The sequence below is a fragment of the Lissotriton helveticus genome, chromosome 1_1 (assembly GCF_964261635.1).
Source record: "Lissotriton helveticus chromosome 1_1, aLisHel1.1, whole genome shotgun sequence".
In the NCBI taxonomy this organism is placed as follows: domain Eukaryota; kingdom Metazoa; phylum Chordata; class Amphibia; order Caudata; family Salamandridae; genus Lissotriton; species Lissotriton helveticus.
The window spans coordinates 873,864,733-874,153,090 of NC_136057.1; positions in this window are offsets into that span (position 1 = coordinate 873,864,733).

Here is a 288,358-nt window from a genome sequence, read left to right on the forward strand (position 1 = left end):
GGGCCGAAGACGGCTGTAATGCCAGAAACCAGTCCCCGGAAGCTTGTTTCCTTTCCAGTAAAGAATTGGCTTGGTAGTTTGGTCTGCCCTGTTCCCATGATGCACTGGGCCAGGGTCAGACTAATTTGCATGTAGCCAGGTTCTGAGCTGGGATGGTGCAGTGAGCTAAAAAACGGTGATGGATCAAGCCCTGATCCTTTGACTGGGTAGGAGTGTTCTGCTTAATTCAGATACTCTGTCCATCACCACCCCCTTTATGAATCGTTTTGGCCACCACAAGTGTGGAAGGGTATGCTCAGATGTGAGTCCCTTGCTCACTGCACCATCAGGATTCAAGCAAGCCGGGCCGAAGACGGCTGTAATGCCAGAAACCGGTCCCCGGAAGTTTGTTTCCTTTCCAGTAAAGAATTGGCTTGGTAGTTTGGTCTGCCCTGTTCCCATGATGCACTGGGCCAGGGTCAGACTAATTTGCATGTAGCCAGGTTCTGAGCTGGGATGGTGCAGTGAGCTAAAAAACGGTGATGGATCAAACCCTGATCTTTTGACTGGGTAGGAGTGTTCTGCTTAATTCAGATACTCTGTCCATCACCACCCCCTTTATGAATCGTTTTGGCCACCACAAGTGTGGAAGGGTATGCTCAGATGTGAGTCACTTGCTCACTGCACCATCAGGATTCAAGCAAGCCGGGCCGAAGACGGCTGTAATGCCAGAAACCGGTCCCCGGAAGCTTGTTTCCTTTCCAGTGAAGAATTGGCTTGGTAGTTTGGTCTGCCCTGTTCCCATGATGCACTGGGCCAGGGTCAGACTAATTTGCATGTGGCCAGGTTCTGAGCTGGGATGGTGCAGTGAGCTCAAAAACGGTGATGGATCAAGCCCTGATCTTTTGACTGGGTAGGAGTGTTCTGCTTAATTCAGATACTCTGTCCATCACCACCCCCTTTATGAATCGTTTTGGCCACCACAAGTGTGGAAGGGTATGCTCAGATGTGAGTCCCTTGCTCACTGCACCATCAGGATTCAAGCAAGGCGGGCCGAAGACGGCTGTAATGCCAGAAACCGGTCCCCGGAAGCTTGCTTCCTTTCCAGTAAAGAATTGGCTTGGTAGTTTGGTCTGCCCTGTTCCCATGATGCACTGGGCCAGGGTCAGACTAATTTGCATGTAGCCAGGTTCTGAGCTGGGATGGTGCAGTGAGCTAAAAAACGGTGATGGATCAAGCCATGATCTTTTGACTGGGTAGGAGTGTTCTGCTTAATTCAGATACTCTGTCCATCACCACCCCCTTTATGAATCGTTTTGGCCACCACAAGTGTGGAAGGGTATGCTCAGATGTGAGTCCCTTGCTCACTGCACCATCAGGATTCAAGCAAGCCGGGCCGAAGACGGCTGTAATGCCAGAAACCGGTCCCCGGAAGCTTGTTTCCTTTCCAGTAAAGAATTGGCTTGGTAGTTTGGTCTGCCCTGTTCCCATGATGCACTGGGCCAGGGTCAGACTAATTTGCATGTAGCCAGGTTCTGAGCTGGGATGGTGCAGTGAGCTAAAAAACGGTGATCGATCAAGCCCTGATCTTTTGACTGGGTAGGAGTGTTCTGCTTAATTCAGATACTCTGTCCATCACCACCCCCTTTATGAATCGTTTTGGCCACCACAAGTGTGGAAGGGTATGCTCAGATGTGAGTTCCTTGCTCACTGCACCATCAGGATTCAAGCAAGCCGGGCCGAAGACGGCTGTAATGCCAGAAACCAGTCCCCGGAAGCTTGTTTCCTTTCCAGTAAAGAATTGGCTTGGTAGTTTGGTCTGCCCTGTTCCCATGATGCACTGGGCCAGGGTCAGACTAATTTGCATGTAGCCAGGTTCTGAGCTGGGATGGTGCAGTGAGCTAAAAAACGGTGATGGATCAAGCCCTGATCTTTTGACTGGGTAGGAGTGTTCTGCTTAATTCAGATACTCTGTCCATCACCACCCCCTTTATGAATCGTTTTGGCCACCACAAGAGTGGAAGGGTATGCTCAGATGTGAGTCCCTTGCTCACTGCACCATCAGGATTCAAGCAAGCCGGGCCGAAGACGGCTGTAATGCCAGAAACCGGTCCCCGGAAGCTTGTTTCCTTTCCAGTAAAGAATTGGCTTGATAGTTTGGTCTGCCCTGTTCCCATGATGCACTGGGCCAGGGTCAGACTAATTTGCATGTAGCCAGGTTCTGAGCTGGGATGGTGCAGTGAGCTAAAAAACGGTGATGGATCAAGCCCTGATCTTTTGACTGGGTAGGAGTGTTCTGCTTAATTCAGATACTCTGTCCATCACCACCCCCTTTATGAATCGTTTTGGCCACCACAAGTGTGGAAGGGTATGCTCAGATGTGAGTTCCTTGCTCACTGCACCATCAGGATTCAAGCAAGCCGGGCCGAAGACGGCTGTAATGCCAGAAACCGGTCCCCGGAAGCTTGTTTCCTTTCCAGTAAAGATTTGGCTTGGTAGTTTGGTCTGCCCTGTTCCCATGATGCACTGGGCCAGGGTCAGACTAATTTGCATGTAGCCAGGTTCTGAGCTGGGATGGTGCAGTGAGCTAAAAAATGGTGATGGATCAAGCCCTGATCTTTTGACTGGGTAGGAGTGTTCTGCTTAATTCAGATACTCTGTCCATCACCACCCCCTTTATGAATCGTTTTGGCCACCACAAGTGTGGAAGGGTATGCTCAGATGTGAGTCCCTTGCTCACTGCACCATCAGGATTCAAGCAAGCCGGGCCAAAGACGGCTGTAATGCCAGAAACCGGTCCCCGGAAGCTTGTTTCCTTTCCAGTAAAGAATTGGCTTGGTAGTTTGGTCTGCCCTGTTCCCATGATGCACTGGGCCAGGGTCAGACTAATTTGCATGTAGCCAGGTTCTGAGCTGGGATGGTGCAGTGAGCTAAAAAACGGTGATGGATCAAGCCCCGATCTTTTGACTGGGCAGGAGTGTTCTGCTTAATTCAGATACTCTGTCCATCACCACCCCCTTTATGAATCGTTTTGGCCACCACAAGTGTGGAAGGGTATGCTCAGATGTGAGTCCCTTGCTCACTGCACCATCAGGTTTCAAGCAAGCCGGGCCGAAGACGGCTGTAATGCCAGAAACCGGTCCCCGGAAGCTTGTTTCCTTTCCAGTAAAGAATTGGCTTGGTAGTTTGGTCTGCCCTGTTCCCATGATGCACTGGGCCAGGGTCAGACTAATTTGCATGTAGCCAGGTTCTGAGCTGGGATGGTGCAGTGAGCTAAAAAACTGTGATGGATCAAGCCCTGATCTTTTGACTGGGTAGGAGTGTTCTGCTTAATTCAGATACTCTGTCCATCACCACCCCCTTTATGAATCGTTTTGGCCACCACAAGTGTGGAAGGGTATGCTCAGATGTGAGTCCCTTGCTCACTGCACCATCAGGATTCAAGCAAGCCGGGCCGAAGACGGCTGTAATGCCAGAAACCGGTCCCCGAAAGCTTGTTTCCTTTCCAGTAAAGAATTGGCTTGGTAGTTTGGTCTGCCCTGTTCCCATGATGCACAGGGCCAGGGTCAGACTAATTTGCATATAGCCAGGTTCTGAGCTGGGATGGTGCAGTGAGCTAAAAAACGGTGATGGATCAAGCCCTGATCTTTTGACTGGGTAGGAGTGTTCTGCTTAATTCAGATACTCTGTCCATCACCACCCCCTTTATGAATCGTTTTGGCCACCACAAGTGTGGAAGGGTATGCTCAGATGTGAGTCCCTTGCTCACTGCACCATCAGGATTCAAGCAAGCCGGGCCGAAGACGGCTGTAATGCCAGAAACCGGTCCCCGGAAGTTTGTTTCCTTTCCAGTAAAGAATTGGCTTGGTAGTTTGGTCTGCCCTGTTCCTATGATGCACTCGGCCAGGGTCAGACTAATTTGCATGTAGCCAGGTTGTGAGCTGGGATGGTGCAGTGAGCTAAAAACGGTGATGGATCAAGCCCTGATCTTTTGACTGGGCAGGAGTGTTCTGCTTAATTCAGATACTCTGTCCATCACCACCCCCTTTATGAATCGTTTTGGCCACCACAAGTGTGGAAGGGTATGCTCAGATGTGAGTCCCTTGCTCACTGCACCATCAGGTTTCAAGCAAGCCGGGCCGAAGACGGCTGTAATGCCAGAAACCGGTCCCCGGAAGCTTGTTTCCTTTCCAGTAAAGAATTGGCTTGGTAGTTTGGTCTGCCCTGTTCCCATGATGCACTGGGCCAGGGTCAGACTAATTTGCATGTAGCCAGGTTCTGAGCTGGGATGGTGCAGTGAGCTAAAAAACTGTGATGGATCAAGCCCTGATCTTTTGACTGGGTAGGAGTGTTCTGCTTAATTCAGATACTCTGTCCATCACCACCCCCTTTATGAATCGTTTTGGCCACCACAAGTGTGGAAGGGTATGCTCAGATGTGAGTCCCTTGCTCACTGCACCATCAGGATTCAAGCAAGCCGGGCCGAAGACGGCTGTAATGCCAGAAACCGGTCCCCGGAAGCTTGTTTCCTTTCCAGTAAAGAATTGGCTTGGTAGTTTGGTCTGCCCTGTTCCCATGATGCACAGGGCCAGGGTCAGACTAATTTGCATGTAGCCAGGTTCTGAGCTGGGATGGTGCAGTGAGCTAAAAAACGGTGATGGATCAAGCCCTGATCTTTTGACTGGGTAGGAGTGTTCTGCTTAATTCAGATACTCTGTCCATCACCACCCCCTTTATGAATCGTTTTGGCCACCACAAGTGTGGAAGGGTATGCTCAGATGTGAGTCCCTTGCTCACTGCACCATCAGGATTCAAGCAAGCCGGGCCGAAGACGGCTGTAATGCCAGAAACCGGTCCCCGGAAGTTTGTTTCCTTTCCAGTAAAGAATTGGCTTGGTAGTTTGGTCTGCCCTGTTCCTATGATGCACTGGGCCAGGGTCAGACTAATTTGCATGTAGCCAGGTTGTGAGCTGGGATGGTGCAGTGAGCTAAAAACGGTGATGGATCAAGCCCTGATCTTTTGACTGGGCAGGAGTGTTCTGCTTAATTCAGATACTCTGTCCATCACCACCCCCTTTATGAATCGTTTTGGCCACCACAAGTGTGGAAGGGTATGCTCAGATGTGAGTCCCTTGCTCACTGCACCATCAGGATTCAAGCAAGCCGGGCCGAAGACGGCTGTAATGCCAGAAACCGGTCCCCCGAAGCTTGTTTCCTTTCCAGTAAAGAATTGGCTTGGTAGTTTGGTCTGCCCTGTTCCCATGATGCACTGGGCCAGGGTCAGACTAATTTGCATGTAGCCAGGTTCTGAGCTGGGATGGTGCAGTGAGCTAAAAAACTGTGATGGATCAAGCCCTGATCTTTTGACTGGGTAGGAGTGTTCTGCTTAATTCAGATACTCTGTCCATCACCACCCCCTTTATGAATCGTTTTGGCCACCACAAGTGTGGAAGGGTATGCTCAGATGTGAGTCCCTTGCTCACTGCACCATCAGGATTCAAGCAAGCCGGGCCGAAGACGGCTGTAATGCCAGAAACCGGTCCCCGGAAGCTTGTTTCCTTTCCAGTAAAGAATTGGCTTGGTAGTTTGGTCTGCCCTGTTCCCATGATGCACAGGGCCAGGGTCAGACTAATTTGCATGTAGCCAGGTTCTGAGCTGGGATGGTGCAGTGAGCTAAAAAACGGTGATGGATCAAGCCCTGATCTTTTAACTGGGTAGGAGTGTTCTGCTTAATTCAGATACTCTGTCCATCACCACCCCCTTTATGAATCGTTTTGGCCACCACAAGTGTGGAAGGGTATGCTCAGATGTGAGTCCCTTGCTCACTGCACCATCAGGATTCAAGCAAGCCGGGCCGAAGACGGCTGTAATGCCAGAAACCGGTCCCCGGAAGCTTGTTTCCTTTCCAGTAAAGAATTGGCTTGATAGTTTGGTCTGCCCTGTTCCCATGATGCACTGGGCCAGGGTCAGACTAATTTGCATGTAGCCAGGTTCTGAGCTGGGATGGTGCAGTGAGCTAAAAAACGGTGATGGATCAAGCCCTGATCTTTTGACTGGGTAGGAGTGTTCTGCTTAATTCAGATACTCTGTCCATCACCACCCCCTTTATGAATCGTTTTGGCCACCACAAGTGTGGAAGGGTATGCTCAGATGTGAGTCCCTTGCTCACTGCACCATCAGGATTCAAGCAAGCCGGGCCGAAGACGGCTGTAATGCCAGAAACCGGTCCCCGGAAGCTTGTTTCCTTTCCAGTAAAGATTTGGCTTGGTAGTTTGGTCTGCCCTGTTCCCATGATGCACTGGGCCAGGGTCAGACTAATTTGCATGTAGCCAGGTTCTGAGCTGGGATGGTGCAGTGAGCTAAAAAATGGTGATGGATCAAGCCCTGATCTTTTGACTGGGTAGGAGTGTTCTGCTTAATTCAGATACTCTGTCCATCACCACCCCCTTTATGAATCGTTTTGGCCACCACAAGTGTGGAAGGGTATGCTCAGATGTGAGTCCCTTGCTCACTGCACCATCAGGATTCAAGCAAGCCGGGCCGAAGACGGCTGTAATGCCAGAAACCGGTCCCCGGAAGCTTGTTTCCTTTCCAGTAAAGAATTGGCTTGGTAGTTTGGTCTGCCCTGTTCCCATGATGCACAGGGCCAGGGTCAGACTAATTTGCATGTAGCCAGGTTCTGAGCTGGGATGGTGCAGTGAGCTAAAAAACGGTGATGGATCAAGCCCTGATCTTTTGACTGGGTAGGAGTGTTCTGCTTAATTCAGATACTCTGTCCATCCCCACCCCCTTTATGAATCGTTTTGGCCACCACAAGTGTGGAAGGGTATGCTCAGATGTGAGTCCCTTGCTCACTGCACCATCAGGATTCAAGCAAGCCGGGCCGAAGACGGCTGTAATGCCAGAAACCGGTCCCCGGAAGTTTGTTTCCTTTCCAGTAAAGAATTGGCTTGGTAGTTTGGTCTGCCCTGTTCCTATGATGCACTCGGCCAGGGTCAGACTAATTTGCATGTAGCCAGGTTGTGAGCTGGGATGGTGCAGTGAGCTAAAAACGGTGATGGATCAAGCCCTGATCTTTTGACTGGGCAGGAGTGTTCTGCTTAATTCAGATACTCTGTCCATCACCACCCCCATTATTAATCGTTTTGGCCACCACAAGTGTGGAAGGGTATGCTCAGATGTGAGTCCCTTGCTCACTGCACCATCAGGTTTCAAGCAAGCCGGGCCGAAGACGGCTGTAATGCCAGAAACCGGTCCCCGGAAGCTTGTTTCCTTTCCAGTAAAGAATTGGCTTGGTAGTTTGGTCTGCCCTGTTCCCATGATGCACTGGGCCAGGGTCAGACTAATTTGCATTTAGCCAGGTTCTGAGCTGGGATGGTGCAGTGAGCTAAAAAACTGTGATGGATCAAGCCCTGATCTTTTGACTGGGTAGGAGTGTTCTGCTTAATTCAGATACTCTGTCCATCACCACCCCCTTTATGAATCGTTTTGGCCACCACAAGTGTGGAAGGGTATGCTCAGATGTGAGTCCCTTGCTCACTGCACCATCAGGATTCAAGCAAGCCGGGCCGAAGACGGCTGTAATGCCAGAAACCGGTCCCCGGAAGCTTGTTTCCTTTCCAGTAAAGAATTGGCTTGGTAGTTTGGTCTGCCCTGTTCCCATGATGCACAGGGCCAGGGTCAGACTAATTTGCATGTAGCCAGGTTCTGAGCTGGGATGGTGCAGTGAGCTAAAAAACGGTGATGGATCAAGCCCTGATCTTTTGACTGGGTAGGAGTGTTCTGCTTAATTCAGATACTCTGTCCATCACCACCCCCTTTATGAATCGTTTTGGCCACCACAAGTGTGGAAGGGTATGCTCAGATGTGAGTCCCTTGCTCACTGCACCATCAGGATTCAAGCAAGCCGGGCCGAAGACGGCTGTAATGCCAGAAACCGGTCCCCGGAAGTTTGTTTCCTTTCCAGTAAAGAATTGGCTTGGTAGTTTGGTCTGCCCTGTTCCTATGATGCACTGGGCCAGGGTCAGACTAATTTGCATGTCGCCAGGTTGTGAGCTGGGATGGTGCAGTGAGCTAAAAACGGTGATGGATCAAGCCCTGATCTTTTGACTGGGCAGGAGTGTTCTGCTTAATTCAGATACTCTGTCCATCACCACCCCCTTTATGAATCGTTTTGGCCACCACAAGTGTGGAAGGGTATGCTCAAATGTGAGTCCCTTGCTCACTGCACCATCAGGATTCAAGCAAGCCGGGCCGAAGACGGCTGTAATGCCAGAAACCGGTCCCCCGAAGCTTGTTTCCTTTCCAGTAAAGAATTGGCTTGGTAGTTTGGTCTGCCCTGTTCCCATGATGCACTGGGCCAGGGTCAGACTAATTTGCATGTAGCCAGGTTCTGAGCTGGGATGGTGCAGTGAGCTAAAAAACTGTGATGGATCAAGCCCTGATCTTTTGACTGGGTAGGAGTGTTCTGCTTAATTCAGATACTCTGTCCATCACCACCCCCTTTATGAATCGTTTTGGCCACCACAAGTGTGGAAGGGTATGCTCAGATGTGAGTCCCTTGCTCACTGCACCATCAGGATTCAAGCAAGCCGGGCCGAAGACGGCTGTAATGCCAGAAACCGGTCCCCGGAAGCTTGTTTCCTTTCCAGTAAAGAATTGGCTTGGTAGTTTGGTCTGCCCTGTTCCCATGATGCACAGGGCCAGGGTCAGACTAATTTGCATGTAGCCAGGTTCTGAGCTGGGATGGTGCAGTGAGCTAAAAAACGGTGATGGATCAAGCCCTGATCTTTTAACTGGGTAGGAGTGTTCTGCTTAATTCAGATACTCTGTCCATCACCACCCCCTTTATGAATCGTTTTGGCCACCACAAGTGTGGAAGGGTATGCTCAGATGTGAGTCCCTTGCTCACTGCACCATCAGGATTCAAGCAAGCCGGGCCGAAGACGGCTGTAATGCCAGAAACCGGTCCCCGGAAGCTTGTTTCCTTTCCAGTAAAGAATTGGCTTGATAGTTTGGTCTGCCCTGTTCCCATGATGCACTGGGCCAGGGTCAGACTAATTTGCATGTAGCCAGGTTCTGAGCTGGGATGGTGCAGTGAGCTAAAAAACGGTGATGGATCAAGCCCTGATCTTTTGACTGGGTAGGAGTGTTCTGCTTAATTCAGATACTCTGTCCATCACCACCCCCTTTATGAATCGTTTTGGCCACCACAAGTGTGGAAGGGTATGCTCAGATGTGAGTCCCTTGCTCACTGCACCATCAGGATTCAAGCAAGCCGGGCCGAAGACGGCTGTAATGCCAGAAACCGGTCCCCGGAAGCTTGTTTCCTTTCCAGTAAAGATTTGGCTTGGTAGTTTGGTCTGCCCTGTTCCCATGATGCACTGGGCCAGGGTCAGACTAATTTGCATGTAGCCAGGTTCTGAGCTGGGATGGTGCAGTGAGCTAAAAAATGGTGATGGATCAAGCCCTGATCTTTTGACTGGGTAGGAGTGTTCTGCTTAATTCAGATACTCTGTCCATCACCACCCCCTTTATGAATCGTTTTGGCCACCACAAGTGTGGAAGGGTATGCTCAGATGTGAGTCCCTTGCTCACTGCACCATCAGGATTCAAGCAAGCCGGGCCGAAGACGGCTGTAATGCCAGAAACCGGTCCCCGGAAGCTTGTTTCCTTTCCAGTAAAGAATTGGCTTGGTAGTTTGGTCTGCCCTGTTCCCATGATGCACTGGGCCAGGGTCAGACTAATTTGCATGTAGCCAGGTTCTGAGCTGGGATGGTGCAGTGAGCTAAAAAACGGTGATGGATCAAGCCCCGATCTTTTGACTGGGCAGGAGTGTTCTGCTTAATTCAGATACTCTGTCCATCACCACCCCCTTTATGAATCGTTTTGGCCACCACAAGTGTGGAAGGGTATGCTCAGATGTGAGTCCCTTGCTCACTGCACCATCAGGTTTCAAGCAAGCCGGGCCGAAGACGGCTGTAATGCCAGAAACCGGTCCCCGGAAGCTTGTTTCCTTTCCAGTAAAGAATTGGCTTTGTAGTTTGGTCTGCCCTGTTCCCATGATGCACTGGGCCAGGGTCAGACTAATTTGCATGTAGCCAGGTTCTGAGCTGGGATGGTGCAGTGAGCTAAAAAACTGTGATGGATCAAGCCCTGATCTTTTGACTGGGTAGGAGTGTTCTGCTTAATTCAGATACTCTGTCCATCACCACCCCCTTTATGAATCGTTTTGGCCACCACAAGTGTGGAAGGGTATGCTCAGATGTGAGTCCCTTGCTCACTGCACCATCAGGATTCAAGCAAGCCGGGCCGAAGACGGCTGTAATGCCAGAAACCGGTCCCCGGAAGCTTGTTTCCTTTCCAGTAAAGAATTGGCTTGGTAGTTTGGTCTGCCCTGTTCCCATGATGCACAGGGCCAGGGTCAGACTAATTTGCATGTAGCCAGGTTCTGAGCTGGGATGGTGCAGTGAGCTAAAAAACGGTGATGGATCAAGCCCTGATCTTTTGACTGGGTAGGAGTGTTCTGCTTAATTCAGATACTCTGTCCATCACCACCCCCTTTATGAATCGTTTTGGCCACCACAAGTGTGGAAGGGTATGCTCAGATGTGAGTCCCTTGCTCACTGCACCATCAGGATTCAAGCAAGCCGGGCCAAAGACGGCTGTAATGCCAGAAACCGGTCCCCAGAAGCTTGTTTCCTTTCCAGTAAAGAATTGGCTTGGTAGTTTGGTCTGCCCTGTTCCCATGATGCACTGGGCCAGGGTCAGACTAATTTGCATGTAGCCAGGTTCTGAGCTGGGATGGTGCAGTGAGCTAAAAAACGGTGATGGATCAAGCCCCGATCTTTTGACTGGGCAGGAGTGTTCTGCTTAATTCAGATACTCTGTCCATCACCACCCCCTTTATGAATCGTTTTGGCCACCACAAGTATGGAAGGGTATGCTCAGATGTGAGTCCCTTGCTCACTGCACCATCAGGTTTCAAGCAAGCCGGGCCGAAGACGGCTGTAATGCCAGAAACCGGTCCCCGGAAGCTTGTTTCCTTTCCAGTAAAGAATTTGCTTGGTAGTTTGGTCTGCCCTGTTCCCATGATGCACTGGGCCAGGGTCAGACTAATTTGCATGTAGCCAGGTTCTGAGCTGGGATGGTGCAGTGAGCTAAAAAACTGTGATGGATCAAGCCCTGATCTTTTGACTGGGTAGGAGTGTTCTGCTTAATTCAGATACTCGGTCCATCACCACCCCCTTTATGAATCGTTTTGGCCACCACAAGTGTGGAAGGGTATGCTCAGATGTGAGTCCCTTGCTCACTGCACCATCAGGATTCAAGCAAGCCGGGCCGAAGACGGCTGTAATGCCAGAAACCGGTCCCCGGAAGCTTGTTTCCTTTCCAGTAAAGAATTGGCTTGGTAGTTTGGTCTGCCCTGTTCCCATGATGCACAGGGCCAGGGTCAGACTAATTTGCATGTAGCCAGGTTCTGAGCTGGGATGGTGCAGTGAGCTAAAAAACGGTGATGGATCAAGCCCTGATCTTTTGACTGGGTAGGAGTGTTCTGCTTAATTCAGATACTCTGTCCATCACCACCCCCTTTATGAATCGTTTTGGCCACCACAAGTGTGGAAGGGTATGCTCAGATGTGAGTCCCTTGCTCACTGCACCATCAGGATTCAAGCAAGCCGGGCCGAAGACGGCTGTAATGCCAGAAACCGGTCCCCGGAAGTTTGTTTCCTTTCCAGTAAAGAATTGGCTTGGTAGTTTGGTCTGCCCTGTTCCTATGATGCACTCGGCCAGGGTCAGACTAATTTGCATGTAGCCAGGTTGTGAGCTGGGATGGTGCAGTGAGCTAAAAACGGTGATGGATCAAGCCCTGATCTTTTGACTGGGTAGGAGTGTTCTGCTTAATTCAGATACTCTGTCCATCACCACCCCCTTTATGAATCGTTTTGGCCACCACAAGTGTGGAAGGGTATGCTCAGATGTGAGTCCCTTGCTCACTGCACCATCAGGATTCAAGCAAGCCGGGCCGAAGACGGCTGTAATGCCAGAAACCGGTCCCCGGAAGCTTGTTTCCTTTCCAGTAAAGAATTGGCTTGGTAGTTTGGTCTGCCCTGTTCCCATGATGCACAGGGCCAGGGTCAGACTAATTTGCATGTAGCCAGGTTCTGAGCTGGGATGGTGCAGTGAGCTAAAAAACGGTGATGGATCAAGCCCTGATCTTTTGACTGGGTAGGAGTGTTCTGCTTAATTCAGATACTCTGTCCATCCCCACCCCCTTTATGAATCGTTTTGGCCACCACAAGTGTGGAAGGGTATGCTCAGATGTGAGTCCCTTGCTCACTGCACCATCAGGATTCAAGCAAGCCGGGCCGAAGACGGCTGTAATGCCAGAAACCGGTCCCCGGAAGTTTGTTTCCTTTCCAGTAAAGAATTGGCTTGGTAGTTTGGTCTGCCCTGTTCCTATGATGCACTCGGCCAGGGTCAGACTAATTTGCATGTAGCCAGGTTGTGAGCTGGGATGGTGCAGTGAGCTAAAAACGGTGATGGATCAAGCCCTGATCTTTTGACTGGGCAGGAGTGTTCTGCTTAATTCAGATACTCTGTCCATCACCACCCCCATTATTAATCGTTTTGGCCACCACAAGTGTGGAAGGGTATGCTCAGATGTGAGTCCCTTGCTCACTGCACCATCAGGTTTCAAGCAAGCCGGGCCGAAGACGGCTGTAATGCCAGAAACCGGTCCCCGGAAGCTTGTTTCCTTTCCAGTAAAGAATTGGCTTGGTAGTTTGGTCTGCCCTGTTCCCATGATGCACTGGGCCAGGGTCAGACTAATTTGCATTTAGCCAGGTTCTGAGCTGGGATGGTGCAGTGAGCTAAAAAACTGTGATGGATCAAGCCCTGATCTTTTGACTGGGTAGGAGTGTTCTGCTTAATTCAGATACTCTGTCCATCACCACCCCCTTTATGAATCGTTTTGGCCACCACAAGTGTGGAAGGGTATGCTCAGATGTGAGTCCCTTGCTCACTGCACCATCAGGATTCAAGCAAGCCGGGCCGAAGACGGCTGTAATGCCAGAAACCGGTCCCCGGAAGTTTGTTTCCTTTCCAGTAAAGAATTGGCTTGGTAGTTTGGTCTGCCCTGTTCCTATGATGCACTGGGCCAGGGTCAGACTAATTTGCATGTCGCCAGGTTGTGAGCTGGGATGGTGCAGTGAGCTAAAAACGGTGATGGATCAAGCCCTGATCTTTTGACTGGGCAGGAGTGTTCTGCTTAATTCAGATACTCTGTCCATCACCACCCCCTTTATGAATCGTTTTGGCCACCACAAGTGTGGAAGGGTATGCTCAAATGTGAGTCCCTTGCTCACTGCACCATCAGGATTCAAGCAAGCCGGGCCGAAGACGGCTGTAATGCCAGAAACCGGTCCCCCGAAGCTTGTTTCCTTTCCAGTAAAGAATTGGCTTGGTAGTTTGGTCTGCCCTGTTCCCATGATGCACTGGGCCAGGGTCAGACTAATTTGCATGTAGCCAGGTTCTGAGCTGGGATGGTGCAGTGAGCTAAAAAACTGTGATGGATCAAGCCCTGATCTTTTGACTGGGTAGGAGTGTTCTGCTTAATTCAGATACTCTGTCCATCACCACCCCCTTTATGAATCGTTTTGGCCACCACAAGTGTGGAAGGGTATGCTCAGATGTGAGTCCCTTGCTCACTGCACCATCAGGATTCAAGCAAGCCGGGCCGAAGACGGCTGTAATGCCAGAAACCGGTCCCCGGAAGCTTGTTTCCTTTCCAGTAAAGAATTGGCTTGGTAGTTTGGTCTGCCCTGTTCCCATGATGCACAGGGCCAGGGTCAGACTAATTTGCATGTAGCCAGGTTCTGAGCTGGGATGGTGCAGTGAGCTAAAAAACGGTGATGGAGAAAGCCCTGATCTTTTAACTGGGTAGGAGTGTTCTGCTTAATTCAGATACTCTGTCCATCACCACCCCCTTTATGAATCGTTTTGGCCACCACAAGTGTGGAAGGGTATGCTCAGATGTGAGTCCCTTGCTCACTGCACCATCAGGATTCAAGCAAGCCGGGCCGAAGACGGCTGTAATGCCAGAAACCGGTCCCCCGGAAGCTTGTTTCCTTTCCAGTAAAGAATTGGCTTGATAGTTTGGTCTGCCCTGTTCCCATGATGCACTGGGCCAGGGTCAGACTAATTTGCATGTAGCCAGGTTCTGAGCTGGGATGGTGCAGTGAGCTAAAAAACGGTGATGGATCAAGCCCTGATCTTTTGACTGGGTAGGAGTGTTCTGCTTAATTCAGATACTCTGTCCATCACCACCCCCTTTATGAATCGTTTTGGCCACCACAAGTGTGGAAGGGTATGCTCAGATGTGAGTCCCTTGCTCACTGCACCATCAGGATTCAAGCAAGCCGGGCCGAAGACGGCTGTAATGCCAGAAACCGGTCCCCGGAAGCTTGTTTCCTTTCCAGTAAAGATTTGGCTTGGTAGTTTGGTCTGCCCTGTTCCCATGATGCACTGGGCCAGGGTCAGACTAATTTGCATGTAGCCAGGTTCTGAGCTGGGATGGTGCAGTGAGCTAAAAAATGGTGATGGATCAAGCCCTGATCTTTTGACTGGGTAGGAGTGTTCTGCTTAATTCAGATACTCTGTCCATCACCACCCCCTTTATGAATCGTTTTGGCCACCACAAGTGTGGAAGGGTATGCTCAGATGTGAGTCCCTTGCTCACTGCACCATCAGGATTCAAGCAAGCCGGGCCGAAGACGGCTGTAATGCCAGAAACCGGTCCCCGGAAGCTTGTTTCCTTTCCAGTAAAGAATTGGCTTGGTAGTTTGGTCTGCCCTGTTCCCATGATGCACTGGGCCAGGGTCAGACTAATTTGCATGTAGCCAGGTTCTGAGCTGGGATGGTGCAGTGAGCTAAAAAACGGTGATGGATCAAGCCCCGATCTTTTGACTGGGCAGGAGTGTTCTGCTTAATTCAGATACTCTGTCCATCACCACCCCCTTTATGAATCGTTTTGGCCACCACAAGTGTGGAAGGGTATGCTCAGATGTGAGTCCCTTGCTCACTGCACCATCAGGTTTCAAGCAAGCCGGGCCGAAGACGGCTGTAATGCCAGAAACCGGTCCCCGGAAGCTTGTTTCCTTTCCAGTAAAGAATTGGCTTGGTAGTTTGGTCTGCCCTGTTCCCATGATGCACTGGGCCAGGGTCAGACTAATTTGCATGTAGCCAGGTTCTGAGCTGGGATGGTGCAGTGAGCTAAAAAACTGTGATGGATCAAGCCCTGATCTTTTGACTGGGTAGGAGTGTTCTGCTTAATTCAGATACTCTGTCCATCACCACCCCCTTTATGAATCGTTTTGGCCACCACAAGTGTGGAAGGGTATGCTCAGATGTGAGTCCCTTGCTCACTGCACCATCAGGATTCAAGCAAGCCGGGCCGAAGACGGCTGTAATGCCAGAAACCGGTCCCCGGAAGCTTGTTTCCTTTCCAGTAAAGAATTGGCTTGGTAGTTTGGTCTGCCCTGTTCCCATGATGCACAGGGCCAGGGTCAGACTAATTTGCATGTAGCCAGGTTCTGAGCTGGGATGGTGCAGTGAGCTAAAAAACGGTGATGGATCAAGCCCTGATCTTTTGACTGGGTAGGAGTGTTCTGCTTAATTCAGATACTCTGTCCATCACCACCCCCTCTATGAATCGTTTTGGCCACCACAAGTGTGGAAGGGTATGCTCAGATGTGAGTCCCTTGCTCACTGCACCATCAGGATTCAAGCAAGCCGGGCCAAAGACGGCTGTAATGCCAGAAACCGGTCCCCAGAAGCTTGTTTCCTTTCCAGTAAAGAATTGGCTTGGTAGTTTGGTCTGCCCTGTTCCCATGATGCACTGGGCCAGGGTCAGACTAATTTGCATGTAGCCAGGTTCTGAGCTGGGATGGTGCAGTGAGCTAAAAAACGGTGATGGATCAAGCCCCGATCTTTTGACTGGGCAGGAGTGTTCTGCTTAATTCAGATACTCTGTCCATCACCACCCCCTTTATGAATCGTTTTGGCCACCACAAGTATGGAAGGGTATGCTCAGATGTGAGTCCCTTGCTCACTGCACCATCAGGTTTCAAGCAAGCCGGGCCGAAGACGGCTGTAATGCCAGAAACCGGTCCCCGGAAGCTTGTTTCCTTTCCAGTAAAGAATTTGCTTGGTAGTTTGGTCTGCCCTGTTCCCATGATGCACTGGGCCAGGGTCAGACTAATTTGCATGTAGCCAGGTTCTGAGCTGGGATGGTGCAGTGAGCTAAAAAACTGTGATGGATCAAGCCCTGATCTTTTGACTGGGTAGGAGTGTTCTGCTTAATTCAGATACTCTGTCCATCACCACCCCCTTTATGAATCGTTTTGGCCACCACAAGTGTGGAAGGGTATGCTCAGATGTGAGTCCCTTGCTCACTGCACCATCAGGATTCAAGCAAGCCGGGCCGAAGACGGCTGTAATGCCAGAAACCGGTCCCCGGAAGCTTGTTTCCTTTCCAGTAAAGAATTGGCTTGGTAGTTTGGTCTGCCCTGTTCCCATGATGCACAGGGCCAGGGTCAGACTAATTTGCATGTAGCCAGGTTCTAAGCTGGGATGGTGCAGTGAGCTAAAAAACGGTGATGGATCAAGCCCTGATCTTTTGACTGGGTAGGAGTGTCCCGCTTAATTCAGATACTCTGTCCATCACCACCCCCTTTATGAATCGTTTTGGCCACCACAAGTGTGGAAGGGTATGCTCAGATGTGAGTCCCTTGCTCACTGCACCATCAGGATTCAAGCAAGCCGGGCCGAAGACGGCTGTAATGCCAGAAACCGGTCCCCGGAAGTTTGTTTCCTTTCCAGTAAAGAATTGGCTTGGTAGTTTGGTCTGCCCTGTTCCTATGATGCACTCGGCCAGGGTCAGACTAATTTGCATGTAGCCAGGTTGTGAGCTGGGATGGTGCAGTGAGCTAAAAACGGTGATGGATCAAGCCCTGATCTTTTGACTGGGCAGGAGTGTTCTGCTTAATTCAGATACTCTGTCCATCACCACCCCCTTTATGAATCGTTTTGGCCACCACAAGTGTGGAAGGGTATGCTCAGATGTGAGTCCCTTGCTCACTGCACCATCAGGTTTCAAGCAAGCCGGGCCGAAGACGGCTGTAATGCCAGAAACCGGTCCCCGGAAGCTTGTTTCCTTTCCAGTAAAGAATTGGCTTGGTAGTTTGGTCTGCCCTGTTCCCATGATGCACTGGGCCAGGGTCAGACTAATTTGCATGTAGCCAGGTTCTGAGCTGGGATGGTGCAGTGAGCTAAAAAACTGTGATGGATCAAGCCCTGATCTTTTGACTGGGTAGGAGTGTTCTGCTTAATTCAGATACTCTGTCCATCACCACCCCCTTTATGAATCGTTTTGGCCACCACAAGTGTGGAAGGGTATGCTCAGATGTGAGTCCCTTGCTCACTGCACCATCAGGATTCAAGCAAGCCGGGCCGAAGACGGCTGTAATGCCAGAAACCGGTCCCCGGAAGCTTGTTTCCTTTCCAGTAAAGAATTGGCTTGGTAGTTTGGTCTGCCCTGTTCCCATGATGCACAGGGCCAGGGTCAGACTAATTTGCATGTAGCCAGGTTCTGAGCTGGGATGGTGCAGTGAGCTAAAAAACGGTGATGGATCAAGCCCTGATCTTTTGACTGGGTAGGAGTGTTCTGCTTAATTCAGATACTCTGTCCATCACCACCCCCTTTATGAATCGTTTTGGCCACCACAAGTGTGGAAGGGTATGCTCAGATGTGAGTCCCTTGCTCACTGCACCATCAGGATTCAAGCAAGCCGGGCCGAAGACGGCTGTAATGCCAGAAACCGGTCCCCGGAAGTTTGTTTCCTTTCCAGTAAAGAATTGGCTTGGTAGTTTGGTCTGCCCTGTTCCTATGATGCACTGGGCCAGGGTCAGACTAATTTGCATGTAGCCAGGTTGTGAGCTGGGATGGTGCAGTGAGCTAAAAACGGTGATGGATCAAGCCCTGATCTTTTGACTGGGCAGGAGTGTTCTGCTTATTTCAGATACTCTGTCCATCACCACCCCCTTTATGAATCGTTTTGGCCACCACAAGTGTGGAAGGGTATGCTCAGATGTGAGTCCCTTGCTCACTGCACCATCAGGATTCAAGCAAGCCGGGCCGAAGACGGCTGTAATGCCAGAAACCGGTCCCCCGAAGCTTGTTTCCTTTCCAGTAAAGAATTGGCTTGGTAGTTTGGTCTGCCCTGTTCCCATGATGCACTGGGCCAGGGTCAGACTAATTTGCATGTAGCCAGGTTCTGAGCTGGGATGGTGCAGTGAGCTAAAAAACTGTGATGGATCAAGCCCTGATCTTTTGACTGGGTAGGAGTGTTCTGCTTAATTCAGATACTCTGTCCATCACCACCCCCTTTATGAATCGTTTTGGCCACCACAAGTGTGGAAGGGTATGCTCAGATGTGAGTCCCTTGCTCACTGCACCATCAGGATTCAAGCAAGCCGGGCCGAAGACGGCTGTAATGCCAGAAACCGGTCCCCGGAAGCTTGTTTCCTTTCCAGTAAAGAATTGGCTTGGTAGTTTGGTCTGCCCTGTTCCCATGATGCACAGGGCCAGGGTCAGACTAATTTGCATGTAGCCAGGTTCTGAGCTGGGATGGTGCAGTGAGCTAAAAAACGGTGATGGATCAAGCCCTGATCTTTTAACTGGGTAGGAGTGTTCTGCTTAATTCAGATACTCTGTCCATCACCACCCCCTTTATGAATCGTTTTGGCCACCACAAGTGTGGAAGGGTATGCTCAGATGTGAGTCCCTTGCTCACTGCACCATCAGGATTCAAGCAAGCCGGGCCGAAGACGGCTGTAATGCCAGAAACCGGTCCCCGGAAGCTTGTTTCCTTTCCAGTAAAGAATTGGCTTGATAGTTTGGTCTGCCCTGTTCCCATGATGCACTGGGCCAGGGTCAGACTAATTTGCATGTAGCCAGGTTCTGAGCTGGGATGGTGCAGTGAGCTAAAAAACGGTGATGGATCAAGCCCTGATCTTTTGACTGGGTAGGAGTGTTCTGCTTAATTCAGAAACTCTGTCCATCACCACCCCCTTTATGAATCGTTTTGGCCACCACAAGTGTGGAAGGGTATGCTCAGATGTGAGTCCCTTGCTCACTGCACCATCAGGATTCAAGCAAGCCGGGCCGAAGACGGCTGTAATGCCAGAAACCGGTCCCCGGAAGCTTGTTTCCTTTCCAGTAAAGATTTGGCTTGGTAGTTTGGTCTGCCCTGTTCCCATGATGCACTGGGCCAGGGTCAGACTAATTTGCATGTAGCCAGGTTCTGAGCTGGGATGGTGCAGTGAGCTAAAAAATGGTGATGGATCAAGCCCTGATCTTTTGACTGGGTAGGAGTGTTCTGCTTAATTCAGATACTCTGTCCATCACCACCCCCTTTATGAATCGTTTTGGCCACCACAAGTGTGGAAGGGTATGCTCAGATGTGAGTCCCTTGCTCACTGCACCATCAGGATTCAAGCAAGCCGGGCCGAAGACGGCTGTAATGCCAGAAACCGGTCCCCGGAAGCTTGTTTCCTTTCCAGTAAAGAATTGGCTTGGTAGTTTGGTCTGCCCTGTTCCCATGATGCACAGGGCCAGGGTCAGACTAATTTGCATGTAGCCAGGTTCTGAGCTGGGATGGTGCAGTGAGCTAAAAAACGGTGATGGATCAAGCCCTGATCTTTTGACTGGGTAGGAGTGTTCTGCTTAATTCAGATACTCTGTCCATCACCACCCCCTTTATGAATCGTTTTGGCCACCACAAGTGTGGAAGGGTATGCTCAGATGTGAGTCCCTTGCTCACTGCACCATCAGGATTCAAGCAAGCCGGGCCGAAGACGGCTGTAATGCCAGAAACCGGTCCCCGGAAGTTTGTTTCCTTTCCAGTAAAGAATTGGCTTGGTAGTTTGGTCTGCCCTGTTCCTATGATGCACTCGGCCAGGGTCAGACTAATTTGCATGTAGCCAGGTTGTGAGCTGGGATGGTGCAGTGAGCTAAAAACGGTGATGGATCAAGCCCTGATCTTTTGACTGGGCAGGAGTGTTCTGCTTAATTCAGATACTCTGTCCATCACCACCCCCTTTATGAATCGTTTTGGCCACCACAAGTGTGGAAGGGTATGCTCAGATGTGAGTCCCTTGCTCACTGCACCATCAGGTTTCAAGCAAGCCGGGCCGAAGACGGCTGTAATGCCAGAAACCGGTCCCCGGAAGCTTGTTTCCTTTCCAGTAAAGAATTGGCTTGGTAGTTTGGTCTGCCCTGTTCCCATGATGCACTGGGCCAGGGTCAGACTAATTTGCATGTAGCCAGGTTCTGAGCTGGGATGGTGCAGTGAGCTAAAAAACTGTGATGGATCAAGCCCTGATCTTTTGACTGGGTAGGAGTGTTCTGCTTAATTCAGATACTCTGTCCATCACCACCCCCTTTATGAATCGTTTAGGCCACCACAAGTGTGGAAGGGTATGCTCAGATGTGAGTCCCTTGCTCACTGCACCATCAGGATTCAAGCAAGCCGGGCCGAAGACGGCTGTAATGCCAGAAACCGGTCCCCGGAAGCTTGTTTCCTTTCCAGTAAAGAATTGGCTTGGTAGTTTGGTCTGCCCTGTTCCCATGATGCACAGGGCCAGGGTCAGACTAATTTGCATGTAGCCAGGTTCTGAGCTGGGATGGTGCAGTGAGCTAAAAAACGGTGATGGATCAAGCCCTGATCTTTTGACTGGGTAGGAGTGTTCTGCTTAATTCAGATACTCTGTCCATCACCACCCCCTTTATGAATCGTTTTGGCCACCACAAGTGTGGAAGGGTATGCTCAGATGTGAGTCCCTTGCTCACTGCACCATCAGGATTCAAGCAAGCCGGGCCGAAGACGGCTGTAATGCCAGAAACCGGTCCCCGGAAGTTTGTTTCCTTTCCAGTAAAGAATTGGCTTGGTAGTTTGGTCTGCCCTGTTCCTATGATGCACTGGGCCAGGGTCAGACTAATTTGCATGTAGCCAGGTTGTGAGCTGGGATGGTGCAGTGAGCTAAAAACGGTGATGGATCAAGCCCTGATCTTTTGACTGGGCAGGAGTGTTCTGCTTAATTCAGATACTCTGTCCATCACCACCCCCTTTATGAATCGTTTTGGCCACCACAAGTGTGGAAGGGTATGCTCAAATGTGAGTCCCTTGCTCACTGCACCATCAGGATTCAAGCAAGCCGGGCCGAAGACGGCTGTAATGCCAGAAACCGGTCCCCCGAAGCTTGTTTCCTTTCCAGTAAAGAATTGGCTTGGTAGTTTGGTCTGCCCTGTTCCCATGATGCACTGGGCCAGGGTCAGACTAATTTGCATGTAGCCAGGTTCTGAGCTGGGATGGTGCAGTGAGCTAAAAAACTGTGATGGATCAAGCCCTGATCTTTTGACTGGGTAGGAGTGTTCTGCTTAATTCAGATACTCTGTCCATCACCACCCCCTTTATGAATCGTTTTGGCCACCACAAGTGTGGAAGGGTATGCTCAGATGTGAGTCCCTTGCTCACTGCACCATCAGGATTCAAGCAAGCCGGGCCGAAGACGGCTGTAATGCCAGAAACCGGTCCCCGGAAGCTTGTTTCCTTTCCAGTAAAGAATTGGCTTGGTAGTTTGGTCTGCCCTGTTCCCATGATGCACAGGGCCAGGGTCAGACTAATTTGCATGTAGCCAGGTTCTGAGCTGGGATGGTGCAGTGAGCTAAAAAACGGTGATGGATCAAGCCCTGATCTTTTAACTGGGTAGGAGTGTTCTGCTTAATTCAGATACTCTGTCCATCACCACCCCCTTTATGAATCGTTTTGGCCACCACAAGTGTGGAAGGGTATGCTCAGATGTGAGTCCCTTGCTCACTGCACCATCAGGATTCAAGTAAGCCGGGCCGAAGACGGCTGTAATGCCAGAAACCGGTCCCCGGAAGTTTGTTTCCTTTCCAGTAAAGAATTGGCTTGGTAGTTTGGTCTGCCCTGTTCCTATGATGCACTCGGCCAGGGTCAGACTAATTTGCATGTAGCCAGGTTGTGAGCTGGGATGGTGCAGTGAGCTAAAAACGGTGATGGATCAAGCCCTGATCTTTTGACTGGGCAGGAGTGTTCTGCTTAATTCAGATACTCTGTCCATCACCACCCCCTTTATGAATCGTTTTGGCCACCACAAGTGTGGAAGGGTATGCTCAGATGTGAGTCCCTTGCTCACTGCACCATCAGGTTTCAAGCAAGCCGGGCCGAAGACGGCTGTAATGCCAGAAACCGGTCCCCGGAAGCTTGTTTCCTTTCCAGTAAAGAATTGGCTTGGTAGTTTGGTCTGCCCTGTTCCCATGATGCACTGGGCCAGGGTCAGACTAATTTGCATGTAGCCAGGTTCTGAGCTGGGATGGTGCAGTGAGCTAAAAAACTGTGATGGATCAAGCCCTGATCTTTTGACTGGGTAGGAGTGTTCTGCTTAATTCAGATACTCTGTCCATCACCACCCCCTTTATGAATCGTTTAGGCCACCACAAGTGTGGAAGGGTATGCTCAGATGTGAGTCCCTTGCTCACTGCACCATCAGGATTCAAGCAAGCCGGGCCGAAGACGGCTGTAATGCCAGAAACCGGTCCCCGGAAGCTTGTTTCCTTTCCAGTAAAGAATTGGCTTGGTAGTTTGGTCTGCCCTGTTCCCATGATGCACAGGGCCAGGGTCAGACTAATTTGCATGTAGCCAGGTTCTGAGCTGGGATGGTGCAGTGAGCTAAAAAACGGTGATGGATCAAGCCCTGATCTTTTGACTGGGTAGGAGTGTTCTGCTTAATTCAGATACTCTGTCCATCACCACCCCCTTTATGAATCGTTTTGGCCACCACAAGTGTGGAAGGGTATGCTCAGATGTGAGTCCCTTGCTCACTGCACCATCAGGATTCAAGCAAGCCGGGCCGAAGACGGCTGTAATGCCAGAAACCGGTCCCCGGAAGTTTGTTTCCTTTCCAGTAAAGAATTGGCTTGGTAGTTTGGTCTGCCCTGTTCCTATGATGCACTGGGCCAGGGTCAGACTAATTTGCATGTAGCCAGGTTGTGAGCTGGGATGGTGCAGTGAGCTAAAAACGGTGATGGATCAAGCCCTGATCTTTTGACTGGGCAGGAGTGTTCTGCTTAATTCAGATACTCTGTCCATCACCACCCCCTTTATGAATCGTTTTGGCCACCACAAGTGTGGAAGGGTATGCTCAAATGTGAGTCCCTTGCTCACTGCACCATCAGGATTCAAGCAAGCCGGGCCGAAGACGGCTGTAATGCCAGAAACCGGTCCCCCGAAGCTTGTTTCCTTTCCAGTAAAGAATTGGCTTGGTAGTTTGGTCTGCCCTGTTCCCATGATGCACTGGGCCAGGGTCAGACTAATTTGCATGTAGCCAGGTTCTGAGCTGGGATGGTGCAGTGAGCTAAAAAACTGTGATGGATCAAGCCCTGATCTTTTGACTGGGTAGGAGTGTTCTGCTTAATTCAGATACTCTGTCCATCACCACCCCCTTTATGAATCGTTTTGGCCACCACAAGTGTGGAAGGGTATGCTCAGATGTGAGTCCCTTGCTCACTGCACCATCAGGATTCAAGCAAGCCGGGCCGAAGACGGCTGTAATGCCAGAAACCGGTCCCCGGAAGCTTGCTTCCTTTCCAGTAAAGAATTGGCTTGGTAGTTTGGTCTGCCCTGTTCCCATGATGCACAGGGCCAGGGTCAGACTAATTTGCATGTAGCCAGGTTCTGAGCTGGGATGGTGCAGTGAGCTAAAAAACGGTGATGGATCAAGCCCTGATCTTTTAACTGGGTAGGAGTGTTCTGCTTAATTCAGATACTCTGTCCATCACCACCCCCTTTATGAATCGTTTTGGCCACCACAAGTGTGGAAGGGTATGCTCAGATGTGAGTCCCTTGCTCACTGCACCATCAGGATTCAAGCAAGCCGGGCCGAAGACGGCTGTAATGCCAGAAACCGGTCCCCGGAAGCTTGTTTCCTTTCCAGTAAAGAATTGGCTTGATAGTTTGGTCTGCCCTGTTCCCATGATGCACTGGGCCAGGGTCAGACTAATTTGCATGTAGCCAGGTTCTGAGCTGGGATGGTGCAGTGAGCTAAAAAACGGTGATGGATCAAGCCCTGATCTTTTGACTGGGTAGGAGTGTTCTGCTTAATTCAGATACTCTGTCCATCACCACCCCCTTTATGAATCGTTTTGGCCACCACAAGTGTGGAAGGGTATGCTCAGATGTGAGTCCCTTGCTCACTGCACCATCAGGATTCAAGCAAGCCGGGCCGAAGACGGCTGTAATGCCAGAAACCGGTCCCCGGAAGCTTGTTTCCTTTCCAGTAAAGATTTGGCTTGGTAGTTTGGTCTGCCCTGTTCCCATGATGCACTGGGCCAGGGTCAGACTAATTTGCATGTAGCCAGGTTCTGAGCTGGGATGGTGCAGTGAGCTAAAAAATGGTGATGGATCAAGCCCTGATCTTTTGACTGGGTAGGAGTGTTCTGCTTAATTCAGATACTCTGTCCATCACCACCCCCTTTATGAATCGTTTTGGCCACCACAAGTGTGGAAGGGTATGCTCAGATGTGAGTCCCTTGCTCACTGCACCATCAGGATTCAAGCAAGCCGGGCCGAAGACGGCTGTAATGCCAGAAACCGGTCCCCGGAAGCTTGTTTCCTTTCCAGTAAAGAATTGGCTTGGTAGTTTGGTCTGCCCTGTTCCCATGATGCACTGGGCCAGGGTCAGACTAATTTGCATGTAGCCAGGTTCTGAGCTGGGATGGTGCAGTGAGCTAAAAAACGGTGATGGATCAAGCCCCGATCTTTTGACTGGGCAGGAGTGTTCTGCTTAATTCAGATACTCTGTCCATCACCACCCCCTTTATGAATCGTTTTGGCCACCACAAATGTGGAAGGGTATGCTCAGATGTGAGTCCCTTGCTCACTGCACCATCAGGTTTCAAGCAAGCCGGGCCGAAGACGGCTGTAATGCCAGAAACCGGTCCCCGGAAGCTTGTTTCCTTTCCAGTAAAGAATTGGCTTGGTAGTTTGGTCTGCCCTGTTCCCATGATGCACTGGGCCAGGGTCAGACTAATTTGCATGTAGCCAGGTTCTGAGCTGGGATGGTGCAGTGAGCTAAAAAACTGTGATGGATCAAGCCCTGATCTTTTGACTGGGTAGGAGTGTTCTGCTTAATTCAGATACTCTGTCCATCACCACCCCCTTTATGAATCGTTTTGGCCACCACAAGTGTGGAAGGGTATGCTCAGATGTGAGTCCCTTGCTCACTGCACCATCAGGATTCAAGCAACCCGGGCCGAAGACGGCTGTAATGCCAGAAACCGGTCCCCGGAAGCTTGTTTCCTTTCCAGTAAAGAATTGGCTTGGTAGTTTGGTCTGCCTTGTTCCCATGATGCACAGGGCCAGGGTCAGACTAATTTGCATGTAGCCAGGTTCTGAGCTGGGATGGTGCAGTGAGCTAAAAAACGGTGATGGATCAAGCCCCGATCTTTTGACTGGGCAGGAGTGTTCTGCTTAATTCAGATACTCTGTCCATCACCACCCCCTTTATGAATCGTTTTGGCCACCACGAGTGTGGAAGGGTATGCTCAGATGTGAGTCCCTTGCTCACTGCACCATCAGGTTTCAAGCAAGCCGGGCCGAAGACGGCTGTAATGCCAGAAACCGGTCCCCGGAAGCTTGTTTCCTTTCCAGTAAAGAATTGGCTTGGTAGTTTGGTCTGCCCTGTTCCCATGATGCACTGGGCCAGGGTCAGACTAATTTGCATGTAGCCAGGTTCTGAGCTGGGATGGTGCAGTGAGCTAAAAAACGGTGATGGATCAAGCCCTGATCTTTTGACTGGGTAGGAGTGTTCTGCTTAATTCAGATACTCTGTCCATCACCACCCCCTTTATGAATCGTTTTGGCCACCACAAGTGTGGAAGGGTATGCTCAGATGTGAGTCCCTTGCTCACTGCACCATCAGGATTCAAGCAAGCCGGGCCGAAGACGGCTGTAATGCCAGAAACCGGTCCCCGGAAGCTTGTTTCCTTTCCAGTAAAGAATTGGCTTGGTAGTTTGGTCTGCCCTGTTCCCATGATGCACTGGGCCAGGGTCAGACTAATTTGCATGTAGCCAGGTTCTGAGCTGGGATGGTGCAGTGAGCTAAAAAACGGTGATGGATCAAGCCCCGATCTTTTGACTGGGCAGGAGTGTTCTGCTTAATTCAGATACTCTGTCCATCACCACCCCCTTTATGAATCGTTTTGGCCACCACGAGTGTGGAAGGGTATGCTCAGATGTGAGTCCCTTGCTCACTGCACCATCAGGTTTCAAGCAAGCCGGGCCGAAGACGGCTGTAATGCCAGAAACCGGTCCCCGGAAGCTTGTTTCCTTTCCAGTAAAGAATTGGCTTGGTAGTTTGGTCTGCCCTGTTCCCATGATGCACTGGGCCAGGGTCAGACTAATTTGCATGTAGCCAGGTTCTGAGCTGGGATGGTGCAGTGAGCTAAAAAACTGTGATGGATCAAGCCCTGATCTTTTGACTGGGTAGGAGTGTTCTGCTTAATTCAGATACTCTGTCCATCACCACCCCCTTTATGAATCGTTTTGGCCACCACAAGTGTGGAAGGGTATGCTCAGATGTGAGTCCCTTGCTCACTGCACCATCAGGATTCAAGCAAGCCGGGCCGAAGACGGCTGTAATGCCAGAAACCGGTCCCCGGAAGCTTGTTTCCTTTCCAGTAAAGAATTGGCTTGGTAGTTTGGTCTGCCCTGTTCCCATGATGCACAGGGCCAGGGTCAGACTAATTTGCATGTAGCCAGGTTCTGAGCTGGGATGGTGCAGTGAGCTAAAAAACGGTGATGGATCAAGCCCTGATCTTTTGACTGGGTAGGAGTGTTCTGCTTAATTCAGATACTCTGTCCATCACCACCCCCTTTATGAATCGTTTTGGCCACCACAAGTGTGGAAGGGTATGCTCAGATGTGAGTCCCTTGCTCACTGCACCATCAGGATTCAAGCAAGCCGGGCCGAAGACGGCTGTAATGCCAGAAACCGGTCCCCGGAAGTTTGTTTCCTTTCCAGTAAAGAATTGGCTTGGTAGTTTGGTCTGCCCTGTTCCTATGATGCACTCGGCCAGGGTCAGACTAATTTGCATGTAGCCAGGTTGTGAGCTGGGATGGTGCAGTGAGCTAAAAACGGTGATGGATCAAGCCCTGATCTTTTGACTGGGCAGGAGTGTTCTGCTTAATTCAGATACTCTGTCCATCACCACCCCCTTTATGAATCGTTTTGGCCACCACAAGTGTGGAAGGGTATGCTCAGATGTGAGTCCCTTGCTCACTGCACCATCAGGTTTCAAGCAAGCCGGGCCGAAGACGGCTGTAATGCCAGAAACCGGTCCCCGGAAGCTTGTTTCCTTTCCAGTAAAGAATTGGCTTGGTAGTTTGGTCTGCCCTGTTCCCATGATGCACTGGGCCAGGGTCAGACTAATTTGCATGTAGCCAGGTTCTGAGCTGGGATGGTGCAGTGAGCTAAAAAACTGTGATGGATCAAGCCCTGATCTTTTGACTGGGTAGGAGTGTTCTGCTTAATTCAGATACTCTGTCCATCACCACCCCCTTTATGAATCGTTTTGGCCACCACAAGTGTGGAAGGGTATGCTCAGATGTGAGTCCCTTGCTCACTGCACCATCAGGATTCAAGCAAGCCGGGCCGAAGACGGCTGTAATGCCAGAAACCGGTCCCCGGAAGCTTGTTTCCTTTCCAGTAAAGAATTGGCTTGGTAGTTTGGTCTGCCCTGTTCCCATGATGCACAGGGCCAGGGTCAGACTAATTTGCTTGTAGCCAGGTTCTGAGCTGGGATGGTGCAGTGAGCTAAAAAACGGTGATGGATCAAGCCCTGATCTTTTGACTGGGTAGGAGTGTTCTGCTTAATTCAGATACTCTGTCCATCACCACCCCCTTTATGAATCGTTTTGGCCACCACAAGTGTGGAAGGGTATGCTCAGATGTGAGTCCCTTGCTCACTGCACCATCAGGATTCAAGCAAGCCGGGCCGAAGACGGCTGTAATGCCAGAAACCGGTCCCCGGAAGTTTGTTTCCTTTCCAGTAAAGAATTGGCTTGGTAGTTTGGTCTGCCCTGTTCCTATGATGCACTGGGCCAGGGTCAGACTAATTTGCATGTAGCCAGGTTGTGAGCTGGGATGGTGCAGTGAGCTAAAAACGGTGATGGATCAAGCCCTGATCTTTTGACTGGGCAGGAGTGTTCTGCTTAATTCAGATACTCTGTCCATCACCACCCCCTTTATGAATCGTTTTGGCCACCACAAGTGTGGAAGGGTATGCTCAGATGTGAGTCCCTTGCTCACTGCACCATCAGGATTCAAGCAAGCCGGGCCGAAGACGGCTGTAATGCCAGAAACCGGTCCCCCGAAGCTTGTTTCCTTTCCAGTAAAGAATTGGCTTGGTAGTTTGGTCTGCCCTGTTCCCATGATGCACTGGGCCAGGGTCAGACTAATTTGCATGTAGCCAGGTTCTGAGCTGGGATGGTGCAGTGAGCTAAAAAACTGTGATGGATCAAGCCCTGATCTTTTGACTGGGTAGGAGTGTTCTGCTTAATTCAGATACTCTGTCCATCACCACCCCCTTTATGAATCGTTTTGGCCACCACAAGTGTGGAAGGGTATGCTCAGATGTGAGTCCCTTGCTCACTGCACCATCAGGATTCAAGCAAGCCGGGCCGAAGACGGCTGTAATGCCAGAAACCGGTCCCCGGAAGCTTGTTTCCTTTCCAGTAAAGATTTGGCTTGGTAGTTTGGTCTGCCCTGTTCCCATGATGCACAGGGCCAGGGTCAGACTAATTTGCATGTAGCCAGGTTCTGAGCTGGGATGGTGCAGTGAGCTAAAAAACTGTGATGGATCAAGCCCTGATCTTTTGACTGGGTAGGAGTGTTCTGCTTAATTCAGATACTCTGTCCATCACCACCCCCTTTATGAATCGTTTTGGCCACCACAAGTGTGGAAGGGTATGCTCAGATGTGAGTCCCTTGCTCACTGCACCATCAGGATTCAAGCAAGCCGGGCCGAAGACGGCTGTAATGCCAGAAACCGGTCCCCGGAAGCTTGTTTCCTTTCCAGTAAAGAATTGGCTTGGTAGTTTGGTCTGCCCTGTTCCCATGATGCACAGGGCCAGGGTCAGACTAATTTGCATGTAGCCAGGTTCTGAGCTGGGATGGTGCAGTGAGCTAAAAAACGGTGATGGATCAAGCCCTGATCTTTTGACTGGGTAGGAGTGTTCTGCTTAATTCAGATACTCTGTCCATCACCACCCCCTTTATGAATCGTTTTGGCCACCACAAGTGTGGAAGGGTATGCTCAGATGTGAGTCCCTTGCTCACTGCACCATCAGGATTCAAGCAAGCCGGGCCAAAGACGGCTGTAATGCCAGAAACCGGTCCCCAGAAGCTTGTTTCCTTTCCAGTAAAGAATTGGCTTGGTAGTTTGGTCTGCCCTGTTCCCATGATGCACTGGGCCAGGGTCAGACTAATTTGCATGTAGCCAGGTTCTGAGCTGGGATGGTGCAGTGAGCTAAAAAACGGTGATGGATCAAGCCCCGATCTTTTGACTGGGCAGGAGTGTTCTGCTTAATTCAGATACTCTGTCCATCACCACCCCCTTTATGAATCGTTTTGGCCACCACAAGTATGGAAGGGTATGCTCAGATGTGAGTCCCTTGCTCACTGCACCATCAGGTTTCAAGCAAGCCGGGCCGAAGACGGCTGTAATGCCAGAAACCGGTCCCCGGAAGCTTGTTTCCTTTCCAGTAAAGAATTTGCTTGGTAGTTTGGTCTGCCCTGTTCCCATGATGCACTGGGCCAGGGTCAGACTAATTTGCATGTAGCCAGGTTCTGAGCTGGGATGGTGCAGTGAGCTAAAAAACTGTGATGGATCAAGCCCTGATCTTTTGACTGGGTAGGAGTGTTCTGCTTAATTCAGATACTCTGTCCATCACCACCCCCTTTATGAATCGTTTTGGCCACCACAAGTGTGGAAGGGTATGCTCAGATGTGAGTCCCTTGCTCACTGCACCATCAGGATTCAAGCAAGCCGGGCCGAAGACGGCTGTAATGCCAGAAACCGGTCCCCGGAAGCTTGTTTCCTTTCCAGTAAAGAATTGGCTTGGTAGTTTGGTCTGCCCTGTTCCCATGATGCACAGGGCCAGGGTCAGACTAATTTGCATGTAGCCAGGTTCTGAGCTGGGATGGTGCAGTGAGCTAAAAAACGGTGATGGATCAAGCCCTGATCTTTTGACTGGGTAGGAGTGTTCTGCTTAATTCAGATACTCTGTCCATCACCACCCCCTTTATGAATCGTTTTGGCCACCACAAGTGTGGAAGGGTATGCTCAGATGTGAGTCCCTTGCTCACTGCACCATCAGGATTCAAGCAAGCCGGGCCGAAGACGGCTGTAATGCCAGAAACCGGTCCCCGGAAGTTTGTTTCCTTTCCAGTAAAGAATTGGCTTGGTAGTTTGGTCTGCCCTGTTCCTATGATGCACTCGGCCAGGGTCAGACTAATTTGCATGTAGCCAGGTTGTGAGCTGGGATGGTGCAGTGAGCTAAAAACGGTGATGGATCAAGCCCTGATCTTTTGACTGGGTAGGAGTGTTCTGCTTAATTCAGATACTCTGTCCATCACCACCCCCTTTATGAATCGTTTTGGCCACCACAAGTGTGGAAGGGTATGCTCAGATGTGAGTCCCTTGCTCACTGCACCATCAGGATTCAAGCAAGCCGGGCCGAAGACGGCTGTAATGCCAGAAACCGGTCCCCGGAAGCTTGTTTCCTTTCCAGTAAAGAATTGGCTTGGTAGTTTGGTCTGCCCTGTTCCCATGATGCACAGGGCCAGGGTCAGACTAATTTGCATGTAGCCAGGTTCTGAGCTGGGATGGTGCAGTGAGCTAAAAAACGGTGATGGATCAAGCCCTGATCTTTTGACTGGGTAGGAGTGTTCTGCTTAATTCAGATACTCTGTCCATCCCCACCCCCTTTATGAATCGTTTTGGCCACCACAAGTGTGGAAGGGTATGCTCAGATGTGAGTCCCTTGCTCACTGCACCATCAGGATTCAAGCAAGCCGGGCCGAAGACGGCTGTAATGCCAGAAACCGGTCCCCGGAAGTTTGTTTCCTTTCCAGTAAAGAATTGGCTTGGTAGTTTGGTCTGCCCTGTTCCTATGATGCACTCGGCCAGGGTCAGACTAATTTGCATGTAGCCAGGTTGTGAGCTGGGATGGTGCAGTGAGCTAAAAACGGTGATGGATCAAGCCCTGATCTTTTGACTGGGCAGGAGTGTTCTGCTTAATTCAGATACTCTGTCCATCACCACCCCCATTATTAATCGTTTTGGCCACCACAAGTGTGGAAGGGTATGCTCAGATGTGAGTCCCTTGCTCACTGCACCATCAGGTTTCAAGCAAGCCGGGCCGAAGACGGCTGTAATGCCAGAAACCGGTCCCCGGAAGCTTGTTTCCTTTCCAGTAAAGAATTGGCTTGGTAGTTTGGTCTGCCCTGTTCCCATGATGCACTGGGCCAGGGTCAGACTAATTTGCATTTAGCCAGGTTCTGAGCTGGGATGGTGCAGTGAGCTAAAAAACTGTGATGGATCAAGCCCTGATCTTTTGACTGGGTAGGAGTGTTCTGCTTAATTCAGATACTCTGTCCATCACCACCCCCTTTATGAATCGTTTTGGCCACCACAAGTGTGGAAGGGTATGCTCAGATGTGAGTCCCTTGCTCACTGCACCATCAGGATTCAAGCAAGCCGGGCCGAAGACGGCTGTAATGCCAGAAACCGGTCCCCGGAAGCTTGTTTCCTTTCCAGTAAAGAATTGGCTTGGTAGTTTGGTCTGCCCTGTTCCCATGATGCACAGGGCCAGGGTCAGACTAATTTGCATGTAGCCAGGTTCTGAGCTGGGATGGAGCAGTGAGCTAAAAAACGGTGATGGATCAAGCCCTGATCTTTTGACTGGGTAGGAGTGTTCTGCTTAATTCAGATACTCTGTCCATCACCACCCCCTTTATGAATCGTTTTGGCCACCACAAGTGTGGAAGGGTATGCTCAGATGTGAGTCCCTTGCTCACTGCACCATCAGGATTCAAGCAAGCCGGGCCGAAGACGGCTGTAATGCCAGAAACCGGTCCCCGGAAGTTTGTTTCCTTTCCAGTAAAGAATTGGCTTGGTAGTTTGGTCTGCCCTGTTCCTATGATGCACTGGGCCAGGGTCAGACTAATTTGCATGTCGCCAGGTTGTGAGCTGGGATGGTGCAGTGAGCTAAAAACGGTGATGGATCAAGCCCTGATCTTTTGACTGGGCAGGAGTGTTCTGCTTAATTCAGATACTCTGTCCATCACCACCCCCTTTATGAATCGTTTTGGCCACCACAAGTGTGGAAGGGTATGCTCAAATGTGAGTCCCTTGCTCACTGCACCATCAGGATTCAAGCAAGCCGGGCCGAAGACGGCTGTAATGCCAGAAACCGGTCCCCCGAAGCTTGTTTCCTTTCCAGTAAAGAATTGGCTTGGTAGTTTGGTCTGCCCTGTTCCCATGATGCACTGGGCCAGGGTCAGACTAATTTGCATGTAGCCAGGTTCTGAGCTGGGATGGTGCAGTGAGCTAAAAAACTGTGATGGATCAAGCCCTGATCTTTTGATTGGGTAGGAGTGTTCTGCTTAATTCAGATACTCTGTCCATCACCACCCCCTTTATGAATCGTTTTGGCCACCACAAGTGTGGAAGGGTATGCTCAGATGTGAGTCCCTTGCTCACTGCACCATCAGGATTCAAGCAAGCCGGGCCGAAGACGGCTGTAATGCCAGAAACCGGTCCCCGGAAGCTTGTTTCCTTTCCAGTAAAGAATTGGCTTGGTAGTTTGGTCTGCCCTGTTCCCATGATGCACAGGGCCAGGGTCAGACTAATTTGCATGTAGCCAGGTTCTGAGCTGGGATGGTGCAGTGAGCTAAAAAACGGTGATGGATCAAGCCCTGATCTTTTAACTGGGTAGGAGTGTTCTGCTTAATTCAGATACTCTGTCCATCACCACCCCCTTTATGAATCGTTTTGGCCACCACAAGTGTGGAAGGGTATGCTCAGATGTGAGTCCCTTGCTCACTGCACCATCAGGATTCAAGCAAGCCGGGCCGAAGACGGCTGTAATGCCAGAAACCGGTCCCCGGAAGCTTGTTTCCTTTCCAGTAAAGAATTGGCTTGATAGTTTGGTCTGCCCTGTTCCCATGATGCACTGGGCCAGGGTCAGACTAATTTGCATGTAGCCAGGTTCTGAGCTGGGATGGTGCAGTGAGCTAAAAAACGGTGATGGATCAAGCCCTGATCTTTTGACTGGGTAGGAGTGTTCTGCTTAATTCAGATACTCTGTCCATCACCACCCCCTTTATGAATCGTTTTGGCCACCACAAGTGTGGAAGGGTATGCTCAGATGTGAGTCCCTTGCTCACTGCACCATCAGGATTCAAGCAAGCCGGGCCGAAGACGGCTGTAATGCCAGAAACCGGTCCCCGGAAGCTTGTTTCCTTTCCAGTAAAGATTTGGCTTGGTAGTTTGGTCTGCCCTGTTCCCATGATGCACTGGGCCAGGGTCAGACTAATTTGCATGTAGCCAGGTTCTGAGCTGGGATGGTGCAGTGAGCTAAAAAATGGTGATGGATCAAGCCCTGATCTTTTGACTGGGTAGGAGTGTTCTGCTTAATTCAGATACTCTGTCCATCACCACCCCCTTTATGAATCGTTTTGGCCACCACAAGTGTGGAAGGGTATGCTCAGATGTGAGTCCCTTGCTCACTGCACCATCAGGATTCAAGCAAGCCGGGCCGAAGACGGCTGTAATGCCAGAAACCGGTCCCCGGAAGCTTGTTTCCTTTCCAGTAAAGAATTGGCTTGGTAGTTTGGTCTGCCCTGTTCCCATGATGCACTGGGCCAGGGTCAGACTAATTTGCATGTAGCCAGGTTCTGAGCTGGGATGGTGCAGTGAGCTAAAAAACGGTGATGGATCAAGCCCCGATCTTTTGACTGGGCAGGAGTGTTCTGCTTAATTCAGATACTCTGTCCATCACCACCCCCTTTATGAATCGTTTTGGCCACCACAAGTGTGGAAGGGTATGCTCAGATGTGAGTCCCTTGCTCACTGCACCATCAGGTTTCAAGCAAGCCGGGCCGAAGACGGCTGTAATGCCAGAAACCGGTCCCCGGAAGCTTGTTTCCTTTCCAGTAAAGAATTGGCTTGGTAGTTTGGTCTGCCCTGTTCCCATGATGCACTGGGCCAGGGTCAGACTAATTTGCATGTAGCCAGGTTCTGAGCTGGGATGGTGCAGTGAGCTAAAAAACTGTGATGGATCAAGCCCTGATCTTTTGACTGGGTAGGAGTGTTCTGCTTAATTCAGATACTCTGTCCATCACCACCCCCTTTATGAATCGTTTTGGCCACCACAAGTGTGGAAGGGTATGCTCAGATGTGAGTCCCTTGCTCACTGCACCATCAGGATTCAAGCAAGCCGGGCCGAAGACGGCTGTAATGCCAGAAACCGGTCCCCGGAAGCTTGTTTCCTTTCCAGTAAAGAATTGGCTTGGTAGTTTGGTCTGCCCTGTTCCCATGATGCACAGGGCCAGGGTCAGACTAATTTGCATGTAGCCAGGTTCTGAGCTGGGATGGTGCAGTGAGCTAAAAAACGGTGATGGATCAAGCCCTGATCTTTTGACTGGGTAGGAGTGTTCTGCTTAATTCAGATACTCTGTCCATCACCACCCCCTTTATGAATCGTTTTGGCCACCACAAGTGTGGAAGGGTATGCTCAGATGTGAGTCCCTTGCTCACTGCACCATCAGGATTCAAGCAAGCCGGGCCAAAGACGGCTGTAATGCCAGAAACCGGTCCCCAGAAGCTTGTTTCCTTTCCAGTAAAGAATTGGCTTGGTAGTTTGGTCTGCCCTGTTCCCATGATGCACTGGGCCAGGGTCAGACTAATTTGCATGTAGCCAGGTTCTGAGCTGGGATGGTGCAGTGAGCTAAAAAACGGTGATGGATCAAGCCCCGATCTTTTGACTGGGCAGGAGTGTTCTGCTTAATTCAGATACTCTGTCCATCACCACCCCCTTTATGAATCGTTTTGGCCACCACAAGTATGGAAGGGTATGCTCAGATGTGAGTCCCTTGCTCACTGCACCATCAGGTTTCAAGCAAGCCGGGCCGAAGACGGCTGTAATGCCAGAAACCGGTCCCCGGAAGCTTGTTTCCTTTCCAGTAAAGAATTTGCTTGGTAGTTTGGTCTGCCCTGTTCCCATGATGCACTGGGCCAGGGTCCGACTAATTTGCATGTAGCCAGGTTCTGAGCTGGGATGGTGCAGTGAGCTAAAAAACTGTGATGGATCAAGCCCTGATCTTTTGACTGGGTAGGAGTGTTCTGCTTAATTCAGATACTCTGTCCATCACCACCCCCTTTATGAATCGTTTTGGCCACCACAAGTGTGGAAGGGTATGCTCAGATGTGAGTCCCTTGCTCACTGCACCATCAGGATTCAAGCAAGCCGGGCCGAAGACGGCTGTAATGCCAGAAACCGGTCCCCGGAAGCTTGTTTCCTTTCCAGTAAAGAATTGGCTTGGTAGTTTGGTCTGCCCTGTTCCCATGATGCACAGGGCCAGGGTCAGACTAATTTGCATGTAGCCAGGTTCTAAGCTGGGATGGTGCAGTGAGCTAAAAAACGGTGATGGATCAAGCCCTGATCTTTTGACTGGGTAGGAGTGTTCTGCTTAATTCAGATACTCTGTCCATCACCACCCCCTTTATGAATCGTTTTGGCCACCACAAGTGTGGAAGGGTATGCTCAGATGTGAGTCCCTTGCTCACTGCACCATCAGGATTCAAGCAAGCCGGGCCGAAGACGGCTGTAATGCCAGAAACCGGTCCCCGGAAGTTTGTTTCCTTTCCAGTAAAGAATTGGCTTGGTAGTTTGGTCTGCCCTGTTCCTATGATGCACTCGGCCAGGGTCAGACTAATTTGCATGTAGCCAGGTTGTGAGCTGGGATGGTGCAGTGAGCTAAAAACGGTGATGGATCAAGCCCTGATCTTTTGACTGGGCAGGAGTGTTCTGCTTAATTCAGATACTCTGTCCATCACCACCCCCTTTATGAATCGTTTTGGCCACCACAAGTGTGGAAGGGTATGCTCAGATGTGAGTCCCTTGCTCACTGCACCATCAGGTTTCAAGCAAGCCGGGCCGAAGACGGCTGTAATGCCAGAAACCGGTCCCCGGAAGCTTGTTTCCTTTCCAGTAAAGAATTGGCTTGGTAGTTTGGTCTGCCCTGTTCCCATGATGCACTGGGCCAGGGTCAGACTAATTTGCATGTAGCCAGGTTCTGAGCTGGGATGGTGCAGTGAGCTAAAAAACTGTGATGGATCAAGCCCTGATCTTTTGACTGGGTAGGAGTGTTCTGCTTAATTCAGATACTCTGTCCATCACCACCCCCTTTATGAATCGTTTTGGCCACCACAAGTGTGGAAGGGTATGCTCAGATGTGAGTCCCTTGCTCACTGCACCATCAGGATTCAAGCAAGCCGGGCCGAAGACGGCTGTAATGCCAGAAACCGGTCCCCGGAAGCTTGTTTCCTTTCCAGTAAAGAATTGGCTTGGTAGTTTGGTCTGCCCTGTTCCCATGATGCACAGGGCCAGGGTCAGACTAATTTGCATGTAGCCAGGTTCTGAGCTGGGATGGTGCAGTGAGCTAAAAAACGGTGATGGATCAAGCCCTGATCTTTTGACTGGGTAGGAGTGTTCTGCTTAATTCAGATACTCTGTCCATCACCACCCCCTTTATGAATCGTTTTGGCCACCACAAGTGTGGAAGGGTATGCTCAGATGTGAGTCCCTTGCTCACTGCACCATCAGGATTCAAGCAAGCCGGGCCGAAGACGGCTGTAATGCCAGAAACCGGTCCCCGGAAGTTTGTTTCCTTTCCAGTAAAGAATTGGCTTGGTAGTTTGGTCTGCCCTGTTCCTATGATGCACTGGGCCAGGGTCAGACTAATTTGCATGTAGCCAGGTTGTGAGCTGGGATGGTGCAGTGAGCTAAAAACGGTGATGGATCAAGCCCTGATCTTTTGACTGGGCAGGAGTGTTCTGCTTAATTCAGATACTCTGTCCATCACCACCCCCTTTATGAATCGTTTTGGCCACCACAAGTGTGGAAGGGTATGCTCAGATGTGAGTCCCTTGCTCACTGCACCATCAGGATTCAAGCAAGCCGGGCCGAAGACGGCTGTAATGCCAGAAACCGGTCCCCCGAAGCTTGTTTCCTTTCCAGTAAAGAATTGGCTTGGTAGTTTGGTCTGCCCTGTTCCCATGATGCACTGGGCCAGGGTCAGACTAATTTGCATGTAGCCAGGTTCTGAGCTGGGATGGTGCAGTGAGCTAAAAAACTGTGATGGATCAAGCCCTGATCTTTTGACTGGGTAGGAGTGTTCTGCTTAATTCAGATACTCTGTCCATCACCACCCCCTTTATGAATCGTTTTGGCCACCACAAGTGTGGAAGGGTATGCTCAGATGTGAGTCCCTTGCTCACTGCACCATCAGGATTCAAGCAAGCCGGGCCGAAGACGGCTGTAATGCCAGAAACCGGTCCCCGGAAGCTTGTTTCCTTTCCAGTAAAGAATTGGCTTGGTAGTTTGGTCTGCCCTGTTCCCATGATGCACAGGGCCAGGGTCAGACTAATTTGCATGTAGCCAGGTTCTGAGCTGGGATGGTGCAGTGAGCTAAAAAACGGTGATGGATCAAGCCCTGATCTTTTGACTGGGCAGGAGTGTTCTGCTTAATTCAGATACTCTGTCCATCACCACCCCCTTTATGAATCGTTTTGGCCACCACAAGTGTGGAAGGGTATGCTCAGATGTGAGTCCCTTGCTCACTGCACCATCAGGTTTCAAGCAAGCCGGGCCGAAGACGGCTGTAATGCCAGAAACCGGTCCCCGGAAGCTTGTTTCCTTTCCAGTAAAGAATTGGCTTGGTAGTTTGGTCTGCCCTGTTCCCATGATGCACTGGGCCAGGGTCAGACTAATTTGCATGTAGCCAGGTTCTGAGCTGGGATGGTGCAGTGAGCTAAAAAACTGTGATGGATCAAGCCCTGATCTTTTGACTGGGTAGGAGTGTTCTGCTTAATTCAGATACTCTGTCCATCACCACCCCCTTTATGAATCGTTTAGGCCACCACAAGTGTGGAAGGGTATGCTCAGATGTGAGTCCCTTGCTCACTGCACCATCAGGATTCAAGCAAGCCGGGCCGAAGACGGCTGTAATGCCAGAAACCGGTCCCCGGAAGCTTGTTTCCTTTCCAGTAAAGAATTGGCTTGGTAGTTTGGTCTGCCCTGTTCCCATGATGCACAGGGCCAGGGTCAGACTAATTTGCATGTAGCCAGGTTCTGAGCTGGGATGGTGCAGTGAGCTAAAAAACGGTGATGGATCAAGCCCTGATCTTTTAACTGGGTAGGAGTGTTCTGCTTAATTCAGATACTCTGTCCATCACCACCCCCTTTATGAATCGTTTTGGCCACCACAAGTGTGGAAGGGTATGCTCAGATGTGAGTCCCTTGCTCACTGCACCATCAGGATTCAAGCAAGCCGGGCCGAAGACGGCTGTAATGCCAGAAACCGGTCCCCGGAAGCTTGTTTCCTTTCCAGTAAAGAATTGGCTTGATAGTTTGGTCTGCCCTGTTCCCATGATGCACTGGGCCAGGGTCAGACTAATTTGCATGTAGCCAGGTTCTGAGCTGGGATGGTGCAGTGAGCTAAAAAACGGTGATGGATCAAGCCCTGATCTTTTGACTGGGTAGGAGTGTTCTGCTTAATTCAGATACTCTGTCCATCACCACCCCCTTTATGAATCGTTTTGGCCACCACAAGTGTGGAAGGGTATGCTCAGATGTGAGTCCCTTGCTCACTGCACCATCAGGATTCAAGCAAGCCGGGCCGAAGACGGCTGTAATGCCAGAAACCGGTCCCCGGAAGCTTGTTTCCTTTCCAGTAAAGATTTGGCTTGGTAGTTTGGTCTGCCCTGTTCCCATGATGCACTGGGCCAGGGTCAGACTAATTTGCATGTAGCCAGGTTCTGAGCTGGGATGGTGCAGTGAGCTAAAAAATGGTGATGGATCAAGCCCTGATCTTTTGACTGGGTAGGAGTGTTCTGCTTAATTCAGATACTCTGTCCATCACCACCCCCTTTATGAATCGTTTTGGCCACCACAAGTGTGGAAGGGTATGCTCAGATGTGAGTCCCTTGCTCACTGCACCATCAGGATTCAAGCAAGCCGGGCCGAAGACGGCTGTAATGCCAGAAACCGGTCCCCGGAAGCTTGTTTCCTTTCCAGTAAAGAATTGGCTTGGTAGTTTGGTCTGCCCTGTTCCCATGATGCACTGGGCCAGGGTCAGACTAATTTGCATGTAGCCAGGTTCTGAGCTGGGATGGTGCAGTGAGCTAAAAAACGGTGATGGATCAAGCCCCGATCTTTTGACTGGGCAGGAGTGTTCTGCTTAATTCAGATACTCTGTCCATCACCACCCCCTTTATGAATCGTTTTGGCCACCACAAATGTGGAAGGGTATGCTCAGATGTGAGTCCCTTGCTCACTGCACCATCAGGTTTCAAGCAAGCCGGGCCGAAGACGGCTGTAATGCCAGAAACCGGTCCCCGGAAGCTTGTTTCCTTTCCAGTAAAGAATTGGCTTGGTAGTTTGGTCTGCCCTGTTCCCATGATGCACTGGGCCAGGGTCAGACTAATTTGCATGTAGCCAGGTTCTGAGCTGGGATGGTGCAGTGAGCTAAAAAACGGTGATGGATCAAGCCCTGATCTTTTGACTGGGTAGGAGTGTTCTGCTTAATTCAGATACTCTGTCCATCACCACCCCCTTTATGAATCGTTTTGGCCACCACAAGTGTGGAAGGGTATGCTCAGATGTGAGTCCCTTGCTCACTGCACCATCAGGATTCAAGCAAGCCGGGCCGAAGACGGCTGTAATGCCAGAAACCGGTCCCCGGAAGCTTGTTTCCTTTCCAGTAAAGATTTGGCTTGGTAGTTTGGTCTGCCCTGTTCCCATGATGCACTGGGCCAGGGTCAGACTAATTTGCATGTAGCCAGGTTCTGAGCTGGGATGGTGCAGTGAGCTAAAAAATGGTGATGGATCAAGCCCTGATCTTTTGACTGGGTAGGAGTGTTCTGCTTAATTCAGATACTCTGTCCATCACCACCCCCTTTATGAATCGTTTTGGCCACCACAAGTGTGGAAGGGTATGCTCAGATGTGAGTCCCTTGCTCACTGCACCATCAGGATTCAAGCAAGCCGGGCCGAAGACGGCTGTAATGCCAGAAACCGGTCCCCGGAAGCTTGTTTCCTTTCCAGTAAAGAATTGGCTTGGTAGTTTGGTCTGCCCTGTTCCCATGATGCACTGGGCCAGGGTCAGACTAATTTGCATGTAGCCAGGTTCTGAGCTGGGATGGTGCAGTGAGCTAAAAAACGGTGATGGATCAAGCCCCGATCTTTTGACTGGGCAGGAGTGTTCTGCTTAATTCAGATACTCTGTCCATCACCACCCCCTTTATGAATCGTTTTGGCCACCACAAATGTGGAAGGGTATGCTCAGATGTGAGTCCCTTGCTCACTGCACCATCAGGTTTCAAGCAAGCCGGGCCGAAGACGGCTGTAATGCCAGAAACCGGTCCCCGGAAGCTTGTTTCCTTTCCAGTAAAGAATTGGCTTGGTAGTTTGGTCTGCCCTGTTCCCATGATGCACTGGGCCAGGGTCAGACTAATTTGCATGTAGCCAGGTTCTGAGCTGGGATGGTGCAGTGAGCTAAAAAACTGTGATGGATCAAGCCCTGATCTTTTGACTGGGTAGGAGTGTTCTGCTTAATTCAGATACTCTGTCCATCACCACCCCCTTTATGAATCGTTTTGGCCACCACAAGTGTGGAAGGGTATGCTCAGATGTGAGTCCCTTGCTCACTGCACCATCAGGATTCAAGCAACCCGGGCCGAAGACGGCTGTAATGCCAGAAACCGGTCCCCGGAAGCTTGTTTCCTTTCCAGTAAAGAATTGGCTTGGTAGTTTGGTCTGCCCTGTTCCCATGATGCACAGGGCCAGGGTCAGACTAATTTGCATGTAGCCAGGTTCTGAGCTGGGATGGTGCAGTGAGCTAAAAAACGGTGATGGATCAAGCCCTGATCTTTTGACTGGGTAGGAGTGTTCTGCTTAATTCAGATACTCTGTCCATCACCACCCCCTTTATGAATCGTTTTGGCCACCACAAGTGTGGAAGGGTATGCTCAGATGTGAGTCCCTTGCTCACTGCACCATCAGGATTCAAGCAAGCCGGGCCGAAGACGGCTGTAATGCCAGAAACCGGTCCCCGGAAGCTTGTTTCCTTTCCAGTAAAGAATTGGCTTGGTAGTTTGGTCTGCCCTGTTCCCATGATGCACTGGGCCAGGGTCAGACTAATTTGCATGTAGCCAGGTTCTGAGCTGGGATGGTGCAGTGAGCTAAAAAACGGTGATGGATCAAGCCCCGATCTTTTGACTGGGCAGGAGTGTTCTGCTTAATTCAGATACTCTGTCCATCACCACCCCCTTTATGAATCGTTTTGGCCACCACGAGTGTGGAAGGGTATGCTCAGATGTGAGTCCCTTGCTCACTGCACCATCAGGTTTCAAGCAAGCCGGGCCGAAGACGGCTGTAATGCCAGAAACCGGTCCCCGGAAGCTTGTTTCCTTTCCAGTAAAGAATTGGCTTGGTAGTTTGGTCTGCCCTGTTCCCATGATGCACTGGGCCAGGGTCAGACTAATTTGCATGTAGCCAGGTTCTGAGCTGGGATGGTGCAGTGAGCTAAAAAACTGTGATGGATCAAGCCCTGATCTTTTGACTGGGTAGGAGTGTTCTGCTTAATTCAGATACTCTGTCCATCACCACCCCCTTTATGAATCGTTTTGGCCACCACAAGTGTGGAAGGGTATGCTCAGATGTGAGTCCCTTGCTCACTGCACCATCAGGATTCAAGCAAGCCGGGCCGAAGACGGCTGTAATGCCAGAAACCGGTCCCCGGAAGCTTGTTTCCTTTCCAGTAAAGAATTGGCTTGGTAGTTTGGTCTGCCCTGTTCCCATGATGCACAGGGCCAGGGTCAGACTAATTTGCATGTAGCCAGGTTCTGAGCTGGGATGGTGCAGTGAGCTAAAAAACGGTGATGGATCAAGCCCTGATCTTTTGACTGGGTAGGAGTGTTCTGCTTAATTCAGATACTCTGTCCATCACCACCCCCTTTATGAATCGTTTTGGCCACCACAAGTGTGGAAGGGTATGCTCAGATGTGAGTCCCTTGCTCACTGCACCATCAGGATTCAAGCAAGCCGGGCCGAAGACGGCTGTAATGCCAGAAACCGGTCCCCGGAAGTTTGTTTCCTTTCCAGTAAAGAATTGGCTTGGTAGTTTGGTCTGCCCTGTTCCTATGATGCACTCGGCCAGGGTCAGACTAATTTGCATGTAGCCAGGTTGTGAGCTGGGATGGTGCAGTGAGCTAAAAACGGTGATGGATCAAGCCCTGATCTTTTGACTGGGCAGGAGTGTTCTGCTTAATTCAGATACTCTGTCCATCACCACCCCCTTTATGAATCGTTTTGGCCACCACAAGTGTGGAAGGGTATGCTCAGATGTGAGTCCCTTGCTCACTGCACCATCAGGTTTCAAGCAAGCCGGGCCGAAGACGGCTGTAATGCCAGAAACCGGTCCCCGGAAGCTTGTTTCCTTTCCAGTAAAGAATTGGCTTGGTAGTTTGGTCTGCCCTGTTCCCATGATGCACTGGGCCAGGGTCAGACTAATTTGCATGTAGCCAGGTTCTGAGCTGGGATGGTGCAGTGAGCTAAAAAACTGTGATGGATCAAGCCCTGATCTTTTGACTGGGTAGGAGTGTTCTGCTTAATTCAGATACTCTGTCCATCACCACCCCCTTTATGAATCGTTTTGGCCACCACAAGTGTGGAAGGGTATGCTCAGATGTGAGTCCCTTGCTCACTGCACCATCAGGATTCAAGCAAGCCGGGCCGAAGACGGCTGTAATGCCAGAAACCGGTCCCCGGAAGCTTGTTTCCTTTCCAGTAAAGAATTGCCTTGGTAGTTTGGTCTGCCCTGTTCCCATGATGCACAGGGCCAGGGTCAGACTAATTTGCTTGTAGCCAGGTTCTGAGCTGGGATGGTGCAGTGAGCTAAAAAACGGTGATGGATCAAGCCCTGATCTTTTGACTGGGTAGGAGTGTTCTGCTTAATTCAGATACTCTGTCCATCACCACCCCCTTTATGAATCGTTTTGGCCACCACAAGTGTGGAAGGGTATGCTCAGATGTGAGTCCCTTGCTCACTGCACCATCAGGATTCAAGCAAGCCGGGCCGAAGACGGCTGTAATGCCAGAAACCGGTCCCCCGAAGCTTGTTTCCTTTCCAGTAAAGAATTGGCTTGGTAGTTTGGTCTGCCCTGTTCCCATGATGCACTGGGCCAGGGTCAGACTAATTTGCATGTAGCCAGGTTCTGAGCTGGGATGGTGCAGTGAGCTAAAAAACTGTGATGGATCAAGCCCTGATCTTTTGACTGGGTAGGAGTGTTCTGCTTAATTCAGATACTCTGTCCATCACCACCCCCTTTATGAATCGTTTTGGCCACCACAAGTGTGGAAGGGTATGCTCAGATGTGAGTCCCTTGCTCACTGCACCATCAGGATTCAAGCAAGCCGGGCCGAAGACGGCTGTAATGCCAGAAACCGGTCCCCGGAAGCTTGTTTCCTTTCCAGTAAAGATTTGGCTTGGTAGTTTGGTCTGCCCTGTTCCCATGATGCACAGGGCCAGGGTCAGACTAATTTGCATGTAGCCAGGTTCTGAGCTGGGATGGTGCAGTGAGCTAAAAAACGGTGATGGATCAAGCCCTGATCTTTTAACTGGGTAGGAGTGTTCTGCTTAATTCAGATACTCTGTCCATCACCACCCCCTTTATGAATCGTTTTGGCCACCACAAGTGTGGAAGGGTATGCTCAGATGTGAGTCCCTTGCTCACTGCACCATCAGGATTCAAGCAAGCCGGGCCGAAGACGGCTGTAATGCCAGAAACCGGTCCCCGGAAGCTTGTTTCCTTTCCAGTAAAGAATTGGCTTGGTAGTTTGGTCTGCCCTGTTCCCATGATGCACTGGGCCAGGGTCAGACTAATTTGCATGTAGCCAGGTTCTGAGCTGGGATGGTGCAGTGAGCTAAAAAACGGTGATGGATCAAGCCCTGATCTTTTGACTGGGTAGGAGTGTTCTGCTTAATTCAGATACTCTGTCCATCACCACCCCCTTTATGAATCGTTTTGGCCACCACAAGTGTGGAAGGGTATGCTCAGATGTGAGTCCCTTGCTCACTGCACCATCAGGATTCAAGCAAGCTGGGCCGAAGACGGCTGTAATGCCAGAAACCGGTCCCCGGAAGCTTGTTTCCTTTCCAGTAAAGAATTGGCTTGGTAGTTTGGTCTGCCCTGTTCCCATGATGCACTGGGCCAGGGTCAGACTAATTTCCATGTAGCCAGGTTCTGAGCTGGGATGGTGCAGTGAGCTAAAAAACGGTGATGGATCCAGCCCTGATCTTTTGACTGGGTAGGAGTGTTCTGCTTAATTCAGATACTCTGTCCATCACCACCCCCTTTATGAATCGTTTTGGCCACCACAAGTGTGGAAGGGTATGCTCAGATGTGAGTCCCTTGCTCACTGCACCATCAGGATTCAAGCAAGCCGGGCCGAAGACGGCTGTAATGCCAGAAACCGGTCCCCGGAAGCTTGTTTCCTTTCCAGTAAAGAATTGGCTTGGTAGTTTGGTCTGCCCTGTTCCCATGATGCACTGGGCCAGGGTTAGACTAATTTGCATGTAGCCAGGTTCTGAGCTGGGATGGTGCAGTGAGCTAAAAAACGGTGATGGATCAAGCCCTGATCTTTTGACTGGGTAGGAGTGTTCTGCTTAATTCAGATACTCTGTCCATCACCACCCCCTTTATGAATCGTTTTGGCCACCACAAGTGTGGAAGGGTATGCTCAGATGTGAGTCCCTTGCTCACTGCACTATCAGGATTCAAGCAAGTCGGGCCGAAGACGGCTGTAATGCCAGAAACCGGTCCCCGGAAGCTTGTTTCCTTTCCAGTAAAGAATTGGCTTGGTAGTTCGGTCTGCCCTGTTCCCATGATGCACTGGGCCAGGGTCAGACTAATTTGCATGTAGCCAGGTTCTGATCTGGGATGGTGCAGTGAGCTAAAAAACAGTGATGGGTCAAGCCCTGATCTTTTGACTGGGTAGGAGTGTTCTGCTTAATTCAGATACTCTGTCCATCACCACCCCCTTTATGAATCCTCTTGAAGTGCAATCATTAGTTTAAAGAAGGATCCACCATTCTGGTACTTAAACAGGCAGGGTAACACTTCAGACTCGGGGTCCTCTCTGCCTCTGACTTGTTATCTCACCAGTACTGGCACCGCTACCACTGAAACAACAGAATTTCTATGATTTATAACTCTCCAAAAAGATCCGGATCTCTCCTGTCAGTTCTGGTGAACTTGTGCAAGTTCTCTAGTCCCCCTTTCTCCACTCGTCTTTAATATGTAAGGAAGTCTAATGGTTCCCCAGGCCCTGCTTACTTCTGGCCTCCGATGACTGTCATTTATTCCGTTTAATGCTGGTAGCTCGGGTAAACAGACTCTTCCCACCCGCCACAGCTCTGGAGGCAGCAGCAAGGTCCTCTTAGCCCCTGGGGCCCCTCACTTCACCTCACGGTCTTACCGGGTTTTGGACAGATTTGTCCCAGTCAGATCACTCAGCCACGCTACCTTCCCCGATCACGTTACAGCTGCTCTATGGTGATCCCGGCCCTACCGCTGCAGGCTCCTAGCAGCTGACGGGGCGGGAACTACGCCGCGACTCCCTCGGCGGTCCTGACGGCTCTGCGTCCCACCCTCGCCTCAGGCGTCAGAGAGGGAGGGTGCGAACGCGGGCCGGCCTTCTCCGATTTCCACCCCCTTCTTCCGGGTTCTCACTTGTCTGCCCTCACTGGCCTCCACGATGCCGTCTCCCAAGAACCGCTGCCCTGCTGACCCAAACCGGGCCCTCCCTACTGGATCTCCTCAATGGGGGCTTGTGAATAGGAGACATTAGTCCAGTGACAGGAAAATCGGTCGCCAGCCGCAACAAGGTAAGGTTCTTTCTACGATCGTATGGGCACACAGAACCCTTGGGGGAAGTGGCGGTGATGTACCCGACCCCACACTCTCTGTTGAAGTAGTTCAGGTTGGGTCACGAAGGGGGGAAAAAAGAAGCCAGACAGACTCCTTTATAATCAGGTGCTCTCCCTGTTGAATTCCCAGGCCAGCTTTCTACAGCTCTTCATAAGCAGCCCAGCGACGATTTTCCCAGAGGCGCCAACAGGTGTAGAGAGCTAGTGATGATAAAACGATGCCAGGGCTTAGTCAATAGGTGGGGGGCACGTCTGCAAAGTAGAGCAGCCGGCCCATGGGACGATCTAACCCCTCACAGTGTGCCTTCCTCTCCACACTATCGCTTCACTCCTCACCAGGCTCCACTCAAGCACTCTCGTCACTCTAAAATGGCCACCCTGGTTCTTCTGACCTTTTATAGACTGGGCTCTGGCGGCTAGAACTAACTGGAATGTTCTAGAGCTTTCCCATTGTAGTCCTATGGCTTAGGACCCTGAGGTAAAAATTTGGCAGTTACAAACCTCCATTTTGTGTCTCTCTACTCTTCCATTTCAAAGGAGCACCCATGCCTCCGGTTGTTGTAGGGATAAGGAGGCACCCAAAACCCTAAAGACAACACCAAAAACTTTAGTGGACACAAAAATAAAAGAAGGTTAGGAGGCAAAAAGGGGACAAAATAAATAAATAAATAGGAGGGACCACCCAAAGGGCTGACAGGTCTAACATTTGCGATTTCTTTGAAAGATTCACTTTTTTTGCATTTTTCAAAGTGCCATGTGGAGCTCATAAAGGGCATGTATGTGCACCACATGTGCACACATACATATTTCAGGTGTGTGTGCATCAGGGTGTCCTTTTGACACCTTTGCGCCCTTGAAATTGCATTCGCAATTTGCGAGTACCTAATGAGTACTCGCAAATTGCGAATGTCTTCTTATTCATAGGAATGAATGGAAAAGTTCCTTTAATTGTGAATCGCAATTTCCGATTCGCAATTAAGGAATATTAAGGAATCATAATTAATAGTGCAATCCCTACATACATTCCATTTTGCTAGTCCTTAATAGCGATTCGCAAAAAATCGCCATAAACCCCTCGCAAAACGTTTTTCTCATACATATGACCCATAGCCTCCATGTATGGAAACAGTATCATCCTCTTTGTCCAGAACCACTACACTAATATTGAACCTATTTTTAGAAAGATTATATTATTCTGTGGATTCTCTGTTCTCCACATTCACAGGGAATTGTCTGAGAGGTTCCGAATGACCGTTACCACATATAAGAAAGCTATAGAGTATCCAAGTAAGATGGTGATCAGACATAGTGAAATACTTTGGAATTTATGTAATCAGGGATGTAACCGAAGTGGCGAGATGTACATTTGGGGTCACATTAGTATAATAAGAACACATGAAAAGACAGTTGTTTATAAAATTCAATGCTTGACCGAATCCACCTCATCAAAATTATCATTCTGATTCTCACCTGGTCGTGGTACCTCCCAAAATATTAAACAGCTTTTCTATGTGCAGGCCAGGTCTCATCTTGTTTCCCACATGTAGCGTGCTTGATCCCGGGCCTCGAAAAAGTGTTTGACACACTGATGAGGGAATATCTGTTTCAAGTATTAACCCACACAGGGGGAGGCATTCGTCTCTTGCTTTATAAAAGCACATGTCCAGGGTGCGACTTCAGACGCTCATTTCACTGGCCTTTTGGTGGGCAGGGGGACCAGACAGGTTTGCCCATTGTCCCCCTTCTTTTCGTGATAGCCAGGGAGCAGCTTGCTATCTGCCTCCATCAGGAGGGCAAGACTGAGTAATCCCCCTAGCAGCTGGACTACATATGGCGTCCCTCTAAATGAAAGACTTGCTACTCTACCTCCACAACACATGCTCGGACCTCTCCTCTCTTGCTGTCACATTCAACAAGTTTTCCGGTGTGGTGTGCCTCTGAGTTAACTGGGTCAAATCAAGTGTTAACCCAATATGTTTGAGGCCACACTCAGTTGGTGAAGCACCATGGTCTGCTACCTCGGGATACACCTGTATCACTCATCCGCTGATCTCTTCGATGAAACCCTGGGCTGGGCCCTACAATTGCTGTAGCCCAGAGTACGCATCTGGAAGCAGTTCTCATTAGCAGTAGCCGGGAGAATAGCTCTATCCAAAATGGTCATACTTCCCAACTTATATTATTTGACACAGCTCCCCCTTGTACCCACCTGCTCCTTTTTCCAAGATCTGAACATCCTATTGAGAGAGCTCTTATGGGTGGAGCAGCGCCACAGCATTGCATAGGCAAAGTTGCAGCTACTGACGGAAATGCGCAAGCTGAGTGTCACCTTTTCCAAGGCTTATCATCTGGCAGCTCAGTTCAAGTAACTATCCCACTGGCAAGCTAGATGAAACCTAGGAGAGACAGGCTAGGGGTTACACACCCTCATGATGGCCTCGGTCTAGAGCCTTCTGTTCCCAAAACTCACAACTCCTCACTGGAATCCCTACACAAAACAGTAGCCTGATGCTGCATGATCATAGTAGACTTTCTAAAATGACATATCACATCATATGCCCCTATGCTCCCACTACAATTCCTGCCATGCCCCCGGGGCATACACTTCACTAGACCTATGCCATTAGCAAGAGCACTCCCTGAACACAGCAAGGGACCTCTTTACTGAGGGATGTCTAGTCACCTTCAACCAACTTAGAGCAGATCATGGGATAATCCAAAGCAAATTACTCTTGTACGAACAACACTGCAGCTTCTTCCATGTTCTGTGGCCCATGGTGGATGATAAGCCCCCAAACCATGAGGTTCTTTAGGCACTGCTCCAGATAGGAAATGGAAAGCATCCCATTACCTGCCTCTACAGGGTACTCAGGGAACACACCCAGCCCTCACTCGCAACCCTGTGCTCTAAGTGCTATGATGATATTGAGCGGATACTACATGACAAAGAGTGGGAACAGGCTTTGGTATTCCCCCAATCTGCTTAAAAAATGCATGGTTCAAAGGCACCCAATTTTCCATTCTGCTTTGGGCCTAACTAACCCCATATCAACTCATTTGCTACATCCCCCCATGACAGCCTACGTTGCACCCGGTGACGATCAGCATCCATCGACCTACGTCATATGATCTGGTCCTGCTAGTCCCTTCCCCCTAATGTACTTATATGCATGCAACCCTTCGCTATGTCACAGTTCTCCCAGATGTGTACTCATGGGCCGGCACCTTGGATGTCTTCAAACGCTTGAAATGATCCAAGGAACATGCCCATTTCACCAGCTTGTCTCTCTTGTTGGCAAGTACCTTGAATGTACACTGGAGGGTGCAGTAGATGCTTCTGGTGTCGGCATGGCATGGGGCAGGGTGTAAGTGCAGAAAGTCTGAGGCAAGGCCCTCCGAATTGAGGAAGCATGTCAACAATGTAAAATTCCCTTCTCCATTGTCTGAGATACACTACTGGACACGTTTTGCCAACTGCACCACATAGCTTCCTCCCTAACCCCAGAACATACGTGGACCATCAGCCCTTTTTGAAGGGACCCCAGTAGCAAGGCCCTAACCTGGCCAACAGCCCTGAGAAGACCACTCTCTCTCCATGCGGCACTCACTAGGCACACACCATCACCGCACACCCTTGCACCCATGTAGGTCATATCCCCCACTGACCATCTATTCAGGCTGAGATTCTAGAAACTCCTCATGACTCAGCCAGCCCACTGCTTTCATCAGGCGAATAGAGCCTCTCATGAACCCCCCCCTGTTTTTCATTAGCATAGTCTCATAGGGCGCCCCTCCTGGATTCACTTCACACCATGGGTACACCAGGCTCATCAAACTTGCAGTGCCCATATCTGACCTGATTGAGGCCATCCCCGTGGGGTGGTCATCGAGGACTCACCCACCGTCACCTGTTCACGATACTGGACTGTTGCTGTCTTTATGCTCTTGACGATTATACTGTGGTGTACTGAAACTAATGTTACCCTATGTGTGCTTTTTAAAAACAAATCTTAATAAAAAAATAAAACACAAAACATCGTTCTGTCGAGATTTCTGAATTTATTCCTGAATGCCCTGTGGATGTTACTGGAGAATGCTTCGACGGTTTCAAAAACTGCTCACGCGATCATATGGGGTAATGAACAGCCATGCATATAATAGTCTATCCTTGTTGGGCTGATGACAGACAGTGGTTCCCTATGTCTACTATCTGGTGGCACAAGCACACTATATACATTTTGATTAGTGCCACAGTCACCACTCATGTACGCACGATAGAGCACACTCGGGTACACCACTATCTATCACAGACCGCTGTCTATGCTTGATGATTGGCACAGCTTGCAGAGGCTGGTGGGAACTCGCACATCTCGCACAATGGGATTCCCCAGACTCCCCACTAATGCCAGCATGCTGTAACCCACTTCTATCTGACTGCACAGTAAAGAATATACTCTAGAAACTGGGGATAACATAAAACATAATATGTGTATTTGTAAAGCGCATGTTCACCACTACAGGTATCTTGGCACTGAATAACAGATGTTTGTTGTTAGCCAACTCAATGGTACTCATTTTATCAACCTCAGATGGATAAAAGGCTGAATGGACCCACCGGGTTTTGAACCTGTAACCATGAGGTCTAACTCAGATCCCTGCAGTGGATGAATTAGTCCACTGAGCCACCAGACCCAGCTTAGCGTCACCGATCGATCTTTTCCCTCATGGCCCTTGAAGATTGTGACACTCTTTTAGTCAACCTCTACTATCATCGGCTGTGCTCTGCAGCCAAATCTGTCTTCCTACATTTGCTGAGGCACTGTAATTAATTTATTATTTTTATTAAGTATATACAGCATGCCGATGCGGGAAAATCTAGCTCCTTTTTATATTCAGAGATGATGGTACAGGGCTAATTTTCAAAATTAAAGGCTAAAATGGACTGGGATATGGAGCTAGGATTAGCTATCGCAGATAAGGAATGGCTGTATTGTTGTGCACAGGTTAAACATATACCCTTTAATTACAGACACAAGCTACTACATTTAAAAATGTTCCATATTGCTAAAACACCCTGGAGAAAATGTACCCCAATCTTCAAATATCATGTAAAAGGTGTGGCATGTTCAATATGGGTTTTTTGCATAAGATGTGGTCATGTCCTAAATTTCAATAGTATAATAATAAAGTTTTCTCCGCACCAACTAACATGGTGACCACATATCTTTTGAAGGATCCAAGTTTGGCGTACTGGGAGCCACGGTGTATGTTCCCAACACTGGGTGATGATTTGTCAATAAGACCCTCTTGTTAGCTAAAGGATGAATAGCAATTTCTTGGTCAATTAGAGCTGCACCAAAACTAAAATTTGTTTACAGGACAAGGCATACTGTAATACTCAGTATGAAGTGTATACCGAAACATTGCATCTTCAACCATGCTCCATGGATTTTTTGGACCCCCTGTAATCATATATGTTATTTCAAGTACCATAGTATTGTCCAGACATTATTTTATCTGTTTATTATTTATCTACCTGAAGGATTCTGGATGTCTCCAACACTTTATTTGTATCCAGATGAGGTTGCAGGTTGAATGGATTCATGAAATATTTTGCTGAAAATGTTGGTATGGTTGACTTGCTCATCCATGTAACCACTATATCATTTTTCCTCCGATGCCATTATAAGGCTCTCTGTATTATCCTTATAATTTTCAATAAAACCTTACAAATACATATATGAGGTGTACAAGAAATGTTTTTCGAACGTTTTTCGAACACAAGGGGTCAGGATCCAACAAGAAAGGACTAAGAGATGGAAGAATCATCTCCAAAAGATTAGGCTCAATCAAAGATAACAGAGAAGACCTAAACATTGGGAAGATAGGTTTATGGAGGCTGGGGCTGAGTAGGAGGTGGGCCTGAGGGGCAGAGAGATAATCAGGCCAATCAGAATAGAAAGATTACAAGGGAAATACCTCCTTGAATGCATAGGAAGTACCAGTACCTGCAAAATATTGGCACACACCTTTCTTGGTTGTATGGTTTAGCTGACCCTTTACCCTCAACTGTGTCATCTGTGTTTGCGTTACAATTCTTCTTACTAGATTTTACTTGGCTTCAGACTCCTGGCAGTTCCATGAAGTTGGCATCCTGGTGTTCCTGCACATGGTTGCATTTTCTTGTCCCTCTTTGGATCATTATGGGCTAATGTCATCGGAGTGTTGGGTAATACTTCCTTATGCAAAAGGTGATGAAGAGTGTGTATGATCAATGTTCATATTCAGAGAGATGTCCATTGTGCATTTCTCATAGAAAAATGACTGTACATTCTACATTACTGAGGGACATAGTGTATTACAAGAGGATGAGACCTGTGAGAGATGAGTGAGACTTCTGTGTTTCTTTCTCCTTTCTTATACCTTAATTTCCATTTACACCTGGATAGATTACATTGTGGTTCTAATGCTCCAACCTGTTTCTAATCTCTCCCATGTCGAAGACGGGAGGATTATCATTGACATATGTGACCCCTTGTAGTCACATCCTCTTTAGGATCAGGATGAAAGAGCTACCTTAATATTGCCTCTTTTGAGTTGGATATACCAGATGTGGATGGCAGGATCTTCCCTCCTTAGTTTTCAGGGTCTTAATAGAATTTTAGAGTCCTACCCCAAAGGAAAAGCGAACCAGGTTTGACCATGTCAAAGTCACTGTCCCACTTAAGCATTTTCTTTTGGAAAAAAGAAAACAGTTACAAGTATGGTTCTGTCATGCTTGACAGAACCATGCATCGAAAAGCGAAAAACATTGGCTGGAACCACCGTTACGGCAATTCCTGAATGCTTTAAGAAATGACTGCTGGCTTAGTGATCATTTCAGAATTTAGCAGGTGGAGGAGCCACCAAGGTGATGAGGCAAATCACTCCATTTCCCTGGCTACCAAACCTCCATTCCACCAAATTATAAATCAGCTCCTCAAACTTTTTTCCACCCCTGAAAGACCCATACAAGATAGGGTGCACCCAAATTGGGTGACAATGTTATGTTGTGCTTCCAAAGATACTTGACGATTTCAGCCTTGTACTGTTTTTTTCTGGAAAAACTCTGAATAAGGAGCTGATTGATAAGTTAGTACAGAAAAAACTTTGTCACAATGGTGACTGAGTTACCTCCCAGCCAACACACCCACCTGATTTAGAGGCAGACAAATCTTAAATTTGTCCATGGCAGTGCTTAATCCATCAATGCAGGGCTGTCAGATAATTGGCTATATGTTTTCCTGCCCGATTAGGATTGGTGGATATATAGCTTACCTCCTTCATTGTCAAGTAAACCATAGTGGTATGTATTGCTATTAAGAACGATATATTGACCTTTAAATCCATTTTGTATAACTGACACCATTTTCTGTGCTGACTCCATCTTGTCTAACCGACTCCATTTTCTGTGCTCACATGCAGTTGAAGGGTGGGTAGGGATTTTTTCGCTCTTTAATTGTTTTCACTGATTCCTCACTGAGCAGAGTAAATTGTAACACATTGTGTGGGAAGCGTGCTTGATACGTTTCAAGGCAGAGATTAATGTTGCCAGAGAAATGTATGGAATATGCAGCTCTGTCTCAGAGTCAAAATACTGGGGCCTGGTCAGCTTCTATCTTGACCTTGACACATACCAGTGCGATCAGCTCGGTTTTTTGTAACAGAAGAAAGGGGGGAGGTTTCTAAAACCTTTGCCTCAGGTTGAGAAAAGGTATTAAAAGGGGGGAATTGTGGCACCGAGATGGGAGCTCTCTTGTGGGGCAGACATGTCGTCACAAGGGAACTTGGATTCTAATTGAGAATCCTTCCTGGGCTGTCAAAAGGGCTCCTCCAGCTTGAGTTGGCAAGGAGGTCGAGTGAACGATTGGTGAGGTGTTACTTACTTTGTGTATATAATTTCTAAGTTTCTTTGCTCCATGTATTTATGCTACATGTTATTCTGGTTCTGCGCATCAGTTACTTGATATTTGAAAATCTGCATTAACCAATATATTTTGCCTATCTTCTGAAAACATTAGTTTAATAAATATGTGTGTGTCACTTTAAAGTCAACAAAGGAGAGGCGGGGACCAGGAGCCTGTTCCGGTCCAGTGTCCGTGTTCCACAAGATACTGTTAAATCATAGGGGACACTGTTCCGAGTTGAGGGTGCAATGTGTCACCCAATCAACAAAAAGAAAGATTGAGATTAGAATAGACGGTGAGAGGAGAAGGGAAAAGAGAGAGGCAGAGGTTCATCCCCAGTATCAAGGATCCAATCCCAAAGGGGAGGGCCAAGTCTTGCCTCTTAGTTGCCCTCACACACCCCAAAGTATGTCAGGCTGCAATGCCTGACAGGTCCCCCGAAGGGTCACTTACGTGGAGATCTTTTAAGAGAAAAGCCGTTAGGTGAGTACGGGTGTGTGAGGTGGATCCAACGGGAACAGCGGTGAAGTGAATGCAAGAGTGAATCAATAAAACTACCTAGGGGTATCCACAGGGAAACCCTTTAATAGCGTGGTGCCCCTGGTAGATTAAAGAAGCAAAAGGTTGGTGAGTTACTGTAGGGCTTAATGTGCCCATGTAACTAGTAAAAGGGTGACATTTTTCACGTCTGGTTTGTCTAAGAGATCAATGGCGTTTCTTCAGGACATAACTGATGTGATAGTAGTGCACAATAAAAGTCGGGCTCCGGAGTGAAAACGGTAACCCACGTCACTTTAAATGCACCTACATTTGTTTCCTTGCCTCAGCTTAAGAGAGTGATGCATCTTGTTTTATTGCCTCGTCTTTTGGGAGTGCTGATTTACATGGGTTGTTTAAAGGTGCAGCAATACATTTGCCTCCTCTTGGGAGTGCTGGGTTAAGGTCCAATTGTTTCAAGTCAGAAGCACTACTGTTTGGCGTCACTTGCAGTATTCGAAAATTAAAGGGGAAAGAAAAATGTATTCCAGAAAAACAAAGGCAGATTCCCAGATACAGACTGAAATACCAGGGTTGGGAGCATCCCCCTATGTTATGCTTGCCCATGGGATCATTGTGCTGGGCTGAGTGAAATTATAATGTGTGTTTAGCTGACACTGAGCCAGCACAAGTGGTTGCATGTTTGCAAAAAGTGCCTGTTGAGAAAGTGCGTAGCACATTAGGGCGATGAGGAGGTATCCTCTTATGTGCTTATCATATAGTGCATGAAAAATGTGTTAATCTGCAGCAGGAAAATGCAATAATGAAAAAAAGTTTGTTGAAGCCAAAAATACCCTTACAACATTAACTTTTCTGAATATGCTATTACAAGATAAGTTGGAAACTTACCAGACTGTAGAGGAGAAGGCAGCAATATGTATCACGAAATACAAGTATAAGAAAAGGAGGGGAAGGGTTAACAAGAGGAAAGTGTATTTAGCTATTGCAAAGGTAGGTAATGACTGGGACCCAGAAACGAGGGGTGGAAATATTTGGGATTCTTCAGAGTTTTCATACTTTTAGGGAGAGTATGATGAAACTAGCAGCCAGGGTGAGTCAGAAGAAAGAAAAGTGTATCAGGCACAGCCCATATTTCGTCGGAAGATGCAGGGTGGTACAAAATTTCCACATGGAGGATTTTACTCAGCAGTATATTAATTGAATTTTAGGCAGATGACGACAGAGGCCCGGAGAAGCTCTGCATACATGGATGGTGAGGCTGTTTGATAAGGGAGCAGCAGGGGTGATGTTGGATCACAGAGATACAATGAGATTTTGCACACTCAGTACTGATCCTATTGTGAAGGAACAATTTTTAAGTTACCAGGGCAATAATCAAACCAACCTGTTACAATTATCAGTGGCTGGATGTAATCATAAATACCCAACAGAGTTGGACTGGCCAGTGAATGATAAACCTTGGTATACATTAAGAGATGCTATAAAGAGGCTTAAGGAGGAAGTGATGAAAACTGCTTTTTTTCTGGATAAAGCACATAAGTTGATGGAGGGGTTGTTAATTGTCTCAGTGCAAAATAAAATAATTCATTGGTCTCTGCCAGCTTACAAAAAGGTGATGATGACTTTGCTAATTAACCAGACTGGTAATAATTTGGTTCAGGTGATTGAGACAGTCCATGAGTTGGGAGAGTTGGGAGACTGGATAAAGACTGAAAGAGACTCTAGGTATGAGACTCATACAGATATTAACAAGTTCTCTAGGAGAGACACGTTTATGGCTTTGTATAGGGGAGGAGTGAAGAAAGAGCAGATAGATGGAATAGAGGCTAGAAGTCTGTTGGACAAAAAAGAAGGAAGCAGGAAACTGAATAAGCAGAACACAATGTAAGTGGATCAAAGAACGCCATAGGTGGATGAAGAGGAAAAGGAGAGAGGGAGAACTGCCCAATTGAAGATGATGGAAGGGAGAGATTCAGAAAGTGAATGGCTCAGTGAGAACCAGAGGGAGCTGGAGTTTCTCCAAGAGTATGACAGGTTGTACCCTGTTCTGACCTGGGCAAGGGTTGACAGATTGAAAGCAGATTAGGAAATAGGTCATGCTCCGGTAAGGGATGTGCTCACAAAGATAATAGACCTTATCTTGTCATAGACATTTTTGGGAAAAATCCTAATGTTCAGAAGACTTGAGCCCTAGTAGATACCGGAGGGAGGCCACTTTGATATGTGGACATTCGAAAAAGTTTAAAGGACAGTATTTCATAATTACAGGCTTTGGTGGAAAAGAGACACCAGCTGTGCAGACATAGTTCCAAATAAAAATAGGGAGACTACCGAAAAGGGAGTACACTGTATTGATTCAGCCCCTCTCTGAATATATTATTGGAATTGATATCTTGAAGTGATTCTGTATTTGGAGGACGGGTACTATCAATTTGGATCAAAAAGGTACATTTCAATTGGCACCGTAAGGGTCGGTCACTTGAAGATTTCTCAAGTGAAGGTGCACCAGGATACTAAAGTAATTCATTTGAAACATTACAGAATTCTAGGAGGGCATGAGGAGATCAGTGAAAGACTTGATAGACATAGTACTTGATAGTGGCAGGGGTGGTGATTCCAATCACTACCGCCTGGAATAACCCTGTGCGGCCTGTGCGCAAAAGTGACAATAGTTGGCGCAAGACACTTGATTATCACAAATTGAATAAGCACACACCTCCTTTGACTGCCACTGTTCCAGATACCGTTACCTTATTTGATAAACTACAGAAGAATCCTGGGACTTGGTATGCGACTATTGATAACACCAATACTTTCTTCTCTATACCAATAGCCCCTGAGAACCAAGAGCAATTTGCTTTCTCATGGGCCATTATGCAATTCACATTTACAAAACTGCCTAGGGGGTACTTGCACAGTCCTACTATCTGTCACAGGTTGGTGGAACAGCACTTAGATGAGTTACCAGTTATTCCTAGAGTACAGCTGTGCCATTACATTGATGACGTGTTGATACAGGGGGAGACATAAGAGCAAGTGCAGATTTAGCTGGAGAGGATTGTGGCACATTTGCAGAGTAAAGGGTGGGAGATAAATCCAGCAAAGGTACAAGGACCCTCTCAAAGCATGGAGTTTTGGAGCATTCAATGGCATCAAGGACACAGAGAGGTGGTGCCACAGGTGAGACAAAAGAACAAAGCATTTGCTGTGCCATGAAATAGGAAGGAAGCTCAAAGGTTCATTGGGTTATTTGTTTTTTGGAGACAACTTATCCCTCACTTGAGTCAAATTTTGCCCCTTTGTTCAAAGTTACACGAAAGAAAAATGCATTTGAATGGGTAGAGCAGCAACAAATTGCCTTTGAATCACAAAAGAGGCTATACAGCGGGCTTTGGATTTGTGGCCAGTGCGAGAGTGGGATGTGGAGCTGAATGTGAAAGTGCAAGGGCCATATACTAAATGGAGTCTGTGGCAGAAGCAAGGAAAAGTGAGGATGCTTTTAGGGTTTTGGACAAAGAAATTACCAGATGCTGGAAATCGGTACACTCCCTTTGAAAAAAATTTGCTTGCATGTTTCTGGGCCCTAGTGGATACTGAGCAGTTGACCCTGGAGCACAATGTGAGTTTGAGACCTGAGATTCCTATAATGCAATGAGAGATGAATTCACCCAAGACTCACAGAATAGACGATGCGCAGGAAGCCAGCATAATCAAGTGGAAATGGTACATACAGGACAGGGCCCGAGTAGGTCCCAAAGGCACTGCAGTGTTGCATGAGCAGGTGGTACAAGCCCCAATGGGAGATACAGAGATGTTGCATGTTGTGCCTGAGATACAGGAAACTCCAGTGAAGTGGGGTGGGTTGTATGAAGAATTGTCTTCAGAAGACAGGAAGCATGTGTGGTTTACTGATGGTTCTGTCAGGTATGTGGGGGCTAAATGGCAATGGAAAGCAGTGTCATACAATCATGTGACTAAGAAATTGTTGACCACTATTGGAGAGGGAAAGAGTAGCCAGTTTACAGAACTGTATGCTCTGTATCAAGCCTTGAAACAAGAATTGCCAGGAAAGCGTCATATATACACACTGACTCGTGGTCCACTGCCAATGGGTTAGCCACTTGGCTTCTCATGAGGCATGCCCATAACTGGATGATACATTCAAAGGAAGTTTGGGGTAAGGGATTGTGGCAAGAGATCTGAGAAATGTTATTGCGAACCAGTTACGGTGCATCATGTAGATACTCACTGTCCCACAGACTCACTTGGTCACTGTTTTAATTACTTCACAGATGAAAAAGCTAAAATTTCGGTGGCCGAGGTAGCAACACAAGATTCGGATCTGGTTAGGATTGCAAAATGGATACATCAGAAGTGCGGACATTTCGGAGAGGAAGGTACTAGCAAGCAGGTGGGCAGAGAATAGAGGTATACACATTCCCCTAGATTTTAGGGAACTTACTGGCACAGACCTGGCAGATTGATTACATTGGGCCCATGCCAACTAGTTGAGGATGTCAATGTGTGTGCACGGTTGTGAACACATACTCTGGATATCTGATAGCATTTCCATGTAAACGTGCCACCTAGTTGAATACATTGGAAACATTAGACTTGTTGATTTTGTACTATGGAATTCTGCTGAAAATTCAAAGTGACAATGGGTCTCATTTTAAAGGCAAATTGGTGCAGGATTATTGTACACAACACAATATTAAGTTGGTCTTTCACATTCCCTATTCCCCACAGGCTGCGGGCTTCATTGAACGTTTGAACGGATTGGTGAAAGATCAATTGAGAAAGTTGTCTGATAGGTCATTAAAAAATTGGAGAGATCATATGAATGAAGAATTACAAATACTGAACAATAGACCCTTAGCAAATGCAGAAACCCCTCTAATGTGGATGCTAAACCCAGCTTTTCAGATTTGCAGATTGATCGCCCATTGATCTGGGTTGGCTCTCAAAGGCATTCAAGTGCTGGGAGGGGTGATTGAAGCAGACTATAAAGGTGGGATCAAGGATATTCTTCAGAACAGTGGAGATGCTGATTTGATAGTACAAACTGGAGACAGAATCGCTCAAATGGTGATTATGCCAGTATACAGAGGTATAGTCAAGAAGGGGATTGCCCCAGCACTTCTCACCGTGTGAGGGGAAGGTGGGTTTGGCTCCACTGACAAGAATCCAGACGCCAAGGTGTGGGCAGAATCTCCAAATAGTCCCCCCCAAACAGGCAGACGTTATTGCAACAGGAAAGGACAATGTTCTGTTAATGATGAAACCAGGGCAGGAGAAGTGGGAACATGCGCCTGCTGATAAATGTTACTTGTGAGAATGAATAATACCTGTTTGCTCTCTGTTCTTTTAGATCACAGCATGGTGTGTTTTTGCTCTGCCTGTGCTCGCTGGAGTGTGTTTGGTCTTGTTCGAGTGGGGCCGGGAGGGACCGGGAGCCCATTACTCCGAAGTGAGCAGCCGATAGCGCAGACTGACATTGTTTCTGGATCAACCTTAAAACGTGTTGTCCTGGCCCTACCTTGCACAGACAGTCCTCAACAGGTCGTAGTTTTGCATGATGAACATTAAGAGAACAATGGATATTATTTTCACAAGCCTAGTAGCTACCCCAGTCAATGTACTGCTGCAGTCATTCAATGTCACAAATCCAGATGTGAAAGTGGAGGAAAATGATGTGAGAACTCACATGTCACCTTATGAATTTTGCCGGTTTTGTCCGGAAACTACTGATGATTCTTGGAATAATCTAACACAAGTGAAAACCTACAATGTCACTGAAGGTGATCTTTGTTATAATCTGCCCAGTGACCCAGTTAACACTGGTAAATGTGCTCAAATACAACTTGAAGAAACTGAATCAAAGATGAGGTGGGAACAACAAATCTTATGCAAAAATCGAAATGAGGGTACATGCAAAAATATGCAAAACAATATGACATGTAAAGATGTAGTATCTGCTGCCAGTCATATCAAACACGTTAAATTGTCTATAGGGTGATTATTTTCGTGTGGTAATGTTACCTACACATATATCCCAGAAAATATCACAGGTGGAGCGTGTGCCTTAACTAGATTAGGTTTCATGGTGTTCCAGTTAAATCCAAGAAACACATGCCCTGCAAACGAGAGAAGCTGTTAAACTCAGTGAACATTGTGATTCTGAAGTTAATTTATTATCTAAGTCTGAATATATTAGTTTAGCTTCTTCAATAGTAGGAATTATAAGCCTAATCATTTATAATTCTAGGGCTGTTAGTGAAGTAGCATGTATGATAGTAAAAAATATTAATTATAGTCAGTTGCTTTAGCAGAATTATTATTAGATGTGCGGAGGTAAGAAAATCTATCGCACAAAACAGAGCTGCAATTGAATATTTACTCTTCAAACATGATCCCGGATGTTCAGATTTTGATGGAACATGTTGCTTCAATCTTTAAGAATATTCTAAATCAATTCAGTCCCACATTGAATCTTTAAACAAGTTGGCTAGAGATGTCAAGCAGGATGTAGAAAAAGGATGGTGGCATTGATTGTTTGGGTGGTTGCCGTATTTTGGTAAACTTTGCTCTGTTGTAATATTAACAATATGTATATTGATATCAATATGCTGTTGTATCCAGTGTGTGCCTAGTCTATTATCTATGCTTCAACCAAAAGAAGTTGATTTCAGACCAGTATGTTATGAAAGTCATTAATCAAAGGATGGAATGTAATGCTATTAAGAGTGATATATTGACCATTGACTCCTTTTAAAATAACTGACTCCATTTTCTGTGCAGACTCCATCTTGTGTAACTGACTCCATTTTCTGTGCTCACATGCAGTTGAAAGATGGGGAGGGTTGTTCTCCCTCTTCACTTGTTTTTGCCCCTCACCGAGCAGAGTAAACTGCAACATGTTGTGTGGTATGCATGCTTGGTACCTTTCAGGGCAGAGTTTGTTGTTGCCAGAGAAATGTGTGGAATGTACAGCTCTGTCTCAGAGTCAAAATACAGGGGCCTGCCCAGCTTCTGTCTTGACTTTGACACAGACCAGTATGGTCAGCTCGGTTATTCATAACAGAAGAAAGGGGGCAAGTTTTCTAGAACCTTCACCTCAGGTTGAGTGAAGGTATTAAAAGCGGGAAATCTTGGCACCCAGATGGGAGCTCGCTTATGGGGCAGACATGTCGTCACAAGGGAACTTGGGTCCCGATCGAGAATCCTGCCTGGGCTGTCAAAATGGCTCCTCCAACTTGAGTTGGCAAGGATGTTGAGTGAACGATTGATGAGGTGTTACTTACTCTGTGTAAATAATTCCTAAGTTTCTCTGCTCCATGTACATTTGCTACATGTTATTCTGGTTTAGTGCCTAAGTTACTTGATATTTGGGAGTCTGCATTAACCGAAATATTTTGCCTTCCTTCTAAAAATATTGGATTAATAAATATGTGTGTGTCACTTTATATGCACCTGAATTTGTTTTCTTGCCTCGCATTAAGGTAGTGCTGGGTCTTGTTTTATTGCCTCGTCTTTTGGGAGTGATGATTTACGCGTGTTATTTAAAGGTGCAGCAATACATTTACCTCCTTTCTAGAGTGCCGGGTTAAGGTGTGTCCTATTGTTTCAAATCAGAAGCGCTACATGGTAAGACACAGTAAAAAATAATAATGCTGCCCTAGCATTAAGATATGACTCCCATAGCAAGGGGGCATTATGTATATATTTGTTTAAATCCTGCCTTACGATTAAAAGAAAATTATGTAATGCAGAACTCCACCATGTTTCAAGAGCTCTGTGCCAAACAGCAAAAAGCACTAACAGGAAGCGCTGTGAAGCGTACTTGCCAGTCATTTATAAATCAAGCTGGCAGTACCTCCTCCAGGGTGACTGAGTTATTTACATCTTCATCCTGGTAGGACAAGGAGCCATCCGCCATGATATATGTGAGGCCCTAAAGCAGAAGAAAAAAACTTCGATCAGGCTGCTTTTCGTGAATCCTACCTCTGCTCCCTTATGCTTGGACATAAATTGCTACTAGATCCTGTTCAGCTGCAAAGTGTTTTAAAAGCACATAATATTTTCGAGGTGTTTTTTGTTTTAAAACATAAGTCCTATCTACAGTTCCTGGAATGCAATTTTAATTCTTTTGGTGAATTTTGTCTCATTACGTTATTCTCTCATTTCAAAATTGGCTTGTTTTTTTTTATCTTGTCTTTAAAAATATTGGTACTGTTTAAAGGTAATAGTTCTCTGGGGACTGCTTGCTGCTTGTGCCAACGCCACAAGCGGGTTAGCAGAAACTCTGTAAAAACTCTGTTTTGGTCAAATCAGATTGTGTTTATTAGGTTTGAAAGAGTCCCCATTCCCATATAAATAATCCAATCCCTGCCAATTCACTAGTTTAAATCTCCAAAAGGCATGGCATACATAAGGCCCTACAGTTTCAGAATGTGAGAAAAAGAGTAGTGGAAGATTGGATGCATGATGGAAATGGGTATGAATATGAGCTTTTATAGTAGAGTTATGGAGATGTAAATGATGAATATTTCAGTGTGATTCTTGCAAATATTATTTTCAGCATTTTTTTCTGCTGTTTCCAAATATAATGATTAACAAGTTATGGATTATGTTCATTACTTGATTTTTCACAATATGTGATAATATTTATTTTGTTGGCGATTATAGCATAATAGAGAAATGTATGAAAATCGAGTTGCTAGTTGAATGAAAATGCTTTAGAAAATCTTTAATCTTTCCTTTTTGTGCTATTGCAGAAGAATATTGACACACAGAGGGATACTTTATTTTGGAAAACTAAATGTGATAATTATGCTTGCAAAAGATTTTTAGCCTCTGAGGAACAGTAGTACATGACTATATTTGTACATCTGAGCCCTTAATATTTATCTTTTTGTACTGTTGATGATGTGTGATTGAGATGGTTCTTTTCAAAAGGCGGGGCTAGTAGGCACACTTCACTGGTGATGATATCCAATTATGCATTCATACATCTGGGTTTGCTTAATGCTTTGTATAATTATGTTGAAGGTTAAGCTTGATTGTTTCTTTCAGAGCTGGCTTTGAAGTAATTTACTTATGGTTACTTCAACCACCTAAAGGTTCAATAAAGCAAACCTGCAAACTCTGGGAATTCTGCTTAGAGAATTGTTTGGCTATGCATACTCACAAAATTCACAGTAATCAAGCCTTGGAAGTGAGCATCAGATAGAATAAACAGGCAATAGGATGACAAGTACATATGTATTGATTAGTCATATATGAACCTGTAGACCTGATCCGTAGTTGGGCTGCCACCCCCCTAGATTTTCTCTGCTGTATATACTAGGGAAGATTCAGCTAAAGTGCATCTGCTGACCTGGGAGGAACACTCCTAATTGCATAAATATATTACAATAGTATATGTATTACATATTTTATAAATAAAATAAAAATATGCATTATTTGTATATATTTTCTGAACATATGTTAATGCGTTTTACTATTTTAAATAATTGTATTTAAATTCGCATTATTTCCTTTTGGGTTAAGTCCCTAGCTCCATTCATTTCTACTACCGGTTTTGCAGGATGGCAGTTGGCCATGTGTAGTGCTGGACTTACTACAAAAGTGTAAGTTACAACACAAGTGTATGTTACTACAACATGACAGCTTGTGAATGCTTAAAACTAGTTAACATACTCAGAAGTGTAAACTTACTCAAAAGTGCAACTTACCTTTGTGAATTTGACCCAAAATGTTTATACTGTTCCTAGCATGATGTTACCACCCAGAATGTCGGAAGTGTCTCAGCATGAACGAAAAGTCCCTAATAAAGGAACTAGGTATCGCAAGCTCCTTGCCGCGAGTATTCAAAAAGGGTTTCGGAGTCCATCTCATCAGTAAGTTGGTGTCAGTGGTGTTCCAATGCTTAGACAGCAGGATATGTTGTGTTGATGTGGTGTCTTTGTTGTTTTGTGCACTTTGGCACACATGCAGGTAAGGGGCTGCACTATCTGACTTATTTTATTGTGCTGACTCTGATGACTCATTTGCTGTTTTCCTTTTTGCAGCAGTGTCAGTTCTGCAGCATGCTCAAATGTGTTGCTGACACTGATGGACATTTTTTTGTGCTGATTGGTGACTTCATTGTTGTTTTCCTTCAGCAGCAGGTGAACGACTGGAACATGTTCAAATTACCAGCTGCCCTTGGTGATTCATCTGTTTGTGCTGACTCTGATGACTTCTTTATTGTTTCTCTTTGGCAGCAGGTGCAAGTTCTGGAACATGTGTGAGGGAAATGCCTTGTGAAGCAGCACCTCTTTTTAAAGAGGCTGTGTCTATTCAGTTGTGCTTGCTACTAATGTTTGGTTTTGAAATGAACTGCCACACTGAGTAGCCAAACACTCAAGAGGTTTTCTCGATTTCAGAGAGCTGTAAAAGTCTTCCTACAGATCAAGGCTGTATGTGACACCGGACACAGTGCTCTTTAACTGCGAGACTTCATTCCCTGCTCAACTTCTTCAGATGGTCAGATGAGGTGCCACTTTTTTTGCTGAGTAGAAATTCTTCTGGCAAAGTAGAAAAAACAGCACTCTGATAAGGTGGTAAAATGGAGGCAAGTTTACATCTGCACTAGTGGTTTGTGAAGGAAGATCACACAACTGTAGCACAGGAGACACCTTGGAAACTAACTCCTAGTTCCCCCTCAGTAGAGATTAGGATACATAGACTTGTTTTGTGAACTCACAATGAACCTTGAAAAGAACTGATATAGCTTTAGATGTTATTTACCACAAGGAACTGTAATTCTGGACTTTACTCTCTTAGTGGAACAATCAGCCTTTTCTTGTGTGAATTGTAAAAGCAATTCTTCATGAATGGAGAACTAAGAATTGTCAACTTTTTCCTTCCAGGTCTCCTTCCTTGCAGAACCCACACTAACTCCCTTTCTCTGATTTAGCCACATTAAAACTCTGGTGAAAAGCATCTTAAGAGCATCGCTTCCATGGAGCCTGTACTGTTATAATAGCAAGCTATAAGGTATTTGTTCCTACTGAGCAGGCTTTTCAAGATGTCATCCATGTAGTACTTGTGTACAAAGCTTGTAAACATGCAGAATGATCTGGCAGTGGCCTGCACAGAAACTTGAGCTCTAGCAACTTAAATGGCTCAATTCCAAGGTCATGGAGTACGACTAGAGCCTCCCCAGTAATTCTTGTATCAGTAACTGCAGCATCAGCACCCCATATGGTCTTTGTTACTATTTCCACTGCAGTTACCATAGGTCCCCCAGAGAGGTTCTCAGAGGACCCGATTCAAACCCAGACCTTCCTTACCATGGTTCAACTCCATTGTATGGCTCACCCGGCAGCCTTTCCACATGCACATTCGCATATAGCCTTCAACTCGTACCTGCGAGGGAATGCAGCAGCTTGGGCTTTACTTTTGGTAAGTTCTGACACCCCTCATCTTTACAACTGCAGAGATTTTAAAAGGCAATTTGAGAATATACTTTATCAATGTATTGCCGCAGGATCAGCAGAAAGAGAGTTGTTAGATTGAAGGCAAGGAGGTAAGGACCTAATTGCATATATTGCACAGTTTAACAGCCTTATTGTGGAAACCAAATGGCTGGAAGCTAAAGATACACAATGCTTAATCACAGACCTAGAAGCGATCTAAAAGACAACACAGATCCGATTGTTCCTCAGCCTCAGAATGGCCGCAATTTGGTTGACCTTGCTTTACGCTTAGACCATAGGCTATTCATTCAAAAAGGCGAGAGGAGGCAGCCTGAAACTCAAGTCTTTCTTCGTTCAAGTTACAGGGTTTCTGATTCTTTCACTAAAAAAAATACATAACCTATGGAGATAGGTGGTGTCCATGGTCCTCTTACTTTAGAAGGAAACAATTTATGATAAGAATGGCCAGTGTCTGTATTGTGGAAAGAAAGGCCACATTGTTCGGTAGTGTTGTGCCAAACCAAAGGTCCATGCAATCTCAAAGCATAATGCTAGCATCACTATGTCTAAAGGGGCAGAAAAACTAACCAGCTCAAAGGATAAGAAGGAGGACCTTTGGAATGTGACTGAAACACCTCCAGATCAATCAGCACTTACCACTTTGCAGAGCTCAGTACCTTCGAGCTTGACTGAAATACCTCCAGATCAATCAGCACCTACCACTTTGCAGAGCTTAGTCCCTTCGAGCTTGACTGAAACATCTACAGATCAATCAGCAGCTAAAAATCTGCACAGCCCAGTACCTCATCCAATCTAGAACACCACTCTAACGTAGAAACAAGAAGAAGTCAATGTAGTGGTCGTGCTAGACTCTCATGCCACTGGCAGTTATATGGATACTAGATATTGTTCAATATTAGGGATCCCTACCATAAAGAAAGAGAGACTCCTAACAGTTAAGACCATTGATGGTTCTTTGTTGACTTCCGGTTCAATAACCTACCAGACTCAACTGGTTTACATGACCTGTGCCTTTGAAGCTCAGAATCATGAGGAAGAGCTAAGTTTTGAATTAATTGATGCACCACAAATTGGAAAGATTTTAGGGATGCCATGGTTAATTGTTCATAATCCTGGTAAAGACTGGGCTAAAAGGAACATGAGTTTCCCCTCAACTGGTGTTGCCAATCTTGTCTATAACCATGTGTAAAACTGGTACCTTTGACAACCAGGGTTCCAGTAATCATACATTTCATCTCAACAGCCAACAAACAAGATATAACCTTGCCTAGGGAACATGATAACTTTCATGACATCTTCAGAGAAAGTCAGGCTGAGACTTTACTTACTCATCAAGCATATGATTGACAAATTGATCTGTTACCCATGCTTCAATACAGTGTAGGTGAATCTATGTCCTCACAGAGCATGAGTACATATACCCAGGGAGTTACTTAGATAAGTATCTCCAGAATGGATGTATTCGCCCATCAAAATTTCCGGCAGCCTCACCCTTATTCTTCGCCCCTTGAAGCAGTGGGGAGTTTTGGCCCTGCATTGATTACAGGACAACCAATACATCACTGTAAATAACCAGTACCCTCTTCTACTTATTACAGCACTATAGGACCAAGTTAAAGACGCTAACTTCTATGCTAAATTTGATGTAAAGTGAGCATACCATTGGTCTGTATTAGGCTAGCAGATAAAGGGAACAAGGCTTTTCAGCCCTGTTACATGCTGTTAAGTACTGTGTATTGCATTTGACCCATGTAATTTTCCTGGGGCATTTCAATTTGTTCTCAATGATGTACTACTCAAATGTCTAGATTAGGGGTGGGCAGAATTTGCGTAATCGTGTTACGCAAATCTCTGTGAAACGGTAAAAAATCTCCGCGAACACGCAAAAATTCCGCGAACACGTGGAATTGCTTGTTCGCGATGCTTTTTTACTGTTGCACTTGCTGTTTGCGTGCTCGGGGGGAAATATCTTGTGAACACGCATTTGCGAACACGAACCAGCAAATAAATTCGCAAAGTCGCGGAAGGCAGAATTTTGGGCAATTTCGCGTTCTCCGTGGAACGCGAAATTACCCAAATTCCGCAAATTCCGCAAGCAGAACGGAATTTACTGCCCAGGCCTAGTCTAGATACATTTGGTATTACACACAGCATTTTTATTTAGCCTCAGTCCCAAAATGTGAGGCACTTCATCCATGTGAAACTATCCTTAAAACTGTAAGATAAGATGGTCTTTATTGTTAACTCACCAAATGTGAGTTTTACACCACCAAGATGGAATTCTTAGGATTCATCCTAAATCCTCAAGGCATCTCCATGGCTGAAAGTAAGATTAAGAACATTACTGATTGGCCATAACATCAAAAAATTAAAGATGTCCAACAGTTTTTGGGGTTCATTGATCATTTTTACTTCTAAAGTCACCTCCATTACTAAGCTGCTTGAAAAGAGGGTACCATTTGCTTGGACACAAGAGCAAGACTAGGATTTTCAAGATTTGAAAAAGGCCTTCACTAGCACCCAATTCTGTATCGTCTAGACTCATTTAAACCATTTATAGTTAAGGCAGATGCCTCTGATGGAGCCATTGGAACAATTCATTCTTAGTGGTTTCAGAGTAATGAGAGCTGTCCCACGTAATGTTAGTCACTTCAGAACCACACACCCTGTTGCTTATCTGTCTAAAAAACATGTTACAAGCTGAAGCAAACTACAACATAGCTGAAAAAAAATTGCTGGCTATTTAACAGACTTTCCAGCTCATCGTTTGCTTTGTGCTAAATTTATTACAGTTTTCACCAACTCTTGTAACCTCCAGTTTTTTAGGTGTGCCCAAGCACTGGCCTTCAGACAATTAAGGTGGATCTTGTTTTTTGCAGAGTTTAATTTCATTATCACCTTTTGCTCTGGAAGTGATAACCAAAATGGGGACACCTTATCCTGTTACTTCCTTGAGGAGACAGAAACTATCAATGAACTACCATCCATGATTGCCCATGATCAGATTATTGAAGTAACTAACACATAGAATTTCCTTGATCAGATTAAAAAATACAAACCTATAAAAAAATGAACAATCTGGAAATCTCAGGATTCCACTTGTGAGGTTTATAATGGGCTACATTTTCAGGAGAATAAACTTTATATATCAGGTAAGACCTAACAATCAAAGGTACTTCAATGGTGTCATGACCATCCATATGTTTGGCACTCAGGTCATATTGGAACCTTGGAATTAGTAAACCACAATTCTTTGGTGGCCAGGCTGGAGACAATATGTTTCTGCTTACTTTCAGCAATGTGACATCTGTATTCAAGCCTAATACAGCACTCAAAAAAAGGATTTTCACAAACCTTGCCCACTCCTAACCTGATCTTGGGGGATATCTCCTTGGATTTCATCACCGCCTTGATAATCATAGTAAAATTACCTTTCTGGTAGTAGGACAGTTCTCTTCAAGATGGCCCACTTTATAGCCTTCAACTGTCTTCTGTCTGACAGTGACATTGTGACCCTTGTACTAAACCATATGGTCCATCTGCATGAGCTACCCAAGGTCATAACATTAGATAGAGGCCCTCAATTAAGTCCAATCTAATAATTCCATGAGTTTCCATCCAGAAAAAGAGGGCCAAACTGAGCAGATTAACCAAGAGTTGATGAAATACCTTTGTTGCTTCATCTTCAGGTCTTATTCCTCATGGGTAGAGATATTGTGGGAAGCGAGTTTTCCTACAACAACTGATACCATGCAGCACTTCCCATACCACGATTCTACGCAAACTATGGATATCATCTTAGGTACCTAACTTCATTACAGCCTTTACATCGCAGTTCCATTCCTAGTCTCACCCTGCACCTCAAACACATGGTGTATCTAGCACATACAATGCAACACAATATCATGAAGGCCAAGACTCAGTACAGAGAGGTTGATGACCGTCGTCGCCAGTCTGGTCCTACTTACTCAGTGGATGATAAAGTGTGGCTCGCTACAAAAACGTAACTTTCAAACACCGTCATCATTTTCACCCTCATTTCAGTGGACCATTTGTAGTAAGTTCTCATATTAATCAAGTTACCTTTAATTAAACTGCTTGGCCTATTTTTCATACTTCCTTGATAAAACCAGCAGTTTCCAAGTTTCACTCCTGACCACCCCCGGTGTTAATAAATAAGCACTGGTGGTATGACGTTAGTGCTAACAAGGACATGAAAATTCGCCATGCTCACCCATGGTATTTTGCTGCCGGGAAAGGGGGTGGTCCGGAGGAAGATTCCTGGGAGCCCACAACTGCCATTCATGCTCACCTCCTGTTGCATCACTTCCATGCTCACCACCAGCAGTGAGAGTCTCTGTTTCCCTTTTGTTGATGGATTATTGGGGGAGAGTAATGTTGTAACCTCCTTACTCCAAGTATTTAAACAGGTGTTGGGGTCCATCTCATCAGCATGTTTGTGTCAGTGGTGTTCCAATGCTTAGACGGCAAGATATGTTGTCTTCTGTGATGTCTTTCTCTTCAGTATTTAGTTTGCTTCGACCCTCATGCCGGGAAGGGGCTTCACTCTTGTGCTGACTCTGATAATTCATTAGTTGTTTCCCCTTTGAAGAAGGTGTCACTTTTGGAACATGCTCAAATGACCTTCAGATCCTGATGACTCATTTGTTTGCAATGATTCTGGTGACTTTATGGTTGTTTGTCTTTAGCCGCAGATGCAGATATGGAACATGCTCAAATGACCTGCTGTCTCTGTTGACTCATCTGTTTGTGCTGTCTCTTATGACCTAATTGTTACTACCCCATGGCAGCAAGTGCAAGTTCTGGAGCCTGCTTTAGGGAACTGCGTTCTGAGATGGTACCTCTATTGAAAAAGGTTGTGTCTTTTTAGCTGGGCTTGCTATTCATGTTTGGTTGTGAAAGGAGCAGCCACATAGGGGAGCAAAACATCCAAGAGGTTTTCTCAATTTCAGAGAGCTGTTCCAGTCCCCCTACAAATCAAGGCTGCAAATGCTTCCTAACAAGCACTCTAATAAGGAGGAAAGTTGGAGGGCACATATATGTCTGCACTAGTGGTTGGTGAAGGGAGATCAACCAACCATTGCATGAGAGATACATTGGGAAACTAACTTGTACATCCTCCTCAGTAGAGAACAGATCAAGTATAACAGAGCAGATGTCTGGACATGACATTGCACCAAACAAGCCATTCAGATTCTGGGACAACTATTCCTATGCCAGCACTGAGATAGACACATGAGCCAGGTTGAGGCACTCAAGGCACAATCCAGCCATTGAATGCATATCCATTGCTGCACCTCCTCCTATAGACCCTAGACGTCATGGCTTAATCACTCGCCACTTGCATTTACTACACTCTGAGTAGGGATGTCAAGGACTACAGCAGAATTTGCAGGCAGCACAGCAGTGACAACACTGATCAGGCTGACAAGAATAAACACAGCCATATGCTAGAGGTCAAAGGGTGATGCAAGCAACGGATGTATCTTTTACATTGTGTTTCAAGCTCAAAGCTGGAAAGGCTCACTCAAACAAAGTCAAGGTTACCCTGGACAGGCCTATACATCTACATGCCAACAACGTTGTATTCAAATATCATTTTCCAGTAATTATCACAATCATGCACAGCAGATAGACCTGTACTGTCTCCTACCATTGTGGAATGTACCCATAGGCCTTGGAAGTATAGCAGTATATGTTTCCTTCAACACTGCCAAACGTTCATTTTGCATTGCAGACACCATCAGCTGTGTATTGCCCTTCATTACCCATGTACTGTAATTTACTGCCTTGCATGTTACATTGATAACATTTAATTCTCTTCCTTCCAGTTGAATTCTATTCCCATCAAATTCATGTAAGACACTTTCCCAAAAGGTCATGCCATTGTTCCCTCACTCTGTGATGGTACAATCTGCCTTTGTCTTTACCTTTGGTCTGTTCTTCTCCTTAATGCATTGCTGATATCTCCATTATGCTTAATATCCCATGCCTCTCAGTCAATGCTTGTTCTTCCTCAGTCCCAGTGTCCTGTACAAATGAGTGAGTGATATTAACTTCCTGCTCATTGAAATTATTACCTATTCAATTGACCCCATTGCCAGTATCCACAGGATGAATGTCATGTTGGTCACTGCAACCGTCTCATCCAGGAACTAAGAGTGAGCAATGTCCTGCTCCATGGCACACTGCATCTTTATTTCCTCTGGCGGTGTTATAACTGCTGACCAATTAGATTCATTTAGGTGAGGGAAAGTTTGATTCCTGGATATGGCCAGGTCAAGGTCTGGCATGTGTAGAAGCAAGTATTTGTCAGAAATTGTACTGTGTTCAATTATTTACACAGTGACCTAAGTGTGAGTTTTCAAATTCAATGTATATTGGGTATTACTGGGCCAATTCACTGAAAGACCTGAAAAAGGCCTAAAACGTCTTAGCTCCTCTGTTAACAAAGCCAGAATGATCTCAGGGTTCTAACTTAGTGGGGCATTTTATAAAAAATAAAGCAAAGCCATAGCCATATCCATTTATATATTTGCATATGAGGAAGCCTAAAAATGTTGGGAAGAACATGTGAATTCCTCTCTGCACGGGTAATTGCTCTCAGCCTTGTTCCAGTCAACCATTTTTTGCCTACCATATGGCGCATACAGGAACCAGCGATCTACAAATATGCCTTGGTTACACACCAATAGAATCAGCCCAGCTCAACTGTCAGTTCAGGTCCTCATTGATCTTAAGCCTGACTTTGACCTAGTGAAGAATCATCATTGAAGTGTAGCATGATCCCCACAGTGACCATGGGACCCACTTCCGGGCACATCCATCACATTTAGGATATTGCAGTGAAGCAAACCTGTCTCCTAACCCCACAAAAGATTCCATGGTGAGACGGGATAACAGAAGTGAGTAAGTAAACCTGTCCGGTAAATGCACCTCTACAAACTGAAATTACACATACATATTAAATCATTTCAAATGCTCACCTCTTCAACTCTGTATAGCTTGTAAATAAAGGGCTACAATCTATTCAAACAATTTCATATCAGTCAAGGGATTAATGGTTTTTTTCTTCTCTAGATTACGGCCTGTGAATAGAGTTTGTTGACTCCCAGGCCCCTAAGACTCTGTGAATATGCCAACCATAAACAGAAAGCCAACTGGACTGCAAACACCCCACAACCCACTGAGCAATGTCTGAGTGAGATGCGGTTCAGATAACAATCAATCCTATAGGATGTCTCAGGAAAATTAGTGGAAATCAAATGCTTTTGAACATGAGGAAACTAGAGGTACATTTTAAAAATGTATTAAAAAAATCAAAATTCTATCCTAGTGCATACAATATGAATGGTAACTAGTATAAATATAATCAATATATAAGCAGCAAAATTCATGAGAAATGTGAAAAGGAAATACAATTGTAACATATTGGTAAAATCATTAAGCTTTCTGTATCTCAATATTTACAATACCACTCTCACTTGTTTGGTTAACTGACCTGATCTTAGCAGCCAAGAATGAACCTAATTGGAGTTTTAAACTAAGACGATTCACACATGCATACCTTGTCTGAACACAAACACAGTGTTCAGTAAAATAGAAGTCTCTGGTATTGTGTTCTGAGTCGCCAGGCTGGCAGATTAACCCACAGAATGAAGGCTGTATGACCCTCCAGGTAGCTTTGAACAAAGAATTGTGCTAATGTTCTGCGTGGCCTTAGCCCAGAATCTCTGGTATGACGTTCTCCTCTATTTCTTACACTCTGTTCTTAGTTTTTATAACATACATGATAATTGTTGAACCTTTTAAAAAGAGCAATCAGCAGAAAAGGCCTTGACACCCTTTCACATACTTACATGCTTAAAACTATTCCTTCTGATTAAAAACAGAAACACGTCAGAAGTAAAGTTAGCAGCTTCCATGAATCTTTGTTCATTATTTAAACAATTAAGAGGACAGAGAATTCGATTCATACGCAATAACATGAATACATTCATGAGGACTTGATTATCTCATGGAATTTAGCAATGGCATCAATGAATGTCCATTATAGATTTCAACATTTATACTTTAACACCCAACATATATAATTTAAGAAGAGGACACTTAGAAGGGAAAATACATAACATTTATAACAAAGGCAAAGAGGAACTACTGTTAAATGGTTTTGCACATATAAACACTGCCTTTTTAAATGTACTCACTGATAGTAAACACCAAATATTCACCTAATATCAAGGTTAGTTTACTTCTGAGTGACGAAGCCAGTCTCAAGGGTATCAATAGAATATGGAATACATTTCATCAGCCAAGCCAGCCAAACTCACAATTAGATTCTAAAGTTTGCACTGATTAATAGCAATGCCTGTAGTATCCATATTTTGCAAAGCCCATGCTCTAGGTTTCGACAACCAAATGATCATCTATATAAGAAACTTCAGTAAAACTGAAAAGAAACATGGGATTAACATCAACATTTATAGTAGCACAGTTCGAAACGCAAAATGTAAATATTATCTGGCATATGTTGTGGCGCTCACCAACATATTCACGAGCCACATTGACAAAAAAGCTCAAACTTGAATCTACACTAATCTCTGCCGGTAAAATTGTGGCAAACAACATTTATTCAAATCCTCAATTCCTGCAAAATATTTCTTTAATATCTTTTGTTTGCAGAGCATATCAATAATTTAATTGGAAATATCAATCAAACCTGTTCAGTTGATGACAAACATACATACGTATAAAAACAGTAGGACATGTAATTCAAACAGAACAAGCATTAGCCAATCCAATAAATCTGGCTTTGGCTGTCAGTCTTTTCGTTTTGTCTCTGCTTGTTTTGCTTTGGTTTTTGCAAATCTTTACTGTTGAGGTAGCTGAGTGGTCAATCCAACAGAAAGCTCTGGCTAAAAATAAAAAACATTTTGGTCCCAACAGGCACACATTGCCTTTGAAGTCCCTGACATTGAGGGGAACTACTTTGTGCTCAGATGTGCTATTTATAAGAGACAAAATACTGTCACTCACTGTAAGCCAATTACTGGAATGGACTGACCCATTATTCCATGCTGTATGCCGTAGTGGGTTGAGGAAAGATGTAATGACAAAAAACAGACAAATGGATGAAGAGGGCTGGAGGAAAGCCCCTATCAGTAAATAAATCACACACATAATGTTAGTAAAATCAAAATGTTTTGGCTAATTCCAGACCTAAAAAGCAGGGTTTTTTTAGCATATCTTGAGTTTCCAATTTCAAAGGCACCATAGTCGGTATGAGCAGCACACAGAAAGATTTTTTAAAAATGTTGGACTGTAACATCTTTATGTGGCCAACAATGATTAAGATCAAGGCTGAAGCAGTGGTCAATATCATTGGCCATTTAAAAAAAAAAAGTAATTACATTTTTTTAAAGAAAATATTGTCTCCAATCTTCTCAGAGGAGCCAAAAAAGTATGGTATAGTCAAAAAAACATAGGCAATAGGTGAGTCATGTCAACTGTTTTCTTTAGGGGCTGAAGTGGCCACGGCCTGCCTTGCCGCATCGACTGATGGCCTGATCAGCCTCAATACAGAATGGAGAAACATACCGCTCACCACACAAGGGCAGAGTGGTACTCTACTGCAGTGCTGCACCATGTATCTGCTCTGCGATCTGTTAAGGCTCTCATGTGGAGTGGCCCAGTAATCCACCCTTTGACTCAGCTTCGAGTTAATGGTTTTGGAGACCCCAGAACTCTCAAGGCGTAGCGTTACTGGGAAGTAGGATCCGGAGAGGCCCCTTACAAAATAAGGAATCACAAATTCCTGGTCTTATTCCCCCTCATTCCGCCACAGCGTTGTACCCCAAACAGCTCTGCAGCATCCCAGCGGACATCACTTCCAAAGGGCCTTTAACTGCCGTTACGGGCCCATTGGAAGTAAGAGGCCGGTCATAACGAGGGCCCACGTGCCGGATCCTTTATGTGTAATTCCTTTCGCCACTAGCCACCGCTCTGGTTCTTTAGTTCAGAAGATAACAACAAGCATGTGATATACTTGAGCAAACACGTCCAATATTATTTACATGCGAAAACGTATAACTATTGGACCTCTTTTTCATTTGGAAATTCTTGTACATGAGAAGGGAATTTTCATGAAAAAATAGCCAACAGGTGTAGGGCAAACAAGGAATGCGTTGGTAGTTTCAATTTTGTCTGACACTATAATGCAAATAGACTTACACATTATGTTATTGTTTGCCCATCAACCTGTCAGGGTGTTAGCACATGACGTTTTGCTCACTTAGGTATGATTGATTACTTCACATTTTGTTACGTGTTGTAGGAACAGGATGGCACGTCAACAAATTGTCTCGCTGTGCTGTTGTTGATTTGCTTTGCCACATCATGTTTTACATTTTCACCTCTTCCTTTAGAGGCTCCCTGCATACATTTGAAACGCATTAAAGTTAATACAACATATGGTTCAAATGGTGTGAAGGCAAGATTCAGAAAATAAATTATTTTCTGTTTTCTCTCTTTATGTGTTAGTAAATGCAAATAATATGCCATGAGGTTTCTGTAGAGCAATGTGCTTCCAGCAGTGATATTCTGAGACTAAAACCCATTCAGCCTGGCTTCACTTCCAGTAAATACCAAATAGCAAATCAGCTATCATTTCTTTGCCCTCATAAAGTAGTCAAGTCTATTGCTGGTTTCTTGTTTTAATTGAGTGACTATGGTGGAATAGTCGGCAGCACAAGTTTAAACTATACGAATATGACCAATCATTTCAAATTTTTCATTGTTCTTTTCAGTTTTGGGATATTTTCCTTCAGCATCATAGATAGTGTTATAAAAACATATCTACACTGCATAAAATGGTAGTCAGCACACTAATCAATATTGAACTTAAATGTATCAACATACTATACTGAGACGAGTGGCGTAGAAAAGATACTATGAACTATAATGAAAGCAATTAAAATGTGCCCCACTTTCCTCTGGTTGAATAGTGAAAAACAGTCGTATTTGGGTGCATGGGGGGGTCGCCTGTAGCCACCCATGCACTAAATGTCAGTGGGGACAAGGACACTATACAAATCGCCCATTGTCCAAGAGCTTTATGCTCCGTTAAACTAATACAATCACATAGTTTTGTAGTGAAACATTGATAAAGGCAGGCATGTACTCCCAGTTTGCAAATGTGCTTTAATTCTTATTTACATTCACAAAGTAATTAGATCAAATGTGAAAAAACATGTATTTGAATCTTACATCTTCATGCACCAAGCAAACAAAGGTGGGACGAATAAAAGAAAGAATAAACGGAATGCTCTTGGCAACATTCCTCAACCTCAAAATGCAATTGAACTAATATTGGAGTGTATTGGAGACAGGCTGCAGACACACAGAGCTGTGTGAGCAGAGAAATACCACCTTCTAAAACTACCTAACAGCACTCCCACTCTTGTGGAACGTGTCCCCAGGGCTCCAGTGAATGTGCCTCGTAAAAGAGGTTAATGAATTTTCTCAAAGGTTTTTCATCGTTTGTTTTCATTCATATTTATTTTAGTTGTTTTCAGATGAATTTATACTTCATTATTTTCTGAAGGCGTAATAACAGTTTATTCACTGTATATTCCAACTTGCTATACAATCCTTTACTCAGTCCCAATGCATTTCGCCCTCTCCAGGCCTTCATCTGGGGACACACTGTTGAATAATGGTAATAGTCAAGGTTCACTTTACATGAAGACAGAATAAAAAGCTAAACAAAAGTAAATACACATTGTAGGGGGGCGTGGCTTAGCGCCCGATGGAGACGGAGGCTTCCATGTGAGCGCTCCGCAACGCCGGGGCGAACGAGCGGCCAACGGACTTCTCTTTCTCCAGAAATACCGGCGTCTATAGTCGAAAAGACCCAGGAATGCCCTGGGGAATCGTTTCCTTGTTTGAGTAGCCGTTTCCTACGTTTTTGCAGCATTTCTCTTCACTCGCGGCATCACCACAGCCGCGGCCGCCATTTTGAATGCCTTGAAACGCATTTACCGAACGGCGCTTATCTCCTCCTCATAACGAACTGAAGGACATGCGCTCTTCTCGCTTCTGCAAGGTTGGCCACATGTTTCTTTTTCTGATGCCTGCAACGATTGTACTATTGTGACTTTTTTCCTTATTTTTTTTTCTTTTCTCTTCAATGGATATATTTCCTTCTGCTGTCTGTTAATCCAACACCCCTCATACCAGCGGTCACTTTGTGCTTTATCCCTACATGAGGGCTTTTTGGCTCGATCAGTTTGGCATTTCCTTGCGCCTTTATACGGCTTTTTGATATTTCTATGCCATCTTAAGGTGTCTTTCCTCCAATACTTTGGCATTATTCCTGCGTGCTCCTGTAGAATCCGTTGTTCTCTCACCTACCTGTTGGTGTTCACACGGACGGAGTGTACCAGGTGCTAGCCTCTTTTCTTGGAGAGTGTTACTCATCCTATGGATAGGAGTGCAGCTGGTCGTCTTCCTAAGACTCCTAGACGCATCTTCATTAAAAACTCCAAAGTATTTTCTGCGTTGGCTCATTTGGAAGCTTCTCAGGCATCTGCTGACCAAATGTCGCACTCCAGTGCCGAACATCCTGTACAACCCTCAGGGAAGGTCACTACGAAAAGACTCAAAAAGGATCCTCCATCACCTTCGGGCTCCTCTTCAGCTGTATCCATGGAGTTGTTGCTGGAGGAGATACTAGCCCTTCGTCCCTTTATGGAAGAAACTAATACCAAGCTACAGGTCTTAACTGATAACTGGTCGCAGTTGGATACAAGAGTCACGACAGTAGAGCATAGTGTTTCTTCTCTTCAGGAGTCATCCTCCAAGGTCACGCATATGCAGTCGCAGATTTCCTCTCTCCAGAAGCAAGTTGAGGAGCTTGAAAATCGTAATCGGCGCAATAACCTGCGCATTTACGGCCTGGCGGAGAACTGTGAGGGGAGTGACCCTATTGCTTTCTTCAAATCCTTTCTTCCTAAGCTCCTTCATTTGCCTGAAAGTACCGTGCTTAATATCCAACGGGCACATAGGCTTGGTCGTGCCTCTTCACCTGCTTCTGCCTCCTCCAGACCAAGGGGCGTCATCATGTATTTCCTGGAGTATACTGATCTACTTAAAGTCCTCTCAGCAGCCAGAGCTTCTCCTCGCCTCACATGGTCAGGATCCACCCAGTTTTTCGCGCAAGATTACGCTAGAGCCACAGCCAACCATCACAAAGCTTTTTTGGATATGAGACCAGAACTTCGTTCCATTGGCGCCAGATATGGCCTCTTTCATCCTTGCCTCTTCAGAGTCACTTATAACAGCAAGACGACGACTTATGAGGATCCTGTTTGCCTTCGGAGCTTTCTAAACTCTTGCCAAACAACTGACATGGATTCCTCCAGTTCCTCCTCTGCTTTTCCTCCATGACTTTTCTAAGTGACTACTGTTCTCTATTTGAATCACTCAGTTCCTGTTGATTTGGTCATGCTTGTCGTCTTAGTTTTTTCTCCTTTCTGCAGATTCCCCTGTTTACTGTTCCTTCATATCTATATAATCAGTTCATGTGTTTTTCCCCATTGTTTGATTTTATATTTTCGGTGTTTCGTCTCTTGATGTTTTTCTTTCCTCATGTTTTTACAGATTCTACATTCCGTTGCACGATGTTTCCCCCGGCTTGACGGTCCGCTCACACTGGATGCCTTGCGTTCTCCAGTTGGTTCTATCCCCCCCAGTTTCTTCTCGTTTGTTCTCCTTCTTGATTGTCCCCCCCTGGTTCCGACCCTCCTAAGTATGTTTTCCTTCAATGTTTACTTTCTCCTTTTTCTCCCTTCTCTTACTTCTTTCCCAATTTCAATTTTGTTCAAAGGTGTCCCCTTTCCTTTACTTTCATCACTCTTTCTGTTCTCTTTCTCTTTCTGCCTACTTACTTATCACTTCTTTTTCTTTCCTTTGTCTATCTAATTGGATGATTCTTTTTTTCGTCTTTTTAACCCATACTCTCTCTCTTTGCTCATATACATTCCCTTCCGCTCTTCCCTTTCTTTATCTCTATGATCTTTTATTTATCAGTTTAAACTTTTTCTGGACTTTGCTCTCTTTTTTCTTAGAGCATCCCTTCTTTTCTCTCTTTATCATCTTCGTTACATCTCTCGTCATCTCATTTGCAATTGCTTTTTTCTACTTTTCTCTCTTTGAATGAATGAATGAAAAATAACTTGTATTGCGCAACTAAAACCCGAAGGCATCAAGGCGCCTATCAAAAAGTTCAAAAGAAGGCAAAACAAAACTACAGGTAGGCTTTGGAAAATAGCCGAGTCTTCAGGGCCTTTCTAAAGGACTGCATAGTAGGAAGGGACTTAATTTCCACAGGTAAGGCGTTCCACATTTTCGGTGCTAAACTAGAGCCATACTTTGCCATACTTATTGTCCTTTTCTCTCTAATCTATTTTTTTCTCTCTTGCTTGCTTTCTCTCCTGGGCTTTTTCTTTGACTTTCATTTTTTCGCTAATCTTAATCTATCTTTTATCTTATGTCATTAAAAATAGTTACATGGAGTGTTAAGGGTATCAATTCTCCTATCAAAAGACAGAGAATTTTATCTCACCTAGCTCATTTAAATGTTGATGTTGCATTTTTACAAGAAACCCACTTGTCTGACATAGAATCTGCTAAACTCAAAAGAGGTTGGGTGGGCGAAGTTTATTATTCCCAAGGAGATGGTAAGCGTAATGGAGTTGCCATCTTGTGTCATAAAGCTCTACCCCTTTCTTTGCTTGCCCAGGAGTCAGATACTGAAGGTGGTTGGATATATGTTAAACTGTCTCTTAAGGGTGTTCCAATTTCCTTTCTTAATGTTTACGCTCCCACTGGTGGAGATCCCATTTTTTGGCATGCGCTCTCCCCCCATATCACCAGATTTATTGATGATAACTTCATCTTAGCGGGGGACTGTAATCAGCCCCTTGATCCCTTCCTCGATAGGAATTCAAAAGCCCACTATGTTCCAAACAAATCCCATAAACTTTTTTCCCAAGCCATTTCCCAACATAAGCTCATTGATGCCTGTCGCTTATGTAATCCGGAGGCACAGGAATTTACTTTTTATTCTCCATGCCATCACTCCCAATCACGGATTGATTATATTTTTGTTACCCATAACATTGCCCAGACTCTCACTCATGCAGAAATTGGTCCAATTTTACTCTCGGATCACGCCCTTACTTTAGCTCAGCTTGACATCCTTCCCAAACCATGTGGACCCAAGCGTTGGCGCTTCAATAATGCCCTTCTCTTGGATCCCAAGTTTACTACCTCCTTTACTGAATTCTCGAATGAGTATTTTCTGCTCAACGATACTCCTTCCATTCCCCAGCATACTATCTGGGATGCTTTCAAAGCAGCGGCAAGAGATTTTATAATTGGCTTTGTGGCAAAGAAACTGAAAAATGCTCGCAAATATACTGCCGACCTTCTCCTTGATATTAAGAAATTGGAGCACTCTTATTTCACCTCTCACTCGCAAGACAGTTTAACAGCCCTGGTTAATGCTAAAATGAAGTTTAACAAAAAGTCTACAGAAGATGCTTCCCTGTACTTATTGAAATCAAGTGCAAAGTTTTACGTGGGCAAAAATAAGGCTGGGAAAGTTTTAGCTAATTATCTGAAAGTCAAACATAACAAATTGAATATTGAATCCATCTATGATACACACTATATTCTTAAACATAAAGATATGGACATTCTCACTGAGTTCTCTACTCTCTATACAACTTTGTATTCTTCCGAAACTCAACCATCTTCTCACTCCCTGGATCGCTTTTTCTCCAATATACATAAACCTGCCCACTTTCCTCTTGACCTCTCTCACTTAGAGCTCGATATCTCTCAACAGGAATTACTCATAGCACTCCAAAATCTCAAAAAAAGATAAAGCCCCTGGACCGGATGGCTTTACTGTTGAATTCTTTCTTCATTTTTTGAAGCTTCTCATCCCCAAACTACATTCCCTCATTGATACATTCCTGGCTTTAGGTGCTTCCTCAGGTTCTTTCTCTGACGCACACATTTGTCTGATACCTAAAGAAGGGAAAGATGCTAAATACTGTAAAAATTACAGACCAATCTCTTTGGTCAATATTGACTACAACATATTTGCTAAATCTCTTGCAGCTCATCTTGATCTTCTTCTCCCAGATCTTCTGGGTGAGGAACAATCAGGTTTCGTCAAGGGTCGATTTATCACTGACTACACCAGACTTTTATTTAATGTTTTATCCAAATCTCATCACTTACCCCACTGCCTCGCAGCAATAGCCCTAGATGCTGAGAAAGCATTTGATAGGGTAGAATGGATGTATCTTTTTCATACCCTTAAATAGTTTGGTTTTGGTCCCAAATGTATTTCTTTGATTTCCTTACGTTATTCTAATCCCCGTGCAGCAGTTTGTGTTAATGGCCAAGTTTCCTCCTTTTTTAATTTGAGGAGAGGTGTTCGTCAAGGCTGTCCCCTATCTCCTTTTCTCTTCAATTTGGCCCTAGAACCCTTTTTATCTAAACTCCTTCAAAATTCTGCAATTCACGGATTTCAAACATCAGACCCCCAAGTTAAGTTGGCCGCTTATGCGGACGATATTTTACTTTTCATTTCTAATGCCACTGAATCTATCCCTGCCTTTCTTGCTGAAGTGAGAGATTACTCCCAAATATCTGGCTATAAACTCAATAATGACAAATGTGAGATCTTACCCTTGACGAAATTCACTTTCAAACCCGATTTTAGTGCCTCCAATTTTACCTGGAGTTCCTCACATAATAAATATCTTGGTTTGCATATTACACCTTCTATCTTAGACACGGTCTCCCTTTGTTTAACTAAATGTACTCAAAAACTGTTGGACTTAACGTCCAGATGGCACCCTCTTTACCTATCGTGGTGGGGCCGTCTCGATACTATTAAAATGATGTTATCTCCTATAGTCCTCTATACTATCTCTAATATTCCAGTGTCCATTCCCTCTAAATTTTTCAAAAAGATTAACTCAATTTTATTGTCTTTTCTTTGGAACAATAAAAAACCTAGAATGTCCCTTACTCGACTGATTCGCCCCAAATCAGAAGGCGGGGTCAATTTCCCAGATTTCCCAGCTTATCATAAAGCGTTTTTGCTAAGGCAAGCTTCCTTTTGGTTACAGGATCCCACTTATCCCTGCCCTTTAAGGGCTAAATTTGAACGCCTCCTTCTTTCCCCCTTTTCTTTTGCTGAGTATCTTTCTTTCTCACGTAAACCCTCTTCCATTCCTAACCCCATTCATAAATTTACTACTAAATTGCTCTTATCTTCCTCTCCCGCCTCTCCTTCAAATATTGCTGACTTCCTGTCCTCTACTATCTGGCACAATACCTCCCTCCTCATCCGTAACAAACCCTTCTACTGGAAGTCATGGCACCGAAGAGGGTTGTTATGGATCTCCCAACTATTTTCGCAATCTTCTTTCATATCCTTTACTACTCTTCGCTGCCTTTATGGTTTACCTGCCTCTTTTTCCCGTAATTATCTCTTGCTTAAGGAAGCAGTAATGACAACTTACACTCGCCTCTCTCAGACACACTCCTCTCCTGCTTCCCCCACCCCCACTTCACTACTCCATTCCTTTTTACGCACCACTCCCAAAGCTTCCTCCATTTATAACTATCTCCATACCAGTAACTCCATTAGGCCCAAATCCAAAGTGGAGGAGTGTTGGGAACACGATCTCCCCACATCCTGGTCAGTTTCTTTATGGGACAAGATATGGATTAAGATCCGTAAATCCTCGAGAGCGTCGACTCTGACACAGACCATGTTCTTCATTTACAATAGGCTTCTTTTTACCCCCTCTGAACTTCATAAGCGCTTTCCAGACACTCCCCACATATGTTGGTCTTGCTCATCTCCACAAGCGACTTTGTTTCATATGCTGTTTCTTTGTAAATCTGTCCATGACTTTTGGCTGCAGGTATGGGCTCAAATCAATGTAATTTTTCACACTTGTATTCCCTTTTCTCACACTAACATTTTTCTAGGAAGTCTTTCCTCTTGTTGGGACGATGTTGAATTGAACCTTCAGATTATTGATTTATTGTTAGCTGTTGCATTTCAACAAATTACAGCCAATTGGAAGAACTTTTCCAATATTTCCTTTAAAGCGTGGTGGTACAACGTTGCCACAACCATAGACTGGATACTGCTTTTGTTTTTCCAGCCCACATGGCTGCAAAGCGCATGGCCTTATGGCTTCCTGTCACGCTTTATCTTGATGTTTGTGCTAAACGCTTGTTTCACCCGTTACCCTCGCAACAAGAAGTCTCCAAACCCCTTAAATAGCTCCCTACATTCCTCCTTTTCTTTGTTTTACTATTTTTTTTTGCTTCTTTATTGTATATTCCTTTTTGTATAAACACTGTTTTTTTTCCTTTCTTTAGCTTTATTGCCCAGAATTTTTCTTATTATTATTGCTTGTAACTATATTGTTCTCATTACTTACCAATGTTTCAGCATTTTATACTCTTCTTATATTTTGTATTGATACCTTATTTTCCTTCTTATATCAAATAAAGTTTTTCTTGAACTTAAAAAAAGTAAATACACATTGTCTACAGTTGATTTTAGGATTGTCACTGGTAATCTTATGTCCAAATATATTCCGAACTAGTGCAGTTAGCGGTCATGCTCATGCGGTGCCACTTCTGTTCGTGCGGTGCCACTTCTGTTCTGTCTGGTGTTTATCGATGTCTATTAGTGTTCCGAAAAAACATGCTTTTAACGTGTGTAAAGTGAAAGTGAAAAAACGATTGCCAGGGTGTACTGGTGTTCAGAGAAACGTGCTATTGGGGGCGTGGCTTGAGCGCCAAGGTGTAATGGCGGACATTGCCTGAGCTCCACTAGTCGGCGGAACTCTTCTTCACCCTGGAGCAGGTTTTGTGCCGGGTTTTTTTCAGGAGTGCTGGGCATTGACTCCTGATTATGCGGTGAGTCTTCGGACCGCATTTGGATCATCTTTCCACCTTGTGCTACAAGATATGAGCTTCGGTGACTTTCCCGTCACTTGAGCCAAGGGTGGCCGCCATTTTGGTTCGCGGCACCCGTGAATTCTCCTCACTCCTGGTAATTTTTCTTTTTCTCTTCTTTACGCTGCTCCTCTCAAGACTCTCAATATTCTGGCAACACATTTCTGCTTTTTTGTGGGCAAGCGGTTCTTTTATGGCAGTATTAAGCTGAGGCACAAGTGTCGCCTTTTTAGGTCGCCTGTCCCGCGTCTCCTCATTGACCAGGTCCTATTTCTTCATTGCTGCCTTTTTTGGATATTTTGAATATCGGCAGTGTCTATATGGAGCTTTCTGGGCAATCTATCCCTCAGTGGCACTAATATTTGGACACTTTTATCGACCTTAATGTGGGGAAGGCTTTTGTTACTAAACAGAGTGCTGCATTTAATTTATTGGTATCGTGCATCGATTTGGGTATGCACTGACCCTGCCTTCTCTGTTTCTAGCCTACCCCTGGTATTATGGCATTATTTATATTTTTTTGAAGCGTGGGTGGCCGCCTCTTTTGGTCGCTGAGCTCATGTTTCGCTATTTACTCATTTGTTATGCCGTCACCATTGTCCTCTTGATATAATACACTTTCTTCCACTATATATTTTATGCCGCTCTCTCCCTACTACGCCACTATCCTCTGAAGATATCTCTTTTGTTTCCTGAAGAGTGGTACTGCTGCTTTCTGAACTTCTTTTTCCTTAACATCTGCCTTCCACTCCAGTCATATTGACCGTTTGAGTTTGTCAATTCGTTACCATGGCCAACGACTCTCACTCAACCAGATCTTCTGTTACGGGTACAAAACCAAAGAGATACAAAAATGACCCTCCATCTCCAATTCAATCTTCTCCAAACCCAGTTCTTGACTCTATTCTGGAAGAAGTTCGAGGTCTCCAACCGTTTATGTCTGAAACAAACGAAAAACTGAACCAAATAGAGGAGAGATGGATCGTAATGGAGGGCATAGTTTTGGAATTGGAACAACGTGTTAGTGATATTCAGGATATTTCTACAAAGATCCCACTGCTTGAACAGGAAATTCATAAACTGAAACTACACACAGAGGATCTTGAAAACAGAAATTGTAGAAATAACTTATGCCTTTTTGGCCTTCCGGAAAATGTTGAGGGCTATAACTTGATACTGTTCCTTCAGAAGTTCCATCCTGAGCTTTTAGGTCTTCCATCTACTTCTACTCCTTTCAATATACAAAGAGCTCACTGTTTGGGTCGCCTTTCCACCAATCCTACGAGACCTCGTGGCATCATCATGCTTTTTCTGGCGTTTACTGACTAATGACTATTCTGAAGACGGCCAAGGTCAAGCGCCGTCTTGTTTGGTCTGGTCATAATATTTACATCTCACAAGACATCTCCAATGCAACTAACGCCCGTCATAAGGAATTCCTTGCTCTGTGCCCTCAGATGAGACAGCTTAATATTCAAGAAGGAATCCTCCATCCATGTCTCTACAAAATTACTCATGATGGGCGCTCACGCTCCTTTGATGATCCTGACAAGCTCCAAACCTTTCTTCGTGACTTCTCCTCCAATGGAATGGATATGAACTCCTGATTTCTCTCTTGTGCTTTTCTCTTTTAGCTCTTCAGGAATGTTTCTTTAAAATCATTTGTTTTGCCTACTTGCGTCTTTCTGACATTTATTGTCTTTCTTTCCTTCTACTTCTTAGTATTGTTATTATTTTGTAACTCTCTTTATCTAATCCTCTCGAATGTTCTTTCCTTAGTACTCTTTTTGACCTTTATGCTCTTCTTTATGAGTCTCTACCTCCTATATCTTATTTCTCTTGTTGTGATCTGCCTTGCCTTGCGCCACCATGCTTCCTCTTCATTATCACCTTCTCTTCTTACAGATCTGGCTGTTTTGCCTTGATCTGTCTGTTCATCTTTCTTTTCTTGGTTTATTCTTTTCTTCTTTTTCTTTTTCTTTTTCCGATTTCTCTTTGATTGTATAAATTTTGTTTTTCTGAATTTCAATTTATTCCTCAGTGTTCTTTGTTATTGTCTTTGGGTTAATGTATACCAGTACTGTGTTTTTTTTGGTGATTTGTCCTCCTTTAATTTCTCTGTATGGTGTGTTCTTTTTTGTAGTCTCATCCTTGAAGTGTATCTACTTCTCGTGTCTTCCATCTTCCCAAACCTCCATTATGTGTAACCTGGTTACGTGGAACGTCCGGGGCCTAGGACATCTAGTCAAGCGACAAAAGGTACTGTCACATTTGTCTAAACTTAACTCTCAAATTGCTTTTCTTCAGGAAACTCATTGTACAGGTGTTGAATCGCTAAAGTTGAAAACACAATAAGTGGGCCGAATTGTTTTTTCTCCTGCTTCTAACAAAAAAGGGGGTGTTGCTATATCATTTCATAAAGCTTTCTCTGTTCAAATGTTATCTACTCAGAATGATGATGATGGTCGATGGGTAATGGCCAAGATTGTGCTACAAAACAAAACATTGGTTTTGCTAAATATTTATTGTCCTGTTAGACCTGATCCCAAATTTTGGAGTGATATTAAAATACTTATCTCCTCCATTGACTGTCCTAATATTATGGTTGCTGGTGTCTTTAACCAATAGTTATATCCCTTTTCTGATAGATTGTCCAAATGCAAATTTCAACCTGATAAATCTCATAAATCTTTTCAATCGGCCATTGCCTCTCGTCTGTTACATGATGTTTGGAAAACCTGTAACCCTGATTTGCTTGAATACACTTTTTTCTCAAATATGCATCATACTCGTTCTAGGATTGACTACATTTTGGTTAGTAAGTCCCTACTTCCCTCTATTCAACAATCTGAAATTGGCTCTATTTTTATTTCCGACCATGCACCTGTTTTTGCTGTTTTGGATCTCTCCCTTACTTCCTCTAAATTTAGCCGTTGGAAACGTAATACTTTCTTGATCCCTGATACTTTTTTATCAAAGATATATATATATATATATATATATATATATATATATATATATATATATATATATATATATATATATATATATATATATATATATATATATATATTATATATATATATATATATATATATATATATATATATATATATATATATATATATATATATATATTTCCAGAAAAAAAACATAGGTTTCAGACATGTTACAGTTAGGAATTAGCATTTAAAAAAACCTTAGAAATTCACTGAAAAAACCATAGGTTTTAGGAGTGTTATTGTTAGCTGGACATTTCATTCGTACAAAACCATTGAAATTCCTCCATTATTGTTAGCTGTACTAAGTATATATCATTCACCCGCAATCCACTGCTGATGATGTCACATATTACATCATTCATGACATGGTCAGTGACATCACTGATGACATCACTGATGACATCTCAAATGACATCACTGCAAGGCACCCTGGCGACAAGACCTAAAGTAACATATAGAAGGGGTAAAAATCTACGAAATATACCATGCCCCAGTTACATTATGACTACAAAACAACCAAGCTGGCTATCCCCTACAATTAAAGGTTTCTACACATGCAAAGATTGCAATATATGTAAGTTAGGTAAAAACAAAACCAAAGACTTCTGCTTTAATACCAAAAATAAATACATGATTAAACATCTGATAAACTGAAATTCTAAATATGTACGGTATATATTGGGCTGCCCGTGTAATAAAATCTACGTGGGAAGCACAAATAGGGCTCTAAAGATATGAATACAGGAGCATGTCCAGGCATGGCGCAATGGGGATCATAGATACCCACTTACGTATCATATGCAGGAAAATCATACAGCAGAAGAGAACTTCTGGTTTATTGGAATTGACTATGAGCCTGTGCTTCCAAGGGGTGGCAATAGGGAATTGGCACTGAGAAAAAAGGAGGCTGGGTGGATATGCAGATTACGTTGTGTGGAACTGGGTCAAAATAGTGAGGATGAACTACACTATTTTCTGGATTTACCTGACAAATAGGGGATTTTCCGCCTCACCCCTCACCTTTGGCCAGGTGAGGGTCTAAGTCACCGTCTGAAGAAAAAATAACTAAGTGGCAACAGACTGAATGATTACCAAGGCTGACTACTAAAAAATGGGCAGGATGTATTGAATGATCTATGACAAGTGCAACTAGGGTACTGTAATACCATACACATTTTTTACGTGTATGGACCTCACTAGCCTGTACTTTAATTTATGATTGAACGCATTTTTCCCCCTAATCAGCCAAAACAAATATGGGACCATGTTTGTACCTTAAAATTTGCCAGCATATACAGGAATGTTAAATATTAGGTATTGTACTGCTATGATTACATGCATCTCGCTCCTGGGCAACGTTAGATAAACATGGAATCAAGCACTGTACTCCCACCCTACCATAGCAAACTGCTTTGGTTTTTGGAAGAGAGAGCAGGAACCTGCTCTCTCTTCCAAAAACCAAAGACTATTGCTTTTCTACATGGGAAGCAGCATGTAAGCTGCTCACCATATAGAAAAGCAATGCCGGGTCCCGCAGGATGCGGGGAGCTGGCAGGGACCATGGGGGGATTAGGGACCCTCCCACGGTTCTTAATGAAGAGGGTCAGCCCCAGGGGATGGGGTCCCTGGGGCTTGAAGTGGCCCGGGAGAGGGGCCACACTGCCCCCTCCCCAAATATAATTTTTGTTTAAAAAGGAGGCAGGCCGGCCCCAGGGGATGGGGTCCCCGGGGCCAGAAGTGGCCCGGGAGGGGGGCCTCCCTCCCCAAAAATGCTTTTTTTAAAACAAGGCAGAGCCCCGGGGGATGGGGTCCCCGGGGTTAAAAGAAGCCTCAGGAGAGGGGCCACGCAGCCCCCCTCCCCATTTTTTTTATGTAAAAAAAAAATTAGGGGGCAACCCCGGGGGATGGGGTCCCAAGGGCAAAAAAAATTGAAAAAGAAGGGGGGGCTACACAAAAAAAGAAAAACACTGGCATTGCGCCGGAGGCCACGCCCCCTTCATGCAGCACTCTGCAAACCAGCCCCCTGGCTTTTTTGCAGAGGGGGAACGAATTCCCCTTGAATACTGGGGGTCCCTGGGGACCAATTAGCCCACCAGGAATCTCAAGTATGCGCCAGGGGGCTGCGTTGCAGAGTGGTGTTCTGAGGCCACGCCCCTTTTTACACCTCTCTGCAACACAGCTCTGTGGCGCTTACTAGAGGTAGCTGGTGGGCTAGTTGCACCCCAGGCACCCTCAGGATTCAAGGGGAGTTAATCCCCCAACTCAAGACGCCCCACGGGGTGTGTTTGCACAGTGGTGAAAGGAGGGGGCATGGCCTGAGTTCACATGTCTGCAAACACACCCTGTGGCGTGGTTTAAGTTGGGAAATCAATTCCTGGTCAATCCTGAGGGTCCCTAGGGGCCAACTAGCCCACCAGGTGCCTTAAGTAAGCATCACGGAGCTGTGTTACAGAGTGTTGTAAAAAGGGGTGTGGCCGCCTCTGAACATCTATTTGCAACGCAGCCCCCTGGCGCATACTGGAGGTATCTGGTGGGCTAGTTGACACACAGGATTGAGGAGGAATTAATTCTCTAACCTAAAATGCGCCACAGGGCGTGTTTGCAGACATGTCACCTTAGGCCACGCCCCCTTACTTCATAAGTGTGCAAACACACCCTGTGGTGCGTTTTAAGTTGGGGAATTAATTCTCTTTCAATACTGAGGGTCCCGAAGGGCCAAATAGCCTAACAGTTATCTCCAGTATGCGCCAGGGAGCTGTGTTGCAGACAGGTGTTTATAGACCACGCCCCTTTTTTCATCTCTCTGCAACGCAGCTCTGTGGTGCTTACTGGAGGTACCTAGGGGGCTAATTTGACCCTAGGGATCCTTAGGATTGATGGGGACTTAATCTCCAACTTAGAATGGTGACAGGGCGAGTTTACACAGTGGTGAAGGGAGGAGACGGGGCCTGACGTGATGTGTGCGAACACGCCCTGTGGAGCGTTTTAAGTTGGGGACCATGCGGGCCAAGTAGTCCACTAGGTGCTTCCAGGAAGCACCACTGTGCTGCATTGCAGCGAGGTGGTGCATGCCGTGCCCCTTTTTACCTCGCTCTTCTACGCAGCTCTGTGGTGCTTACTGGATCTACTACGAATTCCGATTTACTCACCTGTTATCAGGAGGGACCTCTGTGCTGCATCTTTGAGCCCAGTACTGATCCTCAAAAGTAATTCTAACCATACTTACTAGTAACTTCAATTTCCTTTGATAGGCTAACTTTGACTGGTTTCACTTGCAAATTCTTTTAAGTGTGGAGTTTTGTAACTTTGAAATATGCACCTAAAATCATCCAAACAACGAATTCCAATTTACTCACCTGTTATCAGGAGAGAACCCAGTGCTGCATCTTTTAGCCCACCACTGACCCTGAAAAGTAATTTTAACCGTACTTACCAGTAACTTGTATTTCCTTCCATTGGAATCCATTGTCTGGTTTTCACCAGAAGGGTTTCTAAGTGTCTATTTTCACAAACTAAAAATATATTCCTTAAAAATCGCCTGCATGACTTAAACGCATACTTTCAACTGTTTACAGGAGATTCTCCAGTGCTGCATCTAGGATCCACCACTGAGTAGGAAAAAGTAATGATAACTCTACTTACCTGCTAAGTGAATTTCCTTCCATAGGGTAACATTGAGTGGTATTACTTGTAAATTCTTCTAAGTGGGGAGTTTTGAAACTTTAAAATATTCCTCTAAAATCAGCCGAACTACGAATTCCAATTTACTCACCTGTTATCAGGAGAGACCTCAGTGCTGCATCTTTCAGCCCACTACTGATCCTGAAAAGTAATTCTAACTGTACTTACAGTAACTTGAATTACTTTCCATAGGATATCATTGCCTGCTATAAAATATATATATATAAATTAAAAAAATATAAATTACAATTTCATTATTTTCAAAAACATTTTTTTTCAATTTATGTTACAAATATGTAATGTAATTTAAAAAATAAAATATCTAAAAATAAATAGTTTAAAACAATGTAGTAAATCAGTATAAAAAATATTACAATTAATATATTTAAAAATTATCATTTACAAAACCTTTGAAATTCACTGAAAAAAACATAGGTTTCAGCCACGTTATAGTTAGGAAACTTAACAAATTCACAAAAAAAACATAGGTTTCAGCCACGTTATAGTTAGGAATTAGCATTAAAAAAACTAAGAAATTCACTGAAAAAAACATAGGTTTCACACATGTTATAGTTAGCAGGACATTTCACTCATACAAAGCCATTGAAATTCCCCTGTTATAGTTAGTTCAGCTAACTATAACTCGCGCACCCGCAATTCACTGCTGATGACATCACATTTTACATCACTCATGACATGGTCAGTGACATCCCTCATGACATCACTGATGACATCTCAAATGACATCACTGATGACATCATCCTTGTGAAAGAGTGGCAAACCTCCTCTCACCGTAATATAACCTTTAACACATACATTCAAAAATATAAACTAAATTTTCAAAACAATGGCGATACCAATACCAGTTACAACAACCTATTCAGTAATTCCAAAATCTACATACACATCCACTCATTCACCAACAGTTCTATATACTCACTCATACATGTACTCATTCATCATATGTACTCATATAACTATACAGCCCTTTACACACCATCACTCATCCATAGAGTTACTCACACACATACTCACATATGCAAATAAACTGTCAAACATCCATTTACTTGCATATACAGCTATACACACACAACTACACTTACTTCTACAGAAACTTACACTTACTTACTGTCTTAAACAATCACTTATATAAACACATACTTATTTATACAGGAACTCTTCCAATCTCTCACTCTCACATATACTCACTTATATACATCAATACTCACATATATTAGTTTAAAACATATGTAGTTACTCATAAAGATACTATTGAGACAGTCATTCACTCACTAACACACCCATACACACACTCATCCACCCATACAGTCCTGCACACATGCTGTCTTCAACATACAAACAGTAAGTCAGTCTTTCATGCATCTATGCACTAAGTAATATCCCCCACCGAACCATACAGACACTCATACTGATACTCAAAAAACCAACTAATAACCCAAATACACACTCATGTAGCTACTCACCAACCCATGCAGCCACTTATACACAAAGTGAGACACTGATACAGATATTTACATATTTAAACATTACTTGCTAATACATATATTCACTAAGATACACTTAATAAGTCAGTTATACATTTAATTTTACAAAAAGAAAACATCCATTTAGACACTTATTTACCCATTTATTCTTCCATCCACCTTTAGATATACATACATATATACAAAATATTTATTTTTCAGAAAGACACACATTCACTGGATGATGTCATCAGTGATGTCATCAGTGATGTCATTTGAGATGTCATCAGTGATGTCATGAGTGATGTCACTGACCATAAGTGATGTACTATGTGATGTCATCAGCACTACATTGTGGGCGCGCAAGTTATAGTTAGCTGAACTAACTATAACAGGGGAATTTCAATGGTTTTGTATGAGTGAAATGTTCAGCTAACTATAAAATGTGTGAAACCTATGTTTTTTTCAGTGAATTTCTAAGGTTTTTTAAATGCTAATTCCTAACTATAACGTGGCTGAAACCTATGGTTTTTTCAGTGAATATATATATATATATATATATATATATATATATATATATATATATATATATATATTACCTACTGATGGTCTCCAGTAGGTAGTTATAGTTGGGGTTACCATAGGAAAATGACAACATTCTATTCGCAATAACTTTGGTGTCGATTGACGAATCTTTGCAACATTTTCTAAACTAATTTTTTGTTTGTATCAGCTACTATGTTGAAAGATTGGGGGTGATTCATCAAGGGAGGGGCCGGGAAAAAAGGGGGGTCCCAAAACGTGTTTTCTCCCTGTTAATTTCCATAGGAAACTTTAGACAAGGCTACAGGTCGAACGGGTGAACCGAATTACCCCAAATTTGGCAGGGGGAAGGGTCTTGGTCTAGAAAGCATGCTTATGTTTATTTGGTGTAAATCTGTTCAGTAGTTTTTGAGGAATATCGACATTTACAGATATTGATATTTAGGAATTCTGCCATATGATTGGCTGAGACGTTACGAGCACGAGCTTGCTGCTGATTGGCTCCGAGCGGTGCGAGCGTTTGCAACTAGGAAGTGTTGGCCACCATTTTGTCATTCTGTTGAAGTGAGTGAAGGGGAAAAAGGGCAGTCAAATGTGGGAAAGAGGAGGGTAGGAGAGCTGTGAGGTTCGTAGGGTGGTTAGGGTGTGCTGTAGAGGGAGTGTGAAGCGAAGTATTCACCCCTACCGGTATGAAAGTGCTGTTTTGCCCACTTTGAGATGGTGCTGAGGTGAGGTGCCAGTACACTCTGCTTGCGTGTAAACCGTGAGCTAACTGCTGTAAACTGATGTGCTCTGGGTGCTCTAGCATACCAGTGTGAAAGTGCTGTTTTACCCACTGTGAGATGGTGCGGAGGTGAGGGGCTTGCGAACTCGGCGATGAAAGCTTGTACCTAAATTGTGCTCTGTAGCATCCTGGCAGAAGCAAAGAATTTACCCTTACCAGTGTAAAAGAGCTGTTTTGCCTAGAGTGAGATGGTGTTGAGGTGAGGTATCGCTAAAGTCGTGGATGAAAGTGTGTGCTCAAATTGTGAGCTGAGTACTGTAAACTGATGTGCTGTGGGCACTGTAGAATACAGGCAGAAGTGAAGTATTTACTCATACCGGTGTGAAAGTGCAATTTTGCCTACTGGGAGATTGTGGTGAGGTGAGGTGCCGGTACACCTGGGGATGAAAGCTTATGCCTAAACTGTGAGCTGAGTGGTTTGTAGCATATTGGTAGAACCGAAGTATTTACCATTACCGGTGTGAAAGTGCTGTTTTGTCAAAAGTGAAATGGTGCAGAGGTGAGGGACTGTTAAGCTCAGGATGAAACCATGCCCCTAAACTGTGAGCTGTGTGCTCTAAACTGATGTGCTCTGGGAGGTGTAGCATACTGGCTGTTGTAGCATATGTGTGCAGGTGGTGTTAGTATGCGTTTAGAGTATAGCGGGAGTGGGAAGCAAAGTACTCACTGGTACCGGTCTGTAGAGTCGGGGCTGAAACTGTGAGTGTAAGTCATGAGTTTATTGCTGTAAAGTGATGCACTGTGGGTGCTGAAGGATACTGGCCGCTGTGGCATACCTGTGTAAGTAGTGTTAGTCTGCATTTATACTATACAGGGAGTGGGAAGCAAACTAGTCACCCCTACCGGTCTGTAGACTCGAATGATGTGTTTTAGGAAGCAGGAGTAAATAAATAATCATGGAGAAAATAATGTAGAATGTTGCAATGCCACAGAAGAAAAATTATGAAATGAGGTGTGTCTAAGAAAGTGGGTGTGTGTAATAAAGGCATGGAGTTTGGAAACTATATAGAAAGTGTCTTTATTTAAGTGCCATATTTGGACCAATTGGTGCAAGAGCTAGGGCATCCAGCCGATGCAAAGTTGAAGCACTTCTGTTGTATTCAAACGTAAGCTCCTGCATCAGTGAATTGTATATTACATGTTACAGTTGCATGTGACATAAACAATAGCTATTACACTTGAATGACTCTACATTATAAAAGGAAAATAAAGGTAGGATACGATTACCACATGTATCCTTTAAGAAAAAAAAAAAGAAAAAATATTGCAAAATGTAATCAACAAACTTTTTAGGTACCTTGGAAGTGCTTTTTTGTAACACAAAATTATGAACAGTAGAATAGTCAGCAATCTGTTGTACAGTAGATTCAATGAAGTGCGTGTCAGAATTGGTACTAGTTCTACCCACATTAGAACTTTGAGGATGAATACAAACATTGCGCTTCTGAGAAGCACATTCCGTACATTTGTAGTCAAACTATACATTATTGTCATCAGCTGTTTCAAAAAAGCAATCTTGTGTAGAGAGCTAAGGCATCAAGCTGAGACAAACTCCAACCTCTTCTGCTGTGGTCAAATCAAAGCTACTGTATCAGTGAATTGCATATTATATGTTAGAGTTCTATGTGACCTCCACAATAGCTATTGGACATGGATGAATAAATTGTATAATGAAAATAAAGGTAGTTTACAACTACTAAACTGTGCCAACCAGTTCCTAAGCAAAGTCGTATTTTTACATTTTTATTTTGAGGTTCTGATCAGAAGTTGACTTTGAGTAAATTTGTGTGAACGGACTTTGTGAATAACAGGGAGGCAGAGAGGTGTGTGCACAAAAAATAGATGTGGTTTCAAAATCGGTGTTGGGTTTAGGCTAATTTAGGAAGTAAATAGCGTATTTGCATAAGCCATACATCAACGATCCCTGGTTAAAGTGGAGACGTAAGGGGCAATGATGAAGATAGATTTCAAATGTCTGAGTATACTTAGAGAGTTGTTATATGAAAGTAGTGGGATTGAAGTGTATTATAAAAAATGTAAAGGAAAAAGTAAAAAAAGATGGAAAAAAATCTATTCAAGAATAACGTGAGTTTCTAACAAGTCTTGGAGACTCCAGTCCAGAAGGTCGTCAGCGGCTTCAGATGCATAATGTTTCAAGATGCTATTGTTGCCATCGTCTGCGAAAAGCAAAGCGATCCAATTCATATATTCGAAGGGACAGTAATGTTCCTCGAAGGTTGGAGCGGCAATTTGAATTAGCAGGCAATCTACGATGTTGTGAAAGGTCACATGTTGCAGGAGATCTTTCGTGGCTGCGCATGAATCTCATTACGCTGCAATTCCTTTTTTAATTGCGTTCGACATTGCTCCACTGCCAGAACAATCTCGTTCATGGTTTTCAAGATGATGCATTACCTGCTGGATATCGGGAGCGATTGTTGGGATGTTGGCAAGGCATGTATCCATTCGGCAGTCAAATGGGCAAGTTTTGCAATTAAACAATGGTTGTAGGCATATTGCATAAGTGTAGAGAAATGTTATGTTGTAGCTAGCTCCGATAATCGATAGAGGCAGGTAGCTGAAAAGTTTTTCCATTTTTTTACAGTATTGATGTAGCTTGGCGTAGAGGTATATTCTGTCGGACATAGGTGTTACCACAGAGAGCGTAACCATTTCTAGAAATAGAATTAGTAGTAGGATGGCCACAAAGAGAGTGAGAATTTTGGGCACTGTTCCTGTTATTCCAGAGATGATCGAATGAATATAGTCAGCTATTAGAAGAAGAACAGTTTGAAAGCGTGTTATAAGGCTGTAGGAGAGCGTGTTAAAAAATTGTGCTAGACCTTGAGTGTGACATGTGTTGTAAATTGTGTAACAATTCTCAAAGTGTAATGGGCGGTTCGTATTTAAAAGGGAGTGTATTTTACTTGAAGTTTGTGGTATCTGCAGTCGATAATTTTTTTTCGCAGAAGTGAGGGAGACTACTGTTCTGAACAAAAGCGCTTTTAGTTTGGTTTGTTCCTTGAAATCTGTTTTTGGTTAGTTTGTGTGGGTGGGAATAGACATTGCCACAGGAAGTTACTCTGTTTGAAACAGTAAGGACATGCGGTGTGCCAGCTCACATTGTGTAGGAGTGCATGTTATTGAGAAGTAGATAACTGCTGTTAGAAAGCTGTGTGAATGTTAGTCGTATTGTGGGAGTTGGCGTGCTTTTAAGAAAGAACACAAAGTTGGGGGCTGCAAGCTTAGAAGCACCATGTAGTTGGACATTCTTGGATAGTAATGAATGACTGTCATTGTGGTCACACTTTTCACCTGTGAGAAAAACTTCTGTATGCTCTTTAAGACAGCGATATGTACATAGGAGAAACCACTGCTCGTGAATGAAGGTGCTACCTTCTATAATCACATACAACATGAAAAATAACATGTGCACCTAGCAGACACAACAACATTACATACTGTGGGAAACCTGGCTAGTCATGTCTCTGCCTCACAATGCAGAATGCGGGGAGAGATGGAAGCAAAGTATGTGCGAAGGTGGTAAGTAATTATCGATTATGAAAGTATAAAATGTAAAGTCTTGAGGGGATGTGCCGGACACAGTTGAGTATGCAGAGCACAGACATGTGCATGTCAACATACACTGATGGTCTATTAAGTGAAGTGGATAGTGGACGCAACCATGATAGTACAGTCAGTAAGGAAGATTACGGAATGGTAGCGCGTACGTGCTTCTCCCACCCCCTAAATGTTTAGGTTAGTGGTCTGGCTTGGTGTACGCAAGGCTAGGAAGAAGAGGGTATGGTTCTCTTCTGGATTGGGGAACGTGTCTGCCAGGTCTGCACAGCTTACACCGCCATGAATTATGCTTTCAGCGTGCTGGTATTTAATAAGCGTAATGGCCACTGCGACGCATATATGCTCCACAGTTCACTTTTTGACCCCACCGTATGTGAAAGAGGGCCCACCACGTGCCGGCGGATGGTCCTGGGCCAAAGTCTGCGAGCTCAGAAGGCTTGTGAGATTAACGCTGGCTACCGGGACACAGGCACAAAGCGTCCAGCCTGGGGCCCAGCACTGTGGAGTGCTCTGTATACTACTAATACAGTAGTCCTACAGGTACCAACAGTGGAACAGTGTTTTTGATACCATAGTGGGCGATGTTCGAATTGTATGTGAGAGTGGAGATAAAGGTTCTCCCTTCAACAAGTGCAACCAACTCTACGTCCCAACAGTGGAACAGTGTCCTGATCCCACAATGGACGATGTCCGATATTTTCTGGTGCTTGCTTTTCACAGAGCACCCTCCGTTGAGGTGCATCAGACTCTGTGATTCCGTAGTTAACTGTTGCATATGAGTATTGGGCTTGGTTGACTGCAGTCGCTGGACTACATCGTGGTACAGCAGGTCAGAACAGTGAAACAGGGTCTTAATTCTATGACTGAGGATGTCAGAAGTAAAAGTTTTTGATGATTTCTGGGTACCCTGTCCTATGAGGTGCAAACAATGCTAGGTCTCAACAGTGGAACAGTGTTTTTATCCCACAATGGATGATGGTAGAACAGTATCTGAGGGTGGAGATGGAGGTACTCCCTTTGACCAGCTGCAACCAACTCTAGGTCCCGACAGTGGAACGGTGTCTTGATCCCACAATGGACGATGTTAGAACTGTATCCAAGAGTGAAGATGGGGGTTCTCCCTTCGACCTTCTGCAACCAACTCTAGGTCCCAACAGTGGAATGGTGTCTTGATTCCACATTGGACGATGTTAGAACTGCATCTGAGAGTGGAGATGAAGGTTCTCCCTTCGACCATCTGCAACCAACTCTAGGTCCCAACAGTGGAACGGTGTCTTGATTCCACATTGGACAATGTTAGAACTTTATCTGAGAATGGAGATGGAGGTACTCCCTTCTACCAGCTGCAACCAACTCTAGGTCCCAACATTGGAATGGTGTCTAGATCCCACAATGGACGATGTCCGATATTACCTGCTGCTTGCTTTTCTCAGAAGTTTGTGTGTTGAGGTGCATCACACTTTAGGTGGCTAGGGTAGGTGGTGGCAGTACCTACTCGACCCTGTTTGTGCTACAATGCCAGTCTGTGCTTTGGATTGTTTTACTTTTACTCTGTCTTTATCATTGCTGCTCTTTTAACTGCCTTGCAACACGCGCTAAGGCGCTCGCACTTACTTTTAAAATACCATTTGTTGATTGTACTCGCTAGTGATAGCATTTTTACCTTTGCTCCCCACTTTCTGGTGTAGGAGGTGTACCTCCCCTGCCCATTCCACCGTGGCTTGTTGTGCCGACTGTGCCAAAGACAAGCCCATCTGCGCCGGTCTGTGCCCCCGGTGCGCCCAGCGCCAGCCGCGCTGCCCGATCTTCTGCAGAGTTGTCTGGAGGTAAGATAGTGTATAACCGTGAGGAGCTTATGGTGCTTAATGCCTTGAACTGAAAGGGTGATATGCAGTGGGAAGTTCTGGGCTGTTTTTCCAAAGTGTGTCCCTCTTGTAACTTCTGGTTTCAACAAAAGATTGCTGCTCCCGCCCACCAAGCTAGTAACAAGACCATGATCTCTGCGGCTCCTATAAATGCCCGGTCCATGGTCAAACATGCTGCCGACATTTTTTAGCTTTTTCGGATGGTAGACTTAGCTCAGCTAACCCAGTGGGTTAAGATGCCAACACACTCAGGGGGTCACCTACTGGATCTAGTCTGTTCCAACTTTGACTTATTTTTAACTGATCCAGAGCATGTTACTTGGTCCGATCACCATCTGATTAGGTTTTCCTGGTATTTAGGGAAGCCTTCTTGTACTTCTGCCTTTTCTTCTAGCATTCGTCCCCAGAAGATTAGTCTCCCAGCGTTCTCTGATGCTTTACTTCAGGCCCGTCCGAATTGGGATCCGATCTGATGGGGGCAGTGCATAGCTTTAACTCCTGGATTGGCCATGGGGTTAGCTCCTCTGTCAAGCCAGCTGCCAGTGGCAAACAGCGCTCGCCTCCCTCAAAGCCCTGGTTTTCAAATGCTCTGAAAGAATTGAAACAGGGCTACGATTGGAGCGCAGCTGGCGGCGGGAATATTGTCCCTCTGCCAAGGCGGCACGTTGTGCTGCCCAGACGGAATACTATTCTGCCATCAGGATAGCTAAGAGTAATTACTTTGCTGGGAGGATCACTAAGGCCAATAACAACAGCAAGGAGATTATTACCATTGTTAAGAGCTTCCTCCCCCCCTGTGCAGAGCAAACTACGCTACCTTCCTCGGGTCAGTGGTGTGAGGACTTGTCTTTCTTTTTAATTGACAAAATAGCTGGGATTCAGAACAACCTGTGTGCTGCTCTCTCCGATCAGAAGAGTACTTCCCCAGCATTCCCGCTGACGCTTAGTCCCCCAGCCAACCAGTTCAGGCATTTTTTATCGGCAGCTGAGCCTGATATTCTAGCTGTTTTGAAATCATTGAAGTCTGGCTCACCCACTGATCTTTGACCGGCTCGAGTTTTGGGTGGGGTTGCAGAGGTGGTTAGCTTAGAGGTAACCAAGATCATTATTCTCTCCCTTCAGATGGCTACTGTTCCTACGTGTTGAAAGCAGGCCAAACTGATACACCTGCTCAAAAAATCGGGGCTCGATCCATCGGTTCCATCTAACTATCATCCCATTTCTCTCCTGCCAGTGTTGGCAAAAGTCTGTGAGAAGTTGGTATTTTGCCAGCTGGAGGCCTTTGTGGAAACATCAAATGCTTTGCTCCCTGCTCAATCTGGGTTCCGTGCTTCATACAGCACTGAGGCGGCGCTGGTCGAAATGTCTGAGGCTATCAGGGAGTGCCTAGATAGAGGTGGCAGGGAGGCTCTGATTTTGTTGGACCTCTCTGCCGCCGTCAATATGGTGCCCCATCAACTTCTTCTTGCACGGCTGTCATCCATCGGTATCACCGGCCCTGCTCTGGAATGGTTATCATCATTCATGGACAACCGGACTCAGCAGGTCTGGGTACCCCCCTATTCATCCTCTGTCAGGAAACTCTCTACTGGAGTGCTTCAGGGGTCAACTTTAAGCCCTCTGTTGTTTAACATCTACCTGACCCCCTTGATCTTTTTAGCAGAGGAACTGGGTGCAAAAATTATAGCCTATGCTGATGACACCCAGCTGTTATTTACCTGGCAAGGCTCAGATCTGGATACCAAGACTGCTTAGACCTGCCTTTCATCGGTTTTCTGCTGGCTCGCACTTGCCCAACTTAAGTGCAATGAGGAAAAATCAGAAGTGCTCATCTATGGTCAGTTCCCTGCCACCTTTAGAGAATTGTTGTGGCATCGCAATGTGCCTTGCCCCAACTCTGTGGGAGATCCGGCAAAAAACTTGGGGGTTTGGTTTGAGGAAAACTTAAGGTTTGAAGAACACATTAAAAAACTTACTGGAGTCTGCTTTGGTGTCCCTCAAGGCTCTTCGCAACCAGAGAAGGGTCCTTTTCAGCTCTCAGGCCCTCAACTACCAACTAGGACACCAGGTCGAAAATGGTCGACAGTCAGCTCAATGGTATCTTTGACTTCCTCAAAGACAAAACAGACTACACTTGGAACAATCAAATCTATGGCCTCACAATCATATCCTGGAATGTGGCCGGGCTCCAGAAAATGATCAGGAACATCCCAGCTGTAGAGTATCTTCAAAGTGGCGATCTAATCTGCCTTCAGGAAACATGGGCAACTACCACCACCGCCCTTCCCGGATACTACGAACTCCATGTCCCAGCCACGAGACGGAACATTTTTTAGCGGCCAATGGGCGGACTCTCGGTCTATATCAAACACTCTTGCAGACTGGAAGAAACCATGATAGGATCTGACTCAACCGGAACACAAGTAGTATGCATCAACGGATTAAAAAATTAGAACAACTCGCTCCGTTTACTTCTCTTCAACTGCTATGTCAATCCTGCCCTACATCCGAGAAACCAAGCTCTGGACGCCCTGGCCGCCACAATTGGAGACTTTCTCATTAAATACCCCAACCACAACCCTCTCATAGCCGGGGACTTCAACAACAGATTGCTCGATAAACCACCAAATGAAAACAGTTACGCCAAAGAGGTGGTGCATCAACAAGCTTTATTTAAAGCTAGCTCTATAGTGGAGAAGCGTGGCTCAGTGGTTAGAGGCGGCAGACCCGGAAGCTGAGATCAGCCGTGGACCAGGGTTCGATTCCCCGCCTCGGCGGGTCTCGGGCTCAAAATTCCACGGACTCGATAATTCTCGTTCCGGTGCCTACTCAACTCACGGGGTCACACTCTGCGACTCTGGGCAATAGCTTGCTTAATCTCCACTACGGCCCCTCGCGGCGGGATGCCTGGCTTTCACCTTGTGGACACCCTGCTGGGGTATCTCACAGGGGAATACCAGGACGGGTTCCCTAAGCAAGCGCCGAGATGCCTACGGGTAGTCGTGCGCTATACAAGAGCGTAATCATTTCATTTCATTTCATCATATATCATCTGCTTCCAGCCTAAGAAAAGCAAACGACCACACATGGGAACCCCTTCCAACTTATAGAAACATCTCCACTATTGACTATCTGTTCATTGGAAACACACTTGCCCATCACCTAACGGATTTTAACATCGATCATCGAACAGAGAGTGACCACAGGCCTTTAAGAGCTTCCTTTAGTCTTTCCTTCACCGCATCCTGCAGATTTTCACCAATAGGCGAACCCACAGGTGAGGAAAATGAGCAATTTACACACTGGATTAAATGGTCCATTAACCTAGATACAAAACTGGCCGATTGGGTAACGAAAAACGCCGAACTAAAAAGCGTTATCGGCCCAGAAGCCATTTTGCATCACTGGCCCACTCTTCTGAGCGACTTACATCAGGCTCCGGGGGGCTCATCCGCCGTTCAAAATAAACGGATGATAAAGGCTCTCAAGCAACCCTCTTATGAGGAAACATCTGAAAATAAACGAAAGAGGCCTAAATAGCAGGAAAAAATCAGAAAGAGCTATCCACGAAAGGGCCACACAGGGCAGCTCGTAAGAAACGCGCATGGGCCCAACAGAACAACCGTATAGAGGAAGCCTGGCTAAAAATGTTCTTCCTCTTAAAGGATAGAAATCCGGCCCATTTCTGGAGGTATATCAACCAGCTTAGTAACAACGGCCACACCGGAGAAAACGGAGTCCCTGAAAACGTATGGGTGGAGCACATTAAACAACTTTATAATGGCGGGGCACGGGAACGTTCAACCACCCCTACGCCCCCAGCCCCACTCAACGGAAATACTTCTGGTCTGGCCTTACCTGAAAATGCAGTAATTAAGATCATCAGTCGCATGAAGAACGACGGAGCACCAGGCCCAAACGGAATACCTGCAGCAGTCTTTAAAAAATTCCGGCAGTTTTGGGTAGAACTCCTTTCACCCATTTTTGCACATGCTTTTCTCACAGCTAAAATTCCACCTTCTTGGCAGGGCTCAATCCTACACCCAATCCACAAAAAGGGAAACTTCTCAAATCCGGCCAACTACCGACTGATAGCCTTGCTAGACATCGAAGTCAAAGCATACGCCCGGGTCTTACTGGCAGAACTAGAAAACTGGGCCAGCGAAAACAACATCCTTCCTCACTCCTAGTCAGGCTTTAGAGCAGGCTGCTCCACGATGGACAACATAATGGCTCTGTCCTACTTATCGCGGAAAGCTACCCTGGCTTGCCAACTACCTCTATTCTGCTGCTTCGTGGACTACAGCGCAGCCTTCGACCGGGTCAATCGAGGGACGCTGTGGAACAAATTAAACTCCTGGGGAATACCATCTCCTCTTCTCTCAGCCTTGATATCCTTGCACCATAATACCTGGGTTAGGATTAAAACTAGGGCACAAACATTGTCCAAAAAAATTGCAACTGAAAACGGCTTAAAACAAGGCTGTGTACTTGCTCCGCTACTATTCAACCTCTACACTGCTGATCTACCAAAGGAACTGGCAGCCGCAGTCCTAGCTGCCCCAAAACTGGGCGGGCTGAGCCTAGAGACAATGCAATATGCCGATGACATCATCATCATGGACCACACGAAAACAGGATTGCAAAGATCGCTCACTGCTCTCAATAAATATAATACAAAGAACCATCTTGTGATGAATGAATCAAAAACCAAAATTTTTATCTTTGGGAGGTACAAAAAGAAAAATCTTACTTGGAGAGCAGGGGGGTCACAAATAACGACCTGCACCAGCTACAACTACCTAGGAGTTTGGTTCAACGCTAGGGCAAACCAAGCAGCACACCTTAGACACTTAAGGTCTAAGGGGTTGAGGATCATCCATAGCCTTAGGCGTCTGAATCGTCATTTGCACAGCCCTTCAGCCGGACCAATCCTAAGGGTGCTACGGGCCAAACTACTACCTGCAGTTACCTATGGCCACTTGGCCTTACCCGGGAAATGGAACGCATTTCTGGGAAACCTACAAATAAAAGCTTATAAGAAAATCTTCTCCGTTCCGCAGCATGTGAGGAGGTCGAGGATGAGACTCGAGCTGGGCCTGACATGCGCAAACCTCTATTGCCTGGGCGACCTAATCAAATACTATATACACACCTTACGAGCACCAGGACAATCTTTGAAAGAGCAACTACAAGCTGTGTTCAAGTACGAACATTCCCCTTGGCACAGACAGTTGCACCTTGCCATCTCTACATTAAAGATTGAACCGACCTCTCTCATTAACCCAACTATTCCTCTGCTAACATGGAAAAAAACAATAACAAAACAAATCATCTCAGTTTCATTTCAGACTGACGTTGCCGGGCTATCTAAAGCCAAACTTTTCACTGCCTTGAATGAATCATATATCAAGGAGAAACCTCAATTATACTTTAAATACTCCCTCAACCCCCAGACTCGCAACAAAATATTATACATGAGGCTGCTAGCCCTACCAATCTTCGACTTTAACCCACAGTGGGCTCGGTGGAACGAGCAGCCCATTTGCAGGTTTTGCAACTAAATACATGAGTCCTGGCTCAACCTGCTTTGCCTTTGCCCATTCTTTGCCAACGATCGATGTCACCTACTGATCCCCGTCTTTCGGGAACAATCACTGAGACACTGCAGTGAAGCATCGACTTTGTGCTTTAGTAACAATTCAGCCCAGGCCTTAGCAAGAGCTGGGAAGTTCGTCAATATCATTTTAACTGCATTGCATAAACGCCTAGCATTAAGAACCTGATCATGTTTTTATATATTTTAAAATTTTAATCTAACATGCATTGCTCTGTTTGTACATTACGGTTTTTATTAACTGTATAATAAAGATAAGATAAGATAAGGCTCTTCGAAGGTTTTTTCCTTTGCTTCCGAGGGAGGCCAAAGAAATGGTAGCACATGTTCTCATCCTCTCCCGCCTTGACTATGCCAATGCTTTGTTCATTAGCATCCTGGCTTATCTGGCTAAGCGACTCCAGATCATACAGAATGCTGTGCATGGACTCCTATTTAACATCTCGCAGAGATCTTGTGTCCGGCAGCATCTGCGTGATCTGCACTGGCTACCAGTGGCCCAACGGGTGCTATTTAAGGCCCTCAATGTATCTCATAGGGCCATTCATGGTCAAGGGCCAGTGTATACGCCGAACCGCCCCCTTCGTTCTGCCACTCAGCATCAGCTTGTCATCCCACGGCTTTGAAGAATGCGTTTTGGTGGCCAGTCTATCTCTGTGAAAGCAGCGGCTGCCTGGAACGCCCTTCCTGTGGAGCTTCATGACACTCAGGATTTCAAGCTCTTTAAAAAAACATTAAAAACTTACCTCTTCAAAATGGTTAAGTAATTGTCTTCTTTTCTGCCCACTCTCTCACTGTCTGCGTACACGCTAGGACACTCTTGAGTATTTGAGCGTGTTACAAAACCCTGTATAACATAATGTAACAATCTGTGCTTCCATAGCTAACTGCTGCACATGATTATTGGGCTTGGTTGACAGTAGTCGGTGGAGTAAACTGTGGTACAACAGGTGCGAACAGTGACATGGGGTTTTGATTTTATGGTTGAGGATGTCATAAGTTAAAGTTTGTGATGATTTCTGTGGACCCTCTGTGATCAGGTGCAACCAACTCTGTGCTTTTGAATCGAACGGTATGTGGCTGTGAGGTGTTAATGACCACTCCATCTGTTCTAGACTGCATTTCGCAGGGTTCATAATTTAAATTGAGTGGTGATTGTTTAATTACAGAATCCAATAGTTAAGTAATTAGACAGCACGTCTATTGAAACATACACAACATTGTTTTATTAGAACATTGGAATGTTGGGAGCTCCATTGAAAACAATGGAGTAGCTTCGTTCTTATAATGTGTTGTATAAGCCTGGAGCTGCAACATTGCAAAGTTTTTTTGTTCACAGCTCTGGCTGTGAACAGATGCTTCAGGGAGCCTGAAGGGATTCCAATCCCCTTACGCTCTCCTAAGGCTTTGCTTTTTTTGTTAGAACATTCTATCCTCTAGTGGCAGAATGTTCAAATAGCCTTATAGCCCTTTGTAACTGGGTTATAGTGGCTATTAAATTCCCTCTCCCTCGTTAAAGGCCCTCGCCTTCACCTTTGGCCTTTAATGCTGGAGAGGGCCTTTAATAGCCAGTATAGCGTGCTACGGCGGGCTATAAGGCTATAGTATACTTGGTTGAAGAAGTTTTTATTTGAGATGTCATCAGTAATGTCATCAGTGATGTCACTGACTATGTCATGAGTGATGAAATATGTGACATCATCAGCAGTGCATTGCGGGCGCGTGAGTTATAGCTAGCTAAACTAACTATGCCTTGCAAATTTATCTGGTTTTGTATGAGTCAAATGTCCAACTGAATATAAAGTCCTGAAACCTATGTTTTTTTCAGTGAATTTCCAAGGTTTTTTAAATGCTAATTCCCAACTATTATGTCTGTAAAACCTATGGTTTTTTCAGTGAATATATACATATATATATCCATCCAATGCACCATTTAGAAGGGGCCGCACAGGCGAGTTAAAGGTCAAAGGTCAAAGGTCAAAAAGGTTTATTTGTATTGGTACTCGACAGAGGACCACAACATTTTTACAATTTTTACATGTTTAAAAAGAATTCAATTATGTCAATATAAAGATAAAAAAGATTTTAAAAATTTATACAGATTGTAACAAACAAATTCATTCGAAGGTTGATTACAAAGAGCTAAGAAATCTCTCCCCATTGTAATTCTACAAGAGCGAAGTATAGGGACAAGGTATCTTGTACGAGCTAGGGTTACTTTATGATTTGGACATACGAATAGTACATGCTCTAAAGTCTGATCACCCCCTGCACACAATGTACATATTGGAGATCCTCCCGGAAACCATCTTGAGGTGTATGCTAATACAGGTAAGATGCCCAATCGAATCAAGGTGATCGCCCTCCTTGCGCCATGTGTCAAGGTGAACCCAATGTAAGACTGGCTTTGCTTGTATTCTAGCAAGTCTACGAAGGGTTTATAGGTGGCTAATTTGTTACAGTGTAGGGAGTCCAATTCGTAACTCAGTTTTGGGGTAAAACATTTTAAGAACAATTTTAGTTGTGCCGGTGACCAAGTTAGCAGCAATTCTGTATTAATATTTGCCATACGAAATGCTACAGTCATGTTCTCTAAAAAGATTTGTTTTTTAGCGTCAGTCCCAAAAGTCTCTTTTTGCAGCAATGACCTTAAAGTGTTCTCTTTCGCATGTAACAAATTATAGGCCCACCTAATTACATTGGCAATAGCTATAGCGTAAGAGCTTGTAATTGATAGTTCTAATCTCAATGCTTGAACAGGTACAGCATCCGAGACTTTCATAATCCTTCTTAAGATTTTTCCTTCTTTGCGATCCATAAAGACCCATTGCTTTATGGGGATGTACTCCGTCGCATAGGATAATACAGGTGGTATTTTTACTCTGTAAGTATTTAACAATGAGGAAAAATGTCTGTTCCCTGTTGCGCTATAAAGTCTCTGGAGGGCTGAAGCATGTATATCAGTTTTCCTTAATAAATTTGATACCTGTATTGTGTTTGTTAAGTTTTTCGAAAGGATCCTGCCAAGATAGGGATAATTATCAACCTCTTCTATCTTGTCTTCTCCTATCTTCCAGATATATTTGGCGCTTTGTTTTCTCCCCGAAAAGGCTATCACTTTTGTTTTCTTTATATTCGGTACTAAGTAATTATCTTTAGAGTAGTTATGCAAAATATCCAATGATGCTTGTAATCCGAAAGGAGTGAGGTCTAACAGCACTATGTCATCAGCATAGAGCAATGAATGTATGCTTTGCGTAGCTATTTTTGGAGGTAAACTGGAGCCTAGTTGCAGGTGGTGAGGCAGGTCGCTTAAGTAGAGGGAGAATAGGATCGGAGCTAAGAGGCATCCTTGTTTTAATCCGTTCTCCGTTTTAATTCTTTTTGTAAGTCCTTTTTCTCCCCCCATTTGGACTTGACACCAAGTATTGGTATGTAAGCTTACTATAACTTGTAGCAGTTGTTCGTGAATTCCAAGCCTCCTTAATTTTCTCCATAATGTTGGTCGATCTACCCGATCGAACGCCGTAGAATAGTCTATGAATGCAGCGTAAACGACCTGGGTTTTTCGAGTAATATATTTATCAAAGATAACCTGGATAACTGCAATATTGTCTGTTACCGAATGTTTGGGTCTGAAGCCTGCTTGAAACATGGGTATCAGACCCTGCGAAAAGGCCCATTCTTTCAGGCGGTCTAGTACCTCTGCTGCAAATACTTTTCCCACAGAGTCCATAAGTGCAATTTGACGATAGTTCCCTGCTTGAGTTCTGCTTCCCTTCTTGTGGATAGGGATAATAATGCTCCCCTGCCATGATTTTGGTACCTGACCAGTCTCAAAAATGTAATTGAAGAGGGGGTATAACAACTTACTCCATTCCTTCGGGGCAACTTGTAACACCTTAATCGGAATCTGGTCCGGGCCAGAGGCACCTGTAGTTCTTGCTTTACGAATATTGAGTTCAACCGAAACGGCTGTGGTTTTAGATAATGAACTCTTATCTTTTTCTTCGGTCATGTCCTCGCTACTTTCATATAGTATTACTAAATTAGCTTTGTAGAGATCTGACAGATAAGATTCCCAGTCGTTCGGAGGGACCGGTATTGATTGTAATTTCTTTTTTGATCCAGTTATTTTTGCGATTAAAAACCAATATTTGCGCTGGTTATATTTACTTGCAGCTGTCTGAATGTCGACCCAATTGCGATCTTGTAAAGCTTTTTTTTGTCTTTGATTCTCACGTCTCAGTTGGTTTTTCAGTTTATTTATTTCCTTCTTCGTAGTTGGCGAAGAATTCGTGTATTGGGCGCGTATAAGTTTATTTAACTTTTTCTTTACTTCAGAGTTCTTAGAGGTGCGTTTATTTTTTTCTTCTTTCCTCTTATTATTACCTCTTGCACCCGTTGTTATCATTTTTAAAATGAGATTTTTGAAATCCTTTATTATAAATTCGAAGTTTTCTATAGGATTTTCGGAGAATCTTTTTGCTAAAAGCTGGGAATGATCAATCATTGTTGTGATTTTATCTAGAGTCGAAGAATTCCAGAAGATGCGTCTCTGTTAGCTTTTTATCATTGTAGTACTTTGATGATAAATAATATGACTGGATTGAGAGGATTTAGGTATCCAATCTGTGGTTAAATGCATTAATGCATGATCGCTCTCTTGGCTAAACTGGTTGAGCAAATACGAAACTGTATCTATCAGATCCATACTGCTTATAATGTAATCTATAATGGATAAAGTCCCATTACCCCGTCTGGTGTAATTTGCTGGAATGTCCCTCTCAGTATTGCCGTTCAGTATTAATCCATTTAGGTTAGTTAACGCTGATATTAACAATTTGCCTCTTTTGTCTGTTAGTATACCCTCAGGAAATTGTGGAATTATAGATTCCATACCTTCTTCTATGAACAATTTTGCCCACCTGTTAATTTCGGAGTTGGAAATTTTGCTATTAAAATCGCCCACGATTAAAAAAGATGAGTGAGGGTGATTTTCTGTTATCTGCCTAATCTTTTCCATGATATCAGAAAATGTAATATCATGTTTTTTGCCTGGAGGGGCATATACGTTAAAGAGGAGGATTGCCTGTAGTGGAGCAGTACTATGTGTTTTTGCAGAGATTTGTATGCACTGTAAGTTTTCTGATTTCGTATCTACTATTACTTGTGCCCACAAATGTTCTTCCCTCAGTAAAATGGCCAAACCACCTTTAGCATGTCCTCGTTTGGTAGGTATTGCTGGGATTTCATATACATAATAACCTTTAAGAGTGAGAGACACAGTTTCCCATGTTTCTTGTAGGAACAAAATATCTGGCAAGTTACTCGTGACCATGGACAGTTTATTCTTAGTTCTGCCTGCGATGTTCCAAGATATGATTTTTAAACCGGTGCTAAACAGATTGTTGTTGAGTATTAGTATTTTTGTTGCTATTCAGAGTCTCAGAGACCCAAGCCCAAGACTTAATGCTATTACTATTTTCGGGTTCCTTAGCAACTTTGTACCAAACTGCCCTTTGACCTTTATCCACCAGGATTTTTAGATTTTCATGGCCTGTAGAGTTTGTTCCTGAGTACGTGATTTCTTGGTCTTCTGTCATGTCTTTATTTCGCTGGTATTTTTTGACATGTGAGTTGGAAATAGCTCGTATTTGGGAGTTGTACCAGATTGGAGTTTTATTAACCATTGATTCCACTTTTTCCACTACGTCATATCCATGTTTATGTAGTGTCTCTTTCTCATTAAGTATTATACCTGGAAGTACTGTTGACCAGAATGTTACCGTTACTAGTTTAATATTGTCTTTTTTAGGGAAGATCACTAGATCGATTTCATTACTGGTCATTGTGTGTAAAAACCTTATGTGGCGTAATAAATTTATAATCCTTCCTCTGTTAAGTGGAGCTGTATCGGTAGGGAAAAGTTCCTCAAATTGTAGAGTTTTAGAAGAGGGCTCTTCCCCCTTTTGCTTGTACCTATTCTTATCTTCCCTTAAATTTTTAATGCTTTGATCTGGTTGTGTAGAGAGTCTATTTGGAACATACTCTTTTACTGTTGGATCCAAAGGTGGCATCATTTCTTCAAGGTTTTTACTGATTACAAGCTTTTCAGCATTTTGAGACTCTGTTATGTCATCGCGTTGTTCCTCCTCAGATTTATGTATAATAACTGATTTTTGAAATTTTAGTTTACGGGTTTTCTTTTTTTGGATCCTTCTTTCTGGTTTTTTCCTCCTTCTTTTCCCTACTTTTGTATTTTTTTCCTGTTTCTTGGTGATTGTCGTTTCTCCATTTCCTTGGCTTAGTATATTATTAGTATTTATTCTTGTTTCCTGTGTATCTAATGCGTATTCATTTGTAACTTTATTTATTGCGTTGGTTTTTGTAAATATTGGGAAGTGTTTTGCTTTTTGTTGGTGTTTTTCTTTAAATAGCTTTTTTAGAGAGTATATCATTGAATTATTTAGGTTATCAGACTTCTGTTTTTGTTGTATTTGGGTATCTGCTGTTTGAGTACCAAAGTCACGTATTCTTTTCTCCTGAGCTTTGTTATGGTCTTTTAGAATGTCATTTTGCATAAGTTTGGTTTTGGATAGCGTATTAATTTTCTCTACTACAGAGGAGTCTTTTTTCTTTTTTTCTTCTACTAAATGTTTTAATATCCCTATTTGAACGTCCAAAGTTTGGTCAGAGTTTTCTAGAATGTTTCCCAGAAATGAAAGAACTGATTCCAATATCTCCTGTAACGAAAATAGGGCTTTAGACACAGGTGGGGCTGTGTCAGCAGTATTATTGTTATTTTTGAGATTAAAGGGGTCCATCGAAAGATCAAGTAAAGCGATAGGAGAAGATGTTTTTTGCTGAATACTATTGTTTGTTCTGGATTCTGCCTTTTGTGTCGCAGAATTTTGTTTGTTAATGTTTGAATCATCAAGTAGCATTGAGCTCCCTCTAATTTTTACAGGTGTTGAAGTTTTTAAATTGGTCATTTCGTGATCCGAGAATTGAAGATCTTTTGGAATACTGAATAATTTGTTACTTGAGTCCGGTTCCAAGTGTCCCACTTTGGATTGTGAACTAGGTATCGTTGAGGTGCTTTCAGTTTCCCTAACGGTAACTGATGAATTGAGAGTTATTTCTGTACCTGATATATGTAATTCTTGATTCTCTTTAGGTGTAAGTGCAGAGAAGTAGGTACTGATTGCTGGCGTATAAGTTATGCGACCTTGTTTTATAGCTTTATCGGAGGATTGCCGTACTGCATTTTCAGTGCCCATTCTTTTCATGTGTATAGTGCGAGATCGCAGTTTTTTAAAACCCATTTGTTTTCCGATAGGCGTTAATATTTGGTGTATATTTCTGTAGATGTGCCACAAAATTTTAAATGAAGGTAATACGGTTTTGGGGGGTTCTTGGTCTTCCCCAGTATACTTGCGTGAGAAAAATTTAATCTCCTGCAGCTACAGAGATTTCAAAGATGATGCACTTGGGCAGAAAAAAGGGGGGGGCCCGTCCCGTCCTCGTTCGTCCACGGACGGCCACAGACGGCCCGCCCTTTGCCCGGGCTTCGCCCGGCGTCCCGCTCGTGTCCCGCTTTGCGGGAAAGATGGTATCTATATATACTAGTGGTTGGTGGGCGTGTCCGTGGGCGGAGCGCCGGGGGAAGAGGAACCAGCTGAGCAGCCTGAAGGTTGCTGGTCCTCGCAGTTCCCCGGAGCGCTGAAAGATGGTAACCCGAGCCTCAACCCACAAGACTCTAGCTGGGAGCGTGTCACCAGCCCTGCCGAATGCAGGGCTTGCTCACACCAGCGAGTCCTCGTCAAGGGGAGGCCAGGGAAGTCAGGCAGAGCACAGTGCGACGAACTCCAGCGAGGAGACAAGTATGCAGCTCTCTGATACAACGGAGAGTGGCACCCGCTAAGCGGGTGTCACGAAAGTTAATGCGGAGGTTGGTGGGCGTGTCCGTGGGCGGAGCACCGGGGGAAGAGGAACCAGCTGAGCAGCCTGAAGGTTGCTGGTCCTCGCAGTCCCCCGGAGCGCTAAAAGATGGTAACCCGAGCCTCAACCCACAAGACTCTAGCTGGGAGCGTGTCACCAGCCCTGCCGAATGCAGGGCTTGCTCACACCAGCGAGTCCTCGTCAAGGGGAGGCCAGGGAAGTCAGGCAGAGCACAGTGCGACGAACTCCAGCGAGGAGACAAGTATGCAGCTCTCTGATACAACGGTGAGTGGCACCCGCGAAGCGGGTGTCACGAAAGTTAATGCGGAGGTTGGTGGGCGTGTCCGTGGGCGGAGCGCCGGGGGAAGAGGAACCAGCTGAGCAGCCTGAAGGTTGCTGGTCCTCGCAGTCCCCCGGAGCGCTGAAAGATGGTAACCCGAGCCTCAACCCACAAGACTCTAGCTGGGAGCGTGTCACCAGCCCTGCCGAATGCAGGGCTTGCTCACACCAGCGAGTCCTCGTCAAGGGGAGGCCAGGGAAGTCAGGCAGAGCACAGTGTGACGAACTCCAGCGAGGAGACAAGTATGCAGCTCTCTGATACAACGGTGAGTGGCACCCGCGAAGCGGGTGTCACGAAAGTTAATGCGGAGGTTGGTGGGCGTGTCCGTGGGCAGAGCGCCGGGGGAAGAGGAACCAGCTGAGCAGCCTGAAGGTTGCTGGTCCTCGCAGTCCCCCGGAGTGCTGAAAGATGGTAACCCGAGCCTCAACCCACAAGACTCTAGCTGGGAGCGTGTCACCAGCCCTGCCGAATGCAGGGCTTGCTCACACCAGCGAGTCCTCGTCAAGGGGAGGCCAGGGAAGTCAGGCAGAGCACAGTGCGACGAACTCCAGCGAGGAAACAAGTATGCAGCTCTCTGATACAACGGTGAGTCATACTTTAAGTAACCCTGGGCATTGAACTACGCTCCGCTCAGGAGTTTGCGAAGTTGCGGCAACTTCGCGCTTCCCAGTGAATGCGAAGTTGTCGAATACTTTGCAATCTACAGCGTAGCATAGTTGTTTTCTTCCTCGCGCGCTCTATAGCGTTCTCACACACTCAATAGCGTTCTCGCGTGCGTTGTAGTGACTTACCGTGGTTCTGAGTTCGCCTTCTCAATTTTCTCTCCCGGTCGCGTGCGCCACGAGGTTTGGAATCCGGCAGCACAATCCCACGAGACTGTGTGAACGCGATCACGTCATTTGGACACGCAAACACATCATTAGGATGCGCGATCTTCCTTCGGGCGCAGTGTTGGTAAGATCTCGTTTACGAACACGCAGAAACCACAATCTGGCCCCAATATCTCTCGAGCATGATAAAACCTTCTCGAAAAAGATAATTTTGCTTGGTAAAAAACCCTCATATTGTGATTTGGCTGTAGTCTTTTGTGCAAAGAGTCCTCTTTTTTTCTACTCTTTTTTTCAAGAGTAAGGAAGTGCCCCATAGTCTCCAACTTCATGTTCCTGTCCAGCAGGCTCCTCCCAGTGCTTTTTCCATGTGCTGTTCACGTTCATTTGGATTTGGAATCGGAAGGATAATTTTTTGTGTATGTCTGCTGCATCATATCATTGGATTAGATTTATTGAGGTCTTTTGGATTTGAAATTTTGCTTTACAAGTAAATTGGAGAATTGGTGTACATGTTTGTTTGATTTGAGCTTTTTTTTACCTACAGTTTTCTGGGTTTTCAATCCTTGTTAAAAATTATTGTTGAGGGAGGCCTGTACTTTCATGAGGGGCCAAGTTCTATTTCTTTGAAATTTCATCCAGTAGGCCCAGAGGTACCCATGGGTCCAACCATGTTTCTGTGGTGTCTGTTGAATTTCAAGTTTTTAAACATCACGGATGGCATTGGATTCTATTGCAAACTATGTTTTTTGGAGTGAATTTCAGTTTTTGTGTTTGTGTTAATTAAATATTGTCTCTTCAGCCAAAAGGTAACCCTTGTAGTTCATATAGTTACTGTAGGCCTGCTTCAGTTCATTGTATGTACTTTCTGTGGGTGGCCTGGCCATGTGGTGGTGGCCATTTTGTGGGACCAGTCACTGCGGTTTTGCCATAGGCCTCCAAGCTTGTGGTCTACTCTGTCAGTAGGCCTAGAGGTACTACTCGAGTCATCATGGGTGCATGAAAGTTAATCAACTGTTTTTGTGGTTTTGTTTAATTTGTAACATCATGTATGGCATGGATGGCTTTGGAGAGATTTACAAAATGTGGTTTTTGGGGTGGAATTTCAGGTTTTGGGTGTGGGTTAAATAATATGGCTTTTTCTGCCAGTAGGTAACCCTAGGAATTAAGCTCGTGTAATTTTGGTAACTTTGCACAGTGTGACAACGCGACCTTACAGTTTTTGTCTTCTTCGCACGCTCAATCTGCGTGCTCGGGCACGCGATAACGACTTTTTGTACAGTTCGCGCAGCCGAACACGCCGAATTTGCAATCTCGCGAGCAATATGTCTCTAGTTGCATAAAACCTTCTTGAAAAAACTCCTCAGGTTATCATTTGGTTGTTGTTTTTGAAGCATGGAGTCATTTTTCTGTTCATTTTTTTTTTTTAAAGAGACCTCAAATTCCTGTTCCTGTACTTTGTTGTTTGAGGGTGGGCTGACCATGTGGGTGGCGGCCATTTTGTGAAGCTAAGCATTGTCCTTTTGCCATAGGCATTGATTGTCTGTCTTCTCTTTCTTTTCATGTTGTTGTGGGTGGCCCGGCCATGTGGTGGCGGCCATTTTGTGTGACCTTCCACTGTGCTTTTGCCATAGACCTCCAAACTTGTGGCCTATTCTGCCAGTAGGCCTAGAGTCCCAGATGTAGTCATCGGGGTGCTGTTTCTATGTTGTCTGTTGAATTTAACATCATTTAGGGCATGGATGGCATTGGATTGAATTCCCAAATGTGGTGTTTGGGGTGTAGTTAACTTTTTGGATGCGTGTTATTAAATGTCTTTGTTGTATCGGTTGTTGTTGTGTAACTTTCCAACCTTTGTAGGCATGGGGATTTTCCTTTTTGCATTAAGCTGTGATGTGTAACATGCATCCTCCTTTGTCTGACCATATAGGGATATAGGCCTGCTTGAGTTTATTGTTGTCTGGGCTTTACCCATGTGCCTGTGATTAGTGACCATGTGGCTGGGGGCCGTGGTGGTGGTAGTAGTAGTGTGCTGTTTTGTTTTTGCCACAGGCCTGTGTGTCTTTCCATTTTTTCTGTTGTCTTACTGTTTCCATCCCCATTGCTATCTGCTGCAGGTCACTGGTGCTGCATTAATCTGACATGATGCACAAATTAGGGATAAATAAGTTCCACTTCCACTACATTTGTATTTTAGTTCTTTACTATTCTTACTCTTACTGAGTGTACTAACACTACTAGTAATTAAAATTAAAGCTCAACAAATTCCACATTTGATTGATGTTCTTCTGCCTTCTTTGCTTGTAGGTACACAAAGGACTGAGGAAGAGGTGTCTGTCATCATTCATTGCCCGTTGTACTGCCAGACGGACGTCCTTCTGTTGTACGTGACGTGTGGTGTGACGTGACCAGACATCTCTGCAACTTGTGCAACTGAGTGCTGCTGACATTTGAAGAAGATGGGCCCGAAGAAAGCAAGTACCAGGTCCTCCAAGACCAAGAAAGTTGCTGAGAAGAAGAAGGAAGCACAGAAGAAGGAAGTGACACTTAAGTCTGGTGTTGACCCCAAAACCTTTTTTGGGAAACCAAAAAGTACGCCTGCAGCAGCGGTGTCCAGGGTGCAAGCTGGGGCCAGCACCTCCACATCAGTGGGCCCAACCCACCAACCCAGTCCCAAGCAGATCAGTGTGGAAGAGGTAGCCAACCTAATGGTGGAAAGCAGTGATCCTGAGCCTGGCTTAAACTTATCGCTATCTCAAAGTAGTACACAATCAACGCATGAAGAAACACAGCAAGTAAGTGGTGAACAACAACAACAACCTCAACCACCACCCGCAATAGTAGTTGTTGTTCCTCCCGAAGTAGGGGCAGTTCAGGAATTTGAGCCTCATGCAGAGCAAGAAGAAGAGGAAGCCACTCATGCAGCAGATCTATTGTCTTCGAAATCCCCACCAAAGAAAAGTAGGGTTAGTCCATTGAGTTCTTCGCCAAGCATCCCTTCTGATGATCTAGATCTCACTTGGGAGCCACAACAACCTGAGCATGAGAGGGAGACACATCCCAAGACCAGGCTAGGGAAAAGGAAGGTTCCAGAAAGCCTTACACAAGGTTTAAGTGTAGATAATGCTTTGGTGAACATTGGAAGTTCTGTGTTTAAAGAGGGTATGGCATATGTGGCATTATCACGAGTCAGAACTTTATCAGGATTGTACTTGGTTGAGTGTGATCATGAGACAAAGATTTGTGCAGATCTAGATTGTGTTAAAGAAAACAATAGGTTAAGGAGAGAATATGCTCCACATTTGCCTCAATATCCTCTGTTTGAAAAACGTGTGGTAGGCCGAAAAAGAAGAAATGAGAATAATTGCAGTGAGGTAGTAGCAAAAAGACAAAAAGTAGATGAAACTGTAATTGTAAGCAGAAAGAAAAAGGATTCTGTTGAAGATGTTGTTGGATTTCAGTTTGAAAACAGTTCTGGTGTCAACTGCTATGCTAATGTAGTGGTTAATGTTTTTTTTCTTCAAAATTTACAAGAACAGATTGTTGAAAATCGGGATCAAAGATTCTGCTGTTTATTGAATTCTGTGTTTGAGAATTGTAGCAGTGATAGAGCAAAAATAGAAAGTGTTTCAGAAATTCGAAATCTTTTAGACATATGTTCTGGTCAAAATCAATTTTCACAGAATATTCAGCAGGATTGTCAGGAATTTTTAATGTATATGTTTGGTGTATTGGAAGATGAAGGTGTAGATGTAGAAACTCTTTTTGGCCTTTCTTATCAATGGCAGCATGACTGTGACAATTGTAATTTATCAAGTAGTACTAGAATAGACACTGAAATATTTATATATTTGACTTTACCAGATTGCAAATCAGTGTCTTTTAATAATCTAGTTAAAGCAGCTGATCACAATATGGTGTGTACCCAATGTAAGTGTGCAATGCTGTCCACATTATTTATACAAACTTATGGTCAGTATGTCATTTTAATGTTCCAACGATGTAGACCTGATGGAACTAAATTGACAACTTCTATAAAAAAATTCGTGGCTTCTCAGTTATCAATTTCAGAAATAACCTTTGCAACTGTAGCTATTATTTATCATGATGGTCCTTCAACAACATCAGGGCATTACACATGTTATTTAAAATGTCAAAAAGGTTGGCAGCTGTGTAATGATACTCATTTGACTTTCAAACAACGTTTGCATTTTGACTTAAAAAATTCATACCTACTGTTTTTAGAACCAAAATTTAAGTAAAGGTAATTGGCCTATGAAGACGGGAGCAGTTCATAAAAGTTAGTTTGCTGTTTAAAATTATATTCAGAGTAAAAGTGATAAAGATAATATAACAAATTGAGTTGTCATAGGTACTGTAAGTGGATCTCATAGTAAGTGATATCAGTATTATAGGAAATGTTGAATATGAGTGAGCCAGAGATGGAAATATGAATATTTAAACATTGTGAAAATGTTCTATGAGCTTTTCTTTCAGAACGTCGGGAAAACGGTAATTTCAGAGTTTGTTTTGAGTAATTTGAAAACATACTGATACATCTGACACTATTTGGCCTTAAGGAAAAGTGAAGGATTGAGTAAAGAGTCATGACTGAACACAAGGAGGAAATGAAAACATTGAAAAATATTTCAGATGTTCTTGGAGCTTTTTGTTATAGAAAGTCGATGAAATGGAAGTTTTAGAGAACAGCAGAGTACTTTCCAACGAAAAGGACCTTCATTATGTACTATTTGGCCTAAAGGAAATGTAAGTAAATCAAAGATTAGTGTACATATGTGATTTGTAAGTTTATATGTTTTTTTTTAAACACAATCTTTTAGATTGTGTGTTTTTTTCCCGCTGTTATATGATGAATAGTTTGAACTCACTGTTTTAGTGAAATTCAATATGTTCTGAGAACAGCAAAAATAAACTATCTAACATGTTGTACAAATTATTCTATAGTTTGTATTGTGTAATTTATATTGTATTCCCATTGTCTTACACTCACTTTCCTTTTTCCACTCTCTTTCAGCTCTCTTTACTTACTCACACTGCCTTTCTCTCACTCTGTTTCACCCCCATTCGTTTACTCCACTTCTTTCACAACCCCTCATTTCCATTTCAACTATCTGCATCCGCTCTCTCCCTTGCACCACTTTTCAGCTTTCAGTCTCTCTGCTTTACTTCCTTTTTCTGTCTTTTCCTCCTCTTTACTCACTCACCTCTTTTGTCGCACTCTGTCCCTATAACTCACCCACTCTCCCTCACTTATCTTTCTTTGCTCCTTTCTTTTGAACTCTTCTCTCTATTTTACGTTCACTACCTCTATGTCCTCAGTCCCTCACTCTCCTTGTGTTATGCTCACTTGTGTTTATCTACCTTGTATCATTTTTCTTACAACAACTTCACTGCTCCTCTCTCATCGTTCTTCACCCCATTTCTTTTAGTCCGGTTCCATTACTACCCCTCATTTCCTATCTTTCAGTGTCCTTCTCTTTACTTTCATCACCGAATCCCATTCTCTCAGTACCACGGCTTTAGTCCTCTTCCCCTATCTTTCCTTCTTTTGCTCCCTTACTCATTTTCCTTTCCTCACTCCACTTCACTCAGTCCTTCCCTTAGTCCCTCTGTCTACTAACTTCCTCACTCCTTTTCCCTCAATCCTTCTATATTATCCTATCTCCCTTCATCCCTTCACTCTGTGACTCCCCTTCACTCACTCTCAGTCATCTTCCATTCCTCATTCTTGTAAATGCATCCTCAATCAGACTCCTTTCCCTCTCAGTCATTCCTTTTTTACTTACTCTTCTTTCCTGATTTAGTTTTGCTAACTCACATTCTTTTAGTATCTTTCTAACCTTCAGTTCATTTCTCTCTTTTTCTCTTCCTCTCTGTCACTGAATGTATCTGCCTTACTCTTAGTAATTTGCTCTCCTTCTATTTCTTTTTCCCTCTTTTTGTCCTTCTACATTAGTTTATTTCTCTTTCTGTGTCCTTCATTCTTACTTTATTTCTTAGTACACTTTTATATTTTTTAAACTCTTCACCTGTCTCTTCTATTTTAAAATATATATTTTACTAATTATAACTTAGTTTTTCTTTTCTCTTTCACAGATAAAAAGTGTAGTAAAAACATGTAATTAAATTTACATTAATTATATGGTAAGAGTGACTAAAAAAATGTAGTTTGTCATCACCCTTTGCTTTAACCTCACTATTCTCTCACCCTACCTCACTCCTGTTTCGTTACTCTACTTCCCTCACTTATTTTTATCCTACATGTTTACTCCTCTTTCCTTCACTCTCCTACCACATTCAACTTCTTTCAGTCCCCCTGCTTTACTTCCCTTACCCTCTGTTCCCTTCCTTCGCTCCCTCACTCATTCCCTTTCCCTTACTCACTTACTCCACTCCTCTCACTCCTTCTCTCAGTCCGTCTCTCCTCACAGTTCCTCACTCCCGTTCCCTCACTCTGTCTCTCTTACCCTCACTGGCTCTGTCCCCTCACTCTGTCACTACTCTTTCGTCATGCTCACTCCCTACAACTCACCCATACTCCCTCACTTACCTTTCTTTGCTGCTTCACTCAGTCCCTTTCAGTCACTCCTTCCTTTACTCTCTCTGTCCTTTCTCTCTGTCACTCCCCATGTCTTACCCTTATTCACTTTTATCCACCCTCTTTCACCCCGCTTTACTTACACTCAATGCTCTTTTCTCTCCCTCCCTCACCGCTGTTCCTTTACTCCGGTTCCGTCACTACCCCTCATTCCCCATCCTTTACTGTCCTTCCTTTTAGCTTCAACACCCACTCTCATTCTCCCAGTACCTCTACTTTAGTCTTCTTCCTCTCTCTTCCCTTCTTTCGCTCCCTTATTCATTTTCCTTTTCTCAATTACACCCTATTACACCTTCTCTCTGTCTTACTATGTAATACACAGTCCCTCTGTGTTGCTCCCGCTAGCTCTCTTTCTCTTAACATCACTCTCTCTGTGTCCTTCCCTCATGCTCACTCCTTCTCTATTTTTTTTTTGGGTGCGCGTCCCGGTACGCGTACCGGTGCGCGTTCCCTGGAGAAAAAAGATTGACAGAGTTTTTTAAAAATGTCGGGTTTTTTTATAATTTGGAGGTAGTTCTAAAAAGAACTGTTTTTTTATTCTTTTTGTTGTTATATATTTTTTTATTGTTTTTTTGAACATTTTTTACTTTTTTTGGCTTTTTTGAACAATTTTTTATTTTTTTGTATTTTTTATGGGGAGAAACAAAAAACAGGGAATTGTAAACGGCTCAACTGGAGCAAAAAAAATCAAGAAAAAATTAAGGTTTCTTTAGGCACTTGTGGTTATCACCAGCATGGTTGATGAGTGTAATACTTTGCTCACCATAGGTAATTGTTTTTCCATAAAATATACAAACGATTTTGTATCCACCAAACTTGGTTTGAATGTTTGGGACCATCTCCCTTGTCTCTGGACCAGATGGAGTGGGTTCTTTGCTTGTTGAGGTTCTGGAAGATGATTGGGGAAGGTTTCTGGAAAGTTCTCTCACCTCTGCTGCAGAATAGTTATTGGGGTGCTTTCGTTGCATGTGGGGAAGCATTGTGTGGTTCCCAAATGAATATTTTTTTGTAGGGTTCCCCCTAGAAAGTACAGCGCCACAGATGAGACAGGTCAGCTTTGCAGCATTTACCTTCTTTGCACCCCTTGGGATTTTAAAAAACTCCCATATAAAGTGCTCCTTAGGTTTATATGGAGGATTGTCTTCAGGCAGGAACTGCCTTCTCTCCTCCTCTTCCTCCTCTTCCTCCTCTTCTTCTTCACCACCAATGTGATGTTGTGGTGGTCCTTGTGGTGGTGGTGGTGGTGGTGGTGGTGGTTCAGATGCTCCAGCTGCTGACAGTACAGTAGCCATTTCTCTATGAATAGAACCAGGTCTTCCTAACTCAAAAAACAAAGTGAGAATGAGGAAAAAAGGTGGGGGCTTTCATCATTTGGAAAACAAAACTGCTCTGAACCAATGAAAAGTGTTATTTTCAGGTCACATGACCCGGCTCGGAACAACAGACGCTCGTACCTGCCTTCCTTCGCCACAGACATCAGTGGAGCCGTGAGGGCAACGGCGGATCAGCGGAGCTCACACCGGGAGGCAGCCCGGACCGGACTTCACTACCCAGCAGGCGCTGGGGCAGCAGCGCGCCCGTGATGCCACACAAGCGCCCGGAGGCGCGAGTAAAAGGCTGACACCCCTCTCGCCCCGCGAGTCGTGCCCGCGGGAGAGCCCGTGGCGAAGCCTGGGCAAAGGGTGGGCCCTCTGCGGCCCTCAGAGGTCAGCAGTGGTCGGGCGGGCCTCCCCTCTAACATCCCCTGTGAGAGGTGAGCATTCCAGCAAGTTTTAAAATGGGTGATTGTAACGCTATTAGTAACATCACAGTTTTCGCCACTCAGGGCGCTGAAACCTCTGCATCTCTTATTACATCCTTCGAGACATTGATAGACACTGCATTCAATGAAATTGCCGAAACCGAGAGGAGGTTTTCCATGGGTTCACACACTATTAACAGTTCCAGATCAAGCCCAATAAGTGCAACAGGCAATTTAAGTGGTAATATACACATAACCCCTGAAGTCATCGTGGTTAAACCACCCCATTCTGCTGCCAGTGTGCCCATTGTCCATGAAGACAAAAATACTATTGTGTATACTGCCCCAGTTGTTGCTCCTGACTCTACCTCAGTACTATTAACTACTGAGGTCATTGAGATTGCTGAGAATACAGGAGCTAAGCGTAAAAGGGGCCCAGCGAAACCGACATATAATAAAAGGAAGCAGCCCCCTAGGAGTGCCAACCAACCGACACCACAAAGTATGTGGAGCAGGGGTAAGAAACAGAAACAGAAACAAAAGCAATGCACAGTATCCGTGCAGGACCAACCTCACCTGGATGACGTTGTAGTTATAAACAATGATGGTTCCAATTCAGTGTCTATTTCCACTCAGACCGAATCCCTCAATGTAAATGGCTATAACCCAAAATCAGAGGGGAATTTAATTGAGACCATCGCGGATACAATTAGTAAGCAACTTGAAGGTCAATTGATCAAACAATTTAATAATATTTTTAAAAGACTTGATAGACTGGAAAATGTAATTAAAAATGATGATGCCAAGAGAAAAGGCTCAGTTTGTTTGGATAAACTAAGAGGTGAACGCTTGCTAAAAGACTTGGAATCCACCACCCGTGTGTTAACTAGCGGCGACCATATTACAAATAGGGCCAAGGAACCTAAGGTTGCCACTAACTTACCTACGACTATAACATCTGTGGCGACTACAAGCGTAAGGGAAAGTAATCCCTCTGTTCCCTCGAACAAATCTCTCTTGCCTCCCATTGTTGTTACTGGTGCCCAAAAAACTATTCATAACAGTAACCCTGCTATAAGCACTACAACGCAGAAAACGTCCATAAATTCCAGCCAACGCCAACGCCAACGTTACAATAAGACTCCTGATGAAGACACCAGGCCTTTTAAACATCAAGGCCCTGCCTTACATCTGCCACCTGAGGCGTGTCCCTACGTCTTGGTTCTGGCTGGAATCCCACCACTTAGGGAAGGGCAAGGAGAATCGTGGGTCCAATTGCATAATAAATGTATCGACTGGCTAGCTAAGTACAAGGGGGTGGGTTATGATATTTCTAAAGAAATTATATCCACACGCCGAGTAACTTGGGTAGGTCCTCTTTTTAAAAATATTAACGGGGACTGTATTGTAATTAACTTTAGGAACCCGGGCACTGCGAAATTTCTGTTGAACAAAATTTCTGCGCAACATGGCCCACCCACTGTGGTGACTCCTCTATCGTTAAATTACTTTTACCGTCCCCCACACAAAATGATGCAGCCACCACCTGTATTCCCTGTACATAACAGGTTCTCAATACTCTATGACCAGGGAACATTGGATTGACTGTCCCCTATTATTGTAGAACCTGTCCTTGTGTGTCCATTTCTTGATCACACAGTGGGAACATCATCTGAGGCACCACTGCTAACATCTAAAATCTTTTTACTAGAAACATTATGTGAACAACAAAGGCCTTTTACAATCACACCCTCCCCAGGAATTGACCAGGGCCTTTGCTCGAAGCCAGATAAAAATGTGTCAATCCTTAGCTGGAACATTGCTGGCCTAAAGGCTAAAATGGAAATTACATTCTGGAAGGATTGGGTTAATTGCCACGACGTATTAATGTTCCAAGAAACTTGGTGTACCGATGATTTGTTATTTGAGGGGTACAGCTGTCATAATAGGACTGTTTTGGCACCCCCTTTAGGCCGCCCTAGTGGGGGCTTATGTATCTGGGTCAAAATAGCTGCAGCAGTTAAAGTCGACACACTCCAAAGTGATTCTCCAAGCTTTATGGCATTATCATATATTCAAAAGACAAGGCTATGTCTGATCAATTTTTACAATAACGACTTTTTGTCCCAACCTAACTGTAATTTTATAGCTTTATTTGATTTTATCGATAGTATTATGGATGGACAGAAATATGGGATATTTGACGGCATCTGTCTAGGAGGGGATTTCAATGCCCATATACATTCTAGAAATCCCCCATGTAGGAGGGGAACAGAACTGTCAAATCTCCTTGCAACTAGAGATCTTGTAAATTGCATGGAGTACGCTGGCAGGGAAACCAGCGTTGCCCCTTTTCCAACTTTCATTGGCCATGGAAGTGGCACTACAATCGATTATGTATTTGTCTCACCTCCTGTTGCAAATGTTTTAACGAAGGCGGAAGTTGTCTGCAAAGTATATAGCGACCATTACCCCATTGTAATTCACCTATTACTTCCGAGGGGTAAGTGTACACAAAACGAAATAGGTGCAAGAAACTTGGAGGTTTCAACAGATAAATTGAGGGTAATTTGGAGGGGCGTGGATAATAGGGGAATCCTGGCAAACGTCATTAAAAAACACCCAGCTCTGATTGAAAATTGTCTCACTACTGATACATATGAGGGTAATATAATTACATCATTTACTGAACTCTGCTCTGTAATAAAAAGTGAGATCTCCAAACCAGTTTTAAGGAAATCTGAGGAAACACCCAGATGGTTTGATGCTGCTTGCTCCAAGGCAAACAGGCAGTTGAGAGCCGCTTTACAAGTAGAACCCAGGGACATTTCCCAAATAAGGTCACTCAGAGCAGAGTATAAATCTACCCTACGGTTCAGAACAAATGAACTGGTCAAGACCCACTGGGGTTCTTTGGCACGCTCGGCCGAATTGAAAGACACCACTGGGTTTTGGAGTGAGGTAAAGAAGCTAAGATCTTTAGGTTCAAATTTAACAGCAATTAATTGTAACATTACTGGTCCTACGTGGGTTGAACATTTTGCTAAAATTTATGCTACACCAGACAACCCCTCTTTAACCTCCCTCCCTCTAAGCCCCCTTAACATTTCTGTGTCTGAGGTTGAGGATGCCATATCTGAAAGCGCCGGAAATAAAGCGCCTGGCCCCGATGGGCTTTCAATTGATCAGTTAAAATGTGAGCTTGACTTTTGGGCCCCATTGCTGTGTAACGTTTTTAATAATCTAACGAATGAACAAATCCCAGAAACATGGTCTTGCAGTACAATAGTCCCCATTTTTAAAAAGGGTGATAGGTTGGATCCTGGGTGCTACCGCCCCATCTCGTTAATCGATAACACTTTGAAAGTTTTGGGGAGGGTTATCTTTAAAAGGATCAGAACCTGGGCGGATGAGAGTAAGATTCTACATCCCAGCCAGCTTGGTTTCCGTAGCAATGTTGGTACGGTGGAACAATGCTTGAACTTGAGTCTGATTATGGCAAAATATAACATTGCTAAAAAATCCCCTCTATATTTTGGTTTTATGGACTTAAGTTCTGCATTTGATTTTGTTAACCGTTCCCGCCTTTGGTCCACCCTTCTTAATTATGGTTTAGATGATTATTTGGTCCACTTTTTAGCTTTTTGCACAGTGATTTAAGAGCACGAGTGCGTATTAATCAATTTGGCGAAGTCTCTGACGACATCAGGATTGGTAGGGGGGTCAGACAGGGGTGTGTGCTGGCCCCCCTCCTTTTTATTCTTTATATAAATAATCTGAGTTGCTGGTTGAGTACTTCTACACATGATGTCCCCTATGTAAATGGAATCCCTATACCAACCCTCCTTTACGCTGACGATGCGGTCCTAATGGGCCGCACACCAAAGGCACTTCGTATTTTAATTTCAGGCTTTGTTCACTTTATGGCAGACCTTGGTCTGACCACTAATTTTAAAAAATCTTTAATCATGAGCTGTGGGCCTAAAAAATATAACATTTCTGAGATTAAATCAGGGTCAAATGTTCTGAAAAGTACTTGCACTTTTCCCTATTTGGGGTTGTTATTTTTGAATACAGGTTCGTGGCAATCACATGTATCTTACGCTAGGAACAAGTTGGGCAAAGCTATAAATTGTGTCACCTCTCTGAGACAACCCAACTACGCTGATGTGATTACACCACTAGTAAAGATTTACCAAACTCAATGCATCCCAACTGGTACTTACGGCGCCGAGGTTTGGGGTTATACAAATCGTACCCATATCCAAATCGAAGAAAATAGGTTCTGCCGGAAGGTGCTGGGCGGGGTTATTTGTTCCCCTTCCTATATATGCCACAGTGAACTAAACATCCCATATATAGAAGACTTTGTAAAATCGAGACCCGCTCTCTTCTGGCTAAAGATATGGATTAACCCGGCAGCCACCCTTACCCGTGACATAATCTTGGATTGTTTAAAGTGTGATAGGGCACACTGTATACCATGGCTAAAAGCTGTAAAAGAATGCCTTGATAGCGTAGGACATGGTTTTTTGTTTACATCACCCAGTTTAATAAATCGCACTCATAAAACTATTATTCAAAGGGCACTATACCGGCTGTATAGAGACGAGCGTGAGAGGAAGAACCTGTCAAAGTGTACTATCATAAAATACAAGGGTTATTTTGAACCTCATACTAAAAATCCAGGTCCCCCACACAGGTATTTATGTTTACACCTTGGCAGATGGAATAGGAGGTTATTGTTTCGTTTTCGAGATGGGAGTATAGTAAATTTACTAAACTTCCCTCTGGGCTACAACAAACATTTAGAAACTTTGTATTGCCCATGTAACCCTAATATGAAACAGAGCCTTATGCACCTTTTGTTTTTCTGTGGTTTTTATAAAAATCTCTCCTCTCATTATTTAATGCCCTATTGTAGAAAACATAATTTGTCTAGTTTTAGAACTGCACTGAGGTCTTTTTTATTACTGGGATCAGATGAAGTAATATTTAGAGTAAGTTGCTTCCTCAAAGCAGCCGTCCGTTCACGAGCCACTTTACATATTGATGTATAACATCCGCACATGGGCTCTTTTTGCACTTTGTAATTCTATTTTTGCACATTTTTGCATTTTTGCACACTACTGATGTGGACCTATTAATGATGCTGATACCATTCATCCTTTTTAACTCTGTTTTTAGAAATCATTTGTTTTAATTGTGTAAAAGTTGTTGTTTTTAATAAGGAGGGATACTTTGTATGTTAATGTGAAATTGACTGACTGACCTTTCGTCTTTTAGCCAGCTGACATATTACTGTAGTGTATTGTTTTGATTGATCTTGTCGTACTTTTATGGATGTTTTTTATTCCGAATAAAGATCTTTTAACTTGACTTGACTTGAGGTCACATGACCCGACTCGCTTACGCTACGCGCCCGGGGGCGCTTACGTTGCGCGATCGTATGCGCTCGGGCGCTTCAGGGTGCGCTTACGCCGTGCGTCATAAGATGTTTTTTTCTTAGCTCTGACGGTTTCCTTTCTGTTTTTATTTGTTGTGTTGTAGATAGTTTGCAAAACAAAGCGCCGGGACACTCTTTGAGTAGCCGTGCGCTATATAAAATCCCAGTATAACATAACATAACATAACATCACACGGCTACGCGATATGTCACGATGATGAGGTACGCGCACCGGGAGCACACCAAGGCAAAACATTTTTTTTTAAAAGGGAAAAATATACATAAAAAAATAGCATTACATAATATACAATATAAAATTCATTATAAAAAATATTACATTTCATACCTATAGAGATTTGCTATTAAAAAGCCTTTGAAATTCACTGAACAAAACATAGGTTTGAGGCCCTATATATAGTTAGGAATTAGCATTTACAAATCCTATGAAATTCACTGAAAAAACCATAGGTTTAACACCAGTTATAGTTAGGAATTAGCATTTAAAAAACCTATGAAATTCACTGGAAAAAACCATAGGTTTCACACCATTTATAGTTAGGAATTAGCATTTAAAAAACCTATTAAATTCACTGAAAAAACCATAGGTTTCACACCAGTTATAGTTAGCTGGAAATTTTTCTCGCATAAAACCATTGAAATTCCCACGTTAAAGTTAGTTGGACTCACTATAACTTGCGCGTCCAATGCATTGCTGATGACGTCACATATTACATCATTCATGACATGGTCAGTGACATCACTCATGACATCACTGATGACACCATCCTTGTGACAGAGTGACAGACCTCCTTTCACTGTAATGTAACCCTTGAAACACATATTCAAAAATAGAAACTAAAATTTTCAAAAAAATGGAGATACCCATACCAGTTACAACAACCAATTCAATAATTCCACCATCTATATACACATCCACTCATTCACCAACAGTTCTATATAGTCACTCATACATATACTCACTCATCATATGTAGTGATACACCTATACATCCTGTTACACTCCGACAGTCATCCAAAAGATACTCTCACACATACTCACACATGCAAATAAACTATTAAACATCCATTTATTTGCATATACAGCTATACACACACTACCACTTTACTTCTAAGGAAACTTACACATACTTACTCTCTTAAACAATCACTTATATAAACACATACTAATTTAAACAGGAACTCTTACAATCTCTCACTCTCACATATACTCACTTATATACATCAATATTCACATATACTAGATTAAAACATATGTAGTTACTGATAAAGACACTAGTGAGACAGTCATTCACTCACTAACACACACATATAGACACTCATCCACCCATACAGTCCTGCACATATGCTGTCTTCAAAACACATACAAAGAGAGAGTCAGTCATTCATGCATCTATGTGCTAAGTAATACCCCCACCAAACCATACAAATGCTCATACTGATACTAAGAAAAACTTCTAATAACCCATATACATACACATGTAGCTACTAACCAACTCATGCAGCCACTTATACACAAATTGAAACACTAATACATATATTTTAATATTGAAACATTACTCTCTAATATATGTATTCACTAAGATACACTTAATAAACCAGTTAACCAATCATTTTTTTTTTTAAAACATCCATGCAAACACTTATTTAAACATGTATTCTTCCATCAACTTTTACATATACATAAATAACACATATTTATTTTTTAAAAAGACACACATTCACTGGATGGTGTCATCAGTGATGTCATGAGTGATGTCACTGACCATGTCATGAGTGATGTAATATGTGACGTCATCAGCAGTGCATTGCACGCGCAAGTTATAGTGTGTCCAACTAACTATAACGTGTGAATTTCAATGGTTTTATGCGAGTAAAATTTCCAGCTAACTATAACTGGTGTGAAACCTATGTTTTTTTCAGTGAATATATATATATATATATATATATATATGAAAGAACACCCATCCAAACAGAAAAGGTCGGAGGCCAGAGGGGAGTTCAGGAAGCAACCAGCTTTATTGAGGCAAGCTTAGCAATGAAGGTGGGCGGATGCATTTCGGCGTCTAGCCTTCTTCAGCGCCCCTGATTACACAAGCAGTTCTACCAGATTGTCCATTCCTGCATCCTCTTAACTGTTCGACTGGGCGCTCCATCCCCTAGCTGATACTGTATATATACATATGTATATTTCAAAAAACTGTTTTCGTAGAAAGGATTCCACAGCACTCCACTAGAAGTTTTCAACAGGCTTATTTATTCAAGCAGAGGCACAAACGCCAACACGTTTAGATGCTTTCAAATCACTTTGGTCACATATATTACCTACTGGCGGTCACCAGTGTATATATATATATATTTATATATTTATATATATATATATATATTACCTACTGGCGGTCGCCAGTAGGTATATATAGTTAGGATTTTTTCCCTATGGGATTTTTGAAAATTCTATGTCTAATAACTTTGGCGTTTGTGGACGGAATTGGCTGAAATATTCAGGAAAATGGCACATTTTGTTTCTGAGCAGCCCCTGAAAATTTTGGGGGGGTTCGTCAAGGGGGGGCCGAGAAAAAAGGGGGGTCCCAAAACGCGTTTTTCCCATGTTAATTTCCATAGGGCGGTTGGCCTCACTTTTAGCCCGAACGGCTGAATGGATTTGCACGAAACTTGGCAAAATTGTAGGGACTGGTAGCCCGATGTGCCTTTTGTAGGTCTCAATATATGTGCTCCAGTGGATTTTGAGAAATTAACGTTTAAAAAAAGATATATATCTGTAACAGCGGACCGGGCAGCGGCCCAGGACGCGTACTTTTCGCGCAACGGAGCTTTGTGAAGCGAAGCTGATTGGTTCTCTGGCGTCTGTCAACATTCCAAACAGTCCGTAGCGGCCGCCATCTTGTCTCTCGGTAGGATCGAGAGACAAGAGGAGGCCAAAGCGAAGGGGCAAATGACCATAAGGGGGAATAGTAGATCCTCGCTGACCCCCTAGGTTTGATGTGGAGGTTTTAAAAGGGCCCCGCGGGGCAAAAAAAAAAATAATAATAATAATCGAACGGCTGAATGGATTTGCACGAAACTTGGCAAAATTGTAGTGACTGGTAGCCCGATGTGCCTTTGCTAGGTCTCAATATATGTGCTCCAGTGGATTTTGAGAAATTAACGTTCAAAAAAAGATATATATCTGTAACAGCGCTCCGCCTCGCGTAACGGAGGTTTGCGAAGCGGATTGGTCATTCTGTCACTGGGCTATAGTTGGGCTACATCTGGCTGATATTTGGGCTACATTTGTTTTTTTGTGTGTCTGGCGACCATCTTTGGGCTACATTGGGCTACATTGGGCTTCATTGGGCTACATTGGGCTACATTTGGGCTCCAACATATATATAGGCCAATGTAGCCCAATATATATTTTTCAAAGTTAATTTTCATAAAAACCACTGGAGCATATATCTTGAGACATAGCAAAGGCACATCGGGCTACCAGTCCCTACAATTTTGCCAAGTTTCGTGCAAATCCATTCAGCCGTTCGAGCTAAAAGTGAGTCCAACCGCCCTATGGAAATGAAGGAAATGAATGGGTAATTTGTAATTAGCAAATAGCTAATCGCAAACTAGGAATGGTAAAGAATCGCTATTTATTCCTTAAAGTTCGCTATTTAGGAAATGCAAAAAACTTTGATGATACATATGGCGGTTCATCTCTAACAAGATAAGAAGCATAGGGATACATTTATGATGACTGGCGCATCACCAGGGATGTGTTAGTCATTCTGTGCCGCTGTTCCGTCACCTATGGTGTGCTGCATTTACAATGCGGCGCATCATGGGGCAAAAACATCACAGATGCGTGATGTATCTGTGCCGTAACGCATTGCTGGAGTTGTATCGCAAGTGTGATGAAGCTCCAGCAAGGGTCGGGGGTGCCCCTGTCGCAGGGTTTCTGTTCTCACACAGAACTGTGGACAGAGGATTGGAACCTCGGCGAATTAGGGTGTCCCAAAACTCACGTTAGTAATCAAAAACTCCTTAGCAAGCTAGGTACAGTGTCACATTGGATATAACAAACTCTCAATGTTTAGACAATCCAGAATATGAACTTATAGTACCTCAGGATACGTGGAACTCATGAACAGTCGGTCGTTATATATTTCTTAGAAACCAGAACATGGAGTTAAGAAGAACACATGTGTATTTGAAATGTTTATTTACTAATGCCGTCTTCTGAGGCGTAGTATCTTAGATTATACAAGTACACATATTATCAGTAGCAAAATTACCAGCATAGTCAGTAGTACATAAAAAGCGAATGGTGACAGTATGTTAACATGCTGTAAATGAATAAGAGTTAGCAACACTTATAAGCAGCCGCGGGCCGTGGAAGGAGTTACGGTGAGGCAGGGAGGCGGGGAGGGGGAGAAGCAGGGTGGAGAATACAAGTACACATATTATCAGTAGCAAAATTACCAGCATAGTTACTAGTACATAAAAAGCGAATGGTGACAGTATGTTAACATGCTGTAAATGAATAAGAGTTAGCAACACTTATAAGCAGCCGCGGGCCGTGGAGGGAGTTACGGTGGGGCAGGGAGGCGGGGAGGGGGAGGGGCAAGGTAGAGAGGGCTCCACCCTGCTTCTCCCCCTCCCCGCTTCCCTGCCTCACCGTAACTCCCTCCACGGCCCGCGGCTGCTTATATCTCACCCTCCCTAATACACATATTATATTATTTGCTAAGAAGGTCTCTTTGTGTTGGTTTAGGGCGTGCCCATACTTTAGTGTCTTAGATTTGAAGGAATCACATCAGCATACACCAGCTCTCTCTTCATGTGAACCGCATCAACTGTTGTGTATGTGTGTTCGGCAAAGCAATATAAAACCCGCCTCATGCCCAGAATTGGCAGAAGTTGCACTTATGTTATGAGTATGAAGTCGTGGAGATCAGACCTCATAACAATTCTGTATCGTGTTGTTCTTGAAACTTTAGCACTCGCTGTACAGATATAGTTTAACAAGCAAAGCAGATAGTAGAGCAATAACATATTATTCTCATGTAAACCACGATGAACTACTAGGTGGAAAGCTAAAGCAACAACTAAGTGTCGTGTGCAGAAGTTGCAAAAAAGGAAAAATGGCGTTTAAACCGGTAATGAGCCCATGCTAACTTAACACGGTGTAAAGATATCCAGGACCTAGATGACACCTCCCCATGATCCGGAAACGAACTGAATAAGATAATAGAAGTGCCATCTCATGAGAGCAGATTGCAAGTTTATATGTGGACGGTCCGCAAGGTAAAGCATTAAAAACTAGGAAAATTTAATGCTAAAGAAAAATAAAACAGCCAAGTACTTTATCGAGTCTTAAGCCAATAGGCAAGGTAAATAATAAAAACTTGACAAATAAGTCAATGAATTGTCAATGAAATGCTAGTACTCAGCATATCAAACATGAAAAAGGTCTATGACATAACTGTGTATGCAAAATAAGCTGCAACAGCCTCCAATAGGAAGTCACCGTCTTCATCCGAAAACAGTTCAGCCATCCAATTTAAAAGCGGAAAAGAACATACGTGCTCTCCCAGCACCGGATCCTCTATCACCATCAGAGGACAGCTCGGTGGGTTTTCAAGAAAGCTCTGTTCCAAGAAAGACTGTGCTGCCGCCAGTAAATTCCAGGGACCAAGTAGTCCATGCATCAATGCCACAGCCATAATCCTTTCGCCAGGACAAACCAACTCGTGAGTAATGATAGGAGTCATCAGCTGATTAAAGTCGACGTCAGGAGAAACCGGTCCGCAGAGACACAAATCAATGGCCCAATCGAAATCACAGGTCAGGCAGTGAAATACAGGCTGGACACAGGTGAAGTAGGAGAATCGAAAAGATAATCCATATGCCGTGCTTAATATCGCCAACGGCATTGTGCCATAATATTCTAGCATGCGATTGCGGAACAGTGTCAGCAGCTGCAGGGTGGGAGGTTGCATAGGAGGGACATCCATATTTAAAAATGTAAAAAAGCACAAGAGCGTCCGCTGGTAATGCAAGTAAAAATGCCAATCCACGAACCAGAGTGGAGAAAATAGAATGAAAGGAAGCAGGGATGACTCCAAAGATTTTCTCAAATGAAGTCACGAGACCACTGGTAACAACTTTAAAAAAGTGCGCCAGGGTCTTTGTGGAGGATGCGTTAAAGATAGTCGGAACCATCTTGCTGAAATTGAAAGGCAAATCTGAATTAAAAGTATTCCTTTTATCGTAACAGTAAGTGAACGGGTTATTTGCTGCAGAAATGTTCTATTTCCTCCCACACATGAACATAGGGAGTTTTCAATCTGGCCACAAATACCAACCTTGGGACAGATTTCAACGGCATGGCAAGAATAAGAGCTCTTTTGTCTCAGAGAGAGGTGGCCTTGAGTTCGGCCCGTGAAACTTTCGTGCTTCACATAGCGAACACCCGTACAGAGGTGCAGACCCTTTTCAATTAACTCAGAACAATCTTCATTATTGAGCATCAAATAACTACCATTTTCCAACAACTTGAACGTGGGGATGATAGCAGGAACTGGCGTGCCTTGCAACACGCAAGCCATATTTGGTCGGTGTTTGTTGCATGAACCGTGTAACTGTATGTGCCTACACATTAGTGAATGATCTAGCGTCTCAGTGCATTCCTCTCCATTCAGATAAACTTCTTGATCATCTTTGAAACATCTGTATGTGTATGGAAGCGACCAGACCTCATAAAGAAAAGCACTACCTAAAGGTTCATAACGACCTATTGGTATATATTTCATACAATTTGAAAACTTATATAAATCAAAAGGCAGCGTTATTAAACCGTGGATAAGGCACGTTGCCAAAAAACCCGCAATCCTCTGCTGATGATGTCAGTGAGCATGTCATGAATGATGTAATATGTGACATCATCAGCAGTGGATTACGGGTAATAGTATCTCTAGTTTACTCCCCTATAGCTGTCTTTCTTTTAACATAAGTGTCTGTTTCCTTCCCTTATACTTACTGTTTTTGGTTCGCTTCTGGTTCGCGTACCGGCGAGCGAACTAGGAAGCGAACTAAGAGAAATAGAGGTTGGCACAGTTCCAAATATTGTACCAATTTTTTAATAACGGGGAGGTAGTTCTGAAAAGAACTTTTTTTTTTATTGTTTTTGTTGTTTTATATTTTTTTTATTATTTTTCGGAACATTTTTTTACTTTTTTTGAATTTTTCTGAACAGTTTTATATTTTTTTGGGTTTTTCTTGGAGGGGGCAATGAAAACGATTCATTGTAAAGGGCTCAACAGGAGCAACAAAACAAAAAAAGAAGTATTTATTATTTTGGGCGTTTCGTACAAACTTGCATATGATAGTCAATAGCTCTGTTGATCAGAGTGATGCTTCTTTCTCCGTAGGAAATGAATCCATCGCAAAATACGCAGATGTGTTTTACTTCACCAAATTTCATTTGTATATTTGGCACCATCTCCCTGCCCTCTGGTCCCGTTACTTCCGGTACAACAGATCTTCTGGCCATAATAGGGAGATTATCTAGGTCGTTCCGAAACTGTGCAGCACTGTAGTTGTTAGGATGCCACCTAGTCATATGGCGATGCATTGTGTAGTTTCCGAAACTGTATTTTTTCTCGGTTCCTCTGGACAGTCTATCTTGACATATAAGGCAAGTTACGTATCTTGCATTTACTTTTTTCTGACCTTTGGGAATTTAAAAAAATTGCCAAATGAAGTTTTCTTTCCGGTGAGACGTCTTGGGCTGCTCAGGCAAAAACTGCCTCTCTTCGTGCTCGTCGTCCTGTTCCTCTTCTTCCTCTTCTTGTTGAATTATAACTTGAGCAGGTGGTCCACTCTTCCTTGGATGTGGTGGAGGTGGTGGGGAAGCACCAGCTGAAGCTACTAAAGAAGCCATTGCTCAGTGATCACAAAGGGTCTTTCTCTCACAATGATGAAAGTCAGAGTGAGGAAAGAAGGAGGGATTTTCATCATTTGGGAAAAACAAGAGTTCTCAACCAATCAAAAGTGTTCATTTTAGATTATATGACCTAGTCTTACATCATTAGGAAACCAAAAGTGAAATGAACCAATGAAAAGTGTTATTACCAAGTCACATGACTTGCTGTGTTTACGTTAAGCGCTTTGCAGGGCCTCACGGTTTGCTTCCAGAAACCTGCGCTTTGCGACTCGCTTCGCGTACCAGTTCGCTAACGTAGCACGTCATATGACGTATCACGCGACAACGTGGAACGTCATGCGGACGGGAGGCGTCACGATGTTGTTTTCTAACGCGGCACTTGCGGTAAAGAAACGTTTACCGGCTCGCGGTCTATTTCGCGGCATCAAGGTCAGCTAACGGGAAGCTTCCCGATTCGCGAAGCGGGAACGTAGAAAAAAAAATATAAAAAAAAAAAATTATTCATAAACATATAAAATATATTTTTGGATTTAAAGAAGAATACATTTTACAGCTACAGATATTAGCTGTTAAAAAACCAATGAAATTCACAGAAAAAACCATAGGTTATAGACCATATATAGTTAGGAATTAGCATTTACAAAACCTTGAAAATTCACTGAAAAAACCATAGGTTATAGACCATATATAGTTAGGAATTAGCATTTAGAAAACCTTATTTTACTCACACAAAACCATTGAAATTCCATATATAGTTAGTTGCACTAACTATATATCGCGCACCTGCAATCCACTGCTGATGATGTCACATATTACATCATTCATGACATGGTCAGTGACATCACTGATGACATCACTGATGACATCATCTAGTGTCTGTGTGTTTTTGTAAAGTTTAAATACGTTTTACATATTGAAGAATGACTGGATGGATGGAAGACTGAGTGTGTGTGTGGCTGGCTGGGAGGTGTGTGACGCTGTGCATATCAATGTGTACTTGTATCAGTGATTGTATAAGAGAGTAAGTATGTGTTAGTATATGTGTGAAAAGTATGGTGTTCTGTGTTTAACTATAGATGAGGAAATCGAAGTGTGATTGATTCTTCACAGGACTGACTAGGTGTATGAGTGCATATGATAGTGTTCTAATAATAACTGACTGTATGTATGAGTAATTGTATGGGTGAATGAGTGAATGTGTGTGTAGACGTACGAATCAGTGAGTGCGTATGTAGTAACTGGTATTGGTGTGTCATGATGTCATCAGTAATGTCATTTGAGATGTCATCAGTGATGTCATTTCAGATGTCATTAGTGATGTCATCAGTGATGTCACTGAAGTATGGTGTTCTGTGTTTAACTGTATAGATGAAGAAATGGAAGTGTGATTGATTCTTTACAGGACTGACTTGGTGTGTGAGTAACTCCATGGATGAGTGGCAGTGTGTGACTGTCTGCATAGGTGTATGAGTGCATATGATAGTGTTGTAATAATGAGTGACTGTATGTATGAGTGATTGTATGGGTGAATGAGTGAATGTGTGTGTAGACGTAGGAATCAGTGAGTGCGTATGTAGTAACTGGTATTGGTGTGTCATGATGTCATCAGTGATGTCATTTGAGATGTCATCAGTGATGTCATCAGTGATGTCATTTGAGATGTCATCAGTGATGTCATCAGTGATGTCACTGACCATGTCATGAATGATGTAATATGTGACATCATCAGCAGTGGATTGCGGGTGCGCGATATATAGTTAGTGCAACTAACTATATATGGAATTTCAATGGTTTTGTGTGAGTAAAATAAGGTTTTCTAAATGCTAATTCCTAACTATATATGGTCTATAACCTATGGTTTTTTCAGTGAATTTTCAAGGTTTTGTAAATGCTAATTCCTAACTATATATGGTCTATAACCTATGGTTTTTTCTGTGAATATATATATATATATATATATATATTTTTTATATATATATATATATATATATATAGCCGAAAAGATTGCTATTTATGTGGAGCAGCAATACAGGATTTTATGCACCTGATATGTATCTGCCCAGGCCTAGGGCGTACTTGCCAGGATTTACTTAAGAGAAAATTTAATAAAAAATGCATTCGTACCTGCAGATCAGCAATATTAATGAGTATGGACTCAAAGGACCTACAATTAATTTGTTATCTAATAAAATTTTTAACCCATTTTGAGTCTCAGAAGGAGAACAAACTACAAGCTTGGGAGAAGGGGGGAGATCCAAAAAGTCTCCTTTTTTTCAAGAGTACCAAGTCATCAAAGAAACACGACAGAGACCGCCAAAGAGAACACACCCTCCACAACAAACCAAAGAACAAAAAGGAAAGGCAAAACAAGGAGGGGCAAGAGGGGAAGGAATATCGGCAGCATCACCAAGAGTCACACAGAGCAGAGGCAGGAGAGGCAAATGGTAATGGATACTGAGGATAATACAGTCATTAACCTCTTAGACAGACCACTGAACCAAGAAGAGATAATGGTTCTAAAGAGGGGTGTTACATTTTGTCCAACTGCTGAATTTGACTTGATACAAACAAGAATAGACTTGTTCTAATGTATAAGGAAATTAAAACTTAAGCATTCGAGGATGGAAACCACTGGGGAAGAACAACGTGATAGAGTAAATGATTCAGATGAATTACTTGGAAATTACCTGGAGACTCTATTGGCCCTACAGTCCATGGCACAGACACAAACAGAAGAAATCAACAATACAGCAACGGGTTTGGAAATAGCGGGTGTAACTAAAATAAGTCATTCTAGCAATTTGAAACGGAAATCAAAGACGCTGCCAAACACCCCGCATGATGCCAGTGATGTATTCAATGAGGCCATACTTATGGATTTACAAAAATTGACAAAACCATCATATGAAGACAATTAGAGACATTCCAATATCACCAGAAAAGAGTTGGAGGCCATAAAATCATTGAAGACCGACCCAAATATTGAAATCAAACCCTCAGATAAAGGGGGAAATGTTGTGGTATTGTGGTATTCAGGAAAGAACTCTATGAACAAGAGGCATTGAGAAAAATCACGGATACAAGTTGTTATGAAGCATTAAAGAAATCCGAATATGTGAAATGCACAATGGAATACCAAACTATTTTAGAAGGTTGGAAAAATTAGGGAATGTTGAATGAGGAAGAATTTTTATTTCTCCAGTGTGAAACACCATTTCTGCCAACCTTCTATCATCTCCCCAAAATCCATAGGGACGTAAAAAATCCCCAAGGGAGACCAATAGTGTCTTAAATCAGTAGTCTCCTGGAAAACACAAGATTTATTGATACTTTTTTAGCTCCACTCCTGAAGGACTTGGCATTGTATGTGAGAGATACACAGGACCAATGGCTAACATAGTGTGGGAACCAGAAATGCTTCTGATTACACTAGACGTTACCAATTTATATACATGCATACGCCATGAAGATGGTCTTTCAGCGATAAAATGGTTTCTTGACAAAAAACCTCTGAAATATTACAAACATAATGAAATGCTGTTATGATTGATATTTTTCTGTCTGTATAATAACATCTTTCTCTTCTCAGGCAAACTTTACAAACAAATTTGGGGGACCGCAATGGGCACGTGCTTCACCCCAGCTATGCGAATGTATTTGTGGGCTGATGGGAGAAGCAAGTGGCCTGGGGCGATACCCATGATCACTGGATGGACAAGATCATGTTGTGGACAAGATACATAGACGACCTCTTTGTCATTTGGCGTGGAGATCGACCCTCGGCTGAGGAGTACGTCACCGCACTGAACGACAATGAATGGAATCTAATATTCACCAGCACCATTAGTGCGACTTCTGTCAATTACCTTGAATTAGAAGTCTTTCTGGAGAATAAGACCTTACGGACACGGCTGTGTAGAAATCCCACGGCGGGCAACGCCGTGCTGCATGCTTCAAGCCACCACTCCAGAAGCCTAGCACGGAATATTCCTTTTGGTGAGTTTTTTCGTCTGAAGCATAATTGTTCAGATGTGGGAGACTACCAAAGGGCAAAAGATGAGGCCAGTGCTAGGTTTAAAAAAAACAGAAGTTATTCAAACAGCATTCTGAGGGAGGCTGCTGAAAAGGTGGGGAAGGTAGATAGAACAAATCTACTGGCGGTAAAACCTACAGTGAAAAAAGATGAACCTGCCAGAATGATCACAGATTTTAATATCAAATTGGGAGAAGTTGTGCACATTTTTAACAAGAACTGGCACATCTTGAAAACTGACAATGTCCTAAGGAAACATCTCCCTGACCAGCCGTCTATCACCTATAGACGCTGCCAATCTCTTGGGGATCATCTTGTCTATAGCCACTTTTCCACTCCGCCACAATCGCGCAAGACAATCAATATCAGGGGCTTTTATCCGTGCCTTCGCTGTAAGGCTTGTAAAAACAGTAAAAAGGTATTGACATGTAAAGGAAGGCCAGATGACCTAAGACCAATAAGAGAAATCATAAGACTCTTAAATTGTAATTCTGATTTTACGGTATACTGCTTAAAGTGCCCATGTGCAAAATGGTACATTGGCAGCACTATTCATCCCACATAAAATAATTACTAGAACATATGCGCGCAATAACAAATAAGGCCAAAACATATCCTGTTGCGCAACACTTTGAACAACACCATCAAAGTAATAGGGCCCTACTATCCTTTTATTGTCTAGATCAGGTGGACAGAAAGGAAAGGGGAGGAGACAGAGTGAAAACACTTAGGATTCTAGAATCCAAATACATTATCCATCTCCAGACAAAGGCCTCCATAGGGTTAAATAATGATGAAGAACTGTGGGTACACTTATAAGGATATAAAAATAGAGAGTAATTAACATCAAGATTCCTTACATAACAGATAACGATAATCAGCAGATGAAAAAAGTGAAAAAGTGACACTTATGAAATAACTTAAGATGTACTGTAGGCATTGTCACTAGAAGGGCGCCATTACAGAATCACAAGGATCTGAATATGAACATCAATGATCCACTGTTCTGACCAGATACTGGCACGTTAGCCAATGCAGGGCTAGATAGTAAAACAGGGGAGGAAGACAAGGTGTGTGCTATTGACTGAGAACATATTGGAAATTGCCAAAATCAGCTGGTCAAATGTAATATGTGCAATGTTAATGCAAATATTGATGATATTGCAATAGCAGATTCCGCCTAATGAGTTTTATAACATATATGTTCTTTCTCCCTACATTTTACAATTCGTTGTTGTTTTTATTACAATTGCACACAGCACTTTAACAAACGACATTTCAATGATTTGCACTTTATGAAACATGTTATAAGATGGCCGTACTATTTGAGAAATGTATTGAAGTCCGTCTTCACTGTTTACGTAGAACTCGTGAGGCTTCACAATATAAAAATTGTCATTTGTTTTGCACAGAAACCTAACACTGACGAAGCCGCAAGGCGAAACGCGTCTGTTGGGGGGTTGAGGGGTCTAAAATAAAGCACTTTGCAAGGGATACCAGTGTGCTCTCCTTATTCAGCACAGAGGAAAATACGCTGAAAGTATCCAAATATATATATATTCACTGAAAAAGCCATAGGTTTCACACCAGTTATAGTTAGCTGAACATTTTACTCATACAAAACCATTGAAATTCCCACGTTATAGTTAGTTGGACTCACTATAACTCGCGCACCCGCAATCCACTGCTGATGATGTCACATATTACATCATTTATGACATGGTCAGTGACATCACTGATGACATCACTGATGACATCTCAAATTACATCACTGATGACATCACTGATGACATCTGAAATGACATCAATGATGACATCACTGATGGCATCATCCACTGAATGTGTGTTTCTGAAAAGTAAAAATATGTTTTATATATTGAAGAATGAGTGGATGTATGAGTGGCTGGATGATGGATATAGTAGGTGCGTGACTGACTGTATGAGTAAGTGATTAAATGTGTCTTACTGAATGCATTGGTTAGTGACTAAACTGTCTGAATGTGTGCATCAGTATGTCTGTTGTTGTGTAAGCTGCTGCTTGTGTTGATCAGTAGCTATATGAGTGGCTATATGGGTTATTGATTGGTTGCCCAAGTATTTGTATGTGAGGGTGAGTGTGTGTGTGGGTGGCTGGGAGGTGTGAGACTCTGTGCATATATGTGTGAGCAGTTGATTCACTTGGTATATGGGTTCAAGAGTGCATGTGAAAAGAGCTGTATGGGTGGTTGACTGTGTGCATGGGTGTGTTGGTGAGTGAATGGCTATCTCAGTGCTCCATGTCCAACTAAGTACATATGTAAAACACAGTGCATGTGAGAGTTGGCATATATAAATGACTATACATGAGAGCCTGTGATTGCGTAAGTGACTGTCTGGATCAATGTGTACTTGTATTAGTGATTGTAAAAGAGAGTAAGTATGTGTTATTATATGTTTGAATAAGTAAGGTTTAGTGAGTATAACTGTGTAGTTGAGGAAATGGGATTGTGATTGATTCTTTGCATAACTGACGTAACTCTGTGGATGAGTGTCAGCGTGTGAGTGTCTGTATAGGTGTATGAGTGGATATGATAGTGTTCTATTGATGAGTGACTGTATGTATGAGTGATTGTATGGGTGAATGAGTGGATGTGTGTGTAGACCTAGAAATCAGTGAGTGTGTATGTAGTTACTGGTATTGTTTATTTATTTTTTATTTTAATTTCTTCTATAGCGCTGGAATCAATCCCGTAAGGGTATCTCCGCGCTGAGCCAGCTATAGAATTCTCAGTCAGTGCATCTAGGGGAATTAAGTGGACAGGAATGCTTCTTGATAAAGAAGGGTTTTTAATGTTTTCCTAAAAGATAGGTAATTAGTAGTAGATCTAACATCAGGTGGCAATTTGTTCCATAAGGCAGGTCCAACCGAGGAGAAGGCGCGGTCTCCTTGTCTGGATTTCTTTGTGGCCGGAGGTTTTAAAAGGGCTTGGTTGCTTGAAAGAAGGGACCTGCTGGGCTGATATAGCACCAGGGATTGAGACAGGTATTTAGGACCTACACCATAGATGCATCTATGGACCGTGCAGCAGATCTTAAAATCAATGCGCTGTCGTATAGGGAGCCAATGTAGTTCCCTCAGTAAGGGTTTAGAGGGGGTCCTAGCTGGTGCGCCCATGACCAGTCTTGCTGCCGTGTTCTGGACCACCTGCAAACGACCTACTGCATCAGCATTCGCTAGTGTCAGCAGGCCGTTGCAGTAGTCCAGACGACTGGTCACTAGTGCCTGCACAAGTGTCTTTCTGTAGGTTGCAGGGAGATACGGGAAGACACGCCTAAGTAGGCCAATAGTATAAAAGCACAATCCTGCAATGTATTTGGTGTGCTCCTTCAGGGTTAGCTTTTGGTCCAACTTCACCCCAAGATTCTTTACATGATGTTTAGATGTAGGTGCAGGGCCAAGATCTATTGGCCACCAGTCAGGGGACCAGAGGATGCTTGCTTTACCAAAGAGCATGACCTCAGTTTTTGTGACATTGCATTGGAGGCAGTTCGTTGCCATCCAACGTGACACCGCCCTCATACCCTCAGCAAAATTCTCCTTGACTTTAGAGTCAAGGGAGTTGAAAGGGTAGAGGAGCTGGGTGTCGTCAGCGTAGGAGATCGGTGTGAACCCATACTTCCGCACAATCTCAGCAAGGGGGGCCACATATACATTGAACAATGTGGGGCTAAGACATGAGCCCTGTGGCACCCCCTTTGTGAGCCCCCTAGAAGTGGAACAGAAGGGGCCCAGGCTGACAGATTGTGATCTTCCGGAAAGGAAACTCTCCAACCATGATAGTGCTGAGCCTCCGATTCCTACTCCTTGCAAACGGCTGAGAAGGATGTTATGAGCCACGGTATCGAAGGCTGCAGACAGGTCCAGCAGCACTAGAATCATGGAGCCACCTCTATCCTGTGACATTTTGATCTGATCCGTCACAGAAAGGAGGGCTGATTCAGTGCTGTGGTTGGGCCTGAACCCAGATTGTGATTGGTCCAGGCCCCCTGTCGCTTCGATAAAGCTGGAAAGAGTGGTGTTTACATGCTTCTCTGCCAGTTTGCTGATGTAAGGAAGGAGAGAAATCGGACGGAGGTTGGAGAGTTCAGACCAGGGCAAGGTGGAATTTTTGCGTATGGGATTGGTGTGTTAATAATTTCAGGAATGGTAGTTTGTATTTAACACTGGGTGTATCAAAGGTTAGATTAGAGTGTGAGGAGGTGCATCGTATTATCACATGGATGATGTCATCAGTGATGTCATCAGTGATGTCATTTGAGATGCCATCAGTGATGTCATCAGTGATGTCATTTGAGATGTCATCAGTGATGTCATCAGTGATGTCACTGACCATGTCATGAATGATGTAATATGTGACATCATCAGCAGTGGATTGCGGGCGCGCGAGTTTAAGTGAGTCCAACTAATTATAACGTGGGAATTTGAATGGTTTTGTATGAGTAAAATGTTCAGCTAACTATAACTGGTGTGAAACCTATGGTTTGTCAGTGAATTTCAAAGGTTTTTTAAATGCTAATTCCTAACTATAACGTTTGTGAAACCTATGGTTTTTTCAGTGAATTTCATATTTTTTTAAAAGATAATTCCTTTGTATATCAACTTTGTAACCTACGATTTTTTTTTTATTAGCTGTTTTTTATAACTATTAATTATATATATATATTTTTTAAATTATTTGTTCAATGTATACATATATATTTTTTTTTAATCATTTTTTGCAGGTGCGCTCAGGGTGCGCGCACCGGTAAGCTTACCCGTATCATTTTGTCTTGGAGCGCTCAGGGTGCGCGCACCGGTAAGCTCTCCCGAGAGCGCAGCGAGAGCGCTAATTCTGTGTTCGTAAAAAAAAATATGTATGAAAACTAAATAATAATGCAAGACATTCAGTACCATACTTATAAAAGTAGTATTTTTGATTTTCCGAATGAAAATGATTTTGCATTTCCGTAAAGCTACCAAAACGTCACTCAGGCGCCCCCGGAAGCGCTCCAGTGCCCGCAGCGTAAGCGTGTCAAGTCATGTGACCTTACAATAACACTTTTCATTGGTTGCTAACAGTTTTTTTTTACAAAGAATGAAATCCCCACCCATTTCCTTCACTTCTTCTTTCACTTTTGTGACTGCAATACCTGTTTTTTTCCTGCTTAGTCTTTTTTGGATTATCATGGCTGCTAGACCCACCAGTAGCAGTGAGGACTCAGATGGGTTCATAGAGGAAGAGGCTCCTCAGCCTAGAGTAAAGGAGTATTTCATATGAAATTTTTTTTCAATACCTGATGATAAGAAAAAAGTAAATGCTCCAAAGGTGGATTGCCGAATTTGTTACACTGTCCTGTCACGGGGTGACCCTACCAGAAAATATTCATTTGGAAATTCGACTATGATTCGGCACGTCCAGAGGAGGCACCCTCAGAATTATGCCCGGGAGAGTGTCAGGGCTCTGGCATGAGAGGTTCCAGGGGATGGTGCCTCTACTTCAACTGGAGGAGCAACTGCATCAGTGAGAGGGCGACCAGAACAGCTGATCCCAAATATTCAGCCTGTTTTTAATGAGGCCACAATCAAATACAAACATTGTGATGCACTACTTTGTTACGGGGAACAAAGTATTATGATCATTGTTCGAGCAATAGAGAACCACCGCTGCCGTCCCCAGCCCTAATTTTGATATTTTTTTTTGCTCCTGTTGAGCAGTTTGCCTTTCCCTGTTTTTGTTGAGAAAAAACGAAAAAAAGAAGAAAAAAAAAGTTCTTTTTAGAACTACCTCCAATTCTAAAAACAGAGCTGTATTCTTAAAAAATGAAAGAGTAACTGAAGTGGAGTGCAGTGAGAGAGGAGAGGAAAATGAGTGAGAAAGCAAAGAAAGGGACGAGAGGGAAAGGGAAGTGAAGTAGGGGAACTGAAAGAAGGTGAGTCTGGGGAAGGAGAGTGAGGAGAAGGAGAGTGAACATGGGGAATGAGGATAAGTGAAGAAAATGTAGTAAAGGAACGGGGGTGTGGAAGGGTAAGAAAAGAAAGAGAAGTGATGTTTAGGAAAGATGGAGATACAGACTGGATAAAGACAAGTGAGTGTGAGACAAGGTGAGTAAGGGAGTGAAGAGACAGAGAAAGTGAAAGAAAAAGTGAGAGTAGAAGACTGAGGGCCTCATTTATGAGTCCATGCGTCACTTTTACGCCGCCGGTGCGTCACTTTTTGTGACGCACCACTGGTGTAAAAAATGCACCTTGTTGAGTCATATTTACAAAGTGACATATCTAGGTAGATGCGTCACTCTGTAAACCCCTGCGGCACATTATACCTGCGCTAGGTATAATGTATGCAAAGAGGGCATATTGACTCAAGGAAGGGTCGTAGAAGTGACGCAGTGAAATCTATGAGATTTCACTGCGTCACTTTTAGGACACCGTTGCGTTAAAATCTTGCACCTGCCTCACAGCAGGCGTAAGACTGACGCAGGCCCTGGATGCATTGCTGGAGTTGCGTCATTTTTGTGACACACTCCAGCAATGCGTCACTTTTACGCTTACAGATACGTCAGAAATACTGACGTGTCTGTAACTCTTTGCGACATGATGCGTCATACATTAAATATGATGCATCAGGAATGTCGCAAGGAGAGCGCACTGAGAAGTGACGCATCGCTGCTTTCACGCAGCGATGCGTCATTTCTCATAAATGAGGCCCTGAGTGAGAGAGGAAAGAAACATGAGTGAGGGAGTGTGGCTGTGTTATAGGGAGTGAGAGTGATAGAAGAGGAGTGACAGACTAAGGGGTCAGAGAGAATGAGGATAACAGAGAGAGAAAGAGGGAAGGGGAGTGTAGAACTAAGAGGACAGAGGGAGTAAGAGAAGGAGTTAGTGAAGTGGAGTAAAGAGAGTAAGGGAAGAGAAAAGAGTGAAGGATGATGGGTGAATCAAGCTTCACTTACAGTGTGATCTTAGACAGATTAATAGGATTTTAGATATAATGTACCATGTCTGTCTCTGCCAACAGTATGTGTGACACCGAGGGCGAGATCTATTGCATTTTCAATGCTTGTTTACTTTGGTTCCATCAAGAAGGCATTCAGATGTGTCATACATTTGCCATAAATTCTGAATGTTAGCATTCTAGTTAGCATTGCGCATGCGGCTTGTAAATATGCCAATGAAACCATTACACTATCTCTGGACCAGCATTAATGTCAAACATTGCGCACACGGCTTGTAAATATGCCAATGAAACCATTACACTATCTCTGGACGAGCATTAATGTCAAACATTCCGCACGCAGTTTGTAAATATGCCTCTCTTTTTTTGTATATTCTATCTCAATTTATGCCATTAAAAAAAACCTTTAAACATCTCTCACAGCATTTCATATTCTTGTCTGGGTGCCAATTTTATTACTTTGCATGCATTTTCTGCTTGCACCCATGTCAAACATTGTGCAAGAGTCTTGTAAATATGCCCCTCTTTATCTTATATTCCATCTCAATTGATACCATTACTGAAATACTTTATGCATCTCCCACACCATTTCATATGGTTTTCTATCTGCTATTCCTATCCCTCTCCATACATTCACTGCTTCCACCCATGTTAAAGGTTGCACAAGGCGCTTCAAAAAAAGGAGCATATTTACAAGTCCAATGAAACCATTACACAATTTCTAAATATCTGTGCTGCCATTCATGAGGGGCTCACCGGGACAGGGAGGACCAGCAGCCCGGATCCAGCCACAGCTGCGGCCTCTTCCCGGCCGGACACGCCCCCTGCCTCCTGCTCTTCACTGCTCGCAAGCAGTGTGCTTCTGTGGAATCTGTGCTGCCATTCGTGAGGGGCTCATCGGGACTGCGAAGACCAGCAGCCCAGATCCAGCCACAGCTGCGGCCTCTTCCCGGCCGGACACGCCCCCCTGCCTCCTGCTCTTCACTGCTCGCAAGCAGTGTGCTTCTGTGGAATCTGTGCTGCCATTCGTGAGAGGCTCACCGGAACTGCGAGGACCAGCAGCCCGGATCCAGCCACAGCTGCGGCCTCTTCCCGACCGGACACGCCCCCCTGCCTCCTGCTCTTCACTGCTCGCAAGCAGTGTGCTTCTGTGGAATCTGTGCTGCCATTCGTGAGGGGCTCACCGGGACTGCGAGGACCAGCAGCCCGGATCCAGCCACAGCTGCGGCCTCTTCCCGCCGGACACGCTCACCTACTTCTGCCCACTTAGCAGTTGATTGCGTGCAGGTGTGCGCCGGGCCAAGGGCGGGCCCGTTTAAGCCCGTTAGAGACCATAGGAGACCGGACCGGGCCACCTCTCTAACTTTATTGGTTAAATAATATATGAGTTTGATGTACTGTGTATTGTTTGTAACTATTTGGTGACTTATTCCGTCCCCAAATAGATCCATCCCTTGCGTTCACTGGGAGTTTTATCATTTACCATGTCTACACGGGGAAGCCGGAGTAAAACAGCGGCAGTTGGGGGTCAATTAATAGGTCCCATAGACAGCTTTATTATAAGGGCAAATTCATTCATAGACCAGGAAATCTCGTTGATGGAACACAGAGTGTCTCAAGACTTAGCGTTAGCAAAGAGATACTCCTTGGGCCACTTGGCTTCTGCCAGAACTCCCCAGAAAAGTGATGGGAAAGATCGGACAGAAATACATGCTGATAGGCATAGCCTTCCTAATGTGGTTGATTTATCAGCTTCTCAACTATCTTCAAACTATTTAATAGAGTCCGATTTGGAAAAGACCCCCGTCCTGGAATTAATTCCCACCCCAGAGGTCACAAGAAGGCAGAGGGGGAGGAGGGAGGGCGCGGTACGGAAAAAAAGGGAGAATACCAAGTCAATAAAGGTTAATGCCCCTACAGTGGTAGTAAATAAGCAGAGTGGAAATACGAAAAAAGCCCCCCTGGGAGGCCAGAATAAGCGTCGTGCAGAGTCGGTAAACATCCCTAGGAAAGACATTCTGGATAAAAGAGATCTGGCATTCACGAGTAACGAGCCAGGGGATCTAAATAACATCGAAAAACTGGGAGAGATTCTTAAATCATCCTTTCTCCCGCTAGAAGCCAGACTCCTTTCTATCGAAAATAAAGAGGTCGAAATGAGCACTCTTATTAACAACCAAGCTCAGGATGGTAGCGTCAAGACTGTGGGAACTACAGCCCCCAGTAACAAGCCCGAACGTGTCCAAGGTAAAAAAACACCTATTGTAGGAGCAAACACAAAGTCGAAAAACCTCATATTAACGCAGAGATCTAGTGCTGTAAAACCAAAAGAACCAATAGTCCAGACAAGTCAGGAGAATGTTAGTGTTAGGGCTCCTGTCCCGAGTTGGAATGAAACAAGGAGAAAGAGAGACGAAGTTGAAAGACTGCCTGTCCACCTCCCTCCTGAGGCTAGTCCCTTTGTGGTGGTGATGACTGGTGTCCCGGAGGTGTCAGGAACCACAAAGGAACACAGCGGGTCCCTAAAAAATAAAGTCCAACACTGGATTAATATTAACCGACCGTTACCATCGTACCGGTCTAGTAAAATCCTGATGACACGCAGGGCTCCATGGGTGGGTCATGGTAAGAAATCAACACAGGGCGATTGTGTTTAACTTTGACGATCCAAGAACCGTGGAACATATTTGTTCCTGGCCAACCACAAACAAGAACGTAGGCATTGAAACTAGGCCTCTCTCCTTTTTCTATTCCCCAAGGAATTGTCTTCCCAAAGTCCATGAAGGGAACTGGCATGGTGCAGGCCAGCGAAGTCGGATCGGATTTTGTGAGACACAGAGAGGTAATGTGATCAGAAAACCTACCGGGGATCCATCTTACACAGACGGCTGGAGAGGAATTCCGATCACAAATAGATTTAATTGCCTGGAAATGGTCGATTGACCATCACCGACAAAGAGCCCCCTGGACAGCCGCAACGTGATAACTCATTCTGCCCCACCCGTGGCCACCTGGACAGTGAGTGATCCTCCACTTAAAAAAGATCAAATTTGTTTTTTGAAATGTGGCAGGCCTCCGCTCCAAGGTGGAGGACGGTAGGGCCCTAAGTCTTTTGGAGAACTACGATATCATCTGTCTCCAGGAGACTTGGGCCACAACTGAACTGCACCTAAATGGATATAAAACATATTTTGTTGCAGCTAGTGCGGGTCCTATGGAAGGCCTAAGGGTGGTCTCACTATTTTCATTGGGAATACTCTGCGAGGGTTAGAAATATATGCCCTCTTTTTTGACACAAATTATCAGCTCCTCAGGCTCTCCTTTAATAAGAAAGACATCATCCTCCTACTGAATTTCTATAATAATCTTTCGGATGAGGAGGTGGTGAGGGTCTTATGTGACCTGTGCGATAAGCTTTTACAGCTTACGCTGGACCTTGGCGCTAGAGCTAACGTTAGCATTATCTGGGGGGGGATTTTAATCTCCATCCGTGTCCACATAATGATAGTAACATCTGTGGCCTAGTGGATGAAGATGATGTCCCTATTCCCCATTACATTCATTCTAACATGGGACAGTGCTTAAACGAACTTTTGTCAGTCTTGGGTCTTACGATAGTGAATAAAGTTGATCCAAATTCGTGTCAGTTCGATCCAACTTATTTGGGGCGGGGATACGAAACAACGGTTGACTATGTCCTAATATCAACTGTCTTGGGTAACCGAGTTGGAGGCTTTAATACGATAGTTAACACTCTAAGCGATCACTCTGTCATCAGCTTAGACCTGGTCATCTCATATCCTCACCCTTCTGCAAAGGCAATTGCAAGTGTATTAAGACAGAACACATTGCATATAAACAAGACCAACGGTTACTCCCTAAGATGGCAGAAGGTTGACCCCGGAGACATGACTAAAAAGGTCATAGAAGCAGCATATTTCTCATTTGTTAAATGCTTAGACCTGACAGGCACAGATGAGGAGGTTCTAAGCAACTTTGCAGTAATCCTACAAAAAATTAAAGAACTACTTACAATTAAGACTCAAAGTAACCGACACACGAAACCAGGATGGTTTAACCATAGTTGTACTGCGGCCTGTAAAAGGCTAAAGGCTGCGCTTAATAAACCTATTAGAGATCAACCTGAAATAAGTGGGCTTAGAAAGGAATACAAGATTGAATGCTCAAAGAGGAAGGTAGAGCTAAAGCAAGAACTGTGGGAGCAACTCCACAGTAGCTCCATGGAAAAAAATAGCGAGGCGTTCTGGAAGGTGGTCAAATCTCCGTTTCTAGTAAAGGATAGTACCCTTCCAAGTATTGAAGTAGCCATAGAGGAATCAGCTTGGGTGGCTCACTTCTCAAAAATATTTCAGATAAATAGCACCGCATCAGAAAACTCGGTAGACCCAAACCCTAGCTCATGCAGGGTCATTTACCCTATCTTGCTAGTTTTCGAGATTCTAGAGGTCCTTCAGGCTCTAAACGCCAGTAAAGATGGGAAAGTGCCGGGTCCTGAGGGGCTTCCAGTAGATATATTTAAGCATAACATGGACCTGTGGGCACCGGTGCTGACCAGGGTGTTTGGGGCTGTAGCAGTGAAGGGCCTGACGGATTTTTGGTCCAAGTCCATCATGGTGCCAATATTTAAAAAAGGAGACCGGCAGGATGTATCCTGCTACCGACCAATATCACTGTTGCACTCTTTGGGCAAGGTTGTGGGAAGGATAGTACTCGAGCGCTTGCAGCAATGGGCGAATGATGGTGGTGTTCTCTCCGATCTTCAATTCGGGTTTCGGGAGGATCTAGGGACCACAGAACAGGCGTTAAATTTATCAATGATTATGGGGAAATATGTTTGTGCAAAAAAGGATAAGCTGTACATGATATACGTTGATTTGTCTGCGGCTTTCGATTGCGTGTGTCATGCAAAGCTTTGGGCTGTCCTTTCCCAAATGGGGGTTGACGCCTCATTGATAGATTTTTTAAGGGGGCTATATTCGAAGGCCTCTGCTAGGGTGCGATTTGGTGTGAAGGGTGAATTGTCTGCATCATTTGGAGTGGAGCGTGGTGTGAGGCAGGGGTGTGTCCTGGCCCCCTTTCTGTTTTTGCTGTACACCAATGGATTGGTTGCGGCGATGCTGGAGGTGGGTCAGGACTTACCCCGAGTGAAAGACCGGCCGATACCCGCTCTGCTCTATGCGGATGATGCAGTCATCCTTGCGCGCACTCCATGTGAACTACAGAGGGCCTTGAATAGATATGTGTATTTTATGGGGAGCTTAGACCTGCACATAAATATAAAAAAGACTTTTGTAATGGTGACAGGATCAGGGAAAAAATGTCCTAAAGACATTATTCTCAAAAATCAAAAACTTGAAACTACGGTACAGTACCCCTACTTGGGAATTTTAATTGATGCAAAAATGAATTGGAAAGCTGCAGTGGAGACAAGAAAACATCTCTTCATGAGAGCCATTGTAGCTTTAATTAATTTTTCCCAGAAGTTGGGCAAAAGGCCCCCAGCAGAACTCCTGAGAATTTATAGTGCAAAATGTCAGGCAATAGCATTGTATGGGGGCGGGAGTTTGGACCCATGTTAATATTAGCTCCCTACAAGTGGCAGAGAATATATTCTTACGTTTTTTGTTAGCGGCACCCAAATGTGTTTCTACGTTTGTATGCCATACCGAGCTGGGAATTCACTATCTAGAAGATGTGGCAAAAATCCAGCCACTCTTGTTATGGCGACGTATTTGGTCGTCGGAAAAAATATTTTAACAAGGCAGATTTTGTTGGACTGCATGTCTTTCAAGAAGGACTTGAAAGCAAGGGCATTGGCACACCTGGAAGAAATCCGCCTCGTTAAAGAAGCAAATAAAGTCTCTGTGCAACACATATTGGCGGTGCAGATTTCTCCGTCTATTTAACCCTACCTGCTACACGATCTTAAAGTTTTTGAACGTCTTCTTTTGACGAGGTTCAGGCTAAACATATTCCATTGTTTAGTTGCCTTTCCCGTAAAAAACAGTTGGGATCAAAAACTTCCCCTTTGTCCTTATGATGATATGTCAGAGCAGACAACGATTCATACAGTACTGTTCTGTAAATGTTATCATGATCATCGCAAGCTGTGGCTGTTACCACTCTTAAAAACGTGAGGTATCAGACAATGTCGACCAGCAATGCTGCGTCTGCAGTTCTTAGACTCAGAATATATTTGCTATCATGTGGCTAATTTCCTGAAATGCATTTTTAAACACAGAACAAACCTGTGATAAGTGGAACTGTTCCTAAAATTATTGATTGTTAGCATCATCTGTATAGAATCCATTACTGGCCCTTTTGGAAATCTGTCAACTATGAATTTGTACTGACATATGATTCTTATGATTTATAAAATTGTGTTTTATGTCTGTCACTTTTATGGGTTTTAAAAATTTTGAAAACCGAATAAAGAAAGAATAATAATAATACAATTTCTAAATATGCCAATGAAACCATTACACTATCTCTGGACCACCATTAATGTCAAACATTGCGCACGCGGCTTGTAAATATGCCAATGAAACCATTACACTATCTCTGGACCAGCATTAATGTCAAACATTGCGCACGCGGCTTGTAAATATGCCAATGAAACCATTACACTATCATTGGACCAGCATTAATGTCAAACATTGCGCACGCGGCTTGTAAATTTGCCTCTTTTTTTTGTATATTCTATCTCAATTTATGCCATTAAAAAAAACCTTTAAACATCTCTCACGGCATTTCATATTCTTGTCTGGGTGCCAATTTTATTACTCAGCATGCGTTTTCTGCTTGCACCCATGTCAAACATTGCGCAAGAGTCTTGTAAATATGCCCCTCTTTATCTTATATTCCATCTCAATTGATACCATTACTGAAATACTTTATGCATCTCCCACACCATTTCATATGCTTTTCTATCTGCTATTCCTATCCCTCTCCATACATTCACTGCTTCCACACATGTTAAAGGTTGCACAAGGCACTTAAAAAAGGAGCATATTTACAAGTCCAATGAAACCATTACACAATTTCTAAACCAGCATTGAATCCAAGCATAAAAAACAATTTAAAAAGAAGTCTACCTTATAAACACACAGCTAACATTATGGAAAAAGGTAAAAATATAATTCCTTAATTCACACAGACACTGACTGTGATACTTGTTAAAAATCTTTAAGCTCTGAATAATGCTTCCTTCACTTGAACCAGAGAATAATGGCATAGATTCTTTCTCATTTCAGACCCACATTCTTGTACCTAACGAATTAGTGATGTCACTGACCATGTCATGAGTGATGTAATATGTGACGTCATCAGCAGTGCATTGCGGGCGCGCACGTTATAGTTGAGCTAACTATAACGGAGGAATTTAGAAGGTTCTGTATGAGAGAAATGTTCAGCTAACTATAACGTGCATAGTTTTTAAATGCTAATTCCTAACTATACCGTGTGTCAAACCTATGCTTTTTTCAATGAGTTAGCAAGGTTTTTTAAATGCTAATTCCTAACCATAACGTGTGTGAAACCTATGGTTTTTTCAGTGAATTTCAAAGGTTTTGTAAATGATAATTTATAAATGTATTAAATATTATGTCTTTCTTTTTATACTAATTTCGTATATCTTTAATATAAATATTTATATGTTTTTTATTTTTTAGATTATATTTCATATTCTTATTATTGAATAATAACAAAACTAAATTGCAAAGTAATTTTTGGATGAATTATTGCTTGACGTCGGTTGCAAGTATAACACAGCTCCAGCAATTCTCTTGGGGCCCTATGCTCACAATGCTGTATCAATCCTTACACCTGCTTCAAGCACATGAAAGGTTTTGACGCAGCATAAGCTCAAAACTCATTGAATAAAATGTTATACATACAAGGCCTTGCTGCACCCCCTTCTGCACAAGAAAGCCTCTTCTGGCGCAGCGCTTTACACTGTAATACACCCTCCAGATGCATCACATTGTTAATAGCACACACCTTGGCACATCTTTTGTACCACCGCTGTGTCACAAAAGTGATGCAACGGCTGTGTAAAAGAGGCACAAGGGGATTGTAAATCCGCCCCTAACAGATACAAATTCACCCGGGCACTTTCACCTGCAGCGCAAATCGAAGCATACACTTGAAACATATTTATGTACATATGATACATTCAAGTACTTCGTACATACTATAGTATACTATAGATAAACACCTTATAGATTTATGCTGTAGCAGTTCCTTATAGTTCCGCACTTTCACATTCCCCATACACCAGTAACATATTCATTCATTCATTTATGAATTACACATTCATTCTAACAAACTTTTACACACTACCATAGAAATATAGTTCTTTCTTTGACCAGTGAAGGTAGTTCTGAAAATAACAGTTTTTTTTCTTTTGTATTTTTTTCGTGTTTTCTCAACAAATTCCAAAGGGATCAAAAGAATGAAAAAAAGAACAACTAATGTCGAGGACAGCAATGATCCTGCATCCTGCGTTTCATCAAGTCTATAGACTGTTCCCCATAACACAAAAGTTTATCACAATAAATGCATAAAATTTTAACTTTAGCAAAGTCAGAATCAATTTGTGCGTGTGGACTGCTTGCTGAAAATGCTGATGCCGCAGTTGATGTGCTTGGTGCAGTAGCAGGTGGATTCTCGTGCAACCTCCGTCTTGCAGCTCGAGCAAAGTTCTTGGGGTGCAAGTTCTTCACGTGTCGCAACATATCTGCCGTGCCAAAGGAGTATTTTTTACCTGGATCACCCCTTGAAAAAGTTGTTTGGCAAATTTTACAGGTTACTTTTGGAGCATTAACCTTTTTTTGACCTTCTGGAAAAGTGAAAAACTTCCAAATTAGAGCTTCTTTCCTCTTCTCTGGACGTTCTTCAGGAATGAAATCTCCCTCTGAAGAACTGCTGGAAGATGAGTCCATTGCTCTTAATATTATGATCTTCCTTCTATTTGAGAAGATTCTCAGAACAAATGCTTCTTCTTTGAAAGTCAAAGTCGAATAATTATAATGGGACGGAACTTACAACAGTCGCAATAGGAAAAGTTATGAACCAATCAAATCTCTGCTTTTAAAGTCACATGGCTTTGCGTACGCTTATGTTGCACTTGCGCAGCTCTTTCAATACGAGTATGCATGATGTTCTACCGCGATTTGTGTAATTCTTTTTAAAAGTAATATATGATTGTTACAAGTATTAAAAAAACATAGTTATCCCAAATGTCTGCCCTTAGTATGTACATTAAATACATACATGTTTTAAACCAAATAGAAACATTGCCCACTTTTGCGTACAGAACGCCGTACATGACGTCACACCGAAGCTTTAATACGACGCATAACGTCAAAGCATATTTGTACCGTATGCGCGGGCACACGCTGAGTATGATAAGCAGTACAAACTATGGTGTGATTTCCCTCTCAGTGACAAATCAGAGCTCAAGGTGCGCTAAGGAGACTGATTAAAAGTGCTGACTCATTGCAGATCCCATTCTGGGCCTGCCTTGCGCACATGATAACACCGCCCCATCTCTCTCTGTTGTTAATTGTTAGTGCACACACTCATACTTGCACATGCGCGGTGCACGCCTGCACACACTACCCACATGCTACCACCTAGCATGCTTGCTATCATTTAGCCTGCAAACCAATACATTACCCAATGGCATTTCCCCCAGGACCATCATTCTTACAGACCACGAAAACGCTACCAATGACGGCCCAAGCCTTGGTGTGGTCAGCCACCGCGGTTCCCATATAATGCGGGCACTGACGTGAGCAGGCTCTCTTTTGCCTGCCTCTGCTGCCTGCCTCTGCTGCGGTAACAGACTGTCGAAAACACCCCAGACTCAGCGAAACCGCAGCCTTTCAAGACACGACAAAAGAAGACAGAAGCAAAGGTAAGAGAAGACGTCACAACATCAGCCTCTACTGTAAATTGTATATGCATAATTCTATTTTATTATCCTTCATATGGCTTTCCAAACTGCAGCTAAAGTGGCCATAATAGGTTTGATAATATGCTCTATTGAATTCCAATCGAAGCCCATGTTAGATGTGAAGGACATCTAACATGAGCAAAGGACAAACCCATTATCGCCACTTTAGCGACACTTTCCTGGCGATAATTTTGTCGTCTCGGCTTCATATTATGGCCCAGAGTGCATAGTGTACAGCAGCTTCACTGTAAAATCTATAATTACCTCCGAGCAGTGACAACAGATAGGTTACAACAGTCTGACAAACAGATCCACAACCTTATTACGCCACTTTTGAGTCACTTTTAACATGGATAAAGTGATGCAAGGAGCTAGTAAATATACATCTAACTTTTCAAGAAGAAATCTCTACTCCAGACTCTACGACAGAGTTTTAATGTTGCTTTCTCTCTCTGTGACATCATTTCTCTTTATCTCTTAAACGTAGACACTGCTGTCTGCTTCGACGTGTGGAAGAACAGCCCCAGTGAAGTTGTGAACTCTACTTCCTTATGTGTTTGGCCGCAAGGTTTATACAAAGGTAAGCACAGAGGCCTAGATCTACAAATCCTTCATAGGAATGCATTAGAAATAATTTGGCATAACGGGCGTTAGTAACGCAGTAGGCACTTCCATATAGACACCACTTGAATGCGGCACTATAACAAGTAAAATGTACCAGGTACACTGCACTCGTAAAACTGTAGTGTAACTTTTATTTATGATAGTAGAGAGGACCATATTATCAAACCTTGGCAACAAAATTATCACCACTTTATCGGCAGCAAACTGGCGCTAAAGTGGCCATAATAGCTTTGATAATATGTTCTATTTAATTCCAATCGAAGCTCATGTTAGATGTGAATGACATCTAACATGAGCTTTGATTGGAATTCCATTGAGCATATTATCAAACCCATTATCGCCACTTTAGCGATACTTTCCTGCCGATAAAGTGGCGATAATTTTGTCGCCGAAGGCTTGATATTATGGCCCAGAGTGCGTAGTGTACAGCAGCTTCACTGTAAAATCTATAATTACCTCCGAGCAGTAACAACAGATACGTTAGAACAGTCTGACAAACTGATCCACAACCTTATTACGCCACTTTTGAGTAACTTTTAACATGGATAAAGTGATACAAAGAGCTAGTAAATATACATCTAACTTTTCAAGAAAAAATCTAAACTCCAGACTCTATGACACAGTTTTAATTTGTTTTCTCTCTCTTTCTCTCTCTCACTCTCTATGACATCATTTCTCTTTCTCTCTTAAACTTAGACACTGCTGTCTGCTTCGAAGTGTAGAAGAACAGCCCCAGTAAAGTTGTGAAGTCCACTTCCTTATGTGTTTGGCCGCAAGGTTTATACAACGGTAAGCACAGAGGGCTGGATCTACAAATCCTTTATAGGAATGCATTAGAAATAATTTGGCATAACGGGCGTTAGTAACGCAATAGGCACTTCCATATAGACACCACTTGAATGCGTTCACTATAACAAGTAAAATGTACCAGGTGCACTGCACTCGTAAAACTGTAGCGTAACTTTTATTTATAATAGTAGAGAGGACCATATTATCAAACCTTGGCAACAAAATTATCGCCACTTTATCGGCAGCAACTGCCGCTAAAGTGGCCATAATAGGTTTGATAATATGCTCTGTTGAATTCCAATCGAAGCTCATGTTAGATGTGAAGGACATCTAACATGAGCTTCGATTGGAATTCCATAGAGCATATTATCAAACCCATTATCACCACTTTAGCAACACTTTCCTGCCGCAAAAATGGAGATAATGGGCTTGATAATATGCCCTTGTGAATTCCTATAGTAGCCCAGGTTAACACCAGAACCTGGACTGCTATGGGAATTCACAACACCATATTATCACGCCCATTATCGCCGCTTTAGCTGCAGTTTCCTGCCGCTGAAACGGCGATAATTTTATCACCGTTCTTGATAATATGCCCCGTAATACTACAACTCATTTACTCACATCTACATAATTCTAAACTCTAATTTTCTTTTTTCTTTTACAGATTACCAATCGGACACCTTTTGGAATCCATTTCACAATTTGTTTATAACATTGTTTAACTTATTTTTCCAGTTCTAATATAGTTATAATTGAGTTTCGTTTATATTTATTGTTTAATAAAAGTTAATAAAAAAAGTACTACATACTTCTTTTATTTTGTGGGAGGCTCCACAATAAAAATAATGTTGAAATACTATAGTAAGATATTCAAGACTAGGATTGAAAACTACTGAGTTCTAACTAACAGATATAATAAAAACAACGGTGAGAAACTACTAAAATGGCAGTGGACGGAGAACGTAATCAACGTTTGGCGCCTCGGTACAACCTTTCAAATAAATATATAAAAAATATGACTATTAATAATGTACAAAAGTACACCAGCGGATGACACACACGAACCGGGAAAAGAAAGCGACAGATTTACTAACTGATATAAAGAAAGGTTTGCTTGTTGAACTGGAAGAAAAAGAAAACGTGGGCTTCGAAATGACGCTGAGCATACGAAGAGAGTACAACTGCTACACCCAAAAAAAGGAAAGCTTTACATACTATCACAGAAATGAAGGAGCATATTCAGTGATGTCATTTGAGATGTCATCAGTGATGTCATCAGTGATGTCATTTGAGATGTCATCAGTGATGTCATCAGTGATGTCACTGACCATGTCATGAATGATTTAATATGTGACATCATCAGCAGTGGATTGCGGGTGCGCGATATATAGTTAGTGCAACTAACTATATATGGAATTTCAATGGTTTTGTGTGAGTAAAATAAGGTTTTTTAAATGCTAATTCCTAACTATATATGGTCTATAACCTATGGTTTTGTCAGTGAATTTTCAAGGTTTTTTAAATGCTAATTCCTAACTATATATGGTCTCTAACCTATGGTTTTTTCAGTGAATTTCAATGGTTTTTTAATAGCAAATATCATAAGCTGTCGAATGTCAAGTACGTGGTAAGTAAAAACATTTTCGTGTTTATGCACACTGATCTGCTTTGAATGCTGCCCCCCTCATTTCTATTAGGAGTACGCTCTCTTTGCAGATAGTGAAGGGTAGTTAACGCAGGCCTTTGCCCCCGTTGTAATCCGTCGTGCCTGCTTCTCTATCCATTTGATTGATTGTTATCCAAGCATTTACTGTTTTAGAATTGGTTCTCTTTGGTTCATTCTCTATTTACAAACAAGCACAGAGTCGCAATACTCTGTTTAGTCTTTGCAGATAGTGAAAAATCGTGTAAAAAAACAAAAGGGATCGAGCAAAATCAGTAGGCCACTAATGGGATCTCTTTTTGACCTCGCTAAAATAGAAACATTAGGAACAACCCCTCATGAGAAATACGAAACTAGTGAGATGAACTGAACTCCACACCATGATGGTTGCAAGACAGCTCGGCTCCGCCACCCACCCCGCCCAAAATAACGATAAGCTCTATGCAAATATTACAAATATTTACAACACACCAGCAAAGTAACAGGGTAAAACATTTTATTAAATAACTATTTACATAACTATTTTATACTTTTTGTTGCCCGATCCGGCTAGCTCAATCGATCGAGCATGAAACTCATGCACTCTGATAGTTCAAAGTTTTGAGGAGTGCTTGTTAGACTGTCTGAAGCTTATTTGCACCTGCTACAGCTTCACTATTCTCAATGTAAGTGGGGGCTGTTTGAGGACGTGACTGCATTTGAAAACAATGTGATGCGGTGCCTCCCTGAAACGCTTGACGGAGGCCCCCGAGGGACGGTGTGATGGCGCGGACTCGGAGGGGGCGCTTGGCTCCGGCCCCCTCCCCAAGTCGTGTTGCCCTGGTGTGGCCTGAGATCGCCCCCGACATAGGTGGCCGGCTCCCGGGGTTAAGCAGAACTTTTTGCCTTTTGGTGACTCTTCCATTCTGGACCTTGTCCCACAATCCGTTTGACCTGAAGACACGCTGTAGTGGGGCGCCCCTTTACCGTTTCAGTTGCCATTCCGCCCGCTTTTGCTACACTGTGCCTCTTCCGCTATTCAGCTGTTTACCGCCCGCTCTTGCGACTACAGCGTTTCGCTCACCATGTAGTTGAGTTGCTCCCGCTCTTGCGGTGCAGCGATAGGCGGCTGCCACAGGACTCTCAAAATGGCGGCCGGCTCTTCAGATTTGGGTGTGGTCCACTAAAATGGCCCTGCGACACCTTGGAACTCAGACGCTTGTCTGCTAGGGCTTGGGCTCCATTCTCGAAAGCGTCCCCTCAGCCTTGAAGATTCTACAAAAGTCTTGGGGGCCCCCGACTCCCGCAGGCTTCTGGTGGGGAGCGGCTGCCATGATTGCTCGTGGAATGGCCACGACGGAGCTACGAGATGGTGGTGCTCTCATGCTGACGCCAGCTTCAGTCTGAAACATCCAGAAACACTGTAGACTACCAATTCGATCAGTTCCGGTAGCGCCCCAATGTGACCCGGTAGAGAAGAACTTGCCCTCCCCTCTTTGACTGATGGTTCTTGTTGCCTGTCCCTTCTGTTGTCATTTAACCGAACTATTTAGCCTGCTGAAAGGGGTTGTGTTCCGACCGCTGGTTGGTGGAGACATTTTGACTATATTCTGGACCTGCGTTGTCGCGTAATGCGTCATATGACGCGCCGCGTTAGCGCATCCGGAAGTGCTCCGATGCGCGAAGCGCAGCTTCCCGGAAGCGATCCGGGGCGCGGCGCGCAGCGCGTAACGTAAGCATAACAGGTCATGTGACTTGTTAATAAAACTTTTCATTGGTTCATTTTACTTTTCTTATTCTAATGATGAAAGGCTTGGTCATATGACCTAAAAATTACACTTTTTATTACTTTCGAACATTATTTTTTCTTAAACATATATGTTATAATGTTCCAGGCTAATGTACTTTCCCGGAAAATTTACAACTGTCCTGCAAGTAAAATATATTCCTTTTTCGAGAAAAAGGGCGTTTCTTCGTCCCATGACGGAGCCGTTGAGCAAAAGAGGCTCGGCCTGCTGTCTTAGTCGCCGATACGCCTGAATATCAGATTCTTATCGATCACTTTATGTTGCAGGAGTAGAAAACACAACAGCCCTTGACCATTTATCTTTACTGCGTACCTGCGTATTATACCTTTTACCCTTCATGTAATTGGACTGCTTTATTTCACTTGCCTTTTACTGATTCGAAAACAGTGACTATTATTAAAAACTTTACCAATGTAAATACTACTACCATGTTTTCTTTTAAAACCCTTTATTGTGAAAATGTCAGTATACAAATACGGGCCTATAACCACGTGGGCCGGCCACGGAGCAAACTGTAATCGTATATGATGAGGAGACATTTACACTGTAGAGGAACGTAACGGGCGGGCCATTAGGTTGCAAGAACTAAGGTGTCTAACAGTTGCGGAATCGGTGGACGTACATTTTATAATTAAAAAACGACAGGGCCAGTTACAATAAAATTATCTAGATATACATTTGCGGGCAAGTACCATGGGTGACGTTAATTCGAACTTTCAATAGTACAATAATCAATAACACATCAGAACTTAATATCAATAGGGATGTCGAAATATTCAATCAATTCTCGTCCCCGCCCGCCATGTGCTTCAAAACTGCATACGTAACTCGTGATATCAAGGTTGTGCAACCAGTACACAACAAGGAGTTACGAGTCCCATTTATTCCGGCGCCATTTTGGGCGAGGACGGGCAGGTCCAGGATATAGTCAAAATGTCTCCACCAACCATCGACTATGATGATGTTCATATGCTGTATTTATTAGAGTAACACTCATCTGTCCACATGAAATTTGTTTGCCACAATTACCATAACTATATTGTTTTTCGGTTCCTCTGGAGAGTATATCGTGGCAGATGAGGCAGGTAACGTACCGGGCATTTACCTTTTTTGCATGTAGAGGAAAGGAAAAAAAATTCGAGCGTCCGAGTTCTAAGGTGTCCCAGGGCCATTTTAGTGGACCAGGCCCAAATCCAAAGAACAGGCCGCCATTTTGAGAGTCCTGTTGCAGCCGCCTGTCGCTGTAGCAGCAAGAGCGGGCTAAACTCAGCTAGACGGCGCTCCATTGAAGTAACATAGACTTGCTGAGGATCTTTCATATTTTCAACACACACCAGTGCGGCAACTTGCTAGACACCACCTCGGTGCCATCCTGATCTCGGCGCCCCACTGCAGATGAAGTGCCTCCACATGGAGGGAGAGACTTGTTTGCACCGCCTCCCCCCCGCTTCTCAGAACTCTGAACTATGACACCACCTCGGTGCCATCCGGATCTTGGCGCCTTGTGCTGGTTCCGGCCTATTCACACATCGGTCCGCTGCTGACGCCACCTCACAGGCCAACGGGGCGCCCCACGCCGACTTTCAGCGCAGCATTGTAGGATGGCCACACCAGTGCGGCAACTTGCTGGACACCACCTCGGTGCCATCCGGATCTTGGCGCGTTGTGCTGCCTTCGGCCTATTCGCACATCGGTCCGCTACTGACGCCGCCTCATCTTGGGGGCGACGCACAGCATCACATTGCTTTCCAATGCAGTCAGATCCTCAAACAGCCCCCACTGACTGACGCAAACTCACAGGCCAACGGGGCGCCCCACGCCGACTTTCGGCGCAGCATTGTAGGATGGCCACACCAGTGCGGCAACTTGCTGGACACCACCTCGGTGCCATCCGGATCTTTGCGCGTTGTGCTGCCTTCGGCCTATTCGCACATCGGTCCGCTACTGACGCCGCCTCACGTGCCAACGGATTTTCTACGCTTTTTATAGCCCTATGCCGCATAACAGGTCATGTGACTTGTTTATAAAACTTTTCATTGGTTCATTTTACTTTTGGTTTCCTAATGATGGAAGGCTTGATCATATGACCTAAAAATACACTTTTCATTGGATTAAAACATTTTTTTTTCCCAAACGATGAAAGCCCCACCTTGTTTCTGGATGTTTCAGACTGAAGCTGGCGTCAGCATGAAAGCACCACCATTTCGTGGCTCCGTCGTGGTCATTCCGCGAGCAATCATGGCAGCCGCTCCCCACCCGAAGCCTGCAGGAGTCGGTGGCCCCCATGACTTTTGTAGAATCTTCAAGGCTGAGGGGACGCTTTCGAGAATGGGGTCCAAGACCTAGTAGACAAGCGTCCGAGTTCCAAAGTGTCCCAGGGCCATTTCAGTGGACCAGGCCCAAAAAGGAAAGAGCCTGCCGCCATTTTGAGAGTCCTGTGGCAGCCGCCTATCGCTGCACCGTAAGAGTGGGCGCAACTCAGCTGAATGGCGGATTTTGGCACAGTGTACCAAAAGCGGGCGGAATGGCAACTGAAACGGTAAAGGGGCGCCCCACGACAGCAGACGAGCCTCCACCTGGGGAGGCCCGTTCACGCCGCCTCACCCCCCCCCCGGGGCGCCCCACGCCGTTATTCGGAGCAGCATTGTAGGATACCAAAACCAGTGCGGCAACTTACTGGACATCACCTGGGTGCCATCCACATCTCAGCGCGTTCTGCTGCCTTGGGACTATTCGCACAACAGACCGCTACTGACGAGGCCTCCCCCCGCACCCCCCGGGACGCCCCACGCCGTTTTTCGGAGGATACCAAAAACCAGTGCGGCACCCAGGTAACATCACCTGGGTGCCGTCCAGAACTCAGCACGTTGTGCTGCCTTGGGACTATTCGCACAAAACACAGCTACTGACCATTGTTGCTTCTTTTTTTAAAAAAATGTTTAAATGTATTTACTGTTTTTGTTGCGTTGTATATATTTATAAGTTATTAAAGTTTTATAATCCTACTACTTTGTTGGAGTGCTATATATTTTTAATGTGACACATAATTGTAAAAACTTTGATGTACAAAGAGGCATCCCTGGAATCTTCCGCTTCAGGCTCGGTCCCCTCCCCAATCACAATACAGGATGGTTTTCAGATAGTAGGAACGCGTGTGGTGTGACGGATCTCATCGGGTGGGGGCCTTGATCTACTGTAACTCCTTTGAAGAGGGGTGATTCTTTACAGCTGGGGCCATAAACTACATCTGCATGGCTAGGTGACAGCCTGGGACCGGCCTGGACAATCGGACACAGAGGAAGAGGAGTGTCAGAGGGTGCGGTAGTGAATAGGGCGAAAGGGAGTTGTCGGGCGGGCACAGGGTGTGATTCTCAAGGAAGAGCAGCGCAGATGGGGGGAGGTTTATTGCCCATGCATAAGACAGTGAGCGGGGGTGACCAGTGCCTGGGGGAGATGCTTGCGAGGGTGGGGACCCATGCTAAGGATCGACAGCGTGCAGAGAGTGGGTCTGGTCAAGGCATCTAAAATGGCTGCCGTGCACGACAAAAGTGTGGCATTTGAAAAAAGGCAAGATGGCGCAGACAATGTTTATCAACACTTCCTGATTTCCTTCGAATTGAACGTTAACAGACGTTATCTCTCCCACACTACCGGTCCCCCTGGGCTTAAACGCCGAGATGGTAGGGACTGCATCCCGTGGAGATAGGCCGAGACGTCACTCAGCAAAAAAAAATAAAAAAAATAAAAAAAAGTCTATAAACATACAATAAGTTAAAAGTCAATCATTCTTGTTTCCTTGTAGTACGCTCCCCAGTCCGCTTTCCGTTACGCGTACCGGGCGCACCCCACGATAAAAAACGATTTAAAAAAAAAAAAAATTTTTGGGCCCGCGGGGCCCTTTTAAAGCCTCCACATCAAACCTAGGGGGTCAGGGAGGATCTACTATGCCCCCTTATGGTCATTTGCCCCTTCGCTTTGGCCTCCTCTTGTCTCTCGATCCTACCGAGAGACAAGATGGCGGCCGCTACGGACTGTTTGGAATGTTTACAGATACCGGAGAGCCAATCAGCTTCGTTTCGCAAAGCTCCGTAACGCGAAAAGTACGCGAACCGGATCGCTGCCCGGAGCGCTGTTACAGATATATATCTTTTTTTGAACGTTAATTTCTCAAAATCCACTGGAGCACATATATCGAGACCTAGCAAAGGCACATCGGGCTAACAGTCCCTACAATTTTGCCAAGTTTCGTGCAAATCCATTCAGCCGTTCGGGCTAAAAGTGAGGCCAACCGCCCTATGGAAATTAACTTGTGAAAAACGCGTTTTGGGACCCCCCTTTTTTCTCGGCCCCCCCTTGACGAACCCCCCCCAAATTTTAAGGGGCTGCCCAGAAACAAAATGTTCCATTTTCCTGAAAATTTCAGCCAATTCCGTCCACAAACGCCAAAGTTATTAGACATAGAATTTTCAAAAATCCCATAGAGAAAAAATCCTAACTATATATACCTACTGGCGACCGCCAGTAGGTAATAAATATATATATATGTACTCACTATAACTCGCACGCCCGCAATCCACTACTGATGATGTCACATATTACATTATTCATCACATGGTCAGTGACATCACGGATGACATCACTGATGACATCTCAAATGACATCACTCAAGGCCATGTCCGAACTGGGGCGGCAGAGTGGGCTAAAGAACGGTGATGGAATAAAACCCAGATCTGTTGACTGGGTGTGAGTGTTTGATTGGTTCAGATGCTCCGTCCATCACCACCCCTTTTTGTACCACTTTGTTCGCCATACGTTGGCAGGGTATGCTCAGACATGAGTCCCTTGCTCACTTTGCCACTGGATTCCAGCAAGCCTGGCTGAAGACAGCTGAAATGCCAGAAACCAGTCCTAGGAAGCTTGTTTCCGGTCCAAGGAAGGCATGGCTTGGCAGTTTGGGCTGGACTGTTCTCATGAGGCACAGGGTCAGACTGATTTGCATATGGCCATGTCTGAACTGGGGTGGCAGAGTGGGCTAAAGAACGGTGATGGATTAAACCCAGATCTGTTGACTGGGTGTGAGTGTTTGATTAGTTCAGATGCTCCGTCCATCACCACCCCCTTTTGTACCACGTTATTTCTAAGTAGAGCACCTAGCTGCTCCATTTATAGGCTGGAGATGACAGGAGAGTGTATGAACCCCTTGAGGTCTCCGCAGGTGATTAGGATCGTTTGTGACCTGGACATGCAAATATTGGTTGGAAAGTGTTAGACATCTCACCATTAGGGTGATTTGTCCCAAAACGTTTTCCTTTACTCATCCATATTTTTAAGGATGTTGCTTTTGTTGGCCATAGGACTCTGTAGTCTGCACCGCAGCTAAGCATTGCTAAAGTTCATGTACTCACTCCTTAAACCACGGAAACACTGGCTTGTCTCCAATTTCCATATTTAAATTACTTATAAGTCTGTTATTAATGGGTACTACTTGTACTCAGGACCTGTAAATTAAATGCTACTATTGTGCCTGCAGCACTTGTTGTGGCATCCACTTGAGTATCCCTTTAAATATGCCTCAGTCCTACGATTGCAGCCTGTGTGTGCATTTTAATAAACATTTCAACCTGACAAAATAAACCTTAAGCCAGACCTAAACCTCTCCCCTAATGTAGGCCCTAAACAGCTGATAGTGCAAGGTGCAATGTATTTGAAAATAAGAATGTGTACTTTTAGGTTTTACATGTAAAGCTGTTTGTCACTATTGCAAGGCCTGCCTCTCCCATAGGATAACAGTGCAGCTACCATATTATATTTAGATAGGATAACTTCCAAATGGGAACAGGGGAACAGTTCATGTTTGATGTCTCTGAAATTGTAGCGAAAAATCCTCTTTTGTGCGAAAGTCATATTTTGAATTGCAATTTTAAAAAAATGCCTAATTTAGAAAGTTAGCATTTTCTTTCCTTAGCCATTTAGTGTCTGTAGCCTGTCTCTGGGTCACATGACTAGGCTTAGTGAAATTTGGTCTTTGTGTATTACCCCCAGACTGCCACACACAATACAGAGCTAAGGTGTGCCAGGCTAGGACTCCATTGGCAGGTTGGGAGGGAGGAGATGGACATATCACTATGGGCACCCGAATAGGCATTGTCCTGCCTTCACACAAAAAATTGCATAGCCCCTGTGATTAGTCTGAATCCAGGACAGGTAAGGCAGGATGCCAGGGCACTGTAAAGGGAGACCTTTAGAAGCTTCTCCTATTATAAAGATGGCATCAGGTATATACATTAGACCATGGACACCAACTCTTCAGTACACTTTCAGACCTGTGGAAGAGTCTGTTAAGAAGGACTGCTGTGCTGTTGAAATGACTACTACTCTGTTGGACTCTTGCACTGAAGGACTGCTGCCCTGCTGACCCGTGTTCCTGCTGCCATCCTGCCTGGTGAGAAGGAAATGGACCTGCAACATGTGACCAGGACCGCCAGACTGACTCCAAGGGCTAGTCTTCTGTCACCAGCACCTGGAATATTCACTTCTGTCCTGAGTTCTACCCGGCTAAGTGGTGCCAACCCAGTCCTGGACCCTTGGAAGTGGGCTTGAAGGTGTTTTGCCAGCATAAATGTGGACCAAGCAGAATCAATGCATCTACTCTGGTGCACGGCGCAACCCTGAGCAAAACTGACTCATCGCCTCTGCTGCATGGACTTTCCAAGGTCAAGGACTTTGCATCGCCCTGCAGCCCTATCAGAACCACTTCGGTGTGACACATCCTCAATCCATGCCCTCTCATCTCAAGCCCCTCATCAATGGCAGCCTTGACACAGACTCATCGCAAGCCCCGCACCTTCTTCGGAACCAGACGGTGCGGACCCATCCTTGATGCAGGGCTTCACACTTAAAGACCCTCTTGTTGATGGCCTCCTCAATGACAATGCAGGACCTTGCAACACAGCCTCACAGCTCTGCAGAACTGGTGCTGCAAGATGCATCTCTGACCTGGATCTCGGATCACTTCAGCTGCATGACGCATCCTCAAAGCAGGACCTTCAATCCGGATATAAGGTACGGTTGTTCAGCAGGCTGAACTGGGTATCAGTAGCATTAATGCTTGCCTAAATTTGTGACTTTGTCCCGGTCTGGCTTGATCAGATAACCACAGTTCATGCTTTGTGCTTTTGCACTATATTTACTGAAATATTTAAAAGTGAATATTTCCGCGTCTACTAATTTGCTCTTTGAATTATGATCTTGTTTTATTTATTAAAACGTGCTCTATTTTCTAGTCTGATGTGAGATTTTTCTTGTGTTGTGTTGTGTTTTCACTCAATTACTGTTTGAAGTGCTGCATAAATACTCTACAGTTCAGCCTGACTGCTCTGAGCCAAGCTACCAGAAGACAGAGCACAAATTAATTTGTTGTTGCTTGTGACTTTCACTATAACAAAGATTGTGGTTCCTGTTTGAGAAGGATTTTACCTCCCTCAACTAGTAATCCAATTTCCTATAGTAATTAGGGGGATAATCAGTGAAGGACATTGCCAATGAATCCTTTGCAAGACTTCAGGGCATGTATGAGGGTTGGATGGTTGGCTATGTCAAAGGCAGCTGACAGGTCCAGCAATATCAGGAGGCCCAGGGTATCGTCAACTGTGGTGAAGAGGGCAGCATCTATGATGTGTAAGGTTGGGGTTTCTGTGCTGCAGCATGACCTTAAGCCAGATTGGTAGTCTTGTAGAAAATGGTTAGCAATTATGGTTATTTGGTGTTGAGCATAAATTGCTTTTTGAATTACACTACTGACAAAAGCTACGTGATTAATTGGTCAGGTCTTCAGCGTCTAGTGTAGTTTTCATTAGGAGTGGGAGGATCTGGCTTGTCTTTAGAGACTCTGGGAAGATGCCTGAGCAAGGAAGGTGCTAATATTGGTGAGTAGGAGTAAAAGAGCTTCTCCAGAGAGAGCACTGATGAAGGACGATTGTAAGACATCATCTTCATTACAAGTGGTTTTGAGGGAGTTGCTTATGACAGCAAGATACGAGAGGGATATTGCTTTGAAGGCAGATCATTGTGGGGCTCTATGGTGCAGAATGGCTGTACAATTGGGAGCAGCTTAGTGTTGTTGATGTGCTGTTGGATCTTTAAATTTTACAAAAGAGGCACTGCATTTTTCTGGGGATTGAGTGATAGGTTGGTCCACAAGAGAGTTGATGCAGTGTTTCTTTTTCTTGTACAGCATTCTGCTTCTGCTGGTGACTTGATTGAAGGTGTTATTTTAGTACTATATTTAGGCTGATGTGATGAGCTGTCTGTATATTTAGTGGAGGGAATTTGATATCGAGAAGTCCTCAGGAGTTCTTGTTTGCTGATAGATTATTTATTGTCAGTAAGGTTTTTAGAGTATCAGGGTGCTGAAGGCTTCCGCTTGCACTTGTGTGTTGTCATTGGGTCATGACTGTTCACAAAGCTTATCAAAATATTGTTGAAGTTGTATCAAAGGGTGATGGAGTTGGGCATGGAGTTGATAGAGAGAGATGGCTTCAAACATTAGGCTGTCTGTGGTTTTTGGTAAGAACTTAAGCATGGTGGAATGGAAGGAAAAGCAGTTGGTCCATTCTAGGAGTATGGGTTGTTTGCCCTGATTATTAGTGATGTTGAGAAGACAAGATCGAGTATGCAGCCCTTAGAGTGTGTTGGTTGTGAGACAGTTTATACCACATTGAGTGTATTAATGAGGTTGAAGATGGTGATTTGTTATTTTAACGTGTGTTCTTTGGGAGGTTGAAGTCACCCAAGAGGGCAGTGTGGGAATTTCAGAGGGATGAGATAGGGAGAAGATCTGCAAATTACTTAATGAAGTCCTTGTTCTACCTGGGAGGCCTGTAAATGAGATAGAAGTTGGTTTTTTTTTAGTTGTAGAGATTTGGAAATGGCATGCAAGCAGCTCCATGGAGTTGAGTGTTATTTGCTTGCTGAGGGTGCAGGATCAGAAGGACTTATGGATGACAGCAAGGACTACTCCCTTCTTTTGTGCATGAACTAGAATGGTTGTTGTAGCCTGTGGGAAGAAGTACCTCTGGGATGTGTGAAGATATGGGTATGAACGATGTTTCTGTGGTGAAGAGGGTGTCAAGCTTGTGATAGATGATGAGGTATGTGATGTCTGTTGCGTGTAATACTGCAACGCATGCTTCGATGAACATGAGTTAATATGTTTGTTCTGTAGTGTGAGTGTCTGTTGTATTTAGATCAATGTGTACAAGGTTGGCTCTTGTGTTGTAAGAATCATAAGTCAGTATCTGGTTTGTCTACATCTGTGTGTGAATGTAGAATTAAGCAGTATGCGATGCTGGGTAAGTCACATGATTATATGTTACTGTAGGAAATCTGCCCTTTCTGCACTTCCACTCCTGATTTTTCACCTTATGCTGGACCCTATCTTTTTTTTTCGGCTTTAGAATTCTGTGTGCATTACCCCTGCTAACCAGTAGTAAAGTCCTGTAACGCCCTTTAAACATCGCTGAATTGGTTAATTCCTAATAGGCATGTTTAACTTGCTGATAAGTCTCTATTATATGGTGTAGAAAGTGCACCCAGGACTTGGAAGCTAAATGCATCTAGTGAGTTGCAGCACCTATTGTGCCATTTACTATAGTGGCAGTGCAGACATGGCTTCAGACCTACCCCCTGGGCAGACTGACAGTTGCAGTGTAAACCTGCAGTGCGACCTGTTAATATAACCTTTATTTGACAGGTAAAAACCCTCCCTTCTAAATATTAGTAATTAACCTCTATGAAACACAAGGCAGGCTACATGGTATTTAAAAGTGGTATACGTAGAAAAGGAATGTTACCATGTCCCTACAGTAACAATACCAAATAAGCTACCGTCATTGTGGCGGGCCTACCTGTCCTATGTAGAAAACCAGGCTATAGATGAATATACTAATACTGTAACTGGGCAACAAGACTAGCTAAAAAAATATTAGATAATTATTTTTAATAATAATTATTACAAATATGATTTAAAGGTGAGTTGTGATTTTTATTAAATATTTGGTTATTTAGAACTTTTAGAGGGTTATTCTTTGCATGTGTGAACTGTCAGAAGACTTATTAGCATGAGCCTCTGCCAGCCCTCAGCCTGTGCTCAGCCTTGAAAAGGTGTGAACTAGGTGTGAAATGCCCCCTTAGGAGTAAACAATGGGCTTACATTAATTTGCATAAATGACTTCTCTGAACTCCTCAAAATATTTAGGATGGGGGCTTTACATGTGTTTTGGCAGCACATTGTCGATCCTGCTTGATGGTCTGTTGAGCCACATGTAGTACTTAGGGTATGCTTAAAAATGAGAGTACAGGAGTCCAAGACATTTCTTCTGTATCCCCTATTTGGTTGCTAAATTATGCTTTTTTTGTCCTATCAGAAATCTGTCCCTGTGTGTGTTGTTGGTAGTGTACCTAATTCAAAATGTAGTTTAGTTTTAAATGTAAAGGATTACCATAGTACACTCCCCACATACACCCCCTGTTCTCAGAGTCTGTCCAAGTTTAGTGTGGCTGAAGACATTCACAACCATGTAAATGCCCTGACATGTGGCATTGTTATGCTTGTTTGAAGTAAGGCAAACTGTAACGTCTGAGAAAGTGGGTGAATTTGGTCCTGGGAACTGTTATTCCATTGGTTCTGGTGTGCCCTGGAGTCAACCCCCAGGTGATTTTCAGGCATACATTTGGCAACTCCAGGCATCCACTTTAGAACACTTTCTAGACCTGTGAATGATAAGAGGAGCACTGGACATGTGGTATGTGACCTGAGAGGAGCCTTACAGGGCTGGATTTGTACACTCTTATTCCCTGGACAAAGAAGTGGACTCCAAAAAAACAGTTGGTTGGCCTTCTGTGTGGCTACAAGGAGACAACAAATGTCAGAGGTCTTTTCCTGGAAGTATCGAGCTGGCCAGTGGCAACAGGACCTGGACTAAACCCTGCTGTTAGACCTCTAACATCCTCCCCTTAGGTGCTGGATGAGTCTCTATGTGCCTCCTCTGAGGTCCCTGGGGGCTTGAAAAGTGTTATCCTGTGATTGATCAGAACATAAAAGACTAATGAACTGGTTTATATTTTGATGCATGGCAGGTCATTGCACCATGGGAATGGAGTAAATTACTCCATTCTCATGGCAGAGGTATCGCCGGCCAAATTTATAAATGACTACCAAGCGGACAGGTTTTGCTTTGTTCACCCTACGTTGACAGGGTATACCCAAACGTGGGTCCCTTGTTCACTTTGCCACTGGATTCAAGCTAGCCTGGCTGATGACAGCTGTTTAGCCAGAACCTGGTTCCAGGATACTTGTTTCTGGTCCAGGGAAGACATGGCTTGGCAGTTCGGGCTGGTCTGTTCCCATGAGGCAAGGGTCAAACTGATTTGCATATGGCCATGTCTGAACTGGGGTGGCGGAGTGAGCTAAAGAATGATGATTAATTAAACCCAGATCTGTTGACTGGGGGTGAGTGCTTGCAATGTTCAACACTCCCTCCATCACCCCCTTTTGTTTTGCTTTGTTCGCCCTAAGTTGGCAGGGTATGCCCAGACGTGGCTCCCTTGCTCACTTTTCCACTGGATTCAAGCTAGCCTTGCTGTTGACGGCTGTATAGCCAGACACCGGTCCCCGGATGCTTGGTCCGGTCCAGGGAAGACATGGCTTGGCAGTTTGGGCTGGACTGTTCCCATGAGGCACAGGGTCAGACTGATTTGCAGGCTATTGCAGGATGGTTTTTAGTGTCAGCGAAACCATGGGCGCACTGCCAATTATAGAAGCACAGGAGAACAGTAAGGTGGTGCAACTGGGTGAATGGAAAAACCTAATAACCACTCATAGGTTAAACCAGCAAGTTGGTGTAACACACAGATTCAGGGAAAAGGCAAACCCTATGCACACACATCTGATATTCAATTAAACTTGAGTAGTATTGACATGCAATAAGAAATAAAAGTAAAGCAGCAGAAAAGCAGTGATTTACAGAACAGAAAATGTAGTCTTCAATTCTTTAATTTTCATGTACTCAACAGCAGCCAGCCGACACGTGTTTCATCACTTGCGCGAATCTTCAGGGCTCCAAATTGACTGCGTATATGTTGAAGGTCGTTCTGCCGGTGATACTTCCGACCCAGTGGGGCCCTTGACCAGTTCAAGTAAAAAAGTAAAAAAGTAGAGACGGACAATGCCGTTAATTTGTAATTTAACAGGAATCCCAGGAACTCCACGAACAGCGCGCACTTCGCGTGACTTGACGCACGAGAGATAAAAAAGAGGGATGGAGAGTTATCCGCTCTCTCTACTCTCCCCTCCGCTTTGATTTACTAACCTTGATGGTAGATGGGGTTATCCGCTCCAATACAGTTTCACTGAAAGAGCTCCTGGGATTCCTGTTAAATTACAAATTAACGGCAAATCCAGTGAAACCACTCCTTTGGATGACGGAAAATGTAGCGGTGTCACTTCCTGTGCAGAAGGATTATGGGAAACTAAGTTCTTTTTCTGGCTTCTATTAAAAATGGTTTTGTGGGAAATTCAATAATGCCACTTCCTATGCAGATCGACAATGCAGAAAAATCCTGGAAAGGGAGCTGTTTAACACCATCGGCGCGGCGCATTTTCCCGCTGTGCGCTGAAGTTTTAAAAAACCCGCGGTTCATGACGAGCTCAGCTCGTCATGAGCGTACGAGAGGTGTACCTCATGACGAGCTAAGCTCGTCATGAGCATCGAAGGGGTTAAGAAAGTTTTATTAACATGGCAACAGGGCTGGTGGTTTATGAAGTAGTAATGATTTTCATTACTCCTGCTGCTTAACAATTGTGCCCTATTCATGAAAAAACATGCGTCTCTGCTTGAGTTTAGTACAGCAGTTTTTTTCAATGCACAACTGATCCCAGAAGTGAACTTGAAAAACTGTGTCAGGCATAGGTTTCCAGTTGTAGTCTTGGGAATGTCATGTGTTTTTTTCATAACACATTCATTTATCGTTGTTTGGAGGTCTTCATGGCAAAACACTCTATACAGAAGGAACAGAGCCTCCGGAGTAAATGCATATTTCTTTCCTCTATTTATCTATCTAACCTGCAATTTCAAGCATTCAGAAAAAGATGGTGTTCTTCTTTCCTAATCTGGCAGCCTGTTACTCAAAAACTTTCTCTGCAAGTTTAAATGTCCTTATTTATTTATTTTATTTATTTTTTAATTTTGTAAAGCGCAAACAAATGCCCTTAGGCATCTCAGTGCTACAGATTCAGTGCGGGATGTAAGCGGCTAGGTTTACTGATTAAACAACCAGGTTTTTATCATTTTCCGGAATTGAAGCAGTGATGGGGCAGAGCGGATCTGCAGTGGTAGAGAATTCCATAGCTTAGCTGCTGTCACCACGAAACGTCTATCTCCCCAGGACATTGTCCTAGTATGGGGTACCACTAGCTGATGAGCCGTTGTAGACCTGAGCTGTCTCGTGGGACAGTATGCGACCAACTGTTTAGATAGAAACTGTGGGCCTTGATTGTGCACAGCTTTTTAAGTCAGACATAGGGTCTTATATTTTATGCGATTATTAATCACCAGCCAATGGTAGTATCGAATTACATGTGAGATTGCCTGATATTTAGGTGTCCTTGAGACCATTTAAACCACATTTCCATTTCCATGCTCTCAGTCACCCAGGTGTTTTGCAGAGCCTTCTGCTGAAAGGGCAGTAGTGAGACTGCAGAGTTGAGCACTGGGTAGCAGATGTCAAAATTCAGCTTCTTCTCTGTATGTCAAACCATGAATCTCAGGAATGGGGTCTAGAGCAGCAATATAAGTTACACTTTCCAAGATGGTGGTCTGTCCAGTGAATTCTTTCTTAGGTTTCCCATAAAAAATAAAGTTACATTATTTTCCTGCATCAGCAGTTACTGGTTAATTTATGGATGAGGACTCTTTTACAAGAGATGGATGCAACATATTTATTTCCTTGGTGCATTCATTATACAGTTGGTACTATCTTTCTCCCTGATTTTTAGGTCGAGCCTGAGCCAGCGCGCAAGCACTGCTCTGGGGATGATTTGTGGTAGTTCAGTATGGGAGAGAAGCCCTGCCCACTCTCCCGCCCATATTTGTCATTGGCTCGTGTCTTTGTCCTTCATAAATGCTGGCCTCTGATTCCTTAATAGGCTTTTTAGTCCCTCCTTAGTATGGCCATGTCATCATATGAAACCTCCCTTAGCTACTGGCCCCTTTACTTGGTGGTTACACGTAGGTGTACTATTCTTTGCAGCTTGCTCCTCATTGCTGTGCTGCCCAGCCTCCCCCCTCCCATCTAGACAGGTTCTTGCCTAAGCCACCGAGCCGGGAGATTCAAGCTTGTGTCATCCATGCCACCATGTTGCCCAGACACTTGCTGCCGGAGAAAGTGTGGTGGTTGGCTGCTGCTGGCTCTCATGTCCTTTGAGGCGGCCGGTGGGGCTTGACAGCTCTCACCGTCTCTCATTGCTGTGGTATCCGGTGCCTCAGTACGGAGCTGAGAATGGAGCTTGGAACCCGGGCTGCCTGTTTTTGGGAGCAGTAGCGGACTTCATGTCTGGAGGTATGTTCAGCAGCCATGTATTGGGAGGTGACTCAGCGTGTTTTCTCTCACTTGCTCCGGTCAGAGTTAAGCTATCTGGGATTCCTGCACTACTTCTGCAAACAAGATGTGTCACTGTGTTATTCTAAAATAGAGATCCAGATATTAAGGATGTCATGCTTTTACTGGGGGAACTGGAAATAATGACGGTTTCCACAGAGACCGGTTTAATTGTGTGTGAGTGTTCGCTAGGTGGTAGGAGTGGGTGGTGCGTGGTGGCTGCCTCTTCTGTTCATGTTCTTGTAGTTTGATAGCGATCGGGTTAGCACTTGCTTCAGCCTCATGAGTTTTCCAGTGTTAAATTGACCATATTCTGGAGGCCATTTTGTATTCCCGGCCTCCATTCCAAGTGAATGTGCTGCCTCGTGGTCAGTATGCCCTTTCGTCCTTTCCCTTTCCCGATGACCACTTGGTTTGCCCAGCAACAGGCTATTTTTAGCGATTGTCAATCTTGCACATGCGTTCTTAGGCCCCTAAATGTTAATGATTGGTCACTGTTCAGGAATGTTCCCCAAACTGACCAGTGATACTAAACTCCTCCCACAAGTTGGCTGCGCTCCAAAAATGCCCTTATATGTACCTGAAATTGTGTAAAGTGTGTACCGCCTATTTTTAAAACTTCTATATGTGTATAAAAGAGCCATGTGCTCGACGTTTGGGGTGATACTTCTTGCATTGCCGAAGGGTGTTGTTTGAATGTACCACCACTCCATGGGGTGTAAATAAACTTGTCTTTTGTATTCCAGTTTCCGTGCCAAATTCTGTTTTAAGGTATCGAGAGTTTGCAGAGTATGTAGGTCTGCTAAAACCCAATACGACAAATTGGCACCCGATCAGGGACTCATTGGCGACTCGGATGCCCGAAGGATTGGTCGTGACGAAGGATTGGAAACTCGCCCTGGACGCGATCGCTGCCATCGAGTGACCCGAGTCTTGGCACCCGCTGCGTTTTCCCTCTTCTTCTGATCTGACCTTCCAGGTGGCGCCGGTCCTCGACTGAGATGCTGCTCATTGGAATGCCGTGAAGTGATCGTTTGATCGATTTGAGAACTTGGCAGGAGGAACCTGGACGTTTGAAATATTTGGTAAGCTTTGGATTGGTAAGGTAGTCTACAGACACTTACTGTGGCTTTTTGGATTTGTTTGAGTTAGCTAACATTTTGATCTATGATTTGTACTATATGTGGAGTGCACCTCACAGAGGCAGGTAATGTGGAGATATTTCTCTGAATTTGTATTTGTTTGAACGGCACACCGTGTGTAAAATACTTTAAGTGCCATTTTGCATAGTATCACATTTTTGTGATATTTTTGACATGCCTGTTTTTAGCATGCTTCGAGGAATGTGCTGTCTTGGAAATGGTACCAATTATCGATTCAATGTATCTCAGCCAGCTCCCCCAGAGGGGACGCCTAACCGTGAAATGTACGTGAAATTTTGCCTTCCCCCTATAATGTACAACTCAATGTGGCACCGCTACACGAAAACTGATTCTGAATTGCAATGGCCGCTACATGGGTCGTTTGATTTACGAAAGGTTCAGTGTGTGGAGCAGTGTTTGTTTCAGCGTAGCGGTACAAAAGGGAGTGGTGATGGACGGAGCATCTGAACCAATCAAACACTCACACCCAGTCAAAAGATCTGGGTTTGATCCATCACCGTTCTTTAGCCCACTCTGCCACCCCAGTGCAGACATGGCTATATGCAAATCAGTCTGACCCAGTGCATCATGGGAACAGTCCAGCCCGAACTGCCAAGCCATGCCTTCCCTGGACCGGAAACAAGCTTCCGAGGACCGGTTTCTGGCATTACAGCCGTCTTCAGCCCGGCTTGCTTGAATCCAGTGGCAAAGTGAGCAAGGGACTCACGTCTGAGCATACCCTGCCACACTTATGGCGGCCAAAGCGGTACAAAAGGGGGTGGTGATGGACGGAGCATCTGAACCAATCAAACACTCACACCCAGTCAAAAGATCTGGGTTTGATCCATCACCGTTCTTTAGCCCACTCCGCCACCCCAGTTCAGACATGGCTATATGCAAATCAGTCTGACCCAGTGCCTCTTGGGAACAGTCCAGCCCGAACTGCCAAGCCATGCCTTCCCTGGACCGGAAACAAGCTACCGAGGACCGGTTTCTGGCATTACAGCCGTCTTCAGCCCGGCTTGCTTGAATCCAGTGGCAAAGTGAGCAAGGGACTCACGTCTGAGCATACCCTGCCACACTTATGGCGGCCAAAGCGGTACAAAAGGGGGTGGTGATGGACGGAGCATCTGAACCAATCAAACACTCACACCCAGTCAAAAGATCTGGGTTTGATCCATCACCGTTCTTTAGCCCACTCTGCCACCCCAGTTCAGACATGGCTATATGCAAAGCAGTCTGACCCAGGGCCTCATGGGAACAGTCCAGCCCGAACTGCCAAGCCATGCCTTCCCTGGACCGGAAACAAGCTTCCGAGGACCGGTTTCTGGCATTACAGCCATCTTCAGCCTGGCTTGCTTGAATCAAGTGGCAAAGTGAGCAAGGGACTCACGTCTGAGCATACCCTGCCACACTTATGGCGGCCAAAGCGGTACAAAAGGGGGTGGTGATGGACGGAGCATCTGAACCAATCGAACACTCACACCCAGTCAAAAGATCTGGGTTTGATCCATCACCGTTCTTTAGCCCACTCTGCCACCCCAGTTCAGACATGGCTATATGCAAATCAGTTTGACCCAGTGGCTCATAGGAACAGTCTAGCCCAAACTGCCAAGCCATGCCTTCCCTGGACCGGAAACAAGCTTCCGAGGACCGGTTTCTGGCATTACAGCCGTCTTCAGCCCGGCATGCTTGAATCCAGTGACAAAGTGAGCAAGGGACTCACATCTGAGCATACCCTGCCACACTTATGGCGGCCAAAGCGGTAGGTCTATACAGGATATGTTTATCCTGTCCTAAATAATGCACCTGATGATTTTTCATTGCTAGATCGCTCTCCGCCTCCATATGTCCTACCTACGGCTCCGGACGAGGACTCCCATTCTTCTTCTACGGCAAGAGTAAAAAGAGGGACACTCGTTCCATGATTCCTGCTGCTCGATCTGCGCAATTACGCTCTATGGCTTCTAAACTTAATCGTGCTCATATTCCTGCTTCTGATGTTTCTAGTCCTATTAAGCATTGGCCTGAAAAAGAGCAGTTTTATTTTTTGGAGCATTTTGCTCAGGAAGTTATTGAACGCTTTAGGAAATATTCATCTGAGTTAGAACCTAGGAAAATAAGCGTTGATTATGCTAATTTACGTAATAGTGTTTTTAGTCTTGCAGACGCAGATAACCTCTTCCAGCGTTTACTTAGATTACGAGACGAAACAACACGGCTACGGGATCTGAAAAAGGCAGCAGCTTCATCTGTGCCTCGAGCGGCGGTTGAGAACAGGAAGTGTCCTATCTTCGGATCAGATAAGAATAATGCAGTCCATGTTATGCCTATGCGGGAAGCCGCACCTTTGTATGTTCCTCCTAAAGGTAACGGTACAGATGATAGTAAAATGTCTGCAGGTGCAAAGGGTTATTTTGTATATAACTGGGTTTACACTCCTTTGAATAGAGCGGATGTAATGGCTCTTAAAAATGCGTTGCCTGACCAGCGCAAAAATCCGGCGGCCTTCTATGAGGAAGTCGATGGGGCTATTAGTTCATGTGTTATGACTTTAGTCGATATTGATCTTTTCTTTGGCTTAATATTACCTCCAGATATGTGGAGGACAATTCGTAAAGTGGATGATCGACCAAATTTAGGGGCAGATTGGATGGATTTAGAACAAGCTGATGAAGAAAGAGAACCCGCGTGTAAACCGTGTTCGTTAATTTTAAATCTCCCTGTGGCTATTTTGAATAAATTAAAATTGCTCATTCCTCCTAAAAAGATCGATTGGACGATGTTAGCTTCTTGTAAGCAGAAGCCAGATGAATCAGTTTCCGATTTCTTTACACGCTTCGAGGAAGCGTTTCATGATTATAGTGGTCAATTATTAACAGAGAACACGGGTAGGCATTTGTTTGTTGATAAGTATGCGGCTAATCTCCTACCGGAGATTGCGAAACGTTTGAAGGCTAGTGAAAGCTCATGGACCAGTGCAACTCCCGCTTCCCTCCTCACAATGGCTCAGTACTATGAACGGCAAGAAATAGAGGCTAAGGAAAGTGATGATAAAAAGACGAATGATTTGAAGACGAAGGTGATGTTAGCACAGGTTTATGCCACGCAGCAGAGAGGAAATGATAGGGGAAGACGTGGATCATATGGCTCGCCTTCTGCCCGCGCTGATATTTCTCCAGATCAGTGTGCCTATTGAAAACAGTTTGGGCATTGGCTTTCAGATTGTCCAGTGCTTCGAGAACAGCGTAATCAGCGTGGCCGAGGAAATAATAGGTTTTTTAATGGGTATTCAGGTCCTAGGGGAGGAGCAAATGATCGTGGTAGGTTTGAAGCTAGGGGCCGTGGTCAGATTGATTATAATACTTTTGATCGACGGAATCAGTACCAAATAGCTGAGGGTGAGTCTTCTGAGTTTCAAGATGCTACTTATGCATAGGATTGCGTAGGACGGGGTATGAAATCGGTTGAAGTACCAGTAGATCAAAGGGGTCCATATATTTCAGCGCATGTTTTGGGTTCTACTGATCAGTTTCTGGTCAATACAGGAGCTACTCGTAGCGCCCTGTCCAAACAATTGGTTCCAAGGGCTCCCCTGTCTGGCGAAACGATTACATCAGTAGGGTTCGATGGAACACCTTCCCTTAGCCCATTGTCTCAGCCTCTTCCATTTTATAATGATAAATTCACTGCCCCATGCCCGTTTTTGTTGTCTCCAAATACACCAGATAATATTGTGGGTCTTGATATGCTCAAACATTTCCGAGCGACAATACGCTGCGCCCCCGAAGGGGTGCGGGTTATTTTAAATGAGAATTATCCAGAGTTTGAGAGATCGTGCCTCCTTCAGGAAGCCGATGCGCTAGCCTCCCTTCCAAGTGCTTTCTGGTCCACTTCTGATACAGATGTAGGACAGATGATTATCCCTCCCGTACATATTACTGTTAAGGAGGGAGTGCTTCTGCCACGTGTACCACAGTATAAGATTACTGTAGGAGTAGTGGAAGGAGTACCATATAATGTTTGCAACAGCCCTATTCTTCCGTTTCTGAAAAAAATACAGACACTAGGATTTACCGTTTTATCATTGACCAGAGAGAGGTTAATAAGATTGTAGTGCCCCAATATCCTGTGGTGTCTGGTATTACTACTTTACTTACTCTGGTTCCACCTACGGCTACCACTTTTTCAGTCATTGATTTGAAGAACGCTTTCTTCTCGATCCCCATTCACCCTGATAGCCGATATCTCATCTGCTTCACTTTGAATAATTGATCGTACACATTTTATAGAGTTCCTCAAGGCTATACAGAAAGTCCCAGTATTTATAGCCGGGCCTTGAAAAGACAGCTTGATTCCTTTGAGTTACCATCTGGAGTGACTCTTATTCAATATGTTGACGATATTTTGTTAGCAGCAGATGCACCGGAACAATGTGAGGAGAGTACTCTCTCCCTGCTTTCATTTCTTGCTAAGAATAATCACAAAGTGTCACGTAAAAAATTAAAATATTGTAGACCGAAGGTGACTTACCTCAGTCATCTTCTGTCTAAGTAGGGACGTGCGCTGACATCAGATCGAATTCAAGCAATTCTAGACACACCAGTTCCTTCCACTCAGAAAGATGTTCGTGCCTTTATAGGGTTGACCTCCTTTTGCAGGCAGTGGATATTAGGATTTTCACACATGATAAAACCTTTACTAGCTTTGTTGTCCAAGAATACACCGACTCCCCTTGAATGGACAGATGAATGTCAGAATGCTTTTGAACATTTGAGACAGGTTCTTTGCTCTGCACCAGTGTTAGGTACACCAGATTACACAAAGATCTTTACATTGTATGTACATGAGAAAGATGGATGTGCATTATCAGTTTTAGTGCAGACACCCGGAGATAAACAGCATCCTTGTGCGTACTTCTCAGCAGTACTTGATCCTGTAGCACGAGGATTACCTGGGTGTTTTCGAGCAGTTGCAGCAACAGCAGTGTCTATACAACAGAATGAGGGAATAGTTTTGTCGCACAAATTGTTGGTGTTAGTGCCCCATGCGGTAGATGCCTTTTTGAACCCAACGAAAACACAGCATCTAACTAGCGCTTGTTTAACAGGATACGAGTTAACGCTGTTGGCGCCGCATATTACACTGAAAAGGTGCACCACTTTGAACCCTGCTACTTTATTATCCTGTTTCTGAGTCCCAAGAGGATGAACAACATGATTGTGTGTTTCTGACTGAAGAACAAACAAAGGGCCGTATTGACTTACAGGATACGCCCCTTCCAGATGTAGATGGGGAACTGTGGGTTGACGGATCATGTTTAAAGCTGCCAGATGGTACGACTTCCGCAGCCTATGCAATGAAGACACTTAAGACAGTGGTAGAAACAGCTCGAATACCACAAAAGTTGGCCAAAGCAGCTGAACTAATAGCTCTAACAAAAGCATGTGAGCTAAGTGCTGGATTATGTGTGAATATTTACATCGATAGTCGCTATGCTTTCGGAGTAGCACACGATTTTGGCCTACTCTGGAAGGAGCGAGGATTTTTGACATCACATGTGTTGCAAATCATGCACAGAGAACTAGTACACGATCTCCTGAATGCTTTACTGTGTCCAAAGAAAGAAGCGATAGTCAAATGCAGTGCACATAAGAAGGTGACAGACAAAATAGGACAAGGAAATGCCTTTGCAGATTACATAGCCCGACAGACTGCAATGTTAAAGAATGCCTCTCCTATGTATGTGGTGAAATCACAGGCTGAGCGATGGTATGACGCCCGAGATGAAATATTAGACATACAGCAATCAGCTTCTGAAGCAGAACTTGAAAGCTGGTCTACAGAGTGAGTGTTGGACGATGAAGGTTGTTGGCGTAGCAAGACTATGGAGAGATGGAAATTGCCTGCCGCCTATCTGCGAGCAATGGTTCAAATGACACATGGACTGGCACATGTTGGAACTCTTGCAATTACTAAATTGCTTACACGAGTCTGGGAGCATCCTGAGATTGCCAGCACGGCCAAGAGAGTAGTGCAAACCTGCTTGATATGCTTACAGCATAATCCTGCCAAAGGGACCTTTACTCCTAATTGAGGGTTCGCTCCACCGACTGCACCATTTGAAGTACTGCAGATGGATTACATCCAGCTTGAACGCTGTAACAACCTCAGGTATGTCCTAGTGGTGGTATGTGCCTTCCGTAAATGGATAGAGGCCTACCCCACGAAAGACAATACAGCGTTGACAACAGCTAAGGTGTTGCTCAAGGAGTACTTCCCTAGATATGGTGTTTGTAAATTTTTGTGCAGCGACAACGGGCCCCATTTTGTGGGGAAGATTGTGGAGTATGTCCTGAAAAGATTAGGGATAAAGCAAAAATTCCATGCTGTGTTTCACCCGCAGTCAGCAGGTTTGGTGGAGAGATACAACGCTACTTTGAAGCTGAAGCTAGCAAAGATCATGGCATCCACGTCTTTGAAATGGCCGGACGCCTTGCCCTTAGCATTGTTATCTATTAGATCGGTGCCACACTCCCGATCTGGCCTCACACCCTATGAGGTGGTGTTCGGAAGGCCAATGAATATTTGGGGTGTTCCTAAACCCCGCCCAGTACATGATGTGCTTTGTATAATGATGAACGATTATTTGGCACGATTAACAAATGATTTGCTTTCTATTCATCAACAGGTTCGAGAGGCTCTTCCAGACAGATCAACGGGTGAAGCTCACAATCTTCAACCTGGGGACCATGTGATGGTCCAATCGTTTGAGAGGTCCAGCAGTCTAGAGCCGAGGTGGCGTGGTCCGGAGCAGGTGCTACTTGTAACCCGAACAGCAGTACGAGTCAGGAACAGGAAGCGGTGGGTGCATTCCGCGGACTGCCGCCGCGTCTCTCCGGACCTGGTAAACCCTGCTGTGCTGTCTGATTACCGAGATATCTTGGATGCAGAGAAGAGTCCAGCCGCCATGCCCAGCGAATCTGAGAAAGCCTTCCCAGACCACACTGTTTCTGGTGCAGTGAAATACAATCTGCGATCGAGAAAAGCATCTGTTTTGTGCGAGACTGGTTGAGTTACCGCCCTGGGGTTTGTGAAAACGGATACCGAAATTATCAAGGGGGGACGGTCAGGTCTGTCCAGTGTAGAGGCGCCCGTCTTGAATCTCGGAGAAGAAACCAGCGACTACCTTGGGGCTCAGCGCTCATTTTTGTTTTAGCTTTACTTCAATTATTTTGTTTTGAGACCATGGCATCTAATATGACAAGAAATAAGAAGATTCTTGGTGCTGTGATTTTTGTTTCAACAATTGTGGTGATAGCAATAATAGCTTGGGTTGTAGAACGAATGGCCCCAGTGAGAAAATATTTTCTCCCTACCACTCCAGTTCCATCTGAACATTTTCATTTTACTTTGCCTTATCATGAAGAGAGACACAGACAGACTTACCTGAACAATAGCTTCATTCAAATTCTCCATCACACCCACGACATGACCAACACTTCGAACTGTTCGGTGTGTGGAATGTTGCCTGGCCATCAAAAGAAAGGAGGAACTCCTCTTATTCCTCTTCCATTTTCTCATAATTTTATTTATTTTATTTCTTGTATAGCGCAGGAATTCGGCCCCCGAAGGGTTATCTCCGCGCTTGTGCCAAAGGCTATGTCGTTTGTCAAACGCAAATAAGGTGTACTAGAAGTTAAACGGACGGGAAGAGATGAGTTTTAAGAGACTTTTTAAACGTTTGAAAGTTGGTGCCCTGTCTCAGGGTAAGGGGAGTGAATTCCACATTATAGGACCCTTGTAAGATAGAGCTCGACCTCCCTGTCTTACTTTCTTCACACGGGGTATCCTAAGAAGCATTTGCTTGCTGGAACGTAAGGCACGTTCAGGCTGGTAAGGGATGAATTTTTCTGTTAAATAATAATGGTTCTTGCAATGCCTGGTACACGCTCTTGTTTACTTTGAGATGGCCAACTAAAGGAGGACTGATTTTTCGGCTTAATAAAGTTTGCCACAATGATAAAGATGGTCACCCACAAGCAGAAGGGACTAAACTTGAGTGGGAAGAATATCGACCGGACAATGTATCTTCACCTCACATTTTTACTAATTTGAGAACTGTAAATATGTCTCGTCTATTCGTAATAACAGTTATTAAAGCGAAAGCAGAACTCTGTGTGAGAAATAAAGGTACTATCCCAGTCGGAAAGAGTGAATGTACGACGACATTAGCATTTGACACACCAAATAACGTTGATTTTGTAACATCACGTAATACTTATTTTATTTGTGGGGACAAGGGCTATCACCGTCTTCCAGTTGGGTGGTCAGGAACCTGTTATATATCCTTTGCATTGCCCCCTGTGTTTATCGCCCCGCCTGTGTATCATAACAATTTTGTATTATACCATGATTTTGTATTAAAAAGAGTTAAAGGACACTAGACCTTGATGACATAGACCAAACCGACAACTCCCTGCAGCAATATGTTGATTTCAATTTGGGCCTATTTTCATTTGTGGGAGCAGCTCTAAACAGTAGAAAAATAAGACGACTAACACGTGTTGTGGAAGCTGTCGCCAATCAAACTGCCTCTGCTTTAGGGAACCTTACTGAGGAGCTCCAAATTACTAGGATTGTGACGCTCCAAAACAGAATGGTTTTATATGTTATATTGGCCGATCGTGGGGGTGCATGTCGCATTATCGGTAGTAGTTGCTGCGTATTCGTTCCCGACAACTTGCCTTCTGTATATGGTGCTATTTCCAAACTGCATAAAATTGCTGCCGAGATTCACCCCGAAAATGGTTCATGGACATTTTCAAATTGGTTCTGGATTTTGCTTAGTACCTGGGGTTGGAAACTATTGACTATCCTTCGTGTCATCGTTGGAATGATCTTGATGCTTTGCCTATGTATCCAATGCGGCCCTGCATTATGTTCTGTATGTATCACTGCTTGCATTCCGTCCAGACGAGCTATTGCCAAAAATTAGCAAATGATTAGTAAAGAAATAACGAATATAATGTTAATTAATATTGATGATGAGCACTCAGATTATTTCAGATATGAGGTAGCTTCAGCTAAATGCTAAAAGGGCCGTCTGTCGTAGTTTGATAGCGATCGGGTTACCATTTGCTTCAGCTTTCCACTGTTAAATTGACCATATTCTGGAGGCCATTTTGTATTCCCGGCCTCCATTCCAAGTGAATGTGCTGCCTCATGGTTAGCACGCCCTTTCGTCCTTTCTCTCTCCCGATGACCGCTTGGTTTGCCCAGCAACAGGCTATTTTTAGCGATGGTCAAGCTTGCACATGCTTTCTTAGGCCCCTAAAGGTTAATGATTGGTCACTGTTCAGGAATGTTCCCCAACCTGACCAGGAACTACGAACTCGAGGCGGCGACCGGATAGAAGCGAGATGTAACGACCACTGAAGGTGAATACAGATATCACTAATAAAGGATGTGAATTTTGGCATCTAATAATCACGTTTTTCACCGAATACAAGTTTAAAAGAAAATCTACCATACTATTTTAAAATAAGGATTCTTTTTCGCTAATTGAAGACTGGTTCATATTGATAAAGCCCTGGAATGCATATTCTGTGAGATAATTTTGACAATTTTTTGCCCTGAAGAAGTCCTTCGGACGAAACGCGTTGGCTACTTATGTGTGAAGATTTGGAATAAAAACAAGAAAGAATACCTCATGGCCTACTGATATTATTAATTTGATTACTATTGCTATTATACATTGTGTGGTGTGCTGAACCATTGTGTTGAACTGTATACAGTGCTTTAGGGCATTGACTTTGGAAGCCTAGGGGTATATGGCTTCAGGTTTTTGGCACCCACAAATACAACCAGACCAGTATACAGTAGAAGGAGTGCAGTTAGGTGTCTTACCCTATACCCCTGTCTTTGTTTTGCCAACCTGACCAGTGATATTAAACTCCTCCCACAAGTTGGTTGCGCTCCAAAAATACCCTTATATGTACCTGAAATTGTGTAAAGTGTATACCGCCTATTTTTCAAACTTCTATATGTGTATAAAAGAGCCATGTGCTCGACGTTCGGGGTGATACTTCTTGCATTGCCGAAGGGTGTTGTTTGAATGTACCACCACTCCATGGGGTGTTATTAAACTTGTCTTTTTTATTCCAGTTTCCGTGGCAAATTCTGTTTTAAGGTATCGAAAGTTTGCAGAGTATGTAGATCTGCTAAAACCCAATACGACAGTGTCATCTGAAGGAGGATGGCAGCAACTCAAGTTTGTGTACATCTGGTAGCGAAAACATTGGCAGCGTCTGTCTGACACCTTTGCTTGTCTGTATAAACACAGCAGGTGTATGTGTCTGTGTGTGTGTGTGTGAGAGGGGGATGTGTTTTTTTAATGGTTGTGTTCGGATGCTGTATATATAACTGCTTCCGCCCCTTCTGTGGACTGTTGTGTCAGCCTCAGGAGAGCCCAGCTGGCCCCTCCACGGAAGTCTCACACCTACAGCCCGACGCTCTGGCTATACACTCCACTGGCCCCCATATTTGTAAAAGGCAGTGAGATGTACTTATTTTCTCTTCAGGACTACCACGAAAACCTTGGTGACTTGAGAGAGAAAAACAGGAAAATTGCTCCCACACTCTGCACAAACACTTCAGTGTGTCTGGGTCATTAGTTATTTATTTTACAGAAACAGACTCCTGCTCTGACAGTTTGTGCTTGTAAACAAAATAGTTTGATGAGTGGCTGCATGAACATGGTGGCGGCTCAAGAAACATCTAATGTCTCCAGAAAAGCCACTGGTGAAGTCTCTTCTGTGAGAGAGAAATCTGCACCAAGTGTGTGTGTGTGTGGGGGGAGGGGATATCTCTTAATGTGGCTGCAGCAGAAGTTAGGATTTGGGGGCGGCAAGTCGTCCCCCCAAACAATGAATCAGGCCCTCAGTTTCCAACACATTCGATTGTAGGGTTGAGAAGGCAGCCCTGACCTTAGGTCTATTAAATACTTGTATATATCCCTGGGGATAAAATAGGGTGTACTATTCCCATGCCCATTTAATGCTTGGCCTCCAGATGAAAGCATCACTTCTCGGGGTGAAAAGTCACATTTATGTCAATAACCAACAGCGCTCAAACTCTCCCTGATGAATCACTCCTCGAAGTCAGAGGTCAGGGACCTAAAATCTGCCAGCCTGTGCTGTTCATGACCCTTTGTTTCCCTCTCTGAAGACAGAACTTCCGGAGGCGAGGCAACATTCGTTCCTTGGCCCCTCTTTGGCAGATCTCAAGCCTCTCTCTGTGGGATCACTTCTTACAGTGAAAGGGCCCTCTTCTGCCCACCTTCTTTCATTCCATTGACTTTCATGAAAGGATGGCATCTGACTGTAAGATGGCATGCAGTTAGGGCTTTAATTGGGATAAAGGGGCGTGGGCGATGTAATTAAGGGCACAGCTTAAAAACACGTAAGCTAAAAATCTGTGCACTGCTTAGCATAGTGTGCCACCCGGCTTGTCTTTTGATGTTTCTGTCATTGCATCCAGATATATGATACAACAAGTAACATCATTCCTACAACAAGCCATGAATATTGGCTTCGTCAATGGTTGTTAGTTGCATAAGATAAATAAGCAACAACTATGGCTTTTATATAATATTGAAAACGCTTCCACTTAAAGCCCTGGTGACACCACAACGATGTTGCTGCTCCTGTGTTTCAAAAAGAGAAAGGAAATCCAGAGAGAAAATGACACTCTTTAAAGGGTTTCCCTTCCCCTACAACGCTCACCTAGCATGACGTCATGCCGTAACTTCTCCGCTAGTGACAAGTGAGCAGTGTGAGCAAGCGCACATCTATGTGCCTGCTGTTACTGCAGCATGGAAAAAACAGAACGCCTGTGCCAGGGCACAAAACAGAGCCCAATAGAAACCCGTTTTGAGGCCTCCTTTAAAAAACTGCTGGTGCACTGAGAGGCCCCCCCGCGTCTAGGGGAGGGGGGCCTTTAGTGGCATTCCGTGCGAGAGGAAGCGGCTAGAGAGAGGCTGGGCCAGTGCCCAGGGGAGTGGTCAGCAGGAAATATGAGGAGGTAGGGCTGGCAAGCTTGTAGTGCGTCACTTAGGTGCGCAGGCAGCCTCCCCCCGGGGAAAGGAATAAGACCCCTGAGCACGAGGGAGAAGCCCTCTTTGTCCTCTTGCCTCGGGCGCCGCGGGTCGCAGTTAGAAGCGAGTTGCTGGTCGTCTCGCTGTTGCCCAGGTGAGGGGGCCTCACGGTGTAGTCTAAATTCATTTGGCTTGTAGTATAAACTATGCTGAGGTTTTCATGCACTTATTTGGGACACAGAGTGTTTTATTATGGTCCTGCCCGGGGCAGGCTGCACGGAAGTGGTAGTTTCGGGTGGGTTGCCGTCGATTGTTTGCTGCTGCGAGGGGGGCGTTGCTCCTCCGCAGGTTCACTGGTTCGATCCCGGGTTTCAGCTGAGGATTTTTGCTGACTGAAAAGCGTTAGAAACTGGAATAAAATGTCATAGGATTTTTTAGGGGTAAATGTAGTGCAAGATGATCTATGTGTCAAGAATAAACTCTATTCTCATTGGGGGGGATGTGACTACTAAGCTAAGCTGATCATTTAACTCTTTCATTGCCATGCTGCCGGTTTCATACACAACTGTCAGATGGCTGCGTTTGCAATGAGATCATCAGAACTGACAATCAAGGAAGTCTCCGTTAAATATTATGGGTGGAGGCTTGGATCGTGTTAATCCAAATAAAATCTAGCACCTGGAAGGCTTGTCAAAGCCGCATAACTTTCTCCTACCTTAAAGAATGTGGATAGGAGGGAAGTGACAAGAGAGGTGGTAGTTGATTGGTGAAACTGGAATCAGGGCGGAAAGCTTGAGCACGGGTTGATTTTCGGTCTGTTTTAATCGGGACAGTCGCCTCTTGAGAACGGAAAACCTGGATATCCACCGTAGCCAGGACAAGCAGGCAGGAACTTCTTTGTAATCCGCATTGATATGGAATGGCCATTAATGCAGCACCTAGTTGTGCAAGTTTTGGGGGACCAGCACTAATTTGTGGGAACAGGACTGATTTTCATACTGTCTTTGGCTCAGAGCAGGTGAGAGAAAGGCGCCCCGTGTAGGTATAGATCTATAGCAGTTGCACAATTAAGGGTGCCATTCAGCAATCGGAAATGGTCTTTTGTTTTAATGTTCAGGAACTTTTTGTTGGAATAAAAGTCTAAGAAACAACGGAGACCAGACAGGCATGCATCGTCTTTGACCATTTTAAAATGCTTTGGGGGTCAGTTCTTATAAGCTCCTGTTGCCACCGATAAAAGAATAACAAAGCAAGTTTTGGCTGCTGTTGACTAATGCTAATAGTTAATTTAAACCCTCTGGGCCCATAAAATTGAGGGCTAGAGAACGCAGGTACAATCCTAACAGAAGAAATCCAATCAAGGGCTTGTAATTAAAAACTGTCAAATGCTCTTTTACGTGCTGCACCCTAACTGGATGCAATTTTCCCTTTTCCAAAGGTTTAAAAGTGATACGTCTATTTTAAGTAATATGTCAATGGCTAAGGGGTAGTGCTAACGGCGGGTGATCGCTGTCTGGGACCGTTCTCGGGCGGGCGTTGCTCAGTCTTCGGGTCGGGTGTGCCTGCTAATGTAACCCTTTCTCTGAGAAAGCGAAGAGGTGAATTTTAAAGGAAAAGCAGGCAGAGTGGGCAGGGTTTCGTTTGCCAGCCTGGGAACCTGCTTTTACTAGATGGAAATAAATTGATGTAGTTTCCTTTGGACACTCGTTTATAAATGAAGGTGCATTTAAAGAATGTGCCAACCACCGAGGTGAAGGGCAGGTTGGTTGTTAAATGCGGCATTTTAACATTAACGGGTCGCAATTTCCAATAACTAATGCCAGTAAACTAATTGTAGTATTCATGTAATGCAAAACACGACAAGGCATCCTGCGCTTTCTAAATGTATGTCCCCTAGAGTCCCTCGGAATAGTGTTTTTCTTTAGAGATGTGGGGATATCGAGACATCATAATGGAGGTTTTGCATTTCAAGGTACGGGGTGGGGGAGTGCGTTCGTGTAGTGACGCCTCTGTGATTGATGATGATGGTGGTTGCGCGGGAGGGAGCCGCCGCGCAGGTCGGCGTTTGTTTGGATGGTAGCTGCTGCTCTGCCGTGTCCTCTTGGCACAGGGCCAAGTAAGGCGCAGTCATGTTTGCAGGTCAGTTCCAGCTTGCTGTTGTCCATCAATAGACAGAATGGACATGCAGGGGCGCGAAGAAAGGGTAAAAACCCAACAACGCCTCGTTAGCCGGTACACGGTTTTTTAGAAGACGTGGGAAGTATTCGGGGCGTCTTTGTGGAGGCTCGGGAAGCCGTCTCAGCGGGGCTGATGCACAGGACGGGGCCGAGTGCACATTGAAAGGGGCAAATAGCCATTGCTACCACAAAAGGCCTGACTGTATTCAGGATCTCTCCTTGTTAAAAGTTTAAGAACGTGTTGTATTGTACACAGGCGGCAGTAGGAGGCCTTTCACAATTCTTCTTTACGGTGAAGTGCATGCTTCACTTCCTTCCATACTGTGGGTGGCGTAGCTCTGGGGTATTGCCAGCTATATCAGTCGTTTAAAAACAGCAGTAGTGCTGGAAGAAACATGTTTGAAACTGCATTTGTTCCTGATTATTTAGGACTACCGGTTAGTGATTGTGGATTGATCTTTGAAGGGCTATCGGCAGGAAAGATGCGTAATTGCTGCCATAGCAGTTGCTTCCATAACCGGAGTAAAGGCATCCCTTAAGGGAATGTCCATAACATCTCAAAACAATCAGGCTAATCTGCTCATTCATGCCAGATCTGCAGCAAATAGCTCCTGGTTTACAGGGGGCCATCTGTGGTAGGAGTTAAAGGTGGCCTGTTTGTAGAATTCGATATGATGGCAGGCGGTTCATTAATGAAGAGTCTGAGAATCTGCTTCACTGTGGTTGTGGCTAAAATCTGACTTTTACTCCAAAGGTGAGGTTTATATCCTGCCGTTTTTCAGGTTACATTTCTAGATTGGTTCACAAGGGGTGATTTGGTTGCAGTTATTGGAACACGAGATACAATTCCGAAAGCATTGTGTAGCAGACTATGGTTTGGGGATGCATAGAGATGCACACATCTGCAGGTTTGTTGGTGCAATACGTGTAAGTGGCCACGGTTTGGAGTTTTCATTGCATTGTAATTAGTCACCTAGGGTGCGAAGGTAGCCAGCGGTTGGTGCCACAGGGGCATTTTCGTTGTTTGGTGTGCGTCATTAAGGGAGTTAGCCAATGACTAGATCATCTCAGTTTAAAAACTCATCCCAACAACGGATGGAAATATTTTGGTGACATATTCCCTGGGATTCATTTGCAACATATTCTCAGGCAATGTGAGGAATTGTGCCAGTAAGTCCTTACCGAGGACTGAGGGTGTGTAACACAAGGTGCATGGAGTGAGCCTTTGAAAGGTACTCCATTGTAAAGCTCATCCCAGTAAAATGTGGAGATTCATTGGGTCTTGCTTAAATGCCAAACACTTCTATGTAGCACTTCTTTTTTTTTCCTTGCAAGGAGCTCCCATCTCAACCCAATACAAGGTGGTGACTCATTGGGTTTTGCCTAATTACCAAATAATTTTATGCAGAGATTCTCTTTTCCCTTCAACTACAGCAGTCTCTCGTAAGGGACTTATGGGGTAAAATACAATTCACAAAGAGTGGGCCTTGGGAGTGGGAAGCCTTTTAAATCTCATCCCAATAACTGGTGGCAATTGAAATGTGGTGTAATCCACAGGTACTGTGGTGGATGGGATCAGCATATCAGAGTGAGGAAGTGCGGTGTACAACACAATTAATGGAGTGGATGTAGGGAAGGAAACCTTGAAAGGCCAAATATTTATATGCAGAGTTTCTCATTTCCTTTTAGGCAGCGGCAGTCCTTGGGGAGGACTGGTAGTGTGCAACACGATTATCAAGGAGTGGGCCTTGGCTTGTTACAGTGCATCCCATAATGGGTGGGGATTTATTTGTGGCATAATCCCCGGGCAATGTGAATAGCTACCAAATCAACCATCAGTAGGGTTGCTTGGGTCTGTGGCCAGTTTTCTGTCCTTTTACATGTCAACAGTGTTTAGTGAGGGCCAATGGGGTGCAACACAATTAACATTCAGAGAGCATGAGTGCAGAAGTAGAGGCCAGTTAAAGTCCTGCACAAGACGGTCTTCTGGGGGACACGAAATATGCAGCATAGCAGAGTCGTTTCTAATGACACCGGGGTGCCAGGTTCTTAAGGGGGTATGGCTGATGGAAAGTGGAATGTCATATGGGTGGCTTTGGCCGGTTAGACTTAGGGCCACGGGCAGTTCTGGAATCAATAACTTAATAGCTGCTCGCAATTATTGCAGGGGTTAAGGCATTCCAAACATGCAGAGGGGTTTTTTCAAAAGGTGATTTAAGCACAAGTGCTTACATAGCGCAAGCTTGGGGGAGGAGCAGCTTCAGAGTGTACGATAACTACAGCTTTCTTGCCGGGGAGCTGCTCATGGGTTTATAATTTGTTTTCGATCTACTGTGTAATTTATATGTGCACTTTCAAAGGAATAGCTCACTAAACACTGACTGCTTGTTTTCTTTTTCTCCATATGATGGTGGGAGGCGCACTGCGCCGATATGATGGCAACATGATCTCCGGAAAGCAACTGGCAGAACCGGAATGATAGCCAACATTCAGTCTGCACACAAGAGTGGAGGAGTTTGTATTTGGTTTGGTAGTACTTTAACAGTTGTTATGTGCCCTGTCATGGAATATGCCATAGTCCGGCTCATCATCACAAGGGAGACAAGTACAGAGGGCAGCGCTTACCATGGAGGGCGTAAGGAATGTGGCAAGGTGATGACTCAGGGTATAGCCGCAAGTATGTAGAATTGGTTGGATACGGGACCGAAGCGGAGGCTTCCCCCTGGGAGCTCACACACTAATAGTTTGGGACTGGCTATATTGTATGGGGAATTCCCCTTGGGGCACAGAGAGCTGAGCATACTACCTGCACTTCATTGGCAATTCGCAGCTGCTTTTAAGCAGTGCATTCTATACTGCAACGATTGGCACTTGCTGGGGAGGCATTATCTCAGTACATCGCGTGATCAGGAATGCAGGGTCGGATCATTCATCACTATATTGGGGGCCTTGGCATCAGATCTGGAAGGGGAAGTAGCTACTGGGGGGAGGGTGAGAGCGCCAGTTGGCTCCTCGCCCTGTGGCGGGGTCCCGGGCAAGAAAAATGGCGGGGACTCCTTTTGGCGGGGACTGGCTCATCCTGGAACAGGGAGGGCAGTCCATGGGGCTCCGGGCTGGTGGGAGAGGGGGCCATCCTGCTGGTGGTCCTTGAATCTCCGGCCCTACCCGAGATGCCGGTGCTTGGAAGAAGCAATTTGGTGAAAGGGGGTTGAAAGCTGGTGCACAAGGAAAGGCGCAAAGCAGTACCAGGCGGCCGCGTCTAGGGCATAGACGACAGGGAGTTACCTGGAATGGAAGCAATGGAGATGGGTTGTGGCCTGCTGGTACAACCCACATCCAAGGTGGCTCTGGAGATCCTGTATTGTAAATACAATTGTAACCTGTGGTGCAAACGAATATTGCATAACCCAATGTATCAATGTGTGTTGGATTGGTTTAATAAAGTTGGTCTAATGTTGACAATGCCTCAACAAATAAAGAGAGAGTTATCTGAGAATAATAAAGACTACGCAGTGAAGACCAGACACTTTGTATGATGCCTTTTTGTGGTGGGCCAAAAGGGAGGCAAAGGATGGTGGGACGAATCGCACGTTATATGCCTACTATGAGAGGCCCCCCCCGCGTCTAGGGGAGGGGGGCCTTTAGTGGCATTCCGTGCGAGAGGAAGCGGCTAGAGAGAGGCTGGGCCAGTGCCCAGGGGAGTGGTCAGCAGGAAATATGAGGAGGTAGGGCTGGCAAGCTTGTAGTGCGTCACTTAGGTGCGCAGGCAGCCTCCCCCCGGGGAAAGGAATAAGACCCCTGAGCACGAGGGAGAAGCCCTCTTTGTCCTCTTGCCTCGGGCGCCGCGGGTCGCAGTTAGAAGCGAGTTCCCACCCACCCATCCCTGTTGTTAAAGGTAGAACTGGCAGGGTCCCGGGCAAGAAAAATGGCAGGGACTCCATTTGGCAGGGACTGGCTCATCCTGGAACAGGGAGGGCAGTCCATGGGGCTCCGGGCTGGCGGGAGAGGGGGCCGTTCTGCTGGTGGTCCTTGACTCTCCAGCCCTACCCGAGATGCTGGTGCTTGGAAGAAGCAATTTGGTAAAAGGGGGGGCGGGGTCCCGGGCAAGAAAAATGGCGGGGACTCCTTTTGGCGGGGACTGGCTCATCCTGGAACAGGGAGGGCAGTCCATGGGGCTCCGGGCTGGCGGGAGAGGGGGCCGTCCTGCTGGTGGTCCTTGACTCTCCGGCCCTACCCGAGATGCCGGTGCTTGGAAGAAGCAATTTGGTGGAAGGGGGCGGGGTCCCAGGCAAGAAAAATGGCGGGGACTCCTTTTGGCGGGGACTGGCTCATCCTGGAACAGGGAGGGCAGTCCATGGGGCTCCGGGCTGGTGGGAGAGGGGGCCGTCCTGCTGGTGGTCCTTGAATCTCCGGCCCTACCCGAGATGCCGGCGCTTGGAAGAAGCAATTTGGTGAAATGGGGTTGAAAGCTGGTGCGCAAGGAAAGGCGCAAAGCAGTACCAGGCGGCCGCGTCTAGGGCATAGACGACAGGGAGTTACCTGGAATGGAAGCAATGGAGATGGGTTGTGGCCTGCTGGTACAACCCACATCCAAGGTGGCTCTGGAGATCCTGTATTGTAAATACAATTGTAACCTGTGGTGCAAACGAATATTGCACAACCCAATGTATCAATGTGTGTTGGATTGGTTTAATAAAGTTGGTCTAATGTTGACAATGCCTCAACAAATAAAGAGAGTGTTATCTGAGAATAATAAAGACTACGCAGTGAAGACCAGACACTTTGTATGATGCCTTTTTGTAGTGGGCCAAAAGGGAGGCAAAGGATGGTGGGACGAATCGCACGTTATATGCCTACTATTATCTGTGCGCTCATGCAGTGTCTGGCTGTCCCCTGAGGAACCTCTTGTATCGCTCTCCATAGCTCTGTGATCAGTCTTTCTCCCTGAAGGTAGCAGGGCAGTAAGCTCTCGATCCCCATTCACTGCTTGGCCTCTCTGCAAAAGCAGCACTTCCAATGGTGATTGGTCACCTCAATCAGAATCCAAATGTACTGTTTGTCTTTTCTTCAATAAATCGATTGTGAAAGCACTCTTCCATATGAGTGCGCAGTCAATCCAGGTCCTCTCTTTGGTGCTCCACATCCAGAGAAGAGAACTGCAGTCACCAAAGCAATGACTGGTCTCTTTCTGTCCAACCGCTTTTAAAGGTGAGAGAGTGCGTCACTACCTCTAGCCATTCACTGCTTCACCTCTCATGCGGTATCTGTCAAACCCTCCTGATGAAAAGTAATGTAACTTTCTTCCCATCGCCGCTCTCTGGGAAACACTAGAAAGCACGCTGGAGGTGCGGAGACCACATAGCACTAAACTGAGTTTAGTGCTATGTGGTCTCCGTACCTTAAACTGCAATATATCATGTGGTCTCCCCCTTTTATCATTAAGTGTACATCTGACTCCAATCAGGCAACACATGCCACTAAAATGATCCGCACAGGTGGCGCTATTACTGCTCCAAGTGCCCTGATTGTTTCGTTTTGTAAGAGACAGCTCCAAGGCACTCTGGGGATGGGATTATTGTGAATACAGCGAGATGAGGGGGCGGATGATTCAATAAAAGGCTGCGGCACACAAGAAAGTTAAAACACATTGCTGTTGTGTGTGTGTGTGTGGGTGTGTGTGTGTGTGTCTGTGTGTGTGTGTGTGTGGAGGGGTCGTTTAATGTGTGATAGAGGCATGTGAGTGAGCGCATGTCTAAGTGCATGTGTGTCTCCACTGGGGCCAGCATGTTTATGTACGTGAGTAAGGGAGAAAATGTGCTTGTCTGTCACGCTCCGCATGGTAATGTTTTCCAGTGACCCTTCCATGTTGAGTAGGTTTGGTGCCAGCATGTTTGTGTATGTGGGTAAGGGAGAGTCTGTGGGTGTGTCTCTCACCCTCCTCATGCCAGTATCTCTCTCCAGTGGCCCTGGCACCTTGAGCCAGCTCGGTACGAGCATGTTATATATGTGGGTAAAGGAGTGTGTGGGTGCCTGTCACCCTCCACATGGCAGTGTCTCCCACCAGTGAACCTTGCATCTTGAGTCAGTTGGGTGCCAGCATGTTTGTGTAAGTGAGTAGGGGAGAGTGTATGGGTGTGTCTATCACCGTCCACATTCCAGTATCTCTTGCCAGTGGCCCTGGCATCTTGAGCCAGCTCACTACAAGCATTTTATGTATGTGGGTAACGGAGTGTGTGGGTGCCTGTCACCCTCCACATGGCAGTGTCTCACACCAGTGACCCTGACATCTTTTGCCAGCTGGGTGCCAGCATTTTTGTGTATGTGGGTAAGGGAGAGTGTGTGATGGTGTCTGTCACCCTCCACATGGCAGTATCTCCCGCCAGTGGCCCTGGCATCTTGAGCCAGCTGCATTTAGAAAATGTAAGAATAGCTGACAGTCTGTCTGAATGTTTTGCATTCTGGGACTTATAGAGCTTTTTTATAAAGTTAAAAAAAGATTACAAGGAAACAGAGCAAATGAAACAAGCATTTGAGAAATGCAATAGGTCTCGCATTTACGTAGGTTTGAGCTATTGGCATTGTACATGACAATGCCTTTTATGTACGTTTTAAAAAATAAAACATAAATGAAAGGCATTGACATTTACAATTTACAATGCCAATAGCTCAAACTCGCATAAATGCAAGGCCTTTTGCATTGCAAATGCGTGTTATTTGTTGCAGTGACAGCATCTTCTTGTCTGCTTCTGGATAGCCTGGAGTAGTTCTTTTTTCTTCCACGATGTCAGGGGGAGTTTGGTGACTTGCTAATAACCTGTGCATTAATCTTCATTTTAAAAGAGTTTTTTTGTAGTTTGTATCTTTTACCCCAAAAAAGACCCTCTCAAGGAGTCACGTGGCACCTTTCATGTGCACTATTAAGTGCAGGTTGGCACAGTGACTGACTGCTAGGAGGAGTCGCTCTTTCCTCCACCAATCGATAAGGAAACTTAACAGACCTTCTCAGTGTCCATTCTTTGACAGACAATTGATTAGTTTCATGGTTTATTAAAGCACAAATGTGGGCCTTTGGGACATCAGGATCAGACGTTAGAGACAAACATCAAGCAATATACATACAAGAAAATTAATATAGTGCAAGTGTTTCCTCCTCAGCAAGGATGATGACAAATCCTTAATTAATAAGGTAACACACGGAATGAATGGCGGAGGGAGTAAGGGGAAGTGCGTGTGTTCTATCTCGGCACAATATAAACCATTCTGCAGGAAAAGAGGGGTCAAAATAGTACTTGCTAAAACCAATAGATCCACAGTTGAATTACTATTTAATCCCTCAATAGTAGCTACATACCTTGCATTTCCTTAGCATGTCTAGAAGATTACTCGCGCTTCAGCCTAGAATAACATAGGCAATTGTTAGTCCACAATCTTCTCTGCAAATTCTTCCCCGCATACATTAATCTGCAAACCGCGGCATTTCCTGGGCACAGTTTCCTTCTCACACCCTTGAAAGCTGTGTCCTTAAGGCCCCCAAAATGTGTTGGGTTTTGCTTTCGGACGTTTAGAAAAAATATTTTTTGACAATATTCTAAAAGATCTCTGATCCTTCTATTTTTGATAGATGGTATTTCTTATTGTGTTTCGGGATTTGAGGACAATCTGTGCCTTATGAACTAGTATAAGGAGGCATATTATCAATGGCCAGCGATAATTATATCTGGCAGTGCTTAGCGATAATTTTGTTATCGCAGGCTATCTCTGGAATTCATCGCCCTGGTAGCGCGTTTTAACAACACGTTTCTCCAGGGTGATAAAAATTCCAGAGATAGCGAGGTTATTTTCGTTTTGCAGGGAACATCGCAGCGATGATCCATGCAAAACGACAATAACCTTGCTGATACGACCCACAGGGTAGGATAAGCATAATCCACCCCAATGTTAGGGATAGGTAAGCCTGCATTTTAGCAGACATTAGTTTTTGGAGAAAACAGAGTTTTTCTCTAAAAACTAACGTGTGGTAAAATGCTGGGGCAGCCTTGTAACTATCGTGCTGTGTACATCAGTGATATTTGTAAAGTAGTCTATCCGGGTACGCCAAATGATGCCCACTTTGCATCTCATTAGAGATGCAAAGGGAGGTGTTGGGAAAAGGGTGCTAACATGCGATTATGCATGATAGCACCCTCTTGTAAATAGGGTGATAGTTTTATCTTTGCTTTTTGGGATTTTTAAGCCAAACAGCTGAGATAAAGCCCATGTAAATATGCCCCTAAGTACGTTCAATTGTTTGGTCTAATTGTTCTTCAGTCTGGCTAGTAATTTAGTCACTTCAGACAATTCTTGCACTAGGTAGATGTTTTGTTTGATTGACTTTGGACCTTCAGTCTCAAGTCTTTGTAAGATAGGGTATTTGTGAAACATCTCCTCCCACCTCCTTTGCCTAATAAGAAAATACATGGGGATTCTATATAAGCTAACTTACAGACACTTTTCTAACCTCTATAATGGCATCAAATTGTTGAGCTGGTGTTTATATTTTCAATGGTCACTCCACACTCCCTTGCCTGTAATTCTCATCGTCCTCTCGATCAAGTGTCTGTATAGACAAACCTGCATACCTTGATCTTTTTTTACTGATTGTGGTTCAATCTATGGCCCTTACTATGAGTTTGGCGGTCCTATAGCAGATAGTTCAATGCACCATCTTCTGTGGGACTACCAAACCCGTGGTTGGACCGCCCACCAGATCAGGAGTTTTCTCCTGGTCTGGCAGGCGGTGGCGGTCTGAGAGCAGAAGTCTGCCAGGCTCATTAAGCAGCCTATCAGTCAGATTGCCGCTGTCAGAGCATAGCCTGCACTTCCCTGCATGGTGTGGCACACATGTGACACCGATTTACGACCGGGGGTGCAGATTTACATTGGGGCATTACACGCCCCCCCCCCAGCATGCAATCCCAGGCACAGAGGCACAAGGGGAGCCCCCTTTGTTGCCTCACCACCACCCTCTTCATGGTGCTGCAGCACCACAAACATATTTTGGCTTTGAACCACTGCCAGAACGTTGCAGGATCCTTGATCTGCGGCGGTAGCAGCAGTACAATGGTGGTCCATCTGCCACACTTATAATACTGTGGGTGGTCCCGCAGTGTGGCAGTGGTCGAACCGCCACCATGACTATGGCGGTCCCAAGGTCCAAGACAGACTGGACTGGAGTTAGGTGCTGCAGGATCACAGAATACTTTCAGTTCAATAGACTTATTTTTATTGTTTTCTCTCTTTGGGCATTTGCTTTAGATCTGTAATCACATAATAAATCAAGTGACATATTTTCAACATCCCTTTTCTGTGTGCTTGGATATTGTTTTCGTACATTCTGAACAGTCTCCATTTTTGTGATTGTATCATTCTTTTACTTTTTCAAAATAACTTTCTTCGATACTTACATCTCAGTGCAATTGTGCCCCACTGGCTGTGGTGTATACACATATATTAAGGTGCTGTAATTTTCTTTTGTTTTTTTATCTTGCCTAGAGAAAGTTTCAGCTGTCTGACGAGAGCTCATGCTATCACTCATCACACACCACACAACATATAGATCATTATACAAAAAGAAAGGAGCTTTGGGCTGCCTCTTTCAGCATTGGCTATTGTGGTTCAGGTAGTTTTTCGGCTTTGACTTTAGGGGTTCACCATCAAGGGGGAGGGACTTCAGCCTGCAGCCTTTTGCGGATGTAGACTACCGAAAAAAGTAATCCACACATGTTGTCTTTATTTATTCTTCAATAGATTTTTTTATTTTTTTTATGCAGAGTTCCTCTGCTCCCATTATTTCTCTAGGAGTTTGTCACCCACGCCCCGCGCTTCTATTGCTCCTCTGTTCTCCCCCACCCACACAATCCTTCTTCCACTTTTGATTATTTTTATGGTTTTTTTTTGTAGATCCCCGTATCTACAACTGCCACTAGTCTGCTTGCTTTCTTTTTTAAATCATTTGTCCATTAATATGCTATTTTTATTTTACCATTCTAAAATGACCATTGGACATGTTAGAAAAATAAAGGAAAAAAATGCCAAAATGGCCTACAGTCCATCATGACGAGTCATGACGCATGCACACACAGGAGCGTATGATTGCCATCTTGTAATTAAACAATTTCAAAAAGGCTGCCTTTTGCTCTCATATACTGCACCCGTGGCCATTTTGTTATTTTGTTATTTTACTGTTTCAACATGACTGACACCCATACTGTAAATTAACTCTCCTTCCCTGTCAAAGGTGAAATGTATTGACTTCGACAATGCTCATGACTATTATCATTGCACTGTTACACTTTGATTAGCCAGCTGACAGTTACCTGCCACACTCAATCAAAGAATTGGCTTGGTAGTTTGGTCTGCCCTGTTCCCATGATGCACTGGGCCAGGGTCAGACTAATTTGCATGTAGCCAGGTTCTGAGCTGGGATGGTGCATTGAGCTAAAAAACGGTGATGGATCAAGCCCTGATCTTTTGACTGGGTAGGAGTGTTCTGCTTAATTCAGATACTCTGTCCATCACCACCCCCTTTATGAATCGTTTTGGCCACCACAAGTGTAGAAGGGTATGCTCAGATGTGAGTCCCTTGCTCACTGCACCATCAGGATTCAAGCAAGCCGGGCCGAAGATGGCTGTAACGCCAGAAACCGGTCCCCGGAAGCTTGTTTCATTTCCAGTAAAGAATTGGCTTGGTAGTTTGGTCTGCCCTGTTCCCATGATGCACTGGGACAGGGTCAGACTAATTTGCATGTAGCCAGGTTCTGAGCTGGGATGGTGCAGTGAGCTAAAAAACGGTGATGGATCAAGCCCTGATCTTTTGACTGGGTAGGAGTGTTCTGGTTAATTCAGATACTCTGTCCATCACCACCCCCTTTATGAATCATTTTGGCCACCACAAGTGTGGAAGGGTATGCTCAGATGTGAGTCCCTTGCTCACTGCACCATCAGGATTCAAGCAAGCCGGGCCGAAGACGGCTGTAACGCAAGAAACCGGTCCCCGGAAGCTTGTTTCCTTTCCAGTAAAGAATTGGCTTGGTAGTTTGGTCTGCCCTGTTCCCATGATGCACTGGGCCAGGGTCAGACTAATTTGCATGTAGCCAGGTTCTGAGCTGGGATGGTGCAGTGAGCTAAAAAACGGTGATGGATCAAGCCCTGATCTTTTGACTGGGTAGGAGTGTTCTGCTTAATTCAGATACTCTGTCCATCACCACCCCCTTTATGAATCGTTTTGGCCACCACAAGTGTGGAAGGGTATGCTCAGATGTGAGTCCCTTGCTCACTGCACCATCAGGATTCAAGCAAGCCGGGCCGAAGACGGCTGTAATGCCAGAAACCGGTCCCCGGAAGCTTGTTTCCTTTCCAGTAAAGAATTGGCTTGGTAGTTTGGTCTGCCCTGTTCCCATGATGCACTGGGCCAGGGTCAGACTAATTTGCATGTAGCCAGGTTCTGAGCTGGGATGGTGCAGTGAGCTAAAAAACGGTGATGGATCAAGCCCTGATCTTTTGACTGGGTAGGAGTGTTCTGCTTAATTCCGATACTCTGTCCATCACCACCCCCTTTATGAATTGTTTTGGCCACCACAAGTGTGGAAGGGTATGCTCAGATGTGAGTCCCTTGCTCACTGCACCATCAGGATTCAAGCAAGCCGGGACGAAGACGGCTGTAACGCCAGAAACCGGTCCCCGGAAGCTTGTTTCCTTTCCAGTAAAGAATTGGCTTGGTAGTTTGGTCTGCCCTGTTCCCATGATGCACTGGGCCAGGGTCAGACTAATTTGCATGTAGCCAGGTTCTGAGCTGGGATGGTGCAGTGAGCTAAAAAACGGTGATGGATCAAGCCCTGATCTTTTGACTGGGTAGGAGTGTTCTGCTTAATTCAGATACTCTGTCCACCACCACCCCCTTTATGAAACACTCAATCACATCAATCAATCACACTGTTGGTAGGCACTTCTCCACACTGCTGTGCCATACATCTTCTTAACAAATCTTTATGCTTCTTGATTTGGTGACTGAAAGTAGGTATTTGTTGCACAGTACTGGCATCCAGTTTTGTTCACTCTGATATTGGCACAGCCTTACTGTGCTTGAAGCCAAAACCCTCGTTGTTATCTTGAAAGTAGGGCAAGCACATCAAGGGTAAAGCAGTAGTTGACACAGCCAGCTCATGTTTGAATTTATCACTTGTAACACCTGCTATGGGGATTGGATATGCTTCCATAAATGCCCAAGGCTTCCCAAGGGCAGACAATAGTTTAAATCCAATGCTAGTGCTGTCCTGGTAGGGTAGGCCACCCCTTCTGCAGCCAGGGTATATTGTTATGTTCTTTTAATTTGTGTAGCAAGTCTACCATTAGTACAGTGCCTCCTGGGAATGCTGAGCATTTGACACAAGTTCTAAGGTGCTGTCTAGACGCTGTTACCCATCGTTACTCCTCCCCCTTCCAGCCTCGATAAAAGTCTTAGGGGCAGATTTACAAGAAAGTGACACATCTGTAGAGATGCGTCACTTTCCCTGCAACACCCTGAGAAACCTTTGCGCCACCATGGATGCACCATATTTAGAAAACAGTGCACCATGGCACAAGGACTGACAGATGCGTCAGAATTTCTGACGCATCTGTTGGGGCAAAAGTCACGCATTGCTGGAGTCGTGTTGCAAGCACAACTCAACTCCAGCAATGCATTTTGAGGCCTATTCCCACTACACTGCGTCACTTCATACGCCTTCTTCAAGCAGTCATAAGGTTTTGGCGCAGTGGCATCCTAGAATTGATGCAGTGAAATCTTGTAGATTTACTGCGTCACTTTTACAAGGCTTGCCTGCGTGGGAACGCCCACCCTGCAAACTTTATACCTGACACAGGTATAATGTGACGCAGTGGTTTACAACGTGACACATCTCCCTGGATGCATCACGTTGTGAATTGGTCGCATTTTTTACGCTGGCGCTGCATGACAAAAGTGATGCAGCATCAGCACAAAAGTGTTGCATGGGGCTTGTAAATCTGCCTCCTCAGGTTGGTAACAAAAGGCATTGATAATGAATTGAGGTATGGTAGCAACTTGTTACACCATTGTGAACAAATTACTCTGAAGTCGTTAATCACGAACAGTTCTTTTTCTGTGCATCTACGCGTTGATTGGCACGACGTGCTGCAGATGTGGTGTCAATCTGAATGCTTATTAACAAAAGACGTTTTTTGCCATGCATTTATCACATAATTGAAGGATGCTGTGGATGTACGTTTCATTTATTTGTGTCACTTTATAGCACACTCATTTTGCACCTGATATTTTGAATAAGATATTCTGTCGTAGCCTCAAGGCTAATCTGTGATTCAATGAATACGTCGTCATGTCAACGTTTTTGTTTGAAACACAGACTCATGACTCACACCCTCTTTGATGTCTGAAGTCTAAATTGACACTTTCATACTGAAGGAAGTTTTGCAAGGACAGACGTCCTGACATTCTCTCAATATCTCGTTTCAATTGTTTGATGATTCGCCAGATGGGTCTCAATGTGGAATCAGGTCTCGTAAATATGTTTTGTTGTACGTGTGCCTGATAATGATAATGGAGCTGCAGAGGATCACTAATGACAGTCATTGCGGCTGTCAGCGCTTTTTCACTTTTCACATGAGGACACAAGGTCTAATCTGATTAAGCCTGACTGGCGCTGTATTAGCACAATCCGCATTTGATAGAAGGACAGCCATGTCTTACCACAGTGACAGCCAAGCAGTGCGCGCTTCTGGCAGAAATTATAAAGTGTTCTTCCCGTATATATAGTTTATAATATTCCTTTTCTTTGATCTAAAGTTTGGGGACAAGTGAAGCACATGAATGATTGACTACACAGTAAACTATAAAACTGCAGGTGTAATTTACACACATGTAAGCTTGCTGTGCTGTGTAGTAGCGGCTGCTCTTCTTAACGGGTGGTAGGCAGGTGGGGGAGGGTTTAAATAACAAATTATTGAAAAAAATGCACTTACCTGCCACTGCCGGATCGGGGTTCTTCTGCTCTGGGTGAACTCCAATTCCCCAGAGGCTAGTGCACACTGCCAGGCTCCTAGATGCCAATTACGGCACTACTGTTATACTGGTATTATAGCAGGACAGAGCAGAGCCGTGATTGGCATGAGCGGGCTTGTTTGACACTGGTTCATGTCCTAGGAGCCTGTGCCTCTACTCCACCCGGCTGTACAACACAGCTCGGGTGGAGAGAGTTCAAAGTGCGCATGACAGGTTGGCCGTCCTTAGACAGCCGGCCAAACTGTTTTGCTCACTTACAGTGTGCACTACTCCTCCCCGTGCTCCTGTAATAGCATTTTCTCACCCAGACTTGGCTTGCTGGCTCAAGCTCGTAAAGAAAAATAAAATGATAATAAAATAGTTGTCTTATCATTTCCCCCCCCTCAGCTGGCTCTCTTTAGGGCTAGCAATGCTCCTCTGCAATAGCGGACATGCCGCCCCGGTGCTGTATCACGCCCATACCTCAATTGAACTACTGCAATACACACTTAGCACTATACACATTATGGCAAAACTCTGAGCAACACCTAAACACATTGACTACTCAATATTAGGATACTAAGGGGCCCAACACCTCTGTATGCAATCAGCTACTTAGCTGCATTGACATTTGCCCGGCCAAGGAAATCCGTTTCAACCCAGGAAATACAGAAGTAATTTGGTACAACACTCTGGTCTCCACAACCAAAAATTCATAACTGTTAAACTGACTTCTGTCTGCAATGGAAACGTTTGGAAAGTTATAACCTATACTTCCAGAGGGCACTGTGATTATATACTAATGACCTGTTGCTTACCGGTAATCTTCATTACCCCCAGGTTCCTCATTTCCTCATCCCATTTATTACGAATGAGAATACCTGAGCCAGGAACCCAACATTCATAAATAACGAAAACACAAAGGGATACAACACCACACAACAGCACCCAAAGTTGATGTATCAACGGAGGTCAAAACAAAACACAGGAGCAAACAGTCCTCAAACCCCAAATCAAGAAAGGGAAGCAGCACCAAAGCCATGCAGGTGAAGAAAACGCCAACCACAGGAAGAAGAGGAGGGTCAAACAACTACCCAGCAAAGGGCCAAAAAGGAAGACATTCCACAAAGCTGCTATATCCTGAACAAAATGCCCAGCATTCCTAATGGAGGAGGAGACCCAGATTGAAAGTAAGGCAGCTGTAGCTGAGTGAAATCCACCAACCAATGGACAGTGGCGAAGCCCTCATTCCTGTGAGGAAGCCTAAAAAAAAAATAAAAAACAAGAGCCAGGTTACCCTAAGGAAGACTCGACAACCAAATGAAAAGAGGAAGGACAGCCCCATGTCCAACAAGAATACCGGAACCACTAGAGCAAACCCTGAAGCAGCTACCAAATCAGGGTGGATCAGACCCGGGACAAAGGCAACGCTGAAGCCCCAATGGGAGAAGGAAAAAGCCAGACACATACTATTGGCAGAAAACAAGGAGCCCAAAGTTACCAAAAAACTCAAAGCAATTAGCCTCCAGGCCAAAGCGACAGCCACCAAAAACATAGAGACAAATTGACAAAAGAATTGCTCCCCAGCACCACCAACACAAAGGGCGGCAAACAGAGCCCCCAACATCAGAGGCCAGCCCATGAAGAAAACAGAGGCAAGACGTAAGCAGGAGAAGTCACACAACAACCCTGCCTCCCAGTCGGTCACCATAGTCAAGAACCCATACAAGGTTCAAAATGCCACGAAAGCAGACTTCTGGGCCTGCAAAGAAGACAATGCTAACAGACACAAAACAGCAAGACAGCCATCTGGGAACACACCTTTGGAAATGTAGAAGAACCCCCTGCAAATGCTGAAACAACCGCAATGCCCCCTAGAGGACAGAAGAGGGGAACATACCCAAGACAGAAGGAGGGCCATTGCCAAGTGCTAAGAAAGCCTCATTCACCACAACCCCATACCTCATCCTCCAAACTGAGAGACTAACATATAACAGCAGAGGAGAGGTGTAGGACACTGGTTCTCTATATAATTTATTAAATGAAGTTCACTGTGCAGAGTCAGCAGCTCCCTAATAGGTGTGCTGAGATAAAAGAAGATAATTCTAATGTTCTTTTTGCGGTAGTGTCGGCGAGCAGTTCGACTTATCAGAGACAACGGCTAAGCATTTGATGTCACACACAGAGGCAATAAATGAGACACACACTCGAGAATAAATCTGAGACCAATTACAAAAAATCTAAATGTATCTTTATAAAAATATTTTTAGAAACCAAGAACTTTGTTCAACAGTTAATAACTGCTTTGCATGTCGAATTTTAACCAAATGGAGTTCAAGACACAAATGCTTACAGGTTTTTAAACAACTGCGGTCAATACCGTCAGGCAGAGACCATCACGTTCAAAGAGAAGAATAGCGTAGGGTTAGATAGCGGAGTACGGCCAACACATTTACCATCATGGTCAGTGGAAGCAACACTCTGCCATGGAGTTTTGGGAGGACAACGGTCACCTAGATTTCAGGGGAAGTTCTGCTCCAGAGGAGTCAGAGTTTTGGAAGTCCAAGGCTAAGCACAGCAGACAAGCCTGGTTAACCTGCATCCGATATGGTGAGAAAACCTCCAATCAGTGCTTGGGTAGTGCCTCTTCCCACAGGATGTATTCTCTAGAGGCGTAGATAACCTAAAGTTAAGCAGCATTGGCTACTACCTGTCTTCCTTTGTAATGCCCATAAATTCAGTATTTAGGTGGTTCGCTGAGACCTTGACTTCAGATTCCACAGACCTAAACATGATAAAGGAAGGAGACATGCAGCTGATCCATGAACTGAGCCCTGCTGTACAAGAAACCAGCGCCAAACCCTGCCAACTGCATAAAGACTCAACAACTGTGGTCTGCCATCCTACATGAGATTTGTGCAGTCTCCATGAACCCCGGAGCCCTGCCAGCCTTCGCCAATTGCCTGGGACCTCCCTTTGGACTAGTGCTACTAGTCCCCGGCACACTGCCAGTAAAAGACCGCCAGGACGTGAAGACCAGCACAGACTGTGTTGAAGCGTTTCACCTTGTCACCCAAAAGTTGCAGCAGCAGAGTGTACAGCCTTGGGGAGGGGGCCCTAGGGAGGCACAGTCAGTGCTTCAACCCCAGAGGACCCTCCAGAACCCATGCCCTATGCACCAGTGGTACCATTTACTAGGGACTTATAGGGGTAGCTAAAGTTGTGCCAATCATTATACAGTTTTGGGGAAAGAGATCTGCCACTGGGACCCTGGTTATCAGGGACCCAGTGCACTTGCAGTTCCAAATCACATCAGGCATCCGGCCAAAAGTGGGGCTAACCATGCAAAAAGAGGCAATTTCCTATAAGAGGGAAACCAAATTATCCAGGGAACCCAGATTACCATTAGTACGAGACCCAGAGAACAAGAAGTACGAGGCCAGCCCCCCAGCAGGCAACCCAGGAACTTGGAAAGAAGATCCAAAGAAGGAAAGGCACACAACTTCAGATCCGGCCAAGAAATGGGCAAAGCAGAAACCCCCAGACTACTGCCTGCCAATGAGAGGCCGAGCCGAGGAACCTGCAAAGCAAAAATGGTCCAGGAAAGGGACACCCACCTCTGACATCCCTGATGAAAGACCACCTCCTGGACAGAGAAAGGCAGGGAAGGGATGAACACACAGAGGACCAGGGAACAACAAAGAACCTGGACAGAGAACAACAAAGACCATCAAGAAACAGCAAACGCCCCACCAAAATGGACCACCTGTGGGTCGAGCCACAAAGGCTTCCCCCTATCAAGATGGGCCCGCACCACCCCAGATCGGAGACGACAGCCAGAACAACTGGCATCACTAGACTGAAAGGCCCCAAAGTGGGGAATCCAACAAAGGCCGTAGGGAAAATCTTGGCCCAAGAAACCCAATACAGGCACCACCATTTTACCCAATGTACACTACCATACCCACAGCTGGGCCTTAAGATACCAGCAGCATGAGGAACAATTTTCAGGCCCAGAATTTCAAATGCTGAAACCCCCTTGGACAAAACAAATATATGAGCAAACCCTCCGGAAAGCATTCCCGTGAATCGCAACCACCAGCCTACCTAAAATCAGATGCAACCTACTGAACCCCCACTGGAATCCGTAAAAAGTGCACCCCTGAGTGCTGAACATCCCATCCAGACCTGAACAGAGTGGACTGGGAAGAAACACAGACAAGAGCAAGAGCAGGAGCATGGTGATCAACTGACAAAACAGGAACCCCTTAATGAACCAAGGATGACATCCCTGCTGGGTATCCTGGTACCTGACGTCAAAGAGCAAGCCCCAGAGAAAAAAAACCTCAAAAAGCCAAAGGGGATGACCATAACACATGGACAACCACCACAACTGACGATCCCCAGCACACCTGGGACCAACCAACCTTCAGGGGAAACACTGCCATCCAGTCAAATCCTCGATGGACTCGGAAAAAAACAACCTTTAGACGAGCCAACCCCACCCACAGGAAAGCAGAAGAAAACAAACCATAGGCCATACCCTGAAGCAGCAAGAGGCAGCACCAAACTCCTAAAGACACCAGCACCCCAACAGTGCAGTGTCCAGACAACAATAATGATGTGAACGGCTCCACGAAAGACAGCTTCATTCTAGTGTATACACAGGACGAAGAAAAAAACACTAATCACCAAAAGAAGGCAAAAACTGACCTAGAACCCGAGGTCCATATTCAACCACATTGGCAGGCATATCACCAGGAACTCAGATGACCCCAGCCATAGCAGAATAGAATCCCGGGATCGGTGTGGAAGGAACCCACCCCAAAGGGCTGGTACCACAACCAATGGAAACCCACCAGACGAGGGAGCACGGAGGCCAAAATATACGACTGCTCACAACCCAAAAACCTGGGAAACAGGTGCCTCAAAAACATACCCCCACCCTCTCGCCATGCTCTCGAGAACAGAGAGAGGCCAGGTCCAGAAAATAATACCAGGCAACTACCCAATCTCACCGAAGTACCCCAAAAACCCAGAAAAGGCAACACCACAGAAGGGGTGATAGTGCACTCTTCAAATTTATATAACATAACAGTAAGGTATCAAACTACAGGAGGAAAAGATAGCAGGATGTGGTATGGGGAAAGAGATGATTGGGGTCGAGGAGAGGTCTGGGACACTTTTTTGGGTATTCCAGAGGGTTGCCCAATCGAGAATGTTGAGCATTTTATTACAGTAAATAACACTGTTTATATAGACAGAGCAGATATGATAGAATCACTCTTAAGTGCATAACCGTTTAATGAGGTGGGTAGCATATTACTAATGCTATACAGACATTATGATTTTACCCCATTACAGATGGTAATAATCTATATACCTCCTGTAAAAATAAAAATACATACCACTCCCCTCAAGGTGCAGCCTAATTAATATTATGATGGCTCCAACTGGTGTCCTCCACATTTTTTCTCCATTGAAAATTTCACCAAACACATTTCCTCCCTAAGTCAGATTGGTGAAAGACTACTGTACAGTGTGGGCTAATATCCTACATGCAGATGTTTGCTACTTGGATCATGTCCCATTCTCTTTCTGACACTATCCAAATGCCTAATTGTAAGGCAATGCGAAATGTTACCAAGACATAAATAGCTCTGCATGTCCTAAAAAGTGGCAATCACTTTACTGGAGTATGGGGTACATGGCCTCAGCTTCCTTTCTGTCAAAATGCAAAGCCTAATGATTCTGCATTTCTTTTCTTTTGAGTCTTGCCTACCTTATTGAGTTGGCTTCTTAGGAAATCCTATTTCCTGAACTTATTAGAGGGTGAGTAGTTCACAATTCTATGCTCTCGAGCGATCAGGCTCCAGGCATTTGATGAACTTTAAATCTTGCTGCAATGTTTAGAAACGTTTTCCATTTACAAATTGCATCTCTCATGATTACAAATCATAATTGGCACTCCATCTATTGTATTCCATCCAAACATGTAGATCTAGTGTAAAGTCTTGGGTCTTCTTTTGTTTTTCATAACAGTCTTGCACATGATGTTGCTGAAAAGATTAGAAATTTAACGTAGATTTCTGAGGTGGAACCACTAATAACCCCACTGCTTTTGACACTTTACTATTAACCAGCAGACGTCAATTTCCTCTCCTTTAGCAGTCTCAATGAAGAAATAATTATCAAAAAGTTTCAAACAATGACAAAATAAATTACCAAGTATTTAAATAGCGGCAGAGAACGAAAAACAATATACATGTGTAATAACTCGAGGAAGACAGCAGGGTAAATCAGTTAGGATTTTATTACGGCTCCCACAAGCACGTCTTGGCATGACCTGTGACAACTCAGAATAACCGCTTCAGCCACCAACTGTCACTGTCTCGCGCGTCATAGCGAACGGCACGAGACACACACTGCAGACCACGCGCACAGTCTGCGCGAGGGAGGCAAGGCCACTACATATCTCCTTTCCTTTAGAACAAGGAGAAACAGAGGCGAGAGCGAGGGAGAGAGAGAGAGAGAGAGAGAGAGAGAGACAGAGAGAGAGAGAGAGAGAGAGAGAGAGAGAGAGAGAGAGAGAGAGAGAAAAGGAAATCCAGAAAAGGTCACAGTAGGGAACAGGGAATTATTGGCGGTATCTAACTGGAATACTGACTGCTCTGGTACTCCTCCTGACAGTAGAGGGACGAGGAGGAGAACTCTGAACATTGAGATTACATTGAGAGACGCTATGAGAAACATCTCTTTTAAGCATAGAACACTTAGCATCATTAAGAACATTTTTGACTTTCACAACCTTGTTACCATTCCACCAGTCTTTTCCATTGACCCGGACAGCATTTCCACACACTTTATCCACCACCACAGTTTCCCCAAACTTTGATTAACCTTTTTTAACAAAACCTGTTTTCTTAACCCTGACACAGTCACCAACTGCAAACTCTCTGTTCTTAACCTGCTTCCTTTCATCAAAGTACTCTTTTTGTTTGGACTGGACCTTGACAGACCTGTACCTTACTTTCTCATCCATTTCTTGAGGAGTGGAATTAGATTCATACCACTTAGACATCCAAGCAGGTCTAAACTCAGTACATGGTTTCCTACCTCTCAATAATTCGAAAGGGGACACTACTGTAGAAGAATGGGGTGTGGTCCTATAGAACCACAACATCGTCCTGACACTTTGGGAAACCGCCTTGTGGTGTTCTATAGCCCATTTGACACAATCACCTGTGACTCTATTGAGTCTCTCTACCAAACCGTTGGTTTGTGGGTGGTAGAGAGAACTTCTGTGATGAGTGACAGATTCTCTAAGAAACTCTTCCACCTCAGCTGATACAAATTGTACCCCATTATCAGATATAATGGATTGGGGAAACCCTTCTCTCATGAATGTTTCTTTCAAGAAGTCAATTATTTCTCTGGAGTCAACCTTAGATACAAACTTGGCTTCCGGCCATTTGGTGTAATAGTCCACCATAACAATTGCAAATTTGCATTGTTGAGGTAGACTATAAAAGGGTCCTAGCACATCTATGCCTAGTTTTTCCCACGGTCCACCAGGGAGGGGAATAGGTGTGAGAGGGGACTGGCTGTGCAAAGACATTTGTCACTAGAAGAACAAACTGTGCACTCCTGCACCATTTCATCAATATCTTAATCCATTTTTGGCCACCAAAAGTACTCTCTTACCCTACGCTTTGTTAATGTGGCTCCCAGATGCCCCTCATGAGCTTTGGTAAGAAGAGTGGATCTGATGTCCACAGGTGGAACAAGTTTCTCTAGCCTGAATACTAGACCATCTTCAATTGAAAGCTCATCACTCACTTTGACATAGGGTTGTAAAGCAACTTCCACATTCCTTTCCCTGGGCCACGCTTGGGTAATATACTTCATCACTTTTTTTAAAACCTCATCACTACCTAAGGCCTCCCTCCAACTTTCCTGACCTACTGTACATACATTAGTCAATTCAACGCTTGCTATGATATAATCCTCATTTTCGTCATAACAACAGTCATCAATACATTGCATGTCATGACAGGTAGTTGCAGGTAAACGTGACAATGCATCGGCCCTCACATTTTTTCCCCCAGCAATATGTACAACATCGAAGTTGAATTGTAAGAGTTTAGATGCTAGGCGTGCATGCGAGGAGTGGCACCGCGGCTGTTGGTATTTCCTAAAATTGCAACCAACGGTTTGTGGTCCGTTTGAAGTGTAAACTTTCGTCCCCAAAAATAATTTTTGAATTTTTTAATGCCCCACCAGCATGCTAGAAGCTCCTTCTCAATAACAGAGTAATGAGTCTCTGCCTCTCTGAGTACCCTGGATGCAAATCCAACCGTGTGTTCATTTTGACCAACAAACTGTGTCAGGAAAGCACCTAGACCATAGCTGCTGGCATCCACAGTCAGAGTACACTGGACACCTGTACAAAAGGCTTCAAGGCCTTGACAGTACTCAGTTGTTCCTTAATCCATTCGAAAGCGGTTTTGCATTCATCATCCCACACAAATTCACTTTTGTCCTGTAGTAATTTTGATATGGGACGAATCTTCGTAGCATAGTCTTGAATAAAGCGGGCATAAAATTCAGTGAGACCTAAAAGAGATTTTACACCAGCTTTGTCTTTAGGTGCAGAAGCATCAACAATGGCTTGTACCAAACTCGGCTTGGGTGTGACTCCTTCGCTTGAGATGGTATGGCCCAGATATTCTACCTTGTCTTTTGAGAACACACACTTGTCCCTTTTTAGGACTACACCATGTTCCTGGAAAATGGACAAGATTTCGCTCAGCACCATGTCATGTTCTTGTTGATCTTTAGCGAACAGCAGAATGTCATCTTGGAATATGGCCAGGTTTTTTTTTCCCTTCAACAGATTGACCATAACTCTCTGAAAGACAGAGGCAGCCGAAGCCAGGCCGAAAGGCATACGACAAAATTGGAATAGCCCAGCTGGAGTGTTGAACGCAGTGAAATGGCGTGATTCCTTGTCAAGTTCGATTTGGTGATATGCCGAGGCCAAATCTAGTTTGGTGAAGACCTTGGCACCTGCAACTACACCCAACATTTCCGATATATTCCGTAGAGGATGCGAATCCACCCAAATCACCTTGTTTAGATTGCGCAAATCAATGCAGATTCTCAGTTCATTGTTTTTCTTCCGAGCCACCACCAATGCCGAAGACCAATCCGACGACTCGATGGGTTCGATAACCCCTCTTTTTTGCATGGACAAAAGTTCTTTTTCCAAGTTTTCTCTTATGCTGAAGGGAATACTTCTTATTTTGTGTTTTACAGGCTCAGCATCACTCTTTATCTTGATTTAGAGCACACAAATTAAGAAAAGGAACAGCCCCAATCAAAAATAATAGTTATTGTTGACTGGGACCAAGACACAATTTCAGGGCCCCAAGAGGACATATACCTTTCCTGCATGTTACTGGTGATCTGGTTATCATTGCCGCAATAAGCTCTGAGTTGGACAGACCTGCTCATTTTACCCACCCTCAGTGCTATTTTCCTGGGTAAGGCTAAACTCTTTGTCCCATTCCTCCAGAGGTGGAAAAAATGAACAAGTTCCAGTTTTTTTTCCAAGTGCTGGAAAAGTTCTCCATGGTCAGTGCTACAACCCCTAGCACTTCAGTGCAGGCTTCTTGGTGCCAAGGAGAGTATGTATCAAATGTGTTTATATATTTTGTGTCTATTGAAAAATATGTCAGTACATAAGGGTCCAACACTCTCTACAGCCACATTTCCTTCAGAGCTCTTTGGCCCTTCGAGTCAGATGTTCTTTTGCTTTTAGTGGGCCTCAAGCAGGCAAATAGGAGGCTAACCACTTGACCCTTGAAACAAAGTTGCTGCCGTTGGGTTCCAGAAGGATGCTGGAGTCCTTGAGTCTTTTGGTCCTATAGTGAGTTCTATTCTTCCAACAATAATTAGAAGTCAGTAGAGTTCTTCCAGCAGGGCAGTGGAGGTGTCAGATTTATCCTGTGCACTAGCTAAAGATTGGAGAAATTCTACCTCCTAATCCTAACTATTTTCACATATCCTTCCATTTTTTTTAGCAGCATGTCATCTTTTCCTTACTGCAACGTTACTGAGGAGCCCCCGATTCAAGGTGCCAGAACACAGTTCTACTAGCCAGACCCATCTTAACCTTCTTAGCCTCTCTGCTATATAGAAGAGCTTTCCTCACAACTGACAGTGTTCAAACTGGTTCTGTTCACAATTGTGACTGAAGTCGAGCTGTCTGGGTAGGCCCCTAGAACGAAGAATAGAAGCCCGCCCTGGCATCTTGAATTTAAAAGAGTTAGTGCTAAAGCTGTCCCTTTGTTCTGTGCACTGTTCCTGCCCACTCCTAGAACGCTTTCTTATACATTGTGGCCTGAAGTTAACACCCATTTGTCTTTTCTAGACTCAGAGGCATGCCATTGTCTTTTGAGGCAGTCATTATTTCTTCCAGTCAGCAATGTGAATTCCAGCTCTGGAAGTGTGATTAGAAGCCAAACTGTTTTTAAGCCAGCTCCAGCGGCAAAAGGCACAATTATATTAGGCTACTTTTCCACATTATTCCACCATTAAATCATATTAGGAAAAGTAAGTTGGAAATAGCTTTGAAGCCCTTTTCTAGCATATTTCTAGGCGTATATATAGATTTTAAATCCATCTAGGTATGTTCGGGGAAAGGTATAACAAGCCTACACAGCTTTTGGGCTTTAGCTCACCGTGAGAGCACACTAACTCGAATATTTGATGTATATATTCGTTTTTCCCTACATGGCACATACACTTGTTTTTGCCGTGCCCATTTTTTAATGCAGTGCATTTAACCTACCTCCCAGTCAGGGCACAGTGGTGCCCCTGTCACACATATAATTTTGTCAGATATGTGAGAGGTGTAAATACAACCTACAGACAACATAAGGCATGCAACTTTCACACTATAGGTGCATTTTCTCCACCATTGATAAAGGTCTTACATGACAGGTAAATAGACCAATAGGATCAAAGAAATGTTACCACTACAATTTTAGGGCCAGAGCACACACACTGTGGCACTGATTAGCAGTATCACAGGGTGCAGAGTCCTAATACTAGCAGAAACAGTGTATACATAAGTGAGAAAAATCTAAGGAGATCATGCAGTATAGTTCAATCAATCATCAATCAATCTGGATTTGTAATGGACGGCTGGTTCACCAGTGAGGGTCTCGAGGCACTGTGAGCTTGCAGGAAATCATACATTAAATGCTGCCAAAAGTAGACAGGATGGCTGTAGATGGAAGGGCTTTGAGGTTATCAACAATCACAAACTAGTATCTATTATAAAACTGGCTTCACATCACCAGGCTCCAGAACATAATTAAGCTTAGGAGAGACAAGAAGAGGATATTTTCTGCTGTCTGCCTGAAACTGCATTAACATTGTAGCCATAGATTATAAGTGTTCTCACTTTTCTGCTGACCTCCTGTAAGCCTCATTGACAGAAATGATGAAAAACTGCTCTTGCCCTGCCCAGAAGAAACAGAGGATAAGTTTAGACTGGGTTTGGCTGGACTAGAATATGCTGAGGCCATTCATATAAATCGAGTGGTGGAGTTTAGTCCCACTGCTAAACTTTGGCCTGGACTGCAGAATCCTCCTCTTATAGTGTGAGATATATAGGAGTGACCAGGTAGAAGAAAATATTGCATGTTTAAGAATTTGGTACTCGCTCTGGTAGCAAGAAGTGGTGGTAGAGAAGTTTTCCCCTCCCCACACTTAGAGCTGTGTCTGTAGTCCATCAAAATAGTTTCAGAAAGATTTGAGGTATATGAGTATACCAGCCTGAAAGGTAACTAACTGTGTCCCACCATATAGAGACTCCATTAGCTGACAGTGTCCTTGTATATTTTTTCCCTTCTTGTGCATGAGTAGAGTTCAGTAGATTCTTGTGGTAATGCACTTCAACTAACATTTACTTTTAAAAGACCATTATTCCTATGGGCTTTTTCTCACTCACAATCTTTAAAAAAAAACGTATTTCCGTGTACCTTAATTTGATATTGACCATTTTATTTTAGATTTCATTAATATAGTTGTCTCTTTTAACTAAATCCGTCTGGAAAATGTATCGATTGACAATTTGACGTTAACACTGTTAAAAAGTTTAATACTGAACCCTTTTGCTGCATGTTTGTCTGTGAATCTCTTTGTATTCTATATTCTGCAGCTCCTGAGCTTTTGGGATATTAGGCACGTGTTGATTGTGGGATTCCTACGGCCCCAGACCCCCCGCATGAGCATCGACTGCCGGGGGTTTTGGGTCTCGGGGTTTCAATTTGCAAAACTCAGGACATCCAGCCAGCCCCTGGGGCTTCCGCGGCCCTAGACTCCCCGCACGAGCATAGACTGCCGGGAGCCTCGGGCCCTGGAGACCGGATGAGACAATTGGGTGCCCATGAGAGGATTATCACATTTAATCCCGATCTTATCTCCCTTAAGGAAGTAGAGTCGGCAATCGAGAGATTGCTCCCGAACAAAGCTCCCGGTCTTTATAGGCTCCCAGGAGATCTTTTCCGTTCTCAACCTAAAATCTGGGCCCCATACCTGATGGTCTTGTTCAATGCAGTCCTACAAGGTTCCGCATTGCCTGAGACCTGGCTTGGAGCCGAGATTGTTCCAATTTTTAAAAAGGGTAGCCCGCTCGCCCCATCTAACTATAGACCAATCAGCTTAATTGACACTACCCAGAAGCTGATGGGGCGAATCCTACTCGATAGACTATTGGGTTGGATGGAGGAGAATAAAATCTCCAAGCCAGATTCAGAACAGGGATCTCGACCTTGGACCAGTTCTTCCGACTCCAGGTCCTATACTGGAAAACCGCAAGAGTAGAGGGTGGCAGCCTCTACCTTGTCTTTGTGGACCTGCGGGCCGCATTTGATCTGGTTCCCAGGGAGAGGCTCTGGATGGTCTTGGAGAAGCTTGGTCTCCCTCCCTATTTGCTAGATGCCCTCATCAGACTCCACACAGGGAATTATGCACAGGTGAGGTGTGGAAGGAACGGGGAACTATCAGCTCGCTTCCCCGTTACCCGGGGTGTAGGCCAGGGTTGTGTACTGGCCCCCACCCTCTTTAGCCTGTACGTCAATGGTCTGATAGATGTACTTTCTGGCGTCAGGGACAACGACGCTCCTCGTCTGGCCACTGGTAGGGTGCCCGCTTTGATGTTCGCGGACGACACCTTGTTATTATCGTGGACATCAACGGGCATCCAGCGGGTTTTGGACGGGTTTGTGTCCTTTTGTGCCTCACGGGGGCTGGAGGTCAACTTGGAGAAAACCAAGTTTATGATCTTCAATCCCCCGAGGCACACCCGCCCAAATCCCACACTGAATGGAACTCCCCTGGAGCGTGTCAAGACTTTTGTATACTTGGGGGTCACATTGACCGAGCATTTCACTTGGGATCACCAAATCTCAAAATCATCCCTGAGACTGGCTCAGATTATGGGAGGCATAGGTAGATTCCATAGTGCTTCAACCTTTAAACCGGTCACCCCTGCCCTTGAGATATACAAAACACAGGTCAGGTCAGCAGCTTTGTATGCCGCAGAACTCTGGGGACACACGAAAGTACATGAGTTATTGAAAGTCGAACATGTCTTCATGCGTCACCTGGTTGCCCTTCCACAAATCACTCCCCTCATACCACTACGTCTAGACTTAGGCTTGGAACCTATCGACGAACTGGCAGCTGCACGACCTCTGCTGTATTGGAGAAGGCTTTGGTCTGTGCCAGAGCTTGCACCTTTTAGAACAGAGTTCACTGCAATCTGGGGACAGTTACAGCATAAGAACATACCCTGGCTGGCCCATGTTAAGGCTTTCTTCCATTAAATTGGTATGCCACAACTTTGGGATGCACCTGAAGATAGCTGTGTGAGGACGGAAAGGTCCCAAATAGTGGCGGCTGTAAGGTCATACAACCTCAAAACCCTACACTGCTCAACCTCCTTGGGCAGGCTGTCCACAGAGTTTTTATTGACGAAAGTTAGTCCCAGGACGGAGGTGTTTTTGGACCTGGTACAGCCTCCACTTGCAAGAAAACTATATACCCAGCTGAGGCATGGCTCCATACCGATAGGGGCACTAACATCCAGATGGTCACACTTGATGGAGGCCAATTGCCCTGCTTGCAACTATTGGAGGGAAGACATTGTACATATCTTTTTTTTCTGCCCGGCATACAGTGGAATTCGGAAATGCTGGATCCTTCCACTGTGTAAAAATCTGGGTTTCAGACAATGTGCACAAGCTTTAAGAGTCTTAACCTATGATACCGCCCCTCCCATTATTTTTGCTGTTTCCCGTTTTTTATATGGCATGTGGCGGAGAAGAACTCTTTTCTTTAGTATGAAATAATGGCCCATAATTACCCGTACCTTTACTCTTTGATAACTCATCGTTTAGTAACTTTTAACTCGACTGTATTTATGGTTTTATTATTGTGCTTGTATATATTTTATTGCACTTTTATGGTCTTTGACCGAAATAAAGTTATCAAATGAAATGATTGTAAATAGGCGTGGGTGGCCATGGGTTCTTAACATGGTGCAGTGTATTCGAGAGCAATTTTTTTTGACACAGGCTACCTGTGTTTCATCATAGATATCACCCATGGACCACGTGGAGGCCTAAAACCATACATTTAAACATCTAAACATCCTAAGATTTATATTGTTTGGTACCAGAACTACTTCGCTATGATTGGCTGTAAGGACAATGCTTTGAAAATGGAGTTTGTCGGATTTTCTGCTTTTTTCCCCACAAACATGTTAAACCCTTCCATGTTTCCTCATGTGGGAACGTGGATGTAAGAGATATGTCTAGGCTTCAATGGTCTAATCCACGATCCACTCACTAAACAGAGGGGGATGTTTTTGGTGGAAGGGTTTCCAATGACAGACTGCAGTATTTGGGCCCAGAGCCTGCTGTCAGAGTGGGAAAAACAGAGAACCTGGGGGGTGTAAATCTTAGCACTCCGAATTACACAGAATGTATTGCACATGTGAAGTTATGGGTACAAAAATTACGGATTTTTCACTTGTCAGTGACAGAAATTCTAGAACGTCTCCCAAACTGATCCCACTTAAAATGGTACATCATATGTGGTTGTGCCAGTTGCAGAGGACAGAATAGGTTACATTTTGGACCATGTGAAGACCCCATTGACACAGCATTGAAGTTGCACATTCACAGTTTTAGCCTATTACTGTCTAGTCCGATAAGCCCTTGAACATATCTACGGTACTGTTTTAATTAGTAGACCTGAAGAAATGCAGAGTGTTTAGACTTTTGCCAGTCAACTGCAAAATGAAACTCTCCATCAAAGAAATAGGAGGAAATTCTGTTTAAAAAAAATAAATAAACTGAGGTTTGTAATTTGGTGGTACATTCATACAATGCTTACCACTTTGACCCTCTTGTATATCTGTTTTTCAGAAATGTGTGAGGTTGATAGGTTTACCTGGGTGCCAGCTGAGATCAGACCCAAGCACCACAGCTCCCACATCCCGAAAATTATCCTAATTCTAAGTTTCTTTCTTGAGCTTTCCATGGTTGTAAACATGGGTATTTCTCATCGAAGGTGATAGGCTAATCTAGACGTGCCGAGTAACATTTTAATTGGGAAAAGTTTGAATGCAGGTTTGTAGGACAGATGCTATTGTCTAATGAATTCCTCTCTAAATTTGTATCTTCCTATCATAAGTCAGTATCCACAAAAAAGACTTTAAAAAAAGTTTCTTCAGAATAACTACACATTAACGGTAATACAGAATTTATGACGGAGTGGTATAAATGACCTCTATCACTAAACCTGGCTTTTTAGGTACATTAAAATATATATTATTCATTCCCCACCAATTTCTATTCGTTTTATTTTTCATGTTCAAATAATTTATGATCCCTACACAATGAAAAAAATTCTAAACAGCGGATTTGTATGTTGGTTCTTAATATTTCAGCTACATACATTATACATCTCTGTGAGAGAGTATTATGCATGTAATAGTATATTATTTGTGTGGATTTTCCTTCTGTGCAAAAGTCACACTTGAAACCCCTCTTATTTCCACTTGTATCAACTATTTCTTTTAATTCATCAACACATTTCTTTGTAAAATCCTTAAAAATGTATTTGATTTATTATAGATTGTTCAAAGTCATTAAAATAAAAGGTAACATGGTAATGGGAAATAAACAGCAGAAGGCGTGGGGAAGATTGAGTAGGGAAGTGCAATTAAACTACAGAAAATAAAAAGTCATCAGAGTCAATGCCGATAGACACGTTTGGACATATTTTTGAAGAGGAATAGCAAAAATAGTAAAGGACAAAATTGGGGATCATCAGCACACAAGTGACAGTCTAGATCATCAGTAAATATTGTAGAAAACAGGGGAGTGGAATGGAAATAAAAGGGAAGGAGGCCAAAAACTGATTCTTGTAAAACCCAAAATTAAGTGGGTAAAGTGCAGTGAACTTCTGTTCCGTGACAATGAAAGGACAGAACCAAAAATATTGAAGATGAAGCATGAAAAAGCAGATCCACATACATGATCTTTTGCAAAATTCAGAACGTTGTGTTCGTTTTTATAGTTTTAAGTAATATAACACGTTTCCCCCCGCATATTTTCAGGAGGTATTAAGAAAAGAAATGGGAAATATTGCCTGTTTGCTCAATCTAATAAAAAAAATACAGCTTCTCGGAGGAAGAAGGTATAAAATACGTCTGTACCTCAGCAACCAGTCAGATGCTGTTTGAATTTGATCTCAGCCATTTTTCGTGCCATCAGCAAGGAGCCAGAAGCTCCCTTGATTTTTATTTGCCTAAGAAAACTTCCTCTCTGTGGCATTTTTCTAGAGGAGAAACACACAGCTCCTAGCTCTCACAATGCCTCTTATAGAAGGAAAATATTGCAAAAAGGAAGGACCTGTGTGGCCATGCACCACAAAGGAGTCAGATGCAGTTTGATTTTTCTTAGCCTAAGAAACACATTCAAACCATGACTGTCTGTTTACTGGGGGAGAGAAATTTGAGCTGTGCCCCAGAACCGAACCATATGCTGTTTGGATATATATTTTTAGCCTAAAAAAATCCAAAAAGCATCTGACTCCTTGATTGGACAGAGAATTGTCTGTGCAAATTAATGTTCCAGACATTTTTTGGAATGTATCTCAAGATAAGAACAAATCTCAATAGTGCCTAGCTCCTTGCTGGGCCCAGCTGTTTGCATATTGTTTTGGTCAATGAAAAGTTCACACCAGAGTCGACTGGGGTTTGGTCAGAAAAAATTGTGAGTTCTTATTGTGGAAAGGGCGGCCATAATATGGCTTTTATTCATAGTGAAATGTTATGTTTTCAATCCCATTTTAGGAGTCAGAAAAAGTTTACCAGCTCCTGAAATGGGATTATTAAATTGCAACAATCATGTTTGTCATTACATAATCTCAGTAAGAGTGTTTGCAACGAAAAATGTATTTGATACATCTGTCCCAACAATTCTTAAACACACGAGAGTCAGGCACTGACAACATACTATCTTAGCGACATGGAGGCCACACATAACACCATCTGCGTTTGAAGACGTAGCCACTGACTGACAAGTCCCATGCCTTTATCAAATTATTAGCATCATTCTACTCTTTTGTAAACAAATACTTCCTATGTATAACTCTGTCTAGTAAATAGTGGCACGGTTTGCTGGAGGAGGATAGCGCAGCCCACCATTTCAAAAATGCTCACCGATTTCATGACTGCCCTGCTGAATTTACATGATCACTACATCATATTTCCTACCATCGTACATACAGTGAATTCAGCGCCTGCAATGTTTTTGTCAGTGTGGGTTTCCATAATATACTAGGGTACCATACATTGCTCTCACATACCAGTGGTCGCAACTAGCTTTAAGCCTGTGAGCAAGGTCTTGACTAACAGATGCAAACAATGCAACCTGGAAAATGGTTACCTGCTGTGGACATGGGTACAGCACGACTTGTGCTCTAACACAGAAAAGTGGTCATTGCTAAAGTGATAACATCTTTAGTTAAAGTCATGAGATGCACCATCTTAACAAATGGCTTTGCGGTACGTTTCACAAGTGTATGATGAACAGTTTGCTCTCATGCCCATCATATTCTTGTGTCCAAATATCATGTGCCATGAAATGTCCTCTCAAATTTACTCAAATGTACCTGAGTATATACATGTGCATAGTAATTATCGCTACTTTTATCGCTACTTATATGTACCCGTGAGAAACTGGGTTTTTGGTTGAGGGGGTGAATGAGCCATTCTCAAGCAAAGACTTAATTCTTGTCAGAGTGAACCACAATCAGTCATTAAATTAACCTGTGCTTAACCATCCGATAGCTAGGCGCAAAAGCAGCCAGGCTTAACTTACAAGAAATGTGTAAAGTATTTATGTAGCACTCAAACAGCGACAGGTAAAAACACAACACAGGAAAACCCCACAACAATTTAGAAAAATAGAGTACAACTAAATACATTTTTTGACACTAATTCAAAAAAACTCCAATTAATAGAATGATTGATATACAGTTTCAAAGTTTTAAGGTAAGCATAGCACCTAAAAGCACAAAGCGTCAACTGTAGTATCTGGTTGTGCCAGACTGGGACAAAGTCACAAATTCAGGTGATCAGTGGGTGGGCAAGATAAAGGGATCAAGTTTGTCCCGCTGAGAAATGTACTTTATGTTCTTGATGCCGAGTGTTGCATTGTGCTGCATCAGCTCCAACGAGAAGCTGTGGGGGCTGCAATGCAAGGTCCTGCATCGAGTTGCATCATGCTGCATTGGTTCCAATGAGGAGCTGCGAGGTCTGTGATGTGAGGTCCTGTATTGAGCTGTGTCGGTTCCGATAAGGCCACTGTCCAGGGGCTGTGAGATGTTGCGATGAAAAGGTCCTGTGTAGGGCTGCTTCAAGTTTGTGTCGGCTCTGAAGTAACCCACAGTTGGGCCAGGAGAAGTCCACTCTGATGCTAACTAAGGGTCTTGGACCTGGGGGGGGCACCTCTTGTGGATCAAGAGTCACTCCTGCAGATGCAAGTAGTTGGCGATAGGCAGGTCCAATTGATTCTGGGCAGCTGTGTAGATGCAGGGTAGGTCTCTGGATGTTGTTATGTCCCTGTATCTCAGAACAGAAGGCCAGTCTGCTAGCCATTGGAGTCACTCTGGTGGTTCAGGGCTCAAAGAGCAGGCCCAGTCTCCCTACCTCATACAGCAGGGCAGACCTCTCTGCAGCAAGGCTGTCCTTCCAGCAGCAGGGCAGCAAACCAGTCATTCTTCTGAGTCTTCCACAGGCCCAAAATGTTCTGAAGAGTTGGTCTGAGGATCCAATATTTATACCTGGTGCTTTCTTTGAAGTAGAGAAACATACTCCCACATCTAGTTCTGGAATTTCCTGTTTCTAGTGTGAGTAGACTGAGGCAGTCTTTGAAGTGCAGGTTTGACAGGCGACAGCTCCGCCCGTTCCATTAAGTCAGGATGACTCATCCTGCCAACAACCTGTTGTGTGGCTGTCTTGGAAAAATACACAAATGCCAACTTCCAACAATAGTTAGTCATGTGACCCAGGAACAGGCTGCAGGCACAAAATGTTTAGGACACCAACATGCCAACTTTTTAAAAGTGGAATTTTCAGAATTTTGATTTAAAATTTGACTTTAAAATTGAAGTGGGTTTTAAATTAAAATTCATTTGAGAGTAAATATGACATTTCTACCTGTTGCCAATGATAAGTTATAACTTATTAATTGCAATAAGGGAACCCAATATTGCTCTATGGGAGAGGTAGTAAAAAAATAATTTGTGAGTTTTTCAATACCAAGACATATAAAGCTGAAAAATAAATGTCCAAATTTCATAATGCACCCTGCCCAATAGGCTGCTTAGGGCTTAATGTAAGGGTGACTAATATGTATTAAAAAGGAAGGGTTAAGCCTTGCAAAAGTTTTATTTTGCCTGGTCGAAATGGCAGTTTAAAAGTGCATATAGGCTACAATGGCAGACCTGAGACATGTTTTAAAAGGCTACTTGAGTGAGTGGCACAGTATGTGCAGCAGGTCCAATAGTACCATTTTATTTGCAGGCCCTGGTAAATGAAATACCCTTTTACAAAGGACTTATGAGTAAATTAGATGTGCCAATTGGGTGTAAGCCAATTTTACCATGTATAAAGGAGAGGGCACAAGCACTTTAAGACTGATTAGCAGTGGTAAAGTGCACAGAGTTCTAAGGTCAACAAAAATGAATTCAGCAAAATAGGAGAGGAGAAGGCAAAATGCCTGCAGAGAGGGCTAAGTCCAACAGTGTACATGCACTGTTGGTGACTCTGAAAATCTCTTCTTAATGCTGTGATTTTTAGTTCCTCCGCATGCATCCTATAGGTGCACATCAGGACATGCAGCACAGTATACCAAGCATCTGAAGGCAAATGACATTGCTGCCTTGATTGGCTGATCGAGAAAATAATTTACTCATAGATTTACGTTTCAGGGTCTCAAAAAGAAGATGCTGTTGTATTATTGTTAGGAAACAAATCTCAAAGGTTGTCTTCCAAGAAGTTTGAGATTTTTCAAATTAGGGCTCCTAGCTGTCCAAATCCCTGCTTATGTTGGAATGGAAACCAGAGGCCTCTGCATCTATGGCCTAAAGCATGGAATATCCTACAGTTAGATCCAAAATTTAAACTCAACCTCGTGTGTTTCTGTTGTCTAATAATAGAGAGCCATTGGTATTAACTAGTGATTCGGTTGCCTTTTTATTTATTTGACAGTTTGGTGCAGAGAGGCAATTCAGGTTGGAGTGCGTGTTGTGTACATTTATATCAATGAATGAATTAATGAAATAAATGAAAACATAAATACATCAATGCATTTATAAATAAATGAATACATTAAGCCTATTTCCACTGTCTACACCACTCTGGAGAAGGGCTGATGTGCAATCCTTATAATGCATGTTGACTGGTACTGATGGATTGTATGCTAGACAACATTTCAGTACCCTGATGTGCTAAAGCTTAAGAAAGAGCAGGAAGAATAGGACACTCAAACCACACGTGACAATCCAAGTGCCTTGCAAGCCCTTTTGCATCACCTAATTCTCGCTTTTTTGCATGAAGAAGAAGTTCCAATAATGATTGGGGTCATTTGCACCACAATTGACCATCTCCTTGGCTGGGCTGGATACATGGGAGTTTGATGAGGATAATATGATGAGTAGTGTCAGGCTGCCACAGGTTGTGAACCTTACTACCTTAGACAGGGTCATTTACTGTCTCTCCAGCCACACTTAAAGCCTAGTCAAACTGATCCTACCTCACCATGGCTGTTGGAAAGTGTGTTATTAGAAGTGGTAAATATGCATCTACCCCTGGTAAAAACAGGTATGTAAAGCACTTAAAAATACTAATTCAGTGAATAATTAAGACAGAACACACATTAATATCCAACACCAATTTATAAAAATAATATTTGTATCTTTAAAATGGCACCAAAACAAATGTAGTGAACCATAGACATTACTTTTTAAAGATTTAGCAATATATAGCACATAGAAACATATAACGCTTATTGGGACTTCTGGTTGCAATAGATGGGGACAAAGTCAAAGTTTCAGGCTGATTATGATGGAGTCCTGCACGGCTACCCCTCGCGGTAGGTCTTGGTCAAAGTTTTTACCTTCTGACTTTTCTTCTGGGGGTGCCTCGAAGCTCTCAGCCAGTCTGGATTCGGTGAGGGTTTGATGGCTTACCTTGCGTCGAGTTCCCGGTCAAACCTATGAAAGTCAGACCTGCAGAACTCTACAGAGGGATGAACCAGAGATCCAAGCTGGCTCACAGTTGAAGGTGGGTGGCTTGACTCTTGCAGTTGGTCCCGGTCAATTTTTCTCCTGGGGTCTCTTGGTGCTCTTAATCTGGCCAGATTTGGTGAGTGTTTGCTGGCTTGGGTTTCACCCAACTCCCGGTCAAACTCTGGAAGTCGGATCTCGGAGCTTTTCAGCGAGACAAACCTGAAGGGCAGACCGGCTCGCCGGTGAGGGTTGAGTATGTCCACTTATGGAACTTATTTCCAAAGTTGCTCCAAACTTCTTCTAACAATTGGAACTTCTTCTGAGGGTTCCAACGTGTCCAAAACTTACTCCAAGGGTATGGAAGCTCCAAGATAGTCCTTGAAAATGTGGGACTTCAATTCCCGCAATCCACTTGAAAAAAAACCCTTACAAATCCACTGGTAGTACTGAAGGCTGGGGTTTTTTGCAAACCCACAGACCTAATAGCAACCATTTCATATCAATTACAAAAAATCCTCCACCAGTATCTGTTGATAAGCGATCTACTACTGTTGAAAGTTTTAAAATATTGTGTGTGAATTCAATATTACCCTGACGGTGGGTATTATTGCACCAAAGATATCTCCAATAATTTCAGCAGCACTTAATCCTCTTCTAAAGCGTGCAGGTTTTCTTTCATTGATTCCATTGTGTTAATCAACAAGGTAAATCTTCGGGAAAACTATTCCCATGTAGCCACACCCATACCAATTCTTGGGCAATTTGTAATAAGCATTTTTCTCACTCACACAATATACCACAGGAAATGCTGGTACTATTTCTGCCAAATATAATCCCCAACCTGCCATAAGTAGCACGGTATGTTCACATTCACTGGAACTAATGAATTTATTATTATGCTCTGTTTTGCGTTATAGTATGCAAAACTTTGTTCTGTGCTGCAAATCTAGAGTCATTACAGGATGTGTCTCTCACCTTTTTATAATCACCCTCCCTATGAGCCCATGGGGGTGTTTTGGATTGTTTTTCAGATTTGTTTTTTATTTTTTCCCTACGATCTTCTATTGAATTTATACATTCTTTTTCTACACTATGTAAAGCACAGGTTACATTGTGTCTATGCTCATATACAGTATCTATAGGTGATGTGCGAAGAAATAATTCTCCCATTATATTAGCATCAGGTACTATATTTAAATTTTTCTTTACCGGGACTTCTGAGAAAATCAAATCAAAATTAGAATAATAATATTGAAATTGTCCTCTACCATGAAATAGACTTGTTAATACACTACAAGATATACCATATGTTAAAGGAAGGTGATCTTATGGCAACCCTTCAAAGACAGAAGTAGGTAATTGTAGCTACACATAACAATCTTTCGCATCCATAGTGTTTACATATTCATAAGCGTAAACGCATTTAAAGAAAAATTGTTAATTGAACGATCATGATGTAAATCATCATGTATTAGATCTTTTTTTATTACTACTCCTTCTTTAGTCGCTTCAGTAGCTGTAGATACTTGCAAATTAGTATTTTTATTTAAAAAAAACATGACGAGGTAGATTTTGTATTACCAACGAGTCAAGAATTAAAGCCAATGCAGTTAAAAGGCAAGCATATATACAGTGAAATTTCAGTGAAACGGGATTTCAATTTTCTTTCTCAGGATTAGAGGCATTCATTTTTTTTAACTATACATTGTCGATAGCAATAGGCTTTGTGTGGTAGCTTTTGATTAGCGTCTGGTTACACCTTTATTCTTTTGTGGTTTTTGGCCTTTGTTCTGCATTTCTCCTTTTTCACAACTGTTTTTTCATGACAGTTTGTATGAGTCACAATATTTGTAACAAAATGTGTAGAACTTCTTTTCCCTGTCATTATTAGCAGCTAAATATGTGGAGCTGCTTGTCTTTGACTTGGTGTCCTTGCTCTTTTATATTTTGTGGAGTGTAGGCTCATCTTCGTCTGTGTCACTTTGGTCAGATTAGCTAGAGATTTCAATCACAGATTTTTGGGGCCAGTGGTCTCCTTTTTGCACTTGCTTTTCTGGCACACTGCTTACATCGTTTGAGTCAACATTTCTCTAAGTTAGATCTCCTTCACTTTGACCCTCAACATCAACTGGGAGCAAATCTCTTTGACTCTTATTTACAAGAGTGCCTCCAGATCCAGTAACAGGCGCCCTCTCTACTCTGTGATCAGTCTGTACTGGACATTATTCTGTTACCACCGGTTCATCCACCATAGACCCCCCCAAGAGGACATGGTACTCAATGAGTGTAGGCTGAATGCACCCAAATAGGTAGACCGACATATTTAACAGCAGTTGCGGTTACAAGAATCACTTGATAAGGCTCACACCAAGAAGGTTCCAAACAGGATTTTTGCATGTACTCCTCAACGAGTACCCAGTCACCTCGGCACAAATCATGGCATTTCTCCTGTTGAACAGTAGTTGTGACTTGTCTAACCTGTTGAGACACAGAATGTACCATTCCAGCCAAATCTTTATAATAATCGAGTACCAAGTCATCAGAAATATTCACAAGCTGATTTGCTGTGAATGTAGGCTGCCTCATAGCCCTCTCCATAATTATCTTGTGAGGGGATAGTCCAGTTCCCCTGTCTGGGATGCTTCTCAAACCCCCAACACCAAAGACAATGCATCAGGCCATTTCAGGGAGGTGGATGTGCACACCTTTGTTAATCTGGATTTAATCATTCCATTCACCTGTTCCACCACCCCAGACGTCTCTGGGCGGTATGCACAGTGTAGCCTTTGCATAATTTGTAGTGTAGCACAGAGCATTTATATCACCTAATTATTAAAGTGAGTTCCTCTATCCTTTTCCAATAAGACTGAAAACGTAATCTAGGTATTATCTCTCTAAGAAGCAGTTTAGCCACAGTTAAGCTGTAATTGCTTCTCGTGGGGTAAGCCACAACCCATCGAGAAAACAAACCATAATTACAAGGACATATTTCAATCCATTACAAGGGGGCATCTCAACTGACCACTGTTTTTCTTCCTGCATTTTGTTGTTAACAGATCACACATCTTTGACACAGACTTTCTGCAATGGCTCTAACGTTTGTGTTGTACCATGTTTGATGAAAGAGACGCAACATAGCATTTCTACCTACATGTGACGGTCCATGGAACATCCTTGCCATTGGTGACAATTGACTATCTGGCAACACAGTACTCCCATCCGTGTAAACCCAAACCTCATCTTCTTGTCTGTGATTACATCCCGTTTTAATCCACCCTTCTCTTTCTGCTTTGGGTACTGAATCTTCTACTTCTCTGATTTCTTCCCAAGTTTCAACAACTGACAACCTCATTCTGTAGTCCGTGTCATTAGACTGTTCCTTTAATGAACCCCCATTGAATATGTAAGAATTTGGGGTGCAATAATGCGCAGTCTCATTGGCATATGGATTACCAAATGTGATATAATCATGTCCAGTTTGGTGGGTGGAACACTTCACCGCCGCAATCTGAGCCGACAGTTGTAGTGCCATCAATAAGTTTTTTACACACTCTCCATTTCAGATAGCTGAACCCGAAGAGGTCATAAACACACGTTCAGATCAAAACTGCCCAAAATCATGCACCACCCCGAAACCATATTGACTAACTTTGAATATGGTTACTCTCATTTGTTCCGCAATGCTGCAAGCCCTGTTAAGTGCAAACAATTCAGCCACTCATGCTGAATACACTCCTTTCAACCATGATGCTTCAACCACACCCACTACAGTACACATTGAATATGCAGCTTACAATGCACCTCCTAAATCTCTCCGGCATGATCCATCCACAATCAGTGCATGGTCTGACTCTGGCAACAGAGTATCTTCTATGTCACCACGTGGTTTAGTATACATCTCAGTCACATCAAGGCAATCATAATCAGCTTCTTCCATCATAACTTCATGTCCAGGTAATGGCATCAAGGTAGCTGGATTCAAAGTCCTACATCTCGTCACATTCTCTGCACCCAATATCACCTGCTCATAATTTGTTAACCGACTGCTCGTGAGATGCTGTGTTCAAGTTTGTGATAACAAAATCTCAACTGAATGTGACACATACACTCTCAATGGATGTCCCATCACAATGTTCTCACACTATTCAAAACTCAAACATGATGCAGCAACAGCTTTCAAACACCCAGGTAAAAGCAGCAGCCACAGGCTCTAATGTAGCGGAAAAATATACAACAGTTCTGTGTGCAGTTGTATGCATTTGCATTAGAACTGATAGTGCACAACCCTCATGGTCACTGCAAAACAAGGTAAAACTCTTGTTTAAGTTAAGCATTCCTAATGCTGGAGATCGACACAAACTGTCTCTCAGTTCATGAAAAGAGCATGCATTCTTCATCCCAAGGATAGGCTCTGTCACATCTTTGTGTGTCAGTTTCTAAATTGGCTTGGCTATCAATGAAAAACTCGGTACCCACTGCCTACAGTAGCAAACTATTCCCATGAACATTCAAACTTACTTTTGTGTACTTAGTGGATTCATCTGCAATATGGCAGTGATTTGATCCTGTGACACTTTTCTGACTCCTTTATCAATGTTGTGTCCCAAATAGAGAACTTCTCTCTTGCAAAACTGCAATTTGGCTTATGACAAATTGTGCCCACTCACTGCCAAGTGATTCAGTGGGGCAAAAGTATCTGAAGCAAATGCTTCTTTAGTTCCTGATGCTAATAATGAATCATCAATTTACTGCACTGGCACAGAATGATTTGGCATTTCTAGTGACTCTACATTTCTCTACAAAATCTGACTGAAAATTGAGGTATTTTCCATATACCCTTGTGAAACTCTGTACCATGCCAAGACATGCTTTCTGGACCAGAATGTAGATACATATTGACTATTCAGATGCAAGCAAATTAAGAAAAACGTTTGACACAAGTAAATCGCCGAAAACCATTCAGCTTCATATTGAATATGATATAGAGTTACAGCAGGATTTGGTACTATTGCACAACATGGTATCACAATCTGATGAATTATTTTCAAATCCTGAACTGTTCTATATTTTCCATTCGGTTTTCATATGCCCTTGATAGGCAAATTACATGGACTGCCCAAAATCTCTCTAAAAATTCCTTGTTCAATTAAAATCTTGTTCAATGGGGTTATTCCAGCAATAGTTTCAGGGCCAAGATTATATGCTGGAGTTCTCAGGTATTCTACAAATGGTTTCACTGTGATTGGAACTAAAGCTACTTCTTTCATCAGTCCAATATATTTTCCTTAAAAATCCCACACTTCAGGCAGATCTATCTCTCTCAACACTGGAAGTAAGTCATTTTTAGAAAGTAAGGGATATAAACTCTTTACTTTTGCCCTTTGTCTAGCCCTTTAAACACAACATCATCATCTTTAGTATGAAATTCTATTCCTTCCGGGGTAAAATAAATGGAACAATTCATTTTGCACAATAAATCTCTTCCCAAAAGATTTACTGGACTAGTATCAAACACCACAAAAGTATGCATATCTTCAAATGTTCCAATCTGTACTTGCACTGGTTCTGTCACTGGGGTTGTAATTAAGAGGTTCGACACTCCTACTACTTGCATTGTTTCTCCTGAGAGGGGTAGTTTGGGAAATCCCACAGTGGATCGGGTAGCGCCAATATCTACAAGGAATGAAATAGGTGTTTCATTTGCCTTGCCATCCACAGATGGACCATTCGGAACTATCACTAAGCAGGCACCATCATTGGGAAGTATCTGAATCACTGTCACCCATCTGCAATACATAAATATTCTGAAGCCACTTGCACATTGGGATTTATTTGAACATTGGTATGAGAACCCATGTACGCATTGTATTTCTGTAACAGTCCATTAACATTTTGCGTAGGAGCTTGAGGCACATTTTGATTCTGACCCCTTATTTTTAACATTTACTGATACAACATCTCACTGGTCACCTGTGACAGTATCAATCCATCCACAACTGTCACAATTGCCTGTCCATTTACCTGATTAGCCAAATTGTACTTACACTTGCGCTCCCAATGCCCAAACTTGCTGCAACTGTTACAAGGGAAAGTCTTTTTCAATGGCTCTATGTTCAATCCACGTCCTCTACCTTGAAGCATAAAATTTGGCAAAGGATTTACAGTCACACCCTTCATTACAGTGTTAGTCTGACCATTTCCCTGGATCATATCTGTAAAATCTGGATCGAAACCCAATATCCTTTCTTGGCTGCTCTCATCTGTGCCTTCTCCTTCAACTTCTTATCTTGTGATTCAATATTATCACCACAATACTTTGCATCACACAGTATTTCATCAATTGACTTGCTCTGCCAACAGATCAAATGCTGCTGAATCATAGCACGAGTCTCAGCCTGAAAACCATTGAAAACCAATACACAAAATGTGCCATATAATTCTCCGACACATTTTCAATTCCACTGTACTGTTTGAATGCCTACCGAAATCTCTCTTAATAGACATGTACCGTTTCTTTCGATTCTTGAGTAGTCCTTTCCATTTTTACCCAATGTGTTTCTTTTGACAAAATCTTTCCTTTCAAATATGTAATGACCTGATTATATTTTTTTATCACCTCTGCGGACGGCGCACCTGTTTTCGGATCTCTAGCATATTCTGTTTCAGGCCAATCAACTGTAATTTTACATTCCACCCACACATTTTTAGGAACCGCAATATTGAAAAAAGCATCCAAATCCTTTAACAGGACCTTTGAAACATTCACAAATCTTTTCACTTGCTTATACCACTCAAAGGGTTTTTCTCTCAACCTCGGGAAATCATGTGTAAAAGAAGATATATCCTGTCTATTCTAGGGGACAAGTACATACCATCCTCCTGGGACTTCTCTCAAAGTGAAAGTCAATGCATCTGCCTCATTCTTTCCATTTTCCATAGTATCTTCTTTCTTTTCATCCCATCTGCCTCCCCATCTTTCTATCTCTCCCCATTGCTTCAGTGTTATCATGAATTCCTTAATTTGCAGCCTTTTTCTAGAGGAAGATTCAGACTCTCCAAATGTTTGTCACTGAAATCCAATCGAGAAGTTTTCTGTAAAGCTTTGGATTTTTCTACATCCACTCCATATTTCTGTGCTACCACAGCAAATCTCTCATGGGTATTTCACACTTTCCGGGTAATATCTTTACACATTAATAATTCTTCATCACAATATTTTGATAGTCTCTCTGGAATAATTGTTCCTAATATAATTTCATCTAATTCCACTTTTAATTTGTGCATATCAATATTTATGCTTTGATTTGCATTAATCAATGCATTCCTAGTAGGTGCTATGTCTCTAATCCAATCATCAAGTTCTTCTGGGGATAGCCCTATTGAAGTCCTCGTTTCCAATCTCTGTGAATCTCCACTAATCTCTCCTGGCTTCAACAATATTTGTGAATCTGTTTTTTGACAACCCATTTGTAAAATTCTCCTAGTAATCATTTGCTGTCCTCCACTTGGTGTTTCTAGAGCCTTCTCTCCAATACTTATTAATGGCTCTATGCCCCTTCCACTGTGGAATTAATTCTACTACATCTTTCTGCACTATTCTCATGAGTTTCTACTCTTACTGGTATACACGTCATTCCCTGCTCTCTCACAATTTCTCTCGCTCCAGGTAATGTATGTATTTCTCCTACAGTTTCACTTGGAATTGCTATTGTATAAATCTGTGAGACTCCTCACTCTGACTAATAAAGAGGGACAACCAGACCAATTGTTACAGAACCTGCTAGTGCATCAGGATTTTTTGCCACAACTAAATTGGAAAATCTTGCTCTTTCCGTGGTCTGATTGTCATCTAGGAAAATTCTTTTATATGCTGGATTCAAATCTGCAGGTGGAGCTTTTAACCTTAAACCTACAAACGGATTGGTCTCTGAATTATTCTGTTCTCCTTTATAAGGTGGGGGTCTATTCAGCACAGGTTCACTCAATAATTTATCATCTATACCTTCAAGATTCTCATCTGTTATAGAATGTACTTGAACCATTAGCTGCTCTACATATTTCCTTTTTTCCTTACATTTTTCTCCTTCCTGTTTTTCTTCTTCCATTACTAAATACATTTAAGCTCCCAAAGCAACATCATGTCTCCATATCCCATTTTGCCTGTTCACACAGATTTATAGTATTCCTATATCTTCCCTGACATTTCTATTTTTCTTACTGATGTGCTTCATGCTCCTACTCTTCAATGGCTTCATATTGTATGGGTCTAGGACCAGGTTTCAAATCATTCATCTGTCTTCTCAAATATTCAAAAACTCTTACATTAAATGTGTCATACTGTGGAAACGCTAAGGGACCATCTTTCTCAGTGTATTTTACCCAGTTTTCTAACCAAGTGTGATATCCTCTCTCTAATGGCTTCCTTACGGAGCCACAGGAACTCCTTCCCTTGTCGGTATCGGCTCAACCTTACTCTTTAAAGCTTTTAATAATTTAAAGAATTCTTACTTCAATTCAATCTGTTTAAACCTCTCAACTCACTTTCGTAGTATTGCTTCTAACACCAATCACTGTTTGTTCTTATCGACCAATACCAGCACAGCTTCTCACCAACAACCAATACCAGCACTGCACTTTATGACGTCAGTCTATTTCCTCACTGCGACAGAACCCCTTTCACAATTTGTCGTCGTCATTTTCTTTTGTCCTTTTAAAACAAACTTAACAAAACAATACGACATAAAACAACTTTGTCTGCTCAACAAAAATATTTAAGATACCCATTCATTCAGAAAATGTTCATTTACTTCCAAGGAAAACCTCGAACAGTGCACTCTCACTTGCCTGAAGTAGAATCACAGTGCACTCTCACTTTCATGAAGTAGAATCTTAAAACTTCTCCCGGTGTGCTTCCTGAAGAGATCTCAACAATTACAACTTGTCATGCATCAAGTTCCCCTTTCTCAGCACCGGCAATGATGTCTCATGCACAGTACTCACAGAAGAGCAGACAAACACACTACGTTTATGCCACAGTAAGACTGCCTGTAGCCTTATCCCGTGATCCTAGGCCTCCACAGACCTAACTCAATACACCATAGATATACAATTTTCACAAATAACAATTTTCTGTAATCACAAGTCCATTTTAATATTTTCGTCAATGTCAAAATCCCATTACTTATCAAAACCCTACTATTTTCTTACGTTACTATAATAACCCCAACATTCTCTAATTACATCTCTTCATATCCTAGTCTAATTAGTCAAACTAATCATCCAACAAGCTACCAGAAATCTGTTGCAACGCTAAGTTGGACAGAATTTCACTTTGCCTATTTCCTCTCTCTGGGCCCATAACATAACTTTAAACAGCCATTGGCCCTCCAATGGATCTTTTATGTGAGCTAACATGGAGTTAGATATTTGAGGCAAATCCTCATTTGGGTTTGGAATAAGAAAAAGCTCACATCATGCTAACAACATATAACCTTTACTTCACATATTTCTATTCATAACTTATAATAAAAAGGTTCACACCAATATGATATGTTTTGCTCAGGTAAACTATTTATAGAAGCCTACATTTGAATGGTTGGGAGCATAATTCACAATATAATCAGATTTAATAGAAGCCCAAAGGTCACATACGCCGTGAGGGGAACGGCATTTCTCTGACCAGTACAGCAGCATACTACAGCCGATCGCGGCGCCATGAGGGGAACGGACGAACTAGCGCAAAAGGGGACTCCAAGTCCCAGGCACGCCTGCAGCTACTCCCCACGCCTGGAGGCGCAGTAAAAATTGCAGCAGCTTCCCACAGCGCGGGAAGCCCAAAGGTCACACATGCCGTGAGGGGAACAGCATTTCTCCAACCAGCACAGCGGCACGCTACAGCCGATCGCCGTGCCGTGAGTGGAACGGCCGAACCAGCGCAAAAGGGGACGCCAAGTACCAGGCATCCCTGCAGCTACTCCCCGCACCCAGAGACGTGGTAAAAATAGCTGCAGCTTACTGTAGCATGGGAGCCGTGCAGCCATGCCCGGGCCGCGCTTGGGTGAAGCCCGGGCCAAGGGCGGGCCCGTCTGCACCCATCAGATACCGGAGGAGACTGGGTGGGCCACCCCCTTTGGCTGCTGGGATCCAAGCTCTACAGCCCCAAGTAATGGAATCAACATCACAAGCACCTCCCAGGGCACAGTGGTGAGACTTACTTTTATACCCCCTTTTTCCTCATACCCTACCCGCTCCCCTTGGGGGAGTGCAATCATGTTAGACTGCCAACACCCCCTAACAGACTGTTTTATCAAAGTGAGCACCCCATTGCAGGGATGATTGAACTAAACTTTTAAACAAGGTCTTCATGCCTTTTAACTATTTAGTTGGAGCTATTGACCAAGTATTGGATTGCATATGTTTTAGACTTTTAACCACCTAACACTCCATAGACTTTATTTTTACATTATTGGTTGTCTATACTGTTCTAGATTGAATCTGTTTATATCAGCTGGGCGTCCTTAAGTGCCTAGGTTGCAGATAGAATTTTTAACAACAGGTTTTTTTAGCTAGTAGCCCTGCGTCTTCCACACATAGTGGGGCAACATTTGCATGCACCCTCGCATTTGCACTACTGTTTCCCATGCCTGCCACATTACACTTGTATACTGTGAACACCCACACACCCCGTCTCCTACCCCAGTCATCCCCAATCAGTTCCATTCTTTTTTATTTTATTTATTTTATTGAGTTTTCATACCAGCAGACACACAAGAAAAAAGTACCCAGATGAATACATTATAACTCCATGAATTATGAAACAAAAACAGCCGAAAACAAGAAGATAAATGCACAAATACACAAATAGAGGCAACCACATCCTTACTGCACCATCCAGTTCTCAATTGGTAGCCATAATTTATACCCGAACATTTTCCGTCTAATACCCTTAAGTTTATACAAAGAAGATTCCAAATAGTATATTAACAATAATTTAGCTTGCCATTTTACAAAATTTGGTGGTTCCGGGTCGATCCATTGCGACATAATACAGAATCTATATACAGACATGCATAACAAAACAAGAGCTTCTTCTGCTGGCGACCTTTTGTGCAATATACTTTCTTCCACACCAAATATAACCAATTGCGGAGTAAGTTTAACCCAAATTCCCAGACTTTCCTTAATATATCTCTCAATATCTCCTATAAATTTAGAGAGCTTTGGACAAAGGAAAAAAACATGAACAGTATCTGCAGCATTTAAATTACAACGTCTACAGTAGGTCCCCCGACCAGTCTTCCATTTTGTTAGTTTAGCTGGCGTGTAGTACAGATCGAAGACCGACATATAATGTTGGGATTGAAGAAAACTATTTAGTAATACACTGGTAGCTATCTCCAAGCGTCTTTCCAACATAATACCCTCTACACCCAACTTCTATTGCCATTTCTTTTCTATAGCAGCAAGATCATCTTCCTCCGTTGCAAAAGGAGTTGATACAGAGGACCCATTTAAGACCTTCCTTTCATTGCTTCGATAATCGCTATTTTGTCTAAAAAAACATATTTCTTAACAATTTCTCTTCACAGAAACTCCGAAGCTGGAGATATTTGAAAACGTCAGCACGCTGCAACTTGTACTTGCCCAATAAAAAGTCAAAGGAGGCGGAGCTCTTCCCCTGAAACAGATCTCCCAAGTCCTGCACTCCCCGCTCTTCCCATCTCAGCATCAACTGATCTTTAAATATCTCAGGGAAGAGAGGGCACTTCTGAAATGGTGTATACAATGTTAATTTACTGAAGATTCCATATTTTTTCTTAATTATCCTCCAAACCAGGTAAGCAGTGTAGAATATTTTGAATTTAGTATTTTTATAATAGCTTGGTTCCAGAATTCTATTCAAACATTGTTTAGCCTCTTCACCCAAAAGAATCTCATAGATGGAAGGGGCAGAAAATTCTTCAATGGGGTCATCTGATAAGACCAGCACCCCCATATGTTGGAATAATACTATCCAATGATAAAGTTGAAAATTGGGAATGCCCCAGCCTCCTCTCTCCCTTGATAAGGTACATTTTTTAAAAGATCTCCTTGCTCGGTGATATCCCCATAAAAATCTTGAGCACATTCGATCTATTCGGGCAAAATAATGGGAGGGTATTAAGAAAGGAATAGCTCGAAATATATACCCAAATTTTGGAAAAATAAGCATTTTCAATATATTAGTACGTCCTACCAGTGAGAATTTCAAATTGTTTAATCTCTCTAATGTTTCATTCGAGGAAACAATTATTGGATCCAAATTAGCTGGAATGATGTTATCAACGTTAGCCATAAGTTTTACTCCCAGGTACGTGGCCTCTTGGTCGCAATTGAAATTTTCTGGTCGACCAACATCAGAATGTATAATTTGGGTCTTGGCTACATTTAGCTTATAACCAGAAATCCGGCTAAACATCGCCGCAGCCTCTATATTAATAGGAAGGGAACTAGCAATATCGTTTGAGACAACCGCAATGTCATCTGCGTATGCACAGATTTTGAACTCAGAATTTTGAATCTGAACAGGTTTAATAGCATTATTTCTCTCTAATGACAAAATAAAAGGATCTATATATAAAGCGAAAAGGAGGGGGGAGCAGGGACAACCCTGCCTCGTCCCTCTTTCTATCGATACCTTCCCTGATAGTTTCCCGGCTATCCTTATAAATGCAGCTGGTTCTTTATATAATGCCTTTATTGCTTTAATTACAGTATCTGGAAACCCCTTCTTCACCAGGACCTGCCACAAAAAAGTCCACGAGACCCTGTCGAACGCTTTTTCAGCGTCCAACAGGGCCACACCAACCGGAGAGTTCTCTCCCTGCGCCCAATCCAACATTGAGATAATTCGTCTTATGTGGTCCGTGGTTTCCCTATGTTGCATGAACCCATGTTGTCTCAATGAAACCAGGCCCGGCATCATATCATTCAGCCTGTTAGCTATCATCTTTGAATAAATCCGAATTCAATAAAGATATTGGTCTATATGACCCCATCTCTGTATCTTTTTTTCCCTTCTTTTTAAAAACTACTATTATAGCATTAGACCAGGACTGGGGAGGATTCCCTGTGAAAGCTTCTTGACAAATTTCAACCCACTCTGTTCTCATACAGTCCCTAAAAAACCGGTAAAATTCTAGGGGGATGTTATCTGGGCCCATTGCTTTTCCCTGGGCAAGTCCTAATATAGCCCTCTCTATTTCCCCCCATCCTGGTGGCTCTTGTAGGCTGTTCTTTTGCGTTTCAGTCAATGTAGTTGAAATTATTTCATTTAAATATTCCTCAGATGAAACCTCTCCAACGTCCCCCGTGTAAAGATCCTGATAGTATCCTTGAAAGGCGGTCAACACGCCTTCCTTAGTCTCTTGAAGCACCCCCTGCAGATCTTTTACTTTTGAGATATCTGTATAAGCAACTTTTTCCCTAACCCTTTTAGCCAATATTCGACCCGTTTTATCACACAATTCATATGCTTCCTCCTTATGTAAAACAAATTGTGCTGCTATATCATCAGCTATAGTTGCATAAGCCCTAGACCTAAGAATAGAAAGCTCCTTCTGGATTAGAGTGAGTACAGCTACTTCCGCCCCGACCCTTATCTCCTCAGCCAACATTTTTTCAGCCATGAACACCTCATCGAAGTCCTGTCGATGTTTAAACAGGGTCTGTTTTCGTTTAAATTTAGAAAAACTTAAAGTTTCACCACAGACCATGGATTTGAATGTATCCCAAACGATTGGTGTAGGGCCAGTGCCTTTATTGATCTAAAAAAATTCCTGTATCTTGTTGGCCATAATTTGACGGTATTCACCGTCCAACAATAATTTCCTATCAAAAGACCACTGTTGAGGTTCTTCCCTTTCTCCCTGGTCTAGATCTAGCACGAGTATCATCAGATTATGGTCGGAGACCAGCTTGGGTTGAATCTCAATATTAGCACTTGACAAAAATAAAGTTGTAACAAAAAATAATCCAGTCGTGCGAATTTTGCATGGGGAGCGGAATAAAAAGTAAAGTCGTCATCCTCTGAAAATTTTGCATTCCAGACATCATGTAAGCCATGGTCCAAAATCAAAGCCTGAAGTGACTTAAACACCAGCCTCTTTCTACCCTTATAGACATAGTTAGATCTAACATCCACAGTTGCTTCCAAACTAATATTCATATCTCCACATAATATCATAGGCACAGTCCATTGGGCAAGTTCTAAGTTAAAAAAATTAAATAACTCAGCATCACCTAGATTTGGTCCATACGCATTACAGAGCGTGAACTTCGTTAGATCTACTTTAATCACTGAAATGACCCAGGGACCCCATTTATCAGCTGCTACTTTAAGAGCACGCCCAAACCCTAGTCTTTTCAGAATCGCTACTCCTCTTTTCATACCCGTTTGTTTGGAGCACACTACCAATTCCATACCCATTTTTCTTAAATACCCTCTATTGAGCCATGGAATATGTGTTTCTTGTAGACATAATATGTCTACCTGTAAAATCTGCATGAGTTTCCCCAAAACCTGTCGCTATTTAGGATCATTAAGGCCGCAAATGTTTAAAGAACAGATTTTAATTTTCCTAGATGGTGACATGACTAATAATTATTCCAGCTATGAACTGTCTCTGCTGTTGTCTCATATCACAAACAAAAAAGATATCACTTAAAATTTGTACTACTTTTATAGATATGTCTAACGTACTTTCTTGCAGTTTTGTTTCTTTCTTCATTAACTGCCTCCTGTCTGCTGTTTTTTCCCCACCCCCCGCCACCAAACCCCCGTGACCCCGCCCTATCCTCCCGCCCTGCAACACGCCTACCCACCCCCCCCTCCCACTCCATCCTATGAGGCCCAGGGACCTTCAGTCCCTGTTCACAATGGTTTACCGGGCTCCTCTCCCCTTGTTCCAAGGACCAAAACACACAAGCATAATTATAGACAATTTACAGACAGTAAAAGGAAAAATAGAAGACAAAAATACCGGTACTGAAACCCAGGAAAAATACAAAAAAGCTGGAAAAACTAGAAAAGCTCAATAAATTCTCCCTCCCAGCGCAATAACGATGCCAGAGTAGCCCCTAAAAAATAGAAAAGAAAAAAGAGTTCAGACCAGAAAGTTTGATCAATCTTACAAGGAATGCCTATAACTCAACACTTTATCATCCCAATGTGTCCAAAAAGTCCTTAGCCTGTACTTCAGACAAAAATAATTTCGTCTGGCCCTTAAACACAACCTTTAATTTAGCCGGGTTCTGTAAAAAAAAACACAGCCCCCTTTTTCTGAAAGTCTGGGATCAGTTGACGAAGGTGGCATCGCTTAGAGACCGTGACTTGACAAAAATCGGGCCTGACGAAGAAGCTACAGCATTTAGCAGAGGCTTTCTTGTCTGGTCGTGCACGCGCAGAAATATCCTCACAAGCTCGAAAGTTATTAAGACAAACCAGTATAGCCCTCGGGAGGATCTGCTCCCCTTGGCGGGGGGTTTTAGTTTTGAATGGAAACCGATGGACCCGTTGGACCTCCTTAGCCAATCCCAGGCCGTCAAGTCGGGAAATGCTTCTTCCAGTAGTTCCACAATAAACTTTCGAGGATCGGTCCCTTCTTTCTTTTCTGGGATCCCCAAAGAACGTAGGTTATTCCTACGGGCCTGATTTTCCATTTCAGACAACTTGTGGCTCAAATCATCCCTATGCGCCTTGATTGCCTCTAGCTCCGTTTTTTGTATGGTCGCTTGATCTTCAAGAGCTGATATGCGAGCCTCTGCGTCCGTAACCCTATCGCAGTTTCAGTCCCAATTTTAATTGCTCTTCTCACGGCATTTTTTACTTTACTGCATGTTGCCTGCATACGTGCATTCTCCGCCTTACTCTCACTTCTATGGTTCATCATAGTCTCATATATTGTCGCTAAAGTGATTTCCTGCGGTGGGCCAGTTATTAGCTGCATCGATATTTCCTGTGGGTAAATACCATTAGCCCCTTTTTCAAACCCCGTTATTCGTTCTGCCACATTCAAATTCTCCCCCGGAGGGATAAGAGTTCCTTGATGCGATCTTTTCTTCTTCCTATGCCGTTTGACAGTGGTAGCAGTCACATTTGAAGAGTTCATGCTTGCTCTAGAGTCACCTTCCGAGCTACTCACTACACTATCGTCATCAGAGTTATGAGTAGCATTCGACTCCTCTTCCTGCGAGGCCTCAGACAAAGAGTAAAAATGTTCACCCATTTCATTTAAGACTACCCCATTCTGCATCTGATCACATATATCAGAAGAGCCCCGCTCAGCAGTTATATTGTCTTGGTACTCTCTAATAATTTCTTCTGCACCCACGAGGGCCCCCGCCTCCATACTTTGCCTCTCGTGCACTGGCTCAGACCAGTCAGTACTACATAGCTCCGTGTCTATATTCAAATCTTTGGGTTGAGCCATTTCTCTTATTGTTTCAGCCATATGCACCTCTGCCAGTATCAAAACACTTGAGGAAGTCGCTGCTGTAGACACAGTACTTTCATTCTCTCCCTCGGGTAACTCAATCAATGATGCAGATACAGTATTGCGAGCGTTCTGCCGCTCGAACATAGCAGGAAGAGTCTGTACACCTTGCCCGGCAGCGCCTCCATGCCTGACTGCACACGCTATAGGTCCTACTTTAGCCCGACTGTCTCCGCCTTTTTTAACATTTATTATTGCAGCATTGTTAACTTCAGTATTATCAAGAGTCTCACCGGTCAATCCGGGAGTGAAGCAACAGCCGGGTTCTCAGAACCTCCAGTAGCCGATTGTTCTCTGTTCTTCCCGCTCTGCCTGGTAACTTTCAGCGTGTCAGTCGGCTTGGCTGGACCCTTCGGCGGCACGTCTTGCGGCACCCTCACGACCACGCACCTCCGGAAATCTGTGGCAAAAATTAAATATGGGCAGCCATCGAAGACTTTCTTTGTTATGCAGTAGAAACAGTGGTCCAAACATTAGGGCACAGCTAAAGCAACCGAATCCCACAAAGATGCCGAACACTGCTACCAAAACGCTGCTCGGACACAGCTCGCTTATACCCTCGCTCAGGTGCGGTAGAAACGAAATACGATACTATTTTCTTTTCCCCTTTAATTCAAAGTTTAACCGCTATTCCGGGACTAGGCGCTTCCATTCTCCATTCTCCATTGTCTGGTTCTTTCCAGGGAGAGGTTGTAGTCCACTCCTAGCGGTACTCGTTCAGTCAAACCTCGCAGGCGTTACCAAACACCGCTGCCGAGCGTTACTCTCAAACGGCTCACTCAGGTTCACGCCCTCGCTCAGGTACAGCAAGGACCTCTATACGCTTCTCCGTACAAGCAGTCCGGCCATTAGGAAAATGCCGCTACTACCTTTCTTTCCTTTCCCTTCGGTACGAAACTTTCCCACAACATCGAAAAGAAACGTTTACATTCTCCATGCAGGTTTGCAGAAAAGATGCTGTGATCCGCTCCAGGCCGATAACGTTGCTTTGGCCAAAGAGAACCGGGAGAGTGGACAGAGCTGCTCACACAGCCCACACCACGGCCACCATCTTGCCTCTTTGTAATCAGTTCCATTCTTAATCGAGTTCACAATAACCTCCAGTGCCCAAACCTAAATTACGTAGAGCTATTGTAAGACGGGGAGATGTGACTGCATAGAAAAGAAGCAATAGGTCCCCTCCATGCCCAAACCCAATACCAAACCGACTTCCATAGACAAGATGTTGGAAAAGGCACTAGGAGCAGTGGCTACTGAAATTGAGTGGATAGAGACTGTTATCTCTGACCCCAAACTTTGAATTCTCCATGCCAGATCCCAACACATCACTTACACAAGGCGTCTTGATAAATGACTTGCCAAGGACTCAAACCCCAATAACTGAAGACACCAAACCTGACCAAACTAGGGAAGACTTACTTATTGAATCTGGCACAAAAATGAGACCCAAACAAAAAGCCAAAACAATAACAAGAAGGAAGAAACCCATAGGAGTAAACATAGTTAATAGAAACCCTGTGACGGGAGATCAAACAGATTGCACAGAAACAATCTGTGAACAGCCAGTGTGGCTCACTAAGCTAGAGGCGGATCTACAGATCCAAGGGAGGTACATAGTCAAGGTTGAGCTCAAGTCACTTGTAGAAAGGGTTGATTAGTTGGCCCCACTTTTTAATGACTGGATAAGCACTAGGGGGGCTGCCTATGGAAATGCCGGTTCTGAAGCCATTACACAAGATCAGGCTACTGCAAACACCATAAAGGCTACCCGAGACCCCAACCAAAATTATGACCCCGAACCCAAGTCCCAAATGCAGAGAGGCAACAACCAACAGCCCCCATCAGAGTCAATAATGAGAGGCCACTCACCTACTCCAACTACCCAGCAGACAATTGTACCCAAACAAACAACAGACAGGGGCAGACTCTCTCACATGCACTGAAGCCATCAAAGATAATTTATCCCCCCAGTTATAAATCTTCCACCTGCCTCAACCCCATTTTTTTCATTCTTGTGGGTATCCCTGAACTAGGAATGGGCCAGCATGAACCACATCAGAAACTCAAACACAAATGTATACATGGCTTGCCAATCATAGGCACTTGCTGTATTACAATGCAGGAGAGATTTTAACCACACGCAGAGTGGAATGGATAGGGTGGAGGCCCAAGGACCTGCAAGGAGATTGCATAGTGATCAATTTTAGAAACCCAAGGGTTGCCCAAGAATTCTTAAGCAGAGAGGACGGGAGACAAACGAGTATCACTCAAGCTCGCCCATTCGGCTACTTCTACCCTCCTAATATGGTCCATCAACTCACAAGGCACCATGGTTGGGGATGGAGTCATGATAATAATCACCATGACATGGCCACCTTGGATCATCACTGGCTAAAGCAACCTATTAACAATATCCCTACAGCAAAAAGTTTTAGCAGCTTAGAAGGAATAGATTGACTTGAGATTCAGGCGCCTGACATCAATGTGCAGCTGGACCCCCCTGAAGGAAACCAAGATGTGTGCGAATGATACAGGCCCCTGCATGCCACTCAGGGAAGGAGCATCCTGTGGGAGCATGAGTGGCTCCCCAGGAATCACTCCAGATGACCCCAATACAGCCCTGACCGGCACCCAACATCTTGTACTGTATAGTGGGACCTGCAAGAATATTGATTCTGGATCCTGCGAGGCTTTACCAGAATCAATTCCCTCAGTGACCAATAAACCCAACTGCCTGGATCACCCAAGGACTCGGGTGCTATTGTGGAAAATAGCAGGCCTGAACGGTAAGATAGATGACCAATTTTATTGATAAACATGAGATCTGCCTGCTCCAGGAGACGTGGGCAAGAGGGGATGTCTCGAAATTGGGTTTTGCCACTTTCAATATTCCTGCAACATTTGGGGAAGAGGGAGAACATTGGGAGGACTAAGTACATGGGTGGGAGTCCTTCCAGGCTGCACAGTAAAACAGATTGACACAGTGTCCAATGATGTATTGTGCGTCCTTTTGCACTTCCCCCCAAAGACTTCCATTGTCCTTCTAAACTTGTACTCTAGACCAGTCAGTCAGGGATAGAAATCAAAACACTTGATGACCTAATGAGATTTCTAGCAACTATTGCAGAAAATCACATGGTGATCATAGTAGGGGATTTTAACTGCCAGTTTGAGACACTGGATAGTATGCTCCAGGACAGCCTTTGTGAAGAAGATAAATATTGGGCCATCCCGGAGACTATGTGCCCACCGGTCAAAACATGGTCCCCTTTGGTGATGCAAATGAACTGCCTTGCCCTAAAATATTCTTTAAGGGCTTGTAATGGTAAAACACAGTCGGATACATCCAGTAATAACACTTTTATCAGAAACAGACGAGGATCCTTTTTGGACTACATTTTAATTGACTGTAAATCCTGGTACAGGGTAATTAATTTTAAATTCATGCCACAACACAATAGCGACCACAACACTCCCCCATTGATAATAGGCTGACTCTTTCAAACAGCAGGAGAAGAGTGCGATGGTCAGATATAAACCAGTCCCAAGATAAACTAGGTTCCCTCTATGAAGCCGTTGTCCCGGTGCTTCTGATTGTGATCAATTTTGTACCTAACAATGGTGCCAGAATTGATCCCCAGATGGTCACCCAAAACCATAACAAGCTAACGGAAGTCACATTAGATTTCTTTTTCCCTACAAAAACCATCAGGTCAAACAGGAAGCCCCCCCACACACGGTATAATGACCACTGCCGTAAAGCTAAAACAACTCTGATAACATCCATTAAGGCAAATGACTGCCCCTTAATTAAAACATCTAGAGCCGCCTACAAGATCTCTGTCTCTGAGGCAAAAAAAGGGTGGGAAATTGATAAGTGGTACTCCCTGTGAAGCTCTCTGTGTGCCCGTGACATGAGGACCTTCTGGAAAGTTGTTAACACAGGTAGTTCTGAGGCCAAACCATTGATAGAGCCAAACTGGGAGACAGACGTCTGGTGGGATCATTTTGAGTCCCTCTATTCATGGGGGGAGACAACTGATAACTCTGCTAACAGGGGCTGCCCTGCGGGGACAGACCACTCGATTGCACCTAAGTACACCAATGGAATTGAAAATGACATTCCCATCATAACCTTAAAAGAGATAACTAGTGCTCTTTCTCAAATAGCTCCGGGCATTGCCCCCTGACTGAATAAGATCCCTGGAGATCTGTTTCGCAGTGAACGGACTGTTTGGACACCATACCTTAGGGTGTTGTTTAATGCAATACTCCAGGGTATGGAGTTCCCTGCCAGCTGGGCTGGAGATGAAATAATCCCCATCTACAAAAAGGGCTCACCACTACTGCCAACAAACTACAGGCCAATTAGCATTATAGATATCAAGCAAAAAAAATGTGCTTGTGTGCTGCTGCTCCGTTTGCAGAGCTAGATAGAGGTACACAAGATACTCACTCCCTTACAGGCAGGGTATAGTGAAAGAATGTCCACTTTGGACAAAATCTGCATGCTACAAATATTATATTAGAAGTTTGTGTGTCTGCAGGGCGGCAGCCATTACCTAATATTTGTAGACCTGAGGTCAGCATTCGATCTGGTCCCAAGGGAAAAAGTGTGGGCAGTCCTACACAAGATGGGGGTTCCAATGTACCTATGCCAAGTTATGGAGCGGCTGCATGAGGGAAACTATGCACAAATTAGATTCGGCAAGGAGGAAAATCTTACAGCCACCATCCCTGTTAACAGAGGCGTCCGACAGGGATGCATGCTTGCTCCTACCCTCTTTAGCCTTTATTGGCTTAGTTTATTTTTTATTCACAGAAAAAGACGTAGATGTTCCCAAGTTGGCATCACGTAAAATTCCAGCAATGATGTTTGCCGACGATATCCTACTGGTATCTAAATCACCCATGGGGATACAGAGGGTACTAAATAGATTTGATACATTCTGCAGGGAAAGAGGTCTTGAAAATAATCTCCAGAAAACCTAATGTATGGCATTTAATACCACCAAAACTACCCGATTAAATCCATCTCTAAATGGCAAACCGCTAGAGAGAGTATCCTCTTTCGACTACCTAGGCATCACCATTACAGAGTTCATGGACTGGGGGGCCTAAATTAAAAAATCCACCCTGAAATTTGCACAACCCTCAGGGGGCCTTATGAAGGTCTTCCGAAAATCTAGCCACAAACATGTGAGCCCTGTCATTGTACTATATAAGTTCCAAGCTAGGGGAGGGGCGTTGTACGGAGCAGAACTATGGGGACATCGTAGCTCTGAGAGCCTCACACAGATGGAAAATACCTTTCTTAGGCAACTGTCTAACAAGGGCGGGTAAATTACCATGGCTCTTGTATATTCGACACATGTCAGCTAGTTTGGGACGGGGCGAACTCTGGGGTGATCCGGAGCTCGCCTGCACCTCAATTTACAGGAAATCATTAAGGGATTGTTATGGGGAGTTTAAATTAGCTCAACTCCAGAGCAACCCCACAATGGGTAAGCTGACTGTAGCCTTTTTAGAAATCAAGGACAGGTACAGCCTTGAGCCGGCACTGGACGACATTAAGCCAGCAACTGCAAGAAAGCTTTATTTGCAATTCAGATATGGGGTCTTGCCATTTCGTTCATTCACACACACGTGGGGGGCTTGCAAATCTTAAGATGCCCGGCATGTGATTGCCCGACAGAATCAGATCTTCATGTGTTTTTTAGTTGCCCCGGTTACCACCAAGCAAGAAAATGATAGATGGCACAGATCTGTAGAAACCTAGGTACCAGTCATTGCTGTGAGGCTTTTAGGATACTCAAACATGACACTAGCATCCCGATAGTATACTCAGTAGCTGGCTTTTTTTCTCTATGTGGTGTACCCGCAGAGCACTCCTAAAATCATCTCAATAGGTTGGGCCCTTGGTTCTACATAAATGAAATGGGGCCCTGCCAAGGGTCCCCCATCATTACTGCTTGACTGAGATTATCTACACTGAGGCACCTGACCTACACCACGGATCCATTGCATATAAGCTAGCTGTATTTATGATTTGTTTTTAGCAATTAGGATTACATTTTTAAAAAATGGACTGTTATTTTACTCATCTAATTTGCGCAATGTATTGGTAACCGTTTTATCGTATGTATCCAATCTTGCTTTCAATTCTAAATGTATATATTTAAAGCAAATGAACTATATGTAATTTTAGATGTACTTTCAAGGTCAAACTGACCGGAATAATGTTCTTACTAACTGACTGACTGAATAGAAACTATTTAGTACAATTAGTCAAACAATGTCATACAGATTTAACAGGATAAACATTTGCCGGTTACCTAGGAAAGTAATAGGAGAGAGAGAACGTTGGAAAAATCAAGTTTCAGCATTTTGGTCATACAAACCAATTATGCAGAGTCAAATCACAATGAGTCACACAAAATGAGTCCATAAACTTTTCAGCGGAAGAGTTATACCAGGACACTTTACCAGCAGGCAAAGTGCAGGTCTGAGTCAGTTCAGAAAGTTCAAGTTAAATGGTGTTGGCATAAGGAAATCAGAGTTCAGGCAGGCAGGAAAAGTGAAAATGACATCCAGCCTCTGACTCCTCCTACAAGGGGGATATTATACTTCCAAAAGTTGGCAGTTTACGGCCCAAAAGTATCCTTTCCATCATATGATATGGTTTCCATTGGTTGTCCTCAGTGGGCTGTTAATGATGTGATCAATACCTCACTAAGAAATTCTGAAGCATTAAGTAATCCTTTTGCAAAATCATTAAATTCAATATCTTTATATTTCTATCTTTTCCTCAGAAAAAAGAAAATTCAATTTGTTCACTGTCTGTGTGTCCCCAGATGCTCTCTCTGGGTTTGCAATTCAATTGATGCATTTCTGTCAAAAATGTTGCTCATTCAATAAATAATCTATTGTTTTGAATGCCTGTTAAAAATGTGATTTCTGTATGGCCAGGGCATGTGCCTAAGCCAGGTAGAAACCGCCACTCTAGTCAGGGCAAGGGAGTTACATGTTAAAGATAACCCCTGCTCACCCCCTTGGTAGCTTGCTGCGCAGTCAGGCTTATCTCAAAGGCAATGTGTAAAGCGTTTGCGCAACACAGCAGCAACATACCCCACACAAGTGTATATAAAAATAGTCTTTGTATTATCCATAAAAAACACGTTAGAACACCATCACATATGTACACTTTGCCAACAGGCACTTGTCATGAATTTACAGGGATTTTGTAAACCAATAGGGCCACTGTCATAATCAGCTAAATCACAGTTAGGTATGACAACCAGTAACTACTGGTAAGAGTGCACTTAGCACAACACTTTAATCCTAAACATCTGCAATAGTGCACCATAGCAAACACTGGCAGTTGTGCACATTCCAAAAACATCTCATGCCCTTCTTAGGCATATCTGCACAGTATGCCACATATTATAGCCACAGCAAACAAATGATGGACGGAATGTTGACAATGCAAACATTCTCCCCCAGTCAAAAGATCTGGGTTAAATCCGTAGTTCTTTTGCCCATATTATACCCACTTCAGCAAGACAGTAAATATTTCTGCGTGTCCCACATAGAGGCCATTGGAAAGAGGCAGGCCTTACAATGTTGATTGTAGTGTGAGATAAATGACCTCACTGTTCTGACGTTGCTCTGGGAGGCACACACTACCTTAGGACTTAGGTGGAGCAATACCTCTGTGGAGGATTCCCCTTTTGCTCTGACTCCACCCACGCAGCAGCTGCAGACGGCTGGATTTCCTCCTCAAGAGAACTCCTCAATGCCACAAATTTGCCTGGTTGGCAGGGAGGCCTCGCTTGCTCCTCCCCGTGTGTTGGGACCTTGTTGGGCCTCTCAAACGCCAGAAGCCTCCGCTGGGCTAGGGCCTCCTACCTAGACAGAGGAGACTTGCTGCTGGCCACACACATGCAGTGAATTGTCCCTCGATTACAGCTCCTCCCTGTTCATGGCTGTGGGCCCCACCAACAGTCAGGCTTAGACTCTACTGGCAGCTTCTTGTGGCCACAACACCCTCCATGCCCACCTAAGGGGGGGAGGGTTGAGCCCACTTCTCTGGCTCAGCAAGACAAAGCACCCTTCACTCTTTCTTGCAAACCTCTGGTGGCCCCAGCTGATGAGAGGCCATGAGGCTCTGCTTCCTCTTGCTCATCTCCTCATGATAGTGGGTCCCGCCCACAACGAGGCGCCTTCACGCAAGCCTTCTGTTAGGTTGGTGGGCAAAGCTCGAGGATCCAGTGCGCTCGCTCAGCTGACGAGTGGCTAACTTTAAATTTCTATGCCCAAAGTTGCTCCCCTCGTGTCTCAGGACCAAACCGGCTGCAAAACACAGCGCTCTCCAAAGCAGAAGCACCTTTGCCCCAAGAGGAGAAAAGCACCCCTGCCTTCATTTAACCACAGAATGCAGGGAAAGGGGAGCGCTCACCAGTGCGTGGTGAGAGGGCAACAAAGATAAAGCGCCCAAGCACAAGTTACGTAGGACACTGCTGTGCAGAGGCAGGACAGCATGCGGGCCACCCCCCAGTAGAGGGCAGTCCCCTCAATCACCCAGCAGACGGTGGCTGAGATGGTCACAACCCCAGCACTTATACCAGTAAGTAGTCTTTGTCCTCTCCTAACCCAGGTCTCTGAGCCCAGTCCCTATCACTCCCCATTGTAAGTGTAAGCCCTGTCCCAAAGCACACCACATGGAGGCAGAGCCATCATTGAGGAAGGCAGGCACAGCCCTATTCAGGTGCAGGTGCTACTCCTCACACCACTCCAAATGCAGACCAGGCCTATTCAGCCTAGTGTTGACTCATCCAGACTCTCTGGAGCCACTGCACCTCCCCAGCCGCTGTCACTCCAAGGCCAGACCGTCAATACAGGCAGACACAAAGACACATAGCACCCAGAAATGCCTACTTCTAGAAGTGGAATTTCTAAAATAGTGATAATAAATCGGCAAACACGAGTACACAGCATTTATCACCACTATTCCAAACATACCAAACTTGATCACTCTACCCCTCTCATGTCAGGAATTACCACTGAAGCACATATCAGGGAATCCCCAATGCATCCCTATGAGAGTGCAGCCTTACAGCAGTGAGAAAACAAATAGGCTGTTTGTCACTGCCAGAACATGCCACGCAGTTAAGGCATAAGTCCTACCTTTTATCTCTAGCACCCCCTGCTCAAAGGGCTAGCAAGGTCCTACGTTAGGAGTGACAGATATGTAGTAAGCGGGGAGTCACCGATGTGGCAACCATTCTATGTGCCACGTCATAGCGGCAGTAAACTGCACGCGCATGCCTTGCAGTGGCAGAGGCCTGAGACAGGTTTGAAAGGTTACTTTGGTGGGTGGCACACGCAGCGCTGCAGACACACCAGTAGAATTTAATTTACTGGCCCTGGGTATATGGGATACCACTGCACAAGTGACTGATAGGTAAATTAAATATGCCCAACGGGTGTAGACCAATCGTACCAAGTTTACTTTAGCACTGAACAGCAGTGATAAAATGCCCAGAGTCATAAAACCACCCACAATAGGTCAGAATAAATACCTGAAGAAGTTAATAAGTTCTGGGATGACCCTACACACAGCTCCAAGTCCAACAATGCCTAAGAAAGAAACTTTCTGAAAAGTTCTCACAGCATTCAAAATGATTACTTTAGCTAGATTCTACTTTTCGAATGAGGAAAAGTAAGCATTTGAGGCCTACATGAAAACTTGCTGAATCATTATCACATAAAGATTAATATAAAACACACATTGATATGAATATTTCATTCTCCTAGGTAATTCACTCATTAATCTTCTCTTAAATGTTACTTATCAATATTAAGCACTACTAAAAAATATTTTGCACGTTTATATTTTCAAAACAGAATAATATACCTGTTACTTTTGATATGCACGTTTGTACCACACAATAGTAAATAAAAGTATCAATCTTCATATGGACAAGCATCTTTAAACTCAGCATTTTTATCATTTTCAAGTGTTTAATTATGTAAGTATTAGTTTAATTTATCGTTTTTAGACGTCATCAGTCGCACATTTTCAAGATTAATTATGTTTGCATTCTTAATCAAGTGATTGCATTGCATAAATAACATTTTCTCTCTATTTACATCCTTCACATTTCAAAACAATTCTTCATGCTTTTATGATGCTGTAGAAAATTTCACATTTTTCGTCTCCAACCATTTTACACGTTTTTATCAAAATTATTGCTGTAAATCTCATTTGATGGTGAGAATTGATAGAGGCAACCAATATTAAACTTTTACGCTCCATCAAAAGTCAGATGAGTCTAAGTGTACCCACACTGTCAACAATTTTTTTTATCATAGACATTGCTACAGGTGTGAGAAGTACAATTCCAGCATAAGTAAGTACCCCATTTATTATGTCCCGTCAAGGCAGCTCCTAGGCAGCGACTGCCGAAGGCAATACATTCTATGCTCAATGCAGGGAACTGCGCCACGTGAGTATTCTGAAAGGTGTGGACATTCCAGCACAATACAGATCCCAACACACCTCCCTTCCTACACAATCAAAAAAAAGAAGAGGAGAGTAAATAAATAACAGAATAATAAGATAAAATAAAAGGAGCAAGAATTAAGCAACTGAAGAAGCACAATATCAGCAATGCATAACATAGTCTTGAAACTTAACCGGAGTAGATCTCATCCTGGAAGGAAACCTTTTGAAAGAAGAGCCATCCGAATAAACATTCCTATTTAAAGGAACTGCAGTAGCAGAAGAGCAACCTGAGAGAACAGGAGTTGCATTAACGAGAGAAGAATCAGAATTAGCAGAATGATCATAGGGACCAGAGAAAAACAGGTTGACCAACATGAGAAGGACGATCAAAATGAACACCCAACTTCCCACCAACGTACACAATTATAGATCGGGGGAACAGCAGAAATGGCACACTTGTGCCAGATCTTCCCATTCTCTTACAGCACCACACAGTCTTTCACCTCTCTCACCTTAGCCTGGGCTGAGAACCAAGAAGTCCCCTTGCGAATGAAGTTAGGCTTCTTGAGTCTTACCCAATTTCCAACACACACAGGGGAAACTCTTCCAGAAACAGTAGCCTACTTCGATTGGACTGCTGTTCTCACATCTGCTACCTTGCCAAGCCTACTCTGATCAACTTCTTTCCTGGACATCCAATCTTTGTTCAACTTAGAACCGGCAACCCTTCTCCTAAGCAGAGCGAAAGGAGACATCCCAGTACTGATATGACGAGTACTCCTGATTGCCCACAACATGTCTGCAATGGGCATTCGCCAGTGTAAACCATTTACCAGAGCCAATTGCAGTTGGTCTTTGATAACACGATTGAGTTGTTCAACCAAGCTGTTGCTGCAGGGGTGATAAAGTGAGGTTAAAACATGTTTGATGCCATGTTCTCTAAGGACATTTTGCATTTCCAGGGACACCAGCTGAGTTCCGTTGTCAGCCACCAATTCGTCAGGAAACCCCCCCCGGGGAAACACCGCTTTGAGGAGGAATTCACACACTCCACAAACTTGACCTCTGGCAACTTGGACATGTAATCCACTGAGACCAGAGCATACAAAGGAGAACCCCAGTGATACCAAAAGAACTAGCAACATTGAAAGCTAATTTGCACCGGGGCAGATTCTTAATGACAACCGTGTCAATGGGAGAAGGATGAGTTAATGAGTCTTGTCACTCAGAACATACCCAATAGTCCCTGAAAGAAATGCTCGATGGACCTGTCCATCTTAGGCCACCAAAAGTCCTCTCTGATTCTGTGTCTCACAGCACGAATACCAAGGTGACCCTTGTGAGCCAGATCTAAAACTTTTTTTTGCATGCATGTTGGAAGGACCAAAAGACCACCCCTGCGTAAAATTCCATCCACCATGGACAACTCATCGCAAGCCCTTTTGAAAGGAATTAGCACAGAATACAAATCCTTGTTGACAGGCCAGCCATGAACCACAATCATCTTGATCTCACTGTCCTCTGATAGAGCTTGCAACCATTCATGCTCAGAAAGTGCACTCTTCACAATGTCAACAACAGCAGCAACGGCACACACGATGTCAAGATCCTCCTCAGAAGATTTGCTGATATCTTCAACAATGGGCAAACGGGATAGACAATCAGCAATGTTTTTGATAACAGCAACATACACTAAACGATAATTGAATTACTGTAGTCTATATTGCCATTTGGCAATCCGTGGAGTGGCATGACCGCCACCTTTGATGGTGAAGAGTTCAACTAAAGGTTTGTGATCAGTCCTGAGGATGAATTCATTTCCTCACATGAAATTCCGAAAGTACTGGACACTCCACCATAATGCCTCTGTCTCAATAGTGGATTAAAAACTCTCAGCACCACGGAGAGTCCTGGAGGCAAATGCAATAATCTCCTCACGACCATCACTTCTTTTTTGCATAAGAACAGCGCCCAACCCAATGTTGCTGACATCTGTAGAAACGATGCATTTGTCATTGATGTTAAACAATTTCAAAGGACTTGCCTGTACGATTTCCTTTTTTGAGAAGATCAAATTGATCAACACACTTATCGCACCACACAAACCTGACGTTTTTCTTCAGTAGCTCCCGCAAACAGATGGTCTTATGGGCAAAATTCCCCACAAATTTGGCATAGTACTGCACTAGCCCCAGGAAGGAGCGAAGTTGGTCTTTATTTGTGAGTTAAGGTGCATTTTGAATGACATCTAAAATTTTAACTTTGGGTTCAATTCCTTTGCAGGAAATATGGTGGCCCAAATAATCCACACCCTCCAGAAAAAATGCACACTTGTCCTTTCTTAAGGTTAGCCCATGAAGTTTCACAGTATCCAGTAAGTGTTTAACTCTGTTTAACTCTGCTGTCATGTTCTACTTCAGTTTGTGCATATACAAGAATATCATCTTGAAAAAACAAGACTCCTGCTGTGTTTTTGAATAAGTTGCCCATGAGGCGCTGAAACACAGCGAAAGCTAATGCCAAACCAAAAGGCATTCATTTGTAAAGGAAAGCTCCCTCCGGTGTCATGAAAGAGGCGAGATGCCTGGAGTCTTTGCTTAACTCAACCTGGTGGTAAGCTGAGAAAATATCAAATGACGAAAAATACTTGACTCCATCTAATGTCGCCAGCATTTAATTTACATTGGGCAAAGGCTGGCGGTCGATCCAACTATTGTCATTAAGATCGCGCAAGTCTACACACATCCTAAGAGACTTGTCAGCCTTGCAGGGCTAACCATTCGGATCATTCTATGGCTTTGATCACATCCATGGTGCACAAACATTCAAGTTCATGCTTTAATTCCAAACGTAAACTCAAAGGTACCTTATGCACCTTGTGTGCAACTGCCTTCACACCATTATTTAGGATGAAGCAGTGCTGAAAACCTCTTAGCTTGCCAAGTCTGTCACAAAAATCTTTGGGATACCTTTGAATCTACTCATCACCTGATAAGTGTCCCATCACCACCGCACTGGACAGGTTGGAAGATGAGGATGGAGTGTAAAATTTGCGTGCTTTGTACCTAGAAAAGACCATGTCGGGATGATTAGGTTCAAGAATAATACTGAGCTCTCCTTGCTCCTCCCACCCCAACAAATTTGCACCATCCTCTACAATGTGTACAGTTCCTGTAGCAAGATTCCCACAGAATTCCAAATTGGCATCAAATTTACCAAGAATGTCCACTCAGTCAGTCAGTCAAAATACTTTATTCGATTTTAAAAGAAAATCATAAAAAGACATTCCATACATAAAGAGCCTAAATACATTTTACAAATTATTTCAACTGCAATCATATTTAAAAAGTTTAAAATACATATCCAAAGTATTACAATACATCCTTAAAAAACAATTAAATAGGAAATATCTGCAAGAGCAGAAAGCTGTGCAAAATATCAATGTAATCTACAGTACAGGGAAATCATTAGGTACTGCCGATGGGTGCCTGTTTATTTTTAATGCGCGCTGCTGCGGCCAAAAAACTTCCCAAACAGAGTATTATGCGGGTGGTACTCATAGACTGTAGATAAAGGAGTGCCGGTTTAACTTGTTTATAGCCCGCCTCCCTCAAAATTGGAAGCAGGTATTTTTTTCGGGGCTCTGAGAACAATGAACAAAACAAGACAAAATGAGTGGTATCCGGAATTGAGTGGTTGTCACAGGAGCAAGGGGGGGCTGACTCTGGCTTAGCCCAGGATGGATAATTTCCCAGTTGGAAATGAATCAGATTAAATCTTAGTTTTGTCAGGAGGAACCTATGAAAAGGTCTAGTAACTACAGTGAGGTATGGTTCCATGACAGCAGAGCATTTTGTTAAATAATGAGACCTCACCGAAGGCTTCAGGAGTTCTTTTTCCTCTCAGATAGATCTTACCAAGGTCATAAACTGCCTTTTGATCAAAACTACATCTGTAATTCTTATAGATAGAGGGCATTCAAAGAGTTCTGGTCTTTTTAGTCGATGAAAAGACTTCCTCAGATAATCCAACCAAGTGATCTTTTTATAGTGCTCCAGTGACATAACATCCTCCATTAATAGAGTGGTTCAGGGTTACCTCCTTGTTAAGCCACGTCCTTAGCCAGTAGATCAGTGGTGCCAGGTTAAGCCTGTCTGTTATATAATCCATACCCACCTCCGCATGAATGGAGTAAGTTGGGGTTGATTGGGGGACTGACAATAATGAACGTAAGAACCTGTTTTCGGCTCTCTGAATAGGTTCCAGCTGTGCATAACCCCAAATTGGGGCACCGTACACGGCGATTGACAAACATTTTGAGCTGTAGACCTTCAGAAGGGCCTCCATTGGCCTGGCCCCCAATCTTTTTGAAAAGGCCATAAGAGCTGCCGATGACCTGGTCACCGAAAGGCTTTTTGCCCTAACCTGTGGGCCCCACGACCCCCTCTCGTCGAAGAGCACCCCCAGGTAGGGAAAAACCGCCGTTCTGGAGACCTTTTGGCCCTTACATCTAAATGTTTTAATTGTCCCTTTGCGCCTATGTCCTCCAACTATCATTGTATGGGATTTGCCAGCATTGACCTTCATGTCCAAGCCATCCATGAAGGTACCAAATGCATGCAACAGACTCTGAAGGGCGTTACCTGTGCGGGCTATAAGGACTGCATCGTCCGCGTATAGGAGCGCAGGGATCTTAGCTTCTCCTACACGCGGAACGTCCCCCCCAGTCTCCTACAGGCACCTCCCCAGGCCATTGATATATATGGTAAACAATAGGGGGGCTAATATGCAGCCCTGCCGTACCCCACGCATGGACTTAAAATGGGGACTGCATCTTCCCTCCCTGGGACCCTGACCTTGTCCACTCTTTTGCCCCCATATGCAAACATTCTAATATTAGACTGGTGCTATTGAATGTCTCCTAACCCCTCAAAATCCTTAGCATTGATAAGGGTAAATGGGGAACTGGAATCAGCCAAGGAATTCACATTTTTTCCATTCACACAGATAGCACATGCAGGAGATTTTCTTTCGCGCAAACCACTCATGGACGCAACTTCAAACACACACTCAGATTGTAAAGATGAAAAAGACAACATTAACAACATATTGTAATTTTCGTCACTTGAGTCAATAAAGTCTTCTTCAATGGACTTGATGATTTGCGTGTTCCCTTTGTTGGACCCCTTAGCTTTACAGAGACATGCCAGATGACCTTTTTTCTGCATTTGAAACAAGTCTGGTTCACATCAAAACAGAACTTCGCATTTTCTAAATGATTTTTGCTCCCACAACAAAAAGAAAAGAGTTGCATCTTTTCAGACTTGATCTCGAAGGTTGAGAAGTTGATATTCATGTCGTATTTTCAGTGGGAACTTTGGTAGGCTTAGCATTATGCTTTGCTGGCAAAAGTTTAACTTCAGTAGGTTGAGAAGAGTTGCACATCTACTTCATTCAAAATTGAGAATGCTCAATGCTTCTCGCAAGAGAAAGAGCTGTCTCAAGGTCGGGGTCGTCTGTTGACAAAAGCTTCTATTGAATTTTCTTATTACATGTGCGCTCAATGAGTTGATCATGTATGATTTCATCCCTAAATTCTCTGTAGTTGCAAGTGATAGCAAGAATTCTGAGCGCAGCGAAAAAATTGTCGATAGATTCACCAGGAACCTGGGAGCATTGTAGAAAATCGTGACGCTCAAGTACAACATTCCTCTTGGGGTTGAACCTTTTGTCCAAAGTTTTGATCAGTGATGCATAGTCATAAATGATTAGGGAATCACTGTTGTCGCCGCCACTCACACGAGTGCTGACAACCTCAAGAAGCAATGTTTTCAAAATTCTTCTGCCCTCAGCACGAAGATTATATGTAAGAAGTGCTTTCTTCTTCTTTCTAGTGAACATATCCCCGTCTATGGCTTCCAGATAACTCTCAAATGTATCCTTCCATTGTTGCCATAAAATGGGAGGAGAACCAGGCGGTTGTAAGAAGGGTGGAAGAGCTAACACCTGATCCATAGCAAGACTGTGCATGGGTGTGTTGCTGCCCACACAATTGTAACAAATGTCAAGGTATAAAATAAATACACGTGGACACTGTGAGTTTCTTTATGATGCACACTGTGAGTGCATCACAGAATTAGGAAAACCACAACGTGTAGTAAGCAGGAGGTATGCGGGTCAATCAGGGAGTAAAAACACAAAGAACAATGAAGAAATATGGTGTGCACATCAGCGATTACTCCATAAGGTGTGCACATATGTAAGGAATGCTAACAGCTGTGCGCATTAGCAGTGAAAGCAACACTCGCGTTGCTATGGCAGAGCACAATTAAAGAAGGTGGAGAGCCCAAAATGACCGCTTGCAACATAGCGACGTTGCGCGGGGCAGCGCCAGGCAAGTCAGGTAGGACTCCAGTAGGACACGTGTGACACGCAGCACGTCTCGGCAGAGGCACATCAAGGGGGCAAGGCGTGAGAAGCAACAGTGTTATGAATCTATCTAGGACCCTAATTAGATATCCCCGATTCATGCCCTTATGTGGTTATAACAAAACATACCCTTATAAAGGCATAAGAATCATGTCCATACTTAGCCATAGCCAATGCAGTCCAAATACGGCAAGGCTACTCCCATAGACTCCTAGAAAGCACAACGTGTTCATTAAACAAACCAAGCCTCCAGCAGCCCGGGAATTCCCCCTGCTTGTGTTTTGATTTGCACAAGAACTCCTGGAGTCCAGAAAGAACTGTTAGTTCTTAGTGACGTCTTATGTCCAACTTTACGTCAAACACGGCACCTTTCAGGTATAAATATACCAACGTTATGTTATTTTATGTTAATAAAGCATTTGTAAGCGCACTATCACCAATTGGTTTCTTGGCGCTGAGATCAACAGTAACATAAGCACGGATGATGGATGGTAAGTTTAATGATTAGCTTGTCTGAAGAGCCAGGTCTTCAAGGCTCTCCAGAATGAAAGGAGGTCCTGGCAGATCCGGATCTCAAGAGGGAAGGAGTTCCACAGGTAAGGTGCCAGTGTTGCAAACCTACGGCTGCGGGATGGGACATACTTTATAATTAGTTTGTCATTAGTTTGCCTTAAGCAAACACACGGTGGTTTGGAGCAGAGTGGCTATCTACTTGCCCGACGCCCAGCTGATGCGAGAGCCGAAGGAAGCCGACCCTCCCATTTGACGCACTGAGAGAGACGCTGACTTTTCTCCTGCCAATACAAGACCTCCTTCATTCTATACCCAAGGTACGGAGCTGACTAAAACCTTAAGAGATTTCTTGATTCAGATTCTTGGCAAAAAACAACTTAACTTAAACTGCAACTTACTTACTCCTTCCCACGTATTAGGCTTAGGTCAGGTACACCGGGGTAGGCGTATATTAGAAGCACCAGTTGAGTACGTTAGTCAATGTTTTTATGTATGTATATATTTTATCAGTTTTAAAGTATCATATGGCTAAGAAACCATATCAATGCTTTTACAGTAATATTTCATAATACTACTTTTACTGTACGCACTTTACTTCATGATAAGTATTGCAACTGTGGCAATTCATTTCTCCTGCATGAGAAAGAAGACTGCTCAATAAATTACGCCCGTCTCTCTATTTCTCTGCACTCTGGTGAGACTAAGCATGCACGATTGACTGAGTGAAATAGTTGTCTATTGTTTTCACACGACTCTAGAGATATACTCTTTATTCTGAGGGAGCAAAGGTGTCATGTTTATGCGGTTGTCAGAAGCTAATCCCTTCTTGCCTATTCAGGGAAGTTAACACCTCCTTGTTTACTCGAGAAAGTTTCTAGTGACCTCTGAGCTGGCTGGCAAACCTAATTAAGTCTAACATAGTCAGTAGAGACCTAGATGACCTCAGTCCTATGTCTACACTGCTGTTTATGTTATTCCAATGCGCAGAGCCTATTGGGAATATAGGAACTACACTACATGGCGCCCAACATTTGGTAAGGCGATAATCTAACGCAAGACGCTAGAGTAACTCAGTTGTGCTTTTCACACAGACCCCTTTTTCCCGTAAATACTCCAAAAGACGTCTGGAGTGGGTAAAAGGTTAATATCCGCCTGAACTTAGTAGGAAGAGATTCCTATGTATTAGTTTTTGGTTTAGTCAACGTTGAAGGATACAGTGTTCCAAATATTGTGCACCTAATTTTTGTTTCCCTTGAAACTTGCTCTGCAACAAAAACTTTCTGTCAGTAAAATGGGAGAAAGTGACGATGAAACGGAGAGAGCTAGAATAGCAGCTCAGCTCCTAGCGGATGACACAAGTCTCCAAAATAATGACCCGAATGTTATAATCATTCCGGTAAATGTAAGAAGAACTATAACTCTTAAACTTATAGAAAATGGACTATCACCAAGAGGTGGTGTAGTCATATTTGTGGTAGAGGCCCATGAATATCGGCAGACAGAGGTATTCTATTCATGGATACATTTTCCAGCAGCACTCGCTGTGACACAAGATTTCCACTATTACCAAATAGAGGAACCTCCGGATGAATATGCTCCTTTCGAGGACGTTGAAATCCCACTAACATACCAAGAGCACCTGCTCTGGTTTAATGGCGCCCTAAAACATCAAAATCACATCACCAGGCTCGGTCCACTAGGTAGACCAGGAGCCACATGGCCGGTTCTGGCCAGTTACACACCACATCCTGACATTGAAAACATGTCAAGTGAAGAACTTTTAGTTAAACTAAAAGAATTAACAAAGGCATACAGAGAATTAGTTCAATTGGCAATGGACGATATAACATACCTCCAGAAATTGAAAGAAACAGATATAGCAGAACAACCTTTTGAACTTGCCAGAATCATAGAAAAATACTAGGTAAAGATAGTTTGGGTGGGAAACCAGTAAAACCCCAACTACTTGAAAATCCTGAAAAAACATTTATTAAAAATAATCTCAATACTCCAAAAAAGAGTTGGGAGGGTAACTCAACCCAAACTCCTTACCACCTAACAGCTGCAATCTCCTACTTCCCCCCTCCGGCGTTACGGACGTTCAACTCCTAACTGACCACTATCTCAATGCTATGTCCACAATAATCAATGAGGCGGCACCCTTGCAACTGAAAAGAGTTTCGTCCAAGATCTCCAACCCATGGTATGACGGGAGCCTCAATGATGATAGACGGGCCATGCGAATGGCAGAGCGCAGCTGGAGGTCAGCCCCCTCTGCACTGCACCTAAAAACCCTGAAGAAACAGAGAAACGCCTACTTCAGGAAAATAAAACGCTCAAAAAGAGATTTCTTCAGCCTCCAGCTCGCCCAAGCAAAAAAACGCCCAAGAAAATTGTTTGAGCTAATCAGAACACAATCCAAAGAACAACCCAAGACACTCAGCACCTTGGGCGTTACACCTTCTTGTGAAGACTTCTCTGCTTTCTTTAACCAAAAAACCGACAACATAAGAAGCGATCTCCTCAATGACGCAATCCTTTACTCCAACCCACAACACACAGCAGCATCTGAACCAAAGAACAATGCTACATGGTCTTCCTTTGGCACCTAATCCGCAGAAGAAATTGGCAGATTGCTCAGCACTCTGAAACCATCCAATCACCTCACTGACCCCCTTCCTGCTAACGCTGTAAAAGACTTTACCCCTTTTCTCCTCCCACTCTGGACTAAGATTATCAATAGCTCTCTTCAACAAGGATCCATCCCTAACGCCCTCAAAGTCGGACAAGTCACACCGCTACTGAAAAAACCAACAGCAGACCCCTATGATCTAAACAATTTTCGCCCTATTACAAATATTCCCACTCTCGCTAAACTGTTGGAAAAATGCGTACAGCTACAACTGACTAAACACATAGATAAGTTTGATCTCCTCAACGCTCATCAATCAGGCTTCCGAGCAGGGCACAGTACCGAAACTGCCATGACTCACATAGTTGACGACGCCCTCCAAATCCTAGACCAAAACAATACCTGCCTCCTCATCCTTCTTGATCTCTCCTCAGCATTCAACACTGTTAAGCATGAGAACTTACTCGATCTATTAAACACAAGAATGGGCATATCTGGGACTGTTCTCAAGTGGTTCACCTCCTTTCTACACAACCGCTCACAAAGATTCAAAAGCAACAACCTGATGTCCTCTCCGGTACCTGTATCGCTAGGCGTCCCTCAAGGATCCTCCCTCTCCCCAACACTGTTCAACCTAGTTATGGAACCTCTCACTACTTTGCTACAAACATCCAATGTTCACTTTGACATGTATGCCGACGACACCCAACTTTATCTCAAAATACAATCTGCCAAGGACATCATGCTTCTGAACACCACGATCAGAAACACCCAATCCTGGCTTGCCGAGAATCACCTCAAACTCAATGCGCTGAAGAAGGAGTTCCTCCTGATCTCACCGGCTCAAACATGGCTTAAGCACTTAACGGCTCTAAATGTACAACCTACCATAGTAGACTCAGCAAAATCTTTAGGCATAACACTTGACGCCAATCTCAACATGCAGCAGCACATCAGCAAGGCAACCAAAGGAGCGAACTTCCAAATCAATACCTTGAGAAAACTTAAACCCTACCTTCCAGCCAAAGACTTCCAAACTGCAGTACAATCTATAGTCATCCCGCACATAGAATACGGTAGCACCGCCCTCTGCGGGCTCCCCCTAACTACAACGGCACCCCTAAGAGCGTCTCTTAACGCTGCAGCGAGACTCATCACTGGCTCAAAAAAACACTCGCATATTTCCCCTGACTTTAAATCCCTGAACTGGCTACCTTTTGAAGCCAGAATACATCTGAAAATCGCCTGCTTGACGCACAAGGCTGTACACATGAACTCACCCGCCTACCTCACTCAAAAGCTGACTATCTCTGGTGGCTCTAGAACTACTAGAAGCACAAACAATCTTCTGCAGAAGCCTCGAAGATTTCGGAAGGAAAAAACCTATAAACGCTCCTTTTCAGGAATGGCACCCAGGATCTGGAACTCACTCCCTAGTGAAACCAGGCTCATCTCCTCCAACAAACTTTTTAAGAAAGAAGTAAAAGCGATCCTCATGGCTAAATACACATGATCTATTATTCTGTAGTTCTCATGAAACCGCTCTGTACTACCTGCCTGACCCCTTGGTCTACTTGTATTACTTGTATTATCGACTTATTTGATTGTATTCGCTCCCCCTTTGTATATTTTTATATTGTTGACGCACCTGTTTTGACTTTGCACACGCTACCTACACCACCTCAACTATCCCTACTCTTGTACTACTGTGTGACTATACACCCTGCACACACCTACCTCAACTATGCCTTTATGCTATCTCCAAAAGCATTTTGAGCACGCTTAATCAAGTATATGCTCCTTATTTTTGTACTTTTATACTATTGGCGCAACTGTTTGACTATGCTCCTTGTACCGACACTACCTCACCTGCTACCTACCTCTTTATTTTGACCTACCTATGTAACTAAGCACCTTGTACCTAACTGCCTCAACTACTACTCTATCACCCCCTTGTACTTGTAAAGCGCTCTGATATCTGCAAAGATCTTGTTCGCGCTATATAAAACTTTCAAAATAAATAAAATAAAATAAATAAATAAGCAATCCACTCCCAGGGAAAAACGATTTCAGTCCAGAGGAAGGTCTCCTCAAAGAAGAGATAGATCTCCAGAATGAGGAGGCAAGTCTCCCCAGAGGGAGCCCTCTGAGAAAAGATACAACGTTAGAGATAGGGATAAATTGAGGAAACCTGACAGATATCAAGATATTGATACATGTCCCTCTCGATCTTTTCAGACTTCCTCACAGAAATCGGAAAGAAGAGGACGGTCAGAACACAAAGAAGAGCACGTCAAGTCCAAAGACAAAGAACCTGCTCATCAAAGTAAAAAATTACAATTTCCAAAGAAGAAGGTAGCTAGTATTAAAATAAAACATGCCGAGGATTCTGAGGACACAACTGAAAAACGGAGAGTGGGCCCAGACAATGCTAAACAGCGCAGCAGAAGTAACCATAGCTCGCAAGATCTTGATGAATCTTCTGGAGACAGTGGACACGAATGAATACATTCAAGTGGAAACTGCAGACACCAGAGTTAGCAAACCCCATAAATTATATGAAATAACATTACGTATAGAGGGGGAGGGACAAGACTAGCAAAGTAAGGGGTCTCTTTTGGGATAACCTTTCGAAAGGCTATGACATCCTGTTAGCTGAGAAAGACTGGGCACCAGAGTTTGTCAGGGAGTGCCCTCATGGCGAAGAAATGATTATGCCTGCCTTCTCAAATCACATTCCAATTCATAAAAAATACACATTTGCTAGAAAATGGGCAGTGGCCCAAGCTCCTGCATTATATAAAAATCATGTAGGATGGGATGCGGATTCTCCTCAACATAAAATCCAGTTAAAAAATCAACCAGCTGCACAAAGGCAGTATCCTGTTAAGCAAGAAGCTAAAAAACAAGTCAGGGAAATCTTAGATCAACTTGAATATCAGGGGGTGATTGAAACATGCACCTCACAAATGAACAATCCTTTTGTTTCCTGTCTCCAAGCCAGATGATTCATATTGTCTAGTTTTGGACTACAGACACCTAAACTCCTGCTGCAAAACATTTGCAGTACAAAACTCACACAGTGCAGCACTAATGAACAACATCGTGCGCAAAAAATATAAAACGACATTAGATATCTCAAATGGCTTCTTTTGTCAAAACATTGCAACTGAAAGCAGGTATTTGACCGCTTTCACCTGCATGGGAGCGCAAAAAAAAATTCTGTCGACTCCCACAGGGATTCAAGAATAGCCCAGGATTATTCTCAGCAAGGGTAACAGAGTTACTACAAATGTATGATGATGAGGTATTATCATATGTCGATGACATCTATCTTACAGACGACGACCTGGAGACACACTTGAAAAGAGTGAACACCATTATACTTGGGTTCGCATCTGAAGGGTACAAATTCAACTTTAAGAAGTCACGAATTGCCCATCTAACTGTCCTGTTTTTAGGATTTGAATTATCAAGTGAAGGCAAAAGCCTGGCAGACAATTTCTTAGAGAAATGTGCAGTACTCCAAGCTCCAAAAACGCTGAAGAACTTACAATCAATACTAGGTTTTTCTGAATTTCAGAGGAACATACATTCTAAATTATGCAGAGAGGGTTAAACCTCTCTATGAATTAATAAAACCTGATTTCAAACCAATTAATTGGACTCAGAAACACACAGAGATTTTAAGATCATTACAAACAGACATGTTAGCTAAAACAAAACTGCAAACACGCGAAAACATACGCAGCCTTGGTATCCCAGGAAGATGCGGATTCACGTACCTGACCTCTAATGAGGGAGAAACGGTACCAATTGCTTACAAATCACACTTGTACACACAAGCTGAAATGAAATTCAGTTCTACTGAAAAAATACTAACAGCGGATCAAACTGCTGTAGCAAAAGAAAGAGCCTTAGTCCAAGGGAGAAACATATCTGTTTTGACAGCAGAATCATCCCTTGAGGCAGTAACAAGACCATGCATTCCAAATGCAGTGGCATTACATCCAAAAAGGATACAATGGGAAAATTATCTTGCTGCAGAAGATGTGAAACACGCATTTGATCCAAAAATGAAAAAACAAGAAAATCTAGAATACGAACAGGAATATCCTCTGCCAATCGAAATTCTGCCTCTCGAACAATACAGCTACGTAATCTATACGGACAGATTTGCACAACACTACGTTGTGGAAAAACAAACTTACAATGCAGCGTGCGCGCTTGTTAATGGTCGCTGGCGCTTAGGTAAATTCAGACCATTAATTACCAAAACTGAATCACTCAGAAATTGTACAGCTCAGCGAGCTGAAATAAGATCTTTAAAGATGGCGCTTGAAAATGCCGATCGCGAATTCCCCACACTAATAGTGTGCGATTCGCATTACTGCGTCCAGTCTTACAATAATGACATGGAGATATGGATCAAAAACGGTTACAAAGATGACATAGGTGCCACAATATAGCATAAAAAGCTCTGGGAACAAGTATTTCTTTTACAGAAAGAACTACAAAAGACTCACGTGATACATACACTGAGTCATCAACGTGATGGCGTTCACGTTGCAGGGAATTCATTGGCTAATAGAGCCACAGCGGCAGCGGTTCAACCAGCTTCCGTAGCCACAAAAAAGCATTCTAAAAAACACATAGATGGAGAAACCATGCTGGCAGTAAAATCCTCATTGAAAGGCGATTATGCGGCATTACCTCTCAACTATCCACTCAGTAATACATACATAATTGATGCAAACTCCGTTCCTTTTGCTCAAATCCCTGAAGTGGGGGATAGAGTAATTCCAAATACGAACCGGAGAGCTTACTTGATTCAAGAATCACACATGGGACAGGGTCTAAGGCACCAAGAGATCGTGAAATCTCTAAAAGAATTACAATCAGAATACTGGTGGCCGGGGATGAGCCTGCAAAATTACGACTTTGCAAAGGATTGTCCAGACTGCAACAGAGATCGCAGTTGTGAACCGGACCAGACTACTGCCAGGACACCGTTATTAGAAAGCATCAGGCTATCTATACGCAGAAATCCAGCCAGAGAAATGTGTTCCCATAAATATAAAGACTAGATTCACTTAAAAATGTGGCCCCAGCGCTCGGCTGACGACAGAACTGTTATAAAAGATTTGCGAGTCTTTATCGGCACATACGCAATTGGCATGCTACATTCTGACCAGGGTCCTGCGTTTAGCTCTCGAGCTTACAAAGAGGCCATGACCAGCATGGGCATTGCATTGCTTTACTCTTCTCCCTTCCATCCTGAGGGAAATGTGGTAGTGGAAAGAAAAAACCGTGACATAAAGAAATCTATAACGGCGAGGGTATTAGGTTCGGGTGATGGGTGGGTCAAACATTTAACAAGCGTCCAACGCAGTCTTAACAATCTGCCAAGAAATTCTCTAAAAGGTATCACTCCATACGAACTATTGTTCGGTACTAGAATGCACATCCAGGACTTAGATTGTCAGACTTCAGTGGTGGAAGAAAAAGCCTTTGATATCAAAGATCGTTTGGCTGTTTTACAGGACTTAAATGAAACAAGTCTGAGTAATATAAAGTTAAAGCCAACAACCACTGAAGAGAAACAACCCGTCCCAGCAAGACCTGTCTGGATTCCAAAGATTGGGGATCTAGTCAGAGAAAAGATTGCGGTGAAGAAGGAATTTGGGCCTTCTGACAGAAAAGCAGTACCTGTCTTAGCTGTCAGCGGAACAAGATCAGTAGTACTACCGCCCCTTGCTGGTAAAAAGGAGAACAGAGTTGTATCCATCGACCTGGTAAAACCACAATCATGTGGCCAATAATAAGTAGTAGGCCCAGTGGACTCCCAAGAAATAGCAGAAGACCAAATCTTGCTACAATCCAAGAGGTTCAAACTGAGAGACTAATCACATTTGATAAACCTGCAGTGAAGAAAAAAGGACTATGCAACAATGCCATGGAACTTGTGCCTCTTGAATCCCAAATTGCAACAGTTCGTCAAGAAACACCTGTCTACAACGATGTAGCCTCAGACTATGCTAATGAAACAAAGAAAGATGCAAAGACTAATGAGAATCCGGAAGCAATTCCAACAATTGACAGAACTGCATCCGGCTACTTCATCAATTTCGATGACTTTTCTGATGATCCAAGCGAGCATGAAGAAACGCCAGCAACAAAAACTTTCAAAGAAAAAATGACTGAACTTTTTCATCAACTAAAAGAAACATATCTGATTTCACCATGGATTGAATTTTGGATTGTGTTAGGTGTACTTTTCCTTCTGCTTTGGTTCATCATGGTTCTATGTTTGGGAAAATTCATTGAAGGAAAATATAGTACAATGGACACAGCAAGTCAGAACATCAACTTGGTCCTAAAGCCTCACACATCCTCTCACATCGAGAAAAGAGAACTGTCACCAGTAAACATCACAGCCAGGTGGGGTAGCATGGGACAAAACGGATTATGAAATCTATGGCCCAATTGAGCTCTTGAAATATCCACACCAATGTAAGGTTGCCTTAAGTGACTTTGTGACACCAAGTACTTTCTCTGATGATTGGGACTTTGAAAATATTAATAATATGATGTCAGATTCAGTAATGTCAGCAAAATTTACAGAACATGATTATTTACGGGGTTCATAGAACTAGGAAGAAATGTACTGTTTTAACCACTATGGTCATCACTATTTGCATAAATCTGCTCAACCTAGAAATGTTTTAAATTATAATCAATGGGAACATTGTCCAACACCGCCAAAAGGCAGCTCGAAATTTTTTTATGAGAAATTCACATACTTCTCAGGGTTTAACAACAGTGATCCAGAAACGTTTTATTTTAAAATGTTAAATAAGACAGGAATGAAAACAATGTTGACAAATACTAAATTGATTTATTCTGAAAAATGTTATGATAAAATGTCTACATTTGGTTTTGAATTTTGGAAAAACAACATTGAAACAAAAACCATCTGGGGTTCAAAAGACTGGCAGGTACAAGGTCTAGAAGCATTATTTAGAGCCTGCATGATCCCAGAACAGATAATATTCCTGAATGACACCATTCAACAGACATCCTGTCTTGGTTTAGCCAAGATAAAAGACTTAAACATACAGTCTATTCCAAAGCCCATACCTGATAGTAATAGCACTACAGATGTGGAGATAGACGTATCCCATATTTTACACCAAAACAGAGCAAATACTGAATGGAAAAAATGGTTGATCTGGCCCACAGACACAAATAACTGTCAAGATAGATTCCTGAACAAAACACAGGGGTTCAAACTGAACAGGCCAGACCCAAGATATTCCCAGAGACAACATCCAGGGATAGTAACAATATATAGTGTAGGAAAACTCTGCCTCGAATGGCTACAGAAATCCACACTGCCAGAAATTAAGCAACACTTGACTTTACTTAAAGAAGGTACTGACTTGCCAGATTTCATACTGGGACCTCGCAAACAGCGTCAAAAACGTTTCATATACGCCGGTATATACGCTGCTTACAAGGAAGCTTGAAAAGTAATGCAAATTGTAACTGCAGAAAAAATACGAGAAATTGATCGTATACATTTGGAAAAATTACTTTCTGTAGTGGACAATGGGTTAACGACTCTGTCCTCCAGAATATATTCACTGGACAGTATTGTATCATCTGCTATTGATATAATAGAGCAGGACTTACTAATGTTACAACATGGTCAGTCCCAATCACTTTCTATTGTACAGCTAGGCTGGACGTTGCTGAACCTGCCTTCAGGCTTCGTGCCATGGCGTGTAATCAACACAACGTCATTATTTTCTATCTTTAACCTTACTGGTAAACAAATCAGTTTGGCACAAAAAGGAGCAGACTATAAGATTCTGAGCATTGAAAAACTTGAGAGATTACCATTGACAATGTCAGAGAGACCTGTCATTAAATGGATAATACATGGAACGATTACAATCCCAATAACAACTTTCCAGTTTAAATATTGCCAAAAGTATATACCAGCAGGCCTGTATGAAAGGTTGGGTAAAGGATACATCAAATCAACCTGGAAATTACCTTATACACATAAATGTTATAGTGAAGGGAAAAAGAGGTATTCCTTAGTGGTAACAATTGTAAAAAATCACTAAGCGGTACACTTCTGTGTCAAGGTATTAACTTGCATGGAGCCTGCGAAGGGTCATCAAATACCCTTTCATGTCACCTGCACGGCACTCCTGCAACACAGATAGAGCCTTTTTTCAGACAGCTTTCCAACGGCAGCTATGTTCTAATAAGTGACTACAGCTGTTGTGGCATGGTGCCAGGAAAAGCCTATCTCGTAACCGTTACTTCCAGTGTCATTTGCTGTATGCAAGTATTGTATCCAAACGGCAATCCAGACATGGAGGCTGCAATATGGCCTTCTTTGAATATCTCTTCTATTCGAATTGATACTTTAAGCAGAATTAAGTCTATTCTTTTACAGACAACTGTGCCTTTAACCTCGTCCAAAGAGACGTATGATCTGCAAGTTGCAAGGACAGCGGCAGAGATACATTCCCTATTATCAAAAAATTGCCCCGTACATTTCGTAGAAATGTTAGGTCAAATTTTAAACATGTCTGATACCAGTGGCATCGCACATGTATTTAAGACAATTTTTTCGGTACTGTTAGCACCCTTTGAAACAGTTCTGTGCATTTTCCCGAATTTTGTGCATTCACTATTCGGCACCTGCCTCTTCCTTTGGGACTCGTAGCAGGAATTTCATTTTTGCTCCTTCTGCTTCGATATGGCAAGGCAAGCCACAGACAGAACTCCAGCTACAATGGAAGAAACGATCTTAGCAATACGCTACCGAGACCGAATCACTAGAGTCCTTGGCTGTGCCCGGCTAAGAGATCTAAGTGCAACCTGGTTTCTTTCATTCAGACCAATTTGGCAAGATTGCATCTTACCTGTGCTTCGATGTCTGCTATGCGGAGAAGAATGCGTGTTGGACGTCTATCTTACACTACCATCAGCAGTACCAATGGATATCGATACTTTGCTTGGTCCGGTAACGACTCATGCAAAGTGTTGTCCCCAGCGGCTACCTATTCTGATGACGGCATTCGTTGAGACTTCACCATTACGATTAGGTGGCGGTAAAGTACGAGATGAAAGCAGCACCACACAGGTAAAACCTTCTGTGAGCATTACTGATCCAGACATCGATGATAGCAATGACTCTCACATAAGCACAATTTCAGCTTTTTCGAACTTGGTCGAACTCTCACCTACTGTTGTAGACCAATTTTTCGCAACTCTGTCTGATATGATGTTCTCTCCTAACAACGGGAACAACTTTTAAAACAACGAGAACACAGCGTTCCCTGAACTCTGAATACGGCCTTCATGTTTTTGATAAACAGACCTACTGAAAACATTTGGAACTATTTTTCCCCTGACGACGACATTATTTTTTTCCATTTCCAAAATATTTACCTTTTTTTGGCACATTTACTCTGCTTAAAGTAGAACTATTCTTAGAGAACAGAACTTCTATTTTTAGAGACTCTAGAGACAGTATTTCATCTCAGCCTCTAGCACATGTACAGTATTGTATAAATATGTGATGAAATGGTCTCGACCTTCTCTTCTTTATTAAGAGCCATTTCATAAATGTAATTTTCACAATTCATTCAGCCGATATTTATATATGCATTATCTGAATGATACAACTGCTTGAAAGACGTACAGTATAATACTCATTTTTGTGTATACACAATACACCATTTCAAATGCAGTCTATGTATTTTGGGGTGGGTTGGAAAACACATGCATCGTTATATGTTTACTATTGCTTAGTATTTTAGTAATGATTGACATAATACGTGGAGTGGGTGTTGTGAATCTATCTAGGACCCTAATTAGATATCCCGATTCATGCCCTTGTGTGGTTATAACAAAACATACCCTTATAAAGGTATAAGAATCATGTCCATATTTAGCCATAGCCAATGCAGTCCAAATACGGTAAGGCTGCTCCCATAGACTCCTAGAAAGCACAACGTGTTCTTTAGACAAACCAAGCGTCCAGCAGCCCGGGAATTCCCCCTGCTTTTGTTTTGATTTGCACAAGAACTCCTGGAGTCCAGAAAGAACTGTTAGTTCCTAGTGACGTCTTATGTCCAACCTTACGTCAAACACGGCACCTTTCAGGTATAAATATACCAACGTTGCCTTAAACAAACACACGGTGGTTTAGAGCAGAGCGGCTATCTACTTGCCCGACGCCCAGCTGACGCGAGAGCCGAAGGAAGCCGACCCTCCCATTTGACGCACTAAGAGAGACGCTGTCTTTTCTCCTGCCGAGAAATCCAGCTCCGGTGTTTCCAGTCATCCTTGCGGGTTGCTGGGAGATCGAGTCCTGAGACACGAGATACAAGACCTCCTTCATTCTATAACCAAGGTACGGAGCTGACTAAAACCTTAAGAGATTTCTTGATTCAGATTCTTGGCAAAAACTGCAACTTACTTACTCCTTCCCACGTATTAGGCTTAGGTCAGGTACACCGGGGTAGGCGTATATTAGAAGCACCATTTGAGTACGTTAGTCAATGTTTTTATGTATGTATATATTTTATCCGTTTTAAAGTCTCATATGGCTAAGAAACCATATCAATGCTTTTACAGTATTATTTCATAATACTACTTTTACTGTATGCACTTTACTTAATGATAAGTATTGCAACTGTGGCAATTCATTTCTCTTGCATGAGAAAGAAGACTGCTCAATAAATTACGCCCGTCTCTCTATTTCTCTGCACTCTGGTGAGACTAAGCATGCACGATTGACTGAGTGAAATAGTTGTCTATTGTTTTCACACGACTCTAGAGATATACTCTTTATTCTGAGGGAGCAAAGTTGTCATGTTTATGCGGTTGTCAGACGCTAATCCCTTCTTGTCTATTCAGGGAAGTTAACACCTCCTTGTTTACTCGAGAAAGTTTCTAGTGACCTGTGAGCTAGCTCGCAAACCTAATAAAGTCTAACATAGTCAGTAGAGACCTAGATGACCTCAGTCCTACGTCTACACTGCTGTTTATGTTATTCCAATGCGCAGAGCCTATTGGGAATATAGGAACTACACTACAACAGAAGATTGCTTTGGTCGCGCAAGCGCACACTAAACTTGACCAATAAAAGTACCTTGAAATGGCTAGAAGTAGCCAAAATTGATGTCGGGATTCCAAGGCTGCAGCTGGACCACAACAGGAATCCACAAGGATGGCGAGACTGCGAGGAGACGCCATGGAGTCAGAAAACGACACACACAAAGGAAACAGGAAGAATGGAGTTCCAAGGGGTCAGCTAGCAGGCAGCAGGTTCACGTCAGGAAGAGAAGGCCGAAGACGGGACAACTCGTCGCCAATGAAAAGAAGTACAGTTCCAGCATAAGTAAGTACTCCGTATATTATGTCCCATCAAGGCAGCTCCCAGGAGGCAACTGCCGAAGGTAGTACATTCCATGTTCCACGCGGGGAACTGTGCCACAAGAGCATTCTGCGAGGAAAGGACATTCCAGCACAATACAGATCCCAGCAAGGTGATAATTGGAGGTATTTGTTTGGGCAAAAACACTTTTAGAAAGAGCTATTGACCTCGACAGGGGATACAGAAAATGCCAATACATTGGTTTGTTCTTCTTGTCAACATAAGCAGCCTGCTTCTAATGACCTCTCTATAATGTCACATCTACAGGATGATGCAGTATTGCAAATGGAATGTACTGTTACCTCACTGCCGCTAAAAAAGATCTCCAGCCTCAATGTCTCTTCTGACTCTTTCCAGACCAGAAGTCTAAGATACCCCTTACCCTATTCACCCCATGATTAGAAGGGCAGTTGGGGTGGATTGTCATCATGTCATGCCGTTGTTTGATCACAATGTCCCTCACCATTCCTTCTAGGTTGTACCAGTGCTTTTTTATAGCGTCCGCCACACAGTCAACACTGTCTTCACCTTGTCAACAACCACATGCCATAGACTGGTTGTACATTTGATGGCCAACGTTCTTTAACCTCCTCCTTCACTGCCTTCTTTGCCATGACCAGAAAATCTGACCTTGTGCAAATCTATTGACAGATCTGCTGCTAATACTGGGCATGTTCTAAGGGTGGCGCTGGATTGTTTGCGTTATTATCGAGATGGGTGCTTTATTTTTGTTCTGGTGTTTGTGAAAGTATTTGACACATGTAATGTGTGGCCTGAGATCTCGCTGGATGTGTGCCTGAGTTCTGCAACCCATCCCAAGTGCTCCCGCATACTTGTTTGATGAATTAGGAACGGGAAACTGAACTTCCGGGTGTCTGTGCTTGTGCAGAAATTGCTTATGCTCGATAATCGCATGTGACTGATCTTTGCACAGCAGAAAAATCGGACATTTCTTAACCACGTTTTATCACGGGTACAAATAATCGTGCCGTACAACGAAATTCTTCCATGCAGTTTTCGTGCAGAACCTTTACCCCAGTGGATCAGCATTTCTAGAAGCAGAATTTTTCCTTTCGTTTTATCGTCGTAGCTCCTCAATGAATGAGACAGGCTATAACACATGAGTTTTCTGCATGTAGTAATATGAGGAAAAGATGGAACTAAAAATTGCCATCATATTAATTTTTCAGAACTTTTTGCAGGATATTCTGAAACGAGCGCTTAGCTTTATTGCTGTAACAGTATGTCGAAAATGTAGCTCGCTCTAGAATTCTTGTGCATCTCCAGGAATACATTTCCAAATAAATATCCTTTATCGAGTCAGATCAACCATCCGTTAGTAAACTCAAAGCTGCGAACTAGCACCTGCATTGAAAGGTAACATGGACTTTTTAAGTAAAAACTTCAAGTTCTCATATAAGAAATCACAATTTAAAAGTGACATTATCAATTGATATAAATGGAGTCATACATTTAGCCTACATGACATACCAAACCGGTCAATGTTCTATAAATAATAAAATGCAAGAGCGTTAACTTACGTGAAAAGCAGCTCATGTACTACATCTTCGACTTCCCCCAGCCTCAGTAATATAAATGATAAAATGCAATAATCAAATTTGCTTCAGTGTTATCTTCTGTAAACAGCTCTAATGAAACAAATCCCAATGCACGCTGAAGCAGCCCTTGTTGGAGGGAGCCTTTCTGTAAAATTGCATCTTTCATGTGAACAACATTGGGAACAATTAATTAGTCCCTGAGCTAATGAAACGATGCCACCCTTTAGCAGCGATTAATTTTCAATGGCAAATGCATTTAGTCAGCAGTATACATTTAACGTAAATGCAAAGGTAATTGCGTTCACGTGGGGTTCCAGACTTTAGCAATCTGTGGGTATCCCGTTTCCTGAACAGTGCGAGCGAATGAAAGGAGTAAAGGCAGGATCATACTGCTGAGGGTCCAATCGCCCGCACTCCCAGAGACCTTCATCATTCTGCACACAGCAAGCACACTGGAAGGAAAACTAAATTACTTCCTGCAGGTTCCAAAACCCCTTGGTAAGATGACGTTAAACTAACTACAAAGACACTGTAGCCTATCTTCGCCTTGCTTCAGTGGAGTGGGTGTAAACGACTTTTGCCTCGCCCTCTCCCCATCATCCATTCAAAGATGGACACAGGAACTGATGTATCTTGTGACAGAGTATCAGAAAGCACATATTTTACAATTTCAGGAATGCACAAATGAAGTGGAAAATATGAACCACTGTGCCCCAATAATTTCATACCTCCTTAAATATCGGGTATCATTTACTACTGAAAGCTGCCTAGATATTAGGGCCTGATTTACTAACATTTTGGGGCATATGTACAAACCCCTATCACCACCACAACGTCACTTTTTACTGACTTTGTGGAGGTGATAGGGGCTTAGCCTTATTTACAAGGCAGCGTTAAGCCACTTCACATGGCTTAATGCTGCTTTGTAAATAATTTTCACAATCTGTTTACAGTGCATTGAAAGAAACAATGTCACACCAACCACTATTTCCATTGGATTTTATCCCAGAAAATGTATCAAAATCTACATTAGCAATTCATCAAAAACACAATAAAGTACAAACATCTTAAAGTTTCTGATTATTGAAACAATGATAACCAACCTCCCATTCTCCCTCACATACATGCATACAACTGTTTTATTGTCATACTGGTTTCACTTCTGTGCATTCTCAACACTCCATTCACTCTACAAAAGTCACTACCTCAGTCATTCTATCATACCACACCTCTCACTACACATTACACACCTATCATACATAAGCCCAAAACACTGTACAATATATTTTCAAAAACAAATATTTGATATAAACCAAAACCAAAACAAGGCACAGGCCATCAATAACATGGATTTAGCCAAATTCAAGACATGTGCAACATTTGTTTCTGATTGTCCTAAACCCCGTGGTGTGACGTTTCTTGGAATGGACTGTAAACAGATTGTGAAAATTGTAGCAGTACTGGCGCTTTCTCTGTTACTTGATATTATTAGGCTTGGCCTTACTGCTTAAGAGCGAAACCCTCTTTTGGTCTTTGGCCTTGGAAATAAGGACCCCTTTTCAGGGTATGGTTAGCGCTGAAAGGGGTGGGCAGTGGGTGTTCCACCAAAACACCCATTGATTTTGATGCTGCACGGTATGTACAAGGATGGCGTACATAGGAGGCTATTTTAAACAAACAAGGGGACCCGAAGAGTAACTAAGGACCCCGGGAATCGATTATTTTTTGGAACAATGGTCCTTAGCAAAACATTTATATACAAAAAGAAATGCAATAGAGACCTTAATGGGTACTATAGTATTTCTATGCCCAGCAGGACAAAGAATTTAAATTTTCAGAATAAAAGTAATTTTGTTTCATTAGGAGACAAGAACTATATGACGGGACACACTCCTGCACCCGAGAGAGAACAAAAGAAAGGGTGAACATTTACGCATACAAAACAAAAGGACACAGGCAATAGTTTGAGTAATGGGAGCTTGATTTGGTCATACAATGAAGCAAGCTACCCCACATAGTGACCACATGAATCATGTGTGAAATGGAAATTAATGACACTAATCAATATGTCGACGGCGTTTCGATCCAAAGCTCATGATTATTAGGGTTCATCATCAGGACAATAACAATAGATTTGCTTGGTATATATAACCAAAAAATGCCTGTTTGGAATAAAACGATACAAAAGGGGATGATGGACGGAGCGTTTGAAAAAATCAAACACTCACCCCCAGTCAACTGATCTGGGTTTAATCCATCATCATTCTTTAGTTCACTCAGCCACCCCAGTTCAGACATGGCCATATGCAAATCAGTCTGACCCTGTGCCTTGTGGGAACAGTCCAGCCCGAACTGCCAAGCCATGTCTTCACTGGACCGGAAACAAGCATCCTGGGACCGGTTTCGGATTCATAATCCTCATCAGCCAGGCTATCTTGAATCCAGTGGCCAAGTGAACAAGGGACTCACGTCTGAGCGTACCCTGCCACACTTAGGGCGAACAAAGCGATACAAAAGGGGATGATGGACGGAGCGTTTGAACAAATCAAACACTCACCCCCAGTCAACTGATCTGGGTTTAATCCATCATCATTCTTTAGTTCACTCAGCCACCCCAGTTCAGACATGGCCATATGCAAATCAGTCTGACCCTGTGCCTTGTGGGAACAGTCCAGCCCGAACTGCCAAGCCATGTCTTCACTGGACCGGAAACAAGCATCCTGGGACCGGTTTCGGATTCATAATCCTCATCAGCCAGGCTATCTTGAATCCAGTGGCCAAGTGAACAAGGGACTCACGTCTGAGCATACCCTGCCACACTTAGGGCGAACAAAGCGATACAAAAGGGGATGATGGACGGAGCGTTTGAACAAATCAAACACTCACCCCCAGTCAACTGATCTGGGTTTAATCCATCATCATTCTTTAGTTCACTCAGCCACCCCAGTTCAGACATGGCCATATGCAAATCAGTCTGACCCTGTGCCTTGTGGGAACAGTCCAGCCCGAACTGCCAAGCCATGTCTTCACTGGACCGGAAACAAGCATCCTGGGACCGGTTTCGGATTCATAATCCTCATCAGCCAGGCTATCTTGAATCCAGTGGCCAAGTGAACAAGGGACTCACGTCTGAGCATACCCTGCCACACTTAGTGCGAACAAAGCGATACTAAAGGGGATGATGGACGGAGCGTTTGAACAAATCAAACACTCACCCCCAGTCAACTGATCTGGGTTTAATCCATCATCATTCTTTAGTTCACTCAGCCACCCCAGTTCAGACATGGCCATATGCAAATCAGTCTGACCCTGTGCCTTGTGGGAACAGTCCAGCCCGAACTGCCAAGCCATGTCTTCACTGGACCGTAAACAAGCATCCTGGGACCGGTTTCGGATTCATAATCCTCATCAGCCAGGCTATCTTGAATCCAGTGGCCAAGTGAACAAGGGACTCACGTCTGAGCATACCCTGCCACACTTAGGGCGAACAAAGCGATACAAAAGGGGATGATGGACGGAGCGTTTGAACAAATCAAACACTCACCCCCAGTCAACTGATCTGGGTTTAATCCATCATCATTCTTTAGTTCACTCAGCCACCCCAGTTCAGACATGGCCATATGCAAATCAGTCTGACCCTGTGCCTTGTGGGAACAGTCCAGACCGAACTGCCAAGCCATGTCTTCACTGGACCGGAAACAAGCATCCTGGGACCGGTTTCGGATTCATAATCCTCATCAGCCAGGCTATCTTGAATCCAGTGGCCAAGTGAACAAGGGACTCACGTCTGAGCATACCCTGCCACACTTAGGGCGAACAAACTGATAGAAAAGGGGATGATGGATGGAGCGTTTGAACAAATCAAACACTCACCCCCAGTCAACTGATCTGGGTTTAATCCATCATCATTCTTTAGTTCACTCAGCCACCCCAGTTCAGACATGGCCATATGCAAATCAGTCTGACCCTGTGCCTTGTGGGAACAGTCCAGCCCGAACTGCCAAGCCATGTCTTCACTGGACCGGAAACAAGCATCCTGGGACCGGTTTCGGATTCATAATCCTCATCAGCCAGGCTATCTTGAATCCAGTGGCCAAGTGAACAAGGGACTCACGTCTGAGCATACCCTGCCACACTTAGGGCGAACAAAGCGATACAAAAGGGGATGATGGACGGAGCGTTTGAACAAATCAAACACTCACCCCCAGTCAACTGATCTGGGTTTAATCCATCATCATTCTTTAGTTCACTCAGCCACCCCAGTTCAGACATGGCCATATGCAAATCAGTCTGACCCTGTGCCTTGTGGGAACAGTCCAGCCCGAACTGCCAAGCCTTGTCTTCACTGGACCGGAAACAAGCATCCTGGGACCGGTTTCGGATTCATAATCCTCATCAGCCAGGCTATCTTGAATCCAGTGGCCAAGTGAACAAGGGACTCACGTCTGAGCATACCCTGCCACACTTAGGGCGAACAAAGCGATACAAAAGGGGATGATGGACGGAGCGTTTGAAAAAATTCAAACACTCACCCCCAGTCAACTGATCTGGGTTTAATCCATCATCATTCTTTAGTTCACTCAGCCACCCCAGTTCAGACATGGCCATATGCAAATCAGTCTGACCATGTGCCTTGTGGGAACAGTCCAGCCCGAACTGCCAAGCCATGTCTTCACTGGACCGGAAACAAGCATCCTGGGACCGGTTTCGGATTCATAATCCTCATCAGCCAGGCTATCTTGAATCCAGTGGCCAAGTGAACAAGGGACTCACGTCTGAGCATACCCTGCCACACTTAGGGCGAACAAAGCGATACAAAAGGGGATGATGGACGGAGCGTTTGAACAAATCAAACACTCACCCCCTGTCAACTGATCTGGGTTTAATCCATCATCATTCTTTAGTTCACTCAGCCACCCCAGTTCAGACATGGCCATATGCAAATCAGTCTGACCCTGTGCCTTGTTTGAACAGTCCAGCCCGAACTGCCAAGCCATGTCTTCACTGGACCGGAAACAAGCATCCTGGGACCGGTTTCGGATTCATAATCCTCATCAGCCAGGCTATCTTGAATCCAGTGGCCAAGTGAACAAGGGACTCACGTCTGAGCATACCCTGCCACACTTAGGGCGAACAAAGCAATACAAAAGGGGATGATGGACGGAGCGTTTGAACAAATCAAACACTCACCCCCAGTCAACTGATCTGGGTTTAATCCAACATCATTCTTTAGTTCACTCAGCCACCCCAGTTCAGACATGGCCATATGCAAATCAGTCTGACCCTGTGCCTTGTGCGAAAAGTCCAGCCCGAACTGCCAAGCCATGTCTTCACTGGACCGGAAACAAGCATCCTGGGCCCGGTTTCGGATTCATAATCCTCATCAGCCAGGCTATCTTGAATCCAGTGGCCAAGTGAACAAGGGACTCAAGTCTGAGCATACCCTGCCACACTTAGGGCGAACAAAGCGATACAAAAGGGGATGATGGACGGAGCGTTTGAACAAATCAAACACTCACCCCCAGTCAACTGATCTGGGTTTAATCCATCATCATTCTTTAGTTCACTCAGCCACCCCAGTTCAGACATGGCCATATGCAAATCAGTCTGACCCTGTGCCTTGTGGGAACAGTCCAGCCCGAACTGCCAAGCCATGTCTTCACTGGACCGGAAACAAGCATCCTGGGACCGGTTTCGGATTCATAATCCTCATCAGCCAGGCTATCTTGAATCCAGTGGCCAAGTGAACAAGGGACTCACGTCTGAGCATACCCTGCCACACTTAGGGCGAACAAAGCGATTCAAAAGGGGATGATGGACGGAGCGTTTGAACAAATCAAACACTCACCCCCAGTCAACTGATCTGGGTTTAATCCATCATCATTCTTTAGTTCACTCAGCCACCCCAGTTCAGACATGGCCATATGCAAATCAGTCTGACCCTGTGCCTTGTGGGAACAGTCCAGCCCGAACTGCCAAGCCATGGCTTCACTGGACCGGAAACAAGCATCCTGGGACCGGTTTCGGATTCATAATCCTCATCAGCCAGGCTATCTTGAATCCAGTGGCCAAGTGAACAAGGGACTCACGTCTGAGCATACCCTGCCACACATAGGGCGAACAAAGCGATAGAAAAGGGGATGATGGACGGAGCGTTTGAACAAATCAAACACTCACCCCCAGTCAACTGATCTGGGTTTAATCCATCATCATTCTTTAGTTCACTCAGCCACCCCAGTTCAGACATGGCCATATGCAAATCAGTCTGACCCTGTTACTTGTGGGAACAGTCCAGCCCGAACTGCCAAGCCATGTCTTCACTGGACCGGAAACAAGCATCCTGGGACCGGTTTCGGATTCATAATCCTCATCAGCCAGGCTATCTTGAATCCAGTGGCCAAGTGAACAAGGGACTCACGTCTGAGCATACCCTGCCACACTTAGGGCGAACAAAGCGATACAAAAGGGGATGATGGACGGAGCGTTTGAACAAATCAAACACTCACCCCCAGTCAACTGATCTGGGTTTAATCCATCATCATTCTTTAGTTCACTCAGCCACCCCAGTTCAGACATGGCCATATGCAAATCAGTCTGACCCTGTGCCTTGTGGGAACAGTCCAGCCCGAACTGCCAAGCCTTGTCTTCACTGGACCGGAAACAAGCATCCTGGGACCGGTTTCGGATTCATAATCCTCATCAGCCAGGCTATCTTGAATCCAGTGGCCAAGTGAACAAGGGACTCACGTCTGAGCATACCCTGCCACACTTAGGGCGAACAAAGCGATACAAAAGGGGATGATGGACGGAGCGTTTGAAAAAATCAAACACTCACCCCCAGTCAACTGATCTGGGTTTAATCCATCATCATTCTTTAGTTCACTCAGCCACCCCAGTTCAGACATGGCCATATGCAAATCAGTCTGACCATGTGCCTTGTGGGAACAGTCCAGCCCGAACTGCCAAGCCATGTCTTCACTGGACCGGAAACAAGCATCCTGGGACCGGTTTCGGATTCATAATCCTCATCAGCCAGGCTATCTTGAATCCAGTGGCCAAGGAAACAAGGGAGTCACGTCTGAGCATACCCTGCCACACTTAGGGCGAACAAAGCGATACAAAAGGGGATGATGGAGGGAGCGTTTGAACAAATCAAACACTCACCCCCAGTCAACTGATCTGGGTTTAATCCATCATCATTCTTTAGTTCACTCAGCCACCCCAGTTCAGACATGGCCATATGCAAATCAGTCTGACCCTGTGCCTTGTGGGAACAGTCCAGCCCGAACTGCCAAGCCATGTCTTCACTGGACCGGAAACAAGCATCCTGGGACCGGTTTCGGATTCATAATCCTCATCAGCCAGGCTATCTTGAATCCAGTGGCCAAGTGAACAAGGGACTCACGTCTGAGCATACCCTGCCACACTTAGGGCGAACAAAGCGATACAAAAGGGGATGATGGACGGAGCGTTTGAACAAATCAAACACTCACCCCCAGTCAACTGATCTGGGTTTAATCCAACATCATTCTTTAGTTCACTCAGCCACCCCAGTTCAGACATGGCCATATGCAAATCAGTCTGACCCTGTGCCTTGTGCGAACAGTCCAGCCCGAACTGCCAAGCCATGTCTTCACTGGACCTGAAACAAGCATCCTGGGACCGGTTTCGGATTCATAATCCTCATCAGCCAGGCTATCTTGAATCCAGTGGCCAAGTGAACAAGGGACTCACGTCTGAGCATACCCTGCCACACTTAGGGCGAACAAAGCGATACAAAAGGGGATGATGGATGGAGCGTTTGAACAAATCAAACACTCACCCCCAGTCAACTGATCTGGGTTTAATCCATCATCATTCTTTAGTTCACTCAGCCACCCCAGTTCAGACATGGCGATATGCAAATCAGTCTGACCCTGTGCCTTGTGGGAACAGTCCAGCCCGAACTGCCAAGCCATGTCTTCACTGGACCGGAAACAAGCATCCTGGGACCGGTTTCGGATTCATAATCCTCATCAGCCAGGCTATCTTGAATCCAGTGGCCAAGTGAACAAGGGACTCACGTCTGAGCATACCCTGCCACACTTAGGGCGAACAAAGCGATACAAAAGGGGATGATGGACGGAGCGTTTGAAAAAATCAAACACTCACCCCCAGTCAACTGATCTGGGTTTAATCCATCATCATTCTTTAGTTCACTCAGCCACCCCAGTTCAGACATGGCCATATGCAAATCAGTCTGACCCTGTGCCTTGTGCGAACAGTCCAGCCCGAACTGCCAAGCCATGTCTTCACTGGACCTGAAACAAGCATCCTGGGACCGGTTTCGGATTCATAACCCTCATCAGCCAGGCTATCTTGAATCCAGTGGCCAAGTGAACAAGGGACTCACGTCTGAGCATAGCCTGCCACACTTAGGGCAAACAAAGCGATACAAAAGGGGATGATGGACGGAGCGTTTGAACAAATCAAACACTCACCCCCAGTCAACTGATCTGGGTTTAATCCATCATCATTCTTTAGTTCACTCAGCCACCCCAGTTCAGACATGGCCATATGCAAATCAGTCTGACCCTGTGCCTTGTGGGAACAGTCCAGCCCGAACTGCCAAGCCATGTCTTCACTGGACCGGAAACAAGCATCCTGGGACCGGTTTCGGATTCATAATCCTCATCAGCCAGGCTATCTTGAATCCAGTGGCCAAGTGAACAAGGGACTCACGTCTGAGCATACCCTGCCACACTTAGGGCGAACAAAGCGATACAAAAGGGGATGATGGACGGAGCGTTTGAAAAAATCAAACACTCACCCCCAGTCAACTGATCTGGGTTTAATCCATCATCATTCTTTAGTTCACTCAGCCACCCCAGTTCAGACATGGCCATATGCAAATCAGTCTGACCATGTGCCTTGTGGGAACAGTCCAGCCCGAACTGCCAAGCCATGTCTTCACTGGACCGGAAACAAGCATCCTGGGACCGGTTTCGGATTCATAATCCTCATCAGCCAGGCTATCTTGAATCCAGTGGCCAAGGAAACAAGGGAGTCACGTCTGAGCATACCCTGCCACACTTAGGGCGAACAAAGCGATACAAAAGGGGATGATGGACGGAGCGTTTGAACAAATCAAACACTCACCCCCAGTCAACTGATCTGGGTTTAATCCATCATCATTCTTTAGTTCACTCAGCCACCCCAGTTCAGACATGGCCATATGCAAATCAGTCTGACCCTGTGCCTTGTGGGAACAGTCCAGCCCGAACTGCCAAGCCATGTCTTCACTGGACCGGAAACAAGCATCCTGGGACCGGTTTCGGATTCATAATCCTCATCAGCCAGGCTATCTTGAATCCAGTGGCCAAGTGAACAAGGGACTCACGTCTGAGCATACCCTGCCACACTTAGGGCGAACAAAGCGATACAAAAGGGGATGATGGACGGAGCGTTTGAACAAATCAAACACTCACCCCCAGTCAACTGATCTGGGTTTAATCCAACATCATTCTTTAGTTCACTCAGCCACCCCAGTTCAGACATGGCCATATGCAAATCAGTCTGACCCTGTGCCTTGTGCGAACAGTCCAGCCCGAACTGCCAAGCCATGTCTTCACTGGACCTGAAACAAGCATCCTGGGACCGGTTTCGGATTCATAATCCTCATCAGCCAGGCTATCTTGAATCCAGTGGCCAAGTGAACAAGGGACTCACGTCTGAGCATACCCTGCCACACTTAGGGCGAACAAAGCGATACAAAAGGGGATGATGGATGGAGCGTTTGAACAAATCAAACACTCACCCCCAGTCAACTGATCTGGGTTTAATCCATCATCATTCTTTAGTTCACTCAGCCACCCCAGTTCAGACATGGCGATATGCAAATCAGTCTGACCCTGTGCCTTGTGGGAACAGTCCAGCCCGAACTGCCAAGCCATGTCTTCACTGGACCGGAAACAAGCATCCTGGGACCGGTTTCGGATTCATAATCCTCATCAGCCAGGCTATCTTGAATCCAGTGGCCAAGTG